At 47.0% G+C, this 283,626-nt stretch overlaps 4 protein-coding genes and 2 pseudogenes across 4 annotated transcripts; 2 read left to right on the top strand and 4 right to left on the bottom strand.

The window, feature by feature from the left end:
• Positions 1-111,640: 111,640 nt before the first annotated feature.
• Positions 111,641-254,871, top strand: LOC146187512 (uncharacterized; annotated as a pseudogene).
• Positions 170,901-192,039, bottom strand: LOC146187517 (uncharacterized; annotated as a pseudogene).
• LOC146187516 (uncharacterized) lies at positions 200,739-202,471 on the bottom strand. The gene is made up of 2 exons (XM_084607727.1): positions 202,173-202,471; positions 200,739-201,402 (listed from the first exon to the last, which is right to left on the bottom strand). The coding sequence occupies exons 1-2, from the start codon at positions 202,286-202,288 to the stop codon at positions 200,859-200,861; spliced, it is 660 nt and encodes a 219-aa protein (XP_084463853.1). The 5' UTR covers positions 202,289-202,471; the 3' UTR covers positions 200,739-200,858.
• Positions 204,878-208,488, bottom strand: LOC146187515 (uncharacterized). Its single transcript, XM_084607725.1, has 3 exons — positions 207,562-208,488; positions 206,373-206,461; positions 204,878-205,596 (listed from the first exon to the last, which is right to left on the bottom strand). Exons 1-3 carry the CDS (start codon positions 208,075-208,077, stop codon positions 205,053-205,055), a joined length of 1,149 nt encoding a protein of 382 aa, XP_084463851.1. The 5' UTR covers positions 208,078-208,488; the 3' UTR covers positions 204,878-205,052.
• Positions 209,103-212,361, bottom strand: LOC146187514 (uncharacterized). Its single transcript, XM_084607726.1, has 3 exons — positions 211,764-212,361; positions 210,575-210,663; positions 209,103-209,798 (listed from the first exon to the last, which is right to left on the bottom strand). The coding sequence occupies exons 1-3, from the start codon at positions 212,277-212,279 to the stop codon at positions 209,255-209,257; spliced, it is 1,149 nt and encodes a 382-aa protein (XP_084463852.1). The 5' UTR covers positions 212,280-212,361; the 3' UTR covers positions 209,103-209,254.
• Positions 216,812-217,972, top strand: LOC146187513 (uncharacterized). Its single transcript, XM_084605836.1, has 2 exons — positions 216,812-216,892; positions 217,669-217,972. Exons 1-2 carry the CDS (start codon positions 216,873-216,875, stop codon positions 217,970-217,972), a joined length of 324 nt encoding a protein of 107 aa, XP_084461962.1. The 5' UTR covers positions 216,812-216,872.
• Positions 254,872-283,626: the final 28,755 nt, after the last annotated feature.

The raw sequence follows: 283,626 nt of genomic DNA, 5'->3' as shown, positions 1-283,626 counted from the left end.
CCAGCGGTTTGCTACTTTAACCTCCTGAATTTTTCTCCTTATGAGTAGTTCTACCTGTTCATAATTCCAGTCTTCCATGGGGCTTTTTTTTATTGCTTCCTCTATGTCTGCTGCTATCTGCGCTATTTGATCGTCGTTTAATTTTGTGTTTACGTTTTGTCTAAGTTCCATTTCTCTTTTCATCAAGGGCCCCATCTGCAGACTAATACGTTTATGATCACTTCCCAGACTAGACTCCCCTTCTTCGTCTATTTCCATTTTTGTGACCTTGCTATAAATTTCCTGTGACATTAGACAATAGTCAATGGTCGTCTTCCTGTTGCGGAATTCCCACGTGATTTGGCCTTCACATTTTGTTTCTCTATTTACTATAACTAGATCGTGTCGCTCACAGAAATCTAGCATTAGTCTTGGAGTGAGTTCAAACGTCATCTTGCGGCAACTTACTGAAGCTCAGATCGCCGCGAACGGGCCGAACGCGCTCTACACACTCGGATACACATGCCTAACGAAACCGTCACGGCGTATATCGAAGACTGCAAATTACGAGCGCTGCGACGGAGAACAACAACGAGAGAGTAATGACAAGGACAGGCGCTACTATCAACTGAACGTTTATTCGAAGAACACAGATTAAATACTCGCAGAAGAGAACCAAAGGCACATGCGCTTCACAGAATTATTCCTAGCTATCCAGATATAGAATCTCACATTCTTGGATGCTTACAGATGGTGAGCTCACGCACGTGTCACTGTTCTTACGGATGTGATATGACTCTGACAGTTCTCTAGTCATTTGATCTTTGTGTCTAAACTTAATCTTGGTTTTGTTAAAAAGCGGTAGGCATTTCTTCCTACTAGGCACATTTGACCCACTAGGTTTATTCAAATGACAGTCCCTGTAATGAAGGGCCAAATTGGATGAGGGGGCACTATTCAAAGAAGTGTTATGCTGGCGCAGGCGCGTATTAATACATTTGCCGGTTTGCCCTATATAATTTTTCCCACATTTAAAAGGTACTTCATACACAACCCCTTCTTCACATGCGACAAAACGCGAATCATGGTCCACTTGGCACACACCTTTTCTTGTTCTACTTTTTTGTTTCTGATCTCTAGCCCTTCTGTCAACAACCGCACAAATTTTGCCCAGCTTATTAGGAACCGAAAATAACACTTTAACTCCATATCTACTGCCGATTTGCTTAAGCCTGTGGGATAACCGATGGATATACGAGTATTTAATCTGTGTTCTTCGAATAAACGTTCAGTTGATAGTAGCGCCTGTCCTTGTCATTACTCTCTCGTTGTTGTTCTCCGTCGCAGCGCTCGTAATTTGCAATCATGTACCAACTAGCTCAACTTTCCGTATTACTGCAATTTATATCGAAGACATGACGCGCCTGTTTAAGCGTGCGGATCCTACGATGTCCGAGGACAAAAAGCTGCGCTACCTCATGCGTGGCGTCAAAGAGCAGCTTTTCGCCGGCCTGGTGCGCAGCCCGCCGAAAACTGTTACAGAATCTTTTGCGGAAATATCCACTATAGAGAAAGTGCTTCACCAGCGAGCTTCGGCACGGGATCACACCATCCACGCCGCCTCTGTCTCTGCTGAGTTCCCATCGCATAGCATGGACACATCGGCGCTACGGGAGCTCATACGTTCCGTTGTGCGCGACGAACTCCGACTGATGTATGGCACACCTCAACCAGCTCCTTCCTCCATTGCCAGCGTTGTCCGCGACGAGGTGCAGCAAGCACTCCAAATACAAAGGTCTATTTTCCACTCTAGATTTTCCACCGCCCACATCCCTCGACAATCTCGATGTCAGCTCAGAGCTATCGGTGAACCTCGCCCTACTCCTCCTCTTACACCACCAGAGTGTCACCGCCCTACATACTCCCAGGTGCTGCAATACTCTCCGCCCTCGTCGCCGTCCCTGATTCCTCCGAACGTAGCTGGGCCGAAAACAGCAGCCCCCGTGATCCAGTACGTCACAGATTCTCGACCGCCTAGACGGAAAGCAGACGAGTGGCGTACCCCCGACCGACGGCCGTTATGCTTTCACTGCTGCGAACCGGGTCATGTCTATCGGCGCTTTCCCTACCGTCGACTAGGTCTCGAAGGGTTTTCCGCTGATTATCCGCGGCCTCGCTACGGCGAACGGCCTCGAGCCGTTGAAGATTTCGTCAATGATCAGCGCCGGGTCGTTCCGTCTCGTCTGCGACCATCTAGATCACCGTCACCCAGATCTCGCCCGTCGCCATCTGCTACGAATTCCTCAAGGGCAGCGCAGGGCCGCTCGCCCAGTCCCCAGAGGGAAAACTGAAACCAGCGACCTTCGGGGTAGGCTCGCTGGACATCGCGGCGCGGGAGACCCCCCATTGATGCGGACACGGAAAGACTACGCATCGACATTGGAAAAGTCCGCGGTTACCGATCATAACGCCAACTTAACGCCACCACGACGCACCTGCAACCACGACGAATTGCCGGTGGAACCAACGACGAAACGACGCACCTGCAACGACGACGAATTGCCGGTGGAACAAACGACGCAACCACGCACCCGCAACGACGACGAATTGCCGGTGGGACATATGACGCAACAACGCACCCGCAACGACGACGAACTGCCGGTGGAACGGATGCTGCAACAACGCACCTGCAACGATGACGAATTGCAGGTGAAGCAGACCGCGTACACCGACGCAGAGCACTCAAAGACTCAGAAGCCTGACATTCGCGAGCAGATTTCGTTGGACATACCCGTAGTACTGGATGGTCGCCATGTTCGAGCTCTGTTGGATACTGGCGCTGATTATTCTATTTTGAGCAGCCAGTTTGCCGCAGTTCTCAAGAAGGTTTGGACTCCGTGGGCTGGCACAAACGTTCGCACCGCGGGTGGTCATCTGATTACTCCTCTGGGCATGTGCACGGCCAGAGTTCAAATTCAAGAATCAACATTTGTGGTAAGCTGCCTTGTTCTGAAAAGCTGTTCGTGTGACCTAATTCTAGGCGTAGATTTTCTTCGTGAATATGACGCAATTATTGACCTCCGGAATTCTAAGGTCTCGTTTTCTACTGAGAAAGCAGTGGCCCTCAGCGGTGCAAAGCGACCACTCAATGTGCTTCGAGTTTATGAGGACAGTGGCACTCTGCCACCCCGAACCAGCACCTTCGTTAATGTCAAATGCAATGCCCTTAACGATGGTGACGCAATAGCCGAAACTAACGTATCGTTACTGTTGACACAAGGAGTCTGCGTGGCCCGCAGTTTGATACATCTTCACCGTGGTCAGTCCAAGGTACTTGTTACAAATTTTTCGCACGAATATCGGCACCTTTTTCGTGACACTTCCGTAGCTTTCGCCGAACGCATCTCTGATGTTTCCGAGTGCTTGTCCGCAGAAGCCGTGCCACCGCCCACATCCCTCGACAATCTCGATGTCAGCTCAGAGCTATCAGTCAGCCAGCGTGACCAGCTGTTTTCATTGTTCATCATCATCATCATCAGCCTGATTATACCCACTGCAGGGCGAAGGCCTCTCCCATATTTCTCCACTTAACCCGGTTCTGTGCAAGCTGCATCCACTTGACCCCTGCGAACTTCTCCGCCCACCTAACTTTCTGCCGCCCCCTGCCACGCTTTCCTTCCCTTGGAATCCAGTTTGTTACCCTCAGCGACCATCGGTTATCCTCTCTTCGCACTACGTGTCCTGCCCATGTCCATTTCTTCTTCTCAATTTCTACTAGAATGTCGGTAACTTGAGTTATTTCTCTGACCCACTCTGCACGCTTTCTATCTCTTAATGTTACCCCTACCATTTTTCGTTCCATAGCCCTCTGGGTTGTTCTCAACTTAAGTAGAACTCTCTTGGTTAGCCTCCATGTTTCAGCCCCATAGGTGAGTACAGGCAAGATGCAACTGTTGTATACTTTCCTCTTGAGCGATACCGGTAAGCTGCTAGTCATAATCTGCGAGTGCTTGCCAAATGCGCTCCATCCCAATCTTATTCTTCTTGTTATTTCCTTTTCATGGTCCGGATCTGCGGTTACTACCTGTCCCAAGTAGACATATTCGTCCACTACTTCCAGTATTTCGCTACCTAATGCAAACTGCTGTTCCTTCCCGAGGCTGTTGAACATTACCTTAGTCTTCTGCATATTGATTTTCAAGCCTACCTTTCTACTTTTCCTGTCTAGGTCATCAATCATTATTTGCAGTTCATCCCCCGAGTTGCTTAGCAAGGCAATGTCATCAGCGAATCGCAGACTACTGAGGTATTCTCCATCTACCCTTATCCCTAACTGCTCCCATTCCAAGTCTCTGAATACTTCATTGTTACTCGAACTCAAAGAGTGTTTTGCATCGTCGTCAAAAGTGAATCAAACTCCCATCGCCAAGCACCAGATCGTTACGTTCGATAATGTGCGCCCAATCCACCAGCACCCCTACCGCGTCTCTTCGACCGAGCGCGAAGTTATTAGGTCACAAGCACGGTGCAAGATATATAGGTGGGGACACAGCGTACCGCGCCGGTTCCAGATAAATCCCCTAGTTAGTCTAAGCCGTACGAGATGGCAGTTCGCTCAGCGGCCTGTGACTTAGTGGGAGGCAATGCTTTTCTATGGTGAATACACACTTTTTGAGAGCCATTTTCTCGTAAACTGTGGCCGATGCTGAGAGAAAAATATATTTGCCGCGTTGTTTTTGTCTAGGTCCATTAGTCAGCGCAGTTTTATCAATCTGCGGCTTCGTGAATGCTCAAATAAAAGCACAGAAGCCGAATAATGTTTCGCGCGGAATTTGAACCTGCTGCACGCATAAGCGGCGGCACTTTGACAACAAAGCATTAACCTTCGGCCGTTTCATTTGTTCTTTCACTTTGCATCTTTTGTTCGCCCATCGGTGTGCCCGCTCATCCTTAGTTTGCTCCTTACTTTATTCCGTCCCTAAATTAGAGGTCCTCTAACTGGATTATGCCAGCTCCCACTGAATCCCCCCCTCCCCCCCTCTCACTTCCTCTATACCATTACTTCTCTTAGCTTCTTTTTTCCTTTCCCTCATTCTTTTATCCTCAGTGTATTCGGTACAGTACAGAGGGGAAGAGAATGTCACAGCAATAGAAAAAGAACACCGACTATAATTTATTCAATACAAAACAAGAGAGGTAAAATTACGGTTAACAGCTTTCTTGAATCTACGTTAGAGATTGGCGAACAGTAATGTGATGTGGTGCACCAAAGCCGCATATAAATCAGTTGATGAACATAAATAGATAGACAGATCGTGCAGCCGTTCGTGCAGTCGGGATTCGTGCAAATATTGAAGACAGTTGAACTTGCTTGAGGCAAAAAAGCCGTAAATCACGGCAGCATTTGTTCCGGTTTACGTACACATAACTCGTCCGTACTTTTCCTCGCTTGCTTATTCCATTCTTCCAAACAGTTTGCAAGTTAGTGATTTAGTTATTTATGCGATAGAGAAGCGGTACGGGGCGCTGTTGCATTTCCTTCATTAAGTGGTTAAGAATACCCTGTGAATTTTTATATTTTTCTCCCATTCGCCTAACCGAACGCAGGATTCGCTTTCTCTGCTCTATTTATGCTATCCAAAGTGAGAAAACTGCTTCCCCGGTGCCTTCAATTGAATAACGATGACTTAATGGTTGAGTAATGCAGTACTCACTCCCCCATATTTAAACATAAAGTGCAACTTCAACCTTTTCTTCACTTCGTTGTTAGGAACAAATTAAGTCAATAGTGTTGACAAGCCAATGAATTATTCTGGACTTCGCTTCTGCAGTGATGCAGTGGGCACGGCTTAAGAATAAAGTGCTACGGTGATTCTTTTGGCGACGACGGGGAAACAGTTCGGGCCACGCAAACGGCTCGCACAGGAGAAACGCGCCGCGCGATATCAGCAGGTTGCTATCGCAACGGCATCGTCGATGTATGTGTTTTTTTCTTCCAGCGAAGATTCACCGCTACATCGACGCTGACGCTGCGATCAGCGGCCCGGTTCGGAGGAGCGTGGCTGGTACTTTATCTGGAAACGTGCGTCCAGTGTCTCGCCCGTGCTGTGTCCCCACCTATATATTCTTACACCGTGGTCACAAGTTAAGGAAATGCTCGAATATGAGGTTATCCAGCCTTCCAATAGCCCGTGGTCCTCCCCGGTCGTTCTAGTTAAAAAGAAAGACGGCACGTTACGTTTTTGCGTCGATTACCGCAAACTGAACGCCGTAACCAAGAAGGATGTCTACCCCTTGCCGCGGATTGACGACTCTCTCGACCGCCTTCGGCGTGCAAAGTATTTTTCGTTCATCGATCTAAAAAGTGGCTACTGGCAGATTTAGGTCGATGAGCGAGATCGTCAGAAGACGGCCTTCGTCACACCCGACGGCCTTTACGAATTTAAAGTTCTACCTTTCGGCCTGTGTTCCGCGCCGGCCACATTTCAGCGGATGATGGACACTGTCCTCGCCGGCCTTAAATGGCAGTGTTGTCTAGTCTACCTAGATGACGTGGTGGTCTTCGCAGAATCATTTGCACAACATCTTCAGTGCCTGCGGTCAGTACTCGAAGCCCTTCGATCCGCTAACTTGACACTTAAGCTACAGAAATGCCACTTTGGCTACCGAGAGCTTAAATTTCTCGGCAATGTCGTCAGCGCCGCCGGCGTGAAGCCCGACCCTGACAAGATTGCTGCTGTTGAGGAATTTCCGATTCCACGTGACAAGAAAGCTGTTCGCCGATTTCTCGGCTTGTGCAGTTACTACCGGCGTTTTATCGATAACTTCGCTGATCTCGCTGAACCGCTGACTCAGCTCACCCGAGGAGACACCCCTTTTGTTTGGACGCACGAACAAGAAGCTGCTTTTGCCGAGCTGCGTCTCCGTCTCCAATCGCCGCCTGTTCTAGCCCATTTCGATGAGCAGGGGAAGACAGAAATACACACCGACGCCAGTTACATTGGCCTTGGGGCGGTTCTCGTGCAACGTCAAAAGGGTGTTGAACGAGTCCTCGCCTATGCCAGCCGTACTTTATCCCGCGCCGAGACGAACTATTCAACTACTGAAAAGGAATGCCTCGCCATTATTTGGGCTGCTGCGAAATTTCGCCCCTACCTTTATGGTCGCCCATTTAAAGTGGTCACTGACCACCATTCTTTGTGTTGGCTGGCCAACCTGCGTGACCCATGCGGCCGCCTGGCGCGATGGAGCCTTCGTCTACAGGAGTTCGATCTCACTATTGTTTATAAGTCCGGACATAAGCATGAAGATGCTGACACGCTCTCCCGCGCGCCTGTCGAGCTCGCTTCACCAGACACGGATGACGCTGGCAGTCTCCTCGGAGCTGTTGATGCTTCAGATATGTCACATCAGCAGCGTGCCGATCCAGATTTACGAGCACTGATTGATTATTTAGAAGGTCAGCCAGCCATCATACCTAAGTGCTTTTCTCGGAGCCTCTCAACTTTCTGCCTGAGAGGTGGTGTGCTTTATAAGCAGAACTCTAGATCCGAGTCAAGAACCTACCTCCTCGTGGTACCCACAGCTCTGAGAGAGGAAATTATTTCCGCGTGCCACGATGAACCAACATCTGGCCACTTGGGCTATTCTCGCACACTTGCTAGGATACGACAGACATTCTACTGGCCCAACCTTGCCACTGTTGGTAAGCGCTATGTCAAGAGCTGTCGGCAATGTCAGCGTTGGAAGGTTCCGCAATCAAAGCCTGCGGGCCTCCTCATGCCCATAATACCACCACGAGCACCATTTGATCAAGTCGGCATGGACCTTCTCGGTCCTTTCCCTCGGTCCTCTGGTGGCAACCGTTGGATAATCATCACCACAGACTATCTGACTCGCTATGCCGAGACCAAAGCGTTACCTAGTGGTACAGCGTCTGAAGTTGCCCATTTCTTTGTACACCAGATCATACTACGGCACGGTGCTCCTACCTGTATTATTACTGATAGAGGGACTGCCTTTACTTCAAAACTGATGGCTGAAGTCTTTCATCTCAGCGGTACGGCGCATCGAAAAGCTACAGCTTACCATCCGCAGACCAATGGGCTGACGGAAAGGCTTAATAAGACCATCGCGGATATGCTAGCGATGTACGTCGACGCCCAGCACAAGACTTGGGATGCGATCGTACCATATGTGACGTTCGCATACAATACGGCAGTCCAAGAGACTACACGTTTCACACCGTTTCGCCTCGTTTACGGCAGGGAGGTTCGGACGATGCTGGACGCAATGCTCCCTTACCAAACAGATACCGAACTTTGTTCTGACGCCGAGCAGTTTGCCCAAGATGCTGAGCAAGCACGCCAACTAGCACGCGTCCACATCACCCAGCAACAGGACAGGGATTCACGCCGGTACACCCTCCGCCACAGACAAGCTTCCTACAACACCGGGGACCAGGTGTGGGTGTGGACTCCTGTAGTGCTGGTAGACTCCTGTAGTGCGTGGACTCCTGTAGTTAAGGTAGTGTGCTGTGCGCTTGTTTTGTAGTCGCGTAGGACACCTTATCCCGCCTCCGCTATCAATTCTGTCCATGTGCTGGTCTTTGTTTTCGCTTGCATTGCCCATCGCTTGCGCTCCGTCTCTGATTCCTTTTTTTTTAAGAGGGGGAGTAATGCAACCTGGGGTTTCTATGTTCTTATTGCGCCTGGAAGAAGAGGACACTGAAATCGACTCGCGCGCTGTTTTCGCAACTCTGCCTGCTCCTACTGCTTAGCCCTGTCGTTCACGTCTTGCCCTGTTGTCCGCGACAGTATTTACCAAGGTAATCGCTTATAGAATCAGGATCACCTTAGATGGCAACCAAGCAAAAGATCGAGCTGGTTTTCGGAGAGGGTACTCTACTAATGATCATGTCCATACCATCAACCAGGCGATAGAGAAATGCTTGGAATATAGCCAGCCCTTATACGTAGCATTCATTGATTACGAAAAAGCATTTGACTCAGTAAAAACCTTCGCGGTCATTCAGGCATTGCGAAATCAGGGTGTAGACGAGCCGTACGTGAAAGTGCTGGAATATATTGGGAAAGAAGGCCAGGTCGAGACGGCAAAGTCGTGACGGCAAGGCAAGGTATGCCGTGTCAGCGTTTAATCCGATGGTGAACCCAGGCGCGTGCCGGAGCCGGCACCGCGGGACGATGACGATGGTATGTACAAATCAAAGAAGATCCGTGGAGGGCTCACGCAATCTGCCCGGCGGGTCGGAAGCGGCATACCTGGCCGCTCCTAACCAACCAATGCACCGCGGCGCACAAACGGTTCATTGCGAGAGACATGAACAATTTCAGTTCCACGGTGGCGTCGATCGGCGGGGGGATCAACAAGTGTCACTTTATAGTTCACTGGGGAAGTTTGGTTGATGACCTTGTAGGGACCAAGATAGCGGCGCTGAAATTAATCACTATAAGGCCAGGGGTGCGCCGTGATCTATAAAGCAGTACTTGGTCACCAGGACAAAAATAGACCACACGACACGTAGAATCGTAGCGACTCTTGCGGTCTTCCAGGCACGCTTCTGTGGTGAGGCGGGCAAGATGGCCTGTTTTTTTTTTTCAATTTTGATTGCGCGGTCTTGTAGACCGCGCAGAATATAAATAACCATGGGGCGGTCGATTACGTATGACTGTTGGCTTTTTTGTGGCAGACAATTTTTGTCAGCATCCTGAGTTGGCCCAGAATTCAATTCAGCGTTACCGGAAAGCAATTACCTTAGCACGGAAAAACACTCGTAAGCATTCAGAGTAAGGAGTTGTGCGCATTGAAGGATAAGAAAAACATCGTCAGAGCGTTTGGAAAACCCTAGCTCCCATGAAACATGTAAAAACAGATAGTGTTTTTCAGCGGCATTGTTGCGTCACTGCCACAGCCACAGAAGTCCGCTGAAGGGCGGCAGGAGTTTATATGCAGGCCGATGTCCGTCGTCGATGTCGGTGCGGCTGGTAACACCACGTGAGACATGAAAGGGTCGCATGCAAGGAGCATCGGAGATCTTGCAAATATCTGCCGGCCAGCCTAAAGTGGAATTTGCATGCCTTTTTTGTTGTGGCGAGCGTCATCATCGGCCTGATTATACCCACTGCAGGGCCACGGCCTCTCCCATATTTCTCCAATTAGCCCGGTTCTGTGCTAGCTGCATCCACTTGACCCCTGCGAACTTCTTTACCTCATCCAGCCACCTAACTTTCTTCCACCCCCTGCTACACTTTCCTTCCCTTGGAATCCAGTTTGTTACCCTAAGCGACCACCGGTTATCCTCTCTTCGCACTACATGTCCTGCCATGCCCATTTGTTCTCCTTAATTTCCACTAGAATGTCAGTAACTTGAGGTATTTCTCTGACCCACTCTGCACGCTTCCTATCCCTTAATGTTACCCATCCATTTTTCGTTCCATAGCCCTCTGGGTTGTCCTCAACTTAAGTAGAACTCTCTTGGTTAGCCTCCAAGTTTTAGTCCCATAGGTGAGTACAGGTAAAATGCAACTGTTGTATACTTTCCTCTTGAGCGATACCGGTAAGCTGCTAGTCACAATCTGCGAGTGCTTGCCAAATGCGCTCCATCCCAATCTTATTCTTCTTGTTAATTTCCTTTTCATGGTCTGGATCTGCGGTTACTACCTGTCCTAAGTAGACATATTCGCCGACTACTTCCAGTGCTTCGCTACCTAACTTAAACTGCTGTTCCTTCCGAGGCTGTTGAACATTACCTTAGTCTTCTGCATATTGATTTTCAAGCCTACCTTTCTACTTTTCCTGTCTAGTTCATCAATCATTGTTTGCAGTTCATCCACCAATCCCTCCCCTCCCCCCCCCCCCCCCCCCCCCACAAAAAAAACATATAACGGAGAACTGAAAAAGGTGAAAACAGAGTGCGTGTTTCAGCGGAATTGTTGCGTCACTTCCATGTCCACTGAGCAATCCGGTCGTGCAAAACTCGTGCGTTACATCGGCAAAATCTCTTTCACATCATTTCGTGCGAGCTATAAGTGTATTTGCGTATTTGTTACAGCTGCCTTTTTTGTGAGCGTCTTCCCTGTTTACCCGGGCACATGGGACAAGCAGTAACAACTGGATAGTAAGGAGAAAGATAAACGCAATATGAGCCCGCTTATACCACGCTGCCTCGGCTGGTGTCGTCGGCAGAAACAACGAAGTTTTCTGTATGTTTTCTGTGTCCCTGTACTCACCCCCATGCAATGGGATGGAGTATATTTCTGTTCGGGCTCCTGCTCCCTTTTACCCTGCCAAACATGGTAGACACGCTGTAAGTGCATACTTATACGTACCTTCTGGCCTCTTCCTTTCCACAAGCATCTTTTTAGTGCTAGACCGGAAAAACAGCAAACCGCAAACGTCATGGCAATGTAAAAAACCGCGGCTCTTCTTTTTGCCTTGTGCAGTGGTGCTACTGAGCAGACCGAACAAGTGCGTGTACTCACGGGAGAAGGTGTAGCGTCCCACCGTTGTGAATCCGAAATTTCCAGCCGCGCACCATTTTCTTCCACTCTGGCGAAGCTGAGAGAAAGAGCATAACGAGTCGCTTGCAGCCAGCGATCGACCAGGAAGAGTTACGGGATGTTAACAATGTTTGGGTCGTTACGAATGCCCTCCACGAAACGTGGCAAGGCGCAGTGGCTGCTAGAAATGAGGATGCAATTTTTTTCGCCTCTTCGCCATTGCGGCGGTAAACAGGCCGGAAATACAGACTTGCCGTGGGACTGCAGTGATCTCTGAGAAGTGAACTTCATCAGTGACAGTGAACCTTTACGTCTTTCGACACGCTGGCTTAAAGCGTTTCGCACTTGAAACAAGGCTTTTCTGAGTTTTCGCGTGTGCAGGACACGACTCGTTTTCAGTTTTGAACCCCGTGAGACACGGTAACTCGAACCACCTTTGCAGGCTGAAGTGCTCGAAACTATTTTGCCCCAGAAGGAACGCAGCGGGGTTTGCGGAGCCTCTTCCAAGCGCACACCCCTGTGAGAGCCGGGCGCCAGGCCGGGGGACGCTTGTACCCATTTTTACCGGTGGTGTCCGGCGGCGGGTTTCGAACGAACCACCTCCCGCAGCCGAGACGGACGCCCTAACCACTTGGAGTTTGGGGTCATGCTGGATAGAATACCTAGCCACGACATACTAAGCAGCAAAAAATGCGTGAGCATTGCATATCGATGACACTTTCTAATGGTGGCAAATAACGCAAGAATTACTATGCACCGAGGCAAAAAAAAGGAAAAAAAAATATTCTACTCGTCTGTACTAGAAATGGCGGCTATCAAAAGGGTCATACAGAACACGGGTTAACTGTGCTTGGGAAACATGATAAGAAAGGGAAAATTGACAAATATTATAGGCTGTCGAAAAAATACAAAATAGTCTAACAAACAGGTGGTTATACATTGCAGTCAGTCATGGCTAAAACTGAATTGGAATGGTTGACAACAATCACTAGTATCGCAAGGATCATTTTCAGATGGACTGCAGTACAGCTCAGAAAGGCTTCTTTAAGGTGTTTCAGGCTCAGCTGGAAGATGTCAATGCTATTATATTGGTGCACGTTTAATAGTTGAGGATTGTTATAACATACAGTTTGCATAGCAAAATTTGTGCGGTAGACATGGATCTTTTTGTGTTCTGGATTTCCCGTGCCTTGCCTGAAGGTTTCCTTAAAGGGACACTAAAGAGAGAAAGGAAGTGGGTTTGCATCGATAGAATGCCAGTTCCTGATTACAAAAAGACCACTCTTACTGAAAACAGAGCTGTTATAAGGTAGTAAAGAAGAATAACAGAAATACAGGTATCGCCACCACAGCCAAACGGCCGAGGCTCGCAACTACAAATCACGTGACGCGCTAGGGATCCCGGAGGCTGACAAATGCGAATTACGTTGCATGTTTGAATGCGGTAGTACGTTGTTTCTCAAACATGATAACACGCTTTTATCATACGTAAACGACGGCGAAAAGACAACGTAAACGTTGCAAGGCAAATACAAAAATATACTTGGAGGTGCCACAGGCGCCCACTTCAGTTTTGGTTATGTTTCGGCTCAGGCATTTTGTGCGCACTCGGATAGTTTGAACCTGCAGCGCCTGAATTACGAGCTTGGAGCAGCAGATGCGCCTTGATGGTTCCCATTTGAGCATTCGGAGGCACGAGCGAGCGAAATCCGCTACCGCCGACACACTCCTTCGTTCACGCTTCTGCGCCAACAAATCGCCGCCGTTGCCGCTTCGACTGCGACCTGACCGCTTGACTGCAGCTACGTACGCCACGAAAAGCATACATATGCTAAGTACCGAAGGAAAAAAGCATTGTCATTCAATTGTTCACTAAATCATGGCACATCTGACCAACATATACTGCGTCAACAAGACCTTCAACGTGCTATTTGCAGGCGTCGTAAACAACAGGGGCATACTTGCCCCTCATACCAAGGAGAGCGTCGATACATTGCGCTCGTCGCCCGGCGAAAAAAAAGGGCCTCGGGTAAAAAGTAAAAACTAGAAATAACGAAGCACCAGAAATACATTACAAAAGGTTAAAAAAATCAATTTGTAAAAAAAAAAAAACGCAAGAAGCGGTAAGACTCGAACTCGCTACTGCTTGCTCCGTAACGTTCAGCGCTAACCGCTCGGCTACGCCACGCCACAAGAACCTTGGAAATATTTTTAGTTCTTATGTCATGGCCCCATTTACAATAGAGTGTTTCTGCTGTCGGTCTAAAAATTACAACTTCTTGATCACCGGCGCATGCTGCCTGCTCTCACGTCTTGCAACTAATGTTCTGGATGCCTATGCGCACTATATTGTGCACTGGATCCATTTTAACATGTGGAATTTCACAGCGCTGAAAAATGTAGTGGCGCCGGCACTTCGGTCGTGTTCTGCTACCGTGGACGTAATTTTTGCTGAACACGGAGCTGTAGCACAAACCTTGAAGGAAAAACGTGCGACGAAGCTTCAAAACTGACAAACGCAGCAGCGAGGACACTATTTTGCTGGTAACTAAATCTTATTTGTATGTAAACATGTCAGGAAGCGTTGCGATGACCAAGGGCTCGCTTTGTTTATACACAGTGCAAGAAGGAGCGCAAAGCTTGAGAAACATGTAAAGTATTGTGCATTAGAAGCGCTCTATGTTTGTTTTTGTTTTTCTTCCTTTATGGGCCCATCGCTCGGTAAATTACTCTCTTCATCGTTTTATTTATTTCAGCTGAGGCTGTCATTGCGAGTACGCTGTTGCCAAGTTGGCTCTTGAGGGATGCGACGCCGCGGGCCGCGCCGGCTCGCTAGCTATCACGGAGTCTCCGCTTACGTCATAGTGTGCGTCACTCAACTCTAACTACGTAGTTGGAGGCCACAGTTTGAATTCGACCGGCGGGAACAAGAAAACACCAACTTCTTATCGCAATATCTCAGCAATTATTCGATTTTTTGCTGCCGGATATGCGGCGACAGTGTCACCAAATGTAGTTTATTAGATTTTCATACCATCTTTGGCTGTCTTTAGTGTCCCTTTAATGAAAAGTTCGGCTAAGCTCACTAGAATACGATGAACTACGCAGCAGAATAGTCTGACCAACTAGCTCGATTTTCTACTGTATTACTGTCACTAGAATATAATTGTTGACTTTGCATTCTCTTACCAGTGGTTCACATAAATAAAAGATGTACATGTTGTTGCCAAGAAGAAGATCGGCAGTGGCGCGGGAGGAGCCTTCGCGCTAGGCAGACATTAAATCATCGTTCATCCTGTCACCATGTTGTGCCGTCTCTTTGCTTGTCACCACGTAACATTTTGGTTGAGGTGCAGCGTACGTCATCCCCATCCTCACCTTGGAGCATCGACACCATCTGTAAGCTGAGACCATCGACCGAGCGCCCTGAGACATCGCCGAGCAGCCAGCTCTTCGTGCCCAGACCCGACCAACTACCACCGCCCAGCCCGGATCTGAAGACAAGGAGAACAGACAGACCAACCAGAACCGAGACGAATGACCCGAAAGACCCGAAGGAACCAGACATGTGCACGCAACCCCCGCCCAGCCGCCCGTCGCTAGCTCGAGCCATCAGTCCCATGGACTCTGGTGGATCACTCAAGCATCATCGTGTTTATCGTCATCGTGGTGGCAAGCGCATCATTCTCTTCTATATTTCTTGAACGCCTACACCATCACGTCACCATCGACTTCAACGAACCGATCGGGATGATCGCTCGGTGGCCCCGGGAAGTGTTGCGAAGAAGATAGGCAGTGGCGCGAGAGGAGCCCTCGCGCTAGGCCAGACATTAAATCATCGTTCATCCTGTCACCATGTTGTGCCTTCTCGTTGCTTGTCACCACGTAACAATATCATCAACTCTTTATAATGAGTTTTACAAAAATGTAAAAGTGTTGCAATCATATGGTGCATATGTTACCGACTTCAATAATTTCGCATTGGAGCCTGGCAATTTTCTGCACATAGCTATTTGCAGTCTTTCTCCAGATCATAATGCAGTAGCTTAGGTAGCATAACAAAGGAAATTGTGCAGCAGCAGCGAAAGTCCGCACACAGGAAGAACAAAAGAGCAGACAGGAAACGAGACTGGACTACCAGCTGTTTGTACGCGAGTAGGGGCTTCAAATACGTATGGGCCACTCACAATCGCTACCACAACCTTTTAACGCGGTAGCGTTAAGGAGCTCGTGTCGCAGAAAAGCCGGTGTAGTCGGCGGCGTCGGCCGTGAGCGATAAATCCCGGCATGCACTTCATAAATAAAAAGCAACTTCCAAGATGGGCTGGATGGAAATCGAACCAGGGTCTCAGGAGTGTGAGACGGAGACGCTACCACTCAGCCACGAGTTCGATGCTTGAAAGCGGTACAAAAGCGCTTCTAGTGAATGCGGTGTTGCCTTAGAAACGTGCCGTAGAACGTTATACGCCATGCGCAGCGCCTATAGGGGCGCCACTGAAAGCCGCGTAGCGGCGGCCGTCGGAACCCGAGGCGGGCCTCATGCGGCAAGCGTGGCCGTGGTGCGCGCGTGCGATCTGCCGCTTGTGCGCGTCTCGCGGGCACTTCCGCGGTGACAGTGTGCGCAAAGGGATCGCACTTGATTATAGTGGACATGTGTTCGATATCACGGCCGTCTGGAACTACGTCGCCTCCATATGCATCAAATGTATGTTGCATACGAGCGCCAACAAGATTGCGTACGAAGTGGAGGTGATTTTGAGTGCCCCGCTTTCATCACAGCGCCACGCTAATTAGTTAATTCCTTGACCTATGAACCAATGTTCTTTATTTCCTTAATAGCACACTCTTGCTTCGTTTACATGCAATATATTCCTACAGTAAACTAGGCAGCGTCGTCGAAACTGCGAGCGGTTTTGTACCGGTGCGACCGCAGGAAAAGCCAGTGAGCTTGCAAACCAGCATTCTCAGCATCAGAAAATAGCGCATATTGGGTTCCTGTAGCAAGAGTTCAATCTGAATAGCAAGTGCAGCGACATGTTATGTTTTCGTAATCTTGCCAGGCAACCGGAAAATTATACTGACTCTGGTCATCAAAGTCATTGCATGACCAATTTCAAAACCCATATTGGCAAATATCTCTTCAATTACCCGCTGCAGTGGCTCAGGCTACTGAGCAGGATCGAGTTATCGCGACCGAAGTCGACCGCGCCCCCCGCATTTAGGTGGAGCCGAAACACAAAATGCAACCGTGTGCTGCGCGATGTCAATGCCGCTAAAGAGCGTCTGGCTAAGTGTTTCACAAATTTAATGCGTATTGTATCTTCGCAGCTAGAGGAGGCGACCAAGTTTAAACAAGAAGTATTCACGGAAGGTGCAACGACAAGCAAAAAACCCTGAAGGCATAGTTATCACTCAGGCCTGCCACACGGCGAATTTAATGCCTTTTCCATCGAATGACGCTCGTTCAAAATGATATATGTTTGCTGCTACATGAGAAAATATAATGAAATTTGATGACAACGACATCAGTTATTGAGTGAGTTTGAGGTACTGATCCGAATGCGATCAACAAGGAAATGTGCTATGTCGACACCAGAGACTCGGTGAAAAGATACACCGAAAATAAATTACAAAAGTGCCACCGGCATTAAATGCTACTGTGCTCCTATCATTTTGCAGCTAGTCATTTATGTGAACTATGCTAAATAGCATCGTAAAAAAAATATATATATACCGGCACCCATCGCTGCCAGCCAACCCGTAGCCACTGCACTCAGCGCAGGCGGAGCAGGTCGCTCCTGCTACCGCGGTCCGTAGGCGCCGAGTCGCCGACACGGCGGATTTCTGGCGCCACCTTCAGAAAAGCATGCTCTGTTCATCTTAAATAATACGCGCTTAATTTGAGGAAGAAATCTAAAAAAAAAAATATCTTTACTGAAGATCGCCGTTATGTAACGAGATTTTAGAAGTGTTAACAGCAATACAAGCAAATTTCTGCTTTTAGCGGCTGCTGCTGGTGTGACGCAGCTCATCCGATTTCGTTCTCTAGCTCCGCTGCTAAGGCGTCGCCGAAGTTACACCTTCAGCTTAATGTAAGACAATTTGCGAGACAATTGAACTGATAGTAAGGCAGTTTTATGAATAGGAAATTTACTATTTCTAAAGCACTTCCAGCTACGGCTTTTAACAACGACTATGACCTAGCACACTGCCAGAACGCCGTCATCGGCCGCCTTCGCGGGCAGCGTCGTTGCGGTAATCACGCGGCATTCGATGTGGCAAGCGTTATGAATTCCGTATGCTTTATTGATGAGGCTAAGTTCGAGCATTTTTCGACGGGCCTTAATACGCCAAGCGAACGATCTGGCGAAAACGTACGGGAGTCAACGGGGCTGTAGTATGCTGCGCCGTAGGGCGATACTCGAAGGTTCTATAAAAGTGCCGTCGGACAGCACACTAGATACTGACTATTTTATGTGTTGCTCTTGACACTTGCTTTACTGCGGAAAGTGTACGTTGTTGAAACTCGTACGCGTTTCGCAGTCGAGCGCAGACGTGCGTATCTTCCGTACCCTTTCGTAAACAAACGCCGCAGACACAGCCGCTAACTTCGTAATTGATAGTCCTAATCAAAAGGTTGGTTACAAGGTATGCAAGACATGACTGTCAATTTAAAGGCTGCTTTCGTTTACAGCGCCGTCATCTTCGCAACATATTCAAGGCACTCCAATATTTGCATATCAATCACAGTTACCATAATTTGGAAATGGCATTAGTTTTGGTCGTGTAGCAGCGCGTCGAAAAAATGACATTAACCTGAAAAAATGTCATTCGGTGCGATTGCTTGCTTTCTGCGTCGAACAGCTGCGATTCACGTCCCCCGTCCTTCTCGTGAAGCATCACTGGAAACTTATACAAACGTGTTCCTGGCAAGGTTTTATGTGTGTTCGAAAAACCAACTGCGCAGCAATTCTTCCCGGACATTGCTAAAGTTTGACAGCGGCGTTATATCTGTTAAACCGGGACCAAAGACGAAAACACGACGCGCGCGCATAGACGCTGACATGAACAGCGCCCGACCGAGCCCGCCTACGCTTTGCGGCTTTGGCGACAGGTGGCGCTGTCGGCGTTTTGCGCATCGTGTATACTGCTGTGTATATCGGTAATTATGAGCATGTTACTTACAGAAGTCGCAGTTACACGAGTAGCGAAGTACGTTTCCGCTACATTTCTTCTACGCTCTGCGCACATGCAGAGCCATCTTGCGGCAAACACAGATGATCCCCTCCTCGCAATGTGCGGCGCTGCCCCAACACGTGGCGCGCAACTCGCCCCTGACGGCCTTCCAGGGTGGAGATATAGTGCTCTAGAATATTGGGCAGTGTGACGACCGGCGCCGGAGAGCGGGCCGCTTTTGCGATGACAAGAACCGACTCCCGCGAGAGGGCGCGACGTGCAACAGGGGTGCCACGTTCGCCGCTCGGCGCGTAGCGGCCGCGGGATAGCGGGGGTACAGAGGAGGGGTGCGGTTCTCTTTGGAGCGATTTTCAGACGCTACGCAATTAGTGTGATAATTTATAAAGAGGCAATTTATTCCAGGTGCTTAAACTGATCCCTGCCATTCTTTTACGTCTATCTGGAGACCTCGTGCACGCTTGGGTAGTCCTTCGGAGCAGCGCGCGATGTTTGAATCGCTATCTGAAACTCTCAACATTTCTTCCTGCGGACAGTTACAAATCGTCCAGATGAGCAATTTGTACTTAATGTTTGCAACGAAGCGTGGTGTTTTGCATTCGTTCTTCCCGTAAGGGAATAAAGGCTACTGCCCAGGAGCGCTATTAACACGCGGAGAAGAACAGTGTACATGCGAATCAAAAGTTGTGCTTCGTAATGCCTCTTTAGGAACGCTTATTTTTTACAAACCCTATTTACGAACACCTGCTTACATTTTGCAGCTTGCGCTTAATAATACATAACAACGTTTATCTTAAATCGTAAGTAATCTGTAATATATCTCTTTAATCGGTGTTCTTTATGTGCCCTAATCACCGCTTATATACATTACAAATACAGTGTGCGAGCAAAACACATTTGTTCACTACCGTACTAATTTAAAACACTGTGGTATTTACCGAAAAAAAAAATAAACAAGGTATACGCGACTCAAGCATTTATTCTTTGTTCGTGATTAACATATACGTATATCACGGACATTTGTTTGCGTGCCACTAACCAAAGGGTGAACCAGCTGTTTAGATGAAAAAAAAAAATCAAGTATAGCTGCGGCATTACTTCAAAGAAAATGTGAAAAATTAAACCTGTCACATACGTAATACGTTTATAGTGGGCACTTGAGTGCGGACGCTTTACTGGAATCAAATATGGTACAGAGCAAGCAAACAAAAATAAAAAATTGCGCGTCGAATTGGCAGGTATGATGCAGTTCTGCGCACCGAGAGAAAGCGCACCGAGAGAAAGCGGAAAAATGCGAAAAAGATGACGAGCATCTAATACGCAAGCAATTAATATAATGCCGAAATCAAATGCGGACATAATACGTGTTTATTCTTTGAGTGTGTGGTATGAGTAATCGACTGGATATACTTGCAACTACTGCTCACCGGACTATATATAATCGGGCTACTTGCCGCGGGTGCTCTTTGCAGTACTAACCAGACTATAATTGTTAACAAGGTTGATATTACACGTGAAATACTTCCAAGGGAATTTAATTCTTTTCCCTTTGGGAACTCTTGTTGTGATTCGCTTACTTCGCAAAGAGCGAAGCCGCAAAAACACATTAAATTTCATTGCTTCAAGTGGGAGCTTTTCTGGTGCTCCAAGTAGATAAACTTTTTGAACCTTCACATTTTACAGAATGTTTGCAAAATCTGAAGTGCAAAGCAGTCGAAAAGGACCGTGCATCCGAGCCAAATTTTTGAGTAAATTGCGATCTAGCTTCGAACCTATAGCGCTATTTTTGTTCGTCTTGAGAAACCGTGCCGGCCTCACAACCTCTCTTTCGCAGAAGGATGATCTAGCGGAAGCGAATTAAGCATACCCTATAGCCTCTGCGTCCTCTATTTTCCGTCGTTATTTCTTTTTCAAAGCTATTCATTTTTTCTTTATTTTGTATGTACATAAAACAGGACTAGAGCGATCTTCTGGAGGCAATGACTTGCATATTACCGGTGGCTTGCGCACCCTAGAATGGAAACATTTTCTTGAACAATTAGGTCATTGTTAAACTATAACGCATTGAGATTAAATGTCGTAAGTATAGCGCACATCTCTGGGTATTTATAAAGCTACCCGTTACAACAATGTTTCAGCTTATGGAGAGAAAAGAAAATGGTGTGTTCTTAGATTAGTGTACAGTTTCACAAATTGTTGTCTCTTAAATTTCGATGCTTATATCTTTATACGCGTTCGATTGCAGCCTGTTTGTGCACTGCTTTCCTCTTCCCGGGCCCTCATTTGGTTCTCATGCTCGGTTGTTTCCTTTTTTTTTTATTGTTTTTAATATATCTCCATTTTTATTTGTCTTTAGCTGCCTGCTTTCTTCGTCGTGCGTTTGCCGTGCCGCACGAAAATTCTGAACCTTTGTTCAAATTCGCGGTCGCTCTTTTCACGGCGCTGCGTGCCTTCCACCAACCCTTCTCCCTCCCTGGTAGGCGACACGTTTCTTTTTATTTTTCTGTGCAACCTTTACCTCCCACTTCTTCCACCTTTCCTGACCCACTGTGTTCCGTTATTCAGTAGCCAGTTGGCGTGGTGTCGTTCGTTTTTCATGCCCTTACTTTACAATATCTCTACCTCCATGCGGGGTAGTCCACATTTAATTCATTCCAACTGAATGCCGACTTCCCTTGTGGCTTCAATGACGTACTGTAGTCGGCATAGTTGGCGTGGAAAACAACGGAATATACCATTTTGGACTGTTTTGATAATGGGGTTACTGTGACCAGTTTTAGTCAGCGCTCGAACGCACGTGCTGTATGTTTCACTTCTTCATACATCCTGCCTCCACCCTGCCCTCTTTTCAAAACGACTACATTTCTGGACGTGAATTAGGTGCTTTAGGAATGCTAAAGTGAGCTGTACGGCGAGTGAAGCGTGCTGTGCGAGTCGTACACCGGCCCTCTCCAAGCCGTTTTCTTCGGAGCGAACTCCTGTCATGTTACTTCCCCGAGGTGTTGCCGACGGCTAAAATGGAAAATAAATTAGGTGATTGCTAATAGTACTGAGCACCGTTAACCGGCATATTTGTAAAATCTTGTCGCGAACAGCTCGAGACAACGCACAAGCAAACAAGAACGTACAGTCCGCGCGGTATCCGCCCCGCCGCACAGCGCGCATACGCGGGCGCTCGGACGGCTGACACACCAGTTGCTGGTGGCGCCCTCTGCGCTGCGGCGCCTCCGTCATCGCAAAAGCGGCCCCTCGCTCCCATGCATTTCGCGGCGCGGTCGACACACTGCCCAATCTTCTAGAGCACTATAGTGGAGACAACCTCGCCGACGCCGCCATATTGAAGCACACGGGATCCGCTGCGCTAGCATACGTAACGGCGCCGTTTTTTATTTCGGCGCTTCAGGGGGCTTTGAGTCAAATGGTCTTTTCCATAAGTATCGCACTGTGTGGAATTTCACTCTCAATAGCCATTTTACATATCGGATTGTCGAATACTTAATTGTACGGCTTAATTTTACGGCCTCAAGTGGGCCGAGCTTGTGCGGCTGTGGGATTGGAAAACCTGTTAATATTTAACAGATCCTTTCGCCAGCATGTTCTGCTGCCCTATGCGGGTTGAAGAAATCATCTTATTGTTTTCCACATGGCCTTTTTTTTTTATCCGTAGTTTTGTTGACAGCCGCTCGCGCCCTGCGGTTGGATTTGCTTTCTTTGCGCGGGCTGTTTCTCTTTTATGAGCCCGCAGAAACTGATGTCGGTCTCTTTCTAATCATTCGAAGTGAAAATTCGAGTTGTTTGGCCGTACATTGCTTACAAGGAGCAATTACATCCGTTTACAGGCAGACGCTGGTATATACTAATGATGCGTGAACTTCAGTATACGAACGTTGCGACAGCGGTTCTTTTTTTCTCGGCTCCCTCGAAAACAGACTTCTCTAGTTGTTGATAGCATACATGATTAAGTGAGGTTTTCACTCGTTTCGTTTTCCTCCTGGGCGCCCATTCGCCGGAAGTCCGTGAACTTGCTCGCATGTCGAGTTCGCTTGCACCATGGACTTATGCAGCGGTTGCTCGACTGCTATTCCTCTGCTTTATTTTATTCATGGCGATCTCTAGTGATTATTAAACTATGCATGTGAACCTACACAAATGATTAATTTGAGGTCATCATAAACTATAGATGCTGTTTTCTGAAAATTTTAAATCCGAAATTAAGAGTAATCGACTTTAAAAAATCATTCATTGCAAAAATAAAGCAACCATAAAGGGTTTAATTGAAAAAGCTGCATTATTTTGGATGTGCCTGAACTACATTTTCTGATTGGGTACTGAACAGTCAGGCTGCTGTAAAAATAAATGCTAGGCGCCTAAAAGTTGATGTTTATTGCTGATGCAGACAAGTATGTACCGTAACTTATCAACCTCACCCCTAGCAGACAGTAAAGACAACAAAGCCGAATACGATGAGAATTTGAAAAGGCGTAGCTTGTTGATCCAGTTGATGCCTGGTATGTGAAAAAAGAACAGCCGAAACGACATGTTCATAATGAAAACAAGTACACCGGTTGACGCTGGAAACACCACTGAATTGTTTTTCCATGAAATTTTATTTTGTGTTTCCAGCGCCGCCCTTGTACTCTTATGAACGCATCGCTTCCGCTGTTTGTTGGTTTTTCACGTAGAATGCAAATCATTTTTCTACTGTTGAGTGCAGTCGAACATGGAAAAAATGCAAACTGTAATATAAATTACCGAGCCGGAAGGGCATATATATTGTGTATGCATAGTCGATTGTAACTCTTGTAGAAAAGATATGAAAGCAAAGCGTGAAAAGAGATGCAAATCATGAATTATGTAACAAACTTAGAGCAAACATTTTTTATGTGCGCAGTGTGAAAGCATTCGCAGCAATAATGAAAATGAAAAAAAAAGGAAAGACATCAACCACGAACTAGCGAGCAAGAAAGACTGGTAAATTTGATGTGTAGAGTTTGGTATAACAGTTAAAACAAAGCACTCTACACCAAGCTGACATCAGCACAGTATAGCTGCCATAATAGTCGTCACAATACCTCAAATTCGCTTAGCCGGCCTCTGCACCAACAGTTGAGGAGGAGCTGCTGTCTTCCTTTCCAGGAGGTGTACATTAGGCAGGCCGTCTCGCAGAGAGTTTACTCGGCTTCTGTTGAGCTGAATAAATAATTAAAAACAAGTGCTGTTGTTTTGAATCACTGGAAATTGAAGAAATTATACTCTCCACTAACATCTACAGTAAAAGGGCATGGTAAAAGCTCTGAAATTTAACAGACGGCGTCCATCCTATCAATTTCTCTCCAAACTCGTCCTCATCAAAGTGCTACTAAGGAAAGATAAAACACCAAGCGTGATTAGTAAGGTTAATTTAAAGTCATACAAAGAAATACTTTGAAAAATATTATCCAAAGTAATGAAGAGAACGTTTTCATAAAAATTTTGCTGAACATTACCGAACCTCGCATATTTATAAACAATGCGCAGTCTACGACAAATGTCGATCCAGAAAACCCAGGAAAAATTTCAGTAATATAATGCGTGTTGACGGCATGTTTACATATGTCACATCATGCTTAGGCATTTTGCTCCGCAACATAATAGAAAGCCCGGCAATGAATGAACAGCGCATTTATCGTGTTGCAAATATATACCCGCAAACAAAATTTCGCTACATCGCTTGCGATTACAACGGTGAAATACGTACTTATCTAAAGAAATAAGCTAGGAGCCTTGACTTGAGATCCGCGAGACATCGCTACCAAAAAGCATCTTCATTCGACTCTAGCTATGACACTACGCGAATAGAAAAACAATCTTCAAAACAAAATATAGGTCAAAACTGTCTTGAAACCTACATCGCCGGTATATGACTTAGTTATTTTCCGTCGGTCCCACTTCTATCTTCCCTTTCAGCCCCAGGGGAAATGAAAACAACCTAGTCCTTTACGGGTTCACCCAGTGCATATCAGCACACTCAAATTCTTGTAATGCTCATTTTGTTGACCTGACAAGCTCGTAAGACACGTGGTCTAACAATTTCAAATAAGTAAAACCACCAGCGAGTTATCCTGCGAGTTAGCTGCTTGCACCATGCAACTGCGACCGCACCGATCGCCCGTCGTGATTCAACATGGCGCCGCAGCGCGAAAGAGGCGGCGTGGGGCCCGTCAAAGGATGGCACCACCCTGAACGGCGGCGCTGACAGCGAGGCACCCTACCCTGACGTTTCGCCGTGAACCCTCACGGGTTGTAGACTCAAGCGTCTTTCTTTTCTTTAGATCACTATCTTCGCTCACCCGCTTCTCCCCTTCGGGCCGCGCGGGTACCGGTGCGAGGATGCCCCAATACCCTTGCGTTTAATAGGGAGTTTTAGAATAGGGGGACCCAAGCCTTGGGGCCCCCAAGGAAATAGCGCGCGGCAGCACAACGTGCTAGCCGAGCGGCGAGTTTTAGAATAGGGTTTTTCCCGACGCAGCGGAGCCGGGCTTGCGTTCGTCGATTGCAGCGCCACGACGGTAGCCAAGGAAAAGCATTTTAATATATAAAAGCAAACAACGTTATATTATTCATCAAAAAGTACTATTATTGTGCAAAAACTATCTTAAGACTACCGGTTATATAAACCGTTTTCGTCAGACAAGATGAAATCGGCCAATTGTCAATCCATGCCGAGACCGGGAAACCTCATTTGAACCTTCCGCGCTCTCCGCCGTCTGGTCCCCATGGCAACCAAAGGAGGCGAACTCGCTAAGCCTAACAGCTCGGTAAATCCGGAAGCAATCTGAAAATATAGTGCGTTTTATCGCTAAAATTTGGTTATGCGGGCATCATGAGACATAGCATAAGCTTCGTTGGCCTTTCGTTTTCCATGAACGCGTGACACCATGGAGTGGTGACGACGAATGTGTGCCGAGGCGATTTGCCGCCGCTTGGCCGAGCGCCGCCATGTTGCCGTAACCCAAGCGACCCAACGGCGGCTTGGGGCGAACGCTATTTTGGAAAAATAGGGGCCGCCCCAAGCGTTAACCCAAGACCCCAAGCGTGCCTTACGTTCTGCGCATGCGCATTTTGACGGCCCAAGCTCCTTGGGGGCTCCAAAGCTTGGGGCCCCCTATTCTAAAACTCTCTAATAAGTTTTCTCGACGAGGTGCAATAACGCTATCGCGCTCCACTCTTGAAGGCGAAGCTTAAGCGTCCTTCAAATTTTTGTAGTGCAAACACAAATTTACAACGACCACTACAACTTTATTTAACGTTCAACCAGCTTCCATTGTATACTTCTAGTACACATTATCTTTGCTAAAACAGCGTAAAAAACGTCAATAGTAGAAATAAAGTCAAATAAATGAAACAGAAAACAAAAAAACAGGAAAAAAGGTTGCGCATGGGTATCCATGTTTCTTTTTTTGCGGTTTTCGTTCCGTTCCTTCCTTACATACATACATACATACATACATACATACATACATACATACATACATACATACATACATACATACATACATACATACATACATACACACACACACACATACATACATACATACATACATACATACATACATACATACATACATACATACATACATACATACATACATACATACATACATACATACATACATACATACATACATACATACATACATATATAGCGACCTGACATAATATTGTCCTCACTTGTTAAATATAAGTCTTTGCGTGCAAACAATGGTAGCGGCAGAATAAAACGTGCATCGCTGTAGTCCGCGGCGACGTCTTTTTCCCCACAAAGCATTTATTTATAAAATAAATAGAAACCAGGGAGTGGAACAGTCTTGATTGTACGTATAGCAACAAATCGATGTCAAGTTTGACATATGAACATCCTATTTCTTGACTGCAGATATAAAAAGGTGAAAGCATCATCACGAGAAGCGGAGAATGTATATGCCTGCGCAAAAGAGGACAGACGACAAGCACCGCTGCAATTGTTATATTTATTTATAAAAAGTTGCATCCTGACAAATTTGCTTGGTCAAGATGGCAGGCACGTTTGTGAGGCCACCTTATGCACAACTTATAAATAACCGCTCCACCATTAGAAAAAGCGGACGTGCAGTTTTGTGAAACTGCGTGGTCTCTCCACTTTTACGCAAGGGTCGTACGTGTAACGATCAGGGAGTGAAAATGATGATGGAGGATCAATGTTTCGGTGTGAAAGAGGGAAGGGGGAGATAGAGAAAGTGAGTATGTTTGCAAAACGGCATTGCGTCCACTTAACAGCCGGAAGATATTTCGCAATAAAGGTGAGGAAGAGGTAATAATCGAGAGTTGGAAGGTTGTCGTTTTAATGAACAAAACTATGACAGTTCGATGGGAAAATGTTAGCAAAAAAAAAAGAGGAAGAACACATGAAAGAAACAGAAAAAAAAGAGAAAACAAAACGTACTAATGTAATTCTGGTGGAAGAATAGCCGTTGTCGACGATAAGCGAAGGGCCCTGCATTGGGAGACATTTGCTCGGCAAAGGTGGGCTTTTTTTCTCATTGGATGTCGAAACGGTGGGTTGGCGTGTCTTTAATTAAACTGCCACCTTACGGCTACGCGCTGGATCATCTCTGACTGCCATGTACAAGTCCGGAGTTCCGAGGCATGGAGACTACCGAATCAACATTGTTGAATAAGTGAGTTCGCCATGGCTGGCTTAAGCACCCATGTCCAGAAGGTGTCGTGGAGTCGTGAGGTACGAACGTGCGCCATGCTACTTCGCGGTGACTTCAGGTTTCGTCGGTCATATTTTCTTCCTTATCTAGCGTAACTTTGCTGCTTCGCACTGCACCTTTTTCTCGGATGTAGAAATTGTGGTCGTTGTTCTCCGGTTGCCCTACAAACATGCTAAATCTTTTCCCTTGATATCAAGAGGTGCCACCAATATCCCTTATCTTTTTAACGTATCGTTAATCTAACACTATCCTTATTTACAAGTGCTAGAAATGTTTTGTCATCGTCTTAGAACACATGTGAGTTTCCTACATACTGGGGCAATAATGCATGTCATATTGCATCTTTTAGCTTTACATGCATCCCGTCGAGCACCAACGCCAATGAATGCCCTTTAGACAAGGCACATGTAAACTCTCAAGGAAAGGTCAATCATATCTGGCTATGAGTGCATATTTCGGTGGTGAGCGAGCGATGTGTTTCAGTCATGCTCGAGCATATTTCTGTTGCCTCCCGCGAAACGGTAGGATGTTCCTTACACATTCGCGGTGGAACGTCTTCACGATGTGTGCCAGATATGGTCTGCCCGGTTTGGCCTGCATATCGGAAGGCCAGACCCAGAAGTCCGGTATCAACCACTTTTACGCGGTACGGATGTTTTCAGTAGTTTACTGTTAGAACTGTTCTGTTGGTCCCCTACTGTTGTCTTGCAATAGATCGATAGTGATATAAGAGCAACAAAAATTTAGGAACACGCTCAAGCCTTAAAAGTAGACGCGGAACTCCGCCTAAAGGAATGTAAATCGGGTTACACTTCCCACATCTGTTTATATTTGTGCGGACACGTCAACCATGCCGTTACAGAAGGGAGAAAAATGACACTGAAAGAAGTGGAAAACAGGTGTCGTAGTGGAGGGTCCGGAATAATTTCGACCAGCTTTAAAGGGACACTGGAGCGGTTTTCAAATATGCTAAAACTGCAGATTTTTGAAGCGGATTTTCTGTTGATCATGTCTGAGAAATGCATAAAACACCTACACAATCGCCGGCTCAAAGCTCGAAACTTAAATCTCCTGCGCCCCGCGCGACTGCTACAGAGGACTAAAGCAGAGAGAGAAACTTGCTTCTCCGTCCGTTGTGACGTCCATTCAGAGCCAACCGGGAGGCCTATACGGCGTGCGCTGGTCCTCGTCTTGCTTGCATTGTGGACGAACGAAACATTAGAATGCATATTGAAACCGCGCAAAAAGACGAGGTTCGAGGACGAAACCGACTGGACAAAGAGTGTAACTTCAACTGGTTTATTACATCCGTGCGCCACATTTTATACATTCATCGCAATCCCACTATAACCGAACAAACGATCATCACGTAACACTGGTGCGCAGGCATCGTGCTATCCAGATTTGCAAACTCTTTATCAGACAAGTTGACCGAGGTTTGGGTGACACGTGAGCCGAATTCCTTCTTAATATAGCAGGCCTCGAATGCACTTCTCTCCTTAGTTCAGACGCGAACTTTTTCAAACTTACCGTCTCGCGGAACCGAGGCGTGCAACTACAGCACTGAAAGCTAAACATTTCGACAGATTTGCCTCCCCCCCCCCCCCCCCTTCTTCTCCCCCTCGACCATTCCTTTACTTATAGCTGCACGCAGCCCCGCGTCATGCACCCCTGAAGAAGGAGCCGAGCCGGCTCCGAAACGTCGGGTTTTTTAAAATAAAAGTGTTGGTTGGAGATATTTCAAGTTTTATTTAACTACAGCACTGGCGACAATGGTCAGCCACATTCCCTCCACCGCCAATGCGCCAGCTCCTGAGTGGTGGTCCTGAAGTCTGACGTTTATACAACGTCCAGTTCATCCAATGTAGCTTTTGCCACAGCACAGGGGCATTTTGTATACGACCCTACTTTTGCACCGGACAAATCTGTTCTGTCTGCGTGCTTGATTCTTTCTTTTTCTCTTTCCTTCTTTCTTTCTCTCTTTCTTTCTTATTGATACTGCCAGCCCTGTGGGAGGGCCATTACAGGATAGGAAACACAAAGAAAATGAAAACAAGCAATAGCAACAAATCTAATTAGGTCAAGCGCGCATAAGTAACAACTAATTACAACACACTGCGTTACAAAAAAACTCAATATCTCTTAGAGCCATGTATTAAAAATAATACAGTTGAACAAAAACAACAAAATAACATAAAAATGCATGTATTTAACCCACTGCAGTCTCACAATAAATAACAGTGTCTAAAGCATTCAGAAAAAGCAGTAAAAGAACTAGACCGAACTACGAAATCGGGAAGCATGTTTCAGTCTTTTATCGTTCTGGGGAAAAAACAATACTTGAATGTATCATTACGAGTTGCTCGAGGAGGAATATGCATGCTGTGGCTTTATCTAGATATTTTATTGGTATTAACTTGAAAATATTTCATCCTATTCATCTTATTTCGTGAAGAATAAGAAACAAATTTCAACCTGTCGCACATGACCTTAACTATAAGCTAGGAAGCTTTGCACGCTGACATAATTCTGAAGAGGAGTGAAGACGCGTCTATATTTGTTGAAAATCAATCGAGCAGCTAATCTTTGAATCCTGTTAAGTTTCTTACAGTTTTTCTCCGTGTAGGGGTCCCAGACCATTTTCCCGTACTCAATGATAGGTCTAACCAGTGTTGTGATAGGCTGTTTTTAATTTCACGGGTGTATGTAGATTACGCCTTACACTTCAAAGCGCCTTATTTGCCTTGTTATTTCCTCTATATGTCCATTCCATCGCAAGTCGCTTCTGAATAATAATCTTAGATATTGTGCTCCTCAGGCGATAGTGGAGCGTTGAGCGCCGCAATGGCGGCGCGAGTAATCTCGGGTTGCATTCGCATTGTACGGCGGGAAGCATCTCATTTTCTGCGGTTTTAAGGCAATCGAATGTCTTTAGAGCTACTTCCGAACACCAATACTGGCGAAAGGACACCGCCTGTTCGAGAATGGTCATGTTTAGAACGGTGTCTGTGTCACCGCGAAGTGCGTGCCGCTCGCGACGGAGCAACCGAGCGCACAACGTTGTATTTTGTGCGAGGAAATTCTTTTTTTCTTTTGTCACGATATTTATTGCCTCAAGGCATCAGTCGGATATGTGATATTGAATTAAGAAATGAGTAAATGAATGGAAAATGCAGGCTGATGTAAACGGAGCTTTTCATTTACCTATTACGTTCATACCTCATACCCAAACATTGAAAGTGCGGAGAGAACCTGAGAAGACATTTATCGCCGTTCCTTCTTTTCTTTTTTTTTGTTCTTGCTGTTTGATTCAGTTCAGTTCAGTTCAGTCGTTCAGTCGTGTCCGACTCTTCGTGACCCTATGGACCATGTCACGCCACGCTTTCCGGTCTCTCACTGTCTTCCTAACATCACGTAACTTCATCTGCAGCGCCTCGAGGATGCCATCTAACCATCGCGTTCGCTGCCTACTCCTTCTCCGGTGACCCTCAACCCTGCTGTTTGATTACAGCAGCATAATCATTTCTGCACGGTTTCGCTTTACAGTTTACTACCATGACGAAAACTTTTGTTCGTGGTGCACCTTTCGACAGTCGGGCGGAGGTTACAGGAAGGGAGGTGCGGCTCCCGCTACGAATGTCGTTGCGATTGAAAGCGCTGTGCGGTTGTAGCGTGCGTCATCAACGAAAACTAGCATGCATTTTGTACCTCCGTACTTCAACTTGGGGAAAGCCTGCGGTAAATGCTGGCACTCAATGACAAATCTTCCATAAATGAAGCCGTGAGAGTTAGGATTTTTTACTGCTGGTGCTAATGACGGAACGGTCTATTGTCTGGGACGAAAACTCTTGATTAGCTTGAGCAGTCGGTGCAAAGAATTTTTGGCGCGAAACGATAGAACGAAGTTCCATGCTCCGCGTACATAGTATCACGGGCCTCCACACTCCGGCAATTCGGCTTTTTCAGCACCTTAAGAACTAATTTACAGATAAATATGCTTATCCAAATCTGTTATTGGACGTTTTGAGCGTAATTTGACTTTAAAGGCCCACTGTCCACCCTCCGGTCGAAAATATTTTCTTCCCTGGTAACTGTGAGACTTCGCCCCTAGAACGCAAGGCCGTAAAATGTTTTTGAAACGAGTAACTAATAACGCAGTTACAGCCACCGCAATCATCCGATTCTGTCATGCTTCTCTCCTTCCGTTCCCTCGCAAAGCTTTTTCACTCGGTCGTCTAGCCTCCGCAAGACAAATTCCCCTTCCTCCTCCGCGTTTAACGGGAGGTGGGGCGTGGCACTCCGCGAGCGCGAAAAAAAAAAAAAACGGCCGAGGGAGCGCGCGCCGCTGGATTCAGTCTGGCCGTAGCGAGGGAAAAGCGCGCAGCGAGCGGTAGACACCCATCCTTCTCCCGTCAGTCAGCGAGACGGACCAATGGACGTCGTTCGCGGTACCGACGTCATTACTGTGGCCCGTCGGGCCAGCGCAGGAAACGGGGAAGCTGGCTTCCCAAAGGAGAGCATGAGAGAGCTTTGAATTGTATTTTCGATGCTTTGCGGCGCGCGCGTCACTGTAGCATTTTGCACAGACTATCTTCGGTACCTGATCGAAACACTGGGCGCCTTTGCTTAAAAGGGCCTTCCCTGGACAGTGGCCCTTTAAGGTTCCGAATAGACAACGCGTTAGAAATCCGGTTCACAGAGCCCACGAGCTTTTTTTTTTTTTTTATTTCGTCTCCGATGAAAAGTGGCTGTAATTCAATGCGGCAGCTGCGCAACTTTGTTGGTTTTCTGGACGTTCCATCCTTTAAAAGGACAATGAAACTCAATCCTGCACAGCATATACCAGTGCACGCCAGGTTTTTCAGCGCGGAGCGCGTACTCAGGAGAGTGCCCCGACCAGCGTGCGGATCCCCGAGTCAGAACTTTAAACCGTTTCCTCCGCTCAAAGGGCAATGGGGACATTGGCCCCATATCAAAACGAATCTCAGTTACATCACTCTCTCACAGCCACTATCCCCTTCTCTCATCATTTTCCCCATGTTCTACCCAGCAAGTGGTGCTTGGGTTTCCTTCGCGATTGTGGTAGTTTTTCTCGCCGCCCCAGCGCTTGATTTTATTCTTGTTCGTATCCGTAGCAGCCACAGCATCGCAAGAGACCATTGAAGTCACTAAATGAGTAAATCGCACTCACTGCGATAACAAAACGCGAATGCAGAAGGACCACAGCAGCCGCAACATACACTGCGTCTGCTTCTGCGCCGCCTCATTGTTGGCTCCCGTCGGCCTCCAGGTGGCGCCACATGTCTCAGCAAACTTCATTGCAGGTTGCCTACATGTAAATTTCAGGATCTTCTTTTTGGTAATAGCATAGCTAAGCGGGCGAGTTGGTGATACATTTAAAAAAAAAAACAGCTATGAAACAGAGCTTCGATAATCAGGCTAAGAGACTTAGGGAAGCAGGTTATCCAGAAGGGTAGATACTTGGGCTTGTTGGTACATGATCAAAGGGAACAAAATGTAGCGCATTAAGACAAGGACAGAGAAAGTGTGTGTGTGTGTGTGTGTGTGTGTGTGTGTGTGTGTGTGTGTGTGTGTGTGTGTGTGTGTGTGTGTGTGTGTGTGTGTGTGTGTGTGTGTGTGTGTGTCTTATTTCTCCGTCCTTGTCTTGGTGCGCTACATTTCGTTCCTTTTGTTCAGGTTATCCAGCTGAGCTTATCACTTTGGGTTGCAATAAAATAATTACAAAGCCTAAATCGCCGGCATTGCTGCCGTCTTTCCAGAATGAACAGAAACGAAAAAAATTCGCAGTCCTTCCCTATGTACATCGCCTTTCTCATGATCTTAAAAATGTGGCCCATAGGTATGAAGTTGATGTTGTTTTTTCGGCCCCTAATAAGCTCAATAAAGTTTGCTCAATGGTAGAAAATATGTCCCGCAATCCTATTAAATATGTAGCTTCTTGTTAGGGCGTCCGTCTCGACTGCGGGAGGTGGTTCTTTCGAAACCCGCCGCCGGACACCCACCGGTAAAAATGGGTACAAGCGTCCCCCGGCCTGGCACCCGGCTCTCACAGGGGTGTGCGCTTGGAAGAGGCTCCGCAAATCCCGCTGCTATCCTTCTGGGGCAAAATAGTTTCGAACACTTCAGCCTGCAAAGGTGGTTCGAGTTACCGTGTTTCACGGGGTTCAAAACTGAAGACGAGTCGTGTCCTGCACACGCGAAAACTCAGAAAAGCGGCGGAAACCACATTGAACTGATCGAATGGGGCGGGACGTTATTTGGAGAAAGCGGTCATATCCAGCAGACGTTTCTTGATTATTATCGAACGCTGTTTACAAAGCAAGACGTGGAAGTAAACGGATAGTTGCCATTTTTGTGTGGGCAGCAGAATGGGAACGATGTAGCCGGACCAGTATGTTTAGGCGGGTGAAGGACGGTGGACTGGGTTTGGGGCATTTATTTCTACGACACATTGTCAGCAGATTTCTTTTTGTTCGCGATGTAAACGATCCATTTTTTCGTACTGTGTGCCAATTAAGGCTCGGAAATGCACTGCCGTACTTTGTTGTCTCGACCGAAAGAATATCGGGACGCATTTTTGGTTATTTTAGAGAAGTTGTCGCTTGTGTGCGATTCCTGTCTGTTCTATTTTCTTATGAATATTTATCTTGTGTTAGCAGGAAGAAGCTGTACAAGGATTTGTGTGACGTAGTTCTTCCCATACCAATGTACAGGGCCTTATACAGTGGAGGACCAGGACGCGACGTACTTAAGCGGGTGAAGGCGATGCAGGTGCCGTCAAATGCAAAAACTTTTTTCTTTAAGTTACACACGGAAACACTGCCAGTAAAGAAGTTCTTGGAAGGGAAGAATTTATTTTTACCTTGGGGTTCGCATTGCTTAATTTGTAAACAGCCAGGAACTATGGACCACGTTTTCCTACATTGTTGGGAAGGGGTATTTTTGGGGGATATTTTACAAAGGACTTTAAAAAAGGAATTTCCATTAGACTCGCATGGTATTAGGTACTTGCCAGAAGAGAATGAGGATGGGGTGCCATTTGACCTTATTATGCTAATGGCCCTCCACTGTATTTGGCGCTTGAGAATGGCAGGATACCATTGCGATCCTGATGCACGGCCAGCACGGATCTATTTTCGGGAAGGCATGAATAGATATATTGAAATTCAGAAACTTGCTCCTGAAGCCCCCGAGTGGCTCGGAAGATTGGAGCCATTAGTGACCCTAAGAGAATTTTAGCACGACGACGCCACAACCCACCTGGCTGATTGTTGTATTAATGAATGCTCATTGTGCCCTGTAAGTGGTTTGTGTATTGTGCCGAAGTCAGGCAATAAAGAAAAAAAGAAGTGGTGACCTTGTGGTAGAGCATTCGGGAGGTACCGGTCTCGATCCCTGGTGCCGCCGGTTACCCACCGGTTTTTCAATGGGTACAAGCTTTCCCTCGGCCTGGCGCTCGGCTCTTCTGGGGTGAAATGCTTGGGAAAAGGTGTCACGGCCCAAATAGTTGCGCCGATGTGGCAGTGATTCGTTCCGCCATCGGACAACAATAAGTCCGCCTCGCGCGGCAAAAGCCCATTATGTGGCCCTTTTTTGTCACAGCCGAGTTGTTTTTTCTTCAGCACGGCCTTTGCAGGCCATTGTTCTTCGAAACTAAGCCCTCGAAGGAGCACAGCAGGGTTAGCACAGCCTCTTCCAAACGCACACCCCTGAAAGAGCCAGGCGCCGGGCCGGGGGACGCTTGTACCCAATTTTACCGGTGGGTGTCCGGCGGCGGGTTTCGAACTGACCACCTCCCGCAGCCGAGACGGGCGCCCAAACTACTCGGCCACGATAAGAGATTTGTGCCGTGCTCCAAAGGGGTAGTTTACAAAATCCCCCTGTCCTGTGGTCAGATATACATTGGGCAAAAGGGACGATGTATTAATACACGACTCAGGGAACATCTCAGAATCTAATCGCTCCACTAATCTAGTTGATCATTGCCGAGAGTGTCAATCCTGTTTTGCGTCCTTGCATTTTACTGACATTTTGTACAAACACCCCGACCAGTTGACCAGGGAAATCAGCAGGGCGTATAATATGGCAAAGAAAGCAACACTGTGTGTCAGCAAGTCAACCCTGCTCCTGCGTGACTGTGAGGTTGCATATCTGGATATCACATATTAGCACGTGCATTCTGATTTTTGTGTATTATTGTTTTCTGTTTCCTTACATAAGCGTGTTTCCTGTTATTAAACTTTAGTAGAGAGCCAGCGCTTGTTTCTGTGTATTCTTCCTTTCGTCCCCGTTTGTTGGCGCTGTTTTTTGGAAAATGTTTCTTGTAATAGACATGCATACTGATTTCATAGGATTGATTACCATTTGCCAGTCGTGACACTATTTATGTTCTCAAAGCTGGATTGTAATTTGATTTGATCTCTCGAAGATTCTATGGTATTATAGACAACGCAGTCATCGGCGAATAATCGTAGAGCAGCAGAAACCCGATTTGACAGATCTTTAATAAAAATAAGAAATAAAAAGGGGCCTAGGACACTGCCTGAGGTACCCCAGATATCATACACAAGTTGTAAGCTAGATCTACGCATGCCTATTTCAACGTACTGCTGGCGACATTGTAGGTACGAGATGAACCACTTCGTAATGGTAGGATTCTTAAGCGTTGTTTTATTTTCAGCAAACGTTTGGGGTGGGAAACTTTATCAAACGCCTTGGCGAAATCTCAGAAAATAAGGTCCATCTGTCCGCGGGAATTTATCGCTTGCTAAGCGTTATGGACCCGTTCAACTAACTGTGCAATAGTATATAGACCTTTATGGAATCCATGTTGTACAGGTAAGAAAAAGTCATACGTTTCCAGGTAATGCGTAAGGTGTTTGGATATAATATGTTCCAAGAGCGTGGAGCATGTACGTTTGAGAGAAATTGGCCGGTAGTTGCTAATGTCTGAAATGCTGCCGGTTTTATGAACTAGTATTATACTGGCTAGTTTCTATGCGGTCCGGAAAACACCATTCGTTACTGAAGAGTGACATATTTTCGTAAGAAACTTAGGCACCCATTCAGCACACCTTACTAAGAATTCATTAGGGATACTATCTGGTCCAGAGCTCTTTCTGGTGTTAATATTAAGCAGAAGGTTTAGAACACAGTCAGGCAGGTCCCTTGCTCTGCCCTTCTGGCATTCCCCGACGAAGCTCGACCACACTTGGCATATCTTGATTATTAGGAATTTATTTACATACTGCGCGCGTATGATACGTATCACTCGGAGTGCCGCCTCTCCGCACGACACTCCGGTTCAGTCGCTTCTGTCCTCTTCTCTCTCGTCGTTGCGTCCACCGTGCTCCCTCCGACCCTTCTCTCCCTCCGAGAGTCCTCCTCGCCAGGTCCACGGCTGTCTTCGCGTCCCAAGCTCCCAACACCTCGGAGGTTCGAACGCTTCCCAGAAGCCGGCGACCGTTGCAGGCTCCCGCTCCCAGCCGCGGGCAGCGGCCAGCTCGGATGACACGGGCAGTGCGCCTTGCGGGAGCCCATAAATTTCTCCTCCTTGCAGTCCTCCCGGCGCCGCGTCGCTGCTCTGCTTTCGGGAATGTGTTTAGTCCGCCAACGCTTCGCGAGGCGCACGGCATACACAAACACACAAAAGCCAATCGTTTCTTTCTCCCGGTGCTTGGAGGAACACACAGCGTACATGAAACCCCCATCGCCACTGTGATGCATGACTTCTAGGAATGCAGCACACTTCAGCACCGGTCGCGCGGCACTCAAACAGGGTAGGTGTCTCGTGACTCCATATTCAGCGCACCATGGCACCCCAAACAAGGCGGACACACAAAACTCAAATAACAGAAAAAGGCGACCAAGGGGCATTCGTTCTCCCTTTCGCCTCCTACCCTCAACAACGGCCTTGTCGTCACCAGCCTTGGTGCTGACCGTTACATTCCCAGCTGCGTCTACGCTCTCCTCTCTGTTGTCGCCCTCCCGGCTTGGTGCGGTCACTCCTACTGACGCTACAGTTGCACCTTCTAACCGTTCCGGATGTATATCATCACCAGAGATCGCATCAACCTTGGATGCCCGCTTACCTGTCACTGCACAGATACTTGGCGCAGTATCTAACATGTCAGAATCAGTTTTCTTCAATTCATCCTTTTCTACCGCGCCGTGGCCAACCGCTCCGACCTGCTTCCGTACGTCTCTCAGCATAGAGTCGTTCATGCCAACGCTGCGAAGAACCTCAAGTTCAGTAGCACCGCGTTGCTTACTGGTCGCAGTAATAACGCCGGTCGCCGCCACGACTCCGCACAATTCATCACCGCTGCTGCCCGCTGGCGTGGTCTGATGCGCTGTCTCTGCGGTCTCTCCCAACAACTGCGCGTGCGTGCCCGGGCTGATAAGTGCAACTATCCCTGGGGCTAATCTGTCTGTCAAAACACACAAAACATCTGTGCCAGCCGCGACTACACTGACGTCTTTAGGGGTAGCCAACAGTTTCAACTGCACATATACCAATTCTCCCAGTACTTGCTCCCCAAACGCACCAATTAATTTTATGTTTGAACCGGTAAGCGACACATGGCCTCCCAGAATTGATCGTCTGATGACACTGACCTCCGCTCCTGAATCCAAGTGCCCCACGAATTTGGCCTTTGCACAACCGAGTGCGATCGTTTTGAGGGCGCGGAACGTGTGTTTTTCACTATTTACGTTTGCATTCCCGAATTTAGTTCCCGCAATACGCGCCACCAAACCTCCGTCATCGGTTGTCATTTGCACGAGGGTCGCCTGTGCTGACCGCCGTTTCGGACACTCGCGGGCAAGATGATCAGGAAGGCCACACCCGTAGCACAGCCTACGCGCCCTGGCATAAGGAGCCGATCGTCCGGCATCATCATAGCGCGTCCTAGCCGAGTCGGTTGTTTTTCTCTCTCTCCTTACCGGGCTCGCTGTACCACCCACCGATTCTCCTGTGCTCGGGTCTTTAGCGATCTGGCTTTCATCAAATTGTTCCGCGAGGTTGGCCACTTCATCCGGGCGCATTGCCTTCCCTGTAGTCTCATTTTGAACAACAAAGGCCCGGGCATCGGGACTTAACATCTCCTTCAATTTGTCTACCACTACGAGCTCTTGCAGCTCTTCCAGGGAAGTAACGTTATAACTGTTGCAATAATAGGCAAAATAATTTCGCAGTCGCGTTGCGAACTGGTCCCATGATTCATTTGAACCCTTTCTTGAGTAGTTAAAAAGTCGCCTGTATTCAGCTGACGACAGCCTGAGCCCTTTGAGAATCGCTTCTTTGAGCGCTGCGTAATCCCTGCGCTTCTCCGCCGAGAGCCGACCGAGCAGTCCCCTAGCCTTTTCGTTCAGTCTGGGCAATACTAAGCCCGCTCTCCATTCATTTGGGACGCTGTAGGCATCCAGCGTTGCTTCAATGTCATCAAACCAGCCTGACACAAGCGCCTCTTCCGCTGGCATGTCTAACAGCACTCCCTTCAGCATGTTTGTGTATTTCAGCCTCCTGTCTTCCTCTGCACTCAGAGGAGCCATCCGCGCGGCACCGGCACTGCCGTTGTTACACAGTCTCGCATGTTCCAATGTCCTTTCCGCTCTGCCCAATTCTGTTTCCGCAATTTTTAATTTTATTTGTAACAATGCCATCTGGTCAGTGACGGAAGCTACTGACCCTTCGCTGACGCTTCGCACCTCGGCAGTCGACACCAGCTCCATCTGCCTCTCCCCCTCTTCGCTTCGGGCCCCTACTTCGGCCTCGCAACTCCGCAAGTTATATCCCGTGGTTGCCATAGTGCCCTCAAAACAGGAGCCAACAAGACACCCACCTGTCCAGACTTGCGCTGCAGGGGAAGACTGCAAATTCGTCGACGCCCCCGGTGCACGCTCAGCTGTGGGCCCACATCCTCCGTCCAATTCCCGGTCGGTTCTGCTTGACGTCGGAGATCCTGTCGGCTGCGTCAGTCAGGCAGGTCCCTTGCTCTGCCCCTGTGGCATTCCCCGACGAAGCTCGACCACACTTGGCATATCTTGATTATTAGGAATTTATTTACATATTGCGCGCGTATGATACGTATCACTCGGAGTGCGGCCTCTCCGCACGACACTCCGGTTCAGTCGCTTCTGTCCTCTTCTCTCTCGTCGTTGCGTCCACCGTGCTCCCTCCGACCCTTCTCTCCCTTCGAGAGTCCTCCTCGCCAGGTCCACGGCTGTCTTCGCGTCCCAAGCTCCCAACACCTCGGAGGTTCGAACGCTTCCCAGAAGCCGGCGACCGTTGCAGGCTCCCGCTCCCAGCCGCGGGCAGCGGCCAGCTCGGATGACACGGGCAGTGCGCCTTGCGGGAGCCCATAAATTTCTTCTCCTTGCAGTCCTCCCGGCGCCGCGTCACTGCTCTGCTTTCGGGAATGTATTTAGTCCGCCAACGCTTCGCGAGGCGCACGGCATACACAAACACACAAAAGCCAATCGTTCGTTCTCCCGCGGTGCTTGGAGGAACACACAGCGTACATGACAAACACCTTCCTTAATTATCTGAATATCAAAAATCGCCGGACCGGCAGAGCAGTCGGAAATGTTAGGCACTTTACCATCATCCTTAGTAAAAACTGACAAAAAATATTGCCGTGAAACCTTCAAAACTGTGTTTTTTAACCGCCGCCGGCATGCGGCCTTATCACTGTGATTCTGGCACGCGTATAAATTCTGTTACCCGTGTTTGTTCATGCTCGTTGTCGCGATACGACGCGTTATCATTTTCTTTGTCGCGAACGATGCGCCGAAATCAGTCTCGAAGATTCCGATCACTTACGTATGTTTCTGCAGTTTTCAAGGATGTGCTAGTAGCAGTTGGCGACGTTATCTAGATCGTTCTGAGCAGCCTTTAAATTGAGCGTTGACGAGTGTGACGGGCATTCTTTGTTCGACGATCGACGAGTAGTTGCTGAGTTCTTTTGCGAGCGCAAGTCAGCCCAATAAAGAGTTAATTTCAGTACCATCAAGCCAGTGTCTTTTTTTGACGTCGATGGCCTTGTCACCAATACGTGACATCTGGTGGAGGTGCTGCCTTTGATCCTTCAAGGGAAGACCCCAGCCTTGTTCCTGTCGCCCTGGGGGACCAGCCTACAGGTCACCGAGCCAGCCCCCGATTACAAGGCCTACAACGCGAACACGGTCCGCTGTCTGACCCCGTTCGACTCCGGAAGGCATAAACTTTGGAAATGGCCAGTCAACTGCACCAGTCGTCTTCGTGCAGCCCCGGGAGCCCCCCATATTCCAACGACTGCCCAGTGAAGATGCGGAAGACTGGATGGACCTTTTCGGCCGTGTGGCAGAATTCAACGCTGGAACGACGCTGCGAAACTCAGGCAAGTCTACTTTGTTCTTCAAGGACATGCCCGAGTTTTCTTTGAAAATCACGAGATTGGGAGAGATTCAGAGCAGAGATTTTGATGGCCCTTGCAAGTTTCTGACTAGAACCACTTGGCAGCAGCGGGCGGCGACGGGCAGCAGCTAAGCGCATTTCACTTTTTACTCCAGGTTAGAATCTTAGACTTTTCGTATTCTTCCTTTTTTTTTTACCGCCTTGCTGCTGCCAGCTGTGCATTTCCTGTGTTTATTATTGTTTTCGTTGAACTGCTACATTACGTTTAGCAAAGCGTGGGATGAGTTTAGGGAAGAAATGAAAAGGGAAATGAAAGAGTTCAGGTGCAAGATCGAACGCGATTTAAGGCATGAACTGAGGAAACTCAAGGATAGCCTAGAGTTTATTAACCAAGAGTATGAGGCAGCGAAAAGTAAGAACAAGCAACTTCAGAAAGAAAACGAAGCACTAAAGAAAGCAAATGAAACACTTGCAGACGAGTGTGAGAAGGCAAAAAAGCAACTTGAAGAGCATGAAACTAGAATCACAGCTAGTCAGCAATACGCAAGGAATCGAAACCTTGAAATCAAAGGCGTTGAAAAGTTGACAGTGAAGACCTGATAAAGATTGTCAGTGATATTGGAAATGTCCTGAATGAACCAGACACAAGAAGACATTGAACTGTGTCACAGAGTGAAAACTAGCAAGGAGTCATCTGAGAACATAATTGTACAATTTAACAACAGATTTAAAAGAAATGCCTTGCTTCTTAATGCAAGGAAAACATGTGTTTCCATGAAATACCTTGACGAAAACTGCGACTGTACACCCATTTACATTAATGAGCATTTATGTCCCGTAATGAAGCAACTTTTGAGACTGACTGTGGCAAGGAAGATGGAATGCCAGTGGAAGATCGCGTGGACCAGCGACAGAAAAATATTTGCTCGAAAAGATGAACGGGCTAACGTCGTCAATGTACGATGCGAGCTTGACGTGCACTTAATTGTCTAAACTCACACTGAACTTGCACCCAGTTTTCATTTTTTGTCCAGAATGGCATTACAGCCGTGGGATATCAATAACAATTTTTCTGAAAAGATATTTGCTCTTAAGTGCTTCTATTTAAATATAAGATCTGCAGTAAATAAGGAAGATCAGTTGCATATTCTTCTAGAAAGTTTTACTTTTACTTTTGATGTCATAATGTTGACGGAGACTTGGTATTACAACGATAGTGATGTCATGACGGATAAAAGATATAATACCTATTTTTTTTAAAACAGAGATAATAAGCGCGGTGGTGGTTTATTGCTTAATGTGACGAAAAATTTAAATTGCGATTTACTTGAAGAGTTCTGTTTTATCACTGAACACATTGAATGTCTTGCTGCTATCTGCTCCAGAAACCGTTTTGCTGTTGTCTATCGCCCTCCTGATGGCAATATAGAAAACGTTTTTGCTAGCTTGGAAAGACTGCTATGGTACACAAATGAAATGGCCTGATGCTATATTTAGGAGGTGACTTCAATATTGACCTTTTAGGTCACTTAACAGCTCAACGTAAATTTCAAAGTACACTCTGCTTAAATGCTTTTAGCAATTTAATACAAACAGCAACCCATATTAAAATAAGCACGAATACTTTAATAGACCTGTTCATTACGAATTTACCTACCAAAGAGGTTTCCGCAGGCGTATGCGCTGCAACCATAAGCGACCACCTACCCATCTACATGTTCACAACATTGCCATTACCACATTCTGACACAGAAGCTGAAGACCGGTGCGAAAAGCAAAACATCAATGAACGAACGTTAAATAATTTTTGGAGCTAAATAATAGAGACAAGCTGGGATAACGTTTATGGACTGAACTCTGTAAATGACGCGTATAACGAGTTTCTCAATCTCTTCACATCTGCATATTCTCAATCTTTTCCTTCGACTCTAATTAAAAGAGCTAAAAAATCTCGCAAGCCTTGGACCACGAAAGAATGCATTAACATGATAAAAAAGAAATAAAAACTATTTAAGCATTTCCTAACCACACGTGATCCAAATGACTGGAACAAGTTTAAGAAACATAGAAACAACAATTCTTTCCTAAGAAATCAAAAGCGTAATTATTTATACAATGTTTTTGAACTCAGCTGCAACAAAAAACCTGAAGTAATGTGGAACAAAATAAATACATTATTAAATCGTTTCCCTGCCAACAGGAACCTCACTGAAATAACAGTGAACAACGAAATACTGCGTAATAAAGATTTAGCCGAAGCAGTTAACAATTTTTTTTTGTAATTCGGTATCAAGTTCTGATAATCCTGAAACACAAAGCCGTGTGAGTAGAAATTCAAACATACTTTTTTTTGAACCAACGAGCGAAAGCGAAATCTATACAGTGTTTATATCGCTCAGAAATAGCCATGTTACCGACATTGACAATATTAAAATAATTCCTGTTAAATATGTTCTTGACTTAATTTCACCACAGCCTACACACATATCAAATCAAATCAAATCAAATTTTATTTTCCTTTGCACAAAGTACAAGGATGGAGCAGCCGCAAAAAGCTACCTACCAGCAGCTTGGCGAGGTGACTGCCCCCCCTCATGACAGCAGCAGAGGCATAATATGGAACAATCCACTATCAAAATAACAAAATGAGAGTTACAAATGTACTGTAATACGAGACAATATATACAGTGTCACAAAAAAAGGAGAAATAATACGGAAGAAAATCTCACTATCAAAATAACGGAGCGTTACAAATGTACTGTCATACGAGCCAACATATTGCGTTTTACAAGAAGGGAACATGGGATTGACGGATCAAGAGGAAAATCACGCTGAGTTCACATTTCACATTGTTGGATTATTATACCCCAAGAATAAATATTTTAAACATCTTTTAGACATCGTAGTTATATCGATGGACTGATGAGCATAACTGTTGGGGAGAACTTACTGGCAGGTTAATGACTGTTGGGCATAGTTGTTTGTCGGGGTGTGTATATAGAACACATCTGGACGACGTGTGTTGTATTTCTGAACAGTTGGCTTCAGTGTGGCGATGTTGTTGCAAAAAAGGTTATTCTTTTTTACAGTTGTGGTGTACGATACGGTAAGACGGTAGTTATAATATTCACAAACCTTAATAACTGCAAATCGTTTAAAAAAGTCTTCTGTGTAGGAATGATACTTTATGTCAGCTATAATTCTTATTTCTTTTGTAACAGCAATAATTTGTTTAAGTTCGTTTTGATTGTCGTTCCCAATACCAAATGGGCATATGTAATTTGGGGTAGAATTAGAGAATTATAAAGCAGCAGCTTAATCTTCCGAGGTAACACATACCTACATTTGTTTATTGTACCAATAGCTCTGCAAACTTTCTTGTACGTGCCATCAACATGTTGATCCCAAGTTAGGTTACTGGAAAAATGAACACCCAGAACCTTCATACTCTCTACAATTTCAATCGGAGTGTTACCAAGCGCTATTTTAGGTGTGGAAACACATTTGTTTTTGGGTCGGAATAGGACTGCCTTAGTTTTTTGTGTATTTACATACAGTGAATTATGCTTCGTCCATGCTGCAAACAGCCATAGTGACTCATTACTGACTGTTTCTATGTCTTCGGTTGTTTTTCCTGTAATTAATAAACTTGTATCATCAGCATAACAGATCAAAGAAACCCGTGAGTTTGGAAGCAAGCAATACAAATCATTGACATACAAGCAGAATAAAAAAGGCCCTAGAATACTTCCCTGAGGAACTTCTGTTTTTATGCCTTTAATGTCTGGAACAAAATTGCCAATTGATACAAACTGCTTACGCTGACTTAAGTAAGATGCTAGTAACTGATGCGAAACACCACGAACACCGTATGATCTTAGCTTAAGAAGGAGGTTTTCATGTCGCAAGGAATCGAAAGCTTGTGGTTTCTACTTGGGCATAGGCCACCAACCACCGCAGGTTCGAGCGTCGCGCGAGCCGAAGCCCCGATCAGCCGTCACCACGCGCACACTGAAACAGCGCAGCGCGCATTCAACCGCCACAGGGAGGAGAGCACTTCGCTGCAAGGACACAAGCCTCCAAGTTCACAAAGGAGACGTTTATTGAAATGCCATCCTCCAGCGGTACACACACACATACACAAATATACTAACGCACATACACACACATACTCAGTCACCGTGTCCCTGACGCGCGCGAGGATCAAGGCTCCCCTGCGCGCACGAAGTGCGCGCCACAAGCACGTGCTGTGATCTCTCTCTCGCGGTGACCAAAGGGCTCCTTTGAGAGAGAGTGAGCAACCACCGCAAGGTACGCCTGTCGCGGATCGTTGGATCACGATTGACAGGCTCGAGCTGCGCTCTCAGGTACGACTCGGAGCGGACGAACTCGAGTACACACTGGTCTGTGCGGACAAAAGCCGGCAGACAAGAACAGTTGCGTACGCCCCTTACGATGTCTCGGAGGGGTCTCTCTCTGGGCCCCGCTCAGAGGGTCGCGCGGCCGTCGAAGCGGTGCCGTGTTCCCGCCAAAAGGCGCCAATGAGAACAGCCACTGGGACACCATGGCCATGGACACCTTGTCACTGTCGCTCGGCCACAGCCACCAGCTGTGGCCGAGCGACAGTGACAAGTCGTCCGGACATCTGTCCGCCGCCTCAGGCGGTAGAAAGGGAAAGAGGAGAACAATAGGGAAGCAGGAGGCGGCCGCGCAAAGGGCAGCCTCAGCAAGCTCGAATCCCACATCCTCCTCTCCTTAATTGCCCTCCTACCCATCAGTGAAAGCACGCGGCTGGTCCCCGGCATGAAGAAAAGAATGCTAGCATCACGCAACAAGTCAAATACGTTTCAGCTCCAGCCAAAAAGATCTCGAAGAGACAGACACTCCAGAAACACAACCATTAGCAAGGCGCACAAAAAAAAAAGAACGAGATGGCATGAAGAATAGATGGAATCGCTATTTGTTAGTGCTCACTGATCACTTCTCAAAATGGGTAGAACTATACGCACTGCGAAAGCTCGACTCTAAGCTAATTTGGGATAAGCTGCTAGAAACGTTCACCCGTTTTGGCTTCCCAGCGCAGCTTATAACTGACAACGCAAGTTATTTCACGAGCAGGACATTTACTGACTCTTGTAAAGCTCTCGGAGTACAGCACAAAAAAACGACACCCTACCACCCTCAAGCGAACATTACAGAGCGGGTCAACAGAAACCTGAAGACAATGCTGGTGGCTTTCACAGAACGCCACAAGGACTGGGACGCTCGAATCCAGGAGATGGCCTTCGCCACAAGAACCACGGTGAACCGATCCACAGGTTTTACGCCAGCAGCTATTCTTCTTGGTCGCGAACTCCGGTTTCCTATCGAGCACGACGTTACTTCCAGCTCTGAATTACCACCATCCAATTACTCCAGGTTCACCCAGGATCTATCGAGCCGCCTTGCCGGGACCCTGAAGGAGGCCAGAGAAAACCTGGACATCGCCCGCCTGGAGCAATGCAGTCAATACAACAAGGGAAGGCGACACGGGGAATTCACTGCGGGCGACAAGGTCCTCCGCCGCACACACCCACTCAGCGATGCTGCAAAGGGGTTTGCAGCTTCCCTCGTGCCGCGATGGGAGCGCTCTTTCTTAATAATAAAACGCGTCAGCAGTCTAGCCTACCTTCTCCGAAACATGCATGGTGGTCGGAAAATTGGCCCCGTTAACATCAATGAATCAATGATCTAAGACCTTACTACGAGCGTCTAAACCACTAGTAACGGTGTCTGGGACTTTACAACACTTTCATCGTTATCGCTGCACTCCGAATTGGAACGTCCATACGCAGACCGATCCTTGTTGTCCCCATCCTTTTCCGTTGCTCTACAGGATGCCACGTGATCAACGCAACGAAAGGAGCCTTCCCAGCTATGATGGCAGCTCCGCGGCCTACCGCAGCCGCAGTCATCGCAGGACGGTCCAGACTCCGTACAGTTGACCCGCCTATCTTGCTCCCCCACGGCGTCGGCAAGCAAGGGACGAGGTTCCCGGGCGCTGGCGGCACGTGGCAACTTGGTGCCACATCGGCAACGGCACGGTGGCGTGCTTTGCATCGGCCTCCGCCTGGGAGACGCAGGTACGGCCGGAGAGAGGCAGTCTACCGGCACCACCGCCATTCACCGGCCATACCGTGGAGGAGCATCGCCGTAGAGACCCCATCCGGCCCCTCCCCGAGGAAGCCAACGTAGGCTGGTGCTCACTATGCGATACATGCATAATCTTTCAAGAGGCGCACTCCCTCAGCGCGCTACACCAGGAGCAGCAGCGGCTGCACGACACATTGCGCCAGGCTCTGCAGCCGGGTGCTCCAAATGACGCTAGGCGCCGCCTGCTCACAGAGTTCGCCGCAGCTCTAATCCACAGCCAAAGCCTGCCCCAAGCACCTGCAGTTCAAGACGCGGTGGCAGCTGACAACCTCTTGGACTTAGACGATGTCTAATTTGTCGTGAACACCCATGCAGTGCCTTTTGAACCTCATGAACGTTACTCTGTCCATTATGAACAATATTACAGGGGCCGTATTACGGACCGCTCTATAATTGAGAGCGCTCTAAAACGCCCGCTCCTATTGGTCGCCGTCGCCATCTTGAAAAGTTGCGTCACGGGATGCTGCGATTGCGTCGTGGAGGCGAAAAAACAGATGACGTCGCGCACCTAATTATGCCCGTGGTTTTAGACTATTTTTGTAGAGCGCGATGAGACGGTCTAAAACGTTTTAGAGCGAGTTATAGAGGGAAAATGGCGGCGCCGTCCGCGGTGGAGTGGTGTGAGTGGTGGCTGCGGCGTTGAAGCGGCAACGCCGGCGCGAGCAACGACGAAGGACGGTGTGTGAGAATGCGTTCTACTTGTTCGGCGAGTTGTTCCGACGCCTATTTCGACTTGAAAATGCGAAAGCGGAATGGTGGTGCGATGAATGCGCCGATGAACTGTAATGAAGCTCGCAGTCGACCGATCTTGACGGTGCGGCTGTCATGCGTGCTTCGATTTTTTTTTTCTGCCTCCGGAGGATTTCGTCTCCGCAGGTAGTCGGCCTCTCATAACTGACGGTGAGCAAGTGCGTGCGTCAAATGGCTGAACTCAACTACTGCAAAGTTTGCGCTGAAGGGTGGTTGGGCTCCGCAGTGCGCCCAAAGCAAAAGGCGGAGGCGAAGGCGACATACAGTGCAAAACGAATGAAAACGAGCAAGGTTGGTAGTGTACGCTCAACCGCGTTGCTTTTCCCCGTGCTCGTTCTAACTGAAGCATTTGTGTGTGAGACGTTCGTGTGGACATAAAAGTTTATTTTGCCTGTGCTCCGCGATCGATCTTTCTTTTGTTTGTTTCCTAAAGAAAAATAAACAAAGCCCCGATTACATTGCTTTCGATATGATTTCTCCGCGCATTTAGGACCATCACACAGTACCTTGACATCAGACGATACCCAAAAGCCGGCACTATAGCCGTGGAATCAGCTGTTTTACTGAAAATCGCCATTTTTACGGTTTGTTTACCTTTGCCAGCGCGCCCTCGCGGCAAAAGAAGCTACCCACGAGAGCGTTTAATTGCAAAACTGTAGCTGCTTCTTGATTTTTTTTATGACATTGAACTTTAAATGCGGCTTCCTGAAAATATAAAACTTTAGTTCATTTATTCACACGCTATATCTATAAAAAAGTTAGCAAACGGCTCCTTGATGTGCGAATAAACCTGTTGCCGTGAAAATAAGCGGCCCGGGGCGGCACCCTGGCGATCATTGGTTGATTCCGATTTTCGTCACGCGTTGACGTCTCACCGAGACGTCACGGCGTCGTCATTTTGACGTCACGCTCTATAACTTTAGAGCGAGAACCGTAATTCGGCCCCAGTTCTCTTTTTAACCCCAGGGAGGGGTACCGTCTTGTGAGGGGGGGAGTGTGGGGCCCTCGGCCCCTCTGTTTTGGAGCATATCAATGCAACAACGCAGCCGGCCGCACTCGGCCGGCGCCGACGCTACTGCGCATGTCAGGCAGCCTGGACTCTGACGCGTAACGTTGCACGTGACTCGCCGCTCGTCTAGATAAGCGACGAGCAAACAGCCGCTGGGGGCTCTTTTCCCGCTGGACGGCCCGGGCAGCGGCGTTCGCCGGGAGCTCTACGTGAGTGTGTGCGTTTTCGAAGCGTCGTGTTTTTGTCCGGCAGCGCAGGCGCTTTCCGGCCTCGCCACATGCGGCTTAGCTCTTGTGTTTCCACCTGGTTGTGTGGCGTGTTATCGATGCTCGCTTCCTTGTACGGTGCTGTGCAGCAACTCGCCAGATTGTTTTCTTTCACCATGCGTTTCACCATGCCTTTCATCATAGAGTTTATTTTTGACTGCTCAAATTAAAGCGGTTTCTTTTGTTCACGTTGTTGCCGGTCGTTTGTCGCATGGGTGGCGGCTCACGAACCCCCCTGAATGAGGGCTGAGGCCCACAAGTTTCACAAAGTTCCGAAGGCGAAGTAACCACAACTATGTACAGAACAGAACTATGTACAGAAGTCCCAAAGTTCGTCGGTGCAGCTCAGGAAGCCTGCGATGACCGGTGACTCACCGCACGTCGACTTATGGGTGGCCAGTTTGCAATTGTTGGCTGCAGACGATCTCCGTCGGTGGCGGTACAGGTTAGGTGCAGGGAAGGCGAACGCGCCGTAGGGGCCCCAGGCGTGGAAAGTCCATGACTCCGTGGCGATCCAAGGCGCACATGGGAAGACCGTGCGGGGCTTCCTTTCCACGGCGTTCCGCACACGCCGGCAAACACACATGACGCGACGTCGTCGCCTCCACGCCTAGGCACGCACACGCACAGCCACTCACACACCAAACAAAGGGTGATGCCGACGATCAGCGGCGAACCTGTTCCGAGCACCTTCGCAACCGCGGCGGCCTTAGGTGAAAGGGCATCGTCCATGCTCCCCATCCCCAAACGGCCCCAACTTCCTTTCCACACACATCGGAAAAGCCGCGCGTCGGAGCTGCCTATTGAGCAACCCTCACAATTTCAAGAAGAAAGAGAAAAGAAGACGCGCTGTAAAAAAGAAGGCACTCACTGTACAATGTTTACAAGATAAGAAGCAAGAACGTATACAGAAGAAAGCGAAAAATGGGAAAAAGAGACACAAAAATAAAAAATAAAGCACACAGGCTGAAACTGAGCGAGCCAGAAAAAGGGGGAGACCAACCTTGCTTCCGGGTAGGGTTCGAAAGGCCCGCCGTCCGGCATCAATCACACAGGCGAACGTCGCATCCTCTTGTACCGGTGCGGAGCACGGCTGCATTCCACCGCATCGGTTGTGCCTTGACGCTTACCTGTGGTGACAATGGACACCAGCGCAAGCTCGTCAGACCGTTACGCATAGTACACACTGGTCTGCGCGAACAAAGGCCGGCAGACAACAACAGTAGCGTACGCACCTTGCGATCTCTCGGAGGGGTCTCCCTGAGATCCACTCTGACGGTCGCGCGAGCACGGCCGTCGAAGCGGTGCCTTGTTCCCGCCAAAAGGCGCAAATGAGAACAGCCACTGGGACGCCAGGGCGGAGCTGTGGCCCGAACGACAGTGACAAGTCTTCCAAGCCTCTCTCCGCCGCCTCAGGCGGGAGAAAGGGAACGAGGAGAACAACATGGCACGGCGGCGGCCGCTCAAAGGGCAGCCGCGGCAAGCCCGAATCCCACAAGCTTTAGAGAGGTCTATGTATATTCCAAGTGGTAAATTATTTTCCAAAACGCTGTTTAATATTATTTCCTTTTGCTTCAGTAGCGCTGTCTCGGTAAAGCGATACTTGGGAAAACCGTGCTGGAAATCGTGAAGCACTGAATGTTTAGTGAAGTATCTCGATAATCTTGAGTGTATAAGCTTTTCCAGCGCCTTTGAAAAGATAGGCAAAATCGAGATAGGCCTGTAGTTTTTCATTATGTTTTTATCCCCACCTTTAAAGACCAGAGTCACTTTAGCAGTTTGCATTGACTTAGGAAAAACACCGGTAGACAGGACTAAATTGAAAACATGTGTTAATGGGGCTTTTATAATTCCAACCACGTACTTAAAGGGCTTTATTTGTAAATTGTCAGCGTCGCACACATTGCTGTTATTTAAATTCATTTTTGTGGAAGCGACTTCGTCTTCATCTGTAGGACACAAAAACATGGTACTTTCGCTTGGTGAAATACCTGGTAGTGCAGGATCGGTTTCTTCTAAAGAAATACTTAATGTTGAAAACTGGCTTATGAAGAAGTCATTAAAAAGGTTTGCTAGACTAGATTCTGAGATATTTTTACCCTCATGGGAGATCACTTCGATTTCATTAGAGCCATGGGTACGATACACACAGCATCTAATTTCCTCCAGGTTAAATCAGAGCGCTGAGCATCATGTAAAAATAAGTTAGGCTGATTTAGATTTTCGGATTATACTGACAAGCTTATTTCGAAGAGATTTAAATTCAATAAGGATATTCTGATCTTTTGTTCCAAGAAACTGTTGAAAAAGAAGATTTTTGCGATCAATCTTTTCTAGAATATCCCTCCTTATCCAAGGCTTTCGGATTCGATTTGCCTGTTTTACGAGGAAAACTTTCAGTATAAGCAGTCTTCACTGTTGCCAGAAAAGTTTCGTAGGCCTCCTCAGCATCTGTTTTTGTGTATAAATTTTTCCATGTAATGTTCTGCAATGTTGTTTTAAAGAGCTCTAAATTGTTCTCCGAAATATCTTGAATTGTTTGCTTTTCTTTCTTCTTCTTCGACGGAGTTGTTGTTTTCACAATCACATAAACAGGCAAGTGATCACTTATACCAGCAGCTATGGTATCTGCAATTATCAGTGAAGATAAGTGGTTAGTTACAAAGAAATCCAGCAGAGCCGAAGACGTACCAGCGACTCTTGTCGCAGTTGTGTAAATAACTTCACTGCCATACATGCAAATGACACAACTTAATAATGCCTGCCTTGAAGCACATTCAAGCAAATTAACATGAAAATCACCACCAACGACAAGCTTCAGGTTTTTTTTTTCTGATGCAAAACACAAGATTGTTTCAAAAAAGGTACAAAATTGGTCAAAACTTCCATTAGGTGGTCTATATAAACCAACGAACAATTTATCCTTGCAGTAAACCACTACTGTTTTGTAGTCATCGGTTACAGTGGTAAAGTTCTTTTCAACATAACACCGAAAAGATTTTCTGAGGAGAACAGACACACCACCTCCTCGCTTCCTGTTTCCAGTCACAAGCCAATGGGAGTAACCTTGTGATGTATACATTTCTGAACCATCATTGTACCAGGTTTCAGTTAATATGATAACTGAAAAAGTGAAATTGAGGGTGTCAAAAAATATTTCTAAACTTTCAGTTTTGTTCAGGAAATGCTGCGTGATGACGTGATCCAGCCATCCAACAGCCCCTGGGCGGCACCAGTCGTTTTGGTGAAGAAGAAAGACGGCCCACTTCGCTTCTGTGTTGTTGCCGCCGCTTGAATGGCATAACTAAGAAGGATGCCTACCCGCTTTCCCGCATCGACGACACTCTGGACCGGCTCTGTAACGCTAAGTACTTATTTATTTATTTATTTATTTATTTGTACATTCAGGGCTTACAAGAAGCGTTATAGAGGGGAGGGGCTTTTGCACATCATTATATAAATGAAATACAAACCAGATGAAGAACATAATTGCATCGGCAAAATAGAGCCAAATGAGTAATATGGCAACTGAACAAAATAGATAAACAAAAACAGAAAGCTTACAGTATGCGAAAGAAAAGGAAGAAAAAAAACGTTTTCATATAGGAATAAACTCACTTTCTGAAATATTTGTTAGTGCTTTGCGAAAATGATCGGTGTCGGTGATAGCAACTAAAGACGCAGGTAGGTGGTTCCAGTCGTGACAGGTTCTTGTCAGGAATGAATATGAGTAGGTGACTGTGCGCTGCGAAGGTACATGAACTTTGAAACGATGATCCACACGTGGGGAGATATAGGACGCTGGTGTAATGAAACGTGACTTAAGTATCTGGTTATGATGGTAGATTTTGTGAAAAAGGGAAAGACGTGATAGTTTTCTACGGGAAGAAAGAAGGGGAAGGTTAAGCGCAATCTTCATATCAGTAACGCTAGCAGTACGTTATAATTGTTAAGTATAAAACGGACAGAACGATTTTGTACGCTTTCAAGGATTTTTATTAGAGTGGCATATCCTGGGTCCCATATTGAACGTGCATATTCGACGATAGGCCTGACATTTGTGATGTAGAGTTGTTTTTTTTAGAGGTACTGGGGCTAGAGAAAAGTTACGTTTGAGATAGCCAAGAACGCGGTTAGCTTTCGATGTAATGTATTCAATGTGTTGATTCCATGTGAGATTGTTAGTAATATGCACGCCAAGATATTTGTATGAATTAACCTGGTCAAATGGAGTATTATTAAGTACGTAAGTGGAGCAAGTTGACTGATTTCGAGAGATTCTCATTGTTTTACATTTTGAAGTGTTTAGTTCCATTAGCCAGATCGCGCACCAGTTTACAATGTTATTCAGACCATGCTGCAGTGTTATTGTATCGTTACTGCTTTCGATCTTGTGGTATATGACACAATCGTCAGCAAATAAACAGATGGAACTTGAGATTTGATTAGGAAGGTCATTGATGTAAATTAAGAAAAGCAACGGTGCTAAAACGGATCCTTGAGGTACCCCTGAACCGACTGGTACCTCAGAAGAGTCACTGTCATTAGTGGTAACATACTGCGTGCGGTTAGAAAGAAACTGTCGAATCCAGTTTAAAACCAAAGGATCAATGTTTAGTCTGCCGAGTTTTAATAAGAGTAGGTGGTGGTTAATTCTGTCAAATGCTTTCGAAAAATCCAGTCGGTAATAAAGCCAGTGTCCAGAAATGTATTAAGATCATTGCAGAATGTTAATAATTGAGTTTCGCAAGAAAAGGGCTTTCGGAACCCATGCTGACTGCTATGAAAAAAATTATTTGATTCCAAGAAGTTAGCGAGATGTGAGAAAATGACGTGTTCAAAGATTTTACATGGAACTGATGTCAATGAAATAGGTCTATAGTTGGAGGGGTTATGTTTGTCACCGGACTTGTGAAGAGGACCCACATTGCCTGTTTTCCAGTCCTTCGGTAAAGAGCTATTGTCGATAGACCTGAGAGCTCGTCGATAGACCTGAAGAGCGGGTACTGGCAAATTGAGGTCGACGGAAGAGACCCCGAGAAGACGGCGTTCATAACACCGGACGGCCTCTTCGAATTCAAGGTAATGCCATTTGGCTTGTGCTCCGCACCAGCCAAATTTCAATGGGTAATGGACACTGCCATTATGCAAGATGTAGAGGTAATCGGGAAAGTGCGATGCAGTGACCACAGGATGGTGAGGTCCCGAATTAGTCTAAATCTGAAGAAGGAACGCAACAGATTAGTAAGAAAGAAACCCATCAACGAATTAGCGGTGAGGGGGAGGGCAGAAGAGTGCAGGATCTCGCTACAGAATAGGTATTCAGCTCTAACTGAGGATGGCGACATTACCCTAGAGGCAAGGAACAATTATTTCAGATATCATTACTGAGTGCGTGGTAGAAGTAGGCGGTAGGATAGTTAGAGAGGATACCAGTAAGCTGTCTAAGGAGACGAAAGATGTGATTAAGAAACGCCAGAGTATGAAAGCTTCCAATCCAACAGACCAGATCGAATTGGCCGAGGTATCAAAGCTAATCAATAAGCGCAAGGTCGCCGATATAAGGAAGTATAACATGGAGAAAATTGAGCATGCTGTAAAGAATGGGGGAAGCCTTAAAGCGGCAAAGAAGAAATTGGGCATAGGCAAAAACCAGATGTATGCGATAAGGGACAAGGCGGGCAACGTCATCACTAATATGGAAAAGATAGTCTAAGTAGCCGAGGAGTTCTATACAGATCTCTACAGTAGCCAAAGTAGTCAGGACCGTAATGAGATTGGCGGTAGGGAAAACAGTCAGACGTTCCACCAGTGACGAAGGACGAGGTCAAGAAAGCACTAGAAACTATGAAAAGGGGGAAATCGGCTGGAGAGGATCAGATAACTACAGATTTGCTAAAGGACGGGGGGGATATCGTGCTAGAAAAACTGGCCACCCTGTATACGCAGTGCATGGTGTCATCGACGGTACCGGAACCATGGAAGAATGCAAACATTATCCTCATCCACAAGAAAGGGGACTCTAAGGACCTTAAAAATTACAGACCAATCAGCTTACTGTCTGTTGCTTATAAGGTATTTAATAAGGTAATCGCTAATAGAATCAGGACAACCTTAGACTGCAATCAAGCAAAGGATCAAGCAGGGTTTCGGAAACGGTACTCTACTATCGATCATATCCATACCATCAATCAGGTGATAGAAAAATGCTCGGAATATAACCAGTCCTTATACATAGCATTCATTGATTACGAAAAAGCATTTGACTCAGTTGAAACCTCGGCGGTGATGCAGGCATTGCGAAACCAGGGGGTAGACGAGCCGTACGTGAAAGTGCTGGAAGATATATATAGTGGCTGCACAGCAACCATAGTTCTGCATAAAGAAAGTAACAAAATTCCCAAAAAGAAGGGTGTTAGGCAAGGAGACACAATCTCCCCACTACTATTCACAGCTTGTTTAGAGGAAGTATTCAGAGACTCGGAATGGGAACAGTTAGGGATAAGGGTAGATGGAGAATACCTCAGTAATCTGCGATTTGCTGATGACATTGCCTTGCTAAGCAACTCGGGGGATGAACTGCAAATAATGATTGATGACCTAGACAGGAAAAGTAGAAAGGCAGGCTTGAAAATCAATTTGCAGAAGACTAAGGTAATGTTCAACAGCATCGGGAAGGAACAGCAGTTTACATTAGCTAGCGACATACTGGAAGCAGTAAGCGAATATGTCTACTTAGGACAGGTAGTAACCGCAGATCCGGACCACGAAAAGGAAATAACAAGAAGAATAAGATTGGGATGGAGCGCATTTGGCAAGCACTCGCAGATTATGTCTAGCAGCTTACCGGTATCGCTCAAGAGGAAAATATACAACAGTTGCATCTTACCTGAACTCATCTATGGGGCTGAAACGTGGAGGGTAACCAAGAGAGTTCTACTTAAGTTGAGGACAACCCAGAGGGCTATGGAACGAAAAATGGTAGGGGTAACATTAAGAGATAGAAAGCGTGCAGAGTGGGTCAGAGAAATAACTCAAGTTACCGACATTATAGTAGAAATTAAGAAGAAGAAATGAACATGGGCAGGACATGTAGTGCGAAGAGAGGATAACCGATGGTCGTTAAGGGTAACAAAGTGGATTCCAAGGGAAGGAAAGCGTAGCAGGGGGCGGCAGAAAGTTAGATGGGCGGATGAGATTAAGAAGTTCGCAGGGGTCAAGTGGATGCAGCTAGCACAGAACCGGGTTAAGTGAAGAAATATGGGAGGGGCCTTCGCCTTGCAGTGGGTATAATCAGGCTTATGATGATGAGGATGAATGGACACTGTCCTGGCGGGCTTAAAGAGGCAGATCAGGTTGGTATACTTGGACGACGTCGTTGTGTTCTCGTCACACTTTGAAGACCATCGGCGAAGGCTTTGAAAAGTGCTGGACGCAATCAAGTCCTCAGGTTTAATGTTGAAAGGAGAGAAATGTCACTTCGCCTACAACGAAATGTTGTTTCTTGGTCACATTGTCAGCATGGAAGGAGTTCGCCCCGACCCACAGAAAACAGCTGCGATCGCAGTTTCCACAGCCAGGTGACGAGAAAGCTGAGCGCCGATTCCTCGGACTGTGAGCATATTACCGACGATTCGTTAAGAACTTTCCGCGCCTCGCCGAACCTTTGACGTAGCTTACAAAAGCAGACGTGCCATTTCAATTGAAAGTACCACAAGCTGAAGCCTTCGAGGAACTTAAGCGCCGCCTACAGTCTCCTCCTGTACTAGGCCACTTCGATGAGAACGCCGAGACTCAGATAAATACCGACACGAGCAGTCTCGACCTAGGCGCCGGTCTCATTCAGAAGAATGCCGGACAGGAGAATGTTATCGCCTTCGCTAGCAGGTCTTTCTCGAACGCCGATGCGAATTTCTTGACCATCGAGAAGGAGTGCTTTGCGATCATCTGGGTCACTTAAAAGTTCCACCCGTACATATATTTTTCCTCCTCATCTTCCTCCACCTCCTCCTCCAATACATATACGGCCGACCATTCAAGGTGCTAGGCGATCACAACGCGCTCTGCTGGCTGGCAAATTTGAAGGACTCCTCCGGCCGCCTTGCCCGATGAAGCCTACGTCTTCAAGAATTCGACATCACAGTCGTTTACAAGTCGGGCCACAAACACTACGATGCAGACTGCTTGTCACGAGCATTCGTTGATGCGCCGGCGAAAGAAGTCGTCGAAGACGCCTTTTTGGGACCGATAAGCGCCAGCAGTTTCGCAGAACAGCAGCAATCAGACCCTGAGCTGAAAGCGCTAGCCGATTACTTAGGAGAAAAGACCGCTTCCCCTCCTGCTGTTTTCAGGCGACATTTATCATCGTTCGCGTTAAGCAATTGGCTCCTCGTTAAGAACTTCGCACCCAACAGGACCGCGCAGCTTCTAGTTGTGTTTAAAAACCTCCGGCAGGAAATTCTGCAGGCGTTGAACGATGAGCCGACAGCAGGCCATATCGGGTTTGTACGCACGTTGGGTCGAATCCAAGAGAAGTACTACTGGCCGCGACTGCCTGCCGAAGTTGGCCACTACGTGAAGACATGTCGTCAGTGCCAACAACGCAATACGCCTCGGATCAGACCAGCAGGACTACTAAATCCGATTCGGTCCCCAGACCTGCCCTTTCAACACATTGGGATGGGTTTCCTAGGCCCCTTTCCAGCTTCGTCTATGGGTAACAGGTGGATCATCGTGGCCTCTTACTACCTTACCCTTTACGCCGAAGCAAAATCACTGTTCAGTGGTACCGCGGCAGAAGCTGCCAAATTTTTTGCCGAGCAAATTCTCTTGCGACACGTCGCCCCAGAAGTGCTCATCACGGACAGGGGAACGGCGTTTATGGCAGAGTTGACGCAATATATCCTGGAATACAGTCATAAAAGCCATCGCCAAACAACTGCATACAATCCCCAGACCAATAGCCTTATGGAGCGCCTGAACAAAACGATCCCGGGCATGATCGCCATGTATGTCGACGCTGAACACAAGACCTGGGACGCCATCTTGCCGTACGTGATCTTCGCGTATAACACGGCAGTCCAGGAGACGACCAGAGCGACCCCGTTCAAGCTTGTGTACGACAGGCAGCCCACGACGACGCTCGACGCAATGCTGCCGCACGTAACCGACAAGGACCACTTTGACGTCGTTGCCTACCTGCAGCGTGCAGAGGAAGCCCGACGACTCGCACTGCTGCGTAATAAAGATCAACAGCGCACCGACACCCGACGATACAACTTACGACGACGCCACGCAGAGTGCAATTCAGGAGACCAAGTGTGGGTTTGGACTCCAATTCGCCGCTGGGGACGAAGTGAAAAGCTGTTGCGTCGATACTTTGGGCCATACAAGATCCTTCGCCGTGTCGTCCAACTGGACTATGAAGTCAATCCCGACGGTACGACAGCATAACAACGGTGACGCACGAACCCAGAAGTCGTACATGTTGTTCGTCTGAAGCCTTATTACGCGCGTTAAAGAATCCGTGGTGCTTAAACTTTGTGACGTTTCTATTTAAGTTGCTTTGTTTATTTTGAAAAATCGGGGCGATTTTTTTTTAAGAGGGAGTAATGCCGTGAAACCTTCAAAACTGTATTTGTTTTTTAACAGCCGCCGGCATGCGGCCTTATCACCGTAATTCTGGCATGCGTATCAATTCTGGTTGGTTTGTGGGGTTTAACGTCCCAAAGCAACTTAGGCTATGAGAGACGCCTGCGTACAGAATTGATACAGAATTGATACGCCTGGCATGCGTATCAATTCTGTATCCCGTGTTTGCTCATGCTCGCGGTCGCCATACGACGCGTTATTTTCTTTGTCGCGAACGATGCGCCGAGATCTGTCTCGAAGATTCCGATTACTTGCGTATGTTTCTACGATCTTCAAGGTTTTGCTAGTAGCTGTTTGCGACCTTATCTAGATTGTTCTGAGCGGCCTTTAAATTGAACATTGACGGGTGGGACGGGCATTCTTTGTTCGACGATCGACGAGCACGTTTGTTGCTATCGCCGCCGCCGAGTTGTTAAGTTCTTTCGCGGGCGCAAGTCAGCCCAATAAAGAGTTATTTTCTGTACCATCACGCCTGTGTCTTTTTGGTGTCTACAGCCATCTCACCACTACGTGACAATATTAAATTGATCAGCTCTTTCTGCAGTGCTAGCTTCAGCATTACAACTGCGCTGCTTGGTGCGCGGATTTACAAAACGCCAAAACTTAGCCGGTGCTTCGGAATGAAACTTTTTAGCGTGATATTGTAAAATCGGTGTTTCAATCGACTCCTTAATTAGGTGCTTCAAATCACGTTTCATACTGCGAATAGAAATTTTGTCATCTACATTGCCATTTGGGAACATGCTTTCCGTTTTTGTTTTTTTGTTTTCCGTTTTGCGTGAATAATAGCTCTGTTCATCCATGATTTTGTCTTCCTGCACTTATTCTTTTGGGGGACAAATTAATCTATACAATGAGTTACTATGTTTTAAAAACAATTCACAAGCCATCAGTGCCTCGTTTGATTGGTAAGAATGCATAAATTCATGAAATAACTTTGAAGATAGTCTACCACACCCACATCATCTGCTGACTAAAACTTCAAAACTTTTATTTTCTGGCCTCTCGCTGAGGTGGATGGAGACATACTGAAAGAAGCTATTGGCATCCTATGGTCTGATATCCCGTCTTCAACATGGAAATCTTTAAAAAAACCCTAGGAAACCATGTGATACTAAAATAACATCGAGAATGGATGACGTTGTATCGCATAGCCTAGTGTATTCGGTTACTATTTGCTCTAAATCATAACAAAATGCGAAGTTCAGTAGCAGCTCACAACTAGCCATATCCACCTCTCCGGGTGAGCATGAGCTCCAATTAATTCCCGGTAAATGAAAGTCGCCGAGGAGAATTATGAATTATGTTGTCTCCCTCTCAAAGATTTGTTTCCATAAATTCCCTTAAACTGATCATTACCTCAGGTGAAGAATTTGGAGCCCTTACTCCCTTCCGAGATAAACTGTTCGATCACCAAGCTTAATACTAATCCATACATATTCTAAAGAGTCCGATTGTGGGAGGGTTGTACACAAATATTTGTCTTCAACTAATATGGCTACACCACCTCCTCTTCCTTCTCGGTGCCTTCTAAATGTTCTGTGCCCAGTTAGCTCAATTTTGGCATCTGTGATATTGTTATGTAACCATGTCTCCGTTATAATAATAACATCAAGTTCATGTTCCATGACCATCACTTCCAAATCGTCAGCTTTGTTTACTATTAACCGAGCATTTATATTTACTATCCTAATACCATACAATTACTTTGTTGGCGTCAGTTGCCAACTTTGACGACACTAGGAATTTGGTAACTCACGTTTTTGTCTTCATCCCAACCATACAAAACATTATTCATTTTTAGTCTATAACAGAAGTTTGACCTTGCGGCCTGCCTTTCTTTCCTCTGCACATGGCTCCCAAAGCTTCTTCCTGATCTTTACAACTCGCTTGGAGTAATACTCCCCAATCTTTATCCCTGTATCATTAAGCTTTCTACCACTACGCAAAATCTTTACTTTCTCCCTAAATTTCGGTAGCCTAAAAATGATTGGGATATTTCTTCCAGATGCTTTCTTTCTAAGCCTGTGGACTCTTTCAATAGAGCTTGCTTCTACTTTCAGCATTCCACTACAAATTTCTTCAGTAACTTTCTGCATCAATACGGCCTCGCTTTCTTGGGCGTCTCTAGTCACGCCTTTAAAATTATTTCTTCGTGAAAGATTGTCCACATCGTCCACCTGTCGTCCGAGGCTCGTCATGCCATCATTCCACATATTAGCAAGCGCTTCAATGCTTGTAAGCCTGATCTGAGTTTCTTCTAGGCTATGTAGCTTCTGTTGAATTGCAAGAAGTCAAGTTTGCATTTCAAGCATTCTCGCTTCAATGGAAACCTGAATTGTCTGAACCTCGGTGAGATTTGACAAGATCTCTTTATGGTTCTTAAGTGATTTTGCAAATGTCTCTTCCGTCATTGGTTCAGGATTTTTTTCTACGTCGCCCGACAACTTAAGCAATAAAACTACAAATGATATACACTCACAAAAACAGTGGACACGGAAACACTGTAAGACAAAGGTCGTAAATGCGGAAACTGTATTTTTAGCTTCGATACCCTGCACAAAGAGCGGTATGGATGGGTGACATCGTCACGGCTGTGCCGCCGTGTCCATTGAAGTGGACTGTCGTCGAGTTCAAACTTATAGGCAGAAGCAGGCCCATGTAGGGGGTGGTTCCCGCTATCATCGTGCCCGACGGAGATGAGCAGAATGTGTTCCCTACGTGAAGCGTCGGCGGCAATGTGCGCAGCCCCTCGCGAACGATGCGTCGCAATCGCCCCCCAGGGCCCACGCGCAGCGACCCGCCAGTGCGGCAGGGAAGCCGCAAAAATCCATCGTCCTGGAGGGCTGCCTCCCCATCGAACGAAAAAGTGTACCACGCGCACAAGACCTTTGTCACGGCTGTGCCATAGAATACGAAAATATAAAGAGAGGGCACTCGGCTGAAACTGGCCTCAGGAATTACGTCACAACTACGCAGGCGCCTAGAATTCTCACCCAACGCTAGAGGGCGAAAACAGGAAAAAAATGTTTTTAAATTCAAGCGTGCAACTTTCTTGTTGTTAAATAAGTTACTTATGTTTTAAGGCCACTATTTTAACAAACATCATCATCATGATCATGATCATCATCAGCCTGACTGTACCCACTGCAGGGCGAAGACCTCTCCCATATCTCTCCAATTAACCCGGTTCTGTGCTAGCTGCATGCACTTGACCCCTGCGAACTTCTTAAACTCATCCCCCCACCTAACTTTCTGCCGCCCCCTGCTACGCTTTCCTTCCCTTGGAATCCAGTTTGTTACCGTCCTCCTCTCTTCGCGCTACATGTCCTACCCATGCCCATTTCTTCTTCTTAATTTCCACTAGAATGTCGGTAACTTGAGTTATTTCTCTGATACACTGCACGCTTCCTATCTCTTAATGTTATCCCTACCATTTTTCGTTCCATAGCCCTCTGAGTTGTCCTCAACTTAAGTAAAACCCTCTCGGTTAGCCTCCCCGTTTCAGCCCCATAGGTGAGTACAGGTCAGATGCAACTGTTGTATACTTTCCTCTTGAGCGATACCGGTAAGCTGCTAGTCATAATCTGCGAGTGCTTACCAAATGCGCTCCATCCCAATCTTATTCTTCTTGTTATTTCCTTTTCATGGTCCTGATCTGCGGCTACTACCTGTCCTAAGTAGACATATTCGCCTACTACTTCCAGTATTTCGCTACCTAATGTAAACTGCTGTTCCTTCCCGAGGCTGTTGAACATTACCTTAGTCTTCTGCATATTGATTTTCAAGCCTACCTTTCTACTTTTCCTGTCTAGGTCATCAATCATTATTTGCAGTTCATCCCCCGAGTTGCTTAGCAAGGCAATGTCATCAGCAAATCGCAGATTACTGAGGTATTCTCCATCTATCTTTATCCCCAACTGCTCCCATTCAAAGTCTCTGAATACTTCCTCTAAGCAAGCTGCGGATAGTACTGGGGAGATCGTGTCTCCTTGATTAACACCTTTCTTTATGGAAATTTGGACAACCCTGCAGTGGCCACAGGATTGGAGGAGGTCAGTTTACATCCCCATTCCAAAGAAAGGCAGTGCCAAAGATTGTTCCAACTACCGCACGATCGCGCTTATTTCGCACGCTAGCAAGGTGATGTTGAAAATCCTCCAAGGTAGGCTGCAGCAGTATGTGGATCGGGAGCTTCCGGACGTGCAAGTTGGGTTTCGCAAGGGCAGAGGAACTAGAGATCAAATTGCCAACCTTCGCTGGATCATGGAAAAAGCAAGAGAGTTCCAGAAACCCATTTACTTCTGCTTTATTGATTATGCGAAAGCGTTTGACTGCGTAGATCACAGCAGATTGTGGCAAGCTCTCCAAGAGATGGGAGTTCCAATTCACCTCATCTGTCTACTCAGGAACCTGTATGAAGGGCAAGAGGCCACAGTCAGAACTGGGCATGGTCTTACTGATTGGTTTCCGATTGAGAAAGGGGTGAGGCAAGGCTGCATACTGTCGCCCTGTCTATTTAACCTATATGCAGAGTGCATCATGAGGAAGGCCGGTCTGGACGAGTCTTCAGCTGGAGTGAAGATTGCTGGAAAACGTATCAACAACCTTAGATATGCGGATGATACCACTTTAATGGCAGAAAGTGAAGTGGAACTCAAGAGACTTCTGATGCGCGTACAAGAAGAGAGTGAGAAGTTTGGGCTTAAACTGAACATTAAAAAGACAAAGATCATGGCGTCTTGCCCTATCAAGTCCTGGAGCATCAATGGACAAGAAGTGGAAGCTGTGACAGATTTTCTGTTCTTGGGCTCCAAGATTACCTCGGAAGGAGACTGCAGCCATGAAATTAGGAGACGCCTGCTTCTGGGAGAGAGCAATGGTTAGCCTTGACCGCCTAGTAAAGAGCAGAGACATTAGTCTGCCAACCAAGATCCGTACAACTCGTGCTATGGTCTTTCCAGTTGTGATGTATGGATGCGAGAGTTGGACTGTGAAAAAGGCTGACCGCCGAAGAATTGACGCGTTTGAATTGTGGTGCTGGCGAAGACTCTTGAGAGTTCCTTGGACTGCCAGAAGATCAAATCAGTCGATATTGTCGACCATAAACCCTGACTGCTCATTGGAGGGTCAAATTCTAAAGTTAAAGCTCAGCTACTTTGGTCATTTGATGAGAAGAGAGGAGTCGCTGGAGAAAGATTTGATGTTGGGAAAGGTTGAGGGTCGCCGGAGAAGGGGTAGGCAGCGAACGCGATGGTTAAATGGCATCCTCGAGGCACTGCAGATGAAGTTATGTGATGTTAAGAAGATAGTGAGAGACCGGAAAGCGTGGCGTGACATGGTCCATAGGGTCACGATGAGTCGGACACGACTGAACGCCTGAACTGAACTTATGGTAATTTTGTTGCTTTCATTATGCAGAACTATGGTTGTTGTGTAGCCACTGTACAAATCTTAAAGCACTTTCACGTACGGCTCGTCTACCCCCTGATTTCGCAATGCCTGCATCACCGCCGAGGTTTCCACTAAGTCAAATGCTTTTTCGTAATCAATGAATGCTATGTATAAGGAATGGTTATATTGGGAGCATTTTTCTATCACCTGGTTGATGGTATGGATATGATCGATAATAGAGTACTGTTTCCGAAAACCTGCTTGATCCTTTACTTGATGACAGGCTAATGTTCTCCTGATTCGATTAGCGGTTACCTTAGTAAATATTTTATACGTAACAGACAGTAAGCTGATTGGTCTGTAATTTTTAAGGTTCTTAAAGTCCCCTGTCTTATGAATGAGAATACTTTTTGCATTCTTCCGGTACCGTCGCTGACACTAGGCACTGCGTGTACAGGGTGGCCAGTTTTTCTAGCACCATCCTGTGGTCACTGCATCGCACTTTCGCGATTACCTCTACATCTTGCACAATGGCGGGGTTTGAACACATTATGAAATCAATTTCATTTTTAGTCTCCCCGTTAGAACCTTTCCATGTCTATTTCCGGTTCTTCCGTTTGTTGAAGAAGGCATTCATGATTCTTAGGTTATCGCGCTCTGCAAACTCAACTAGTAACTCCCCCCTGCTATTCCTAGAGCCAATGCCATATTCAACTACTGCCTGGTCTCCTGCCTGCTTTTTCCCTACCTAAGCATTGAAGTCGCCCATTAGTATAGTATACGGCGTGTTTACTTTTCGCATTGCTGATTCTACATCTTCGTAGAAGCTTTCAACTGCCTGGTCATCATAACTACATTTGGGTGCATAGGCCTGTACAACTTTCAGTGTACACCGCTTATTAGGCCTAATTACAATATCTACCATCCTCTAATTAATACTATAGAATTCATCTATATTGGACGCTACAGAGTTATTAACAAGAAAACCTACTCTTAGTTCTCGCCTCTCCCGTAAACCTCGATAACTCAGTACATGCCCATCGTTCAGTACAGTATATGCCTCATTCGGCCTCCTATCCTCACTAAGCCCTATGACATCCCATTTCATACCCTCTAGTTCCTCTAACAGCACTGCTAAACTAGCTTCACTAGCTAGGGTTCTAGCCTTAAACGTTGCCAGGGTCAGTTTCCAATGGCGGCCTGTCCAGCGGAGCGAGAAATTCTTAGCATCCCCTGCTGGGTCACAGGTCTGACCGCCGCCGTGGCCAGTTGATCCGCAGCCGCTGGTGACTGAGGGCCGGGGTTTTATGGAGCTTATCATAGGAGGTTGCGGCCAATTACTGCACTAGGGTGGCCAACTCCTGTTTTGGTGAGGGAGTGCTTTGCCGGAGCTGTTCACCGGAATCAGGTCGCGCCCCAAACCTGTTTATGCAATTCCATCAACACGCGGAATTTTTTTTTTAATCCAGTGGAGAATTGCGCGGCACCGGGTTTGAGCCCCGGTCCTCTTGCATGCGAGGCGGATGTTCTACCGCTACGCCACCGCTGCACCCTACATATACATACATATGCACACATAACATATATATAAATATGTAACTTATTGAAGAAACATGCAAGACTGCAAGTCGTCTACTCTGTCCGCTCGGTATTGTTTTGATGCACCAAACGACTTTTCGCTTGCTGGACAACAGGTGAGACATGTTTTTCTGCTTGAAAACGCCGACATAAACAGACAGCAGAGGCTAGTGTTGTGTTTTTACATCGCAGTAGGTTGTTTCCAAAGGCGCAGTACGGCATCTGAAGCGATCACAAAAGTAAGAGGATGGGATGAGGGGCCCGAGCGCACTTATTTCACGGCGCAGCTTAAGGGCAAAGTGATGCGCTTTTATGAAGCTCTGAGCCTGTTTGTTACTCTGACAGTTGCGGGCAGATTGGTTTTCAAAGGCGCTGAATTGGCGTGTATTTCAGATCCCAAAAGGGCTCATATTGGTATATTTCGGGTGTACTTTATTTGCTTTTGTCGTCAACTCCTATTTAGATTCAAATCAGTCAAATCCTCTTACGTGTGTCGTTGTGCCAGCGTTTATGAACGGCGGATCACTCTTCTACTGCGTTGAAAACAATGTGGTTTGGTAGTTTAGAATAACACTATGCCGTCCGGAGGTCCTTTCTGCGGCAGCTACTCCTCTGAGTCGTGGTGCCAGGAAAACGGTAGAACGCACAAGAAGTCAGGAATTAGTTTCTTCCGCATACCATGGAACAGCAGGACAGTGAGGACTATAGTTCCTTTCTTTTCATGATATATGAAGTGCTGGCGATGAATGGCTGGTCACGCAATACTCAAACTTGTGACAAAGTGGTGCATAAATGGGGGAAACGGGCTGCCGACATTAAAGCACTGTGTATTTTTCAATCTCTGTACCAGCTGCAAAGCATTACCTGCACCTTTGAGTATGTCCATCTTGTCTTAATTTTGTTTTCTGCAAGCACTAGCGCTGTGTTGACGTTTTTGTGATTGTGTTCTCTATGTTAATATATCTATTCAGATTTGAATATGTTAAGGAACACAGTTGCCTTTCTACTGAGCCTTTCTCCGCCATGCTGATCCTGGTTCGTGCCCAGATTTTGTGCTCATTTTTTATTTTGCCCTGAAATAAAAATCTTCCTCGACACTCCATCTCTTCATTAAATATTGCATGCTGAATGTCTACTTTCTCCAAACAGTTTCTGTACGTCTCCAATGTACCGAAGCGTGGCCTTGTGGTAGAGCATCAACCTCGTGTTCGGGAGGTACCAGGTTCGGTCCCTGGTGCCGCCGGGTACCCACCGGCTTTTCAATGGGTACAAGCTTTCCCCCGGCCTGGTGCTCAGCTCTTTGGGGTGAAATGTTTAAGAAAGGGGTCATAGGCCTCAAATAGTTGCTCCGATGTGGCAGTGATCAGTTCCGCCATTGGACAATAATAAGTCCACCTTGTGCGCCAAAAGCCCAATATGTGGCCCTTTTTTTTGTCAACCCGACCTTTGCAGGTCATCAGTTTGTTCGAAATTTTACGCCCACGAAGGAGCACAGCAGGGTTAGCAGAGCCTCTTCCAAACGCACACCCTTGAAAGAGCCGGGCGCCGGGCCGGGGGCCGCTTGTGCAAAATTTCACTGGTGGGTGTCCGGCGGCGGGTTTCGAACTGACCACCTCCCGCAGCCGAGACGGACGCCCAAACAACTCAGCCACGACTGCGGTGTGTACATCTTAGATTCAAAATAATTTCGGGATGACGAAATTCCCAGAAGGGATTTATTCTATCCACTTCAGGCCACAGGCAAACGTGAATAACGCTCAAGCAATTTCAAATTCGCGCCAGTGAAACCGGAACAAGAAGCATTCGAAAGTGTGGGGGGCAGTTGTTCTCACCCTCTGCTAGGCGCGCAAGAGTCGATTGGGCCGCTGGGGTCTATGGGAGTGTCCTCTCTTAGTCTTTCTTTCTCTATGGCTGTGCCGCCGTGTCCACTCTTCCTGGTGCCTTCCCTGCACCTTATTGCATAGACCGGCCAGTTTTCGGGGCCCGTCACCTTTCAGGGCCACTTCTTTTCAAGCGATGCGAGATCTGATGGTATAATCGGATGGAAACTGGTCGCAGTGTTGCGCTTCTCCCCTGCAGCAGTGCTCCGGCACGCCCCTACCCAAGCAGCACGCCGTCAATGGACCGCCACTTCCAATATTGGGATATATTGGTCCCAATATTGGTCAATATTGGCGTCTGAATGGGGCGCACAAAGAGCCAAGATATATGCCAATCAATTTGATTAGCTCTCCTATGAAAACCAGTGTTGCATACTACCTTGTTTACTGGCATTCAATGGCACTCAATGGCTACTCAATATCTTCCACCCAAGCTCACTTACTGGTTGTTGTATCACGGCTATCCCGCCAAACTCACTGGCCATCCAATATCTTGTTTCCATGCTTATTCACTGGATATTTACAACTGGCATCCAGAAAGATTTATCGGCTACCCAATATTTCCAATCCAATCTTGCCCAGTGGTTTTGCATTATTGACATCCAGCCACAGCAATTGCCAATCCGGCGCATTATAGAGCTGAATGTTTCAATAATCAGTACTACAGCTAGTTGCTATTTCGTGCTATGACTAATAGGCAACTACAAAGCCATCCCATGCATATGCAGTGCTGATATTTTTCATGTAGCTTTTTATTGAAATAAAGCATGCTGAGAATATCCATGCACAGAAAATAATACACCTGAAAGGTTCATTGCATGGTGATTTATTAGGTGTTCATGGGTTACAGGGCATGGAAATATTTAGGCAGAACTCTTAGACTTCAGTGCTCCTCCTGTTTTTGCGTCCCTTGGCAAGATGTTCTCAGGTCCCAGGTTGGAGGAAGGCGCTGAGTTCATCGCAGCTTCTTTTGTGGTCGGTTGTAGGGGCAGCAGCTCCCAGCAGCCTTTAAAGATATGGACTTGAGCAGCGTGCATAACAATGTATTTCCTTTCGCAGATGGCACCTGGAAATAAAAGCAACATTCATAATCCCATTAAGAGAGAAAACCTTTGGAAAGTGGAAGTACAGCTAGACCGTGGAGTAAAAATGCAATATAAAGCACCACCTGTTGGCCCTCAGACAACTTTCTTGTCTGGTTTACTCATGAAATAAGCTGCATACTCGGTGAGGCCGGCCATATTAACTTGGTTACATTGGTTTCGACATCTGGCAGTGCACGGCTTCCCATGTGGATGTGTTGTTGACGCTCAAAACATAAAACAAATGATTCCGTTATCTATTCGTTAAACGGTAGTCAGTGCTTGCCCCTTTTACTTGTAGTGCCTTTGTGATCGAACACCTGTAGAAGATAGACGTCGTCATAACTGCATGCTTCAGATCAATACCTTTCCTTTGAATAGTTTTCGTTAGGGTAGATTGCCGCAAGAACTAAAAGAAACTACAAAGAAAAAAGAGACGCAAAAATGGTAGTCGCACTCCGACTGCGGCTGCTAAAATTAGTGTACACCACATCATTACTGCAAACAGAACATTTTAAAATTTGTCAAAGCTGCAGCCAAAACAACGTACTACACAGATGCTTTGGGGTTTGTATGATATATTCAAATTGAAAAAATAAACAAATCCGTAGCTTAGCATCACGTTTGTTGTGGAAACAAGTTTGTACGTGTGGTAAAGTATAAGAACCATGGTAGCAACTGTAAATAAGAATCCCCTTTTCAAAATTTTTTTCATAGAGTTCTTCGCGCGGACAGTAAAGCTCTTGCACGTAGAAGATAAAGTGTCATGTTTCAGGCAAGCCCCTTTTTTCTGCGCGATATAACAATCAATAATTGTGGATAAGTACATTTTTGAACGAAAAGTTTTTTTTTATTATTTCCACAAAAATTCAGATTTAGCAGTAAGAATAAGTTCGTCGGCAGATCTTCTTTTCGGTCGCTTTTAGTTTTTTACAAGTGATAGTAAAACAGCACCTGCTGGGTATTTTATGACATTTCTACTACTCGGAATTAGCGCAGGAGAAAGATCAAACACGTGAATAAGCTAAAAGTCGTTTAGACCATTCCAAACGCTCATTCATAGCGGCAAATTACAATACTAAATATTCGCTCGCAACTAAAAATCATGTTCCAGAAAGCTCAACTTAACCATGATTTTTGAATATAGTATGTAAAAGAAATCGATCACTTAGACACAAAACACGCATCATGTTCTACACGGCCACATTTTTCTTTTGCAATACAAATTGGCCACCTCTGCGCCGTAAATTTTGTCTTTGTGACCGGAGTTCATGCATACAAAATAGTGCGCTGAAAATACAGTTCAGAACTGACTAGCGTGGTGCGGTCCAAATAAATGGCTTTCCGTTCTTGCAAGCATATCGGTTATTGACATGATGATCAACGCTGACAACATACAGCACCAAATCATGCAAAAAAAACGTATCTTACCGTAAGGCTAGCGCAGATTCGCAGACCTCAGTTGCAACAATCCAAAATGAATGTTGCCAGGCAAAGTACATCCCAGTGATCTGATGCTTTATTACACCTGGTAAGAAAAAGTAGCGATCTTACAACGAGACAAAGCAAGAAATAATCTCAGAAAGCTCAGTTCAGTTATGAACAAACAACTTAAAATGCTGGTGATACTCACAAATATCCTCTTTCAGGCATGGTCATTAAAACGAATTGGAACTTTCACAAGGTTTGGGTTTTCGGTTCTGCTGTCCAAAGCTGCGGAAGCTCGAGCAGCTCGAGCGGGGGGGGGGGGATTGTGTGGCGGCCCGGCCGGACGCCTCTGAATCAACCGCTTGTGTCGAGTTTCGAGGCAGGGTTGGAAGGGGGCAAAAGGGTCGTTGTGTTTTCTCTCTCTCTCTTTTTTTTTGCTTGAGATCTGTCTAAAGAGGAGGCATAAAGCTCGAAAGGCGGTGAGAGAAATGAAAGAGGGCCCGTAGGACCGCGCGAGCCCAGAAGGCTGCCAGCCAGGAAAGTTGACTCCTCCCCTCCCCTCCCCACGTCCCATCTCCCCTTCCCCCGGACGCCAAGAGTGCCGCCGCGACATTAGGCCGGCATAACCCGCGTCCGGTATCCCCCCCCCCCCCCCCCAAGAATTTCCCACAGATCCTAGAAGAAGAAGTTGGCGGGAAGGAAGGGAAGAGTGCGGGGGAGTAGACGGGCTAGGCATGCATTGCGAGCAACGCATGCCTAGCCGGGAGGAAAGAAAGGGCCGTGAAGGTCGCTGTCCTTCCGCGATGACAGCTTCACGGGGAGAAAAGGCTACCAGACCTGAAGTTGAAAGCAGTTTGGAAAATTGCTTTAGTCAAGGCCCTCGGGCGGAGAGGCGACAAAAGGACGAGAGAATGGAAACCATATGTTCTTTGCGCCAAGCATGTGAGGAGGAATGCGCAGAGTTTTGCCCTCGGCTTCGCTAAAACAAGGAGAAGTGCGTTCGGAGCTCTTTCGTCGCCTCGGTTGCTGGCTCGGTAACGTTTTCAGTGGCGTGATAATTTCGCTACATTTTTTTTGTTAATGCGAAATGCGTTTTACCTATGTGTTCCAGTAATAATCACATACGTAAAACAATCTTCAGTTTTCACGAAATCCCTCTCTGTTCGAACAAAGGGACATAATTCTTTTACTAAAGATGGCTCACAGGTTCATGACGGAGTGCTCTTGAAACGTCATCACGCGCAATTGAGCGATGCAGCAGCCCGTATACTTGCTGTATTCCTATTAAAGAAAAGAAAAGCGAAAACGACCATAACTACGGTACTTCAAGGTTAAAATTTCCATGTTATTAAGTTTTTTTTTTTTTCAAATCAGGTCAACATTTAGAGCAAGAAAAAGCCCGTATAGAACTAAGCTTGGGCATATAAAGCAGCAAGAAATACAAAATACTCGACGAGCTAAGATCTGAAGAACTAAATTGGCAGGAAAGAAAGAATAGAAAGAAAGCAAGGGTCAACATTGAAGCTATATCTACAAACTTGGGACAAGGTGTAGTCCTCAGAAAGAAGCGGGGTAAAATCACCTTTCAGCCCGCTGAAGCTGCGCTTGTGAAAGCGGCAGAATATTTCAGAGGAAACCTAATTCTCAATCATGTGTTAGATTCTTCGAGAGTGATGTTCTCTAAAAATGCCCCAAAACTGCTTAAATAACGCACTCGCATTACTTTTAATATATCTGATTTGCCAATAGCTATCTGGTTGACACGATGTGATAGAATTGCTTAGTTCTCTGGAGGGAAACGCCTTCGGTGCGGTGATTATATGGTTGGATAATAAGGCATAGAATGCCTGAAGAATAGTTTCTGATCAGTGCTTAGGAGAACGCTGTCAAAAGCTGTAGTCAAATGCATCATTGTGAGCCATGCATTGCAGCTTTCGAACAAAAATAACTATTATGCAATTTCAATTTTGTTACCATATATGATGGCGACACATGAGCGCGCTTTCATTGCACTGTAGGTAATTGTTTTAAATTTTTATTTTTTTGCATTTGCCTTGCCACATGTAGTGCTGTTGATTTTTTTTTATTATCTTCCACATGCACACAACGTTTCGGCAGTGTGCGATTTACGCCGCATTAGAATACGAACCATTCCAGTACAGTTCAGATTTCTTTTCTTGTCAAGTGAATTAGCTAGACATAGCGTAGAATATATGTTGCTTGTATTTTTTCTTTGAGCTGAAATATTTTATGCGCTGCTACATGGCCAAAGTCGTTCAGTCTTTATCTGTCTATTGCTGAAGCCCACAGCAGAGCGCTAAAGAGTACAGGAATAAGATGCAAATTTGTGTTTAGTAGATATTAGAACTCGAAGGCCTTGGAAGCAGCCCAACATATCTGTCTATCAGAACAGCTAGTACTGAGGCGTGGTATAGTCGGTGCTGATGCTGAATGCTGGAAACAGCTAGCTTAATGGCGAATCATGCAGTGAGTGTTTCATTGGCTAGCACGATCGATCTCTCCCACCTAGCCTAGCTAGCGCTTTAACCAACTGCGCTAAACCCTGGATCGTGAAACTAGCACCATACGTAATTCTCCTTGTCTACCGTGATGATAGCGACGAGAATGACGCTGCTATTAGTGATAATGACAATGATTACAGTATCAATGGTAATGACGCTGCGTTTAGTTGACCGGAAAGCGACCGGAAAGTCCGATGTTGCAAGGAGATATATCACATAGCAACATGGAATGTAAGATCTATGACGCAAGGTAAACTGGATGTCGTCAAGCGAGAAATGAACCGATTGAACATTGATATCTTGGGTATCAGCGAGCTCAAGTGGACCGGAATGGGAGAATTTAACTCCGGCGACCATTATGTCTTTTATTGTGGGCACGAATCCAAGAGAAGGAATGGGGTCACTCTCATAGTAAACAGAAGAATGGGTAAAGCAGTGCTAGGGTACAACCCCAAAAACGACCGAATGATTTCACTTCGGATCCAAGGTCACCATCTCAACATAACAGTTATCCAAGTCTATGCACCGACCCCTACTGCTGAAGAAGCTGACGTTGAGAGATTTTATGCGGACCTACAATATCTTTTAGACCGCACCCCATCATCAGACGTCGTTTTTCTCGTAGGAGACTGGAATGCTAAGGTCGGGAGTGAAGAAATATCCGGAATTGTAGGCAAGTTCGGTCTTGGCGAGTCAAATGAAGCTGGACAGAGGCTAGCAGAGGTTTGTCAAGAAAACAACCTGACCATAGCGAATACTCGTTTTCATCAGCACAAGAGGCGCCTGTACACATGGACTTCACCGGACGGTCTGTACAGGATACAGATCGATTATATTCTTTGCCGGCAGAGATGGAGAAGCGCTATACAAGCAGTAAAAACAAGGCCTGGGGCCGATTGTGGCACCGATCATCAGCTTCTTGTTGCCAAAATTAAGCTTCGATTGAGGGAAACTCAGAAAACTAGAAGGCCTTTCAGGTATGATCTGGATCAAATTCCATTAGAATATGCTGTGGAAGTGAGCAATCGATTTCAAGAATTAGATCTAGAAGACAGAGAGCCCGAAGAGATGTGGACTGATGTTCGTGATATAATACAAGAAGTTGCTACTAAGGTAGTTCCAAAGCAAAAGAAATGCAAGAAAGCAAACTGGTTATCTGAAGAGGCTTTGCAAATAGCTGAGGAAAGGAGGATGGCAAAAGTTATGGGGGAAAGAGAAAGATACAAGGTTCTCAATGCGGATTTTCAGAAAATAGCAAGGAGAGATAAGAATGCCTTCCTGAACATACAGTGCCAAACAGTTGAGGACAACAGCCAATTAAGGAACACAAGAGCTCTGTACAAGACAATCAAAGATATCAAAGGAAGCTTCTGTGCTAAGCTGGGCGTGATAACGGACAAACGAGGCAAGGACCTCACTGAAGCCTCAGATATAAAGAAGAGGTGGCAGGAATACACAGACGAACTTTACAAGAAGGACTCGAATGTGCAAACCCAACATAAGACGGTTGTGATTACTGATCTCGAGCCGGGCATCCTGAAGAGTGAAGTTGAATGGGCCTTAGCCAGTCTTGCTAAGAAGAAAGCCAGCGGAAGTGATGGCATTCCAGCTGAGTTGCTTCAAAACCTCAACCATGACGCTGTTAGCATTCTGCATACATTATGTCAGAAGATTTGGACAACTCTGCAATGGCCACAGGATTGGAGGAGGTCAGTTTACATCCCCATTCCAAAGAAAGGCAGTGCCAAAGATTGTTCCAACTACCGCACGATCGCACTTATTTCGCATGCTAGCAAGGTGATGAAAATCCTCCAAGGTAGGCTGCAGCAGTATGTGGATCGGGAACTTCCGGACGTGCAAGCTGGGTTTCGCAAGGGCAGAGGAACTAGAGACCAAATTGCCAACCTCCGCTGGATCATGGAAAAAGCAAGAGAATTCCAGAAACCCATCTACTTCTGCTTTATTGATTATGCGAAAGCGTTTGACTGCGTAGATCACAGCAGGTTGTGGCAAGCTCTCCAAGAGATGGGTGTTCCAATTCACCTCATCTGTCTCCTTAGGAACCTGTATGAAGGACAAGAGGCCACAGTCAGAACTGGGCATGGTCTTACCGATTGGTTTCCGATTGAGAAAGGAGTGAGGCAAGGCTGCATACTGTCGCCCTGCCTATTTAACCTATATGCACAGTGCATCATGAGGAAGGCCGGTCTGGACGAGTCTTCATATGGAGTGAAGATTGCTGGAAAACGTATCAACAACCTTAGATATGCGGATGATACCACTTTAATGGCAGAAAGTGAAGTGGAACTCAAGAGACTTCTGATGCGCGTACAAGAAGAGAGTGAGAAGTTAGGGCTTAAACTGAACATCAAAAAGACAACGATCATGGCGTCTTGCCCTATCAAGTCCTGGAGCATCAATGGACAAGAAGTGGAAGCTGTGACAGATTTTCTCTTCTTGGGCTCCAAGATTACCTCGGAAGGAGACTGCAGCCATGAAATTAGGAGACGCCTGCTTCTGGGAAAGAGAGCAATGGTTAGCCTTGACCACCTAGTAAAGAGCAGAGACATTAGTCTGCCAACCAAGATCCGTATAACTCGTGCTATGGTCTTTCCAGTTGTGATGTATGGATGCGAGAGTTGGACTGTGAAAAAGGCTGACCGCCGAAGAATTGACGCGTTTGAATTGTGGTGCTGGCGAAGACTCTTGAGAGTTCCTTGGACTGCCAGAAGATCAAATCAGTCGATATTGTCGACCATAAACCCTGACTGCTCATTGGAGGGTCAAATTCTAAAGTTAAAACTCAGCTACTTTGGTCATCTGATGAGAATAGAGGAGTCGCTGGAGAAAGATTTGATGTTGGGAAAGGTTGACGGTCGCCGGAGAAGGGGTAGACACTTAACGCGATGGTTAGATGGCATCCTCGAGGCACTGCAGATGAAGTTATGTGATGTTAGGAAGATAGTGAGAGACCGGAAAGCGTGGCGTGAAATGGTCAATAGGGTCACGAAGAGTCGGACACGACTGAACGACTGAACTGAACTGAACTCAGTTGATAACTATAATGATACGTGATGCACCGTATACAGCAGCATTAATCTCGCTTTCGCAAATTTCTGCAGTGTAGATTCCACGGGCTGTCAGAATTTGGAACACTATCTGTGTTAGCTACGTCGACGCGTGATCGACATCCGGCCCTCTAGTCTGCAGGAATTGTCTCGAAGATATTATATGCAGAATTTTACATAACAATTAATCGTGCCTAAAATCGTAAATAAGAGTACTCTACCAAAATTTTCAAATATAATCGCAGGTCATCCGCAGCAATTAGTGAATCACGGAAATTATATTCAGAAAAATATATTCTACATTTTCCGTGATGGGCGCTTCTGTGCATTTTGTGTGGTCAGCTCAGTCAAACAATTTTAAGACAATCTGTACATTAATCCCAAAAAACATTATATATATATGGTGGCCCAAATTACGTATGGCGTATGAATATCTTCTACTGTTGAACGTAAACTGATGTCCGGGCCAGCGAAAAATTTAGTTGGGACGAAATTAGTCCAAAAACAGTTATATTGGGATATATGCACATTGAAAATTGTCTGTGTCGGTCAGAGCTGCTTCTACTGTTTTTCTAGCGCCACCGCAGCCTGAAATGTGCAATGGTGACCAGCTATCAAAGCTCGTTAGACAATATTGGAATGCCACCAAATCTGATGGGACAATATTGACCAATCTATGTCAAGATATATTCCATGTTGACAATCCATTCATATTGGCAGAACATTATGGCCCAACCTATGTCATTTGGATGCAATGCTGGCTAGCCATCACAGTCCATCGAACAATAATAAACAATATAATGCATTATGTTGGCAGGCCGTCATGACAGGCGGGTCACTATTGACCAGTATATGCCAATATATATTTATAGCTGAGAAGACAACCATAATGGCCAGACAATATTAACCAATTTTTGCCATTATATGTGCTATGCTGGCCAGCCATCAAAGCTCATTACACAATATTGACCACTAAAAACCAAGATATATGCAATGTTGGGATGCCACCAAACCTGGTGGGGCAATATTGACCAATGCATGCCAAGAGATATTCAATGTTTACAAGACAATCATAATGGCCGGACAATATTAACCAAGCTATGCCATGATATGTCCAATGCTGGTTAGCCATCACAGTCTATCAAACAATATTGACCACTAAAAGCCGATCTGTATACATTGTTGGCATGCCAGCATGACTGTCAGAACAATATTGACCAATGCATGCCGATATATATTCAATGTTGACAAGACAGCCATATTGGCAGAACATTATTGCCCAACCTATGCCCTGATATGTGCAATGCTGGCCAGCCATCAAGGCTCATTAGACAATATCGACCGTAGAAACCAAGGTATTACAATATTAGGAAGCCGCCAAAGTTGGTTGGACATTATTGACCACTGTATGCCTAGATAAATTCAATATTGAGAAGACATTGTTATTTACCGGACAATATTTACCAGGTTATACCATGGTGTGGAAGATATTGGCAAATCATAGTAGCTGGTTGGCCAATTATGACCAGGTTGTCTCACTGTGTATACAATAATGGCAAGCTGTTCAATATGCATGGGCATTATTGACCGCGTTTAGCCGGTTGAATGCCAATAACGGATATGGGTGCAGTTCACTGGGCCAATAATGATTATGTTATAGCTTGGCTGCACATTATTGGTAGCTCATTGGTACCATTGGGCCACTTGTGGGCCAGTAATCCCCAATCAATCCCCAATATTGGGCCGATGGCTGGTGCTGCCTGGGTAGCTTCACTAGGCTTTTTTCTTCGTCCCTTGTATTTTTGCGTGGTTTCAAGGTGATTCTAATACTAGTCACCAACTAGCTCGAGCCTCAATAATATATTGCCAAATACGTCAACTTAGTGTTTTTCACCCGATAACACATCTCTGCATATGTTCGGACGCACGGACAGCTGTGGGCGCGACGATATCGTCTTCCATCATTTCTTGCAATGTCAAAAGCGCGCAGTGCAATGCGATGATGCCGAGAAGAGACAAATTCAAGCCCATCAAAGGAAACATTCTACTCGAAGCATTTTCTTGACTGTGATTACGTGGAGTTTGTTCCTAATGCGAGATCTATAGGTCTTTTTGAAAAACGCATGGCGGTATCATGACGCGGTTTCTTCTTTTTCTCGCACAAAAGAGTCGTGCCAGTCACCATTCCCTAAAAACGCGTTTATTAAAGGGACGTAAAGGAGGTAAGGTTTCTACTTTTGATTGTAGTTCTATTACTATGATTATTCAGGTCTCATTCGTATGTGAAAGCTTAGCGCTGATTGCGACTTGTTCACGGAGAGCAATCTCGCAACGGGACCGTCAGACAGTATCGGCGCATGGTTGTAATCGCCTCGTTTCTCTCGTTTGTCTTTTTTTGTGTAAATGTAGTACATGCAACGGATTCTGTGCTAAGCATTGGACAACTCATCGACAGCACGCACTGAGCATTTTTTGCTACCGAGCTGATCATTAAGAAGAGCCCACTGTTGTGTTGCAGCTAGGTAGTTATGGCCTTGCGAGATCCTTTCCAGCACGGCACGTGCCTGGTATATTTGTGGAACCTCTACAGGAACGTTATTAGTAGTTAAGGCGTGTACCGCTCGGCTGAGTGTGGTCGCATCCAGGTTTGAAGCGCACTGAGTGAAGTTTCTTTCAATGAGTCCAAGCAAGTTACCATCGAATTTTTATTTATGGCCTCCTGTCTTGTCTGTAGACAAAACTTAAATTAGAAATGAATACCAGAAGGCTCCTGTAAGAAAACACATTTCTGAACATCGTTTTCTCCTGAAGGTATGGGTGTGGCGGAGCTGCAGCTTGGCTTCAATATATACTTAGCCATCAATTCACCCAACTTATTTTGTGAGCGCGCGATAAATGTTTAAGCAGCATACTGCGCGTGTTTGACTTGGTCTCCACCACAATAGCTCCGTCAATGCCTCGCATGCAACGCAGAGCTTGGCAACCGCGCTTCCCTTACTGTTCATTTTTCTGGTGGCTGCAGTGTACTACTTCACCCTTTCTATAAAATTATTTGTTTCCACAAGGTATGACGCCTGGCACTCAAAGCACGCCACGGGCCTTTTTCACAATAATGAATTTAGGCTGGGCGGGAGGCCTGAGACGGAGGTAGTCGGCTATTGCATTGTAGGTTGCCCTTCCGTCCCAGGAAAATGCGGGCAGAGGTTTCGGGGAGAGCCATATAATTTCTGCTAATAACGACACACTCTATCTTACTCATAGAGTAAGGCAAAGCAAGCTTTTATGCAAAACGTACGCTCCCCTCAACGGAAGTGCTGCACAGGTTGTGGGCGCATCTGGTACGGGTTCAGTTCAGTTCAGTTCAGTCGGTCAGTCGTTTCCGACTCTTCGTGACCCTATGGACCATATCACGCCTCGCTTTCCGGTCTCTCACTATCTTCCTAATATCACATAACTTCATCTGCAGCGCCTCGAGGATGACATCTAACAATCGCGTTCGCTGCCTACCCCTTTTCCGGTGACCCTCAACCTCTCCCAACATCAAATCTTTCTCCAGCGACTCCTCTCTTCTCATCAGATGACGAAAGTAAATGAGTTTTAACTTTAGAATTTGACTCTCCAATGAGCAGTCAGGGTTTATGGTCGACAATATCAACTGATTTGATCTTCTGGAAGTCCAAGGAACTCTCAAGAGTCTCCGCCAGCACCACAATTCAAACGCGTCAATCCTTCGGCGGTCAGCCGTCTTCACAGTCCAACTTACGCATCCATACATCACAACTGGAAAGACCATAGCACGAGTGATAAGGATCTTGGTTGGCAGTGTAATGTCTCTGCTCTTTACTAGGCGGTCAAGGCTAGCCATGACTCTCTTTCTCAGAAGCAAGCGTGTCCTAATTTCATGGCTGCTGTCTCCTTCCGGGGTAATCCCAAGGCCCAAGAACAGAACATCTGTCACAGCTTCCACTTCTTGTCCCTTGAAGCTACAAGACTTGATCGGGCAAGACGCCATGATCATTGTCTTTTTAATGTTCAGTTTAAACCCAAACTTCTCACTCTCTTCTTGTACGTGCATCAGAAGTCTCTTGAGTTCAACTTCACTTTCTGCTATTAAAGTGGTATCATGCGCTTATCTAAGGTTGTTGATACGTTTCCCAGCAATCTTACTCCAGCTGAAGACTCGTCCAGACCGGGCTTCCTCATGATGCACTAAGCATATAGGTTAAATAGGCAGGGCCACAGTATGAAGCCTTGTCTCACTCCTTTCTCAATCGGAAACCAATCATTAAGACCATGCCAAGTTCTGAAAGTGGCCTCTTGCCCTTCATACAGGTTCCTGAGGAGACAGATGAGGTGAATTGGAACTCAAAGCTCTTGAACAGCTTGCCACAATCTGCTGTGGTCTACGCAGTCAAATGCTTCCGCGTAATCAATAAAGCAGAAGTAGATGGGTTTCTGGAACTCGTTTGCTTTTTCCGTGATTCAGCGAAGGTTGGAAATCTGGTCTCTAGTTCCTCTGCCCTTGCGAAACCCAGCTTGCACGTCCGGAAGCTCCCGATCCACATACTTCTGCAGCCTACCTTGGAGGGTTTTCAAAATCACCTTGTTAGCATGCGAAATAAGCGCGATCGTGCGGTAGTTGGGACAATATTTGGCACTGCCTTTCTTTGGAATGGGGATGTAAACTGACCTCCTTCAATCCTGTGGCCACTGCAGGGCTCTGCAAATGTTCTGACATAATGTATACGGAACGTTAACAGCGTCGTCATGGTGGAGGTTTTCAAGCAACTCAGCTGGAATGCCATCAATTCCGCTAGCTTTGTTCTTAGCAAGGCTGGCTAAGGCCCATTCAACTTCACTCTTCAGGATGCCCGGCTCGAGATCGGTAATCACAACCGTCGTATGTTGGGTTTGCACATCCTGGTCCATCTTGTACAGTTTTCTGTATTCCTGCCACCTCTTCTTTATCTCTGAGGCTTCAGTGAGGTCCCTGCCTCATTTGTCCTTTATCACGCCCAGTTTAGCATGAAGCTTCCTTTGATATCTTTGATTGTCTTATACAAAGCTCTTGTGTTCCTCAATAGGCTGCTGTCAACTGCTTGGCACTGTATGTTCAGGAAGGCATTCTTATCTCTTCTTGCTATTTTCTGAAAATCAAGCATTGAGAACCTTGTATCTTTCTCTTTCCCCCATAACTTTTGCCGTCCTACTTTCCTCAGCTATTTGCAAAGCCTCTTCAGATAACCATTTTGCTTTCTTGCATTTCTTTTGCTTTGGAACTACCGTAGTAGCAACTTCTTGTATTATATCACGAACATTAGTCCACATCTCTTCAGGCCCTCTGTCTTCTAGACCTAATTCTTAAAATCGATTCCTCACTTTCACAGCATATTCTGATGGAATTTGATCCAGATCGTACCTGAATGGCCTTCTAGTTTTCTGCGTTTTCCTCAATCGAAGCTTAAATTTGGCAACAAGAAGTTGATTATCGGGGCCACAATCGGCCCCAGGCCTTGTTTTTACTGCTTGTATAGCGGCTTTCCATCTCTGCCGGCAAAGAATATAATCGATCTGATTCCTGTACAGACCGTCCGGTGAAGTCCATGTGTACAGGCGCCTCTTGTGCTGCTGAAAATGAGCATTCGCTATGGTCAGGTTGTTTTCTTGACAAAACTCTACTAGCATCTGCCCAACTTGATTTGGCTCACCAATAGCGAACGTGCCTGTAATTCCGGATATTTCCTCACTCCCCAACTTAGCATTCCAGTATCCTATGAGAAAAAGGACATCTGATGATGGAGTGCGGTCTAAAAGGCATTGCAGGTCGGCATAAAATCTCTCAACGGCAGCTTCTTGAGCAGTAGTGGTTGGTGCATAGACTTGGATAACTGTTATCTTGACAGGGTGACCTTGGATCCGAAGTGAAATCATTCGGTCGTTTTTGCGGTTGTACCCTAGCACTGCTTTGCCCATTCTTCTGTTTTACTACGGGAGCGACCCATTCCTTCTCTTGGATTCGTGCCCACAATAAAATACATAATGTTCACCGGAATTAAATCCTCCCATACCCTGTCCACTTGAGCTCGCTGATACCCAAAATATCAATGTTCAATCTGTCCACTTCTCGCTTGACGCCATCCAGTTTACCTTGCGTCATCTTACATTCCATGTTGCTATGGGATATATCTCCTTGCAACATCGGACTTTCCGGTGGTTTCCCGACACATCTACAACTGAGCGCCTTTTTGGCTTTAGCCCAGCCGCTTCATTCGTTCTGGTGCTACTCGATGGTCATTCGAGTGGAACTGGCGTGCCCTAATGACTTTCACAAAGCAGACTTACGGTCAGCACGCAGCGGTACGACGGAGCCGCATCGGCAGCTTCCTCGGTCCTCAAAATGTCGTCAGGCGACGTTTGTTAAATCACAGGTGGCGGTTCGACCCGCGGTGAGCGCCGTCGCGTTGGCTGCGTATTTATGCTACAAAAAAGGCCATTACTCCTTTTTTCTGCCTGATTTCAATTTGAGATTCGAGTTCGCAGCATCAAAAACTAAGTTGTCAGCCGAAATCCCGACTTTTGACTAAAAGGTATCTCAGTGTTCCTTTTAATGGCCCTGACGTCGAGTTCAGTAAGGAGATGGGCCTCTACGCCTTCGGGTCAAACAGTTCTCCACTTTGCAAGATGAGTAATCTGGACTCTCATGGAAATCTCTGCTCGTAGCACATTAGCAAGAAGCTCATTGAGTATTGCCCTATTGAAAAATCCTGTATCAGTTTCAGACCAGATTCAGTATACAGGTAGAACCGCCACGAAACCAAACGGAGCTGATTCCGCAATTTCCTGCATGGTCAGTGGCCCTCTTTTCTGTAAAAAATAAAGAAAATGAAAGCGCGCCTCCGGCCTGAAAAAAACAAAAAACATTCAGCGCATGCCGCGATTCGAACCACGTTCCTCATGAACCGTAGTCTGTCACTCTAACCATTACTTCTTTTGTTTCCCTATTGCATATAAGTGATACCAGCAATTTACACAGGTCGCATTCCGCAACCTGTCAACACACAGTAAGACCAGCATCGAACTCTCACTTCGACCACACATCAAACTTCCGGGAGCCATATACATGCATCTAGTAAAGGTAACCAGGTTGATCCTGCGCAGCATATACCCCCCGCACCATAGCACATTGTTCTCTGAACAGAGACTTCGATGAACGTGGTGGCTCTGCGTGGCGATCTGTCACGCGGCTCTTTCGCAAGCTAAAAAGTCCCATGAGCACAAAAAGGTCACATGGCGGCTCAGAACCTTCCATTGTAGGCAAACATCTTCTAGTATAGGGCGTAATATCAAAGTCCTTTTTGAGAGTCCGTTGAAGAATGTCCCCCCCCACGGCAATACACAAAGCAATGATCTATAGTTTCTGGCTGCTAACACAGGCGACGGTTTACTGACCTTGGCACGAAAGTCTCTTTTGCACGAAGCCACGCTTTGACAGGTAAGGTTGATGTAGGAACTTTAAACAAGAAAGTCTTTGCGGCTCATTGTATATACGTTTGTTTCACCCGCTTTAATACAGTATTATCTAGAAAGGGGAGGTAAGGCTGTCAATACATCGGTACAGGAAATGTCACAATAAAGAATTTTTGTGATCTGTCTTCTGAATAGACTGTATAGGTATTCCAAGGAAAATCGTTCAGTGAGGAAATGGAATGTTTCGGCAACTTCCTTAAGAAACCCTACAAAGGACCCTCACTCCTATGACCAGTGGGCGCAAACTCATTAGGCGAATGGGCACATAATCGTCTATTAAAACAGCTAGGAGGAAGGTGTGGCTTGCTGTTTTACCTTGAAACCTTTACCTTGAAAAAACCTTGAGACAAGCTGATGCCAGTGCTGAAGGCCAGCTGCACCAGCCTCTAGACGGAGAAACAAATTATCTCGATGCACAGGCTCCCATTGAGAGCGCCACTCAAAAGTACCAAACATTCTATGCATGGACTGTACTTTGTTTCTTTCACAATGCAACACCTGCAATACACAGATAAGCTTCGAAATCAGGAAGACATTGCAAACTTGTGCTCATACACATAGAGACAGCTCCCCACCCATGTATGCCTAGGTTTGTCGCCTAAATGATGAACTCTGAGAATCCCAGTGAGGCCCACTATTGCGATATTGATGCAAAGTAACACCAAAATGCTGTAAGTCTTCAGAATCCCTCCTGATGCCGGCAAAAAATTTAGGCTTCGTACCCCAGTGACCTAACCAGAATCCCTTTGATTTATCCAGGTTAAGAGACGCCCCCGAACTATCACAAAAACGCTCAGTTATGCACAAAGCCTCAGTCACACTCTTTTTATCAGTACAGAAAAAGGCAATGTCACCAGCATAAGCCAAAATCTTACTTTCACATTGCGATAGTGAGAAGCCACGAACTGCCTTGTTTTTGATGATACTACGACATAGGGGCTCAAGATATAACGCGAATAACAAAGGCGATAGAGGACAGCCCTTTCGAACAGATGGTTTTAGCGGAATAGCTTTGGCAAAGTTTTGATTTACAATCAGTCTTGTAGTGGACGCTTTATAACAGTTGAATGCCTTTAAACAAGACATCACCAACGTTTGCACTCTCCAATACAGCAAACAAAAGTTTATGACGCACCTTATTAAAAACTTTTGCCAGATCAATATGAATTAAGACCACTTGATTGATCTGATCTGATACTGTTTCTATCACAGAACGTGCAATATGGACATTGTTTTGAATACTACGGCCTTTGATTCCGCACACTTGGTGTGGCCCTAATCTAATGCCACAAGCTGCAGACGAGAAGAACCTTCGCAAATATTTTATGATCCACGTTGCATAAGGATATCGGACGGTACCCTTCAACAGTTTTCAACTGACATGCGTCTGTGGTTTTCGGGATTAGTATGGAGTGACGAGTATAGAACGTGGGAGGTAAAAAGCCTTTGTCATAAGCTGCACTGAAAACTTCTAATAAGGCAGGTGCTACGGTAGGCATAAACGTTTTATAGAATTCACTACGTAGACCAAAAAATGGCCGACTTGACCTTTTAATGTAAGGGATCCCTCAATGGTTGTCCGCTGCTCATCCTCAGTACGAGGAAAATCTTCTTTTAAATGACTGAAATCAGACACACTATTCGAGTTATTGCTACCACTAAAGAGCCACGCATATTAGTTAAAGCCACCCAGAATATCAGGCGTGTCAGTGTACGTATCATTTCCGCAACGAATTTCTAAAACCTGCTTAAAAAGAGCTGCTTGCCTTTCATCCCTAAAAGCAAAGCGAAATGTTTGTTCATTCGCAAACCTCCGTGTTCGCGACTTAATCAAGGCACCCTTATATATTTCAGCCCTAATCTGTTGTAACTGTGCTTTATTATTGTTGACGTCATCAAGATACGACCACGGAGAAATTGTTTGCAACTAATATCTTTCAATTAAGGTGCGCTTCAATTCACAAACGTGAAGGCGCTTCAAGAATGTGATCCTTGATGATGCTTCAATTTCAAGACTCTTAACCTCCTGCTTTTAAAAATCCCACTTTTGAACGACTGATAGATCGGCACGAGCCCACGTGTTTTTGAAGCACGCAACTACAGACCGCTGAAAAATTTCATCCGAAAGATGGGTATTTAGCTTCCATAGCTCCCACTGCGGTTGTAGTAAACGTCTAGAATGCTTTCTTATCTGAACAGATACCATGCAGTGGTCGGTAAAAAATATTTGTCTCACCCAGTATCCATGCACAGTAGGTAATGTGCCAGCCGAAACATAGATACTGTCAAGTCGGACATTCGAAGACGATTGCAAGTGCGTGAAATGTATACCAACGCTTTTTAGTCGGTCAGTGGCAACAAGGCTATGCTCACAAACTAAGTGAAAACAGCAGCAGTGGGGTCATAACGTCCGCGATAGACTAATCGATCCTCATTGTTACATACACAATTGAAATCTACCAGCAATAAAATTTCCCGATATGTGCGCAGGAGATTTGTTAATGGCAAGAAAAACACTTTCCTTTCTTACTACCTAACAGGCGTATAGACACAAACAATTCGCCACTGCTGACCTGAAATGGCGAGGTCGCAACATATCAGCCGCCCCTCATCATCAATGCAATTTGGCAAGTCAGTCATGTCTAGTATATTCCTCAGAAAGAGCATTCACCCTCTGGACTTTCCTTTCGAATGGCTGACGATAATATTATAACGAAACGCATCTCAAGAGCAGTTTCTGTATCCGCATCCGTAGCCAATTTAGTTCCCTGAATTGCAGCTACACTCACACGACTGCTCTTAAACGTTAACTTGTACTGGCGCCGTCGATTCCACAAGCCTCTAACATTGAGGGCAGCGATCTCAAAAGGTGCTAACGTAGATCTCAAAAGCTGTGATCCCCGCCATTTTTTTCTGCATGCATTATTCAACGCCATCCTCCGAAGCGGGGAGAGTCGCCGGCAAATTGGCGACATTTTGAGCTGTAACTGCCCGTTTTTTGAAGCCAATCTCTTGCCTCCTCCTCTCATACCTTGCTTGGATCTTCGCTGCCACCAAGCTCCTCCTCCGCGGGACGCTTCAAAGGCGCGCTGCTGTCCATAGAGACCTCTGATGTTTGTGAGGCGTCCGTCCATAATGTCGGAAGCATTGCGTCACTCGAAGCTCGAATATCAGTTGGCAGCTCCTAGCAGACGCCAGTAGTTGACTCCAGATGCGGCGCACTACACACCACCGACGGAGCAGCGTGGACGCGCATCTGCTGGCTTCTCGGCAATCCTCAGTGGCAGATCTCGAGATGCATCTGCTGCTGAATGCGGCTTTTTAACCAGCTCAAAATCAGAGGCACCATGCTAAAACTCGCCAGAGTCCGGAGTCTTGGGTTCGGGAGGTTCACTAGATGGCGGCTTGATGTCCTGTGGATTATTAATGGCCACTGCTTTATACGGAAACGTGGTGTTGAGCTCTCCAGAAGCGTCCACAACATCCGAAATGTCTATGATGTGCTCTGACGCTCCACTATCCTCTTTAGACCAGGAGCTCTGACGCAACCTATCGGCATCAGTCAAGACGCAGCATCCACTGTCTGACCAAAACGACGACACTTGTGCATCGAGGTGTTTGGCACTGCCGCCGGACATGTCCAACTCTGCTGCACCGAAGACACAGTGAAGGCCTGCCCGGAATGATTACCAACGCCTAAATACCAATCACACTCAGAGAATGAGGAATGCTGGAAGATGAAACACCATATTTCAGCGTGATAGACACTTCCTTGTTTGTTGTCCCCATGTGTTCCATTCCTGGACGGCGCCACTTTTCTCGCTCCACGATCTGAATAATGCCATATGGCTCCAATGCTTCCACAATTCGGCGATGTTCCACGTGGGGTGGGAGCCAAAGCAGCTTCTATTTAATATTTCTTGTTTCCGGATCAAATATCATGCATTTCAGCCCTTTTACGCGTAGCTCCGCCAAGTCCCCAAGTTTCTGTTTTGAAACGCTATTCTCACAAGTAACCATCCAAACATGGCTCATTCTCACAAGTCGCCGTTGCTCATTTGATATTGTCCAATGCAGACAATATTCCAAGTCCACGACACGGGCAAGGGCATCCCTGAAGTAGGGTGCTCGATACGGAAGGCCACTTAAGTCACCATGCAAAAATGCAATCTGCATTACTGGAAGGCAGACGAGGAAGCACAATTGTGTAGGTGTTCACGATGTCCTCAGAAGACGCAAAACCTCGGCCAAGTGCCGATGCGCTGTTTCCAGCAGAGAGCATTGTGAAACGTGGCTGTTCCGTATTTTTTCCCCGCCAGACTTTAAAAGATATTAAAATACATTCCAGAAAGGAAAAAGACGTAAATACTGCCTACTCCTTCGAGTATGGCTTTGAAATACTAAACCTCCGTAAGCGCAACCAAGGTCTCTGACCTTGGTAACCAGTCCGGGGCACCTGTTTGAGATTTCAATACCTCAATAAGCATTTAAATACTTTCACGAAAGTCCATGCGCGCGCCGGCGGCGCATCTATATCCCAGTGATACCCAGCTGTTCTGGAGCGCCATATAAAAATAGGGGCCCACGAGCTTAACAAAATCAAAAAGACAACCATATTCATCATTTGTAGGCAAAATTCTAATCTCATAAAGCTCATTGTGGCATTGTTCCACGAGCGCAACTGATTAACTCAGTTATATTTCTAATTATGATGCGAACTTTACCGTTTCACATTTTGTATATTCTTCTCGGGTGTTGAAGTTGTGGTCACAATTCAGCGATCGCCCTTTAAACATGCTGATTCATTTTTCCGGCTATCGCGAGGTGCACAAATGTACCGCATTTGAATAATGCATTATTTTCTTGCAGGAAAATTTCAGAATATCCTTATTTACTATAGCAGAGTGCTTTTTTTCTCATTTTCGAACGCATGCAATTTTTTGCAACATTCAAAGATATCCAGTGCAATAATGCTTGTTATATTGCGTCTTTAACTTCACATGTTGCCAGCGGAGCAGAGACGCTAATTAAGGCACATCAGACTAAGTGTTTTATATATGCAAATACTCAGGGAAACATTACTCATGATTCACATCGCCCGGTATGATTCGATGGTCATTGATGTGTTTTAGTTATACTCGAGCATATTTTTGTCGTCGCTAACAAAATGCCACGTTCTTCTTTGCACTTTTGCATTGACAGCTCTTCCATCGCAGATAGGAATATACACCGCAAGATAGGACGAGCTGCAGTGACTGTTGTAATCTCAAATAGGATGCAATGTACGTATGAACTTATTAGCCTACGCTTCGACAGCTTCATATATTCGACGTATTGTGAAACAACGCGTACTCCACTTGTACAAAAAAGTTGTAACATATATTTTGCACGTTTCCATGCTTATTTAGCCATCTGGCATCCTCCGTCATGGTCATTTTAGTTTAGCTTCAGCGCATGGTCCGGCTTGACTTGAGAAGCGGAAATACTTTGTCCGGTATCAGATCCATAAATTACCGGTTCATACCGTTTCAGTTAAACCGGACATGGGCTGTCCGGTGTATGATTTCCATACCAGAGCAACGTGTCCGTTTTAAGATGCATACCGCAAATGGCCAGTCCTCAATAAGCCGCATTCCGGACTGGTCTGTCCTGATTGAGATCCGTGCCGGACAGTGTCTGTCGGTACGACCTGATAGAGGACATGGCCTGTCCGGTATAGGCTCCAAACCGAACTGGTCTGTCCGGATCGAGCATTCACTGGTCAGCTATAAACCTGCTTAACCTTTATACATTACGGGTCACACCGGTACAAGATTTACACAGAATAATACACGGACCGATAAAACCGGTGTGACCAGATACGGGATTTTTAACTAGGGGGTCAAGAGATTGTTGTGCATTTCTATGGAGAAGGTCAAGTAAAATATCAGTGGGAGCTCATCCGGACCTGGTGCATTCATACCTTGAAGTGCAAGGAGGAGAGTTTCTAAAGTTACTCGACCACAAAGAGTTTCTCAGCGCTCTTCAGCGAAGCAACGTTTGAGTAAAACTCACGGACAGCTACGCTAAAGTTCTCTGTGTCTGCTCCTTCTGCTGTGAATAAGTTGGTGAAGTGGTCGCTTAAAATAGCCGCGATGTCCTCAGCGCGATCAGACTACATGGCGCTAGCAGCTCCACAAATGGAATTGTAGCGCTTTCTCCCGGATAAGCCCTATGAACGCTGCGAAATACAGGGGGGTCAGTAATCGGACTACCGTTAACGTGAGACAGTAGTGCTGTGCGGGAACGGAGGTGAAGCAAAGTTCGCGACACGTCTTCAACTTGTTCAGGCAGTTCTGCATGATGAATGGAAGAGGTTCACCGCGCTGTACAATGCGAGCGCTTAGGGGGATGTCGTTTATTTCGGTTTTTACAAGCATCTTTCTGTCTTTCACGATGTGCCCTAATTATGATGGCCAGCTAGCTTTTAGAGCATCCCAGCTACGTGGTGCTGCTTGATGATTACATAAATCTCGAAATGCTTCGCGCAACACCGCGCAGTACATTGGTGTACATTTCTCATTGTTCCCTGGATTGGGCAGGCTCGTGAAACAACTTCACTGACACCGGATAGCGCTCGATGAGACGTGGAACGTTTGGTGGAAACATCAACATGTCAAAACTAGTTATGCAAGCAGTCAGGATCTCAGGAAAATAAAATCTGTCTAGTTTGTTCGTGTTCGAGCCACTTTGCCACGTGGCAACATACCGCTCACCATGCATTTCGGTCCGAGCATCCCTGAGCTGGACGTTGCGTATAAGCTGCTTTATTGCACGTGGTCCGCTGTATGACCTACCCTGTTTTTTACCGCTGATATTTCTGTATAGATCCTCCACACTGTTAAGATTTCAAAGAATGAAGTGGGACAATTGTCAAACAAAAGAATCAAGGGAATAAAACAAAATCAGAGGAAAAAGGATGCTCAGAGGAAGCATATATTACGAGCGCTCTTACACGTCGACCATGTAAGCTGAAATAATGTTTAGCGTACGCCCATCGAAGTGAAATTGAGCCGCTATGAAAACCTGGTGACAGGAACACAGCTCCGACTATCTGAACCTGCAGATATTTGAATACCAGTGCATCCGATATGTTTTCTTTCTTAACAGAGTCCGACAAGCTTCACGTTGGCTTTGACGGGCCTGTCTTTTCTTATTATTAAGGTAAACTGGGAGGATGCATGACAGGCCTCACGAGCTGTATAAGTGGAAGTAAGTTCGTTGGTGGGGAAGGTTCGGGAAGGACTTTATGTCAGGCGCAACACCCTGACGTTGGACGAAAGAGTTGTGGCAGGGACGGTAGAAGCGGTATTGTGTGGAGTCTAGTATTCCAGGTATAGGCTCGGTCGGGGGTCCGTTTAGAGACTTGATCGCCCGTCTTCTGATGACAGGCCTACAATTCTTTGGGCGAGTGCGAATGTTAGTCTCACTGCCTCGGCGCCATCTTATTTCACCTACTGCGTATATACTCGAGACGTGACCTTAGGCATGGACTGACTTCATTGATCACCGAGTGGTGGTTGATCCCAGTATAAATGTATCGCGTATTAGAGTTACGGCGTTATACGTTCAATAGCACACCGCTGCATGACGTCGCTCTTGGTGTCACCAATGGAACAATGTGAAGTGAGAATCAATGCCAGTGAAGCGTCATCGTTCCAGTAGGAGGCAGGAATACTGTGTGCTTTGAAGCATGCATAAGCTTCTAGGCCAAACTATGTTCATCGTAAGAGGCATCGCCCCTTTGCGAAATAACTCGTTCGTAGTCAGAGCAGATTTCGGCTAAAAATATTGACTTACAACGTACGAAGGATGATTGCTTTCTTGGATAAGCCAATCTATAACAATGAAAACTTCGCCTTCTCCGACTAAGCAGCAGAATTCTTCCTAGTGAAGATCACCCATCCATCTTCGGCCTTTACCCACAATGGCTCTGAAACCAACGATATGAAATCTGCAGTTTTCTTCAAAATTATATTCAGCGCTTCTTGCCGCCGGTAAAGTTTGCAGAACGCTGATCGCCAAACATTGCACTTTAACTCTTAAACGCTTTCCACAGTTCACTACCGCTGTGTCACAACTTGAACACAAGGCAATCCTGGACCAAATGGAAAGAAATGTTCGCAATAACAGCAGCCAGCTGACGTCAGACAGCCCTGGTACTATCGCTAATTTGATGCTCATAGGCCGCGTCTTCGACGACTTTTCCGCAACAGATGATATCGAATTTGAAGACTGTACCCGCTTCAACGAGCGTATCAGCTCCTATAAGAAACATTCATGATGGAAAATAGCGCGAAAGTACACGAAGGACGGAAGGAAGAAAGACACGGACAAGTGCTAACTCGCAACTGCAGGGTTTATTGCTAAAGAACGCAATAAATACAGGTCACATGAAAAAAAATAACAGAAAAAACAAAAAGAGAGAGAAGAGAGAGAGAGAGAGAAGCAGCCTCCTAAATGGAAAGCTAGGTCATAACATAGGCAGTGACACACAGTAACACGTGCCACTCATTGCTGGGGTGGAAAAAAAAAAATATATATATATATATACACAACTAAGCATAGATAAGAAAAGTCAATGTAAAGTAGAGTCTAAGAAATCACATTCGCAATCTACCAAGTTAACCGACGGTACGCTGACACACAAATTTTTATATTTTTTAATATGGTAAGCCTCCATAATTTCACGAACCAGCTTGTCACGATGTCTAAAAAGAACGGTGGCCATAGAAAAAAGCGGTGCGCACTTTTTTTTTCCTTTATGGTTCTCTTTAATGCTACAAGCGCAGCAATGCTCCGGAAGATTCCCAGACTGTTCTTTTAAGGAGTTGTGGTGTTCCCCTAGCCTAACGTTGAGACACCGCCCCGTTTGTCCTATGTAAACGCCTCCGGCGTTAACAGGCATTTACATAGGAGGCGTTTACATAGGACAAACGGGGCGGTGTCTCAACGTTAGGCTAGGGGAACACCACAACTCCTTAAAAGAACAGTCTGGGAATCTTCCGGAGCATTGCCGCGCTTGTAGCATTAAAGAGAACCATAAAGGGAAAAAAAAGTGCCCACCGCATTTTTCTATGGCCACCGTTCTTTTTAGACATCGTGACAAGCTGGTTCGTGAAATTATGGAGGCTTACCATATTAAAAAATGTCAAAATTTGTGTGTCAGCGAACCGTCGGTTAACTTGGTGGATTGCGAATTTGATTTCTTAAACTCTACTTTACATTCACTTTTCTTATCTATACTTAGTTGTGTATATATATTTTTTTCCCCCCCAGCAATGAGTGGCACGTGTTACTGTGTGTCACTGCCTATGTTATGACCTAGTTAGGAGGCTGCTTCTCTCTCTCTCGCTTCTCTCTCCTTTTGTTTTTTCTGTTATTTTTTTTCATGTGACCTGTATTTATTGCGTGCTTCAGCAATAAACTCTGCAGTTGCGAGTTAGCGCTTGTCCGTGTCTTACTTCCTTCCGTCCTTCGTGTACTTTCGCGCTATTTTCCATCATGAATGTTAACCAACTCGCCGAACTTTCGGCATTATCTCCTATAAGAAATGGGGTCCTACTTTATCACGTACTCTTGTTCAGTGGCTTCGGCAGAGAATAGCATTAAACTCAGGTGAACCAACTGACGAGCTTTGAATCGGCAAAAAGAAGTTAAGAACGCTGTTGGGCTGCATGATCACCTGCTCTTTGCAGAAATAATCTTCGGTCTGGCGCTCCGTCACCGATAATTGTTTTGGAGGTTTTGGAAAACGACTACTGACTATGTGTCACCACGTCGATGCAGCCGTGATTGAGGCTGACATTGGGGGCCACGTGCTCGAGAGCAGCCGACAACGCGTTTTCTTTCTTTGTCATCCTTAAACATTTGCCTATAATCCGAGCATGGTGAAAAGCCGCCGGATGCCACGGCTGTTTTTCTATCGTCTGAACCCAGCAACTACCTCCTACAGCGAATGACTGCGACCTGCATTCGGAGCGGAGGCAGGCACCCCTTCTGTCCATGACAGAACGGCCAGGATTATACGACATCGCTGGAATCTGTGCCGCCCATACCGCCTACCGTTAGCCTGCTTCTCGTCGCGTCGCTCATTCAGGCCTTCGTGAATCAAGAAATTGACAGCTTGGCTCTCCCTCCTGCGTTGATTTCCATAAGCAACAAAGTCGTCCGCCAGCCTGTTTTCCACCCGTTATGTTTGGCCTCCTCCGTCGTACTGCAATCCAGTGGAATGGGGCACGGGCGACTACAAAACTATCTGCTTTCACGGTTCCCGTGTTGGACGCCTCTCCACAAGTTATTTTTGCCTTTTTCTGCCGATTTCTCTCACGTCACTTTGGTCCTGACCCTGCCAGAGGAAGGTGCAGTTTTGTGTGAACACGCATTAGGTAACAAGCGATGACACCGCCATCAACGCAGATGAAAACGCCGTCACCATGAAAGCAAACATTATTCCGAGGCGAGCAGAAGAAAACTTTGCAGAGCAAACTGAACAACAAAATATGCAACCCCAAATATTCTGCATTTGGCCAGGGAACAATGAAGCCTGACTGGAGATTGCAGTCAGCAGTGAGGGCGCGAAGTAACATGCGCGCCTAGTTGTGCTGCGAAAATGGGATTGCGTGGATTCTTCCTCTGCGATTGCGCATAAGTGAAGTATTTCCTTCTTCCTTCAACTTTTCTATTTCCCGTCATCTCGTTTTTTGTGTATTTTGAAGTAGGGATGCCTAGATACTAGAATTGTCATTCTTGCAGGCCTGAGCTTTGCTGCCGCACATAATGTCTCTAGATGGCGATCAGTTTTACCACAGTGCGGTCTACTCCACCAAGTAAAATGCGCCGGTATCAAATGGCTTCATGTGCAAATAGCTAGATTGTTTGCTGAGTCAGATCACCCCACGATATTGCTCATCGCCCATGATGGTTACAGAATTTGCCCATCGTGGAAAACGGTAACAAAGGTGTAAAGCTGTAAATATCTTGGTAGCTTATGTTTCCTGTCATACCATTACCTCCAAATGGAGCAAATAAAAATTCGAAATTTGCATATCAAAAAGTCGTCAATGGCTTATCCAGTAACGTTCTGCTCTTTCCGGTGTAATCGATGGTCGGACAAGCGATAAGTGTCCGTGCGACGTTCGTGCTAGAGTGCAATGTCTTCCGATTTGGCATCTGTCAGTTATTTTGCCGGCTAGTGTGCGATAGTGATTCCAATCGACCCTTGTGCCTCCTACGTTTTGCCGTTCATTCTAAGTGCAGGTGTCCTCCCATAGATGGGACAGATAATACGCCTTTCTTTCAAACTAAACACGTTTAACTCGTTGCTAAAGTCTGTGCAAGGCTTTCAGTTACAGAACATCGCAGAGCGGTCGCTAAAGGCGCAATTTCTGCTCCTACTGCGAAGCTTAAAGATCCTGCTATTTTTTGTGAGTGCATTTTCCCTAGTGTAATGCCTTCTCTTCGGCACGAAGAGCCGTGCGCTGGCTATGCCTGTTAGTAACTGCATATTTAACATAACAAAAGATCTGCAAAAAATTGCGAGCATTGAGAAGTAGGGCGCAAATAGAATGACCACTTAAGCTAAATCTCCATATTTGATTTGTTTGTGCGACCTGCTTTTATTCGTAACCTCTCTTCAATGCTCACATGTCAAAAAGACTGCACAGAGTACTATCATTATCACAAGCTCAAATAGCATTCCCAAGGTTTCAATTCGCACCAACAGAGCATCGCAGGATAACGAAGGAGGTATTAGCACTGGGGCCCGAAGTCCAGAATAAGCTATTTCACTTTCGTGTGCTAGTGTGTGAGCTCACCTATGTTTATCCGTGACGGCAGCTAGACCACTAGAAAAATTCCAGGGATGCCCTTAAGTCTCCTCAAGCGCAATAAAGCGAAAGTACTGAGAGTTCTTTCACGCTGCCTGGTGGGTTCACCCGTCATACGCTAGCGGACCTCCGCAGCACTCACCGAGACTGCCTATCAGTATGGCGCATTTGCATAGGTCAAATCAAGGAGTTGTACAGACGGAAATTCAGGAAGAAGACGAGGTTCACTGCACAGCCCAGTGTTCATAGCACAGTGTTTTGCACTTGAGCCTGATGATGTCGCCGATGTTCATGCGCACCGGATGAATTTTTTAATCAAAGATTCTAACTCAAGGACTCCGTCCACGGATGTTACTTTGGTCACATAACCTTCAGTTTTGCACTGAGTGGACGCCATCAGGGATCTTCGTGTTCTGAACAATAATGCCGGAAGTTTAATAAACAAAGTTCCATACTTCCTCTCTTAATTTCTTACGCATTCGTCACATATCAGCGCAGCCACTGAAACGTGGCTGCATGACGATATATTGTCACGTCCTAGCCTAAGGACAGGACGATGAGAGCGACCGCAGGTCGGCAGGGCGGCAGCAGGAATCAGCGTGACGGCAGGGATACCCCGAACAACGAAAGGATCGCCCGCATCAGCGTCTTCTTTCTTCACAGAACGTCGCACTTCCTCTTCTCCGGCTACTGCCGGAGAAGAGGAAGTGCGACGTTCCGGAACTGCCCCTCCGAAAAAAAGCAACGTCCCGATGCTAAACACAAAATGCCGCGCAGTAGCACACACGGTCTCGGAACGTTTGCTAGTAGAAGGATGGGTTCTCTGTGATCACTGGTAATACGCCTTAAGCCGCACTACGTGCGTCAGGACGCCCGGCACGGCGTGACGACGGCTGTGTTCCACAGGGCAGCACTGGTAATTAAGTTCACCGACAAAACGAACAACTGTGTACGGCCCAAAATACCGCTTCAAGAGTTTTTCTGAAAGCCCTCGATGGTGAACCGGTGTAGACTCCCACACCTTGTCTCCGGGACGAAAATTGACGTCACGTCTCCGGAGGTTGTAGTGACGAGCATCGGTACGCTGTTGCTGTCGTATGTGGAGTCTGGCCAGTTACCGAGCTTTCTCCGCGCGTTCGCATACTAGCCGGGTATCATCAGCTATGTCGTCTGGCGGTGCGTGAAGCAGCATAGCGCCAAGCATGATGGTGACTTGCCTTCCTTGCACCAGCTGGAAGGGGGACATACGGGTGGTCTCCTGGACTGCGAACGTGACATAGGTCAGTACTAGTCGTAGTCCGATGGTCGACGTCCACGCACGTAGCGATCATATCGGCTATAGTTCTGTTGAGCCACTTCGTCAGTACATTAGTTTGCGCATGATAAGCTGTGGTTCAGTGGTGGCTGGTGCAGCTTAGGCGCAAGATCTCAGTGAGCTGCGCCACAAACGCGGCGCCACGGTCAGTAATCAGCGCTGCTGGGGCACCGTGCCTGAGGACAATGCTCTCGAACAAAAAATATGGCTTCCTCGGCAGCCGTTCCCGACGGAAGTGCATGGGGCTCCGCGTAGCGTCGCTATGATAATGTACTTGTTGCCTGATTGCGACGTCGGAAATGGGCCCAAAAATCCATTCCACTCGTATGAAACGGATTACTCGGTGGCTCGATTGGATGCAGAAGACCCGACGGTCGCGTAGGAGGTGTTTTTCTCCTTTGGCACTCGCGAAAGTTTCTTGTATATTGACGCACGTACTTTGCGAGTTTCGGCCAGTAATATTTTTGTCGAATACGCGAAAGCGTTCTGGTGTATCCAATATGACCAGTGGTAGGATCATCGTGGCCCGATACAGTGAACTCACTGCGCAGCTCTTCCGGTACGATAAGAAGCCACGATCTCTGGCTGCTATCGAGATTCTTCTTGTACAAGACATCATTCCGAATCTAAAAATGCAGGGAGAATACGCAGGAAATGCCGAGGTACCACACCTTCGTCTCTTGTGAGATGCGCCATCACTTGACGAAGCTGTGGATCATGTCGTTGCCGATATGCCATATCGTCAGGATTCAAGGCCACAAGGAAGCAGTCTTCTTCATCATCTGCGCCTCCTGACGATGATCCCACGGGTGCCCGAGACAAGCATTCAGAATCATTATGTTTTCTTCAGGATTTATTCGTACTCCTGTAGCCGAAGGCTCCACCTTGAAAGCCGACCATCGGGATCCTCAAGATTGGCCAGCCAGCAGAGCGAATGGTGGTCGGCGGCCAAACGAAACGGGCGGCCGTACAAATAAGGCCGAAACTTGGTTATGGCCCAGATGACGGCGAGGCATTTTTTTTCTGTTGTCGAGTAATTGCCTTCTGCCTTGGAAAGAGTTCGGCTTACGTATGCAATAACCCGCTCAGCGCTATCCTGGAATTGTACAAGCAGTGCCCCTAGTCCTTTGTTGCTGGCGTCCGTGGGGAGTTCAGTTTCAGCATTTTGATCCAAGTGGCCTAATATAGGTGGTGACAAAAGGGCTTGGTTTAGTTGCCTGAATGCTAACTCTGGCTCTTCATTCCACACAAAGTCTACGCTGTCTTTCGTAAGGTGGATTAGCGGCGCTGTGATCTGAGCGAAGTTGCGAACGAAACGTCTGAAGTAAGCGCAGAGACCAAGAAAGCTTCCGACAGTTTCCTTGTCCGACGGTGGTGGGAAGGACGCCACGGCCGCTGTTTTCTCGGGATCTGATTTCACGCCTCTGTGGCTGAGTATATGCCCAAGAAACTTCAGCCCACCATATGCGAACCGACATATCGAAGGCTTGAGTGTGAGTCCGGCGTTCTGTATAGCACGAAGAACCGCTTCGAGGTGCACAAGATGGTCAGCGAAGGTGCTTGAAAAGGTAACAACGTCATACAGATAAACTAGACACGTCTGCCACTTCAGTCCTGCGAGCACAGTGCCCATGACGCGTTAAAATGTCGCGGGCGCTGTACATAAGCCAAACGACATTACGTTGAACACAAAATGGCCATCCGGTGTTATAACCGCGGTCTTCTCTCTGTCACGCTGATCCACTTCGGTCCGCCAGTATCCACTTTTCAAATCAATAAACGAGAAATGGCGGGCGTGACGGAGCCGATCGAGCGTGTCGTCGATTCGGGGCAGTGGATATACATCATTCTTTGTCACCTTGTTGAGTCGCCTGTAGTCCACACAGAACCGAAGCGTCCCGTCTTTTTTCTTTACCAGCACAACAGGTGCGGCCCACGGACTGTTTGAAGGCTGGATGACATCATTATGTAGCATTTCCCGCACTTGTTCCTGTATTGCTACTCTTTCCTTCTGGAAAACTCGTACCGTGGTTGGCGAATCCGGTGGGCCGCGCTATCGACAATAATTCTGTGTTTCGCGATGGGCGTCTGGCGAACCCTGGATGTCGTTGAAAAACACCCGCGGTTAACGATACAAAAGTTCGAGTAACTTGCTTGTGTAGGACGACTCAAGGTTTTTCTCGATGTCCAGTCGTAAGGGTTTTTCCTCGTGCTGTTCGGGGGAAATATCCCTCTCAGGCAACACAAGAGTCTCACGAGCGTCGCTTATCTCTTCTAAATTCGCTATAACTGCCCCTTTTGTTACGTGCGCTGTGGCTCGCTCCTAAAGTTCGTCATGAAGATGTTGGCACGTCCTTCTTGAACTTCGGCTATTTCTCTCGCAACACTAACTCCATTCGAAACCAACGTTTGTACATTTCCTTCAAGAAGGCTTTCGCCACATGCGGAGGTCTCGGCTCGAACAGGTAGAAATACTGTCGAGAGCGATGGCAAGTTCACATGCTCGGCATTAACTTTAGGCGCAACTGGGGTGGCTCTACGAAATCTCGGTGATGGAGAACGTGCTCGGAGGTTCAACTTATTCTGCCCTACATCGATGACTGCACCCACGGAGAAACTTCATTATGAGAATAACATCCTTGGAGCAATTCTCTAAGATCAAAAATTTGGCGGGGCACGGCTCACCATGAATTTCGACGAGGGCGGTGCATTTTCCAACATGCATTATAAGGTGACCTCCTGCGGTTGGTATCGGAGGCCCATGCCACACTAGGTGGTCACCTTGCAAAGTCGGCGACATAACTATTCGCTGAATACCGAGTCATCGGCGCCAGTGTCAGCGAGTGCAGTGACAGCGTGACTGTCGATTATAACGCTTACATTATTAGAGGCTGCAAAACTGTCTCCGTTTCCTCGTGTGCCGGTGTCCGTGGTGTCAAATATTAACGTACGCGGAGGCTCTTTCTTTCGGCTAAATTCGGCACTAGTTCCTCCAAACGTCGCCGTACTCAGTTTTCCCGGCGAGGAAGAGGAGACAAGCTCTCACGGCGAGACCCGTGAGGAGGCGTGGGAGGGGGGCGCGGCGAATGCGAGCGGGATACACGGTCATCAGTTTGCATCGGCGATGAAGAGCATGGAAGATATTCACGGTCATCAGTTCGCATTGGGGATGAAGTGCGTCTAAGATACTCCTGGATATCTCGAGGTTGTTCACCGTAACGAGGTCGCCGGTCGCTCCGGCTGAATCCTCGCAGGCCGAGATCTCGGTATGGGCAGCGACGGTACATACGGTCAGGTTCACCACAGTTGAAACTCTTCAGATACCGGCTTTTCGTCATCTCCGCGGCTCCGAGTGTGTGTCATGCTGCGCCAGGAATTCACGGCGTCGAGGTCCAGAATTCGTAACCCATTGGTACTGGTGAGGTACGGGTGGAGGCCGACAGAGAACGGCAGCATAACTTTCAGCCGACTGTTCTGCAGAAGCAACCATTGGCTCAGTAGAGATGGCTTCCAGTGTGAAAGCCTGTCGCACTTCCTCACGAACAGCCGTAGCGATGGATACTGGGGAAGGCTGCTCAGGAGCTGGGAAAAACCTCCTGAGCTCCTCGCGCACAACTTCGCGAATTATTTCGCGGATGTCAGTCAGGCCAGCGCCCCTAGGTCCAGACGAGGCAATTCTGTAGACGTTGGGATAGGTACCCAGTCGCTGATAGTGGTTTGTTCGGGAGGCCAAAACGCGCTCAATGTTAGTCACTTAGGCCACAAAACCGGCTACTGTAATCGGCGGATCGCGTATAAGTCCGCCAAAGATCTCGCTTTCAACGCCGCGCATCAAGGCGCGCACTTTCTTTTCCTCCCTAGCATGCGGGTCCGCGCGAGCACTTAGTTGCAGCAAATCCTCTGCAAAGCTTCTCGAACTTTCGGCAGGGCCCTGAATTCGAGCTTGGAGGAGATCTTCAGCGTGCTGTCGCCGGGGCTGGTCCGCAAACGTACGCACCAATTCGTCCTTGCAGAGCTCCGAAGAGGTCAACGAGGCGTCGTGGGTCTCGTACCAGTATCGTGCCGTTGCCTCCAGAGAGTAGATCTTCTGAAGGCAGTGATCGGGGGTCCAACCTTCGCGGCGCGAAACCCGCTCCTAATGTTGAACCCTATATTCAACATCGTCCAGACCATCGCCACGAAATGGGGTGACAGTCCTTGGGGTCACCGGAACGTAGATGATCCGCGACGCAGCCGTAATGTCGTGTGCTGCAGCTGGAAGACCATGGTGACGTTACTCATGGCGGTCTTCCCCTCGAGCAAGCGTTCGAATTGCGGAGCTTGGCCTTGTTGACGTCGACTGGCGTGGCTGTAGCAGACTCAAAGAAAATTCTAAAGCCTGGACCGGGCTCGAATAATGTGTAGAGCTGCGCTGATTGAGATTCTCACCCACCACCTCCACAAAATGTCACGTCCTAGCCTAAGGACGGGACGATGAGAGCGACTGCAGGTTAGCAGGACGGCAGCAGGAACCAGCGTGACGGCGGGGATACCCAAAACACTGAAAGGATCGCCCGTGTCTTCTTTTCTCACGGAAAGCTCGCACTTCCTCTTCTTTGGCTACTCGGAAATAACCCCTTCGGGGTTCGTTGTAATTAGGGCTGACAGACAGCAGTGTAAAGGAGGCCGTGTCGCTCTGTTCATTAAGTCTAGGTTGGAATTGCTGAAATTTCTGCTCTTGCCGAAATAGAGTCGACTTGGTACAAGCTATACTTAGCTAAAAAACCTACTTTGATCGGAGTAGTGCCACGACCACCAGGAACTTACATAGGCAACCTGCACGCTTCAAGTAACTTCTTGCATGATCCTAGACTATGGATAAAGTGAGCTAGAATTGGGTAGTGGGCTCACGCCTCAGCCGGCGCCATACATTGCGATGACGCCGTCTATGTCAGCAGATTCTAGTTCTGCGCGCCTCCGCAGGGGGCCGCCACCGCCGCCTTCAATGTAGCAGCGCGCGCTGAGCGCCGTTTGCCTTTGCCTGCCTTCCCCTTCGTTGCTTGTATTCGCGCCATTGCGGAGGTTTTGTTTTCCAGTTGTCAGTGAGACCCAACGAATTGTGACTTCTGATACGAAAATGCCACTCCGATGACAAAACCATTGTGCTAGGCTGCCGGACACGCTTACGGGAAAGGCGCCAAGCACGAATCGAAAGATATGTGGCTCTTGGAAAATAATGGGAGCAAATATAAATCCTCCCTAATGGATATATATACACGATGACCTGATCACATCAATTACTCGTGTACCAGCCTAGTTTTCAGTTGTATTTTATTCTATGGCCTCGTGGAAACAATAAGCCAGGATAATTCGTGCAAGCAAGGGCCAGCTAGCCGGATCGTCGACGTGCTGCATCAAGGAAGCACAAAGCCAAATAGGAATGTGAACAAAAAGGAGGACCAGTAATTAGGAAATAACTTTATTCAACGCATTACTAGGCGTCAACTTGCGCCGTATACAGTGGTTCTCGAAAATATATGTTCACTGAGTTTTTTTTTTCGTACCAAGCTGTATTCAGGCAGCAAATAAACTGATGCACTTCGAGTTGTAAAAGACACGCTCCAGCAAGAAATCGGATGCTTAAAATATATATACACCTCGCCTCTCTCAGTTAAGATTAACACGGGTGTACTTTTTGTCGCAGAAGCAGTTGATCCGCCGTTCATCAACCCGAGATGCCTACTAAATGCTTGTTTTCACACTCCTAGATCTCCTGTCAGGTCCTTCTCTATCGATCTGAACACTGTCGATACGAATACAGCTAATTCGCAATTGTGAAGTTATTTAAAAATTTTCAGGTATTAAACTACTGATAATGGACGGAGGATGCGCAACTGCAAGCTTTTAAAATGTCTTCAATAATGATTTGTGGCAAATTTTATGCACCTTTCTTCCATAAACAGCGTCGACAATAAATTCACGATCCAGAAGGCAGGGGCGACAAAAGATGCTGACAGCTGCGGCCTATTAGGAATACGAATACAGCTTTACACGTTACCCGCGCAAACCTATGTGTCTCTGTACTCTTTATCATCGCGGCTGTGAATCACAAACCTCAGAAATTAGGGCTGGCAGACAGCAGTGTAAAGGAGGCCGTGTCAGTCTGTTCATTAGGTCTAGGTTGGAATTGGCTGAAATTTCTGCTCTTGCCGAAATAGAGTCGACTTGGTACAAGCTATACTTAGCTAAAAAACCTACTTTGATCGGAGTAGTGACACGACCACCAGGAACTTACATAGACAAGCTGCACGCTTCAAGTAACTTCTTGCATGATCCTAGACCATGGATAAAGTGAGCTAGAATTGGGTAGTGGGCTCACTCCTCAGCCGGCGCCATACATTGCGATGACGCCGCCTATGTCAGCAGATTCTAGTTCTGCGCGCCTCCGCAGGGGGCCGCCACCGCCGCCTTCAATGTAGCAGCGCGCGCTGAGCGCCGTTTGCCTTTGCCTGCCTTCCCCTTCGTTGCTGTATTCGCGCCATTGCGGAGGTTTTGTTTTCCAGTGGTCAGTGTGACCCAACGAATTGTGACTTCTGATACGAAAATCCCACTCCGATGACAAAACCATTGAGCTAGGCTGCCGGACACGCTTACGGGAAAGGCGCCAAGCACGAATCGAAAGATATGTGGCTCTTGGAAAATAATGGGAGCAAATATAAATCCTCCCTAATGGATATATATAAACGACGACCTTTGGGAGGCACAGTATTTCCGACGGTGTTTGTAGTACTGCCGCGATCTCCACACGACGTAATCTTGGGAATCGACTTCCTGCGCATGTGCGGCGCTACAGTTGATTACCGGACGGGGGCGCTAAGTGTTAGTGGTTCTCTTCCTCGTGAACGTTTGGAAGAATCTTTAAATTATGAAGACGTTTTGTGTGTGTGTGATGAAGTCGTCGTACCACCCCGTTCTGCAATGTGCGTCCAAGTGTCCAGCTCCCTTGCCATTAACGACTTATTTGAGGATTTTGTGGCGCCTCTTCTTCACAGTGCGTAAAGAAAAATGTGTTAGTGCCGCATTGTTTGGTTTGTGTGAAAGAGAGCCGTACCGGACTGTGGACTATAAATTGTTCACCGGAATCGGTTATTTTTCCAACGGGCTTGAAACTATATCTTCATTTAGCACAGCTATACTGAATTACGTACCTCTCGTTACTCCTTACCCCGACAACCCCACTTCTAACTCGCCCGCTGACCAGAAGCTTGTTCCGATGATCAGCGCGTCTTTGAACGCCTCGCAACGCCAGATATTGACGAGCTTATTGTCTCAGCCCGTCTCTGTCTTTGATTTCGCGCAGTCCGACGGCTTGCAACGTTTTCTTCTGTCTTGCGCACGCCATAGGATTGACACAGGATGTGCCCATCCGATCCGTCAAAAGCCGTATCGTATGTCGCCATCAGAGCGTAAGAGCATCACCGAGCAAGTCCAAGACATGTTGAACAGTGGCTTAATACAGGAATCCTCCAGTCCTTGGGCTGCTCCCGTGATATTGGTAAAGAAAAAAGACGGAACATGGAGGTTCTGCATCGACTATCGTCGCCTCAACTCGACCACTAAAAAGGATGTGTATCCTCTCCCGCGCATCGACGATGCCATAGATTGCCTTTTCTCCGCGTCTTATTTCTCTTCAGTTGATTCGCGATCGGGGTAATGGCAGATTCTGATGGACCCTGCTGACAAGGTCAAAAGCTGCATTTGTGGCGCCGGACGGCCTATTTGAATTTAACGTGATGCCCTTCGGCCTATGTAATGCGCCGGCCACATTTGAATGATTTATGGACACAATACTTCGTGGCCTCAAGTGGGAAATCTGCGTGTACTATTTAGATTATGTTATTTTTGGCCGGACTTTTACTGAACATAATACGCGACTCGCTATTGTTTTAGATTGCCTGCAGAAGGCTGGCCTTGTCCTGAATTCTAGAAATTGCCGTTTTGGCGAACGTCAAGCGCTAGTACTCGGGCGTCTCGTCGACCGCGATGAAGTTCGGCCAGATACACAGAAGACTGCAGCAATTGCAGCATTCCAACGACCCCAGTCTAAAAGGAGCTCCGCAGTTTTCTGGGGCTTTGTTCTTACTTTTCGACGATTCATCCGAAGGTTTGTAGACGTCGCCTACCCTCTGACATCCCTTTTACAAAAGGACGTCCCTTTCGACTAGACCTCAGATTGTGACGCGTCTTTCTGTCAGCTAAACTTTCTGCTTACGTCAAGTCCCATACTACGGCAGTTCACCCCTCCATTACGACTGAAGACCACACTGATGCAAGTGGGATTGCTGTTGACACTGCTTGTGCGACGTTCGGCAACCGGCGAGCATGTAATTGCGTATGCAAGCCGTTCCCTCAGCGAACCTAAGCGTAATTACACTGTTACGGAGCAGGAGTGTCTCGCTGTAGTTTTCGCTGTTCAGCGCTTTGTGTGCTACCTATATGGACACCATTTCATGGTTGTGACGAACCATCATGCCCTGTGTTGGCTTGTCAACATTCGTGACCCATCTGGTTGTCTGGCAAGCTGGGCCCTTCGTCTGCAGAAGTACGACACTGTTTGGTACAAGAGTGGCCGCAAACACGCCGATGCAGACTGTCTTTTACGTCTTCCCCTTCCTACGACCGAATGTGACTCTGCTGATTTCGATCACTACATCGCCTCCATCGTGCCCGAGTTTCTCGACGCCTCGGCTCTGCGGCTACGAAAGACACCGACATAAGCATCGAGCCACTGCTTGCGGCGGCGTGGGATTCTACTGCTTCAAGCCTATTTTGTCTCCGTGATGGCCTTCTGTACAAAAAGCCTTACCCAAGCACCGGCTCGAATTTTCTGCTTGTGGTTCCCGAGAGCTACTGGTCGTGCATCCTACGTGCCGTGCACTATGGCCCCACTTCCGGTCACCTGGGCTCTGCAGGAAAGCTCCAACGTGCCCGCGACCTGTTTTATTGCCCAAAGATGCGCCATACGACTGAGCGATATGTGGCGAGCTGCACTGAGTGCCAACGACACAAAAGTCCTACGTCCACGCAACAGGGCCTGCTGCATCCTATGACACCACCACGTGGTGCATTTGAGAAAGTCGGAATCGACCTTATGGGTCCCTTCCCGAAGTCGTCCGACGGCAATCGTTGGATCGTAGTTTGGGCCGGCTATCTCACCCGCTACTGCTAAACGGCAGCACTTCTTTCAGCCACCGCTCACCACGTCTCCTTGTTCTTGCTCCATTCTGTGATCCTCCGCCATGGCCCTCCGCGAGTGATCATCAGTGATCGAGGTCGCCAGTTTGTGGCAGATGTTGTGGAAAAGCTTCTTCGTTTGTGAGCGTTGCATTTTCGGCATTCCGCACCATATCACCCTCAAACCAACGGCTTGACAGAGCGCACAAACCGCACACTCGTAAACATGCTGTCTGTGCACATCGCATCTGACCACAAGAATTGGGATACTATACTACTGTTTATAACGTTGGCATTCAACATTGCAGTACATGATACGACAGGGTATACAGCCCGTTTTTCCTTCTACATGCCTGTCCCCCTCGGAATTGTCTAGACACCATTCTTCTTTACTCCGTCCAAGAAAAACCGTGCATCGCGGAAAGTCTTTGTCGAGTCGAAGAAGCTCGCCGTCTCACCCGTTTGCGAATTCTCGCTTCGCAAGAGCGTTCAAAAGCTCGGTATAACAGCCGGCATAACTATGTGCCTTACGCCCCCGAAGACTTAGTATGGCTTCGGCGACCTCTCCGAAGCCGTGGTTTAGCCCAGAAAATGTTGGCGCATTACGCCGGCCCTTACGTTGTGCTTGAGCGTGTCAGCGAAGTGAACTACCGAACAGCACTTATGACAGCCAGTGGTCGTCGCTCAGTCACAACCGAAGTTGCCCATGTCGCCCGGATGAAGCTGTGTCACTCTCGTGGATACGAATAACTAGGGGCTTCGTCTGCCCAGGGGGAAAATGTAACAGTCCAGAAGAAGATGAAGCTTACAGCACAAGTGAAGGAGAAAGACGTTGGATAAGACTCTCGTGCCGGACGCGCTGCCATTGACCAGCTGAGCTCCCTGCCCTATCGCCTTGTTGTGCAGCGCTCCGACGTCTTGCCCCCATCGTAACAATATTTTCTTTTCATATTTCTTGTTGTTTCTCGTTGTTCAATGAGTTCTGACAGTTTGTTGAGCTACGCGTATTCCTGAACAATTGGGATGAGATTAAGTTTTGGTAATGAAGGGATTGTACGCATTGCGTTCCTACTTGTTTCCAATTCTGCCCGCTGTCGCCTCTTGAGTCTTTGGAACTGAGCTTGGTATAGTTTATCCTGGGCAGAGTCCCCGATTGTACATACATCTTGGCATCTCCGTACGGGCTCCTCCCCCCCCCCCCCTTGATAAAAAGTTCTTTTATCAAATGCAAGGAAGCCGCACCGACTTTTTCATCCTATGAAGCTATTGTGTTCTTTTGCCAGATTTATGAATATCTAGGACAAGATCTCTCAACTCGTCCACCTCTTGTAATTCCTGATTTCCAATCTTCAGCGTAATTCTTTTCGTTTCCAATTATTTTGTCCCATTTTTATTTGCAACATGAATGTAGCTGGACTTTTGGGATGACAGCTCCAGACCTGCAACGCAGGCGTACTCATCTAGTGTATTTAGGGCCCCTTGCAAATAACAATTTTGTTTCTCAAGGCGTTTATCAGTAGACCATATTGTGATATCGTCTGCGTAAATAATGAACCGCACCTCTGGTATTTCAGCTAATTTCTACGCAAAAGGTATGAGTGCGATATTACATAACAAAGGTGCTAAGACTGTCTCTTGCGGCACGCCTCTGTTTGGTGTGTAATTGCCGATGTGTTGTCCATTTATCCCGACAGGAAACGTTCCGTCGTTAAGCAGGTTATGCACCGCCTTTATGACCTTTAGTGGAATGCCCATACTTTCCATCTTTCTAAATCTTGGCATGTAACGCTTTAGCCTTAGCCACGTCGGCAGGCACCACAGTGCGTACAAGGTGGCTATGAGGTGACACATGTACGACCTCTTCGGTTAGTATGGCCAACCCTGATTTTGGGGCAAGTCTTTTACAGAATGAAATTTGCTACGTCTGGTATTTTTGCTGACTTTCCATCCACCATGACAGAGGGTGGCTATCATTTTTTAATAAATCTTGCAAATTGTGAGAGTTAGCGATATTGGCCGCAAAGACTGTAGGCTTGTAGAAGGTTGGAAAATAGCACGAAAGTACACGAAGGACGGAAGGAAGTAAGGAACGGAAAAGCGCTATCCTTACTTCTTACTGTCTTACTTCCTTCCGTCCTTCGTGTACTTTCGCGCTATTTTCCATCATGAATGTTAACCAATTCGCCCAACTTTCGGCATTACTTAACGCAATTTAGAAGCAGTTTTGGAGTCATGACGTCACCCCATAGAAACCACGACACACTTGCAGCTTGCAGTTCGTGACCGGGGAGAGGTAAACATGGAGAGGGACCCAAACCCCGCGATAGAAAAACGTCGGCGAAGGTGGCACAAAAGCGTCCCCTCTCTGAAAGCGACAGTACGGGAACGAGACATGATGGGACAGAATGCTGCACTAGCGCCCCATCGTGACATGCGCATAAACTAATCACCCCACTTTTTAAGGGGCAGGAACACATACCCAAACACACAAACGCTGGTAGAGAGGGTAAGTAGGGTTATAGTAGGGTGCAAGATTTCTAAGAGGGGGTAAGTGAAAAGGGACCTGCTTATAGTAGGTACAGCTACGCCCAAGGCCTTCTAAAGGGGGTAAATTTTGTCTTAGAGTGCTGAAGCGAAATCTGCAAAAAAAAAAAAAAAGAACCATGCCGCTGGTATCCGAGTGATGGGCATTCCGAGGTATCTTCGTACATTCGAGCGAGTCAAATCTGCGTGCGACCCATGTACGCTTTCTGCATTTGTCATAGTAGCATTGGTTCGAGCCATTTCGCGTTTTTAACAAAGGGACAGCGTCTCTTCTCTCCCGTACATCTGCTTTCGCATCGAGGAATCCGCGGCGGCGCTCGCGCCGCTTCGTCGTTCCATGTATTTCGAGCTGGGCGTCGCGTCGGCGCGGCACTTTCCGACGTGCAAAAATCGTGGAAAAAAAAAACGCCGCATGTATTCCGGCCTTTCGGCCTCATTCTCACAGCCGGTGCTCTTCTCCGTCGCGGCGGCACCGGCGGGGGACACTGCACGACGGATGGAGCGGCGCGATGTTCAAACAGAAAGGGGCGCTGGACGCCGTTGGGCGGGGCTTCGCCGCTCCCACGTGACTCTACGTCAGAGCGGTTTTCTTTTCTCCTGCAAAAAAAAAAAAAAAAAAAAAAAAACGAAATTGCGGAGGGCGGCTGCCTTCCCTGCAGCGGTGGAAGTCGTGTGCTCCGTGTCTGTACAAAAAAAAAAAAAAAAAAGAAACGTGCTGTATCACGTGTTCTAACAGCCGTTTGTAGCTAGAACGCGTTTTCATCTCAGCTTCGGTAACGGTACAAACACTACGTTTACTGCGCCAAAGCAAATGAGTATAATTATAGCATCCATGTATTAAACCGCAGAAACTTATGCTCACTCCAATAAAATTATTCTTCACAATCAGCGAAATTATTGTTCGCAATCCGCACAATCACAGAAAGCATAATGAACTATTCTAGCAATAAAAGAATTGTTCGCGACAACATGGCAAGATGGTTTTGATACGAGCATTAAAAATCAAGTTAGAATGGCACCAACTAAAATAATATTTCAAGCAAATCTGTCGGAAGTCGTGGTTAGCTGTGCCGTTCTGCATATTTCAAATTTAAATAAAATCGGCCCTTTTGTTAGCCTCTTGTGCTTTGGGGCTGGAAGGCATTGCCATCTTAGCTTCAGTAGCTGTACGCAACTACACAGTTTACTGCAAAGCGCCGCGCCTACAGCACGGAAGCAAATGGGTACGAATATAAACAGCGAGCATTAAAACGTAGTGTAAATGCACACTCTAGTTATATTACTCTTAATAAGCAGTTTCGTCACAACTTTCATAAAAGGGGTTCTCTGTCTGGCAGGTAGACTGCGGCCTTTTCTTGAATTTTCCCCCCATTGATATGCTTTTTCTTTATTTCTTTCCTTTGACCTCCTCCCATTCATGATGTTTTCTTGCCGCGCCATTCACCCACTGTTTGCCTTTTTTTCTCTTTTCTTTGTTCCGTTTTCTCCTCTACTCCTTTCCTCACCTCACCCATTACCTCTTTCTTTTCCTTCACCTGTGCGGCAGTCATTTTGACTTCTTCGCCTGCCTAGCCAATAGATTTTCCGCCCGTCCGAATCTTTACTGTCCCGAACCTCGTGGGCTACGCCGTACTTGTTTTTGTTTCTGGTTGTGTCTATGTAATGGATCTTAGCTCAAATTGTGAGGCACATGCTTTATATGATTTAAGTTTGCCAAGCACCTGTTCTGCGTCTTAGGTTTACGAGAAAAACTACCCGCTTAACTGTTTGCACCGAGGTATCGTTTGCATAGCTCCGGAATGAAAGGGAGTGAAATTCCAAATTTACTACTTGAGAATAGTGCTGTTACTTCAGCACCCGATATATATATATATAAAAAATAATCCCTGTCTCTTATATTCCGCATTTAGTGTCGCGACTTCTCGCAGCAGTTCGGTGTTGGAACGCCTTCTTATCTCAGCCTCAGTACAAACACCGCGCGTACTACGTAACAACAAATGGGTACGAATATATATCAAGGCAGTATCCAAGCTCAGCATAAATGCGCACTTCTATAATATTTATAACATTATTCATGGCAGTCAGCGAAATCGAAGAAATCTATAGGGACATAAATAATAACTCTGTCATCAATAAAGAAATGGGTCGCCAGAACTTGCAAGATTTCTTTTGATAAACCCATTAAAACATTCAACTGAAACATCGTAAAGTTTTGCAGCAGGTCATGTTTAGCTGCGACACCCGGTGCATTGAGAAATGAAAAAAAAAATATATGAAACGGCATCTGTTGTCTCTTGTTAGCGCCAGCGCGCTTCGCAGGGCAAAAGACGGAGGGCGCTTTTTTTTTTTTTTTCTCTGTGCTCGCGCACTGCATGCGAGCCCGCGATGGCCATGCGGCCGCTCCGCCGGGTGATGCTGCATTCACACCAAATCGGTCTAGGGGCGGGGCCTCCGCTTTTCACGTGACCACTGACGTCATAGCTTCGGCAAGAAAAAGACATTAAAAAAGCGCGCTCGGCGGGCTCTTTTCGGATGTTCATCCGCGCGCGCTCTTCTCGATCTTCTCTATCCGCCTCTACCCCGTCATATGGCCCCTTGTGTGAATAATGGTCGCAGGGAAGCTCAGGCAGCTCACCACAGTCCTCTCTTATCAACACAGACAGTAGCATATACAGACGCCACCATATTAGACACAGGTTCTGCGGCATATGTAATCTTCACCCCTTTGGAGGCGGACCCTTCCCTTCATACATGCGGCCCATACAGCAATCCTCCCCCCATCGCTACTCTAGACATTGTACCTATCATTCATGCCATCATGTAGTTCTCTGAACTTCCTCGCACTTCTTCGTACACCACTTACACTGACTCAATGGCGGCTATTCGGTTGCTGCAGCGTCGGCTAATTCCTTCGGACCTAGAAACAGCATTACACCACGCTTTACGTTCGTTGGCTTCATTGTCAGTCACTATACGGTGGGTCTCTGGCCATGCAGGAATCACAGCTGGTTCACCATCTAGCCCGCGATATTCACATCCGGGCGCCTGTGCTCCCTTGGTCAAGTCCTCTGACGTGGGACGACGCGCGTTGGCCTATAAACTCACATTTAAGGAATACTACCGCCAACTAAAAACGTCATTTAGGCTCGTACCACGCCCCCATCGGCATCTCAACGTTGCTCAAGCACATATACTTCGTAGGATTCAGACGAACACTCTTATTACACCTTCCCGACAATTCCATTTCCGTCTTCGTTCAGACCCTTCCTGTTCCAACTGTCCTGCGCTGTATGCCAATCTAGAACACTGCCTCTACTCCTGTCCAGTCGCCCAGTCCAGTCACTACATCCCTTCACCTCCCTCCTGGAGTGCCTGGCTGTCATCGGCACAGATGGAAGACCAGCTTGCCTTGGTAAACCAGGCGAACGATATGTTGAGTGCTTAATTTGCGCTGTGAAATAAAGGGATTTTCTCTCGCTCTATCCGTTCCACTGTTTCCTCCCGACCATGAGTGATGCTCCTGAACGTCAGGAGCTCATTCTGTGACGCTATCTTAGCGACATACATGAGGAAGGGGGCTACTGGCATGGATACCTAAAATGCGAAGATGATTTAAAAAAGTTAGAGAGATCTCTAGCAGCTGGCAACGTAAAGTACGCTGTGCGGACTTCACGAGAGATTGATGCGTCATCCAAAGTTCCTTTCACAGTAACGGGCTTCTAGCCAGTAATATATGTATGTGTACACATGCAAGCATCACTCTATTTTTCTTTAGCTATTTAGATGCAGGATCGACAGGAGAAGGGTAGAATTAAGGCGAACTGTGTAATGCTGTAATGTGAACTTTATACAGTACATATAAGAGCAATAATTTCGCTTTTCGTTTGTAGCAAGGATTGAGCAAAATTTATTTGCGTATGTGCGCGCGCGCGCGAGACAGAGAGAGAGAGAGTGTGTGTATGTGCGTGCGCGCGTCAGGAGTCATTTATACGAACCTGATAAATGCGTGCCTCTTTTCTGCACAATATATGTTCTCCATGATTCATCATGGCCGAAAAATTCTTATGGACGTGCCTTTCCGGGTAGAGAAAGAAGTTGTCAAAGTCTACGCCCTCGGCGAAGAATACTGGAAGAGTGACAAAGCGGTACGTGCAAGATTTTGAAATTGGTGATGGTTATACCTAGGTAATTTTCTTTTTGTTTATAATTCAACTAGCATTAGAAATTTAGCCTTTCACCTGTGCGCCTGTAACTGCCTGTAAATACGCACAAATCTGCGTGCATATGCATATATATCTTCGGTAAAGCGCGCGGGGAGAAAAGATAAAAAATGGTTGGCAGCCGCTCAATGATGTTAATTGCATTTATTATTACAATATGTATGTAGTAAAAGCGGTATTATGCATATAAATTAGTCGGCGGCAGAAATTCAGGACACGAGAAAATAATTTTTTTCTGTAAAGTTCCGCGTATATATCTCGCAGCATATATGCGGGTCTACTTGTATCTGTTTGACACCGGTTATATGCATTGGTCTTCGATTCCATGACGCGTCCTGAAAAGTTTCGCCCCTGATAGTACAACGAGCAGAGCTTGATGCTAGGGCATCGACCGCGCCAACATTCCATGACAATAAATTGTTAAGACCTCCCCTCCCCCACCCTCTTTTTTTTTCTTAAGTGAGTTCTCGCCGTCGGCCGCGGGGTGCCGGATGTACAGCGCTTCAGTTTGCTGACAGGCGACCATCAGCTTGATGGCGTAGGTGATTTCCTGTGCTCAGTGCAGGGCCTTGGTTGGCTTTCGTGGTAACTGGAAACGCGATCGAGGGGCCGCCGTGGGCTAGCAATCAGTGTCCTGCCTTCAGCACGAGGTCAACGATCGCTCACTGCTTTTCCTTCCTTCACAAGCAGCCGGAATTCGTCGGCTGCTTGTTTATGGCCTCCGGCGTCGTTAGAGTTCGACATCAGGTGCAACGCAGCGAAAGCTACGCAAACACTCCGCAAGAAAAAAAAAACAGGAGGCGTATCACTACGCGCTCGTTCTATGGCCGAGTGGTTCCTGCGGAAACGGGCTCTATTCCGAGCATACACGTCTGCAATAACTTGCTTCGCATGCCTAGGCATCTTCGCACTGCGGATATTGTAGAAAAAATGCGCACCGAAGAACCATTTTCTCAAAAAAAAGATGCACAGTGTGGAGGGCACAGCCAGCACCATCTAGTGGCACAGCTGGCCGGTTGCGGGGTGCAAAAACGCGGCACGAACGAAAACGACATAAAGAACATACAAATTCAACGAATCCGACCATTTCTCCCTAAAAAAAGGTGCTTTTCATGAAGTTGATGGCAAACGTAAGATGCATTAAGCTTGCAGACAAAGCCACTATTATTTCTTCTCGCCAAGAGCAGGCACTATTTTTCATCGCGGTTGCGGAGAGCGCTAACAAGAGCTGTAGCTTTGGCAGTGTAGCACTTGATGTATGAAACGGAGTATAGGGATATATGAAACTGTCCGGCCATCATCGCGATATCGATCTTTCACACACACACACACACACACACACACACACACACACACACACACACACACACACACACACACACACACACACACACACACACACACACACACACACACACACACACACACACACACACACACACACACACACACACACACACACACACACACACACACACACACACACACACACACACACACACACACACACACACACACACACACACACACACACACACACACACACACACACACACACACACACACACACACACACACACACACACACACACACACACACACACACACACACACACACACACACACACACACACACACACACACACACACACACACACACACACACACACACACACACACACACACACACACACACACACACACACACACACACACACACACACACACACACACACACACACACACACACACACACACACACACACACACACACACACACACACACACACACACACACACACACACACACACACACACACACACACACACACACACACACACACACACACACACACACACACACACACACACACACACACACACACACACACACACACACACACACACACACACACACACACACACACACACACACACACACACACACACACACACACACACACACACACACACACACACACACACGTATGTATATATATATATATATATATATATATATTGTTACATAAAAGTCTTCCAGGATCCAGAACTATGTATAAGATGAGGTAGGGGCGCACAAACGAAAACAAAGGTTTATTTCCGACGTTTCGGCCGGGGCCCGGCCTTCGTCAAGGAATGCGTAAAGTTATATATATCAGTTACATATATATATATATATATATATATATATATATATATATATATGTGGAGGGGGTTGAAGCTCGAATGGGTCCGGTAGGTCATAAACTTGAAGTAGGTGACACACGGTGAAAAAACAACACTTTAATCCGACGTTTCGGCCGGGGTCCGGCCTTTGTCAAGGAATGTAGAAAGAAGCTGTCGGTTCCCATTTCTTATATACATACACAATCGAAACACGTGACCAGCCACTGTCAACAAATAAACACCAAAATATCAAAAACAAGATTTCACACGCGTGATGTAATGGCGGTGCAAGGTATATAGACCGAATGACACGTGTTGCGCTTAGATCATGCATCTTAATATGTTGCACGAAGAAAAGAAGATATATCACTAAAGAGATTGTCACTATCAGGGCACAAAACAAACTATCGCGAGGTTATAATGGGTGGAGTACATGTCACATTTAATCCTGCAATATTCAGGAGGGGGAGGGGGGGATTGATCAACTGAAATATCATTCTCATTGGTAGGCGACAGTAGCAGATAACACGTCAGTAGAATTTAACAGTGAAATATAAGTGTGATTTAGCGCGGTACACACACACAAAAAAAGTAAACAGTCACTCAAATCGCGGCATGGTGACAAAACTCGATTTTCTGCTCAATGCTATGGGGACGAAAAGAAGCAGTTAAAGTTAACTGTTCGTAACAGTGTTGATAACAAAAGGAATCGTGGGCAAGGTTATTGGATAACTTGTAATGATCAGTGCATGTTACGGCGGGAAGCAATATGATCGTGAGAAACTGGCAAACATGAAAACGATCAGTGCAAGTAAAGCATGACATACTGTGAGGGGCTTTGGGCTGTGACCGTAAAAGCGCAAGCGAAGAGGCAAACAGTGCAAAATGGAGCCAATGTCGATTAAACATAATATCTTTTAAGAAGTTGCCAATGGTGCTACCATTTAGTTAAAATGCTACGACGAGAGACAAGTTAGCTTGCCAATGTTTTCATTCAGACCACAAGAAACCGTGTTAAACTTATGTATTAAAAATGATTCCCGAACTTCGCGTTCATGGTGGGTTCTGAAGCCTGATTCCAGTAAAGTTACATTTTTTCAAAGGGGTGCTTGGTAACGTTTACATGCTTAGAGATAGGAAGGTTAGGCAGTGTATTACAATGAGCTTTATTATTATTAAATCGGTATCTGAAGGGTGTTTCGGCTTGGCCAATGTACTGAATTTTGCAGATAGAACATTCAAGCATGTAAATCACGTTGTCCGTATCACATGAGAAGTTGCCTCGAATCTTTACATTAAAGTTCGATGCAGTGCTGAAAGCTTTCAGTGATGTAGTCATTTGTGCACAAACTTTGCACCGTGACTTGTTGCAAGGATGGCAGCCGATTGGTGCAGTGGGGCTAGTTTTAGACGAAGTTAAAATATCACTGAGGTTCTTGTTACGGCGATGGACAACACGGGGGGCTTGCTGATAAATTTCTTTTAGACGATCACTTTGCATGAGAGTACTATGATGTTTCTTTAATATGCCTGCAACGCTGGGGACCCAAGCTCTGGCGACCCATTTCTTTATTGATGACAGAGTTATTATATATGTTCCTATAGATTTCTTCGATTTCGCTGACTGCCATGAATAATATTATAAATATTATAGAAGTGCGCATTTATACTGAGCTTGGATACTGCCTTGATATATATCCGTACCCATTTGTTGTTTCGTAGTACGCGCGGCGTTTGTACTGAGGCTGAGATAAGAAAGCGTTCCAACACCGAACTGCTGCGAGAAGTCGTGACACTAAATGCGGAATATAAGAGACACTGATTATTTTTATATATATATATATATATATATATATATATATATATATATATATATATATATATATATATATATATATATATATATATATATATATATATCGGGTGTTGAAGTAACAGCACTATTCTCAAGTAGTAGATTTGGAATTTCACTCCCTTTCATTCCGGAGCTATGCAAACGATGCCTCGGTGCAAACAGTTAAGCGGGTAGTTTTTCTCGTAAACCTAAGACGCAGAACAGGTGCTTGGCAAACTGAAATCATATAAAGCATGTGGCTCACAATTTGAGCTAAGATCCATTATATAGACACAACCAGAAACAAAAACAAGTACGGCGTAGCACACGAGGTTCGGGACAGTAAAGATTCGGACGGGCGAAAATCTATTGGCTAGGCAGGCGAAGAAGTCAAAATGACTGCCGCACAGGTGAAGGAAAAGAAAGAGGTAATGGGTGAGGCGAGGAAAGGAGCAGAGGAGAAAACGGAACAAAGAAAAGAGAAAAAAAGGCAAACAGTGGGTGATGGCGCGGCAAGAAAAAATTATGAATGGAGGAGGTCAAAGGAAAGAAATAAAGAAAAAGCATATCAATGGGGGAAAAATTCAAGAAAAGGCCGCAGTCTACCTGCCAGACAGAGAACCCCTTTTATGAAAGTTGTGACGAAACTGCTTGTTAAGAGTAATATAACTAGAGTGTGCATTTACACTACGTTTTAATACTCGCTGTTTATATTCGTACCCATTTGCTTCCGTGCTGTAGGCGCGGCGCTTTGCAGTAAACTGTGTAGTTGCGTACAGCTACTGAAGCTAAGATGGCAATGCCTTCCAGCCCCAAAGCACAAGAGGCTAACAAAAGGGCCGATTTTATTTAAATTTGAAATATGCAGAACGGCACAGCTAACCACGACTTCCGACAGATTTGCGTGAAATATTATTTCAGTTGGTGCCATTCTAACTTGATTTTTAATGCTCGTATCAAAACCATCTTGCCATGTTGTCGCGAACAATTCTTTTATTGCTAGAATAGTTCATTATGCTTTCTGTGATTGTGCTGATTGCGAAGAATAATTTCGCTGATTGTGAAGAATAATTTTATTGGAGTGAGCATAATTTTCTACGGTTTAATACATGATTGCTATAATTATACTCATTTGTTTTGGCGCAGTACGCGTAGTGTTTGTACCGTTACCGAAGCTGAGATGAAAACGCGTTCTAGCTACAAACGGCTGTTAGAACACGTGATACAGCACGCTTCTTCTTCTTTATTTTTTTTTTTTTTCCGTACAGACACGGAGCACACGACTTCCACCGCTGCAGGGAAGGCAGCCGCCCTCCGCAAGTTCGTTTTTCTTTCTTTTTTTTTTTGCAGGAGAAAAGAAAAACCGCTCTGACGTAGAGTCACGTGGGAGCGGCGAGGCCCCGCCCAACGGCGTCCGGCGCCCCTTTCTGTTTGAACATCGCGCCGCTCCATCCGTCGTGCAGTGTCTCCCGCCGGTGCCGCCGCGACGGAGAAGAGCACCGGCTTTGAGAATGAGGCCGAAAGGCCGGAATACATGCGGCGTTTTTATTTCCACGATTTTTGCACGTCGGAAAGTGCCGCGCCGACGCGACGCCCGGCTCGAAATACATGGAACGACGAAGCGGCGCGAGCGCCTCCGCGGATACCTCGATGCGAAAGCAGATGTACGCGAGAGAAGAGACGCTGTCCCTTTGTTAAAAACGCGAAATGGCTCGATCCAATGCTACTATGACAAATGCAGAAAGCGTACATGGGTCGCACGCAGATTTGACTCGCTCGAATGTACGAAGATACCTCGGAATGCCCATCACTCGGATACCAGCGGCATGGTTCTTTTTTTTTTTTTTTGCAGATTTACCTTCAGCACTCTAAGACAAAATTTACCCCTTACCTTGGGCGTAGCTGCACCTACTATAAGCAGGTCCCTTTTCACTTACCCCCTCTTAGAAAACTTGCACCCTACTATAACCCTACTTACCCTCTCTACCAGCGTTTGTGTGTTTGGGTATGTGTTCCTGCCCCTTAAAAAGTGGGGTGATTAGTTTATGCGCATGTCACGATGGGGTGCTAGTGCAGCATTCTGTCCCATCATGTCTCGTTCCCGTACTGTCGCTTTCAGAGAGGGGACGCTTTTGTGCCACCTTCGCCGACGTTTTTCTATTGCGGGGTTTGGGTCCCTCTCCATGTTTACCTCTCCCCGGTCACGAACTGCAAGCTGCAAGTGTGTCGTGGTTTCTATGGGGTGACGTCATGACTCCTAAACTGCTTCTATATTGCGTTAAGTAATGCCGAAAGTTGGGCGAGTTGGTTAACATTCATGATAGAAAATAGCGCGAAAGTACACGAAGGACGGAAGTAAGACAGTAAGAAGTAAGGATAGCGCTTTTCCGTGCCTTACTTCCTTCCGTCCTTCGTGTACTTTCGCGCTATTTTCCAACCTTCTACAAGCCTACAGTCTTTGCGGCCAATATCGCTAACTCTCACAATTTGCAAGATTTATTAAAAAATGATAGCCACCCTCTGTCATGGTGGACGGAAAGTCAGCAAAAATACCAGACTTAGCAAATTTCATTCTGTAAAAGACTTGCCCCAAAATCAGGGTTGGTCGTACTAACCGAAGAGGTCGTACATGTGTCACCTCATAGCCACCTTGTACGCACTGTGGTGCCTGCCGACGTGGCTAAGGCTAACGCGTTACATGCCAAGATTTAGAAAGATGGAAAGTATGGGCATTCCACTAAAGGTCATAAAGGCGGTGCATAACCTACTTAACGACGGAACGTTTCCTGTCTGGATAAATGGACAACACCTCGGCAATTACACACCAAACAGAGGCGTGCCGGAAGAGATAGTCTTAGCACCTTTGTTATGTAATATCGCACTCATACCTTTTGCGTAGAAATTAGCTGAAATACCAGACGTGCGGTTCATTATTTACGCAGACGATATCACAATAGGGTCGACTGATAAACGCCTTGAGAAACAAAATCGTTATTTGCAACGGGCCCTAAATACACTAGATGAGTAATCCCGCGTTGCAGGTCTGGAGCTGTCATCCCAACAAAACAAAAAACAAAAAGAATTACGCTGAAGATTGGAAATCAGGCATTACAAGAGATGGACGAGTTGAGAGATCTTGTCCTAGATATTCATAAATCTGGCAAAAGAACACAATAGCTTCATAGGATGAAAAAGTAGGTGCGGCTTCCTTGCATTTGATAAAAGAACTTTTTATCAAGGGGGGGGGGGGGGGGAGGAGCCCGTACGGAGATGCCAAGATGTACAATCGGGGACTCTGCCCAGGATAAACTATACCAAGCTCAGTTCCAAAGACTCAAGAGGCGACAGCGGGCAGAATTGGAAACAAGTAGGAACGCAATGCGTACAATCCCTTCATTACCAAAACTTAATCTCATCCCAATTGTTCAGGAATACGCGTAGCTCAAGACACTGTCAGAACTCATTGAACAACGAGAGACAACAAGAAATATGAAACGAAAATATTGTTAGATGGGGGCAAGACGTCGGAGCGCTGCACAACAAGGCGATAGGGCAGGGAGCTCAGCTGGTCAATGGCAGCGCGTCCGGCACGAGAGTCTTATCCAACGTCTTTCTCCTTCACTTGTTCTGTAAGCTTCATCTTCTTCTGGACTGTTACATTTTCCCCCTGGGCAGACGAAGCATCTCGGGTAGCGAAGCCCTTAGTTATTCGTTTCCACGAGAGTGACACAGCTTCATCCGGGCGACATGGGCAACTTCGGTTGTGACTGAGCGACGACCACTGGCTGTCATAAGTGCTATTCGGTAGTTCACTTCGCTGACACGCTCAAGCCCAACGTAAGGGCCGGCGTAATGCGCCAACATTTTCTGGGCTAAACCACGCTTTCGGAGAGGTCGGCGAAGCCATACTAAGTCTTTGGGGGCGTAAGGCACATAGTTATGCCGGCTGTTATACCGAGCTTTTGAACGCTCTTGCGAAGCGAGAATTCGCAAACGGGTGAGACGGCGAGCTTCTTCGGCTCGACAAAGACTTTCCACGATGCACGGTTTTTCATGGACGGAGTAAAGAAGAATGGTGTCTAGACAATTCCGAGGAGGTCAGGCATGTAGAAGGAAAAACGGGCTGTAGCCTGTCGTCTCATGTGTTGCAATGTTGAATGCCAACGTTATAAACAGTTGTATAGTATCCCAATTCTTGTGGGCTGATGCGATGTGCACAGATAGCACGTTTACGAGTGTGCGGTTTGTGCGCTCTGTCAAGCCGTTGGTTTGAGGGTGATATGGTGTGGAATGCCGAAAATGCAACGCTCAAAAACGAAGAAGCTTTTCCACAACATCTGCCATAAACTGGCGACCTCGATCACTGATGATCACTCGCGGAGGGCCATGGCGGAGGATCACAGAATGGAGCAAGAACAAGGAGACGTGGTGAGCGGTGGCTGAAAGAAGAGCTGCCGTTTAGCAGTAGGGAGTGAGATAGCCGGCCCAAACTACGATCCAACGATTTCCGTCGGACGTCTTCGGGAAGGGACCCATAAGGCCGATTCCGACTTTCTCAAATGCACCACGTGGTGGTGTCATAGGATGCAGCAGGCCCTGTTGCGTGGACGTAGGACTTTTGTGTCGTTGGCACTCAGTGCAGCTCGCCACATATCGCTCAGTCACATGGCGCATCTTTGGGCAATAAAACCGGTCGCGGGCACGTTGGAGCGTTCGTGCAGAACCCAGGTGACCGGAAGTGGGGCCATCGTGCAAGGCACGTAGGATGCACGAGCAGTAGCTCTCGGGAACCACAAGCAGAAAATTCGAGCCGGTGCTTGAGTAAGGCTTTTTGTACAGAAGGCCATCACGGAGACACAATACGCTTGAAGCAGTAGAATCCCACGCCGCCGCAAGCAGTGGCTCGAGGCTTATGTCGGTGTCTTGCGTAGCCGCAGAGCCGAGGCGTCAAGAAACTCAGGCATGATGGAGGCGATGTGGTGATCGAAATCAGCAGAGTCACATTCGGTCGTAGGAAGGGGAAGACGTAAAAGACAGTCTGCATCGGCGTGTTTGCGGCCACTCTTGTACCAAACAGTGTCGTACTTCTGCAGACGAAGGGCCCAGCTTGCCAGACAACCAGATGGGTCACAAAGGTTGACGAGCCAACACAGGGCATGATGGTCCGTCACAACCATGAAATGGTGTCCATATAGGTAGCACACAAAGCGCTGAACAGCGAAAACTACAGCGAGACACTCCTGCTCCGTAACAGTGTAATTACGCTGAGGGAACGGCTTGCATACGCAATTACATGCTCGCCGGTTGCCGAACGTCGCACAAGCACAGTGTCAACACCAATCCCACTTGCATCAGTGTGGACTTCAGTCGGAGTGGAGGGGCTGAACTGCCGTAGTATGGGACTTGACGTAAGCAGAAAGTTTAGCTGACGGAAAGACGCGTCACAATCTGAGGTCTAGTCGAAAGGGACGTCCTTTTGTAAAATGGATGACAGAGGGTAGGCGACGTCTACAAACCTTCGGATGAATCGTCGAAAGTAAGAACAAAGCCCCAGTAAACTGCGGAGCTCCTTTTGAGTCTGGGGTCGTTGGAATGCTGCAATTGCTGCAGTATTCTGTGTATCTGCCGAACTTCATCGCGGTCGACGAGACGCCCGAGTACTAACACTTGACGTTCGCCAATACGGCACTTTCTAGAATTCAGGACAAGGCCAGCCTTCTGCAGGCAATCTAAAACAATAGCGAGTCGCGTATTATGTTCAGTAAATGTCCGGCCAAAAATAGCATCATCTAAATAGTACACGCAGATTTCCCACTTGAGGCCACGAAGTATTGTGTCCATAAATCATTCAAATGTGGCCGGCGCATTACATAGGCCGAAGGGCATCACGTTAAATTCAAATAGGCCGTCCGGCGCCACAAATGCAGTTTTTTCTTTGTCAGCAGGGTCCATCAGAGTCTGCCAATACCCCGATCGCGAATCAACTGAAGAGAAATAAGACACGGAGAAAAGGCAATCTATGGCATCGTCGATGCGCGGGAGAGGATACACATCCTTTTTAGTGGTCGAGTTGAGGCGACGATAGTCGATGCAGAACCTCCATGTTCCGTCTTTTTTCTTTACCAATATCACGGGAGCAGCCCAAGGACTGGAGGATTCCTGTATTACGCCCCTGTTCAACATGTCTTGGACTTGCTCGGTGATGCTCTTACGCTCTGATGGCGACATACGATACGGCTTTTGACGGATCGGATGGGCAGATCCTGTGTCAATCCTATGGCGTGCGCAAGACAGAAGAAAACATTGCAAGCCGTCGGACTGCGCGAAATCAAAGACGGAGACGTGCTGAGACAATAAGCTCGTCAATATCTGGCGTTGCGAGGCGTTCAAAGATGCGCTGATCATCGGAACAAGCTTCTGGTCAGTGGGCGAGTTAGAAGTGGGGTTGTCGGGGGAAGGAGTAACGAGAGGTACGTAATTCAGTATAGCTGTGCTAAATGAAGATATATTTTCAAGCCCGTTGGAAAAACAACCGATTCCGGTGAACAATTTATAGTCCACAGTCCGGTACGGCCCTCTTTCACACAAACCAAACAATGCGGCACTAACACATTTTTCTTTACGCACTGTGAAGAAAAGGCGCCACAGAAGCCTCAAATAAGTCGTTAATGGCACGGGAACTGGACACTTGGACGCACATTGCAGAATGGGGTGGTACGACGACTTCATCACACACACACAAAACGTCTTCATAATTTAAAGATTTAACGAGGAAGAGAACCACTAACGCATAGCGCCCCCGTCCGGTAATCAACTGTAGCGCCGCACATGCGCAGGAAGTCGATTCCCAAGATTACGTCGTGTGGAGATCGCGGCAGTACTACAAACACCGTCGGAAATACTGTGCCTCCCAAAGAAACTTTTACGCTGCACACCCCAACCGGATACAATAACTCTCTTTTTGTTCCAAATAAACATGACTGTTCTTCAAAAGTTTCTTAAATTCTAAACGCATGACCGAAACAGTAGTACCAGTGTCTACCAACGCAATTGTAGAAGAACCGTCAACTACATAAACCTGGTTCTTTAAAATGTGCACAGACGGAGGAATACTAGGCAGAAGCGCACATTGTTTAGCGACCTCACCTCCATTAGCCGCGCTAGCTAGTTTGCCTGCAAAGGCGGCGGAGATCGGCGCCGTGGTGACGGGGAACGGTCAGACGCCGGAGTATCACTGCAGAACCCTTCGTTTTGCAAACGGCCCTTCCGGGGAGGACGTTCTGGACGATAGGTGTCGATGTAGGCAGGACGGCGCGTCGGTTCGATGCTGTCGGGGGATTCCTGAACGATGCGCGCTGATTGCAGTAGCGGGAAATGTGACCCGCGAGTCCACTAGCACACCGGAAGAGGTCGATCAAAAAGTGGCGTGTCAGCTGGTTCCTTCGTGGTAGGCCGCGACGAATATCTAGTTGGTGGTTCCGGGACGATGTAGCTGTCCGGCGATCGGCACGATGTACGACTGGAGTGAGGGCGAGGATCTCAGCGCTGATGGTAAGAGAATTGTTGATAACTCTCTTCGGGTCTTGGTCGCGGGGTGTACAGGTCTTCGCGGCAGGCGAAGTCTGTGAAATTCGCGGACATTGGCGGGCACGCACCCCCATAGGTTGAAAGAGCATATGCATCACCTCCGAAGCCATTGGGCCGGGCAAGCTTCTCACGTTGTGACATCTCATCTCGAGCGATTTCACGGATGGTGCACAGGAGACTTTGAGATGGCGATTCTTCAATACTAGCCACTGTAGTGACATTTGCGAGCCGTCCAAATTTCGGTGTAATGCGGCGAATCTTTAGGGTCTCGAATGTTCGGCAGTGTCGGATAACGTCAGAGACTGAACTCAAGTTGTCCTTCGCAAAGAGGAAGTGGTAGAAGTCTTCCGCAATGCCCTTGAGCAGATGGCCTACTTTATCGTTCTCAGTAATCTAGCTGTTGACGGTCTTGCACAACTTGAGTATGGCCTCGATGTAGGGGTGCAAGTTTCTCCTGCTGCCTGGGCACTCTGAGGAAGTGTCTGCTCGGCCTGTTTTTTTTTGCAGCTAGGTCACCGAAGAATGCCTTGATTGCTTCCTCAAAACTTTCCCAAGGTGTCAGGGAGTTATAGTGGTTCTCGCTGGATGTCCACTTCGCAGCAGCAACCAACGACCTGGTGGGACACCACCGGTTCCGTCAGCGCAAGCAACTACCCGATGAGAATTTTCAAGCCTACGTAAACGGTCTACGAGAACTTTCCGCAACGTGCAATTTCGGAACTGCAACTGACCGCATGATCCGTGACCAATTACTTGAGGGAACAACGTCGCAAAAGATACGAGAGCGCTTACTTTACAAGGGATCGTCTCTCACTCTTCAACGCGCAGTTGACATTGGAAAGCAGATCGAGTAGACAGAAAGGCAATTAGAAGAATTCAACGTCAGCGCTCCTGTGAACCGCGTGCGAGAAACAATAACGGAATCATTCGACCACTCGCATGGCACGTGCTACCGCTGTGGTTTGGCTTCCCATCTAGCAAATTTCTCTGCATGCCTAGCAAAAGCCAGACACTGCCACAACTGTGGAAAGATTGGACATTTTGCAAGCGTCTGCAGGTCAAAGAAAAATAAAACTGCTAAAGGAAGAGCACCATGCCCGAAAGCAGAGACAGCCAACGCCATTACAATCTTAAACGTCAACGATAAAGATCGGCAACCGAAAGAAATTCGTGCTACAGTTACGATAGGGCAACGTTGTTTTTCTCTCATTGTTGACACTGGGGCTACATTCTCTCTGCTGAGCTAAGAACATTACCGCATATTCTTCGCGGATATCTATGCGTTGTGCTCGCCTGCTGTCACCCTCCACAACTACTCCGTAGAAAAGATAAACATCGTCGGAGGCTTTCTGGCCGACGTGGTTCATGGCGAAACCACCGCCGCAGTCTGGCGTCGATCGTCGGTTCAACTTTAACTTGCCGCAGCGTCGCGCACGCAGACTCTCTCCCCTCGCTCCCCGCCGAGCTGCAGGATCAGTTGTCGCACCTCTTCTCGACGGGCCTCGGGCTCGAAAAGAACTTCGTGCACCACATCCAGCGTCGCTCGTCCGTGCCGCCGGTTTCTGCAAAACTGCGGCATCTGCCCTTGACTCTGCGAGAGCCAGTTTCAGAGGAGCTACGCCGTCTGCAGTCGCAGGGGATAATAGAACCCGTGTCTGCATCGGAATGGGTCTCCCCCATAGTCGTCGTGCGAAAGAAAGATGGCTCGCTTCAGTTGTGCGTGGACCTCCACGAGGCTAACAAAGCTGTCATCGCCGAAGCGTTTCCTCTCCTGCACACGGAAGAACTCCTGCATCAACTAGCAGGTGGGACGTGTTTTTCGAGGCTTGACTGGCGTCTGCGTACCACCAAGTTGAACTTACACCGGAGAGTCGCGACCTAACAACTTTTATCACGCATGATGGGTTGTTATTCAAAAGAGTATGTTTTGGTCTGGCCTCTGCTCCTGCGGCTTTTCAGAGAATGATGCAACTGTTGTTGAAGAACTGCAAGGGTGTGCTCTGCTACATTGATGACATAATCATCTGGGGAAGGACACGCCAGGAGCATAACAAAAATTTGAAGCAGGTACTTGAACGTATAAGCGCTTCAGGATTGAAGCGAAATGATAAATTTCTTTTCGCTGTTCCTAAGCTGCAATTTTTGGGACATGTCGTTAGTGGGAAAAGTTTGTGCCCATTGCCTTCCAAAGTAGATGCTGTTGTGAAAGCGCCTGCCCCTCATGATCTATCAACATTGCGTTCTTTCTTGGGACTTGTAGGGTACTACTCCCGTTTTATTCCCCGATTTGCTGATTTGGTCGAACCATTGAGAAAGCTTTTGAGGTCAAATCAAAAGTTTGACTGGAATGAGGAAGCTCAACGCAGTTTCGATCTCGTCAAAAGCTCCTTATCAGCTACTCCCGTCGTACAGATGTTCAGCCCAGAGTTATATGTAATCGTCACCACAGATGCTTCGGAAAAGGGCTTGGATGCTGTGCTTCAGCAACGCGATGGTGAAGAAATGCGCACCGTTGCATTTGCATCGAGAGCCTTGACCGCGGCGGAACGAAGATATTCCGTTAGTGAACGAGAGGCTTTGGCATGTCTGTTTGCATGCGAGCATTGGCATGTCTACCTTTGGAGAAGAAGATTTGTGTTGCGCACAGACCATCAGGATTTGGTAACTTTGCTTTCGTCAGCTGGCGCAGGACGTCGGCGTCTTCGATTATTCAAATGGTCTGCTCGCTTACTGTACTACAACTTTTCGATCAAATATCAGAAATGGTCTCAAAACGTCATTGCAGATGCACTCTCACGCCTGCATATTGAAAGCGCTTCAAATCAAACCGTAGACGAAGAAATAGTCTCGGTCGCGTCATCATCTGTGACAAAAGAGCAGCTGCAGCTTGCTACCGCTGCAGACGAACTATTGCAAATGGTTGGGGGGTATGTCCCAAAAGCCCAAAAGGGTGGCCGCCGAAAAAGTCCGTGGCACCTGATGTGTTTCCTTACTTTGACGTGTGAGAGGAACTGTCTCAGGTGGATGGCATGTTACTCCGAGGGAAAAAAATTGTAATCCCCGATGTGCTGAAGGCTACGCTTGACAGCTTCGCACACGAAAACAACCCTGGCATAGTAAGAACTAATCAAAGGCTGCGTGACCTCTACTGGTGGCCTCGAATGGACAAATAAGTTGAGGAAGCTATAAGTCACCGTCACATTTGTCAGACACTCGACAAGTCTGCTAAACCATCTTTCACGCCTTTGCAACCTGTGGCATTCCTAGACAAGTCATGGTAAAAGCTCGCGATGGACATTGTAGGTCCTCTTGAATAGGCACCTTCCAACTGTCGATACATAATAACCCTGATTGATTACCACTCGAAGTGGCCTGAAGTTGCATTTGCACCGACAGTAACGTCGCATACTGTTGTTGAGGTCCTGCAGGGAGTATTCAGCCGCGAGGGTTTCCCGGACGAAATTGTAGCTGAAAACGGACCGCAGTTCAAGTCACAAATGTTGGAGGAATTCTTGCACGAGAGGAGCATTATACATCGTTGCTCTTCAATGTACTACACTCAGGGAAAAGGTGCAATAGAAAGATTCAACAGGGTGCTCAAAGATTTGATACAAATGGCGAGATTGGAAAAACGCCCGTTGAAAACTTCCTTGGTTGACTACCTCGGTACATATAGATCAAATCCGCACGCGACGACTGGCTTGTCACCTTCCAAGCTCCTACATGGTTGTCAACCCAGAACACGGCTCAGTATTGCTAGAATGCTCTCTGGGAGCGACGTACACTCTAATGCTGTATTGAAGCCCGTTCGCGAGAGGGTGCAAACCAAGCAGTCGTACACCCAACAGCATACGGATAGGAGACGTGGTGCTAGGGCCCCAACATTTCGAAACGGTGGCCTCGCCCAGTCGAAAAAAACAACAGAAAATTTCTGATGGTCTGTAGTCTTGTCGTATTTTTGACCTGTTGTCTGACGTTCGTTGTTTGTAGTTCTGTATTGTGACGTTCATTGTCTGTAGTTCTGTATTGTGATGTTCACTGTATGTAGTTCTATATTGTGACGTTCATTGTTTGTAGTTCTATATTGTGACGTTCATTGTCTGTAGTTCTGTATTTTGACGTTTTGTAGTCTGTTCTATACTGTGACGGCATGCATTCTGATGTCCCGCAATCTGACATTCCGTACTCTGATGTTCTGTAGTCCGAGGGCGCATGTTCATTTCACATACTGTTGTGACTTTCTTCTCTCCTATTGTGAGAATATTCACACGTGCAAAATGCAACCACAGCCAAGTGGGAAAAATTAGTCTCATGGGATCATAGTCATTAATTGGGCTATTTTGCAGGCATAGACCTAGCAGCTCTGCACAAAAAAAGTGTGCAAGCATGCCGAAGACATGCGAAACAACACCTGTGAGAAGCCGCCTTTATTTGGAATCCATAAAGCTGTATTTCCAAAAGGCGCTTGAACGGGAACACCTGAATGACAAAAAGATGCAGATTTCAATTAAACACCTATTTAAAATGCATTTTTAAATAAAAAAAGTGGTTTCGATTAAGAAAAATTGATGCTGGTTATTTTGAAGGTAACTGAAAAATTAAATAATTATTTTGTGGTATTCCATAGACATTGGCAATGGAGAATGTTGCAGTGACAGGCACAAGAATATTTTAAACCTCATTGTGCTCATTATGTGGACCGGAAACGGACAGCACAAGGCCATTTTTGTATTACCATTTTATCAAATCATAGCCCGTCTCTCCTACATAAAGCCCGCAACTCTAACGTAAGTGGTAGAATGCCAAAGTAGTAAGCCTTCATATCGAGCAATAAATAAATGTTTAAAGAGTTTAACAAGGCTCATTTAAAATGACTGAAAGATTATACGTGTTTAGCCTAACCATTACTGCACACAGATATCCTCAGGACAGCCGGTATGTAATTCCCTTAAAACTGCGGCCCATGCAAATCTTTCTCTGCTAGAAAAATCTCCTGAAATTGCAATAGCTTTTATTGCCTACTATAAGCCTATAAGCTTTTGTGTCACTGAGCAACCTGTGACACCCGCTGATTAGCTACACCTTGAAAGCAAGCATAACTCCGCTGCAAAAAAAAAAAAAAATCCTGTGCATACATTACTCTGTCACCCACCGGAAGGAATACACTATAAATCTTACCCTAGAGAAAAAGGCGCAGACATTTCTGTGCCAGGTACTGCGGCATCATCTTGTAGCGCTTGACCACATCTTCTTCGCTGCAGCGCACCTCCTTCAGCAATAGCCAGGTGTCTGCACAAATAAAATCATTAATTATTTTCTATTCAATCATTCATTTGATTTTGCAAAAACGACAAAATCACAATTTGGATGAAAACTTTACATATTTTCCAGAAAATTATTGCTCAGCTGGAAGCATTGATTTACTACTGAAATACTGTTTAGCGTAAAATAGAACATTGCTAGGGTTAGCATGCTGAAATACAACTACTGCTCTGACCATGGTCAAGCAACTGCTGTATACATTTCCAAACGAGCAACACATGTTGTTTAGTGTTCTTAAATTTTGCAGCAGATATGGCTTATTTTTTCGTGCTAGCCAAGTTCAGCTATGAAAGTGACTGAAAACTGCTAGCATAATTGTTGGTGCCTAACAACCAACACGCACATTGAGCCAGTCATCCATTGATAATGATAAAACCGTTTTGTGTGATCTCATCAGCCTTCCCCTGCACTGTATTTCAAACAGCAGCCATGCTCCTTAAGCAGCATGGTTTGCAGCTTGTTGATAGCCACAGTTAAACCATCACCAGCTTCAGTTTCTGAAATACCAAAAACAATACAATTACAATTATATTGTATACAGCCACCAGAAAACCAAATGAAATCTCTTCTGCAGTTCATGGAAAGATGTTTTCGTTTACCTGACAGCTGATGCCACTCCAAAAGGGTAAGGTGGAGGGAACAGTCTTGAGATGGCTCTGCTACGAAGGCTTCCTGTCACGCTCCTTGTACTTCAGTCCCCCCGAGGTAAACGGACATCAGCTTGCAGAAGTCGGAATCCGATCGGAGACTGAACTGGTTCATACAATTTCCATGGCCAAGGTGGACCTGTAAAAACACGAAGGTAAATGTAATTGATGTGGCTGATTCTTTAAATAAATAAGACTATGCATCATTCAAAAGAAGCACACATTTTGTTATAGTTGTTGAAGAGACAAAAGCACTTGACTGGATAAAGTTTGAAGCAACCAAGTGCAAGTTATTTAGAATATACTTCAATCGTGAATCAACGGAAACGCGAAACGGCGACGACGCTCTGTGTTACTGGTATAGTACACCGCAAAATATTTGCATATGCAAGTCATAATCGCAAGAATTGAAGTGTTTTGCGATAGCATGCCATAAAATGGATTTACACTTGCGCTATAAGAGTATACTAACTTGAGCTTTTATTTATTTATTTATTTTTTTTGTTGCGATTATACATTCGTAGAATCCTTGCCCATTCACCATTATTCGTACAAAGCGAGAAATTTACGCGGAAATGCACAATCACGATGCAACACTGCAAAAAAAAAAAAAAAAATGAGAGAGAGAGAGCGCGTGCGAATAGAACGGCAGTAACGTATGCTTTGCGTTCATGCTGTTAGCTGATTGTGCATGCGATTGCGAGGAAGGAGCAAAATTTTCTATTTCGGCAGGTCGGAGTGACGAGCCAATCGACACATGCATTTCTGTTCGCGCGAAGGCTTCGCGCGATGTGTGTCGTCGTCGCGTTCGCGTGAGTTTTCGCGTACATGTAGCTCAGCCAAAGAAGCGCGTTTCGCGATAAGCATGAACAAAAATACAGAATCGATCCGTGCTCTACAAGGCGTTATCATTGAAGATCTGAAAGGTTGGCGACAATATTTTGCGACACATAGCACAGCTCGAGTTCTCCAGGCAAGACTAATAACGCCCGTACTTGGCTGCTGCTCGCGAACTGTAGTCTGGCGCCTTTGTGCTTTTCATGCTAGGAGGCTAGAGGCAGTGCTCAAGTTCAAGGTGGTTGCTTAGGGTAAGAGTGAGGGTTTAGAAACTTCATCCGTCATCGTAGCTACTAAAAGTAGAAAAGAAAGACAAACATCACATTACGTACCTTCTTCCGCGCATCACGCTCGTCATGGCGTTTCCGGTTCAGCCTGCTAAGCTCTCTGCTCCATCCCTCCATTTCTTCGTCTGCGGTTAAGTGCAGCGTTACGATTCATTTCACGCTTCAGAATACAATTCAAAACACATCGCAGCAAAGAGACGCTTACCTGTAATATCAAAATATATTTGCAATGTGGTGGGCCCGCGCGGATTTTCTTCGCCTTCCCAAAATCTTCAACATCGTTCTGTCGAACTTTCCAATGTCCCGCGGTGAGGACTTTCGCACAGTGTCTTCTCAGATGATATAGCACTTGTGCTCGTTCTCGTGTTAAATGAGTACGAACAGAAACGTCGCAGATCAGCATAAAGTCACCGAAGGAGAAAGACGACTGCACGGGCAGCACTGCCGTGATCCGCGAGACGAACAACGCGGCATCTTGCTAACTTGAGTGGACGAGAAGGAAGCGGAGAAAGAAACAAAAAAGGGAGGGAGGGGGGGGGCTGTGGACTGCCGGCGGAAACGACACCGACACTGTAAGCATGCGGATAGTGGGAGAAGGAAGAGGGGAGGAGAAAGAAGAGAATGCAGATGGTCGCTCGCGTCCCGCTGCCGCCAACGCGGCATCCATCTTGGCCAACTGGTTTTTCGTGGAGAGGGAGAGAGAGCTATGAAGGGTGGAGGGGAAATGGCCGCCTTGCATTCCCAGCAACAGAAGAAGACAGGGAAGCCTCCCCAGGGCTTGTGACAATGGGAGCCGGGCACGGGCGCAACAGGCTCTCTTATGGTCGGATTCGAGAGCGGCGGCGGCGGCTCTACTGGCGGCCCATACACACTTGGCTAGCGCTGGTGAACTGTGACACATTCGAGAATATTTCCTTCCGGAGTGAATGGAGTTAAAATTGTTGTACATTAATTATCGTAAGGAGCACGAAAGAATTGTGAAAAAGGCCAAGCTTCGCTTCTGAATACGCAATTCACTTTTATCGGGGTCTTTAAATATCACATCGTGAATGAGCTCTATTTGGAAGGTCTTAATTGTGCTTCTTTTTACTATTGCAATCATGATGCATCACCAAGTAAACAAATCAACATATTTTAGGCAGTTGGAAATAGTTAGGCAAGCAGAATGAGAAAGTAAAAATTGATGTTTGTCGGTAACATACACCTGTGTTGCCTTAAATCATTGAGCCGTGCATGCTCAGCCATCCGTTTATAAAGCACAAATTCCTGCGGTAATTTCGCTTGACTCGCTCGATAGCTTTATTTACTCACGTGATTTTTCTAACTACTGTCAATTTTACTGCGCGTGCATTTCAGGGAATTCTGCCTTTTTCCAGACGAGGGTTCATTTTTGTTCGCGTAACATCCACATACACACAGCCGCTGAAGAGCAGGGGCATAATGCAATTGTAAAGACCAAATTCGATGCGACGTCCTTATGTGCGCGAAGCAGCACAGGTAACTACATGCTGCACTGTCACGTTTTTTCTCGTGTTTAGCAGCGGCCTCCGTCACACGATTATGAGGCCAGTTTCACTTTTTGGGCAGCACGTATCTACTATCAGGAGCTTGTAAATTCTGCCGCTGGTATTGCGGTGAAGGGGCGTCACTAAACCTTCGGAATGACAGGTGCACAGCTCAGATATAAAAGAAATTCAGCCACGCCTTTGCAGCACTTGTACGCAAACGTTATGCTAGCGCACATTCGTCTTCAACGTTTTTCTCACCGTTCGTGATGTACACTTTCATCTCATAACTGGCGAAAGCTTCTACTCACCATTCTAATGGAACCTTACTTCCAACATACTGACGCTTCAATCGATATTTTTATGCGGGAAGTTTCCTCAATTTAACATTTTGGTAAAAGAGGCCGGGTCGTTTTCTTTGACAAAGATTTTGAGGTAAAACTTCGTAGTGTGCTTTTTTAACAATATCAAACACTTCGAATTCAGCGTACAACATCGTGATGTAGAGGCAAACGAATTTGACAAGATAGCAAGATGAACTGTAGAAAACACCCGCTTATGATTCAAGGTGGTTGGAACCTACATTCACGGGAGCTCAGAACGATTCCCAAAAGGAGTCCCAGCAGAATTCAACATGCGGGAAAAATAAAGGAAAAACCCTGCTCACCGAAACTCATCGCAGTGCACAAGAAGGTCATTCAACAACATGGACGAAATTATGTCTACACAACGCCGGGATGAAAACAGCCTCAACGGTTACAAATATCGATCTTTGCATCATTTACCTATGGTCTACAGTGAGGGAATTAGCCTAGGGGAGTGTGCATAGAAGAGAAGGCGTATGCATCGGCTTCTGTACCGATCAAGTCAGCAATGATTTAGTGCTGACCTTTAACGACAGGAGGTCATTGACCACCACAGCCTGCCAGGACTCTTAGTGATTTCCGGCGTAATGATTTTTACTTGCTAATCTTAAGGAAGCGAATCGTTTCATCTGTAAATTCAAGAAAATCGAATTTTTACCGCCTACTTCATCCTGCCTCCGCAGTACCTGCAAGATGCTGGTATGCAATATTATAAGCTTTATATACCTCATTGAAATCAAAAAGGAAGAGGCTTTTTATTTTCCTTCCTTTCTTTCTTTCTTTCTTTCTTTCTTTCTTTCTTTCTTTCTTTCTTTCTTTCTTTCTTTCTTTCTTTCTTTCTTTCTTTCTTTCTTTCTTTCTTTCTTTCTTTCTTTCTTTCTTTCTTTCTTTCTTTCTTTGCTAACTCTTAAATTGTCAAAAAGGGTCTCAGTATTGCTGTGCTTAGGAGGTCCCCCTTCAGGTCATGCTGGAATGTGGAAAACAAATGCTATCGCGTTATTATTTCTAGTGACTGAGACTGAAAAGAAATTCGTTAAGACTATGAGTTAGCGTCCGTCTTATTTAATTTCGGCGCTAGTTCCCGCCTAGTAGCAGCCATCCTTTTATCGCGCGCATCGGTTATCTCGACATTAGATCTCGATAGCGACGTTCGTGTGAGGCCATCCGCCAGCCGTGAGCATGTGCGCGTCCAGAGGAATCGGACTCCCTCCCTCTGCACCCGGCGCCGTTTAGGTTTTTTACTTATTTTTTTTTTAGCGTGTGGTGTTTTTGAACGTTCGCGCGTAGCGTCTGCAGTGGCGATAGTGTGACCTTAATAACTAGTTGAAAGTGTGCACTGCGCCAGCGAAGTGTTGTGAAACTGCGATCCTTTCGAGTGAAGTGCGTCGATGAAAGAGTTTGTATTCTGTATTTTGTAATTTACTTTTTTGTTAAAAAGTTCATAATTCTTTTACAGTCTGTTTTTTCCGCCGTCATGTATATTCTTTAAAACCCTCTTTTTTGCAACAATCGATTCTGCAGTACTTCGGAAGCCGCACCATTCCTACTTTTGTGGGCTATGCCAATGACTCAATCAAACAACAAACCGGAGTGATAATTCTCTTCCTGGGGCAGGACTGTCACAAAGGTCTTTACAGGAAGGTAAATTTATATCAAATTCCGCTAGACCACTGCCCCCGACACATCAGAGCCCTTTGACTGACTGTGGCCTGAATGTGATCAACAGCATAACTGTAAGCTATGGCAATCTTGTAATGGGGGAGCTGTATTAGGAGGCACGTGAACGATCTATTTCGCCTAAGGGTACCCGAGAAAAGCAATAAGTTAAGTTATTGCCTGAGGCTGAATTTTCAACACACGTTTCCTTGACGTTGTTGGGCGATCGTTTGTTCAACAACATTTATTTTCGCATGGGCTACGCGTATCTAAAGATTCATTCTCAGGGCGACCATGATGAAGGCACAGCAGAACTTCTACATAGTGTAGCGACCATTTCATCAACCTTGCTCACAGCGATTTTATATATCTGAAAATTTGATTTCTTCCATGCCTTAGTTATAACTCTCCTTTTCTCTTCTTCCATCTTTATTTCGCTTTTTTTATCTTCAGCCTAGTTCGCTCGAGATCCGGCCGGTTTTTCTACTGCCCACTTTACCAGTAACGCTTCTTGTCGTTTAACCCCACTCACCTTTGTGGGGCCGGGTGCCCAGGTAAAGAAAATACACAGCAGAAAACAGCTTTGTCTGCCGCCCCGCAACTATCCTTTTCCTTTCCTTTCTGGGGCCATCAGTCCCCTTCCATGTCCCTACCTCGTTTGTCACGTTCCCCAGCCTTCACTCGGCCGGCAGCGTCTTTTGCTTAGTGCCGCCGTCGACGCTCGTTTTGAGCAGGCCCGGAGTGTCGGGTCGGCGGGTATCTTGTGCCATTGATCACCGTGTCTGTACAGGTTTTTGGCTATTTGGCTCATTTTAAAGTTTTTCTCCTTTTTTGCTCTTTTCAGCCACCTTTTATCCTTCAAATTTTGCTCTATGCGGAATAAGCGATCAGGTTTTAGTTGGCGCATTTTGGGTCTTCTCCTGATTGCTTCGTTTGAACAAGCGGACTTTTTTTCTTTTTTTACTTTGATGCACCGCTTAAAAGGTCCTTATTTTCTTCAGAGTGCCCCGCCGACGACCGTGTCGCCTTGCTGTCTTGCAGTCCTGTCTCGTACCTCCCTGCCAGCAGTAAACGTGGCTTGGAATGCAGGTGGCTATTTTTTTTTTCCTATTTTAGCTGCCTCTTCTAAGCAAATATTGTAAACGCGCGAGGGGTACAGCGATGGGTGCGCACACAGCCACCGCGTCACGTGTACTGCATGCAGTTGTGGTCCTTGAGATTTGATGGTTTATGGATCCATTGAGCTGTGCAGCCGAACGGTTTCTGACACAAGAGGCTAAACGCTCGCTTCTATGAGTTCGCCTAGCATTGTTCGCAAATGTCGCAAATGGCCTTTGGACGTGAGCGCGTATGAGAGTTAGGGATGACTCGCAGATAGAGATAAAGCGATTAAGACACCCTCCCTGCTCTATTGAGTGTTTCATTTTCACGCCGTGTGGGCAAGGGTGAAATGCATCGCGTACGTGCACTTAACGCTAATTTAATACGAATCCATAGTGTAATTTGTGCTTCGTGCTGTTTAGGGATGTAATTTCGTTACGAGATATGTGGTGCTAGGCGCTGCCTCTGGGTAGTCTATCTTGCTTGCATGCTTTCTTGTCTCTTGCATGCTGGTTGTTTCTCGTAGCAAGTAGTTTAATTTTTTCTTTCAGAATGCCGAGGTCTGCTGCCTCAATCGGCAGCGTCTCGTTGCGTGACGGATGATGATGTTAGTCAAATTTAGTGCCGTTTCTGCTGCCCTATCGATCATGGTTCGCTTTCGCCGAGTGCTAAAATCTTCGACGATCATTCATTACACCTTAATCCTAATTGACTTCTTCATATCAATACATCGTTTTATTATTTGGCCATAAAGAAAGTGTCTGACAGCGCAGTCGCGAAGTCCAATCAAATCTGGGGCTCTGAACCGATAAGATGCAATATCGACCATTTTAAGTCAAAACAGACAGAGAAGGGTCCAGACAGTAAATTCGACCGAAAATGTCATAATTGTAACATCAGCGTGGTTCGACGAGCACGGTAAAGTGAAGGAGCAAGCGGTTCAACGTTTCCACAGCCCCTCATGTAACCATCACACGCACTGCCTGTCGCGAGGCCGTAGTTAACTATTAAATAGTACAAAAACAAATCGACTTTTGCCAGCCACGGTATCTGCCATCAAATGCAGCGGCGCCCGAGCTGCGGTAAGGAATAGAAAGGACAACGAGAAGACAGGGATCGGAAATAAAAGAAGGGACATACGAAAGAAAGGACAGGGCAGGTTATAATGGTATAAAATCAGTCAGTCACGTGGAAAGTGTACAATAGCATGATGCCCGCCGCCCATTGTCTCAACTTATCAAAGCTTGCCAATACAGATAGGTATCAAATGGCGGCACAGCACCGCCACAAACGCCACACAGGCTGCCGCATACAGGGAACACTCAGCCGGAGCGAAGACCCACCCTCTCTCCTAGCAGCGAAGAGACCTATCCAGCCATCTGGTCGGAAGGGAAAGTGGGGGGGTGCGTGCGCGTGAGAGGGGCGGAAACCGGTTGCTGGCCAGTTCCCGAATCCGATCCTCCAGAGAAGCGGTTTGCCTGCAAGCACTCCCAAACGTAGTTTGCAAAACTTGTCTCTTCGTCCCGTTGTCCACCGCGGAGGAATGGGTGCCTTGTAGCGAGCTAATGCGTGTAGGTGGGCAGGCTACAGTGGAAAATCAATTCCCTTCATACGCCGTACCATTATCGTACTGAAATTAGCGTGTCCTTCTACCGCACTAAAATATACAGAAAGCCCCATTTTTCCCTGAGACTGCCCGTGCATCTGCCATGTCTGTAGCGTCGGTCCCGCCGAGCTGGGCGCGAGCCAGCAAGGACTGCGCGCGAGTGCTGGAGACGTGCGGGGAAGTTACTTGTGCAAGCATATGCCGTCCTCGTTTTTGGCCAAGAACGTGTGATATCAGGTTGCTCCACGAGAGTCAAATCTTTTGTTGTGCATAAAGGATGGAATTTATCATTGACGTGAGAACAAGGATAGATCATTTGAAGAGATCGCTACAAATTTGGAAGCAGATTTCACAGGTGAGAAAGATTTATTCATCCGGTTGTCTTAAGGATTGAGATAAAACAGAAGTAGCCTTGCGATTGTTCCTGTGAAACTTATTCGCACTCATCGAGAAGCTAATCCCTGCATGGAACGAAACATGAGTGTTGCGGTCGTGACTGCGCCGGCAATCGCCCGTGATGCTACTTGATGTGCGCGCGAATGGCGCAATTAGCGGTATGCATGCACGGCAGCAGATAGACACTCAAGGCGCGCTCTGTTTTGGCACAATGAGTTGATTTTAAGGTTGTTCGAAGGCGGCTGAGGGCAGAGAGGCAGTCGCGCAGAAAAAAAAAATACGGCTGGTAAAAAATTCGCCTCTATATGGAACTGTCTGTAACACTGTTCAGTGTCTTATTACGAATTTTGTATTTTGAACTGAAATAAACATGTTGATACGCAACAAAGAAAAACCTAATGTTTTATTTGGGACAAAAAAAATATGGGCGGTTCTACATGCGCGAAAAAAAAAATCTTGCCACTGCAGAACACATTATAGAATTTTTCTTGTAACCTCACTACCTGACCCCGCTATTACCTACATACCTTGGGTTGTCGCGACAATTACGTCAGAAGGTTGTGTTACGTTAGAACATTTTGTTGTTGCGACAGAACGCTGTGATGGTACGTCAAAACATTGTGTTGTCTGCGGCGACATCACAAAGTTTTGTTGTCGCAACAGACAGAACGTTGTGTCGTTACGTCAAAACTTCCCGTTGTCTGTTGCGACAACACAAAGTTTTCACGTAACAACGCAACGTTCTGTCGCAACAACAAGACGCTCTGACGTAACAACACAACGTTCTGTTGTTACAACACAATGTTTTGTCGTAACGACACAAAGTTCTGACGTAACAACAAAAGTTCTGTTGTCGCGACAGAAATATCTGTAGTAACATCAAACATTTCTGTAGCGCGATAGAAATTTCTGTAGTACTACAGAAATTTCTGTCGTCTTTTTCGACTGGGCGTTCGTGTAAGCATTCCCAAAGCTAGAGGCAAGGCATCGTTTTCATACATGGGTCCATTTAAAGTAGTCAGAAAAAGAGACCGGAATTCATTTCTCCCAAGTGACGGCCTAATCTGGAATGCATCTAAATTATCTCGCGTACCAGAAAACAGCTCTGACTCTACACCGTCCTGGGCACTGCTTCCAGACAACGATCCAACTACTTCTGAAGATTGCGCGGAACCAGCACCAGCTGAAACGACATCTGAACCGCAGTCTCCACTGGTTGAAGCAAGTTCAACTCCTCCGCAAAGCAAGGACACAGGACAAACGCTGCGTCGAAGTGCAAGAGACCGCCGCCCACCTGATAGACTTCAATACTGAATTTACTGTTTCTGCCCTTGTGCATACTGGGCTTTTACGTGTGTTTCGTGTTTTTTTAAGCGGGAGTGATGTATCCCGCACAAGTTTCGGTTTCGCTTCCATACACCAGTGCTATCATCATCAGCACATTTTCTCTCTCTCTTCTCTCAGGCTCACACGCACACACTGTGACGTAAATAAACAGTCTACCCTGAGCTGCGGTCTGCGCCTGTTCGTTCCCTCCGTGCGGATACCGGACACCACATCGGCAAAGGAACGAGGCTCGCAAAACGGTAGCGTCGCAATCGTAGTGGTCGGCGGCACAATCGCCAGACGGGGGTAGAGGGTCCCGTTTTGATGTTCGGGGCTGCTCGGGAATCTGCTGCATTCTTGTTGAAAAGGGTGGGAGACCAGCGAGGCAACGGCTCCGACGAAGCTCCAGCGGTTGAGGATGCCTCTTGAGGGTAGTCGCACCCCGCACCTTCACCAATTTGTTACGACGAGGGTAAGACGTCGGAGCGCTGAACAGCCGGACGATAGGGCAGGGAGCTCAGCTGGTCAATGGCAGTGCGTCCGGCACGGGAGTCTTTTCCAACGTCTTTCTCCTTCACTTGTGCTGTAAGCTTCAATGTCTTCAGGACTGTTACAATATATTTGTGTACGTTAGCGCGAATGGACTGTCCATTCTGGTTAATAGAATTAATCAAACTCAAAATATTTAAACTTAGGACTAGTTAAACGAGCGATAGATAAACTTCAGAGGCATGCGAATGGGGGTTGTTGATTAATACTTGAGAGAGGGCATCGATGCCTTCATTGATAGGAATATTAGTGTAGACTGCTGTGACGTCAAGTGTGACGAGTATACAACCATCTGCAAGATTTGTGGTGTTATTACGCGCTCAATAATTCGGAGAAAGTGAGGTGTGTCCTGCACAAACGAAAGAAGCTTAGTCGGGAGGTCTGCTAGGTGGTGATTTAGAAATATTGAGAGGTTTTTGTGGACGTATTATTGTTAGAAAAATCTGTCTTCCTGGTATGTCTGCGGTAAACAATGCTTCTGTAGAAAGCTTCTGGATCTTGGGCAGTAGGTAAAATTGACTAGCTTGTTTATTTGATGGCTTAAGAAATGTATAGTCAATCTCACTAATTAGTTTCCTGGCGAATAGATCTCCTTTTTCATTCCGGACGACTTCACTGAATTGTTCTGACGGATCGGTATATAACTTCTCATAGTAGCCAGAGTTGTTAAGCTGTCTATATGCCTTTTTTTTTGTAATTTTCAACTGGAGAATCACTATGCTACCACCTTTGTCTGCAGGCTTGATAACTAAATCAGTTCTAGAAGATAGGTTGTCAAGAGTTGCTTTTTCAGTTATAGAGAGGTTTTTGTGCTTTCGAGCTAGCTTTGTTTATTCAGTTATTTCATTTGAGACGAATTTGATATATAGGTCTAGTTCGGGGCTGCGCTCTGCATCAGGAAACAATATGCTGGTGGCTCTGAATAGGTTGGGGCTTTCGGTACAATATTTGGATTTTCGGCGAAGAGTTCCTTAATACGCACTCTTCTCGCCAGTTCAGTTATATCTCGGTGAAGTTCATAATCATTAAAGCTGTTATCCATTGGGTAGAAAGTTAGGCCTCGCCTTAGAATCTGTTTATCACTATCGCTTAGAGGTTTAGAAATGTCAGTGACGGTGCTATCATCTATGTCCTGTGTCGCAGGGGATACCTGTCGTTGTTGTGAAACTGTAGGAGCTATTCTTGGCTGCCAAGGTGTGTCATTATCTACCGAAAACTTAACCCTAATGACTTTACGCTGTTTTTTAACATGAGGGTTTTGTTCTTTTCTTTTCACGGAATTTTTTTAGTGATTGATGCTCCTCCGCGGTTAGTGTTAGTTTGACCATTTGGTAGTTAAATTCATCTAATTTTTCCTGGCAGCGTTGTTTTTAAATGGCTATCACAGCTAATGATGTTTCAACTTTTTTTTCAGCGAATGAATATTTCACGTCGAAGCGTGCTGAGAGCGCACTTCACATTAATCCAAAGTCCTTTCGATAGCATCGCGTTCGTTAAATAATGTTTGTAAGTATCTAAATGCAATATGTAGTTACTCTGCTTTGCGGTTAATTTTCCAGCAACAAGAAAAGGGTGATGTTTATGCTGGGGGGTTTCGGATCTAGAAGTCAATCACTTACTTTTGTTCCGAGTGGGCTTCCTCATAGGCGTTACGTGTTTGGGGGTGGCTGACTTAGGGCTGGTGTTCGTGATGAAGTCAACTTCGGTGTCCGCCTGGCAGCCGGTGTCTTTCCTAGAATGTGTGGGTGTCTGTGCAAAGGTACTGCGGTATGTCTTCGGGTTTGGGCGCCTGTGTTGTTCCACTGGTTTTCGTTGCACGGCCTCCGTTTGTGTGCACATGTCGCGGGTACTGACATCGGGAGGCCGTGGGCGTTCCGGTTCGTTGTCAGTTTTATGTGTGTTCAGTTGATCCGTGCTGGCCTGAGAGGTGCGTGTGGTAGTTTCACACGGCTGCGTCCACTAAAATGTTTCTCATTCTACACTTCATCATGTTTGCCATTAGTGGGCCGCCTCGAAAGTTGGGGTGTAGTCCATCTCTGGCCTGGTGTGCATAACATCGACATGTTCATGCCTAAGGTACATGTCAAGAAGGAAGTTGTTAACTTTAAATTCGTTCTCTGCGTGCGCTGCTTGGGTACGTCACTGGTCCATGTACATTTTGGGCTTGTTTGTGAGCCTAGGTAGGATAGTCGTCAGTATGAGTTTCGCGTCTGGTCTGTTGGCATGAACATCATGTATGACTGTTGCATTGCCTGAATCGTCTGCTCTGCAGTGCTGTGTTTCAAGTCATTAGTACCACAATGAATGATGAAATGGGTGATGTACCGTGGCTATGAGTTGCCTAATGTCGTCAGACTCGGCGCCGTTTCGAAACCTAATCTAAGGTTCTCCAGAATGGAAGTGAGTGTAGATGTACTTGTACTGACTGTCACCGATGTGCCAGGGAAAGAAGAGGAGGCTCACCTTGTTCCGTCGTCCTCTTCCGTTGTTGAGGATCCAAGTAAAACGAAATGAAGATGGATTACATTGTATGAAAGAGCACTGAACAAGGGTAGAGGGGGGAAGAGGGGTAAAGCCTCAGTTCGCAGGCCGAGCCAACGTTTCGGCAAGTGGACTTGTCTTCGTCTGGGACATGGAGGAAGGAAAAAACTGAGGAGAGGCCCTATGTATCCCAGATGCATTGCGAAAAACGTGCCGGAAGTCACGTTCTTTTTATTTTAGCCTAGATATGGGGCAAATAGCAAAGCGTCAGTGTTGTCATGGGACAGCATGGCTCGCGGGCTCGCGGCTTTGGCGTCGGATGGCGCGGAGAAGCGCTCAGACGGGGAAGGGCACACAGAGGAGTGCGAGGGGAAAAGCTGCCTCATGTGTAGGGGGCGCCACAGCATTTTCCGGTCTCGGGCCGGCGTCGCAAAAAGTGACGTCACGGCCTCTCCTCAGTTTTTTTCTTCCTCCATGGTAAAGTGAGCTAGAATGAGGTAGTGGGCTCATGGGGGCTCCTTCCCTGACGCAGTGTATGTTACATGCAGTAGGTGGCGCGACCGGAGACTTAATGTAGCGCTCTGCTGGTTGAGGGGTTGCGTTCGTGCGACTGCGGCCTTCTCGCCTGCACACCGGGAACTATCCCGTCGCGAGGCCGTCCATTGGCGCAAAATACAAACAGGAACCTTTCCCAACCCATGGCTATATAGCACAATTTTCCCAAATCTTATTGCACCTAGCTGCAAACACTGCTCACAACCGGCCACATTCATTCACATAGAGTGGACATGTATACGACACAACGCAGACAATACAGCTACAGTGGATGCGTGGGAGCCCCTCCTGCGTACCACCGAGCTCGCCCAACTCATTTTGCGCGCATTGGAGGCCGCAGAGTCCCAAGGGATCCCTGCTGGCCTTCTCTAAGCAGTGCACCAGTCTTTGGGAGTAGATAAAGAGTTTATCATCATCATCAGCTCGCTTTAGAAAAACGCACCGTCTTCGTCCACACTTTTTGGATTTGCATGTGGCAGCTATGCAGAGGTTGGATATATTAGCAAGTTGTGCAACTACTGGTGCTATACCATGAGCTAAGAGGTTTCTAACTGCAAACGCGTGTCCGATTTCTCTCCGGCGTCCTTGGCGAAAAGTGAATTAAGGCGCTTGTATGAAAATGACTGCGGCGCTCGATACCCCATTTTCTGAGGTTTGTGATTCACGGCCGCGATGATAAAGAGTACAGAGACACATAGGTTTGCGCGGGTAACGTGTAAAGCTGTATTCGTATTCCTAATAGGCCGCAGCTGTCAGCATCTTTTGTCGCCCCTGCCTTCTGGATCGTGAATTTATTGTCGACGCTGTTTATGGAAGAAAGGTGCATAAAATTTGCCACAAATCATTATTGAAGACATCTTAAAAGCTTGCAGTTGCGCATCCTCCGTCCATTATCAGCAGTTTAATTCCTGAAAATTTTTAAATAACTTCACAATTGCGAATTAGCTGTGTTCGTATCGACAGTGTTCAGGTCGATAGAGAAGGACCTGACAGGAGGTCTAGGAGTGTGAAAACAAGCATTTAGTAGGCATCTCGGGTTGATGAACGGCGGCTCAACTGCTTCTGCGACAAAAAGTACACCCGTGTTAATCTTAACTGAGAGAGGCGAGGTGTATATATATTTTAAGCATCCGATTTCTCGCTGGAGCGTGTCTTTTACAACTCGAAGTGCATCAGTTTATTTGCTGCCCGAATACGAAAAAAAAAAGCTCAGTGAACATATATTTTCGAGAACCACTGTATACGGCGCAAGTTTAAAAAGACGACACAAGAAAAAAAAGGACAGCACGTGCTCACATGGTATCCTTTTATTTCTTGTGTTGTCTTCTTTGCGCCGCATACAGTGTTTTTCGAAAATATGTTGCCATGAACCATGCCATGAACTGCATTACGAACACAAAAAAGAAAAGGACACAACATGTGTCGTGTCCGTTTTTTTTCTTGTGTTGTCATCTTTGCACCGTGTACAGTGGTTTTCAAGTCATGAATGATCGCCCCACAAGCCGTCATATTTTCGAGCTTGCTCAAGAAGCAGTAAAGCTGAACTGGCAATAGCTGAGTCCCCATTGTCGCGAAAGTTCGTGCCGAGTAAACTGTTTGCTCCCGGCGACGCCGCGTTAGCAGGCTTGTACAAGCTTCGCAATTCAATTTCATTAGACTCTATTTAGCAACATACCCGGTAATGTGAAATATTAGCCTACAATCATTTCAGCTATAATGTATGCTGGCTGTGGTCAACAGATATACCAGCGCATTCTTGACGCCTAGTAATCCGTTGAATAAAGTTATTTCCTAATTACTGGTCCTCCTTTTTGTTCACATTCGTTTTTGGCTTTGTGCTTCCTTGATGCAGCACGTCGACGATCCGGCTAGCTGGCCCTTGTTTGCACGAATTATCTTGGCTTATTATTTTCACGAGGCCATAAAATAAAATGCAACTGAAAACTAGGCTGGTACACGTGTAATTGATGTGATCAGGTCATCGTGTATATATATCCATTAGGGAGGATTTATATTTGCTCCCATTATTTTCCAAGAGTCACATATCTTTCGATTCGTGCTTGGCGCCTTTCCCGTAAGCGTGTCCGGCAGCCTAGCACAATGGTTTTGTCATCGGAGTGGCATTTTCGTATCAGAAGTCACAATTCGTTGGGTCACACTGACCACTGGAAAACAAAACCTCCGCAATGGCGCGAATACAGCAACGAAGGGGAAGGCAGGCAAAGGCAAACGGCGCTCAGCGCGCGCTGCTACATTGAAGTCGGCGGTGGCGGCCCCCTGCGGAGGCGCGCAGAACAAGAATCTGCTGACATAGGCGGCGTCATCGCAATGTATGGCGCCGGCTGAGGAGTGAGCCCACTACCCAATTCTAGCTCACTTTATCCATGGTCTAGGATCATGCAAGAAGTTACTTGAAGCGTGCAGGTTGTCTATGTAAGTTCCTGCTGGTCGTGCACTACTCCGACTAAAGTAGGTTTTTTAGCTAAGTATAGCTTGTACCAAGTCGACTCTATTTCGGCAAGAGCAGCAATTTCAGCCAACTCCAACCTAGACCTAATGAACAGAGCGACACGGCCTCCTTTACACTGCTGTCTGTCAGCCCTATTTACAACGAACCCCGAAGGGGTTATTTCCGAGTCTAATATTGTAGCCGAAGAAGAGGAAGTGCGAGAATTCCGTGAAAAAAGAAGACACGGGCGATCCTTTCAGTGTTTTGGGTATCCCCGCCGTCACGCTGGTTCCTGCTGCCGTCCTGCTAACCTGCAGTCGCTCTCATCGTCCCGTCCTTAGGCTAGGACGTGACATTTGGTGGAGGTGGTGGGTGAGAATCTCATGCAGCGCAGCTCTACACATAATTCTAGCCCGGTCCAGGCTTCAGAATTTTCTTTGAGTCTGCTACAGCCACGCCAGTCGACGTCAACAAGGTCAAACTCCGCAATTCGGACGCTTGCTCGAGGGGAAGACCGCCAGGAGTAACGTCACCATGGTCTTCCAGCTGCAGCAAACGACATTGCGGCTGCGTCGCGGATTATCTACGTTCCGGTGACCCCAAGAACTGTCACCCCATTTCGTGGCGATGGTCTGGACGATGTTGAATATAGGGTTCAACATTAGGAGCAGGTTTCGCGCCGCGAAGGTCGGACCCCCGATCACTGCCTTCAGAAGATCTACTCTCTGGAGGCAACGGCACGATACTGGTACGAGACCCACGACGCCTCGTTGATATCTTCGGAGCTCTGCAAGGACGAATTGGTGCGTACGTTTGCGGACCAGCCCCGGCGACAGCACGCTGAAGATCTCCTCCAAGCTCGAATTCAGGCCATTGCCGAAAGTGCGAGAAGCTTTGTAGAGGATTTGCTGCAACTAAGTGCTCGCGCGGACCCGCAAGCTACGGAGGAAAAGAAAGTGCGCGCGTTGATGCGCGGCGTTCGAAACGAGATCTTTGGCGCACTTATACGCGATCCGCCGATTACAGTAGCCGGTTTTGTGGCCTAAGCGACTAACATTGAGCGCGCTTTGGCCTCCCGAACAAACATCTATCAGCGACTGGGAACCTACCCCAACGTCTACAGCCTTGCTTCGTCTGGACCTAGGGGCGTTGGCCTGACTGACATCCGCGAAATAATTCACGAAGTCGTGCGCGAGGAGCTCAGGAGGTTTTTCCCAGCTCCTGAGCAGCCTTCCCCAGTATCCATCGCTACGGCTGTTCGTGAAGAAGTGCGACAGGCTATCACACTGGAAGCCATCTTTACTGAGCTAATGGTTGCTTCTGCAGAACAGCCGGCTGGAAGTTATGCTGCCGTTCTCTGTCGGCCTCCACCCGTACCTCACCAGTAACAATGGGTTACGAATTCTGGACCTCGATGCCGTGAATTCCTGGCGCAGCATGACACATACTCTGAGACGCGGAGATGACGAAAAGCCGGTATCTGAAGAGTTTCAACTGTGGTGAACCTGACCGCATGTACCGTCGCTGCCCATACCGAGATCTCGGCCTGCGAAGATTCAGCCGGAGCGACCGGCGACCTCGTTACGGTGAACAACCTCAAGATATCCAGGAGTATCTTAGACGCACTTCATCCCCAATGCGAACTGATGACCGTGAATATCTTCCATGCTCTTCATCGCCGATGCAAACTGATGACCGTGTATCCCGCTCGCATTCGCCGCGCCCCCCTCCCACGCCTCCTCACGGGTCTCGCCGTGAGAGCTTGTCTCCTCTTCCTCGCCGGGAAAACTGAGTACGGCGACGTTTGGAGGAACTAGTGCCTAATTTGGCCGAAAGAAAGAGCCTCCGCGTACGTTAACATTTGACACCACGGACAACGGCACACGAGGAAACGGAGACAGTTTTGCGGCTTCTAATAATGTAAGGGTTATAATCGACAGTCACGCTGTCACTGCACTCGCTGACACTGTCGCCGATTACTCGGTATTCAGCGAAACGTTATGTCGCCGACTTTGCAAGGTGACCACCTAGTGTGGCATGGGCCTCCGATACCAACCGCAGGAGGTCACCTTATAATGCCTGTTGGAAAATGCACCGCCCTCTTCGAAATTCATGGTGAGCCGTGCCCCGCCAAATTTTTGATCTTAGAGAATTGCTCCAAGGATGTTATTCTCATAATGAAGTTTCTCCGTGGGTGCAGTCATCGATGTAGGGCAGAATCAGTTGAACCTCCGAGCACGTTCTCCATCACCGAGATTTCGTAGAGCCACCCCAGTTGCGCCTAAAGTTAATGCCGAGCATGTGAACTTACCATCGCTCTCGACAGTATTTCTACCTGTTCGAGCCGAGACCTCCGCATGTGGCGAAAGCCTCCTTGAAGGAAATGTACAAACGTTGCTTTCGAATGGAGTTGGTGTTGCGAGAGAAATAGCCGAAGTTCAAGAAGGACATGCCAACATCTTCATGACGAACTTTAGGAGCGAGCCACAGCGCACGTAACAAAAGGGGCAGTTATAGCGAATTTAGAAGAGATAAGCGACGCTCGTGAGACTCTTGTGTTGCCTGAGACGGATATTTCCCCAGAACAGCACGAGGAAAAACCCTTACAACTGGACATCGAGAAAAATCTTGAGTCGTTCTAGACAAGCAAGTTACTCGAACTTTTGTATCGTTAACCGCGGGTGTTTTTCAACGACATCCAGGGTTCGCCAGACGCCCATCGCGAAACATAGAATTATTGTCGATAGCGTGGCCCACCTGATTCGCCAACCACGGTACGAGTTTTCCATAAGGAAAGAGTAGCAATACAGGAACAAGTGCGGGAAATGCTACATAACGATGTCATCCAGCCTTCAAACAGTCCGTGGGCCGCACCTGTTGTGCTGGTAAAGAAAAAAGACGGGACGCTTCGGTTCTGTGTGGACTACAGGCGACTCAACAAGGGGACAAAGAATGAGGTATATCCACTGCCCCGAATCGACGACACACTCGATCGGCTCCGTCACGCCCGCCATTTCTCGTCCATTGATTTGAAAAGTGGATTGGCAGACCGAAGTGGATGAGCATGACAGAGAGAAGACCGCAGTTATAACACCGGATGGTCTTTATGAGTTCAACTTAATGCCGTTTGGCTTATGTACAGCGCCCGCGACATTTAAACGCGTCATGGACACTGTGCTCGCAGGACTGAAGTGGCAGACGTGTCTAGTTTATCTAGATGACGTTGTTACCTTTTCAAGCACCTTCGCTGACCATCTTGTGCACCTCGAAGCGGTTCTTCGTGCTATACAGAACGCCGGACTCACACTCAAGCCTTCGATATGTCGGTTCGCATATGGTGGGCTGAAGTTTCTTGGGCATATACTCAGCCACAGAGGCGTGAAATCAGATCCCGAGAAAACAGCGGCCGTGGCGTCCTTCCCACCACCGTCGGACAAGGAAACTGTCGGAAGCTTTCTTGGTCTCTGCGCTTACTTCAGACGTTTCGTTCGCAACTTCGCTCAGATCACAGCGCCGCTAATCCACCTTACGAAAGACAGCGTAGACTTTGTGTGGAATGAAGAGCCAGAGTTAGCATTCAGGCAACTAAACCAAGCCCTTTTGTCACCACCTATATTAGGCCACTTGGATCAAAATGCTGAAACTGAACTCCCCACGGACGCCAGCAACAAAGGACTAGGGGCACTGCTTGTACAATTCCAGGATAGCGCTGAGCGGGTTATTGCGTACGTAAGCCGAACTCTTTCCAAGGCAGAAGGCAATTACTCGACAACAGAAAAAAAATGCCTCGCCGTCATCTGGGCCATAACCAAGTTTCGGCCTTATTTGTACGGCCGCCCGTTTCGTTTGGCCGCCGACCACCATCCGCTCTGCTGGCTGGCCAATCTTGAGAATCCCGATGGTCGGCTTTCAAGGTGGAGCCTTCGGCTACAGGAGTACGAATAAATCCTGAAGAAAACATAATGATTCTGAATGCTTGTCTCGGGCACCCGTGGGATCATCGTCAGGAGGCGCAGATGATGAAGAAGATTGCTTCCTTGTGGCCTTGAATCCTGACGATATGGCAGATCGGCAACGACATGATCCACAGCTTCGTCAAGTGATGGCGCATCTGACAGGAGACGAAGGTGTGGTACCTCGGCATTTCCTGCGTATTCTTCCTGCATTTAAGATTCGGAATGGGGTCTTGTACAAGTAGAATCTCGATAGCAGCCAGAGATCGTGGCTTCTTGTCGTGCCGGAAGAGCTGCGCAGTGAGTTCACTGTATCGGGCCACGATGATCCTACCACTGGTCATATTGGATACACCAGAACGCTTTCGCGTATTCGACAAAAATATTACTGGCCGAAACTCGCAAAGTACGTGCGTCAATATACAAGAACCTTTCGCGAGTGCCAAAGGAGAAAAACACCTCCTACGCGACCGTCGGGTCTTCTGCATCCAATCGAGCCACCGAGTAATCCGTTTCACAAGTGGAATGGATTTTTGGGCCCATTTCCGACGTCGCAATCAGGCAACAGGTACATTATCATAGCGACGCTACGCGGAGCCCCTTGCACTTCCGTCGGGAACGGCTGCCGAGGAAGCCATATTTTTTGTTCGAGAGCATTGTCCTCAGGCACGGTGCCCCAGCAGCGCTGATTACTGACCGTGGCGCCGCGTTTGTGGCGCAACTCACTCAGATCTTGCGCCTAAGCTGCACCAGCCACCACTGAAACACAGCTTATCATGCGCAAACTAATGTACTGACGAAGTGGCTCAACAGAACTATAGCCGATATGATCGCTATGTGCGTGGACGTCGACCATCGGACTACGACTAGGTACTGACCTATGTCACGTTCGCAGTCCAGGAGACCACCCGTATGTCCCCCTTCCAGCTGGTGCAAGGAAGGCAAGTCACCATCATGCTTGGCGCTATGCTGCTTCACGCCCCGCCAGACGACATAGCTGATGATACCCGGCTAGTATGCGAACGCGCGGAGAAGGCTCGGTAACTGGCCAGACTCCACATACGACAGCAACAGCGTACAGATGCTCGTCACTACAACCTCCGGAGACGTGACGTCAATTTTCGTCCCGGAGACAAGGTGTGGGTGTCTACACCGGTTCACCGTCGAGGGCGTTCAAAAAAACTCTTGAAGCGGCATTTCGGGCTGTACACAGTTGTTCGTTGTGTCGGTGAACTTAATTACCAGGTGCTGCACTGTGGAACACAACCGTCGTCACGCCGTGCCTGGCGTCCTGACGCACGTAGTGCGGCTTAAGGCGTATTACCAGTGATCACAGAGAACCCATCCTTCTACTAGCAAACGTTCCGAGACCATGTGTGCTACTGCGCGGCATTTAATTCATTTTGTGTTTAGCATCGGGACGTTGCTTTTTTTCGGAGGGGCCGTTCCGGAACGTCGCACTTCCTCTTCTCCGGCTACTGCCGGAGAAGAGGAAGTGCGAGCGTTCCGTGAAGAAAGAAGACGCTGATGCAGGCGATCCTTTCGTTGTTCGGGGTATCCCTGCCGTCACGCTGATTCCTGCTGCCGCCCTGCCGACCTGCGGTCGCTCTCATCGTCCTGTCCTTAGGCTAGGAGTGACAAATATATCGTCATGCAGCCACGTTTTAGTGGCTGCGCTGATATGTGACGAATGCGTAAGAAATAAAGAGAGGAATTATGGAACTTTGTTTAATAAACGTCTGGCATTATTGTTCAGAACACGAAGATCACTGATGGCGTCAACTCAGTGCAAAACTGAAGGTTATGTGACCAAAGTAACATCCGTGGACGGAGTCCTTGAGTTAGAATCTTTGATTAAAAAATTCATCCGGTGCGCATGAACATCGGCGACATCATCAGGCTCAAGTGCAAAACACTGTGCTATGAACACTGGGCTGTGCAGTGAACCTCGTCTTCTTCCTGAATTTCCGTCTGTACAACTCCTTGATTTGACCTATGCAAATGCGCCATACTGATAGGCAGTCTCGGTGAGTGCTGCGGAGGTCCGCTAGCGTATGACGGGTGAACCCACCAGGCAGCGTGAAAGAACTCTCAGTACTTTCGCTTTATTGCGCTTGAGGAGACTTAAGGGCATCCCTGGAATTTTTCTAGTGGTCTAGCTGCCGTCACGGACACACATAGGTGCGCTCACACACTAGCACACGAAAGTGAAATAGCTTATTCTGGACTTCGGGCCCCAGTGCTAATACCTCCTTCGTTATCCTGCGATGCTCTGTTGGTGCGAATTGAAACCTTGGGAATGGTATTTGAGCTTGTGATAATGATAGTACTCTGTGCAGTCTTTTTGACATATGAGCATTGAAGAGAGGTTACGATTAAAAGCAGGTCGCACAAACAAATCAAATATGGATATTTATTTATTTATTTATTTATACAAGTACCTGCAGCGCCCAGGGGCATTATAGCAGGGGGGGCAATAACGGAAAAAAATACCTAAAATGAGCATGTTACAATACCGAAAGTATACAGTAAAGCACATTTGTTTAACAATAAAAAGAACACTGAAAATGTGAGTGCGGGAAACAGGTTTAAAAGGGTGGAAAGCTACTACGACAAATTGGACGCCAGGAAAGACTGAAAATGTTTACCTGTTTTACATTGTGCTATGCTCTTAGGAAGACTATTCCAAAGTGAAGAAGTGTGAGGAAAAAAGGAATTACGGAACACATCAGTTCGACATCGCGTTACAAGAACTTTCAGCTTATGGTCGCGGCGTTCAGAGATAAAGTGTGGAGGTAGAATGTACAAGCTCTTGTTTATTCCCGTAAGATCAGAGTATATTTGGTAAAAAAGTTCTAATTTTGCGGTTAGTCTCCGGTGAGCCAATGTTTTCCATCTAAGGTTTTCTTTAATTAATGTGATGCTACTACGGAAGTTATAGTTGCCGGAAACAAACCTGGCAGCGCGGTTTTGGATGCGTTCAAGTTTTTCCACAAGGTAAGAGCTTTGAGGGTCCCATGCCGCACAAGCATACTCGAGTATAGGACGGACGTTAGTTACGTATAGCTGTTCTTTTACTTTTGTGGGGGCTTTATAAAAATTTCGTCTAATGAGATTTAGCGTTCTAGATGACTTTAAGGTTAAATATTCTATGTGTCGGTTCCATGTCAAATTTTCTGAAAAATAGACCCCTAGATACTTGTAATGTTGGACCTTTTCAAGTGGTAGCCCGTCCAAATTATAGACTGATCTCACGGGAAGACGTTTACGGGAAAATGACACATACTGGCATTTAGCAGTGTTCAAAGACATGCCCCATTTAGTGCACCAACAATGAATTTTGTTCAGATCACTCTGTATACTACTTACATCAAGATCATTTCGTATATTCCTGTAAATGGCACAATCGTCAGCATATAATCTCACTTTACATTCAAGCCCTTCAACAATGTCATTTATAAAGACTAGAAATAGCAAAGGCCCCAAGACAGACCCTTGGGGCACACCAGAGGTTACGGTGACATTCGTTGAATTAGTACCATTGATTACAACATTTTGAGTTCGCCCAGATAAGTAACCTCTAATCCAGTCTACTACTTCAGTCTACTACTAGCTTAAGTGGTCATTCTATTTGCGCCCTACTTCTCAATACTCGCAATTTTTTGCAGATCTTTTGTTATGTTAAATATGCAGTTACTAACAGGCATAGCCAGCGCACGGCTCCTCGTGCCGTGGAGACGGCATCACACTGGGGAAAATGCACTCACAAAAAATAGCAGGATCTCTGAGCTTCGCAGTAGGAGCAGAAATTGCGCCTTTAGCGACCGCTCTGCGATGTTCTGTAACTGAAAGCCTTGCACAGACTTTAGCAAAGGGTTAAACGTCTTTAGTTTGAAAGAAAGGCGTATTATCTGTCCCATCTATGGGAGGACACCTGCACTTAGAATGAACGGCAAAACGTAGGAGGCACAAGGGTCGATTGGAATCACTATCGCACACTAGCCGGCAAAATAACTGACAGATGCCAAATCGGAAGACATTGCACTCTAGCACGAACGTCGACGGACACTTATCGCTTGTCCGACCAGCGATTACACCGGAAAGAGCAGAACGTTACTGGATACGCCATTGACGACTTTTTGATATGCAAATTTCGAATTTTTATTTGCTCCGTTTGGAAGTAATGGTATGACAGGAAACATAAGCTACCAAGATATATACAGCTTTACACCTTTGTTACCGTTTCCCACGATGGGCGAATTCTGTAACCATCATGGGCGATGAGCAATATCGTGGGGTGATCTGACTCAGCAAACAATCTAGCTATTTGCACATGAAGCCATTTGATACCGGCGCATTTTACTTGGTGGAGTAGACCGCACTGTGGTAAAACTGATCGCCATCTAGAGACATTATGTGCGGCAGCAAAGCTCAAGCCTGCAAGAATGACAATTCTAGTATCTAGGCATCCCTACTTCAAAATACACAGAAAACGAGATGACGGGAAATAGAAAAGTTGAAGGAAGAAGGAAAAACTTCACTTATGAGCAATCGCAGAGGAAGAATCCACGCAATCCCATTTTCACAGCACAACTAGGCGCGCATGCTACTTCGCGCCCTCACTGCTGACTGGAATCTCCAGTCAGGCTTCATTGTTCCCTGGCCAAATGCAGAATATTTGGGGTTGCACATTTTGTTGTTCAGTTTGCTCTGCAAAGTTTTCTTCTGCTCGCCTCGGAATAATGTTTGCTTTCATGGTGATGGCGTTTTCATCTGCGTTGATGGCGGTGTCATCGCTTGTTACCTAATGCGTGTTCACACAAAACTGCACCTTCCTCTGGCAGGGTCAGGACCAAAGTGACGTGAGAGAAATCGGCAGGAAAAGGCAAAAATAACTTGTGGAGAGGCGTCCAACACGGGAACCGTGAAAGCAGATATTTTTGTAGTCGCCCGTGCCCCATTCCACTGGATTGCAGTACGACGGAGGAGGCCAAACATAACGGGTGGAAAACAGGCTGGCAGACGGCTTTGTTGCTTATGGAAATCAACGCAGGAGGGAGAGCCAAGCTGTCAATTTCTTGATTCACGAAGGCCTGAATGAGCGACGCGACGAGAAGCAGGGTAACGGTAGGCGGTATGGGCGGCACAGATTCCAGCAATGTCGTATAATCCTGGCCGCTCTGTCATGGACAGAAGGGGTGCCTGCCTCCGCTCCGAATGCAGGTCGCAGTCATTCGCTGTAGGAGGTAGCTGCTGGGTTCAGACGATAGAAAAACAGCCGTGGCATCCGGCGGCTTTTCACCATGCTCGGATTAAAGGCAAATGTTTAAGGATGACAAAGAAAGAAAACGCGTTGTCGGCTGCTCTTGAGCACGTGGCCCCCAATGTCAGCCTCAATCACGGCTGCATCGACGTGGTGACACATAGTCAATACTCGTTTTCCAAAACATCCAAAATAATTATCGGTGACGGAGCGCCAGACCGAAGATTATTTCTGCAAAGAGCAGGTGATCATCCAGCCCAACAGCGTTCTTAACTTCTTTTTGCCGATTCAAAGCTCGTCAGTTGGTTCACCTGAGTTTAATGCTATTCTCTGCCGAAGCCACTGAACAAGAGTACATGATAAAGTAGGACCCCATTTCTTATAGGAGATAATGCCGAAAGTTTGGCGAGTTGGTTAACATTCATGATGGAAAATAGCGCGAAAGTACACGAAGGACGGAAGGAAGTAAGACACGGACAAGCGCTAACTCGCAACTGCAGGGTTTATTGCTGAAGCACGCAATAAATACAGGTCACATGAAAAAAAAACAGAAAAAAACAAAAGGAGAGAGAAGAGAGAGAGAAAAGCAGCCTCCTAAATGGGAAGCTAGGTCATAACATAGGCAGTGACACACAGTAACACGTGCCACTCATTGCTGGGGTGGAAAAAAAATACATACACAACAAAGTATAGATAAGAAAAGTCAATGTTAAGTAGAGTCTAAGAAATCAAATTCGCAATCTACCAAGTTAACCGACGGTTCGCTGACACACAAATTTTGACATTTTTTAATATCGTAAGCCTCCATTAATGGTAATGTGACTGGCCAAATTGCTAACCTTCGCTGGATCATGGAAAAAGCAAGAGAGTTCCAGAAACCCATCTACTTCTGCTTTATTGATTATGCGAAAGCGTTTGACTGCGTAGATCACAGCAGATTGTGGCAAGCTCTCCAAGAGATGGGAGTTCCAATTCACCTCATCTATCTCCTCAGGAACCTGTATGAAGCGCAAGAGGCCACAGTCAGAACTGGGCATGGTCTTACTGATTTGTTTCCGATCGAGAAAGGAGTGAGGCAAAGCTGCATACTGTCGCCCTGCCTATTTAACCTATATGCAGAGTGTATCATGAGGAAGGCCGGTCTGGACGAGTCTTCAGCTGGAGTGAAGATTGCTGGAAAACGTATCAATAACCTTAGATATGCGGATGATACCACTTTAATGGCAGAAAGTGAAGTGGAACTCAAGAGACTTCTGATGCGCGTACAAGAAGAGAGTGAGAAGTTTGGGCTTAAACTGAACATTAAAAAGACAAAGATCATGGCGTCTTGCCCTATCAAGTCCTGGAGCATCAATGGACAAGAAGTGGAAGCTGTGACAGATTTTCTGTTCTTTTGCTCCAAGATTACCTCGGAAGGAGACTGCAGCCATGAAATTAGGAGACGCCTGCTTCTGGGAAAGAGAGCAATGGTTAGCCTTGACCGCCTAGTAAAGAGCAGAGATATTAGTCTGCCAACCAAGATCCGTATAACTCGTGCTATGGTCTTTCCAGTTGTGATGTATGGATGCGAGAGTTGGACTGTGAAAAAGGCTGACCGCCGAAGAATTGACGCGTTTGAATTGTGGTGCTGGCGAAGACTCTTGAGAGTTCCTTGGACTGCCAGAAGATCAAATCAGTCGATATTGTCGACCATAAACCCTGACTGCTCATTGGAGGGTCAAATTCTAAAGTTAAATCTCAGCTACTTTGGTCATCTGATGAGAAGACAGGAGTCGCTGGAGAAAGATTTGATGTTGGGAAAGCTTGAGGGTCGCCGAAAAAGGGGTAGGCAGCGAACGCGATGGTTAGATGGCATCCTCGAGGCACTGCAGATGAAGTTATGTGATGTTAGGAAGATAGTGAGAGACTGGAAAGCGTGGCGTGACATGGTCCATAGGGTCCCGAAGAGTCGGACACGACTGAACGACTGAACTGAACTGAACTGAACTGAAGCCTCCATAATTTCACAAACCAGCTTGTCACGATGTCTAAAAAGAACGGTGGCCATAGAAAAAAGCGGTGTGCACTTTTTTTCCCTTTATGGTTCTCTTTAATGCTACAAGCGCGGCAATGCTCCGGAAGATTCCCAGATTGTTCTTTTAAGGAGTTGTGGTGTTCCCCTAGCCTAACGTTGAGACACCGCCCCGTTTGTCTTATGTAAACGCCTCCTATGTAAACGCCTGTGAACGCCGGAGGCGTTTACATAGGACAAACGAGAATGTGATCATCAAGGATCACATTCTTGAAGCGCCTTCACATTTGTGAATTGAAGCGCACCTTAAATGAAAGATATTAGTTGCAAACAAGTGCAGCGGTGGCGTAGCGGTAGAACATCCGCCTCGCATGCAAGAGGACCGCGGTTCAAATCCCGGTGCCACGCAATTCTCCACCGGATGAAGAAAAAAAATGGGCGTGTCGATGGAATTGCATAAACAGGTCTGGGGTGCGACCTGATGCTGATGAACACCTCCGGCAACGCACTCCCTCACCAGAACAGGAGTTGGCCACCCTGGTGCAGTTATTGGCCTCAACCTCCTATGATAAGCTCCATGAAACCCCGGCTCTCAGTCACCAGCGGCTGCGGAACAACTGACCACGATGGCGGTCAGACCTGTGACGCAGCAGGGGGTGCTAAGAAAGCCTGCCTCCGCTGGACAGGCCGCCTTTGGAAACTGACCCTGGCAACGTTTAATGCTAGAACCCTAGCTAGTGAGGCTAGCTTAGCAGCGCTGTTAGAGGAACTAGAGGGCATGAAATGGGATGGCATAGGGCTTAGTGAGGTTAGGAGGCCGAATGAGGCATATACTGTACTAAAGGATGGGCATGTACTGTGTTATCGAGGCTTACCATAGAGGCGACAACTAGGAGTAGGTTTCCTTGTCAATAAGTATATAGCGGGTAATATAGATGAATTCTATAGTATTAATGAGAGGTTTGCAGGCATCGTAATTAGGCTTAATAAGCGGTATAAACTGAAGGTTGCACAGGCCTATGCACCTACAGGTAGTTATGATGACCAGGCAGTTGAAAGCTTCTATGAAGATGTAGAATCGGCAATGCGAAACGTAAAGACGCAGTATACTGTACTAATGGGCGATTTCAATGCCAAGGTAGGGAAAAAACAGGCAGGAGACAAGGCAGTAGGTGACTATAGCAATTGGTTCTAGGAATAGCAGGGGGGAGTTACTAGTTGAGTTTGCAGAGCGCAATAACTTACGAATCATGAATACCTTCTTCAGCAAACGGAAGAACCGGAAATGGACATGGAAAAGTCCTAACGGAGAGACTAAAAATGAAATCGACTTCATAATGTGTTCAACCCCCGCCATTATGCAAGATGTAGAGGTAATCGGGAAAGTGCGATGCAGTGACCACAGGATGGTGAGGACCCGAATTAGCCTAAATCTGAAGAAGGAACGCAACAGATTAGTAAGAAAGAAACCCATCAACGAATTAGCGGTGAGGGGGAGGGCAGAAGAGTTCAGGATCTCGCTACAGAATAGGTTTTCAGCTCTAACTCAGGATGGCGACATTACCCTAGAGGGAAGGAACAATAATTTCAGAGATATCATTACTGAGTGCGCGGTAGAAGTAGGCGGTAGGATAGTTAGAGAGGATACCGGCAAGCTGTCTAAGGAGACGAAAGATTTGATTAAGAAACGCCAGAGTATGAAAGCTTCCAATCCAACAGACCAGATCCAATTGGCCGAGATATCAAAGCTAATCAATAAGCGCAAGGTGGCCGATGTAAGGAAGTATAACATAGAGAAAATTGAGCATGCTGTAAAGAACGGGGGAAGCCTTAAAGCGGTAAAGAAGAAATTGGGCATAGGCAAAAACCAGATGTATTCGATTAGGGACAAGGCGGGCAACGTCATCACTAATATGGAAAAGATAGTCAAAGTAGCCGAGGAGTTCTATACAGATCTCTACAGTAGCCAAAGCAGTCAGGACCGTAATGAGATTGGCGGTAGGGAAAAACAGTCAGACGTTCCACGAGTGACGAAGGGCGAGGTCAAGAAAGCACTAGAAACTGTGAAAAGGGGGAAATCAGCTGGAGAGGATCAGATAACTACAGATTTGCTGAAGGACGGGGGGGGATATCGTGCTAGAAAAACTGGCCACCCTGTATACGCAGTGCCTGGTGTCATCGACGGTACCGGAACCATGGAAGAATGCAAACATTATCCTCATTCACAAGAAAGGGGACTCTAAGGACCTTAAAAATTACAGACCAATCAGCTTACTGTCTGTTATGTATAAGGTATTTACTAAGGTAATCGCTAATAGAATCAGGACAACCTTAGACTGCAATCAAGCAAAGGATCAAGCAGGGTTTCGGAAACGGTACTCTACTATCCTCATATCCATACCATTAATCAGGTGATAGAAAAATGCTCGTAATATAACCAGCCCTTATACATAGCATTCATTGATTACGAAAAAGCATTTCACTCAGTTGAAACCTCGGCGGTGATGCAGGTATTGCGAAATCAGGGGGTAGACGAGCCGTACGTGAAAGTGCTGGAAGATATATATAGTGGCTGCACAGCAACCATAGTTCTGCATAAAGAAAGTAACAAAATTCCCATAAAGAAAGGTGTTAGGCAAGGAGACACAATCTCCCCAGTACAATTCACAGCTTGTTTAGAGAAAGTATTCAGAGACTTGGAATGGGAGCAGTTAGGGATAAGTGTAGATGGAAAATACCTCAGTAATCTGCGATTTGCTGATGACATTTCCTTGCTAAGCAACTCGGGGGATGAACTGCAAATAATGATTGATGACCTAGAAGGAAAAGTAGAAATGTAGGCTTGAAAATCAATATGCAGAAGACTAAGGTAATGTTCAACAGCCTCGGGAAGGAACAGCAGTTTACATTAGGCAGCGAAATACTGGAAGTAGTGGGCGAATATGTCTACTTAGGACAGGTAGTAACCGCAGATCCGTACCACGAAAAGGAAATAACAAGAAGAATACGATTGGGATAGAGCACATTTGGCAAGCACTCGCAGATTATGACTAGCAGCTTACCGGTATCGCTCAAGAGGAAAGTATACAACAGTTGCATCTTGCCTGTACTCACCTATGGGGCTGAAACGTGGAGGCTAACCAAGAGAGTTCTACTTAAGTTAAGGACAACCCAGAGGGCTATTGAACGAAAAATGGTAGGGGTAGCATTAAGAGATAGAAAGCGTGCAGAGTGGGTCAGAGAAATGACTCAAGTTACCGACATTCTAGTAGAAATTAAGAAGAAGAAATGGACATGGGCAGGACATGTAGTGCGGTGAGAGGATAACCGATGGTCGCTGAGGGTAACAAACTGGATTCCAAGGGAAGGAAAGCGTAGCAGGGGGCGGCAGAAAGTTAGGTGGGCGGATGAGATTAACAAGTTCGCAGGGGTCAAGTGGATGCAGCTAGCACAGAACCGGGTTAAGTGGAGAAATATGGGAGAGGCCTTCGCCATGCAGTGGGTATAATCAGGCTGATGATGATGATGATGAGTTGCAAACAATTCCTCCGTGGTCGTATCTTGATGACGTCAACAATATTAAAGCACAGTTACAACAGATTAGGGCTGAAATATATAAGGGTGCCTTGATTAGGTCACGAACAAGGAGGTTTGCGAATGAACAAACATTTCGCCTTGCTTTTAGGGATGAAAGGCAAGCTGCTCTTTTTAAACAGGTTTTAGAAATTCGTTGCAGAAATGATACGTACACTGACACGCCTGATATTCTGGGTGGCTTTAACTAATATGCGTGGCTCTTTAGTGGTAGCAACAACTCGAATAGTGTGTCTGATTTCAGTCATTTAAAAGAAGATTTTACTCGTATTGAGGATGAGCAGCGGACAACCATTGAGGGATCCCTTACATTAAAAGGTCAAGTCGGCCATTTTTTGGTCTAAGTAGTGAATTCTATAAAACGTTTATGCCTATCGTAGCACCTGCCTTAGAAGTTTTCAGTGCAGCTTATGACAAAGGCTTTTTACCTCCGACGTTCTACACTCGTCACTGCATACTAATCCCGAAAACCACAGACGCATGTCAGTTGAAAACTGTTGCAGGGTACCATCCGATATCCTTATGCAACGTGGATTATAAAATATTTGCGAAGGTTCTTTCTTCTCGTCTGCAGCTTGTGGCATTAGATTAGGGCCACACCAAGTGTGCGGAATCAAAGTCCTTAGTATTCAAAACAATGTCCATATTGCACATTCTGTGATAGAAACAGTATCAGATCAGATCAATCAAGTGGTCTTAATTCAGATTGATCTGGCAAAATCTTTTGATAAGGTGCGTCATAATCTTTTGTTTGCTGTATTGGAGCGTGCAAACGTTGGTGATGTCTTGTTTAAAGGCATTCAACTATGTTATAAACCGCCCACTACAAGACTGATTGTAAATCAAAACTTTGCCAAACCTATTCCGCTAAAACCATCTGTTCGACAGGGCTGTCCTCTATCGCCTTTGTTATTCGCGTTATATCTTGAGCCCCTATGTCGTAGTATCATCAAAAACAAGGCAGTTCGTGGCTTCTCACTATCGCAATGTGAAAGTAAGATTTTGGCTTATGCTGGTGACATTGCCTTTTTCTGTACTGATAAAAAGAGTGTGACTGAGGCTTTGCGCATAACTGAGCGTTTTTGTGATAGTTCGGGGGCGTCTCTTAACCTTGATAAATCAAAGCGATTCTGGTTAGGTCACTGGGTTACGAAGCCTAAATTTTTTGCCGGCATCTGGAGGGATTCCGAAGACTTGCAGCATTTTGGGGTTACTTTGCATCAATATCGCAATAGTGGGCCTCTCTGGGATTCTCAGAGTTCATCATTTAGGCGACAAACCCAGGCATACATGGATGGGGAGCTGTCTCTATGTGTATGAGCACAAGTTTGCAATGTCTTCCTGATTTCGAAGCTTATCTGTGTATTGCAGGTGTTTCATTGTGAAAAAAACAAAGTACAGTCCATGCATAGAATTTTTGGTACTTTTGAGTAGCGCTCTAAATGGGAGCCTGTGCATCGAGATAATTTGTTTCTCCGTCTGGAGGCTGGTGCAGCTGGCCTTCAGCACTGGCATCAGCTTGTCTCAAGGCTTTTTCAAGGTAAAGGTTTCAAGGTAAAACAGCAAGCCACACATTCCTCCTAGCTGTATTTAATAGACGATTAAGTGCCCATTTGCCTAATGAGTTTGCACCCACTGGTCATAGGAGTGAGGGTCCTTTGTAGGGTTTCTTAAGGAAGTTGCCGAAACATTCCATTTCCTCACTGTACGATTTTCCTTGGAGTACCTATACAGTCTATTCAGAAGACAGATCACAAAAATTCTTTATTGTGACATTTCCTGTACCGATGTATTGACAGCCTTACCTCCCCTTTCTAGATAATACTGTATTAAAGTGGGTGTAACAAACGTATATACGAGCCGCAAAGACTTCCTTTTTTAAAGTTCACACATCAACCTTACCTGTCAAAGCGTGGCTTCGTGCAAAAGAGACTTTTGTGCCAGGGTCAGTAAACCGTCGCCTGTGTTAGCAGCCAGAAACTATAGATCATTGCTTTGTGTATTGCCGTGGGGGGGACATTCTTCAACGGACTCTCAAAAAGGACTTTGATATTACGCCCTATACTAGAAGATGTTTGCCTACAATGGAAGGTTCTGAGCCGCCATGTGACCTTTTTGTGCTCACGGGACTTTTTAGCTTGCGGAAGAGCCGCGTGACAGATCGCCACGCAGAGCCACCACGTTCATCGAAGTCTCTGTTCAGAGAACAATGTGCTATGGTGCGGGGAGTATATGCTGCGCAGGATCAACCTGGTTACCTTTACTAGATGCATGTATATGGCTCCCGGAAGTTTGATGTGTGGTCGAAGTGAGAGTTCGATGCTGGTCTTAGTGTGTATTGACAGGTTGCGGAATGCGACCTGGGTAAATTGCTGGTAGCACTTATATGCAATAGGGAAACAAAAGAAGTAATGGTTAGAGTGACAGACTACGGTTCATGAGGAACGTGGTTCGAATCGCGGCATGCGCTGAATGTTTTTTTTTTTTTTTTTTTCAGGCCGGAGGCGCGCTTTCATTTTCTTTTTTTTTTTACAGAAAAGAGGACCACTGATCATGCAGGAAATTGCGGAATCAGCTCCGTTTGGTTTCGTGGCGGTTCTACCTGTATACTGAATCTGGTCTGAAACTGATACAGGATTTTTCAATAGGGCAATACTCAATGAGCTTCTTGCTAAGGTGCTACGAGCAGAGATTTCCACGAGAGTCCATATTACTCATCTTACAAAATGGAGAATTGTTTGACCCGAAGGCGTAGAGGCCCATCTCCTTACTGAACTCGACGTCAGGGCCAATTAAAGGGACACTGAGATACCTTTTAGTTAAAAATCGGGATTTCGGCTGACAACTCAGTTTTTGATGCTGCGAACTCGAATCTCAAATTGAAATCAGGCAGAAAAAAGGAGTAATGGCCTTTTTTGTAGAAGAAATACGCAGCCAACGCGACGGCGCTCACCGCGGGTCGCACCGCCACCTGTGATTGAACAAACGTCGCCTGATGACATTTTGAGGACCGAGGAAGCTGCCGATGCGGCTCCGTCGTACCGCTGCGTGCTGACCGTAAGTCTGCTTTGTGAAAGTCATTAGGGCACGCCAGTTCCACTTGACTGACCATCGAGTAGCACCAGGACGAATGAAGCGGCTGGGCTAAAGCCAAAAAGGCGCTCAGTTGTAGATGTGTCGGGAAACCACCGGAAGGTTCTATGTTGCAAGGCGATATATCACATAGCAACATGGAATGTAAGATGACGCAAGGTAAACTGGATGGCGTCAAGCGAGAAATGGACAGATTGAACATTGATATCTTGGGTATCAGCGAGCTCAAGTGGACAGGGTATGGGAGAATTTAATTCCGGGGAACATTATGTCTTTTATTGTGGGCACGAATCCAACAGAAGGAATGGGTCGCTCCCATAGTAAAACAGAAGAATGGGCAAAGCAGTGCTAGGGTACAACCCCAAAAACGACCGAATGATTTCACTTCGGATCCAAGGTCACCCTTTCAAGATAACAGTTATCCAAGTCTATGCACCAACCACTACTGCTCAAGAAGCTGCCGTTGAGAGGTTTTATGCCGACCTGCAATGCCTTTTCGACCGCACTCCTTCATCAGACGTCCTTTTTCTCATAGGAGACTGGAATGCTAAGTTGGGGAGTGAGGAAATATCCGGAATTACAGGCACGTTCGCTTTTGGTGAGCCAAATCAAGTTGGGCAGAGGCTAGTAGAGTTTTGTCAAGAAAACAACCTGACCATAGCGAATGCTCATTTTCAGCAGCACGAGAGGCGCCTGTACACATGGACTTCACCGGACGGTCTTTACAGGAATCAGATCGATTATATTCTTTGCCGGCAGAGATGGAGAGCCGCTATACAAGCAGTAAAAACAAGGCCTGGGGCCGATTGTGGCCCCGATCATCAACTTCTTGTTGCCAAATTTAAGCTTCGATTGAGGAAAACGCAGAAAACTAGAAGGCCTTTCAGGTACGATCTGGATCAAATTCCATCAGAATATGCTGTGAAACTGAGGATTCGATTTTAAGAATTAGATCTAGAAGACAGAGGGCCTGAAGAGATGTGGACTGATGTCCGTGATATAATACAAGAAGTTGCTACCACGGTAGTTCCAAAGCAAAAGATATGCAAGAAAGCAAAATGGTTATCTGAAGAGGCTTTGCAAATAGCTGAGGAAAGTAGGACGGCAAAAGTTATGGGGGAAAGAGAAAGATACAAGTATCTCAATGCTTGATTTTCAGAAAATAGCAAGAAGAGATAAGAATGCCTTCCTGAACATACAGTGCCAAGCAGTTGACAGCAGCCTATTGAGGAACACAAGAGCTTTGTATAAGACAATCAAAGATACCAAAGGAAGCTTCGTGCTAAACTGGGCGTGATAAAGGACAAATGAAGCAGGGACCTCACTGAAGCCTCAGAGATAAAGAAGAGGTGGCAGGAGTACAGAAAACTGTACAAGATGGACCCGGATGTGCAAACCCAACATACGACGGTTGTGTTTACTGATCTCGAGCCGGGCATCCTGAAGAGTGAAGCTGAATGGGTCTTGCCAGCCTTGCTAAGAACAAAGCTAGCGGAATTGATGGCATTTCAGCTGAGTTGCTTGAAAACCTCGACCATGACGACGCTGTTAACGTTCCGTACACATTATGTCAGAACATTTGCAGAACCCTGCAGTGGCCACAGGATTGAAGGAGGTCAGATTACATCCCCATTCCAAAGAAAGGCAGTGCCAAAGATTGTCCCAACTACCGCACGATCGCGCTTATTTCGCATGCTAACAAGGTAATTTTGAAAACCCTCCAAGGTAGGCTGCAGAAGTATGTGGATCGGGAGCTTCCGGACGTGCAAGCTGGGTTTCGCAAGGACAGAGGAACTAGAGACCAGATTTCCAACCTTCGCTGGATCACGGAAAAAGCAAACGAGTTCCAGAAACCCATCTACTTCTGCTTTATTGATTACGCGGAAGCATTTGACTGCGTAGATCACAGCAGATTGTGGCAAGCTCTCCAAGAAATGGGAGTTCCAATTCACCTCCTCTGTCTCCTCAGGAACCTGTATGAAGGGCAAGATGCCACTTTCAGAACTGGGCATGGTCTTAATGATTGGTTTCCGATTGAGAAAGGAGTAAGACAAGGCTTCATATTGTGGCCCTGCCTATTTAACCTATATGCTTAGTGCATCATGAGGAAGCCCGGTCTGGACGAGTCTTCAGCTGGAGTAAGATTGCTGGGAAACGTATCAACAACCTTAGATAAGCGGATGATACCACTTTAATAGCAGAAAGTGAAGTTGAACTCAAGAGACTTCTGATGCACGTACAAGAAGAGAGTGAGAAGTTTGGGTTTAAACTGAACATTAAAAAGACAATGATCATGGCGTCTTGCCCGATCAAGTCCTGTAGCTTCAAGGGACAAGAAGTGGAAGCTGTGACAGATGTTCTGTTCTTGGGCCTTGGGATTACCCCGGAAAGAGACTGCAGCCATGAAATTAGGAGACGCTTGCTTCTGGGAAAGAGAGTCATGGCTAGCCTTGACCGCCTAGTAAAGAGCAGAGACATTACACTGCCAACCAAGATCCTTATCACTCGTGCTATGGTCTTTCCAGTTGTGATGTATGGATGCGTGAGTTGGACTGTGAAGACGGCTGACCGCCGAAGGATTGACGCGTTTGAATTGTGGTGCTGGCGGAGACTCTTGAGAGTTCCTTGGACTTCCAGAAGATCAAATCAGTTGATATTGTCGACCATAAACCCTGACTGCTCATTGGAGAGTCAAATTCTAAAGTTAAAGCTCAGTTACTTTCGTCATCTGATGAGAAGAGAGGAGTCGCTGGCGAAAGATTTGATGTTGGGAAAGGTTGAGGGTCACCGGAAAAGGGGTAGGCAGCGAACGCGATTGTTAGATGTTATCCTCGAGGCGCTGCAGATGAAGTTATGTGATATTAGGAAGATAGTGAGAATGTTACTTCTGTTTGTCAAAAGAAGCACTTGTCGATGTTGAGGGTAACACCTGCATCTTCCAGCTTCCTCAGCACCAACAGTAGGTTGGTGTCGTGTTCCTCAGCTGTCTTCCCTGAGACAATGATGTCATCTTGTAGACAACTCACACCATCTAGTCCTTCGAGCACACGGAGCATTTTTCGTTGGTAGAACTCTGGCGCTGTAGAGATTCCGAAGGGAAGCCTCAGGAACTGGAACCTGCCAACTGGTGTGATGAAGGTTGGGTATTCGCGAGAGTCCTTGGTGAGTGGCTCCTGCCAGTACCCTGCTCGTGCATCTAGGCGGCTGAAAACTGTTGCAACTGCTAATTTTGCAATACACTCGTCCACCGTAGGCATGAGCACACGTTCGCGTATTTGTTGGTTGAGTTGACCATAGTCCACGCAGATGCGCAGCTCATTGTTCTTTTTTCGTACGACACCCATTGGAAAACACCACTCGGTTGCTCGCTCGATCTTCTGGATGACTCCCAAGTCTTCCATCCTTTCTAGTTCTTTCTTCACATGTGGAAGCAGTGGAAGAGGCACGCGCCTAGGATAACTTACTGCGTATGGCTCAGCATCCTTTTTGACTTTGATGCGGTACTCAGTCTTAATGACTCCAAGCCCAGACGTTAGCTTTGGGTATGACGCCAAGAAGTTGGAGACATCGTTGATTGTCCGAGGGTTTCGTTTAGCTCAAGAGGGTGCTGTAGAATCCCAAGTGATTCTATGGCTGGTCGGCTGAGCAGCGGTTCTTTTAATCCTTTGATGATGAAGACGGTTTCTTGGACTTCAGTGTTGCGCCAGGTGACTGCTGCATCGATGTAGCCAACAGTGGCTATCGCTGTCTAGCCTGAGCCTATCAACAGCTGTTGCGTTGACTAGATGGGTCCCATGACGGTGCTGTCGTACTGGTCATGTGCGATTGCAGTCACATCCGCGCCGGTGTCGACCTTGAAGGTAAAAGGCAAGTTGTTCACGGTAGCAGTAATCCTCCACGGCGTGTTCATTCCCAATTTGATTTCGCCTAGATATAGCTCTCCGAGATTTTTGGTCTTTCTGGGATACTCGAGGTCTCGTCCTTTGGCTTAGAGATGCAGACGCGGGCGTAGTGGCCTTTTTTCCCACACTGGTTGCACGTCTTGTTTATGGCGGGACACTTGTCTTCGTGTGGTCACGCACACCACCACACCACTTGCAGTGTTGGTCTCCCGTCTTGTGTGTACGCTGAGCGCGCGACTGAAAGGCACCTTCGCTTCGTTCCGGCGAGTTTTGACGTTTCTATGGCCGCGAACTTCTCCCATGTCGAGAGCTGGCTGTTCGATGGAGCGAATTTTCTTGTGGTGAAGTTTCACGCTCTCTGAATTGCGGGCAGCTGTGATTGCTTTTTCGAGAGTGAGTTCTGCGTCAAGCTGCGGGCTCTCGCTGAGTTTTACGTCTCGAAAGCCGACCACGAGCCTGTCCCGAATCAGTTCGTCTTTGAGAGTTCCCTAATCGCAGCTTTCGGCCATCTTGAACAGTTCAGTCGCAAATGCGTCGACGCTTTTATGCTGCTCTTGTTTCCGAGAGTTAAATCGCGCTCTCTCATAGATGACATTCTTTCGAGGTAGGAAATGCTTATCAAAAGCACTCACCACGGCGGAGTATGATGCCACCTGTTCGTCTGTTAGTTTCAAGGCAGCGATCACGTCCTCCGCTTCTTCGCCCATGGCGTAGAGTAATGTGTTGATTTGCGTCGTCTCGTCCTGTCCTGTCAGATCGGAGATGAGTCGGTAGCGTTCCCACCTGCGGTGCTATCGTGTCCAATCTTCAGGCTTGCGGAAATCAGGCTTTGTCGGCAGGTCCACGGCAAGCGGGTCGAACGTCATTCTCGGAGTGCCGCTCGCGCGCTCTTCGTTCGCGCCGCGAGTGTCTGGCATGACGCTGCGGCCGGTGACGTTGGGCTCGCTGTCCCTCTTGGTGTCACGCTGCGTTGATTATCCCGCCGCTGCCACCATGCGGTAGACGTGGCCGTTATAACAAGCAAAACTGTTTACTTATACATCAGGTAATGGCGCCCGTTTTCGCTCTCCTTGGCGCGGTCGCCCGTGCCGGGGTCCCTCGGTGGTCCGCCTGGTTAGCTTGCCGCTTGGGGCGCTGTCGTCAGTGGAGCCCACAACAGTTTTGGTTAAAACTGCTCTGAAAACATGCCGTCGAAGTGCGCGACAATGGACTATGCAGAATAAAACGGAACATGTGTCAGGGCTTCACCGCTGCAACAACAACAACAACAACAAAAAAAAAAACACTGCGGCGCGGATAGGGCGAGGCCTCATTCTCACAGCCGCTTTTTCTCTCCTCCGTCGCGCCGGCGCTCGCCGGAGAAGGGGGGTTATGGTGCCAGTACTCGCCGAAATCGGGTGGTCGGAGCCGTGGCGTCTTGCTCGAAGGCGCCGCACTCACTCACTCCGGCGAACAACGGACTCCGCCCCACGAAAGACGGTCCCGTGAGGGGTGATGCTACATTCAAACCAAATCGTTCTAGGGGCGGGGCCTCCGCTTTTCACGTGACCACTGACGTCATAGCGTCGGCAAAAAAGAAAAAAAAAATCCGGCGCGGCGGCTGCGTGCAAAGCGTCACCGAGGTATACGTCAGCTGCTTCTACTTTTGAGGTATAACGGCGGCTTGTGTACCCTGCACTTGTTGTGGCAAGCCAGCAGCGGGTACTTAAAATTTCTTACGCTAACATAATCAGTCTGTCCAGCTATTTATTTACCTTTTTTCTGCGTTCGCCGAAAGAGCGCGCGAATCTCGTTCAGTTTCACAGCTGGGGCAATAGAAATGTCAGTGATTATTATACAAACTTACTATGTGCACTTTACGTGAGTGTTGTTGCACGATACCTTTAAGTGGCGTTTCGTCGGCACTTACCTAGATCATGCACAGAACGGTCGTCATTGAAATGACCAGCTGGCACATATATATTCATTTTACTCTCGAGATCTTAATTTATTCATTTTGTACCCCTTGTCCGTTCTTATGCTGTTGATCCTGTCCATCATATATTTTCTTCTAGTCACAACTCGGATACGTTTCATGCAGTCTTCAATATCATATGGCGAGCATGTTTTGCTTCCACTTAACAATATTAATTAAACCGTTAAGAAAAAAAATAAATAAAATTAAACTGAGCTGATAAGCTAATTATAACAAAAATGTTTACCATGTCTCTCACAGCAGCATTCATCAAAGATGCCTGCTCTAATCCGATCATACTGAACGCAATTTAAACAATTAATCTTTTTTAAACCGGACAAAACTTTTGACCAACTAGTGAAGCTCGTGGGGCTATTCTAGACCTAACTGGCACAAGCTGGAACCAACTGAGGATTTTTCCATAAACTATACCCTAACTGGTGGAGATTTCAGCCTGATATGTATAGTTAAGAAAAATCTCAGAACTGAAAGCATAACACCATAGCCTTCATAAGTTTTGTAGAGCATACAGTACCGGTAGCTTTCACACCATGCATCAACTTTTCTATGCAAGTAAAAGCAATCGATGCACTCTTCTTCAAGACAGCATGATATATGCAGAGATGACTTCGAAGTCATTTAAAATTCAAATTTATTTACTGTGTAGATTATATTTACATTGGAATATGCAATTTCATTACAAACAGGACAAAACATGAAGTCATGCACAGAAATTAAACGACAAACAGAGATGCACTATGCATGCAATAAAAAATACATGAGAAACTTGCTGTAATTTCCAGATATATAGCCTGCACTCTCTGTAAAAACCAGCCTAAAGAAAGGATAATCCGCACATGGTATACAGTACTTGTGACTAAGGTGTATGCACGGTAAACACTCTTTATTTTGAAAGTATTATATGCGTGTTTTTCAATTTGCACACCATTGCCATCACCTTGACCGCACCCACAGCAGGGCAAAAGCTTATGCTATATATGTACTTTCAATAAATTAACCATGTCTTGTGCCAGCTGCACCCACTTTAGTCCTCACAAACTTCTTGATCTCATCTGCCCACCTTTCTGCCTCCCTCTGTGACTTTTACCTTCTCTTGAAATCCAGTCAGTTACCCTATAGCGACAATCGGCTAGCTTGCCTGAATATTAAATGCCCCATCATGACCATTTCTTCTTGGTTTCAACTAGAATATTGATAACTCATGTTTATTCCTGACCACTCTCTCTGCTCACTTCCTGTCTCTTAGTGCTAAACGTATCATTTTCTATACCAAGCTGTCTGCACAGTCTAAAAGTTACGCTGAACCTTTTTATTAGCCTCCTTATTGCTGCCCGATTGGTGAGTACCGAAAAGATACCGCTGCCATTCATGATCTGAGAGCTAGTACCTGCCAAATGTTCTTCAAGTCAATTTTATTTTGTAAGTTATTTGACTGATATCGAAGAGACAGGCGGTTGCTATAACTGTACTCAGAAGTCTTAATTCCTAACTACTTCCAGGTCCTTGCTACCTATCATAAACTCCTGTTTAATACCCTAGCCTGTTAAGTGTTACTTTCGTTTTCTCCATATAAAATTTTAGTCCTATTGTTCTATCTTGCCTGTCTAAATTCGTCCCCTGAGTTACTTTGCAAGGCACCATTATCAATGAATCACAGGTTACTGAGGCATCGTCCTATGTCCTTCAGTAAAAAAAAAATTGCTCCATTATTTGGTGAAATGAGAGACAGGGCACAACTGTGCCTTTCTGAGACAATAATTGTAATGGTGTTATTTGTCGTGTAGCCGCCTTTGTTTAGAGAGAGGCTTCAGAGATGAACATCCTTTTACCGGTGAACTTCGGACGTGCAAGCCAGAACTCTCTGGCACAGAACTGGCTAGCTTCCTGAAAGCATAGTGAAAAAAATCATTCATTTCGGAGAGAATTTTCTGATCATGACAATGATAGAGGTTCGAACTGCACTTTTCCCAACCTTCCACAATTTTTCTATGCATTTTTGAAGGCCCTGTACGAACTGCTGGCTCAGACACTGTAGGCCCAGAGGTTTCTGTTAAGTTTTCCTCTGCCTCAGCATCACTGCAGGATGATGAAAGTGAACAAAACGTTGCGGGCTAGTTGGTTCATCGCAAGGGGGAAACAGCGCAAGCTAAACACGGACAAAAAGTTGTAAGTCAGCGCTGTGCGTGTCTCGTCCTCCCTTTTTTGTCTGTGTTTAGCTTGCGCTGTGTCCCCCTTATAATGAAAGTGTTGGTGTAGAATGGTCCAAAGTAATATGTGGCCCATTCAGGTAGGCATGAGGCAATAACAAAAAAGAATACCATAAGCAAATTTATGTATTTATGTTTACGGAAGTCAAGGGAAGTGCAAGTGGGCTTGCTAAAGTCAACAGTGTGAGAAACGTCCCCACTTCTCTCGGAACGGACACAAAATGTTCCTTCAGTAGGCAACGCAACTATATCAGCTTGTGTGTATTCTTCTGCATTTACAATCCTCCTCAACATATGCTTGATAAAGTTGTGAGGTCGTCCATGAAGGTATGCGGGGACATTCTCGCTATATTGTCTGTAAAGTACAGACTGCCTCATTTCTGCTTCCACAAAATTTTTTTCACAGTCTGGAAGTTATGGATGTGTCAGCACAGTAACAAGGGAAGTGAGAGATCGCTTCCCACTTGCACTTTTCACGTAGTGTGCCTTGAGTACTCTGTTTTGCGCCTCAATGCCATGGTTTGTTGTGAGGACAACGTCATATTCAAGGCGGTAGAAAAGAACCCAAAGCTCCTTCACATCAAGACAAACTGTTTCAAAATAATATTGAAACTTTTCGTTCTTCCAATACTCCGAACACAAAAATTCTTCCAATGCTGTTTTAAATTCACCTCCATTCAAAGCATTGCCTACACGTTTCATAAGGTTCAGAGCTTCGCCAGGATGTGAAATACCATTTTCTGTTCTGCGGAGCCACCTATGCCATGCCTGACACCTGTGAAAATCACAGATTGATATTTTACTTTCAGGAAATGTTTGCCGTATGGCGTTCATCTCGGTTTGACAGTAGTCCACCATCCAATATTGTGGTGAAAGATGACCAGCCCATTTTCTGAAAACATTCAAAGCTTCAGCAATGCAAGCAGCAGTTTCAAAGTGCACAATAAATGCACCAGCAGTTGTGTAGCCTGATGGTTTTCACAACGAGAAGAAAACGTGGGAGGGCATAATCACTTGTTTGGTGTAGAATGTAAGCAGATAACTGCACTTCCATATTTTGAAAGCATATTTTTCATAAATTTCGATTGATAATAAAAAAGCAGTGTCTGCTCACACTCACTAGCAACAGTCTCTTCCATATTATCAGAAATGCAACTACTTTCACTCTTGTTTACAGCATATGGCCGGTAAAGTACTGAACTTTCAGGTTGCTCATTTTGAATTCTTGTGACCAGACTCAGTGCATTTTTTTGGTCAACAGTGCTGAAGCGGTCTTTCCGAATAGTGTTTTGGATGTGGTTGCTAATGTCCTTAGCAGTAGGGAAAAATGCTCTGCTACTGCTGTCAGGTTTCTCTTTGTCTGGAAAAACCACATCATGCACATGGTAATGAAGGCACTTTTTCATGTCAGAAACAGATGTGATGCCTTCCCTCACCAGCACACCTATTCGCTCAACTAAACTCTTATCTACTGTCTGGCTGAAACCCTCAATTTTATTGAAGCCACGATTACAATGAGAAGAGCAGTCAGCAATAGCAACATATACTCTCTCCTCAGTGGCCACAGCTCATGCTTCTTGAAGTGCTTCTTAGAGGTTGTTAATTTTTTCCGATTTTAGTCCGTTTGCCTTAATGCGACCACACGGTTGGGGTAAGCCCACCTAGAAAAATATTATCAGGAATCAATTTACGAATTAAGCCATAAGTAAAAATTGTAGGAGACAACATAGGATAATGCGACCATTGCACATCTCCCAGGTTTTGCTATGCAAGGGAAGAAGTGAATCAAGCAAGTAGTTAACGTCTTCAGGATACGACTTTGCTACAGAAAATTTACTGAGCAGCTTAAAAGAGCCGCGAAGCGCTTCGTAATGTGATGTCGGTTATGCTTCAGGTAAATTCTTTATGTCACAGGGATGCTAGCTCAAAAAGAATTACAAGAATCGTTGCACAGGAACGAGAGTTATTCAATGAAGAAATTTAAAAATAGAAGCAAACAAAAAACTGCCCTCAACTCGCATTTTGCGGGGCTTCCCATTCCCATTTCACTCTCCCATTGGCGTCATTGGGTGCGAGCAATAAAAAGAGGCAAACCGATGATGTCGCGGAAGTTATCAGTGCATGGTTGCCTGTTTACTTTAACGCGTTCCTGACAAAGATGGCAGCGTCGTTTCTATGATTACACGAGGGCGTAAGTTGACAGCGTCGCTCCCATGGTGATAAACAGGTGGATGGTCAGCGACGCTTCACCATCCGATATCAGCACTGCTAGCACCTTAGGAGTGCATAAGAAGTCACCGTAAATAGACTTGCCAGACTAATCGGAAACTCGAACGCGAGACATCGCGACGGAGCGACGATCTGCGCGTTATTCCGTGCGGGGATACGCCCAAAGGGGACGAACAGCAGCCGACCAGCAGCGACCACCGCGCGGTGATGACGGCGATCGCCCAGCAACGCTACCAGATCACCACCAAGCTGACGATGCGCACTGGTAAATATGAAGCGCAGCACTTTTTTTTGCATCCTTTCTTGTGACTGAAACGAATTCTTGTAGAATGCAGTGGCTCGATTAGATCGTTTCCGCCAAGTCGTACTCGGTACGCAGGCACGCCTCGCGAACTTCGAAAAACAACATACGTGTTATTGACGAAATGTGCCTTGTGCATATCGCGATTAAAAACGTGGTGATAGAGCCACTGTGGTAACATTGCGTTCAATTTTAACCCTGGAAATCACGCGAGCGGAGAGAACACACACACACACACATACATATATATATAGGTATATATATTGTACTCTGCCTGGATACCGAGGTGTTGCAAATCGCATACTGCGATCACATCGAGAGGGGCCAGCTAGGAGCCTAAAATGGTGGCTCGCGCGTTGTGCATGTATTGCATTTCGTTTTCTTCTTTGGAATGAGGCCTTCTAAAAGCGTACTGCATGCCCTTCAAAAATGAGAAGGGTGCAGTGCACCAGAAACTGGCAAACAAGGTTTCCACATTAAGGACATTTGAACCTTTCCAACATGTGTGCATGCTGTAAAAGCACAGTATTTCACTGGATTCACTAGTGCAGCTTACTCATTTATTATCACCGTATATGTGTACAAAGCACTATCAGTAATGTAATGACTGATCTATTGCAGAACTTATTAGAATGTACAACCTTTTCTTTTATATTCTTTTGTTCCCTGAGGAGAGAAAACAACATTTAAAAAACACTACATACGGTATTTTGTCTCAAGGTATGGAGGTGATTTGTGGTGGTACTATTTTTGCAGTATGCTAGACATTTGAGTCAAACCAATGTGGACTTGAGCTTTGCAAATCCCGAGATTGCTCTTTCACAGATGTCTCTTCTTTTCATTCTAGAAAATATTATGTGGCCTACCACCAGTTTGCAAAATGGATTTGGGGGAGAGACTGAACTGGAGAACAAAGAGTGATCCCTTCAAGTGCGGTGACCATGATTAGGAAGATGTTTCAATCGGAACGCTACACAGGGTTAAATGTCCTAACTGTGAGGGGTAAAAAAAACTAAACTAGTTTTTTCCAGCTTCATTTCTTTATACAGTGCACAGCTTGCAGCACGGATTACAGCATGTGGTACTGTTAAGCCGAAAAGCAAATAGTATGCCAGGCAAAGACAGAAGAGGGCAACACAGATATACAACTTTTCAAACACTTTTTTTTTCAGGGCTCTTTATTTTTGGTCTTACACTTTCCGGAACCATGAGGCCAAACTACAACACCATACTGGAACACCGGGAAGAACCAAGAAAAGCAAATGCTTCAACTGTGGCCATGTTAATGGCCATTTTTTTAAAATTCTCTTTAGCAAAACTGTGCACAGGGTGACGGAACAAAGTCATGAAGACACTAACACAGAACTCGCTAGCAACTAAATAAATATATTGCTTGCAGGCAAGAAATACTGCATGCTGCTTCACAAGAGACATCCACCAACTGGCCAGGCTACTTTCAGTGATGAATTTTGGAAAGGCTCTTGATCCAATGGCACTTAGAATACACATTTAGATGTCTGTTCCAAGGCTCAGCCATAACAATGCCTATATTCTGATAGTGAGGCAAAAAAGAGGTCTGGCATTGCATCACTTTGACCTGCAGCTATGTTGACGCATGGAGTATTGCAGCAAGGTATGCAGGTATGAAGCAGACCATGTTGAGCTTCCAATGTCGAGAGCATACCAAAATAGAAAAAGAGGTTCATATTCTTGATGTGCAAGATTCGACACCTACTCCTTGCTGCCAAGTATATTAACCCGGATAGCACTTTTGGAGTCACATAGATGGTACGCAGCACTAAATGAAAGCAATGGTCACTCCAAATGCAGCAAAGTGCCAGTGACCACTTCACTTGGATGTTGGATGAATGCAGGGGCAGGTCTACAGCAGAGGCTGGAGGATAATGGGAAGCGCGGCTTCTATCACTGTCAACAATGTCTACACGTTTTCACAAATAGAAATCTGTGTTCTTGTCACAGCACAAGAGGCGCCTGTACACATGGACTTCACCGGACGGTCTTTACAGAAATCAGATCGATTATATTCTTTGCCGGCAGAGATGGAGAAGCGCTATACAAGCAGTAAAAACAAGGCCCGGGGCCTATTGTGGCACCGATCATATGCTTCTAGTGCCAAAATTAAACTTCGATTGAGGAAAACGCAGAAAACTAGAAGGTATTTCAGGTATGATCTGGATCAAATTCCATTAGAATATGCTGTGGAAGTGAGGAATCGATTTCAAGAATTAGATCTAGAAGACAGAGAGCCCGAAGAGATGTGGACTGATGTTCGTGATATAATACAAGAAGTTGCTACTAAGGTAGTTCCAAAGAAAAAGAAATGCAAGAAAGCAAACTGGTTATCTGAAGAGGCTTTGCAAATAGCTGAGGAAAGGAGGATGGCAAAAGTTATGGGGGAAAGAGAAAGATACAAGGTTCTCAATGCGGATTTTCAGAAAATAGCAAGGAGAGATAAGAATGCCTTCCTGAACATACAGTGCAAAGCAGTTGAGGACAACAGCCAATTAAGGAACACAAGAGCTCTGTATAAGACAATCAAAGATATCAAAGGAAGCTTCTGTGCTAAGCTGGGCGTGATGAAGGACAAACGAGGCAAGGACCTCACTGAAGCCTCAGAGATAAAGAAGAGGTGGCAGGAATACACAGAACTTTACAAGAAGGACCCGAATGTGCAAACCCAACATAAGACGGTTGTGAATACTGATCTCGAGCCGGGCATTCTGAAGCGTGAAGTTGAATGGGCCTTAGCCAGCCTTGCTAAGAACAAAGCTAGCGGAATTAATGGCATTCCAGCTGAGTTGCTTCAAAACCTCAACCATGACGCTGTTAACATTCTGCATACATTATGTCAGAAGATTTGGACAACCCTGCAGTGGCCACAGGATAGGAGGAGGTCAGTGTACATCACCATTCCAAAGAAAGGCAGTGCCAAAGATTGTTCCAACTACCGCACGATCGCGCTTATTTCGCATGCTAGCAAGGTGATGTTGATAATCCTTCAAGGTAGGCTGCAGCAGTATGTGGATCGGGCGTTTCCAGACGTGCAAGCTGGGTTTCGAAAAGGCAGAGGAACTAGAGACCAAATTGCCAACCTTCGCTGGATCATGGAAAAAGCGAACGAGTTCCAGAAACCCATCTACTTCTGCATTATTGATTATGCGAAAGCGTTTGACTGCGTAGATCACCGCAGATTGTGGCAAGCTCTCCAAGAGATGGGAGTTCCAATTCACCTCATCTGTCTCCTCAGGAACCTGTATGAAGGACAAGAGGCCACAGTCAGAACTGGGCATGGTCTTGATTGGTTTCCGATTGAGAAAGGAGTGAGGCACGGCTGCATACTGTCGCCCTGCCTATTTAACCTATATGCAGAGTGCATCATGAGGAAGGCCGGTCTGGACGAGTCTTCAGCTGGAGTGAAGATTGCTGGAAAACGTATCAACAACCTTAGATATGCGGATGATACCACTTTAATGGCAGAAAGTGAAGTGGAATTCAAGAGACTTCTGATGCGCGTACAAGAAGAGAGTGAGAAGTTTGGGCTTAAACTGAACAATAAAAAGACAAAGGTCATGGCGTCTTGCCTTATCAAGCCCTGGATCATCAATGGACAAGAAGTGGAAGCTGTGACAGATTTTCTCTTCTTGGGCTCCAAGATTACCTCGGAAGGAGACTGCAGCCATGAAATTAGCAGACGCCTGCTTCTGGGAAAGAGAGCAATGGTTAGCCTTGACCGCCTCGTAAAGAGCAGAGACATTCGTCTGCCAACCAAGATCCGTATAACTCGTGCTATGGTCTTTCCAGTTGTGATGCATGGATGCGAGAGTTGGACTGTGAAAAAGGCTGACCGCCGAAGCATTGACGCGTGGTGCTGGCGAAGACTCTTGAGAGTTCCTTGGACTGCCAGAAGATCAAATCAGTCGATATTGTCGACCATAAACCCTGACTGCTCATTGGAGGGTCAAATTCTAAAGTTAAAGCTCAGCTACTTTGGTCATCTGATGAGAAGAGAGGAGGCGCTGGAGAAAGATTTGATGTTGGGAAAGGTTGAGGGTCGCCGGAGAAGGGGTGGCAGTGAACGCGATGGTTAGATGGCATCCTCGAGGCACTGCAGATGAAGTTATGTGATGTTAGGAAGATAGTGAGAGACCGGAAAGCGTGGCGTGACATGGTCCATAGGGTCACGAAGAGTCGGACACGACTGAACGACTGAACTGAACTGTTCTTGTCACCCTGAGAGACGGATAGAAATTTAAATCAACACATGTAATCGGAGGAGATGGGCACCAGTTACAAAGCTACAGTTGAAATTTTCTGTAGCAGCACACACAAAGAAACAACAGAAAGAGCTTGTGAGCAGAGTTGTATCCTCACAGCCGCTACTTTAATGACGTCCAACCAAAGATTAGTGATGCTATCAAAATACACATGCGGAATTTCCTGGAGTATGTATAGCTGCGAGACTTACATCAGAAAAACAGTTTACGCGGCAGTTTTTATCGGTCTAGACAGAGATCTTCATTTTAGCAAGCCAGTTTCAGAGAGGGCCACAATCTGGACCACAGGTTTTGTTCAAGAATATTTTCAATTCAGGTTCGTCCCAGCAGAGCTGCACTGCATTACAACTGGCACATTTCGCTTGTTTTGAGTTCTGCAAAGTTCAACAGGGTAATATACAGCACAACAAGCATTGCTTTCTAAGTGCTAATCATTAACTACAAGAAAAGCACAGCCGTAGAGAGTCGGTTAAGGTTCCAGGTAATATCGCTGGACATATGAACACAGGGCTTCGAACGAAATATAAAAGAAGGAAGGACAGATCTTCATTTCTGAGCTCCGTAATTTGCACACATAATCCCTCACAACGTCGAAAAATGATGCTGACTGGGACACACTGGACCACAGCAGATTGTTTGCATGCTACTTATCATGTCTTGCAGTGGCCTGGTCCCTCAAGAACACGAACATTTTTGCTACAGCAGTTTGAACTTGTTTGCACTTAGGGGACAGTGGAGGCTGGATCAATTGCAGTTGGTCAAAAACATGGACACACTTTGCAGATGCAGAAAAACATCAATCTTCAACACACAGGTCATGCACACGGTCGACACTGCATGGTTAGATTTTGGGACTGGCAACAAGGAACTTTCAATTGTGTAGTGGCAGCCAGTAGGAGCAGCTATCGAAACTAGCTGGATGATCACCACAGCTGGCATGATGTCCATTTTGTAAGCTTTGAAGTCATGGATGAAACCACACAACCTGCAGGAATGATTCTTGGAACAAAATTTTGTCTAAGACGTTTTGCATCTAAGGCAACGGGAAAGCATTTCAGCAAGCTCGATGGCTGCATGCTCTTTGAACCCGCAGTCAAATTTTCTGTGGCATATGCTGTTATGGCAAATGTCAGGACAACACAGCAGAACAGTGCACGAACATTTTGTAGCAGTCAGTTAGCAAGGTCATTCTTCATGTATAATGTCATAACACCTTGATAACACATCTCCTCTTATGTGGCTTGCAGAAACCAGGCTTTCACTCTGATGTTGACAATATGAGATGAGAAGAATGCGACTTGCTCTTTTGTACGAACGTTCATGTGCAAGCACTTGCATTGAGAATCAGCTGCGAGTCAGTGCTGATCCCAGTACTACTACTATGGGCTCATAAGGAACATGATGAAGCTTTGCCTTTTGAAAATGACGCCTTTCTTCGTTGGAATAAGTGTCACTGAAATCCACGCCATTCATTGCATCAGACTCTTATTGTCCACATTGCTATACCAGCCACTATCTTGTCACTTCTCGTGATCGTTGAGTGATGCGGCAGCGCTGAATTGTTTCTCATTCTCATGGTCTGGCAGCTCCATTAACCCACGGCCGATTCCTCAGCACTTGCCTCCTTTGGTTGTCACTGGCCCCTTAGAAACTTTCATACTGGAGCAGCCATATCATTCCCATAGGGACAGCACTGCCTTGAAGATGTGGCCGTATTACAAGTCTGCAAACACTACAATAAAATTGCACAATTACTACCCCCCCCCCACCCCACCCTCTTGCGTTTACCCACAGCCACAGCCAGTGTGGCAAAGCAACTACAACTGGCAGCCAAAGTAGCAGATGCACTCACAATGTGATTGAACTCGTTCTGTGAGATTTCCAATCATATAACAGTTTTACGCAGCCCCTGAAAGTGGTATAATCGATGTTCTACTGCATAAAATAAAATACCAGAGCTAACAACAAATCAAAAGAACAAGCGTTGTTTTTTGTCAGCCCTCGCGACAGACCTCCTATGCCACTAGTCAACGTTGAAGATTCTGAAAGTTGTTTCGTAGAACAATGGCTTTGTGTGTGTTGACCTTCTAGACCACTTACCTGAATACAACTATCCTATCGCAACTGCCTTAGCAAAGCTATGACAGTGTCTTTTAAATCCAGCAGGAAATCAACTGGCTCAGCGAGAGAATAACGCCATCCAGACACCAACGACCTCCAAGATAAAGATCAAGCTTCCAAAGCTTGATCTTTGGACGACGACAAGATTGGCAGCTCTTCTAGCAGGAATTCTAAACGTCACCGACATGAACAAGGTACTGCTATCTGTTGACAAGCGCCACTACCTTAAGGCATTGGTCCCAGACAGCCACTGCACTTGCCAGACTTCCACCAACTCCATTATGCTACAGCAGCACCACAGAGCTTCTCAAGAAGTACTTCGGCAATGCAGAGCTTCTAATCCAAGAGCATATGAAGAAATTGACTCGCGTAAAGCTAGTTTGGTCTTCAGACGACATACTCAGACTTTGCCGTCTGTATGATACTCTAGCCACACACATCAAGGGCTTAGAGACAAAAGGCAGAATCCCTATACCCTACTTTTGGTGCCTATCACATGACAAACGATCCTCCTTGACTACAGCTGTAAACGCGTCGAGAGAACTAGTTCAACAACACCCAGCATGAAATGGAGCTTCAAGGGAAGCATTGCATGGCAACAAAAGAATGTGCCTGTGATTGTTTGCAGCTCGACAGTCATAGTGTTCTTAAAAGTGCATGGAAGACTTCAACACAGCCAACTTAATTATTATGGCAAATGGCCCATCATTCTGCCTAAGCACAGTGACTTATCCAAATTTATTGCTAAACCCCGCCACTGACAAGTGCTGCTTGAAGCCATGTAGGAAACTTTCACTACACTCGGAGGGAAACTCTGGGTGAACAGCACAAGGCAATTAGCAAATAGTCAAGGAGTACATTATCTGTCAGAGCTACGATGTACAACCAGCCAACAAGATGTGCAAGCACTTCCAAGAGACAGAATCACAAAGACCCATCTGTTTTAAGTCACTGGGTTCCCTGGAGTGGTCCTTTACATATCAAAGGGAATGATTTGTCAGTGTTTATATCATTCTGTGTAATCATCCTATATTTTATCCAGTGGTAAATTCAGTTATTCTTTGGTCATCCATTGCTTGTTCTTTGAAATGTTAACATATTCACGACAGTCCTGAGCACAGCTATCAACAGGCCGGAACTTCAAAAGGCTAGGCTTGAAAACCAGTGAGAAGAACTCGACACTGATGAACACAGGCCTGTCACCATGAGCACAAACCAACAGCAAAGATGGCGCACACAAGTTTCACCACCAGCCATGATACGCCAAGAAATGAGAAACCTAGGCCCGTATTCCGAGTTTGCGTTGTTATCATAAGTGTCGCTATCTCCCGGTCACGAGTCACCTGATTGGCGAAAACGCTAGAAAATGATGTAGCCACCTCTTCCGGTTCCACAGTGGCAACACCCAGTTCCGGCGTTTCGACCAATCGGATGACTCGAGGTCACGTGAGCTAGCGACACTTCGATATCAACGAAAACTCGGAATATGGGCCCTAATGCAAGTCATAAGCTTTCACTGTGACATCGGAAACATACCATCATTGAGCCCGGACAACACAGATCACCTCAAGGACCTAGCCAGCATTACAAAGCATCTTTGTGTACCAGCCCATCATATGTAGGCCTTCCATATGGGTCAAAAGGATGACCAACAGCATACCCAGGAACTGCAGGAGTTGCACCTCATTTCTTCACCTTGAAGTCACTCTGAAAAAAAAAGAGTATACCACCATTTCAAGGGCAGGTTTATTAAAACATTAACTGCATATACCGTTGAGATGAGTGGTAGCTCTAGCCTCTCGCAACTTGGCCAGATCGTTGGCAGCAACATACTAATATCAAGGTCTGGCGCACTATCCATTAAAAAATATACATTGGGAACATGCTTTCGAAAAATGCGCTGCTTTAATTATATTATAGCTCTACGTCGCTTCAAGCCGAATAGAGTGGTTACCTTTGCTTTTGCGTCCCTATTTTGCTACCTGAGACGAAAATCAAAAATTGCACATTCCAAATAATATTTAGCGTGGGGTGCCGAGTTTCATTTTTTTATCAACTGTGCTTGCCATGTGCGGGTTCAAGTCAATGGCGAAAAAAAAGAGCAGGGGGGGGGGGGGTAAAAACGCGTTTCATCTGCTTTTTTTGTGTCAACAGACCTTGTGGCAAGGGAAAGGGGAACGCGCGTGCTAGGGATGTACGCCGTCCCCCTCCCGCCCCCCCCCCCCCCTTTTTTTCGATAATGCGGTCGGAGCTCCGGCAAGCCATGCTCTGAAAAAAAAAATCGACACGCTTGCGCAAACTCTCAGCCAAGCCACGCCATCGACAGTTGACCAATATTATATAATTCGAGAGGCTGTACGCAGCGCTCGACCTTAAAATGTCGTTGCTATTCCTCCTCATAGCACCGCTCGAGCCCTCAAGTGTGCTTACGCGATCAAGCGGCCCGATCTGTTGACAGTCGAGAGAACAGTGAGCGGCTGCCAAGGTCGTTACTCGTAACGATGACTCTCTGAGAAAGTATACAACAGCAGTTAAAACATTGAATCCTTGATCGTGTATGAACTTCGACAGACTCGCTGACCAAAAACGTGGTCATTGGCACAACTTTCACTGCTCAGTCCGTCACGATACTTACGTCTTCGACTGTTTTCGCAGAGCGCCTGGCATCGTTGGCACCGCGTTGCTGCGTAGCCGCCGTTGCTTGTAGCCTACGGATGCATAAGCTACCGATGAACAGTCGAAGGCGTCTGGAGTGAAGTGCGCCGAGCACACACGCCGATTCGGTTCTTTCTCAATGCCCAGAGCTTATAACCACATTCTTTTTCGTTCATTATGGGAAGGAAATCTGTGGTATGACACTCCTCCAACGCCTTCGCTGCTCGAGCAGCCTGGGACTGCGCAGAATTTCTTCATGACAGCACGAAATATAACCAGGCACCAGGCTTCACCAGCGAAGGATACGAAGAACCACCTACAACACACCACGAGGAATAGGCAAACCAAGGTATATGGGCAAACGGCAAACAACACAGGGCAAACAGGAGCTGCATGTGCAGCTTTATCTACTAGAGGGGCGCAAAATTCTTGGATTGGATGGATGGATGGAATATCGGAGCGTCCCCTTTGAAACGGGGTGGTAGCAGTAGCTATCATGCTCATTTTTCTCCATATATCTTAATTATTGATTTAGAATTTTTAACTAAACCATCATTCTATTTATTAAATTTTGCTCCTACATTACTAACATTATGTCACATCTCTGCTTTTAAGCCACCAATCTTCCAGCCGTTTTTTGCTAGTTTCCACCGCCGGTTTATTCACCCGGCCACTGTTATCTCTAAACCCCAGAGCTTCAGGAACAGTGATTGCGCCTGCATCAACTTCCGGATGGATACCATTGCATTCGAGTATAATATGGTCAATTGTTTCTCTGGAGTTTCCACATACAGCACATGCGTCATCTCCATTGTTAAACTTCTTTTTGTAGCTGCGTGTTCTAAGGCACCCTGATCTAGCTTCAAAAAGTAGGGCACTGCCTCTTGAGTTATCAAATAAATCTTCCTTCCTGATCTGCATTTTCCGCTTTCGGTTTAATTACACACTCTGTTTCTTTTCAATGGAATTTATCCAATTTTTACCTTCTGTGTTTTTCACCTGTTGCTTAATGCTCTTTATTTCTCCGTCCTTGTTACTAGCATACTTACTAGTTAGTTTCCTAGTTCTTTTCCTCCATTGTGAGTCAACGCTTTTTAGGTACAGGTATTTAAATACCTTAGCTGCCCATCTGTTACTGTCCAATTTCCTCAGGCGTTACTCATATAATATTTTACTCTGAGCTTCCCGTACTTCGAAAGATGCCCAGCCCATATCTCCCTGTACTGCCTCATTTGTAGTTTTGCCGTGGGCACCTAGTGCTAATCGTCCAACGGATCTCTGATTTGTTTCTAATGTCGACTGTACCTCTGATTTTAGGCACAAAACCGCATTTCCGAAAGTAAGTCCGGGCACCATAATTCCTTTCCAAATACCCCTCAATACCTCATACCTATTGTATCCCCACAATGCCTTATGCTTCATTATCCCGGCATTCCTTCGCCCTTTGGCCTTAAGTGATTGCTCATGCTTTCCAATGTATGCCAATCCTTCGTTTACCCATACCCCCAGATATTTATATTCTGCTACTCTAGGTATTTCAAGGCCTTGAATTTTAAGACCCTGATCAGTTGAGCCGTTGAAAATCATCAGACCCGACTTAACTGCGCTGAAACTGAAGCCTAGAGCGTCCCCTTCGTCTCCGCAATACTTTACTAGTGTTTGCAATTCTTCCAGACTCTCAGCTAGCAGCACAATATCGTCTGCATACATCAAACCGGGGAGGCGCTGCTCTACCGCCTTTCCACCTAATCTGTATGACAGGTTAAAACCTAGGTTACTGTCTTGTATCCTCCGTTCCAGGTTTATCATATAAAGCATGAACAGCACCGGTGATAGAGGACAGCCTTGTCTTAATCCTTTGCATACTTTGACATCCTCCGTACTTCTTATCCCTTCCCACGTAATTTCTACTTTGTTATCCCGGTATATTTCCTGTAGGAACTCTATTATCTCATAACCGCTACCTCCTTCTTTTAATATGTTCCACAGGAGTTCCCGGCTTACGTTGTCGTACGCCCCGTTTATGTCTAGGAAGGCCAAATACAAAGGTCTATTTTCCACTCTAGATATTTCGATGCATTGGGTAAGCACGAACAGGCAATCATCTAAGCGCCTACCATTTCTAAAGCCGTTCTGAAGTTCTCCGAGTATCTTCTTACTTTCAACCCATGCTTGCACCTTTAATTTCGCCGCCTGCATGGCTAACCTGTACATTACAGATGTTATGGTAATCGGCCTGTAGGATTTTATGTGCATCCTGTCCTCTTTCCCTTTATAAATCAAATTCATTTTACTTTGCCGCCAGCTGTCCGGAATTTGCTTATTCGCTATGACTGTTTCCAATGCTTTTAACAACGTTTCCTTACTTTTTGGACCGAGTTCATTAATCAGCTTGATCGGAATTCCATCTATTCCTGTAGATGTGTTTTTAGGAATATTTTTTTCTGCCTTTTTCCAGTTTAGATTGGTCAGTTCTAAGGTGCTTTGTATTCTGCTACCTTGTGTTGCTTCCTGATTTGCGGAGATTACCCTATCGTCGTTCTTAAATGACTCGGCTATAACTGATGTAATGTATTTCACTGCGTTGTCTCCCTTTAAACAATTTCCCTCGTTATCTTGAATCCGATCTTGCTTTCTTTGATTCTTCTTCCCTAGCCAGCTTATATGGTTCCAGAATTTTCTTGCTCCGCCTCTAGAGGCATCGTGTATGTCAACCATCCATCGATCGGTGGACTACCTTATTTTACTTTGGACGAGGGCCTGCACTTGAAGTTTCTTTTGTCGATATGATTCCCATTTTTGGTCGATTTCCTCCTGAGAAGCTAGTGCTTTCTTTGCCATTCGGTGTACCCTTGAAGCAGCCCGTCGTTGTTCAATAGCTTCCCTGATTTCCTTATTCCACCAGCTCCGCGGCTTCCTCTTTCCATTCCAGCGGTCTGCTACTTTAACCTCCTGAATTTTACTCCTTATGAGTAGTTCTACCTGTTCATAATCGCAGTCTTCCGTGGGGCTTTTCTCTATTGCTTCCTCTATGTCTGCTGCTATCTGCGCTATTTGATCGTCGTTTAATTTTGCGTTTACGTTTTGTCTAAGTTCCATTTCTCTTTTCATCAAGGGCCCCATCTGCAGACTAATACGTTTATGATCACTTCCCAGACTACACTCCCCTTCTTCATCTATTTCCATTTTTGTGACCTTGCTATAAATTTCCTGCGACATTAGACAATAGTCAATGGTCGTCTGCCTGTTGCGGAATTCCCACGTGATTTGGCCTTCACATTTTGTTTCTCTATTTACTATAATTAGATCGTGTCGCTCGCAGAAATCTAGCATTAGCTTCCCGTTACAATCCGTGTATCCATCCAGATCGTTGATGTGGCCGTTCATGTCCCCCAGCAGAATAATATTGGCCCCGTTTCCAAACTGGCTTATATCGTCACTGAGACATTCAACAAGATCCCTGTTTTCTTGCCTGCATTGATGTCCTGTTCCTAAATAAACTACCCCTAGCCATGTCCTTATGCCGGCAATGGTTCCTGAAACCCAGATATGTTCTTTACAAGATGATTTAATTATTTGCCAATTTGTTCCCTGGTGTATCAACATACCTACCCCTCCACCCTTTCTTTCGTTCTCGTTCTGTTGCACCCTTCCCAGAAGTAGCCTTCTATAAACGGCGGATCTTCTAGTTCCCTGAGATGAGTCTCGCAAAGAGCGTACACACCTATTTTGTCATCCTTCAACTGCTGTTCTATCTCTAGCCATTTCGCTCTTTTTCTACCTCCTTGCATGTTTATGTAGGTGATCCTAGTGTTAAATTTCGTTTTTGTACTTTTCTTTCTCGACCTACACTTTGCCATTTTTGGAGGCTCAGCCTCCATTATTACACTTTCTTCTGCTTCACTTCTAACTACCTCTGAGCACGGAGTCCTCGCGGACCCCCTAAAAAGCTACAGCCCTGCCTGCCAAGCGCCAGCCGATCTCTGCTCCGACCCTTCTGTTAAATTAAATGCCATCTCGCTGAAAAGCCCTACCAAAACCTGCTTTATGTACCTCCCTGTTTACCTCAACCACTTCGAAACGCTTCTCCAGGCTTAACTTTCTTATGTCCTGATTAACTGTCACCACGTCCTTTTCCATCTTTCCGTTCAATCCTAGCACCTCTGGTACTGTACATACAACTATCTGCGTCTGCTGTGCTATCTCCCTGATCTCGTCAACTCCCTTAGCTAAACTTTCCACCACTCCTGCAGCGTCACCATTTAGGACATCGTTTAGACCCACGGCTACTATTACCATACTGTGCTCTGCGGAATCCTTCAACAGCCTATTTTTACTCTCTTTTAGTACAGCCCTCGTTGTTCTCCCTGGGAAGGCTCCAACCAACACTGTCTTATCACCCCTTACACGTTCCAAGATATCTCGCTTGCACCTGTTCATGTTAGAATCTCCGGCGATAAGCACCTGGGCCTGCTCTCTCCCTCTCCCAACTGTTGGCTACTGCTTTCAGTTATCTGTGTCCTTATCTCTGGGATTTTCATTCTTCCTTACTTCTTCATATTTTTCCGGCGTCTTAAGCTGCTTCTAAATAACTCTTACGGTTCGGATCCGCCTGACCTACTTTGCTTATGCCTTCCATGCCAGTGCTGGCCCCAGCCACGTGGCCCGTACTGGAATGTTCGTCCTCGTTGGTTCCAAGGATAAAGTTGGCCTCTTCTTTTTCAATTTGAGGAAGCTGTCCAAGCAGTTTCTGATTTTCCGTCCTTAGCAAACGTACTTCATTTTCTAAATCCTCAACACGAGACACTAAACTGCCCCTTTCTTGATCAAATCTATCTAGACGTGCATTCAGTACGCAACATCGACACAAAAAGTCGCTGCCTTCCGCTTCACCTACAGAATCAAAACGCGTTTCTTTGAGATTAACCTGCGCCTCACACTGAGTACACTTTACCTTCTTTTCATTGCACATCTTAAGCGCTCATCGACTGAACTATAACTGTTACGAATTCTTAGAATATACAAATTGCCAAAAGAAGACACAAGAAACGACTAGCAAACACGCGTTAAAAACCAAATCTGCGAATGCCAATAGCCTAGAAAGAAAAATATTTATCTAAACAAGATAGCTAAACAATGAACGCCAAGAAAACCTAGCTGCCGGCACGAAAATCCAGGCCGCTATAGGACCAAGAGCTAAAATCTATTCTTTAGGCTGCACCTAACCTAACTAGCTGAAAACGAAATAAAGTTAATAAAAGAAAGAACTCATCTATTTGACGCTTCGGAAGCTCCCGCTGTCGCCAGTCCGTCCGTTTCCGGTAGCCACGTGCAATCGGAGGAGCGATGGAACACGCGTCCGCACCACACGGCTGTCAACTGTCAATTAAATACTGGATTCAGGAAAATAAACAGAGCCTCTAGCATTTTTTTTTGTGAAATTTTATTTAAATGTAAAATGTTACATCATGAAAGTGGTTTAATGTAAAATAAATATGTCGGTTTTGTAAGTATATTAGAAAACGCGAGAACGGGACAGAGCGTGTCATTAATCATGAGTTCATTTAGCCGTGAATTTATTGTTCGTCCAATTATCAAATCGGACCCAATGTCGTCATATTCGCTGCCAAAAAATGGCCGCTGTGTGCCGGCAACATCAGTAGTCCGAACTCGCTTTCACTAACAAATTAAAATATTAAATACTGGATAATACACAAAACAACCACCGTTAATAGTGTCCCTATAACTTAATCTACGTATCCAAGAGGCAAAACAATGTGCTTTAAAATCGTTTCGGGGCTCCTTTAAGTGAAGAGGCATGCTCTGTGGTATACTTGAACTCACATACATTAAAAATAGAAGGTTAAAGGTCGAATGACTAGTGCTGGCTGCAGACAATTACCTGGCTTTAAATGGACAGACATCCGGACACGTGGGAATGTGCAGGGAGTAGAGCATATGCCACATGACCATTTGCAACTGTTACTTGATGCAAAAGAACTGCACATCTTGTAACAGCTGCTAGCTAAATGTAAAATTTGCTTTCATTTCATTCTATGTTTCGAGATTTAATTAGAGCACAAAAATAGTGGTTAATTTGTACTGTTTGATTGCTGCCAAAAAAAAAAAAAGAACTGTTACAATGATACAACATTTTGGGCGAGTTGGTTAGATACATTATAGATACCGGACGATTGCATAAGCACACCATCAGTGGCATTGTCCCAGAAAGAGGTCAAATATCTAGAATGTGAAATCTGATACGCGTCGGCTAATCTCCGTTCTTGTACCCTTGCACATTCCTGTTGTTATTCTTGCATGTTTTCCTGTTTTTGTTTTGTTTTTTTCGTTTCTGATCGCCAGGCGGTATAAAAACCCTACTGGTCTCGAATAAACTTTAGTCGACAGTCAGCGCTGTTGTGTCCTGCTCTTGTTCTCTGCCGTCTTTGCACTGTAATAATGAATGCTACATTGAGAAGAGTAGCAAGCAATCGCGACATAGATTCTCTTCACAGTGGCCAACGCTCTTGCCTCTTGAAATGATTGGTAGAAGTGGGCAGTGGCTTCTGCGCAGTAAATATGCTAATGGATAATGGACACAGAACATGGCCCACATACTATAGTGTGTGAATGCAAATGGACAGCATAGGAATACAGATAAGTTCTAGAAATCTTGCTCTTTAGTCTGTCTAGTACGTATTGCTGTAAATATACCTTGAAGTCAGGAAAAACTTGAATCCACTTCAGACTCAAGGTTGCTGGGCATCCTTTCTTTTTTGTTCCTTGGATGTTGAGCCGTTTCTTTTCAAAGGTTTCCTTTGCCCAGTCTTCTGGAGCCGGGTTCTGAAATGTATACACAATTTGTAGAAATCAGCATGGCATCCTCTTGTAAAACTGTACGAATACATGGAGAGCGGTGACAAATCCTGTCGGTGCACTTATAATAAAAAAGAAAGCAAAGTATTACATGGCCTGGCTTGGACACACTATTACGAACTATCATTTGGTAACTGATTATCAACAGTTAAAATCATTAATTTATGAAAGAAATGTGCAGTAAGAATGTTGTGACTGACAAAATTAGGGCAATTGGATGGTTACTGTATGCACACCTTGTGGTGAATTGAAAAGAAGTGCTCTAGCTGATGATAGTTTAGGGAATTTTGTTCATGCACATGAAAATCACAAAATCAGCATCTGGATTAAATTATTGAGATAATGCAAAGCAAATATACCACTAAGTCAGCATATCTACAGTGAGAATTGAAACTGTTACAGTGGCCTACTTTCAATAGACCTTTTCACTGCACACACACCAAAAAGCTAGGGTACACACGCAGTAATACATACATATATATTGTTACGGTGTAATAAGAAGGGGTGTTTATTTACAGTGCTGATGTAGCGGGACAAGATGAAGCCTACTTGCGCCCAGAAACAAAAGCTTCTTCCTCCTGTTCTACCACACCATCACAATCCTTCATCGTCGTCAGTAGCGTGACATTTCCCCCCTACTCGGACGAAGCTCTCTGGGCGTGTTCGTGAGTCGTGCGAGGCTGACACGGCTTCAAGCGGGCAACATGACATAGTTCGGTTTTGGCAGACCGGCGACCCGATGCTGCCCAGCGGGCTATTGCATAAGTTAAATCACTGATGCGTTTGACAACCACATATGGGCCGTCATAGTGGGCCAAGAGTTTTTGATGTAGGCCACGGCGCCGAATTGGACGCCATAGCCAGACTAAATCACCTACAGAGTACGTGACCCACCGGTGACTGGCATCGTATCGCTGTTTAGAACGCTCTTGTGAAGCACCAAACCGTAATCGGGCGATTCTCCGAGCTTTTTCGGCGAGACAGAGGGTCTCAGCCAGGCAGGGGTCTTCACGGCTTGTGAAGGGCAGGATAGTATCCAGGGAGTAGCGTGGCGGTCTGGCATAGAGCAGGAAAAATGGACAGTATCCAGTCGTCTCATGCGTGACGGTATTAAACGCATACGTGATGATGGGTAGTATGGTGTCCCAATTCTTATGCCCTGCGTCCACATACATGGCTAGCATGTTGATAAGCGTTCTGTTGACGCGCTCAGTCAAGCCATTTGTCTGGGAATGGTATGGCGTCGAGTGTCGGAAAGTTACGGCGCATAAGCGCATGAGCTCTTCAACAAAATCAGCAGTGAATTGTCGGCCCCGATCAGTGATTACAATTCGTGGCGGCCCGTGTCTTAAGATGACTGAGTGCAGCAAGAAAAGCGACACCTGATGCGCCGTAGCAGATGGAAGAACGGCGGTTTCACAGTAACGCGTGAGATAGTCCACCCAGATTACAATCCAGCGATTTCCATCCACGGACTTCGGAAACGAACCTACGAGGTCAATACCTACTTGATCAAACGGAGCTGTCGGGGTCTTCACAGGGTGCAGCAAGCCAGATGAAGTTGCAGTTGGACGTTTGTGGCGTTGACATTGCTTGCAACTGGCAACGTATTGTTCAATCGTCGAGCGCATTCTGGGCCAGTAAAATCTTTTTGAGCACGGTGGAGTGTTCGAACCGATCCCAAATGCCCAGAAGTTGGATCATCATGCATAACACGCGATACGTCCGTGCACAGCGTATGGGGAACTACGAGTAGGTATCGCTGGCCGACTGGCGAATAACTCTTTTTTCATAGGAGGCCATCACGCACACAAATACGGCTTGTAGGTACGCTGGCTTGGGCGGCGGCAAAGAGAGGCTGCAGACTGCTATCATTTTGCTGTTCCGTTTTGAAAACATTCGTGTCGAGGAACGCTGGCTCAAGGGTGAATATATAATTGTCGAAATCGTCGCTTTCAGGTCCAGTCCTGGCCATTGGCATCCTAGAAAGACAATCTGCGTCTGCATGATGCCTCCCGCTTTTGTAAATCACGGCAAAGTCATATTCCTGTAACCAGAGGGCCCAGCGTGCGAGGCGACCACGTGGATCTCGAAGGTTCCGCAGCCAACAGAGTGAATGATGGTCCGTTACGATAGTAAACGAACGTCCGTACAAATATGAACGGAAACGCTGCACAGCGAAAACTACAGCCAGGCATTCCTGTTCGGTGACTGTAGCTTCGCTCCGGCTTGCTCAGGGTACGACTTGCGTACGTGATAACATGCTCTCGTTCATCTGTGCCGTTGGACAAGGACTGCCCCGAGACCGATTCCACTAGCTACCGTGTGTACTTCTGTCATTGGAGCAGGATCGAAGTGACGTAGGATGGGTTTCGATATCAAAAGAAACTTCAGTTCACGGAATGACGCGTCGCAGTCTGGTCAAGGCGGATGTAAAACGGTGGCGAAGGCTGGGCTATAGTGCCTAGAATATACTGACTAGTGTGCTGAGCGCGGGAGGTGCGCTGGCACCAGAGTTGATGCCTGCCGGCGGCGGCCGCATAGCGGCGCTGTGGTGCGAGAGGGTGCGAGCCGGTTTCTTGCGCACATTACGCCGCGCTGCTGAGAGTTGGAAAGGGAGCTGCGCGTTGCTTTGGCTCACGTTTAATACTTTGTTTTAGAGCTCTTTCAGGAGCTTAGGATTGATATAACGTTTTAACATGGTAATGTTAATATCGAATTGCTTTGTGCAGATTGCTCGAACTTGAAAGCTCAATCGGTACGTGAGCCACACGCTAACCCGGTAAACGCACATGAGAGCTTTCGCGTTTGGAGGAATTCAAACTCAAAGAGTGCAAGTCACACAGATTCGGTTTAATAGAACGAAGGCAGCATGTTTAATCAAAGGTGACAATGCGAGTGGAAGGCAATGCTGGCATGTTCTTCCCACTTGTCCAGATATCCTAAAAAGTCTTCCAAGAAACGCATGTCTGGGCTACCCGGCTTAAGTGCACGCTTCGTTATCCTGGAGGTCATTAGTATCAGGCGATTGATTAGCTTGACGAAGTCTTCTGTTGGTTGCACCCGAGTGTATATAGTTTGTATATGTTTCTTTCCTTCCTTTTTGGTGCCGTCTTGGGCACAAGGTGTGGAGGGTATAATGTTAACGTTTTGAAAATAACGATGTTAAAATAACCATCTTCTACATGCTTCTGTTTCGCACCCCAGTTATGTAACCCCCCTCACGTAATACTCCAATCGGAGCCCGTGAGGTATTTGAATAAAAAAAAAAAACAAAAAAAACAGCAGAACACAAACGAGGAACCTTTACATACAGCGGCTAATTAAGGTACATCGCGGCCTGCGATTGCACAAGGTTCTGCCGAAGTCACCATCTTTTGAATGAAGAAGCTTTTTTCTCAGATACACAATATGCACGAGACGCGGCCGGTTAATCGCGATAAAGCTCGTTGGTAATGCCGCGCTTACGGTGAAACATGCGCCTAATATATAACTGCATCCATATGACATATGTGTAGCGGAAAAGGACAATCGAGGGACATAGAAAAGGTACAGGCGCGGTCAAAACTACGCGGCCCACGGCTCCGATCGGCGGAGCGGCTGCGAGCCGTACCGCGGCGCTTGCGCCAGTGCTGCGAGGGTATGTACTGTGACGACAGATTTCTCCTTCGCTCTCGAGCGGAGACGTCACGCGGTTGATAAAGGTTTAGTGCGACGTTCATTTTTTTCGCAGCTTATGGTCAGGGCGAAAGAGGGCTCCCGTTTGCATGAAGCGTTGTCGCGCTCATGCCGCCTCGTATGTCGTTTCCCACATGTGCGGAGCGACAGCAGCGCGCGCACGCTGAGCTGTTCACGAAGCGGATGGCGCCCGTCTTTCTAGCATCGTAGTTGGGATGACGCTTCTTGCATGTAAACCACCACGGTGGGCCCGTCTGTATGGTGCTCGACTGCTGACCCAAGAAACGCTGCTTCAATCCCAGCAGCGGCATTCGCTGCATCTAGGTTGAGGCGAAATGCCAGAGGGCCGTGCAATGTGCGTTATCACCGCAGGTTTACAAATCTCACTCGGTTGAAATTTTAGAACCCCTCTGCTATGGCGTCTCTCATAGCCTGAAATACTTTCGGATAAAACCTACAAACCAATTTTCATGCCTACGCGCTGCGCTGCCCGCTTCCATGTAATCCGGCGCGCCCGCGGGCTCATGGCTTTGGTGCCAGCGTGCATGCATCAGGTTTTCAAATATCCGTGGCAGCCCACTCGGTGAACTTGGCAGCGTGCCAACTCGCTTTGTCATTACCTGTGTGTCCATATGTGTCTACAACCCTGACAAGACATTCAAAGGAGGCATCGCGAGCGCAGTTTGCTCGTTTTCTTGTTGTGGATCATGCAGTCTTTCGTGCAGTCGGGATTTGTGCAAATATTGATGCTATTGGGATTGCTTGATGCAAAAAGAACTTAAAACTCGCCAGCATTTGTTGTGGTATTCGTAAACGTAAGTAGTCCGTACTTTTGTTCGCGTGCTTATCCCATTCGTCCATTCAGTCACTTGCAAGTTAGTGATTTATGTCAGAAATAAGTGATATGGGGAGCTGCCGAATTTCCTTCGTTAAATAAGTGGTTAGGAACACCCTATGAGTTTTACATTGTACTCCCGTTCGCCTAATCGAACTTGGGGTTTGCTTGCCCTGCCGTATTTAAACTGTCTATAGTGGAAAAACTCATTTTCGAGCACCTTCGACTGAATAACCGCGAAATGTTGAGTGATGTGCTTCTCACTTCTTCGCATCAGCTTAAAGTGCAGTTTCAACATTTTCTTCTCTACGTTGTTGGGATATAAATTGCGTCAATTTTATTGGCAAACCAACAAATTATTTTGGACTTTGCCTTATGCAGGCTTTGCCAAGCATTATGCAGGCTTGAGATTTGATTGCTCTTGTTGTGAAACAACCTCGCATATGTTAAGCCGAAAGTTCGATGGCTAAATATTGTGCGAAAACAACTATTTTAAATTTTTCAAATGCTCTTGCTCTGTCAGCAATAAATCATCAGTGCTCTGAAAACACATGCCTCAAGAAATTTTTAATGCCCTACAGATTTCTCACCATTTATTACGTAGAGTAAATGTAAACGAAGAACTACGATTTTATTTCGGACTGAAATGCTATTGTCATCGGCAGTTTATAAATGTGTAAAGTTATCCTCAGCAATATATGTAAATACAAACGAGCAGGACAAGCGCGCAGTTTGTTGCCATATACAAAGAAATTATCGCGATAAAAGAGAAACACAAAATACATTGAATAGCTCTTTATAAAACGAAAAAGATGCAAGCGTCTCTAAACTCAGCGGCACTTTGTAACAAGCAATTAAAATGCCATATTTACCTTTAACAACAGGCGTGCTATTACCACCTTATGCGGCCGATACACTACCGTAAAACCGTAATACTCGCCCCTGCTACACCATACATCTCAATCCTTTTTTTTTTTTTTTTGTTATATTCTTCGAACTTTATCTTGATGACGATGATGACTGACACCCGTAACAAGTGACACTAATGAGCCTTCTCGTCAATACATCAGTAATAAATTTCGTCATTTCGTGGTTTTACTGCTGCGGATTACACGGAAGTGGGCAACGCGCAAGCATGGAAATTGGTTTGTAGGTTTTATCCGAAAGCATTTCAGGCTATGAGAGACGCCATAGTGGGGGGTTTCTAAATTTCAACCGCCTGAGGTTTTTAAACCCATGTTGATAACGCACATTGCACGGTCCTCTGGCATTTCGCCTCAACCTAGATGCAGCGAATGCCGCTCCTAGGATTGAAGTAGCTTTTTTGGGGGGTCAGCAGTCGAGCACCACACTGACTGGCCCACCGTGGCGGTTTACATGCAAGAAGCGTCATCCCAGCTACGATACTAGAAAGATGGACGCCCTGCGCTTCGTGAATGGCTCAGCGTGCGCGCTCTGCAGCCGTACCGCACGCGCGGGAAACGACATACGAGGCGACACCAGCGCGACAACGCTTCATGCAAACGGGAGCCCTCTTTCGCCGTGACCATAAGCTGCGAAACAGCTGAACGTCGCACTTGAACTTTATCAACTGCGTGACGTGTCCGCTCGAGAGCGAGGGAGAAATCTGTCGTCACAGTCCGTATCCTCGCAGAACTGGCGCGAGCGCCGCGGTGCGGCTCGCAGCTGCTCCGCCGATCGGAGCCGTGGCCCGCGTATTTTTGACCGCGCCTGTACACAACACAGGTGCTGTCTGTAGAGCCTGTGTACACTCTTTGTGCTACACATTGCCATGGAGCACCGTTACCGACTCGCCCAGGTTTGCATCCTTGTGAATATAACTGCATGCTCTAAAAATGTTTCTCGCCAACAAAAGAAGTTTCCGTTTACCTTTCGTCATTTCTATCGATGCTTCGTTCCCATTGTACAGAATGCGTACTTACGTAGCATCAGATAGCGTAGTAATACGTACGCTCCTTGTTCTAGCGGTAGCCCCGTTTGCCAAAAAAGCAAGTCTTCTCTGTGCACCACCGCTTTCTCTTTGGCATTTTTCTCTGCAGTCTAGTGAGAGGCACTGGAGAAACAACAATCGGGAACCGCGCTTCACCACTGGCGACACAGTAAAAAAAGAAGGGATACAGGCGAGCACAGAACGCGCGCACAAAATGAGAAAAAAAAACCGATGCAATCGTCGCCGAGCAGATAGAAGTGCGGAACGACTCGCGTGAGCAAACACCTACACCGTAAATAAACTACTGCACCTTCGTGAAAGCAAAAGACGCGCAGAAGCAGGTTTAACACGCACGCACAACACCAACAGATTGCCGTATTCTGAAGAGAGAAAACTGCGTCGTCTACTCAGGTGGCACCGTCCCGACAAGGAGCGCCCTCTGCCGCTAACGATTGGCTTTCATTCCAAATAGCGCCATCCTCGCCCATAGGGAAGCGCGGGCGCTCGTCACACTAACCACTATATTCTAGGCACTATAGACAAGCGTCATGTTTGTAAACAAAGGTGGCGCTGCGATCGGCAGCGACAAGGGGTGTAGGCAAAAGCGCGGCGTGCCTACACTGCGCAAAGCGACGCTGCCTTCGAAACCAGTTCGCGCGTGCGAATATATTAAAACGTAAGCTTCGCTTATACGTAGAAATAGCTTGATTTATGCCTGGAGAGTATTTCCGCACATTATCAGTCGATTACAGCTAGAATTACTTGGCGAAGAGCGCTGCATTGGCTTCCTTCTCTGTGGCCTCAACAGCGCGGCTGCGGTACGTAGGCGACGGCCGTGAGTGATTAAGTTAAATAAAAACGAGAAAACGCAATGTATAAGAAAGACTAATAGTCAACACTGTTCAACTCCCAGGCCTATTCCTAGCGCATGCAAGGAGGACGACGATGTGAATGACTCGAAGTGTGTTTTCAAATGCCGACTCTTTTGACTGCGCGCCTTTCTAGCTGCTTCAAGCACTTTCACTTAAGGAACAATATTATCGGCAACTATATATAGTAAACTAGAAATCACATTTCTAGCTCACTTTACCGGCAACTTAAGTCATAGGTTTTCGTATCTAAAAAGGAGAACTCAATCTTAGATCTTTTCAACATGTTGGCAAAGTACACTGCCAACTTGCTTTCGCCTGCCCGATAAAAAAGACGTTAACGTCTATCTCATCTTGCAGATGTAGCAAGGTCATTCACAGGTTAATATGTACATGAATGCTAGTACGAAAGCTCTCATTTTGTTCTCTTTGCTGTATAGGAGAGACGCATGAGTGCAGATGAAACGTTCTCCACGATCGCAGCGAAATTTGCGTGATCTGCTGAGCTTCAATATACATGGAAATTTTTTATTCAAATGCGCATCATCTTATTCTGCTTATTTTGCACCCCTCATAGTCGATTCCTCTTTGGGACATTGAACTCCATGTACCATATATACTTGAATATCATGCTCGATCAGAGCTAGATTGTACGTGGATATTTAATTCGTTCGTCAGGATCTTATCATAACAATGTTTACTATAGAACCGGTGATGAAGAGATTGGTTGAAACTCGTGAAAGTACAAACAGAGAAAAGCTATACTTTGCAGGTCCGGGCCTGTTATAGCCAGCAATATCGTACTGGAGTGACCGCGCTCAAAGTAATTGCAATTACCTTCACAGCAGCGTTTGTGTCCTTTCTGTGTGAACATATGCACGGGCAGCACTGCAAGTGAATAGAACTAACAGTGCAGCTTCCCTGCGGGAGCATCTGCACACGGAATTAATATATCGCGTCTGAACTTCTTACAACTTAATAGCATATCAAAATGGGCACGAGCTGCAGGCCTTTGTTCTTGCGCTATTCGTCGTGCCGCCGAAAAGCAATCATGATAAGTAAGGGTTGCAAACGAACTGATCTAGTTTCGGCGAGGACTGCAACGCATATATATGCTAGCCGCGAAGGCAATCCGTCACTGAAGAGTCTACTTGTCGCGCTCAATGCCGCTGCCCTTCGCTCTCATCTTTATTCTACCACGTGAAACGTGTTAAAACAAGTGCCATTTTGCTTTTTGTGCCTCGTGGCGCAATCAACCGCACCACAGCTCGTAGAAATATTGGGAATTATGCCCGAAAACACAGCAGTCGCCGTGCATCCAATGCAGACGGCCCGCGCTTTTGCCTACACCACGAAAGTCACTGCTGTCGCCAGCGCCACCGCATCTCCGCTGACGTCACGGGCTGACGCTTGTCTATAGCTGGGCCCAAAAACGGCCTAGCGGGACAGCAGCACAGCCCCTTTGGGGGGGCCAAGACACTTAGATAATGAAATTCAAAAGCACAAATAAAAACGCTATAAAACAACGTAAAGGAATAAATATTTTAATGCCACGTTTTATAAAATAGGTTAACTATTTCAGTAAAACATTACGCCGCATTTTTATTTTTTGCAACGTTCTTGTTACGCCCCCTGTTGATGAGTGTGCGGTGCATTTGCAGCTTGACTTTGCAGGCCTTGTTTCGGCACCCGGCCACAGTGGCCGCGGGAGTTCACGAAGCGGTTTCTTATCGCCAGCTGACTGCAATAGCGCGCCTGGTAAAGCTTATAAATTTAGCTCGCCGGCGAAATGCCCCTTTTGCGAAGATTTCGTCATCCTTGCTCGTCGCTTCAGACCTTGTCGCTTCTCTGTCACCGTTTTGTAAAATTTGCACCCCGCCGCACCGCTGCGGCAGTTTTCTCGGTTTTGTCGTTTCCTTCGACGTGCGGCCAGTCCGAAGTCTTTTTCCGTCTTTGTATCGGTAGCTGAGTCATCGTCCCGGAAGCCACGGGACATGCGCACACAGTCGGCTTCTGGGGGAGAGGAGGTCGCCCTTCTTTCCAGTGGTGGCTATAAAACCAGCGCGCAATAAAGCACGAAGGCTCCTTTTCCCTGCAACCGTGTTGTCATGTTCTATCGACTGTGACAGCCGATACATGGTGTCAGAAGTGGGATCTGATGGAACCCCGAGTTTGCGTCAAGTCTGGAGAACACTGTTGCGACCGCTAGCTCGGATTCTATATCTTCTCGCCTTGGCATTTCGTAGTGTTCTCGCTTAATGCATTCGTTTATCTTTCTAGGGTCCATGCACACTCGGATATTGCCGTCTTTTTTGCGAACGATAACGAGAGGACTCACCCAGTCTGTGGCTTCTGTGACTTTTGTGATGATCCCAGCCTTTTCCATGCGTTCAAGTTCTAGCCGAAGCGGTTCTCGCCGAGCCAGAGGTACCCGTCTCGCCGTTTGGACAACAGGTGTGGCGCCTTCGCTCAGGGCCATGCGGTATTGGCGTCGAACACAGCCTGTGCCGCTGAACAGGTGTTGGTAATCGTGAATGACTATCAGAACTGTTCACTGTTACGTTGTGAACTTCCCGCGGCAGAAGACCCAGTTCTTCGCTTGCTTCAAGACCAAGGATTGCTTGATTTCCTTTGCGCACTACGAAAAAGTTGCAAACGCTCTTTCGGTTATTCAGCTCCACTTGAGTTCTAAGGACACCCATATGTTTGATAATGCCGCCGCCATACGATCTCAGGATCACACTACTCGGCATTAATGATGGCTTGGGATTCATCTTCCTGTAAAGACCGAAGGGCAACAGGTTAGCTTGGGATCCCGTGTCCACTTTCAACTTCACCAGCAAACTGTTCATGCATACTTCAACGGTCCATTCACGTCGACTGCTGACGCTGCTAACCGACACGTCGAGTACGTTAAAGTCTTCTTCGGATTCTTGCAGTGCACCACCTGATTATTTGCCTTGCAGCAGACCGCGAAATGGTTCCTTGCTTGACACTTTCTGCATGTACGTCCAAACGCTGGGCAGCTTCGCGGCGCATGAGTTCGGCCGCATTTTCTGCACTCGAATTGCTTTGATTGCGCTTTACCCAAAAACGGGCTTTCCTTTCGCACCAAGTCCACCGTTTGCTGCTGGCGCTCATTCCATATCTTTTGGTGTTCAGCTGCGCTCTCAGCGGCCTTGCAGATTCCTTCTGCTTTTTTGAGGGTGAGCTGGCTGTCTGCGAGCAACTTCTCTTGTACTTTGCTATCACTGGTGCCAAAAACTATTTGGTCTCTAATCATTGACTCCGTCAATGAGCCGAAATTGCATGAAAGGGCTTGCGTCTTCAAATCACGCAAAAAATGTTCAAAGGGCTCACCGGAATCTTGCATCCGTTTCCTGAAGATATACCGCACGTGGACTTCATTCCGTTGGGCAGCACAGTATTCTTCAAACTTTTTCACCACCTTCGCATAGTCGAGCTTGTTCTCGCCATCCGCAAAGGTAAACGTGTTGTAGATTGCGATGCCTTCCTCACCTGCGATGCTCAAGAGCAGCGCGGCCTTCGCAGACTTTGGTCGAGGTTTTTCGGTTGGCTCCGATGCACTCAAGAAGAGCTCAAACTTCTGTTTAAAGAGCTCCCAGTGCTTGCTGATGTCCCCTGTCACACGCAGCGGCTCCGGTGGCTTTAGGAATTCCATCTTGTTGGTCGGTGGGATCCCACTTCTGACACCATGTATCGGCTGTCACAGTCGATAGAACATGCAACACGGTTGCAGGGAAAAGGAGCCTTCGTGCTTTATTGCGCGCTGGTTTTATAGCCACCACTGGAAAGAAGGGCGACCTCCTCTCCTCCAGAAGCCGACTGTGTGCGCATGTCCCGTGGCTTCCGGGACGATGACTCAGCTACCGATACATCCTCCTTCGTTTGGAAAAAAAAAGAAAGAAGAGGAAAAGAGAAAAGAGAAGAAAACTCTGTTACAAACAAATCTGAATGGTGTATGGCCCTCGCACAGACGCCTTGTTGACTTCACTTGCATTGGAAATTTAAGGCACCTGTACAAATTCCTTGTTGTACGTGAGCCGCCGAGGTGGTGCTATTTGTCTTGTTGATCTCCTTAGTGCTGGTGCTGGCGAGGCAGTGCGCGGGGGATCCTGCGTTGGAGGCGCTGTGCCGAGCTGTGGCATGATAGTACGCGACTGCGGTGGACCAGTGCGGGCCGAGGTTGCCGAATTGTCCGAGCTGTTTTCGTCGTCGACGAAGCCCGGCAGCTCCCTCTCAAAGGGTTCACTGGTCGGTAGCAGGTGCCGCCGGTTGCGTCGCAGAACTCTTCCACCTTCGGTGAGTACGTCGTACGACCTGGGAAACCTGGACTGACGCAAGATCCGAGCTTTCGGTGACCACGTGTTCTGCCTCACCCGAACGACGTCACCTTTCTGCAGTGGAGCCAACGGCCGCTTGAGGCTTTCGGTCTGGCGATGCTTGTACACCTGGTAGTTGGCACTACAGCGCAAGTCCGGCAATGTGGTGCGAAGCTCGCGGCCTTGGAGGATCTCTGCAGGGGTTCGACCGCACTCTAGAGGTGTGGTCCTGTAAGCAAGAAGTCCCAACCAGAAATCTTGTTTAAGTTCGGTGGTTTTCTTTAGGATGCGCTTTACAATTTGCACACCCTTCTCCGCGAGACCATTTGATTGAGGGAATCGTGGACTCGAGGTGGTGTGTTTGAAATCATATCGCTTTGCAAAGGCAGCGAATTCGTTACATGCGAACTGCGGACCATTGTCTGTGCATGCCTCCATTGGTATGCCGTATCGTGCAAAAATGGAGCTAGTTGATTCTATGACGCTCCTCGCTGACAAGTCGTTAAGCAGTTCTACTTCGGGGAAGTTTGACAACGCGTCGTATAAACACAAGTAGGATTTCCTACCATACTGGAAGATGTCGATGCCCACTCGGTACCAGGGCTTTTCAGGCACAGGACTCATTTTCAATGGCTCTCTTGGTTGGCTGTAGGCGTACTGCATACATACGCTGCAATTCTTGATAAACGCCTCAATGTCCGAGTTCATTCCAGGCCAGAAAACTAGACGCCGTGCACTGAGTTTGTTCTTATTAATGCCCATATGACCATGATGTATTTTTTCTAACATTTCCCGTTGTAAGGCAGTTGGTATTATAACCTTGCAGACTTTTAGCAGGACGCCTCTAACTTCGGACAGTTCGCCCTCGCTTGACTTCAGAGGCCCTTCGATAGGAATACCATTACTTAGGCATTTTAGAACGGAGCTCAGATAAGGATCGTTCCTCGTCTCTACGGCCAGTCGCTTCCACGTGTCGTCGCTGACAAGTGAGCAAACCACGGCATGAACTTCCACGTCATCGCTCTGGATGCTCTTATCGTCCTCGGCGGGGGCCCTGGATAGCATGTCGGCGAGCAGAAGTTTTTTTCCTGGAACGAAGAATATTGTGATGTCATAACGCATCAGCCTAAGAAAAAACCGCTGCAGCCTTGGCGGCATATCGCCAACTGCTTTTTTGTGGATGGCAACTAATGGGCGGTGGTCTGTTTCCACAATAACCTGCCGGCCGTAGACGAAGTGGTGAAACTTTTCGCACCCGTATACGATAGCCAGTGCTTCCTTCTCTATTTGAGAGTACCGCTGCTGCACGTCAGTGAGCACTTTGGAAGCATAAGCCACGGGTTTCCAGGAATCGCTATGACACTGCATTAAAGCTGCAGCAATCCCATTCTGTGATGCATCACAGGACACTTTTGTTGGTTTTTTGGGGTCAAACATTGACAGGAGCGGTTGTTGGCTGATGCTATGGCATAGCAGTTTCCATTCACTCGCATGGTTATCTGTCCATTCAAAAACTGCATCTTGTTTGATTAGGCTCCTGAGAAGAGTCGTTCTTTCCGCCAGCGTGGGTAAACATTTTGCAAAGTAGTTTGCGACCCCCAGCATTCGCAGAACTTCCGATTTGTCAGAAGGGGCGGGCATTTCCAACATACTTTTCACTAGTGAAGGGCTCGGTTTTATACCTTCTGCACTGATAACGTCGCCCAAGAACTCAATTTCTTGAACGCCAACTGTGCACTTCTCACGATTAAATGTGAGACCGGCCTGCTCAGCTGCTTGCAGAGCTGACCGAAGGCGTATGTCGTGCTCCTGCCGGGAAGTGCCCCAGACTAGTATGTCGTCGACGTACACTTTCACGCCGGAAAGAGATTCAAAAATTTCATTTAGTGTTTTCTGAAACACTTCAGATGCCGACGAAATACCGAAAGTCATCCGTAAAAAACGATATCGACCGAACGGTGTTGCAAAAGTACAAATCCTGGAGGTTTCTTCGTGCAATGGGATCTGATGGAACCCCGAGTTTGCGTCAAGTCTGGAGAACACTGTTGCGCCCGCTAGCTCGGATTCTATATCTTCTCGCCTTGGCATTTCGTAGTGTTCTCGCTTAATGCATTCGTTTATCTTTCTAGGGTCCATGCACACTCGGATATTGCAGTCTTTTTTGCGAACGATAACGAGAGGACTCACCCAGTCTGTGGCTTCTGTGACTTTTGTGATGATCCCAGCCTTTTCCATGCGTTCAAGTTCTAGCCGAAGCGGTTCTCGCCGAGCCAGAGGTACCCGTCTCGCCGTTTGGACAACAGGTGTGGCGCCTTCGCTCAGGGCCATGCGGTATTGGCGTCGAACACAGCCTGTGCCGCTGAACAGGTGTTGGTAATCGTGAATGACTTTATCAGAACTGTTCACTGTTACGTTGTGAACTTCCCGCGGCAGAAGACCCAGTTCTTCGCTTGCTTCAAGACCAAGGATTGCTTGATTTCCTTTGCGCACTACGAAAAAGTTGCAAACGCTCTTTCGGTTATTCAGCTCCACTTGAGTTCTGAGGACACCCATATGTTCGATAATGCCGCCGCCATACGATCTCAGGATCACACTACTCGGCATTAATGATGGCTTGGGATTCATCTTTCTGTAAAGACCGAAGGGCAACAGGCTAGCTTGAGATCCCGTGTCCACTTTCAACTTCACCAGCAAACTGTTCATGCATACTTCAACGGTCCATTCACGTCGACTGCTGACGCTGCTAACCGACACGTCGAGTACGTTAAAGTCTTCTTCGGATTCTTGCAGTGCACCACCTGATTATTTGCCTTGCAGCAGACCGCGAAATGGTTCCTTGCTTGACACTTTCTGCATGTACGTCCAAACGCTGGGCAGCTTCGCGGCGCATGAGTTCGGCCGCATTTTCTGCACTCGAATTGCTTTGATTGCGCTTTACCCAAAATCGGGCTTTCCTTTCGCACCAAGTCCACCGTTTGCTGCTGGCGCTCATTCCATATCTTTTGGTGTTCAGCTGCGCTCTCAGCGTCCTTCCAGATTCCTTCTGCTTTTTTGAGGGTGAGCTGGCTGTCTGCGAGCAACTTCTCTTGTACTTTGCTATCACTGGTGCCAAAAACTATTTGGTCTCTAATCATTGACTCCGTCAATGAGCCGAAATTGCATGAAAGGGCTTGCGTCTTCAAATCACGCAAAAAATGTTCAAAGGGCTCACCGGAATCTTGCATCCGTTTCCTGAAGATATACCGCTCGTGGACTTCATTCCGTTGGGCAGCATAGTATTCTTCAAACTTTTTCACCACCGTCGCATAGTCGAGCTTGTTCTTGCCATCCGCAAAGGTAAACGTGTTGTAGATTGCGATGCCTTCCTCACCTGCGATGCTCAAGAGCAGCGCGGCCTTCGCAGACTCTGGTCGAGGTTTTTCGGTTGGCTCCGATACAGTCAAGAAGAGCTCAAACTTCTGTTTAAAGAGCTCCCAGTGCCTGCTGATGTCCCCTGTCACACGCAGCGGCTCCGGTGGCTTTAGGAATTCCATCTTGTTGGTCGGTGGGATCCCACTTCTGACACCATGTATCGGCTGTCACAGTCGATAGAACATGACAACACGGTTGCAGGGATAAGGAGTCTTCGTGCTTTATTGCGCGCTGGTTTTATAGCCACCACTGGAAAGAAGGGCGACCTCCTCTCCTCCAGAAGCCGACTGTGTGCGCATGTCCCGTGGCTTCCGGGACGATGACTCAGCTACCGATACATCCTCCTTCGTTTGGAAAAAAAAGAAAGAAGAGGAAAAGAGAAAAGAGAAGAAAACTCTGTTACAAACAAATCTGAATGGTGTATGGCCCTCGCACAGACGCCTTGTTGACTTCACTTGCATTGGAAATTTAAGGCACCTGTACAAAGTCCTTGTTGTACGTGAGCCGCCGAGGTGGTGCTATTTGTCTTGTTGATCTCCTTAGTGCTGGTGCTGGCGAGGCAGTGCGCGGGGGATCCTGCGTTGCAGGCGCTGTGCCGAGCTGTGGCATGATAGTACGCGACTGCGGTGGACCAGTGCGGGCCGAGGTTGCCGAATCGTCCGAGCTGTTTTCGTCGTCGACGAAGTCCGGCAGCTCCCTCTCAAAGGGTTCACTGGTCGGTAGCAGGTGCCGCCGGTTGCGTCGCAGAACTCTTCCACCTTCGGTGAGTACGTCGTACGACCTGGGAAACCTGGACTGACGCAAGATCCGAGCTTTCGGTGACCACGTGTTCTGCCTCACCCGAACGACGTCACCTTTCTGCAGTGGAGCCAACGGCCGCTTGAGGCTTTCGGTCTGGCGATGCTTGTACACCTGGTAGTTGGCACTACAGCGCAAGTCCGGCAATGTGGTGCGAAGCTCGCGGCCTTGGAAGATCTCTGCAGGGGTTCGACCGCACTCTAGAGGTGTGGTCCTGTAAGCAAGAAGTCCCAACCAAAAATCTTGATTAAGTTCGGTGGTTTTCTTTAGGATGCGCTTTACAATTTGCACACCCTTCTCCGCGAGACCATTTGATTGAGGGAATCGTGGACTCGAGGGGGTGTGTTTGAAATCATATCGCTTTGCAAAGGCAGCGAAGTCGTTACATGCGAACTGCGGACCATTGTCTGTGCATACCTCCATTGGTATGCCGTATCGTGCAAAAATGGAGCTAGTTTACTCTATGACGCTCCTCGCTGACAAGTCGTTAAGCAGTTCTACTTCGGGGAAGTTTGACAACGCATCGTATAAACACAAGTAGGATTTCCTACCATACTGGAAGATGTCGATGCCCACTCGGTACCAGGGCTTTTCAGGCACAGGACGCAATTTCAATGGCTCTCTTGGTTGGCTGTAGGCGTACTGCATACATACGCTACACTTCTTGACAAACGCCTCAATGTCCGAGTTCATTCCAGGCCAGAAAACTAGACGCCGTGCCCTGAGTTTGTTCTTATTAATGCCCATATGACCATGATGCATTTTTTCTAACATTTCCCGTTGTAAGGTAGTTGGTATTATAACCTTGCAGACTTTTAGCAGGACGCCTCTAACTTCGGACAGTTCGCCCTCGCTTGACTTCAGAGGCCCTTCGATAGGAATACCATTACTTAGGCATTTTAGAACGGAGCTCAGATAAGGATCGTTCCTCGTCTCTACGGCCAGTCGCTTCCACGTGTCGTCGCTGACAAGTGAGCAAACCACACTTACGGCATGAACTTCCACGTCATCGCTCTGGATGCTCTTATCGTCCTCGGCGGGGGCCCTTGATAGCATGTCGGCGAGCAGAAGTTTTTTTCCTGGAACGAAGAATATTGTGATGTCATAACGCATCAGCCTAAGAAAAAACCGCTGCAGCCTTGGCGGCATATCGCCAACTGCTTTTTTGTGGATGGCAACTAATGGGCGGTGGTCTGTTTCCACAATAACCTGCCGGCCGTAGACGAAGTGGTGAAACTTTTCGCACCCGTATACGATAGCCAGTGCTTCCTTCTCTATTTGAGAGTACCGCTGCTGCACGTCAGTGAGCACTTTGGAAGCATAAGCCACGGGTTTCCAGGAATCGCTATGACACTGCATTAAAGCTGCAGCAATCCCATTCTGTGATGCATCACAGGACACTTTTGTTGGTTTTTTTGGGGTCAAACATTGACTGGAGCGGTTGTTGGCTCATGCTATGTCATAGCAGTTTCCATTCACTCGCATGGTTATCTGTCCATTCAAAAACTGCATCTTGTTTGATTAGGCTCCTGAGAAGAGTCGTTCTTTCCGCCAGCGTGGGTAAAAATTTTGCAAAGTAGTTTGCGACCCCCAGCATTCGCAGAACTCCCGATTTGTCAGAAGGGGCGGGCATTTCCAACATACTTTTCACTAGTGAAGGGCTCGGTTTTATACCTTCTGCACTGATAACGTCGCCCAAGAACTCAATTTCTTGAACGCCAACTGTGCACTTCTCACGAATAAATGTGAGACCGGCCTGCTCAGCTGCTTGCAGAGCTGACCGAAGGCGTATGTCGTGCTCCTGCCGGGAAGTGCCCCAGACTAGTATGTCGTCGACGTACACTTTCACGCCGGGAAGAGATTCAAAAATTTCATTTAGTGTTTTCTGAAACACTTCAGATGCCGACGAAATACCGAAAGGCATCCGTAAAAAACGATATCGACCGAACGGTGTTGCAAAAGTACAAATCCTGGAGGTTTCTTCGTGCAATGGGATCTGATGGAACCCCGAGTTTGCGTCAAGTCTGGAGAACACTGTTGCGCCCGCTAGCTCGGATTCTATATCTTCTCGCCTTGGCATTTCGTAGTGTTCTCGCCTAATGCATTCGTTTATCTTTCTAGGGTCCATGCACACTCGGATATTGCAGTCTTTTTTGCGAACGATAACGAGAGGACTCACCCAGTCTGTGGCTTCTGTGACTTTTGTGATGATCCCAGCCTTTTCCATGCGTTCAAGTTCTAGCCGAAGCGGTTCTCGCCGAGCCAGAGGTACCCGTCTCGCCGTTTGGACAACAGGTGTGGCGCCTTCGCTCAGGGCCATGCGGTATTGGCGTCGAACACAGCCTGTGCCGCTGAACAGGTGTTGGTAATCGCGAATGACTTTATCAGAACTGTTCACTGTTACGTTGTGAACTTCCCGCGGCAGAAGACCCAGTTCTTCGCTTGCTTCAAGACCAAGGATTGCTTGATTTCCTTTGCGCACTACGAAAAAGTTGCAAACGCTCTTTCGGTTATTCAGCTCCACTTGAGTTCTGAGGACACCCATATGTTCGATAATGCCGCCGCCATACGATCTCAGGATCACACTACTCGGCATTAACGATGGCTTGGGATTCATCTTTCTGTAAAGACCGAAGGGCAACAGGCTAGCTTGAGATCCCGTGTCCACTTTCAACTTCACCAGCAAACTGTTCATGCATACTTCAACGGTCCATTCACGTCGACTGCTGACGCTGCTAACCGACACGTCGAGTACGTTAAAGTCTTCTTCGGATTCTTGCAGTGCGTCCACCTGATTATTTGCCTTGCAGCAGACCGCGAAATGGTTCCTTGCTTGACACTTTCTGCATGTACGTCCAAACGCTGGGCAGCTTCGCGGCGCATGAGTTCGGCCGCATTTTCTGCACTCGAATCGCTTTGATTGCGCTTTACCCAAAAACGGGCTTTCCTTTCGCACCAAGTCCACCGTTTGCTGCTGGCGCTCATTCCATATCTTTTGGTGTTCAGCTGCGCTCTCAGCGTCCTTGCAGATTCCTTCTGCTTTTTTGAGGGTGAGCTGGCTGTCTGCGAGCAACTTCTCTTGTACTTTGCTATCATTGGTGCCAAAAACTATTTGGTCTCTAATCATTGACTCCGTCAATGAGCCGAAATTGCATGAAAGGGCTTGCGTCTTCAAATCACGCAAAAAATGTTCAAAGGGCTCACCGGAATCTTGCATCCGTTTCCTGAAGATATACCGCTCGTGGACTTCATTCCGTTGGGCAGCATAGTATTCTTCAAACTTTTTCACCACCGTCGCATAGTCGAGCTTGTTCTCGCCATCCGCAAAGGTAAACGTGTTGTAGATTGCGATGCCTTCCTCACCTGCGATGCTCAAGAGCAGCGCGGCCTTCGCAGACTCTGGTCGAGGTTTTTCGGTTGGCTCCGATACAGTCAAGAAGAGCTCAAACTTCTGTTTAAAGAGCTCCCAGTGCTTGCTGATGTCCCCTGTCACACGCAGCGGCTCCGGTGGCTTTAGGAATTCCATCTTGTTGGTCGGTGGGATCCCACTTCTGACACCATGTATCGGCTGTCACAGTCGATAGAACATGACAACACGGTTGCAGGGAAAAGGAGTCTTCGTGCTTTATTGCGCGCTGGTTTTATAGCCACCACTGGAAAGAAGGGCGACCTCCTCTCCTCCAGAAGCCGACTGTGTGCGCATGTCCCGTGGCTTCCGGGACGATGACTCAGCTACCGATACATCCTCCTTCGTTTGGAAAAAAAAGAAAGAAGAGGAAAAGAGAAAAGAGAAGAAAACCCTGTTACAAACAAATCTGAATGGTGTATGGCCCTCGCACAGACGCCTTGTTGACTTCACTTGCATTGGAAATTTAAGGCACCTGTACAAAGTCCTTGTTGTACGTGAGCCGCCGAGGTGGTGCTATTTGTCTTGTTGATCTCCTTAGTGCTGGTGCTGGCGAGGCAGTGCGCGGGGGATCCTGCGTTGGAGGCGCTGTGCCGAGCTGTGGCATGATAGTACGCGACTGCGGTGGACCAGTGCGGGCCGAGGTTGCCGAATCGTCCGAGCTGTTTTCGTCGTCGACGAAGTCCGGCAGCTCCCTCTCAAAGGGTTCACTGGTCGGTAGCAGGTGCCGCCGGTTGCGTCGCAGAACTCTTCCACCTTCGGTGAGTACGTCGTACGACCTAAGAAACCTGGACTGACGCAAGATCCGAGCTTTCGGTGACCACGTGTTCTGCCTCACCCGAACGACGTCACCTTTCTGCAGTGGAGCCAACGGCCGCTTGAGGCTTTCGGTCTGGCGATGCTTGTACACCTGGTAGTTGGCACTACAGCGCAAGTCCGGCAATGTGGTGCGAAGCTCGCGGCCTTGGAAGATCTCTGCAGGGGTTCGACCGCACTCTAGAGGTGTGGTCCTGTAAGCAAGAAGTCCCAACCAAAAATCTTGTTTAAGTTCGGTGGTTTTCTTTGGGATGCGCTTTACAATTTGCACACCCTTCTCCGCGAGAGCATTTGATTGAGGGAATCGTGGACTCGAGGGGGTGTGTTTGAAATCATATCGCCTTGCAAAGGCAGCGAAGTCGTTACATGCGAACTGCGGACCATTGTCTGTGCATACCTCCATTGGTATGCCGTATCGTGCAAAAATGGAGCTAGTTGACTCTATGACGCTCCTCGCTGACAAGTCGTTAAGCAGTTCTACTTCGGGGAAGTTTGACAACGCATCGTATAAACACAAGTAGGATTTCCTACCATACTGGAAGATGTCGATGCCCACTCGGTACCAGGGCTTTTCAGGCACAGGACGCATTTTCAATGGCTCTCTTGGTTGGCTGTAGGCGTACTGCATACATACGCTACACTTCTTGACAAACGCCTCAATGTCCGAGTTCATTCCAGGCCAGAAAACTAGACGCCGTGCCCTGAGTTTGTTCTTATTAATGCCCATATGACCATGATGTATTTTTTCTAACATTTCCCGTTGTAAGGTAGTTGGTATTATAACCTTGCAGACTATTAGCAGGACGCCTCTAACTTCGGACAGTTCGCCCTCGCTTGACTTCAGAGGCCCTTCGATAGGAATACCATTACTTAGGCATTTTAGACCGGAGCTCAGATAAGGATCGTTCCTCGTCTCTACGGCCAGTCGCTTCCACGTGTCGTCGCTGACAAGTGAGCAAACCACACTTACGGCATGAACTTCCACGTCATCGCTCTGGATGCTCTTATCGTCCTCGGCGGGGGCCCTTGATAGCATGTCGGCGAGCAGAAGTTTTTTTCCTGGAACGAAGAATATTGTGATGTCATAACGCATCAGCCTAAGAAAAAACCGCTGCAGCCTTGGCGGCATATCGCCAACTGCTTTTTTGTGGATGGCAACTAATGGGCGGTGGTCTGTTTCCACAATAACCTGCCGGCCGTAGACGAAGTGGTGAAACTTTTCGCACCCGTATACGATAGCCAGTGCTTCCTTCTCTATTTGAGAGTACCGCTGCTGCACGTCAGTGAGCACTTTGGAAGCATAAGCCACGGGTTTCCAGGAATCGCTATGACACTGCATTAAAGCTGCAGCAATCCCATTCTGTGATGCATCACAGGACACTTTTGTTGGTTTTTTGGGGTCAAACATTGACTGGAGCGGTTGTTGGCTCATGCTATGTCATAGCAGTTTCCATTCACTCGCATGGTTATCTGTCCATTCAAAAACTGCATCTTGTTTGATTAGGCTCCTGAGAAGAGTCGTTCTTTCCGCCAGCGTGGGTAAAAATTTTGCAAAGTAGTTTGCGACCCCCAGCATTCGCAGAACTCCCGATTTGTCAGAAGGGGCGGGCATTTCCAACATACTTTTCACTAGTGAAGGGCTCGGTTTTATACCTTCTGCACTGATAACGTCGCCCAAGAACTCAATTTCTTGAACGCCAACTGTGCACTTCTCACGATTAAATGTGAGACCGGCCTGCTCAGCTGCTTGCAGAGCTGACCGAAGGCGTATGTCGTGCTCCTGCCGGGAAGTGCCCCAGACTAGTATGTCGTCGACGTACACTTTCACGCCGGGAAGAGATTCAAAAATTTCATTTAGTGTTTTCTGAAACACTTCAGATGCCGACGAAATACCGAAAGGCATCCGTAAAAAAACGATATCGACCGAACGGTGTTGCAAAAGTACAAATCCTGGAGGTTTCTTCGTGCAATGGGATCTGATGGAACCCCGAGTTTGCGTCAAGTCTGGAGAACACTGTTGCGCCCGCTAGCTCGGATTCTATATCTTCTCGCCTTGGCATTTCGTAGTGTTCTCGCTTAATGCATTCGTTTATCTTTCTAGGGTCCATGCACACTCGGATATTGCAGTCTTTTTTGCGAACGATAACGAGAGGACTCACCCAGTCTGTGGCTTCTGTGACTTTTGTGATGATCCCAGCCTTTTCCATGCGTTCAAGTTCTAGCCGAAGCGGTTCTCGCCGAGCCAGAGGTACCCGTCTCGCCGTTTGGACAACAGGTGTGGCGCCTTCGCTCAGGGCCATGCGGTATTGGCGTCGAACACAGCCTGTGCCGCTGAACAGGTGTTGGTAATCGTGAATGACTTTATCAGAACTGTTCACTGTTACGTTGTGAACTTCCCGCGGCAGAAGACCCAGTTCTTCGCTTGCTTCAAGACCAAGGATTGCTTGATTTCCTTTGCGCACTACGAAAAAGTTGCAAACGCTCTTTCGGTTATTCAGCTCCACTTGAGTTCTGAGGACACCCATATGTTCGATAATGCCGCCGCCATACGATCTCAGGATCACACTACTCGGCATTAATGATGGCTTGGGATTCATCTTTCTGTAAAGACCGAAGGGCAACAGGCTAGCTTGAGATCCCGTGTCCACTTTCAACTTCACCAGCAAACTGTTCATGCATACTTCAACGGTCCATTCACGTCGACTGCTGACGCTGCTAACCGACACGTCGAGTACGTTAAAGTCTTCTTCGGATTCTTGCAGTGCACCACCTGATTATTTGCCTTGCAGCAGACCGCGAAATGGTTCCTTGCTTGACACTTTCTGCATGTACGTCCAAACGCTGGGCAGCTTCGCGGCGCTTGAGTTCGGCCGCATTTTCTGCACTCGAATTGCTTTGATTGCGCTTTACCCAAAAACGGGCTTTCCTTTCGCACCAAGTCCACCGTTTGCTGCTGGCGCTCATTCCATATCTTTTGGTGTTCAGCTGCGCTCTCAGCGGCCTTGCAGATTCCTTCTGCTTTTTTGAGGGTGAGCTGGCTGTCTGCGAGCAACTTCTCTTGTACTTTGCTATCACTGGTGCCAAAAACTATTTGGTCTCTAATCATTGACTCCGTCAATGAGCCGAAATTGCATGAAAGGGCTTGCGTCTTCAAATCACGCAAAAAATGTTCAAAGGGCTCACCGGAATCTTGCATCCGTTTCCTGAAGATATACCGCTCGTGGACTTCATTCCGTTGGGCAGCATAGTATTCTTCAAACTTTTTCACCACCGTCGCATAGTCGAGCTTGTTCTCGCCATCCGCAAAGGTAAACGTGTTGTAGATTGCGATGCCTTCCTCACCTGCGATGCTCAAGAGCAGCGCGGCCTTCGCAGACTCTGGTCGAGGTTTTTCGGTTGGCTCCGATACAGTCAAGAAGAGCTCAAACTTCTGTTTAAAGAGCTCCCAGTGCTTGCTGATGTCCCCTGTCACACGCAGCGGCTCCGGTGGCTTTAGGAATTCCATCTTGTTGGTCGGTGGGATCCCACTTCCGACACCATGTATCGGCTGTCACAGTCGATAGAACATGACAACATGGTTGCAGGGAAAAGGAGCCTTCGTGCTTTATTGCGCGCTGGTTTTATAGCCACCACTGGAAAGAAGGGCGACCACCTCTCCTCCAGAAGCCGACTGTGTGCGCATGTCCCGTGGCTTCCGGGACGATGACTCAGCTACCGATACATCCGCCTTCGTTTGGAAAAAAAAAGAAAGAAGAGGAAAAGAGAAGAAAACTCTGTTGCAAACAAATCTGAATGGTGTATGGCCCTCGCACAGACGCCTTGTTGACTTCACTTGCATTGGAAATTTAAGGCACCTGTACAAAGTCCTTGTACGTGAGCCGCCGAGGTGGTGCTATTTGTCTTGTTGATCTCCTTAGTGCTGGTGCTGGCGAGGCAGTGCGCGGGGGATCCTGCTTTGGAGGCGCTGTGCCGAGCTGTGGCATGATAGTACGCGACTGCGGTGGACCAGTGCGGGCCGAGGTTGCCGAATTGTCCGAGCTGTTTTCGTCGTCGACGAAGTCCGGCAGCTTCCTCTCAAAGGGTTCACTGGTCGGTAGCAGGTGCCGCCGGTTGCGTCGCAGAACTCTTCCAACTTCGGTGAGTACGTCGTACGACCTGGGAAACCTGGACTGACGCAAGATCCGAGCTTTCGGTGACCACGTGTTCTGCCGCACCCGAACGACGTCACCTTTCTGCAGTGGAGCCAACGGCCGCTTGAGGCTTTCGGTCTGGCGATGCTTGTACACCTGGTAGTTGGCACTACAGCGCAAGTCCGGCAATGTGGTGCGAAGCTCGCGGCCTTGGAGGATCTCTGCAGGGGTTCGACCGCACTCTAGAGGTGTGGTCCTGTAAGCAAGAAGTCCCAACCAAAAATCTTGTTTAAGTTCGGTGGTTTTCTTTAGGATGCGCTTTACAATTTGCACACCCTTCTCCGCGAGACCATTTGATTGAGGGAATCGTGGACTCGAGGGGGTGTGTTTGAAATCATATCGCTTTGCAAAGGCAGCGAAGTCGTTACATGCGAACTGCGGACCATTGTCTGTGCATACCTCCATTGGTATGCCGTATCGTGCAAAAATGGAGCTAGTTGACTCTATGACGCTCCTCGCTGACAAGTCGTTAAGCAGTTCTACTTCGGGGAAGTTTGACAACGCATCGTATAAACACAAGTAGGATTTCCTACCATACTGGAAGATGTCGATGCCCACTCGGTACCAGGGCTTTTCAGGCACAGGACGCATTTTCAATGGCTCTCTTGGTTGGCTGTAGGCGTACTCAATACATACGCTACACTTCTTGACAAACGCCTCAATGTCCGAGTTCATTCCAGGCCAGAAAACTAGACGCCGTGCCCTGAGTTTGTTCTTATTAATGCCCATATGACCATGATGTATTTTTTCTAACATTTCCCGTTGTAAGGTAGTTGGTATTATAACCTTGCAGCCTTTTAGCAGGACGCCTCTAACTTCGGACAGTTCGCCCTCGCTTGACTTCAGAGGCCCTTCGATAGGAATACCATTACTTAGGCATTTTAGAACGGAGCTCAGATAAGGATCGTTCCTCGTCTCTACGGCCAGTCGCTTCCACGTGTCGTCGCTGACAAGTGAGCAAACCACACTTACGGCATGAACTTCCATGTCATCGCTCTGGATGCTCTTATCGTCCTCGGCGGGGGCCCTTGATAGCATGTCGGCGAGCAGAAGTTTTTTTTCTGGAACGAAGAATATTGTGATGTCATAACGCATCAGCCTAAGAAAAAACCGCTGCAGCCTTGGCGGCATATCGCCAACTGCTTTTTTGTGGATGGCAACTGATGGGCGGTGGTCTGTTTCCACAATAACCTGCCGGCCGTAGACGAAGTGGTGAAACTTTTCGCACCCGAATACGATAGCCAGTGCTTCCTTCTCTATTTGAGAGTACCGCTGCTGCACGTCAGTGAGCACTTTGTAAGCATAAGCCACGGGTTTCCAGGAATCGCTATGACACTGCATTAAAGCTGCAGCAATCCCATTCTGTGATGCATCACAGGACACTTTTGTTGTTTTTTGGGGTCAAACATTGACAGGAGCGGTTGTTGGCTCATGCTATGGCATAGCAGTTTCCATTCACTCGCATGGTTATCTGTCCATTCAAAAACTTCATCTTGTTTGATTAGGCTCCTGAGAAGAGTCGTTCTTTCCGCCAGCGTGGGTAAAAATTTTGCAAAGTAGTTTGCGACCCCCAGCATTCGCAGAACTCCCGATTTGTTAGAGGGGGCGGGCATTTCCAACATACTTTTCACTAGTGAAGGGCTCGGTTTTATACCTTCTGCACTGATAACGTCGCCCAAGAACTCAATTTCTTGAACGCCAACTGTGCACTTCTCACGATTAAATGTGAGACCGGCCTGCTCAGCTGCTTGCAGAGCTGACCGAAGGCGTATGTCGTGCTCCTGCCGGGAAGTGCCCCAGACTAGTATGTCGTCGACGTACACTTTCACGCCGGGAAGAGATTCAAAAATTTCATTTAGTGTTTTCTGAAACACTTCAGATGCCGACGAAATACCGAAAGGCATCCGTAAAAAACGATATCGACCGAACGGTGTTGCAAAAGTACAAATCCTGGAGGTTTCTTCGTGCAATGGGATCTGATGGAACCCCGAGTTTGCGTCAAGTCTGGAGAACACTATTGCGCCCGCTAGCTCGGATTCTATATCTTCTCGCCTTGGCATTTCGTAGTGTTCTCGCTTAATGCATTCGTTTATCTTTCTAGGGTCCATGCACACTCGGATATTGCCGTCTTTTTTGCGAACGATAACGAGAGGACTCACCCAGTCTGTGGCTTCTGTGACTTTTGTGATGATCCCATCCTTTTCCATGCGTTCAAGTTCTAGCCGAAGCGGTTCTCGCAGAGCCAGAGGCACCCGTCTCGCCGTTTGGACAACAGGTGTGGCGCCTTCGCTCAGGGCCATGCGGTATTGGCGTCGAACACAGCCTGTGCCGCTGAACAGGTGTTGGTAATCGTGAATGACTTTATCAGAACTGTTCACTGTTACGTTGTGAACTTCCCGCGGCAGAAGACCCAGTTCTATAAAACAGAGCCCTTCACTAGTGAAAAGTATGTTGGAAATGCCCGCCCCCTCTGACAAATCGGGAGTTCTGCGGATGCTGGGGGTCGCAAACTACTTTGCAAAATTTTTACCCACGCTGGCGGAAAGAACGACTCTTCTCAGGAGCCTAATCAAACAAGATGCAGTTTTTGAATGGACAGATAACCATGCGAGTGAATGGAAACTGCTATGCCATAGCATGAGCCAACAACCGCTCCTGTCAATGTTTGACCCCAAAAAACCAACAAAAGTGTCCTGTGATGCATCACAGAATGGGATTGCTGCAGCTTTAATGCAGTGTCATAGCGATTCCTGGAAACCCGTGGCTTATGCTTCCAAAGTGCTCACTGACGCGCAGCAGCGGTACTCTCAAATAGAGAAGGAAGCACTGGCTATCGTATACGGGTGCGAAAAGTTTCACCACTTCGTCTACGGCCGGCAGGTTATTGTGGAAACAGACCACCGCCCATTAGTTGCCATCCACAAAAAAGCAGTTGGCGATATGCCGCCAAGGCTGCAGCGGTTTTTTCTTAGGCTGATGCGTTATGACATCACAATATTCTTTGTTCCAGGAAAAAACTTCTGCTCGCCGACATGCTATCAAGGGCCCCCGCCGAGGACGATAAGAGCATCCAGAGCGATGACGTGGAAGTTCATGCCGTAAGTGTGGTTTGCTCACTTGTCAGCGACGACACGTGGAAGCGACTGGCCGTAGAGACGAGGAACGATCCTTATCTGAGCTCCGTTCTAAAATGCCCAAGTAATGGTATTCCTATCGAAGGGCCTCTGAAGTCAAGCGAGGGCGAACTGTCCGAAGTTAGAGGCGTCCTGCTAAAAGGCTGCAAGGTTATAATACTAACTACCTTACAACGGGAAATGTTAGAAAAAATACATCATGGTCATATGGGCATTAATAAGAACAAACTCAGGGCACGGCGTCTAGTTTTCTGGCCTGGAATGAACTCGGACATTGAGGCGTTTGTCAAGAAGTGTAGCGTATGTATGCAGTACGCCTACAGCCAACCAAGAGAGCCATTGAAAATGCGTCCTGTGCCTGAAAAGCCCTGGTACCGAGTGGGCATCGACATCTTCCAGTATAGTAGGAAATCCTACTTGTGTTTATACGATGCGTTGTCAAACTTCCCCGAAGTAGAACTGCTTAACGACTTGTCAGCGAGGAGCGTCATAGAGTCAACTAGCTCCATTTTTGCACGATACGGCATACCAATGGAGGTATGCACAGACAATGGTCCGCAGTTCGCATGTAACGACTTCGCTGCCTTTGCAAAGCGATATGATTTCAAACACACCACCTCGAGTCCACGATTCTCTCAATCAAATAGTCTCGCGGAGAAGGGTGTGCAAATTGTAAAGCGCATCCTAAAGAAAACCACCGAACTTAAACAAGATTTTTGGTTGGGACTTCTTGCTTACAGGACCACACCTCTAGAGTGCGGTCGAACCCCTGCAGAGATCCTCCAAGGCCGCGAGCTTCGCACCACATTGCCGGACTTGCGCTGTAGTGCCAACTACCAGGTGTACAAGCATCGCCAGACCGAAAGCCTCAAGCGGCCGTTGGCTCCACTGCAGAAAGGTGACGTCGTTCGGGTGAGGCAGAACACGTGGTCACCGAAAGCTCGGATCTTGCGTCAGTCCAGGTTTCCGAGGTCGTACGACGTACTCACCGAAGGTGGAAGAGTTCTGCGACGCAACCGGCGGCACCTGCTACCGACCAGTTAACCCTTTGAGAGGGAGCTACAGGACTTCGTCGACGACGAAAACAGCTCGGACAATTCGGCAACCTCGGCCCGCACTGGTCCACCGCAGTCGCGTACTATCATGCCACAGCTCGGCACAGCGCCTCCAACGCAGGATCCCCCGCGCACTGCCTCGCCAGCACCAGCACTAAGGAGATCAACAAGACAAATAGCACCACCTCGGCGGCTCACGTACAACAAGGACTTTGTACAGGTGCCTTAAATTTCCAATGCAAGTGAAGTCAACAAGGCGTCTTTGCGAGGGCCATACACCATTCAGATTTGTTTGTAACAGAGTTTTCTTCTCTTTTCTCTTTTCCTCTTCTTTCTTTTTTTTCCAAACGAAGGATGATGTATCGGTAGCTGAGTCATCGTCCCGGAAGCCACGGGACATGCGCACACAGTCGGCTTCTGGAGGAGAGGAGGTCGCCCTTCTTTCCAGTGGTGGCTATAAAACCAGCGCGCAATAAAGCACGAAGGCTCCTTTTCCCTGCAACCGTGTTGTCATGTTCTATCGACTGTGACAGCCGATACATGGTGTCAGAAGTGGGATCCCACCGACCAACAAGATGGAATTCCTAAAGCCACCGGAGCCGCTGCGTGTGACAGGGGACATCAGCAAGCACTGGGAGCTCTTTAAACAGAAGTTTGAGCTCTTCTTGACTGCATCGGAGCCAACAGAAAAACCTCGACCAGAGTCTGCGAAGGCCGCGCTGCTCTTGAGCATCGCAGGTGAGGAAGGCATCGCAATCTACAACACGTTTACCTTTGCGGATGGCGAGAACAAGCTCGACTATGCGACGGTGGTGAAAAAGTTTGAAGAATACTGTGCTGCCCAACGGAATGAAGTCCACGAGCGGTATATCTTCAGGAAACGGATGCAAGACTCCGGTGAGCCCTTTGAACATTTTTTGCGTGATTTGAAGACGCAAGCCCTTTCATGCAATTTCGGCTCATTGACGGAGTCAATGATTAGAGACTAAACAGTTTTTGGCACCAGTGATAGCAAAGTACAAGAGAAGTTGCTCGCAGACAGCCAGCTCACCCTCAAAAAAGCAGAAGGAATCTGCAAGGCCGCTGAGAGCGCAGCTGAAAACCAAAAGATATGGAATGAGCGCCAGCAGCAAACGGTGGACTTGGTGCGAAAGGAAAGCCCGATTTTGGGTAAAGCGCAATCAAAGCAATTCGAGTGCAGAAAATGCGGCCGAACTCATGCGCCGCGAAGCTGCCCAGCGTTTCGACGTACATGCAGAAAGTGTCAAGCAAGGAACCATTTCGCGGTCTGCTGCAAGGCAAATAATCAGGTGGACGCACTGCAAGAATCCGAAGAAGACTTTAACGTACTCGACGTGTCGGTTAGCAGCGTCAGCAGTCGACGTGAATGGACCGTTGAAGTATGCATGAACAGTTTGCTGGTGAAGTTGAAAGTGGACACGGGATCCCAAGCTAACCTGTTGCCCTTCGGTCTTTACAGGAAGATGAATCCCAAGCCATCATTAATACCGAGTATTGTGATCCTGAGATCGTATGGCGGCGGCATTATCAAACATATGGGTGTCCTCAGAACTCAAGTGGAGCTGAATAACCGAAAGAGCGTTTGCAACTTTTTCGTAGTGCGCAAAGGAAATCAAGCAATCCTTGGTCTTGAAGCAAGCGAAGAACTGGGTCTTCTGCCGCGGGAAGTTCACAACGTAACAGTGAACAGTTCTGATAAAGTCCGAGTGTGCAATATCCGAGTGTGCATGGACCCTAGAAAGATAAACGAATGCATTAGGCGAGAACACTACGAAATGCCAAGGCGAGAAGATATAGAATCCGAGCTAGCGGGCGCAACAGTGTTCTCCAGACTTGACGCAAACTCGGGGTTCCATCAGATCCCATTGCACGAAGAAACCTCCAGGATTTGTACTTTTGCAACACCGTTCGGTCGATATCATTTTTTACGGATGCCTTTCGGTATTTCGTCTGCATCTGAAGTGATTCAGAAAACACTAAATGAAATTTTTGAATCTCTTCCCGGCGTGAAAGTGTACGTCGACGACATACTAGTCTGGGGCACTTCCCGGCAGGAGCACGACATACGCCTTCAGTCAGCTCTGCAAGCAGCTGAGCAGGCTGGTCTCACATTTATTCGTGAGAAGTGCACAGTTGGCGTTCAAGAAATTGAGTTCTTGGGCGACGTTATCAGTGCAGAAGGTATAAAACCGAGCCCTTCACTAGTGAAAAGTATGTTGGAAATGCCCGCCCCCTGTGACAAATCGGGAGTTCTGCGAATGCTGGGGGTCGCAAACTACTTTGCAAAATTTTTACCCACGCTGGCGGAAAGAACGACTCTTCTCAGGAGCCTAATCAAACAAGATGCAGTTTTTGAAAGGACAGATAACCATGCGAGTGAATGGAAACTGCTATGCCATAGCATGAGCCAACAACCGCTCCTGTCAATGTTTGACCCCAAAAAACCAACAAAAGTGTCCTGTGATGCATCACAGAATGGGATTGCTGCAGCTTTAATGCAGTGTCATAGCGATTCCTGGAAACCCGTGGCTTATGCTTCCAAAGTGCTCACTGACGCGCAGCAGCGGTACTCTCAAATAGAGAAGGAAGCACTGGCTATCGTATACGGGTGCGAAAAGTTTCACCACTTCGTCTACGGCCGGCAGGTTATTGTGGAAACAGACCACCGCCCATTAGTTGCCATCCACAAAAAAGCAGTTGGCGATATGCCGCCAAGGCTGCAGCGGTTTTTTCTTAGGCTGTTGCGTTATGACATCACAATATTCTTCGTTCCAGGAAAAAAACTTCTGCTCGCCGACATGCTATCAAGGGCCCCCGCCGAGGACGATAAGAGCATCCAGAGCGATGACGTGGAAGTTCATGCCGTGGTTTGCTCACTTGTCAGCGACGACACGTGGAAGCGACTGGCCGTAGAGACGAGGAACGATCCTTATCTGAGCTCCGTTCTAAAATGCCTAAGTAATGGTATTCCTATCGAAGGGCCTCTGAAGTCAAGCGAGGGCGAACTGTCTGAAGTTAGAGGCGTCCTGCTAAAAGGCTGCAAGGTTATAATACCAACTACCTTACAACGGGAAATGTTAGAAAAAATACATCATGGTCATATGGGCATTAATAAGAACAAACTCAGGGCACGGCGTCTAGTTTTCTGGCCTGGAATGAACTCGGACATTGAGGCGTTTGTCAAGAAGTGTAGCGTATGTATGCAGTACGCCTACAGCCAACCAAGAGAGCCATTGAAAATGCGTCCTGTGCCTGAAAAGCCCTGGTACCGAGTGGGCATCGACATCTTCCAGTATGGTAGGAAATCCTACTTGTGTTTATACGATGCGTTGTCAAAGTTCCCCGATGTAGAACTGCTTAACGACTTGTCAGCGAGGAGCGTCATATAGTCAACTAGCTCCATTTTTGCACGATACGGCATACCAATGGAGGTATGCACAGACAATGGTCCGCAGTTCGCATGTAACGACTTCGCTGCCTTTGCAAAGCGATATGATTTCAAACACACCACCTCGAGTCCACGATTCCCTCAATCAAATGGTCTCGCGGAGAAGGGTGTGCAAATTGTAAAGCGCATCCTAAAGAAAACCACCGAACTTAAACAAGATTTCTGGTTGGTACTTCTTGCTTACAGGACCACACCTCTAGAGTGCGGTCGAACCCCTGCAGAGATCCTCCAAGGCCGCGAGCTTCGCACCACATTGCCGGACTTGCGCTGTAGTGCCAACTACCAGGTGTACAAGCATCGCCAGACCGAAAGCCTCAAGCAGCCATTGGCTCTACTGCAGAAAGGTGACGTCGTTCGGGTGAGGCAGAACACGTGGTCACCGAAAGCTCGGATCTTGCGTCAGTCCTGGTTTCCCAGGTCGTACGACGTACTCACCGAAGGTGGAAGAGTTCTGCGACGCAACCGGCGGCACCTGCTACCGACCAGTGAACCCTTTGAGAGGGAGCTGCCGGACTTCGTCGACGACGAAAACAGCTCGGACAATTCGCAACCTCGGCCCGCACTGGTCCACCGCAGTCGCGTACTATCATGCCACAGCTCGGCACAGCGCCTCCAACGCAGGATCCCCCGCGCACTGCCTCGCCAGCACCAGCACTAAGGAGATCAACAAGACAAATAGCACTACCTCGGCGGCTCACGTACAAGGACTTTGTACAGGTGCCTTAAATTTCCAATGCAAGTGAAGTCAACAAGGCGTCTGTGCGAGGGCCATACACCATTCAGATTTGTTTGTAACAGAGTTTTCTTCTCTTTTCTCTTTTCCTCTTCTTTTTTTTTTCCAAACGAAGGAGGATGTATCGGTAGCTGAGTCATCGTCCCGGAAGCCACGGGACATGCGCACACAGTCGGCTTCTGGGGGAGAGGAGGTCGCCCTTCTTTCCAGTGGTGGCTATAAAACCAGCGCGCAATAAAGCACGAAGGCTCCTTTTCCCTGCAACCGTGTTGTCATGTTCTATCGACTGTGACAGCCGATACAGTCTTTGCACGCTTCGCGCTGTTCTTTTGAAGCGCTTAGCGCTTTGTTTCAAGATGAGCTTGCGGTGTGTGAAGAAACGATGCGCCGTGGCACATTGCGACAGCATGGGCAGTACCGTCGGTGTCGAGCTACACCGCTTGCCGCTGGACTATCACAGGTGAGCTCTTGTCAGTGTCGTCTGCTACAAGGCGTCTGCTACAAGGCGTCTGCTCTAGGTATGCTCCGAATGCTTTCGTTGGGCTGTTCGCTTCTGTTTCTCTATCCAGTTCGTGCGCACTTGGCTTCATTTTTTCGGGGATATTTATGTACTACACTACAGGGCACACACTTTAAGTGCTGAGCTGTGCGAAAGAGGCCCACCATTTGTCTGATTTATGGTGAGTTTCATGCAGCCGACTATCACCAGCGTTAACCTGATACCGGGCTCTTAGGAGCAACCACGCGCATGCCACTGACCGGAAGGCCAATTTAAAACCAATTCTGACAAGTCTGAGCACTACACTGTTTAGTTTTCCAACACCGCGAAGCCAATTTGACCCTCGCAACTGGTAGTATTGAAATTCAGCCACGTGGATATGCACGGCCTTGAGGGTGCTTTAACTGAATTCACTCAGCAGGAGTTACTGCCTGTCTTGTTATTGCTATTCTGCATATGCATGACCGTTAGGGTAACTTTAAACGCGCTTCATTCTCGTCAATCTTAATCATAGGAGAGTATAGCTACCCGCATGGCATGAAGACGAGCGTACGTAACCGCACTCTTGGGCGCTGAGAGCTTGGGGCGAGAATTTACTACCATAGTTCAGATATAATGGAAGTATATTGTACTGCAGTTAGTATTGACAGGAATAATCACGCATTGGCGTTTGGAGTATGCAGTATTCCTTACGGCGCAATTGTGAATAACGTGCACGTTGCATGACGTCCAGGTGCCGAGCGTGGGTGCAGTTCTGCCACAACGTCAGCCTGGAGAAGAAGACACCATGGCAGCTGCGAGACTTGCGGGTTTGTTCCAAGCACTTCGAACCGTCTGCGTATCTGTCGTCAAAAAGGCTGCGATCAGTGTTGATGCGCCTACTTATGTCATGTCATGCTTGCCTCACTTGAAGCTGTCTTAGCACTGTCTTCTATGCTTTTCAATTTCCTACCTGGCGTTCGTGGAACTGCAAGGCTTTTTTCTATCCGCACTGTGACCATTGAGATGAATAGCCAGTTTAAAGAAACTACTGCTTGAGCTGCCTGTGACGCGTATTTTTTGTTGGTGTGCTTTATCACTATTTGTTTGGTTGCTGTAATAAACCATGAATATGAAAACCATGCTTGCCGTACACTGTATTGCAAACTGCGCACTTGAGCCTGTGCTTTGTGCATCATACCTTGTACTCAAAAGTACTAGCACCAGTGTTTCCACCAAGGTTTCCACTACGAATCAAGCATGATTGCATGCTTAGCCAGCCAAGGTAAGCCAGGGTCTGAAAGTGTTGCTGCCTTTCTGTGCTGCCTTCCTTGCCAGTTACTTTGCATTGGGTTCCGAATTGCACATTAACAAGGCCATAACTAGCAGGAACTCGAGCACATTTGACTGGCAAAGGTTGGTGCGCACTGAAAGGCAACTTTCATGAGATACCGGCCTGAAAATACGGGTTCTATAAAAAGACCACTTTAAAATTCGCGCTAAAAACATACGTATGCGTGACGTCATTCAACGTCTCATACGTAGTTGCCCCCCAACATGGCGGTGCCCATGAGCCGCCATTTTTTGTACTAATGGGTGTCTATGGAGCCTTCGCTACCATGGTATATCTACCTTGGTCTGGTGTCAAGTCAAAAGTAGAGTTTTTGTGCACGTCAATGGGTGAGCAACGTCAGCAAAGCGATGTATAAAGCGTCTAAAATACGAACACAACCCTAGAAAACTGCGCTACTCATTCACTGTCTGCGGGGGTTTAAACGACGAAACGGCAGCGGTTTTCTGGGGATCCGGCATTACACCATCACCATTGACAAGGTGTCCTAGCATTAGCGCTTGGCGCTCTCCAAAGCGGCACTTTTTCGAGTTTAGAATAAGGGTGGCGTTGTGCAGACAATTCAAGACACGTACTAGACGGTCATTTTATTCTTGGAAGGACTTCCCAAGTATGACGAAATCGTCCAGATAGCAAAGACAACTGTCCCATTTTAAGCCGCGCAAAACTGTGTCCATAAAGCGTTCAAATGTGGCTGGCGCATTAGACAGCCCGAATGGCATAACATTAAACTCATAAAGGCCATCTGGCGTTACGAAGGCTGTTTTTTTCTTATCCGCAGGGTCCATTGGAATTTGCCAGTAGCCAGATCTGAGATCAAGAAAAATAGGACGCACCAGAGAGGCAGTCGAGGGCATCGTCTATGCGAGGAAGAGGATCGACGTCCTTTTTTGTAACAGAATTTAGACGCCGATAATCGACGCAGAATCGCCACGAACCGTCTTTCCTGCGTACAAAAATAACAGGGACAGCTCAGGGGATCGACGACTCCTGTATCACCTTCTTCCGTAGCATGTCCTCCACTTGCTCATGAATGACTTTGCGCTCAGATGGGGACACGCGATATAGCTTTTGACGAATGGTACGAGCCGAACCAGTGTCCATGGTATGATGGGTCCGATGTGCATGGCGAGAGGTTGGTCCATCTGTTTGAGAAAAGTCAAACAGGCGAAAATGGTAGAAGAATATCCACAAGAGTACGGCGTTGATGTAAGCTGAGATCGGCGCTGATCATGCGGAAGATCGAAGTTTCATCAGCAGGCAGAGGTACAGTGGCACTCGTAGGATCTGTGACCAAAACAACGACATGGGGCGCATCGGGTCCACAGGAGGCAATCCCGTTGGTAAAACTGCGGGCTCGGACGATGGATTCATTGCCCATAACGAGGCACTACCGTGATGCACGGATATCATACAGTGAGGGATAACATTTTTCTTCAGGCATGCTGAGTGAACTGGGTGAACCACAACCTGGAATGAAACCTTCTCAAGAAGTGGAACGGACACGGGGACGAACATGACAGACAAGGGTGGAACTACTGTGTCTTCGGTAATACTAAAAACTGTTTCTTCATTACGGCCACTTTCAAAAAGAGTCGGCAGATGCGAGCCATCAAAATGAACCTCTTGACTTCGGCAGTCCACGGTAGCGCCACAAAATTTCAAGAAGTCCATTCCTAAAATGATGTCATGCGTAGAGTTAGGTAAGACTACGAATTCGGCTTGAAAAATTGCACCACCCACAGACACTTGCGCACTACACACACACAGTGGCCGCAACGGTTCTCCACTCACACCACAAAACGTTGAAGCACGGTCATATTCAAACATCACTTTGCGTCCCAACAAGCGCCTAAACTGATTACTCATCACAGACACAGTCGCACCCGTATCTACTAAAGCTAATGTACACACACCATCAATGAACACACGAATTTTGTTTTTGAGCATTATAGTTGGAGGGATGTTGGCACACAGCACATTTCCAGCGGCCTCCCCCCCATTGGTTGCGCTGGTTAGTTTTCCTTGTGGGGCGACATGGAGCGCCGCCGCGGTGATGGAGAACGGCGCGCACGGAAGGCGGGTGGAGGAGTAACAATTCGATCAGATGCTGGGGAGTGGTCGCGGATATTCTCGTTCTGGATGTTGCGGTAGTACCCACGGGGAGTATTGGATTGCTGGAAAACGAAGCTGTATTGTCGATTGCTGGGTACTGCTGGAGGCGCCGAGCGGTTATAGCGTGGCGGGAACCTACTGCTGAAGTACCTGGCGATGTGGCCTTCGACGCTGCAATGGTAGCATATCGGTGGGGAAAGTAGAAAATGCTGTTGTGGGTAAGAGCCAGGCACAGCAGGGTGCGTCGTAGGTCTGGCTAAATGCTCATACTGCACAGGAATCCTGGTAGATCGAATAGAAGATCTAGGTGCACTTGAGGTGACGTCATACCTTGGGGCTTCAGGCATTGACGCAGTCGGGTTGGCAAAATGCTTTGGCGGGTAGTCAATAGAAGCCGCAATTTCAGGAGCTTGGGAGAAAGGCTGCACTTACTCGCTTGTGGTGGTGAAGCCGGCCATCTAGAGACCCTCTGGACAGAAACCTCAGCAGATTCATGCAGGGGAAGCGTGTTGATCCGTAGAAGTTCTTCGCGCACGATTTGCCGGATAGTTGACGGAAGATCTAGTTAGGCTTGGTCATAAGACTGGCCACGGTAGGCACGTTGGCCAGCCGCCCAAATTTCGGCGCAGTATGACGTGTTTTAAAGCTTGAACGCGCGGATGTGTCTAATGACATCGGAGACAGTGTCAAGGTTGTCTTTGGCGATTAAGAAGTTGTACACGTCCGCCGAGATACCATAAAGCTCATTGTAATAATCATAAAGCTCATTGTAATACACTGCCTAACCTCCCTATCTCTAAGCATGTAAACGTTACCAAGCACCCCTTTGAAAAAATGCATGTAACCTTACTGCAATCAGGCTTCAGAACCCACCATGAACGCGAAGTTCGCGAATCATTTTTTATACTACATAAGTTTAACACGGTTTCTTGTGGTCTGAATGAAAACATTCGCAAGCTAACTTGTCTCTCGTCGTAGCATTTTAACTAAATGGTAGCACCATTGGCAACTTCTTAAAAGATATTATGTTTAATCGACATTGGCTCCATTTTGCACTGTTTGCCTCTTCGCTTGCGCTTTTACGGTCACAGCCCAAAGCCCCTCACAGTATGTCATGCTTTACTTGCACTGATCGTTTTCATGTTTGCCAGTTTCTCACGATCATATTGCTTCCCGCCATAACATGCACTGATCATTACAAGTTATCCAATAACCTTGCCCACGATTCCTTTTCTTATCAACACTTTTACGAACAGTTAACTTTAACTGCTTCATTTTGTCCCCATAGCATTGAGCAGAAAATCGAGTTTTGTCACCATGCCGCGATTTGAGTGACTGTTTACTTTTTGTGTGTGTGTGTGTACCACGCAAAATCACACTTATATTTCACTGTTAAATTCTACTGACGTGTTATCTGCTACTGTCGCCTACCAATGAGAATGATATTTCAGTAGATGAATCCCCCCCTCCCCCTCCTGAATATTGCAGGATTAAATGTGACATGTACTCCACCCATTATAGCCTGGCGATATTTTGTTTTGTGACCTGATAGTGACAACAATCTCTTTAGTGATATATCTTCTTTTCTTTGTGCAACATATTAAGATGCATGACCTAAGCGCAACACGTGTCATTCGGTCTATATACCTTGCACCGCCATTACATCACGCGTGTGAAATCTTTTTTTTTATATTTTGTTGTTTACTTGTTGACAGTGGCTGGTCACGTGTTTCGATTGTGTATGTATATAAGAAATGGGAACCGACAGCTTCTTTCTACATTCCTTGACAAAGGCCGGACCCCGGCCGAAACGTCGGATTAAAGTGTTGTTTTTTCACCGTGTGTCACCTACTTCATGTTTATATATATATATTCAGTAAATATCTTTGCTGCATGGTTCGAGTGGCCTTGCGGTATGAAATAATCATGCAGCCAAATTGCACGCCCATTAAATAAGGGTGTATATATCTAATACATGATGGCATATCTCAAAGCTCGCGCTGCGTGGTAATTTTATTGAACTGTGTCGTTTTCTCAGAGCACTAGAATTAAACAACTTAATTCTCGATCCCTTAAATATGTATACCTTATTTTTCAGTTATCACCATTAATGTTGTCACATTCATTAAGATCAGTTACTTGCATATATACAAAACAGCTAGAAATATCAGTTTTATTCTATGTGAAAAAGAATATATATATATTTGCGTGATGATGCACATTCGCGAACCCGTAACACTGCGGCCCGCGCAGTGTGTCATCGCGGCCTTAATACTGTGTTTCATGCTTGTAAACGTGGCGCGGTTCTGGTGCCCGCAGAAACAAGTGGGACCGATACTGCGCCTTTCCCTTCCTCTGAACCAATTATTATTATTGTTCCCCCTCTTCCTTTCATTCCCAACTGTTTACTCCATTTTTATTGTCATTTACATCCTCAACGGCCCGTGCCGCCTTCATTTAGCGTTATTTCCACGGCCGCTTTGTCGATTTGCCGATTTCCACCCGCACTGATTTTCAAAAGTTGGCTTCTCCTCGCTACTCGCAAGCTCTGTGGTTAGGCCATCCTGATGGGCGCTATTGCGTCGTTTCCGGCCGGTATACATATTTGCCTCCGAATTACATATTTGCCTCCGAGTGCTTGGTCATGGCCAGGCGCTCTTTCCTGTAACAAAATTGAGGTATGTTCACTGCAAACAAAAATAAGTCGTTTTCTGGAAGAAAACATGAGACTGCAGATTCACGTTACTATATCTGAGCTTACTATATATATATATATATATATATATATATATATATATATATATATATATATATATATATATATATATGTAGACCAAAATGAAATCTTGGCCACGGTCAATAGCAGTGAAAAAGAATTCACACGTTGGTCTTCATTCTTTTTCACTATATATATTTATATATATATATATATGAAGGAAAGAAGCCAACAGTCGGCGAGGCCAAGGAAAGCGTAGGGATGTTACTTTATGTCCTTTTTTTTAATGTTTACTTGGATAATCAAAGAAATTAGTAATGTAATCTTGTTTAGGGGAAGGTAATTAAACACAAAGTAGCAGAAAAAACAACGTGCCGATGGTGGGAACCGAACCCACGACCTCCGAATATCGCGTCCGGTGCTCTTCCAACTGAGCTACATCGGCCGCTGTCCCCCCTGCTACTTGCTTGGGTATTTATGTTGTCTGTATACGAACCTTCCAAGCTCCTGAAATTGCGGCTTCTATTGACTACCCGCCAATGCATTTTGCCAACCCGACTGCGTCAATGCCTGAAGCCCCAAGGTATGACGCCACCTCAAGTGCACCTAGATCTTCTATTCGATCTACCAGGATTCCTGTGCAGTATGAGCATTCAGCCAGACCTACGACGCACCCTGCTGTGCCTGGCTCTTACCCACAACAGCATTTTCTACTTTCCCCACCGATATGCTACCATTGCAGCGTCGAAGGTCACGTCGCAAGGTACTTCCGCAGTAGGTTCCCGCCACGCTATAACCGCTCGGCGCCTCCAGCAGTACCCAACAATCGACAATACAGCTTCGTTTTCCAGCAATCCAATACTCCCCGTGGGTACTACCGCAACATCCAGAACGAGAATCTCCGCGACCACTCCCCAGCATCTGATCGAATTGTTACTCCTCCACCCGCCTTCCGTGCGCGTCGTTCTCCATCACCGCGGCGGCGCTCCATGTCGCCCCACCAGGAAAACTAACCAGCGCAACCAATGGGGGTGAGGCCGCTGGAAATGTGCTGTGTGCCAACATCCCTCTAACTGCAATGCTCAAAAACAAAATTCGTGTGTTTATTGATGGTGTGTGTATATTAGCTTTGGTAGATACGGGTGCGACTGTGTCTGTGATGAGTAATCAGTTTATGCGCTTGTTGGGACGCAAAGTGATGTTTGAATATGACCGTGCTTCAACGTTTTGTGGTGTGAGTGGAGAGGCGTTGCGGCCACTGTGTGTGTGTAGTGCGCAAGTGTCTGTGGGTGGTGCAATTTTTCAAGCCGAATTCGTAGTCTTACCCAACTCTACCCATGACAGCATTTTAGGAATGGACTTCTTGAAGTTTCGTGGCGCTACCGTGGACTGCCGAAGTCAAGAGGTTCATTTTGATGGCTCGCATCTGCCGACTCTTTTTGAAAGTGGCCGTAATGAAGAAACAGTTTTTAGTATAACCGAAGACACAGTAGTTCCACCCTTGTCTGTCATGTTCGTCCCCGTGTCCGTTCCACTTCTTGAGAAGGTTTCATTCCAGGCTGTGGTGCACCCAGTTCACTCAGCATGCCTGAAGAAAAATGTTATCCCTCACTGTATCATATCCGTGCATCAATGAATCCATCGTCCGAGCCCGCAGTTTTACCAACGGGATTGCCTCCTGTGGACCCGATGCGCCCCACGTCGTTGCTTTGGGCACAGATCCTACGAGTGCCACTGTACCTCTGCCTGCTGATGAAACTTCGATCTTCCGCCCAAGTGCAGGCTCTGCGGGGGACAGCATCCAACGGGTGAGAGGGAATGCAAGAACAAGTACAAGATGCCGTATGTGCTCAAAAAACGGCAATGGGAACGCAAGATGGAAGCCAGGCAGCAACAACTGGATCCGAAAAGCTTTCCGCCGCTGCGAGAGCCGTCTGCCGAGAGACCCCGCGGAGATTCGAGGCAGCGCGACAGCAGCCGCAAGAGGGACAACAGCAAGGGAGGCAGGAGCGCCAGCCCCCACAGACCGTCGCAATCGGGGGAAAGAGTCGCCTGGGCCGAAACAGTCAAGGCAAACAATGCAGAGAAGAGACAACCACCGGCGCAAAACGCCACGAAGAAGTTCCAAGAAGAGAACGGGGTGGTAATAAAAGCCCTAAGAGACGAGAACGAGAAGCTAAAGCAGAGAATCGCCGAACAGGACGCAACCATCAAGGAAATCAACGCGAAGCTAACGACATTAATTGCGATGCAGCAAAAGCAGCAGCTGCTGCCGAAGCCCGCACAAGAGAGGAAACAAGAAGACATAACCGAGGACGAACCAGAGATCGAGGTGGACCCGAGAGCCACGAAAGCGGCGGGACCGGCTCCCAAGAGGAGAGCATAGAGGGCGCCAAGGAACGAAAGACAATGGAGAGAATCGAAAAACAGGACGACAGACTCGACCGTCTCGAGGCGATCAGCAAGCTAACCAACGAAAGCCTTACTGCGCTCGCGCAAACGGTTCAGCAGATGACAACAAACATACAGAGCATGATCCAGAACATGATGGCGCAAACGCAAGCAGAGCTGCAGACGCAGATACAGGCACAAATACAAGGTATGGAAGCACAGATCATCGCCAAACTGCAGCAATCATGGCCGGGACAGCACGTACAGCAACATCCACACCACCAGTGAGAGACCTCTTGGTCTGGCACTGGAACTGCAACGGCTTTACCGGCAAGAGAGCGGTGCTGCAGCAACACTTGCAGCAACTAACGAGGAAACCAGACGTCATAATGATTCAAGAAACACACAGCGAAGAGACGCCGAGACTGCCGGGCTACCGATCGCACGACAGCCCGCCGAGCAAAAGGGACACGTCCAAGGGCAAGGGCAGAGGGGTCTGCACCTTCGTTAGGAAAGGGATCACCTTCGTGGAACACGAAATGATCGGCAGAAGCGCCATCGAACACTGCATGGTGGAAGTAATCACGGGCAAGAAGAGGAAGGAGAGCACTTTCCTGGTGAACGTCTACAGCAATCCATCCCACGGACAACAGAAATTCAAGGCACTGCTCCACAAGGCAACTTCAGTCGCGGGGAGCAATACGCTCGTAGTGTGCGGAGACTTTAACGCTCCGAGCCAAGACTGGGGCTACCACAGAACGACGGTCAAGTTGAGAGAGCTGATGCAAGACGCTACCGACGTCGGACTGAACCTAATCACGGATCCGGCCTTTCCCACCAGGATCGGCACATCTGTTACGAGAGACACAACTCCGGACCTTACCTTCGTCAAAACTGACGGAGGATCAAGAGAAGCGAAATGGAGAAACACGGGCCAAGAGCTGGGCAGCGATCACTACATTGTGGAGGTCGTCGTACCGCTCGAAGGCCAAGGCAACACCGGCATAAGGAAGCATCGCATTACGGACTGGGACGCCTTTCGAAAGGCGCTATCCGCGGTGCAAGTGGACATTACGGACATCGAGCAATGGGGGCCAACATCGTTGAGACGACGGAAGGAGCCACCAAAGAGCTAGAGACGGACGAACGGATAGACAAGATGGACAGTCGGCTGGCCCACCTGATAGAAGCCAAGCAGTCCATAAAGGCGAGGTGGCAGAAGCGACGAATCAACCGAAGTCTAAGGAAGAAGATCGCCGAGCTCAACAGGCAGATCGAGGTCCACTGCAGGGTGCTATGCACCCAACAGTGGAACGAGGCCTGCAACGAAGCCGGCGGACAGATGCACAAGGGCAAGACGTGGAACATGCTGCGGCACCTCCTCGATGAAACCAATACCAAGGGCCACCAACACAACAACCTGGCCAGGATCCTACACAAGGCAATCTGCGAACACGGGGAAGACGAGGTCAAGCGGCGCTTGGACGCCAAGTACCTGCCGACCACCCCCACGGAAAGACACCCGGATTACCAAGGCAAAGAGAACGAGACGCTAGATCGCGACATCCAGACCTGGGAAGTCAGAGTTGCCCTGCAGGATCTCAATGGAAGGTCTGCCGCGGGTCCCGATCGAGTGACCAACAGAGCGCTCAAGAACCTCAACGAAGCGGCCATCGAAACGCTCACGAACTTCTACAACAAGTGCTGGCAAGAAGGAAGGCTACCCAAGCAATGGAAAGCAGCCAAGACGATCCTCATCCCCAAGCCTGGCAGGCCGCCCAACATAGAGAACCTCAGGCCGATCTCGCTCACTTCGTGCGTGGGAAAGGTCCTCGAGCACGTTCTCATGAACAGGTGGCAGCGTTACCTGGAAGAATCGGAGTTTTACGAAAATTCCATCATCGGGTTTCGGAACAAACTCGGGACGCAAGACGCCATGATCTTACTGAAGAACGAGATCATCGACGATACGACGGGCACCAAGGACAACAGAGCCGTACTCGGGCTGGACTTGCAGAGCGCCTTTGATAAAGTGAGGCACTCGGCTATCCTGGCCCAAGTATCCAGGCTAAACATGGGCAGGAGGACATACCAGTACATCAAAGACTTCCTGACGGAACGGACCACCGAAATCTGTGCGGGAGACCTGCAGCTCGAAGAGAAGAAGCTGGGCAGCGTCGGAACTCCGCAGGGGTCCGTAATCTCCCCGCTACTCTTCAACCTCGTGATGATCGGGGTGGCCACCCGGCTAGAAAGAGTAGCGGGAGTCCGGCACACCATCTACGCCGACGACGTTACGCTATGGGTACCGGGAGGAAGCGACGGACACATCGAGACAACGCTGCAAGAAGCGGTCAACGCCATCGAGGAGCAGCTGGACGGGTCTGGACTCGTTTGCTCTCCGGCCAAGTCAGAACTGCTGGTGATTCCCCCGAAAGGATCGGGCAGGAAAAGAAAGAATATGGAAGTCAAGTACGAGCGTCCCAAGATCACGGTCAAGACGGCGGGAGGACAAGTAATACCGGAGGTCGAGAAGATTCGAGTACTCGGACTGCTCATCCAGCGAAACCGAGCCAACGGTGAAACGGTCAACAAGCTCGCGGGCAAAGCGGCTGCGGCAATGAGACTCATCAAGAGGGTGTCCAACAGAAAAGCGGGGATGAAGGAGGAGAGCCTGACTAGGCTCGTTCAATCCTTCGCAGTTAGCCACATAACGTACGTGGCCGCCTTCCACAACTGGAGGCCGAGTGAACGTAACAAGATAGACGCCACCATACGCAAGGCGTATAAGGCGGCACTCGGTCTCCTCGGGGGCACGAGCACCGAAAAATTCATGGCGCTGGGAGTCCACAACACGCTGGACGAAATAGCCGAAGCTCAGAGAACGGCGCAACTCGAGCGTCTCTCTGAAACGAGAACCAGAAGACAGATACTGCGGGACCTTGGCCTCGAACCGAGGGAAGGCAAGCAGCAGAAAGACGTACCTATACCAGATAGCATCAACAGAAAGCTCAGGGTCTTCCAGATCCCGAAGAACGTGAACCCTGAGCACAACAGGGAGCGGAGGTTGGCGAGGGCCAGGGCTCTCGTAGACCTCCACGCCAGAGAAGAAGGCGCCGCCTACGTGGACGCGGCGGAGTGTCGAGGGAACACCAACGCATACGCGGCGGTGGTTGTCGGGGCATCGACGGGTGCAACAAAGACCGCGGTGAGCGTCCGGACTCGAGAAGCGCACCGGGCGGAGGAGGTGGCCATCGCCTTGGCCGTTTCCGACCCCGGATGCACTACAGTGTTGTGTGACTCTAGAACGGCAGTGAAGAACTACGCAAAGGGTAGGGTATGTAGTGAGGCCGCGCGCATACTGCGCAAGGCCGAAGACATCGGACGCAAAAGTCCTGTGGTGATCAAGTGGTTTCCGGCCCACATGGGCAGTGACGTGTCGGAACGCGGAAACGTGAACCACAACGAGACGGCCAAATCGGCCGCGCGAGGACTAACCAACCGCGCGGCTGCAAGCACGGCCGACTCGGAGTCTTGGTCGCGGCGCAGTGCCAAGGACAAGATGACCACCTTCAAAGAAATAGTGAAGTGGTACAGACTGAACAGACAGACTATGCCGCCACCTCACCCGGGGCTTACCCGGAAGGAGGCAGTGTTATACAGACAGTTACAGACGGGGTCCCTGCTCACCCCGGTGCTAGCTAAGCACATGTGTCCGAGTGTGCACGCGAGCGACATGTGTAGACTGTGCGCGAAGGAGAGAGCCACCGCGGCTCACATCCTTTGGGACTGTAGCGTAAATCCGCGCGAAGCCAGCGAGAAGACGACGATCCCGCCGCAGCTAGAGGCTGCAACGAGGAGCTGTGATCAAGAGACACAACTCAAGGCCGTCCAGCAGGTCTCGGCAGCTCTAGAGAGGCAGCGACCGAGCGAAACCGAGGAGAGGGGGGGGCAGCACCCCCAAGAAGGGGGCGGCGGCCCTCTCGAACCCGCGGAAGTAGCGAGGGACGTAACAAGACCTCAAGGAGCACAACGCACGAGACTGACGTAGTGGCCGCGTCACGGTAAAAGCTTGTCCTCCCTGTTTGGAGGGAGCCTAACCGATTCTGCAGGCATTTTAAATAAAAGTTGTTCTCTCTCTCTCTCTCTTCCGCATGATCAGCGCCGATCTCAGCTTACATCAACGCCGTACTCTTGTGGATATTCTTCTACCATTTTCGCCTATGTTTGACTTTTCTCAAACAGATGGACCAACCTCTTGCCCTGCACATCGGACCCATCATACCATGGACACTGGTTCGGCTCGTACCATTCGTCAAAAGCTATATCGCGTGTCCCCCTCTGAGCGCAAAGTCATTCATGGGCAAGTGGAGGACATGCTACGGAAGAAGGTGATACAGGAGTCATCTAGCCCCTGAGCTGTCCCTGTTATTCTTGTACGCAGGAAAGACGGTTCGTGGCGATTCTGCGTCGATTATCGGAGTCTAAATTCTGTTACAAAAAAGGTCGTCTATCCTCTTCCTCGCATAGACGATGCCCTCGACTGCCTCTCTGGTGCGTCCTTTTTTTCTTGTCCTGATCTCAGATCTGGCTACTGGCAAATTCCAATGGACCCTGCGGATAAGAAAAAAACAGCCTTCGTAACGCCAGATGGCCTTTATGAGTTTAATGTTATGCCATTCGGGCTGTCTAATGCGCCAGCCACATTTGAACGCTTTATGGACACAGTTTTGCGCGGCTTAAAATGGGACAGTTGTCTTTGCTATCTGGACGATTTCGTCATACTTGGGAAGTCCTTCCAAGAATACAATGACCGTCTAGTACGTGTCTTGAATTGTCTGCACAACGCCACCCTTATTCTAAACTCGAAAAAGTGCCGCTTTGGAGAGCGCCAAGCGCTAATGCTAGGACACCTTGTCAATGGTGATGGTGTAATGCCGGATCCCCAGAAAACCGCTGCCGTTTCGTCGTTTAAACCCCCGCAGACAGTGAATGAGTAGCGCAGTTTTCTAGGGTTGTGTTCGTATTTTAGACGCTTTATACATCGCTTTGCTGACGTTGCTCACCCATTGACGTGCACAAAAACTCTACTTTTGACTGGACACCAGACCAAGGTAGATATACCATGGTAGCGAAGGCTCCATAGACACCCATTAGTACAAAAAATGGCGGCTCATGGGCACCGCCATGTTGGGGGGCAACTACGTATGAGACGTTGAATGACGTCACGCATACGTATGTTTTTAGCGCGAATTTTAAAGTGGTCTTTTTATAGAACCCGTATTTTCAGGCCGGTATCTCATGAAGGTTGCCTTTCAGTGCGCACCAACCTTTGCCAGTCAAATGTGCTCGAGTTCCTGCTAGTTATGGCCTTGTTAATGTGCAATTCGGAACCCAATGCAAAGTGACTGGCAAGGAAGGCAGCACAGAAAGGCAGCAACACTTTCAGATGCTGGCTTACCTTGGCTGGCTAAGCATGCAATCATGCTTGATTCATAGTGGAAACCTTGGTGGAAACACTGGTGCTAGTACTTTTGAGTACAAGGTATGATGCACGAAGCACAGGCTCAAGTGCACAGTTTGCAATACAGTGTACGGCAAGCATGGTTTTCATATTCATGGTTTATTACAGCAACCAAACAAATAGTGATAAAGCACACCAACAAAAAATACGCGTCACAGGCAGCTCAAGCAGTAGTTTCTTTAAACTGGCTATTCATCTCAATGGTCACAGTGCGGATAGAAAAAAGCCCTGCAGTTCCACGAACGCCAGGTAGGAAATTGAAAAGCATCGAAGACAGTGCTAAGACAGCTTCAATTGAGGCAAACATGACATGACATAAGTAGGCGCATCAACACGGGTCGCAGCCTTTTTGACGACAGATACGCAGACGGTTCGAAGTGCTTGGAACAAACCCGCAAGTCTCGCAGCTGCCATGGTGTCTTCTTCTCCAGGCTGACGTTGTGGCAGAACTGCACCCACGCTCGGCACCTGGACGTCATGCAACGTGCACGTTATTCACAATTGCGCCGTAAGGAATACTGCATGCTCCAAACGCCAATGCGTCATTATTCCTGTCAATGCTAACTGCAGTACAATATACTTCCATTATATCTGAACTATGGTAGTAAATTCTCGCCCCAAGCTCTCAGCGCCCAAGAGTGCGGTTACGTAAGCTCGTCCTCATGCCATGCGGGTAGCTATACTCTCCTATGATTAAGATTGACGAGAATGAAGTGCGTTTAAAGTTACCCTAACGGTCATGCATACGCAGAATAGCAATAACAAGACAGGCAGTAACTCCTGCTGAGTGAATTCAGTTAAAGCACCCTCAAGGCCGTGCATATCCACGTGGCTGAATTTCAATACTACCAGTTGCGAGGGTCAAATTGGCTTCGCGGTGTTGGAAAACTAAACAGTGTAGTGCTCAGACTTGTCAGAATTGGTTTTAAATTGGCCTTCCGGTCAGTGGCATGCGCGTGATTGCTCCTAAGAGCCCGGTATCAGGTTAACGCTGGTGATAGTCGGCTGCATGAAACTCACCATAAATCAGACAAATGGTGGGCCTCTTTCGCACAGCTCAGCACTTAAAGTGTGTGCCCTGTAGTGTAGTACATAAATATCCCCGAAAAAATGAAGCCAAGTGCGCACGAACTGGATACAGAAACAGAAGCGAACAGCCCAACGAAAGCATTCGGAGCATACCTAGAGCAGACGCCTTGTAGCAGACGACACTGACAAGAGCTCACCTGTGATAGTCCAGCGGCAAGCGGTGTAGCTCGACACCGACGGTACTGCCCATGCTGTCGCAATGTGCCACGGCTCATCGTTTCTTCACACGCCGCAAGCTCATCTTGAAATAAAGCGCTAAGCGCTTCAAAAGAACAGAGCGAAGCGTGCAAAGACGGAAAAAGACTTCGCACTGGCCGCACGTCGAAGGAAACGACAAAAACCGAGAAAACTGCCGCAGCGGTGCGGCGGGGTGAAAATTTTACAAAACAGTGACATAGAAGCGACAAGGTCTGAAGCGACGCGCAAGGATGACGAAATCTTCGCAAAAGGGGAATTTCGCCGGCGAGCTAAATTTATAAGCTTTACCAGGAGCGCTATTGCAGACAGCTAGCGATAAGAAACCGATTCGTGAGCTCCCGCGGCCACTGTGGCCGGGTGCCGAAACAAGGCCTGCAAAGTAAAGCTGCAAACGCACCGCACACTCATCAACAGGGGGCGTAAGAAGAACGTTGCAAAAAATAAAAATTCGGCGTAATGTTTTACTGAAATAGTTTACCTATTTTATAAAACGTGGCATTAAAATATTTATTCCTTTACGTTGTTTTATAGAGTTTTTATTTGTGCTTTTGAATTTCATTATCTAAGTGTCTCGGCCCCCCCAAAGTGGCTGTGCTGCTGTCCGTCTAGGCCGTTTTTGGGTCCAGCCTTCGCCACCGTTTTACCATAGAGAAAGAGATTTACATCCGCCTTGACCAGACTGCGACGCGTCATTCCGTCAACTGAAGTTTCTTTTAATATCGAAACCCATCCTACGTCACTTCGATCCTGCTGCAGTGACAGAAGTACACACGGTAGCTAGTGGAATCGGTCTCGGGGAAGTCCTTGTCCAACGGCACGATGAACGAGAGCATGTTATCGCGTACGCAAGTCGTACCCTGAGCAAGCCGGAGCGAAACTACAGTCACCGAACAGGAATGCCTGGCTGTGGTTTTCGCTGTGCAGCGTTTCCGTTCATATTTGTACGGACGTTCGTTTACTATCGTAACGGACCATCATTCACTCTGTTGGCTACGGAACCTTCGAGATCCACGTGGTCGCCTCGCACGCTGGGCCCTCCGGTTACAGGAATATGTCTTTGCCGTGATGTACAAAAGCGGGAGGCGTCATGCAGACGCAGATTGTCTTTCTAGGATGCCAATGGCCAGGACTGGACCTGAAAGCGACGATTTCGACAATTATATATTCACACTCGAGCCAACGTTCCCCGACACGAATGTTTTCAAAACGGAACAGCAAAATGATAGCAGTCTGCAGCCTCTCTTTGCCGCCGCCCAAGCCAGCGTACCTACAAGCCGTATTTGTGTGCGTGATGGCCTCCTATGGAAAAAGAGTTATTCGCCAGTCGGCCAGCGATACCTACTCGTAGTTCCCAATACGCTGTGCACGGACGTATCGCGTGTTATGCATGATGATCCAACTTCTGGGCATTTGGGATCGGTTCGAACACTCCACCGTGCTCAAGAAAGATTTTACTGGCCCAGAATGCGCTCGACGATTGAACAATACGTTGCCAGTTGCAAGCAATGTCAACGCCACAAACGTCCAATTGCAACTCCATCTGGCTTGCTGCACCCTGTGAAGACCCCGACAGCTCCGTTTGATCAAGTAGGCATTGACCTCGTAGGTCCGTTTCCGAAGTCCGTGGATGAAAATCGCTGGATTGTAATCTGCGTGGACTATCTCACGCGTTACTGTGAAACCGCCGTTCTTCCATCTGCTACGGCGCATCAGGTGTCGCTTTTCTTGCTGCACTCAGTCATCTTAAGACACGGGCCGCCACGAATTGTGATCACTGATCGGGGCCGACAATTCACTGCTGATTTTGTTGAAGAGCTCATGCGCTTATGCGCCGTAACTTTCCGACACTCGACGCCATACCATTCCCAGACAAATGGCTTGACTGAGCGCGTCAACAGAACGCTTATCAACATGCTAGCCATGTATGTGGACGCAGGGCATAAGAACTGGGACACCATACTACCCTTCATCACGTATGCGTTTAATACCGTCACGCATGAGACGACTGGATACTGTCCATTTTTCCTGCTCTATGCCAGACCGCCACGCTACTCCCTGGATACTATCCTGCCCTTCACAAGCCGTGAAGACCCCTGCCTGGCTAAGACCCTCTGTCTCGCCGAAAAAGCTCGGAGAATCGCCCGATTACGGTTTGGTGCTTCACAAGAACGCTCTAAACTGCGATACGACGCCAGTCACCGGTGGGCCACGTACCCTGTAGGTGATTTAGTCTGGCTATGGCGTCCAATTCGGCGCCGTGGCCTACATCAAAAACTCTTGGCCCACTATGACGGCCCATATGTGGTTGTCAAACGCATCAGTGATTTAACTTATGCAATAGCCCGCTTGGCAGCATCGGGTCGCCGGTCTGCCAAAACCGAACTATGTCATGTTGCCCGCTTGAAGCCGTGTCAGCCTCGCACGACTCACGAACACGCCCAGAGAGCTTCGTCCGAGTAGGGGGGAAATGTCACGCTACTGACGACGATGAAGGATTGTGATGGTGTGGTAGAACAGGAGGAAGAAGCGTTTGTTTCTGGGCGCTGTAGGCTTCATCTTGTCCCGCTACATCAGCACTGTAAATAAACACCCCTTCTTATTACACCGTAACACTATATATATATATATATATATATATATATATATATATATATATATATATATATATGTATTACTGCGTGTGTACCCTAGCTTTTTGGTGTGTGTGCAGTGAAAAGGTCTATTGAAAGTAGGCCACTGTAACAGTTTCAATTCTCACTGTAGATATGCTGACTTAGTGGTATATTTGCTTTGCATTATCTCAATAATTTAATCCAGATGCTGATTTTGTGATTTTCATGTGCATGAACAAAATTCCCTAAACTATCATCAGCTAGAGCACTTCTTTTCAATTCACCACAAGGTGTGCATACAGTAACCATCCAATTGCCCTAATTTTGTCAGTCACAACATTCTTACTGCACATTTCTTTCATAAATTAATGATTTTAACTGTTGATAATCAGTTACCAAATGATAGTTCGTAATAGTGTGTCCAAGCCAGGCCATGTAATACTTTGCTTTCTTTTTTATTATAAGTGCACCGACAGGATTTGTCACCGCTCTCCATGTATTCGTACAGTTTTACAAGAGGATGCAATGCTGATTTCTACAAATTGTGTATACATTTCAGAACCCGGCTCCAGAAGACTGGACAAAGGAAACCTTTGAAAAGAAACGGCTCAACATCCAAGGAACAAAAAAGAAAGGATGCCCAGCAACCTTGAGTCTGAAGTGGATTCAAGTTTTTCCTGACTCCAAGGTATATTTACAGCAATACGTACTAGACAGACTAAAGAGCAAGATTTCTAGAACTTATCTGTATTCCTATGCTGTCCATTTGCATTCACACACTATAGTATGTGGGCCATGTTCTGTGTCCATTATCCATTAGCATATTTACTGCGCAGAAGCCATTGCCCACTTCCACCAAGCATTTCAAGAGGCAAGAGCGTTGGCCACTGTGAAGAGAATCTATGTCGCGATTGCTTGCTACTCTTCTCATTGTAGCATTCATTATTACAGTGCAAAGACGGCAGAGAACAAGAGCAGGACACAACAGCGCTGACTGTCGACTAAAGTTTATTCGAGACCAGTAGGGTTTTTATACCGCCTGGCGATCAGAAACGAAAAAAAAACAAAACAAAACAAAAAAAAGAAAACATGCAAGAATAACAACAGGAATGTGCAAGGGTACAAGAACGGAGATTAGCCGACGCGTATCAGATTTCACATTCTAGATATTTGACCTCTTTCTGGGACAATGCCACTGATGGTGTGCTTATGCAATCGTCCTGTATCTATAATGTATCTAACCAACTCGCCCAAAATGTTCTATCATTGTAACAGTTCTTTTTTTTTTTTGGCAGCAATCAAATAGTACAAATTAACCACTATTTTTGTGCTCTAATTAAATCTCGAAACATAGAATGAAATGAAAGCAAATTTTACATTTAGCTAGCAGCTGTTACAAGATGTGCAGTTCTTTTGCATCAAGTAACAGTTGCAAATGGTCATGTGGCATATGCTCTACTCCCTGCACATTCCCATGTGTCCGGATGTCTGTCCATTTAAAGCCAGTTAATTGTCTGCAGCCAGCACTAGTCATTCGACCTTTAACCTTCTATTTTTAATGTATGTGAGTTCAAGTATACCACAGAGCATGCCTCTTCACTTAAAGGAGCCCTGAAACGATTTTAAAGCACATTGTTTTGCCTCTTGGATACGTAGATTACGTTATAGAAACACTATTAACGGTGGTTGTTTTGTGTATTATCCAGTATTTAATATTTTAACTTGTTCGTGAAAGCGAGTTCGGACTACTGATGGTGCCGGCACACAGGGGCCATTTTTTGGCAGCGAATATGACGACGTTGGGTCCGATTTGATAATTGGACGAACAATAAATTCACGGCTAAATGAACTCATCATTAATGACACGCTCTGTCACGTTCTCGCGTTTTCTAATATACTTACAAAACCGACATATTTATTTTACATTAAACCACTTTCATGATGTAACATTTAACATTTAAATAAAATGTTACAAAAAAAACGCTAGAGGCTCTGTCTATTTTCCTGAATCCAAGAATTTTGCGCCCCTCTAGTAGATATAGCTGCACATGTAGCTCCTGTTTGCCTTGTGTTGTTTGCCGTTTGCCCATATACCTTGGTTTGCCTATTCCACGTGGTGTGTTGTAGGTGATTCTTCGTATCCTTCGCTGGTGAAGCCTGGTGCCTGGTTATATTTCGTGCTGTCATGAAGAAATTCTGCGCAGTCCCAGGCTGCTCGAGCAGCGAAGGCGTTGGAGGAGTGTCATACCACAGATTTCCTTCCCATAATGAACGAAAAAGAATGTGGTTATAAGCTCTGGGCATTGAGAAAGAACCGAATCGGCGTGTGTGCTCGGCGCACTTCACTCCAGACGCCTTCGAGTGTTCATCGGTAGCTTATGCATCCGTAGGCTACAAGCAACGGCGGCTACGCAGCAACGCGGTGCCAACGATGCCAGGCGCTCTGCGAAAACAGTCGAAGACGTAAGTATCGTGACGGACTGAGCAGTGAAAGTTGTGCCAATGACCACGTTTTTGGTCAGCGAGTCTGTCGAAGTTCATACACGATCAAGGATTCAATGTTTTAACTGCTGTTGTATACTTTCTCAGAGAGTCATCGTTACGAGTAACGACCTTGGCAGCCGCTCACTGTTCTCTCGACTGTCAACAGATTGGGCTGCTTGAGCACGTAAGCTCACTTGACGGCTCGAGCGGTGCTATGAGGAGGAATAGCAACGACATTTTAAGGTCGAGCGCTGCGTACAACCTCTAGAATTATATAATATTGGTCAACTGTCGATGGCGTGGCTTGGCTGAGAGTTTGCGCAAGCGAGTCGATTTTTTTTCAGACCATGGCTTGCCGGAGCTCCGACCGCATTATCGAAAAAAAGAAGGGGGGGGGGGGGAGGGGGACGGTGTACATCCCTAGCACGCGTGTTCCCCTGTCCCTTGCCACAAGGGCTGTTGACACAACAAAGCAGATGAAACGCGTTTTTAACCCCCCCCCCCCCCTGCTCTTTTTTTTTTCGCCATTGACTTGAACCCTCACATGGCAAGAACAGTTGATAAGAAAATGAAACTCGGCACCCCACGCTAAATATTTTTTGGAATGTGCAATTTTTTATTTTCGTCTCAGGTAGCAAAATAGGGACGCAAAAGCAAAGGTAACCATCCTATTCGGCTTGAAGCGACGTAGAGCTATAATATAATTAAAGCAGCGCATCTTTCGAAAGCATGTTCCCAATGTATTTTGTTTAATGGATAGTGTGCCAGACCTTGATATTAGTATGTTGCTGCCAACGATCTGGCCAAGTTGCGAGAGGCTAGAGCTACCACTCATCTCAACGGTATATGCAGTTAATGTTTTAATAAATCTGTCCTTGAAATGGTGGTATACTCTTTTTTTTTTTCAGAGTGACTTCAAGGTGAAGAAATGAGGTGCAACTCCTGCAGTTCCTGGGCATGCTGTTGGTCATCATTTTGACCCATATGGAAGGCCTACATATGATGGGCTGGTACACCAAGGTGCTTTGTGATGCTGGCTAGGTCCTTGAGGTGATCTGTGTTGTCCGGGCTCAATGATGGTATGTTTCCGATGTCACAGTGAAAGCTTATGACTTGCGTTAGGGTCCATATTCCGAGTTTTCGTTGATATCGAAGTGTCGCTAGCTCACGTGACCTCGAGTCATCCGATTGGTCGAAACGCTGGAACTGGGTGTTGCCACTGTGGAACCGGAAGAGGTGGCAACATCACGTTCTAGCGTTTTTGCCAATCAGGTGACTCGTGACCGGGAGATAGCGACTCTTATGATAACAACGCAAGCTCGGAATACCGGCCTAGGTTTCTCATTTCTTGGCGTATCATGGCTGGTGGTGAAACTTGTGTGCGCCATCTTTGCTGTTGGTTTGTGTTCATGGTGACAGGCCTGTGTTCATCAGTGTCGAGTTCTTCTCACTGGTTTTCAAGCCTAGCCTTTTGAAGTTCCGGCCTGTTGATAGCTGTGCTCAGGAATGTCGTGAATATGTTAAAATTTCAAAGAACAAGCAATGGAGGAACAAAGAATAACTGAATTTACCACTGGGTAAAATATAGGGTGATGACACAGAAGGATATAAACACTGACAAATCATTCCCTTTGATATGTAAAGGACCACTCCAGTGAACCCCAGTGACTTAAAACAGATGGGTCTTTGTGATTATGTCTCTTGGAAGTGGCTTGCACATCTTGTTGGCTGGTTGTACATCGTAGCTCTGACAGATAATGTACTCCTTGAATATTTGCTAATTGCCTTGTGCTGTTCACCCAGAGTTTCCCTCCGAGTGTAGTGAAAGTTTCCTACATGCCTTCAAGCAGCACTTGTCAGTGGCGGGGTTTAGCAATAAATTTGGATAAGTCACTGTGCTTAGGCAGAATGATGGGCCATTTGCCATAATAATTAAGTTGGCTGTGTTGAAGTCTTCCGTGCACTTTAAAGAGCACTATGACTGTCGAGCTGCAAGCAGTCACAGGCACATTCTTTTGTTGCCATGCAATGCTTCCCTTGAAGCTCCATTTCATGCTTGGTGTTGTTGAACTAGTTCTCTCGACGCGTTTACAGCTGTAGTCAAGGAGGATCGTTTCTCATGTGATAGGCACCAAAAGTAGGGTATAGGCATTCTGCCTTTTGTCTCTAAGCCCTTGATGTGTGTGGCTAGAGTATCATACAGACGGCAAAGTCTGAGTATGTCGTCTGAAGACCAAACTAGCTTTACGCGAGTCAATTTCTTCATATGCTCTTGGGTTAGAAGCTCTGCATTGCCGAAGTACTTCTTGAGAAGCTCTGTGGTGCTGCTGTAGCATAATGGAGTTGGTGGAAGTCTGGCAAGTGCAGTGGCTGTCTGGGAACAATGCCTTAAGGTAGTGGCGCTTGTCAACAGATTGCAGTACCTTGTTCATGTCGGTGACGTTTAGAATTCCTGCTAGAAGAGCTGCCAATCTTGTCGTCGTCCGCTGCTGGAGCTTTGGAAGCTTGATCTTTATCTTGGAGGTCGTTGGTGTCTGGATGGCGTTATTCTCTCGCTGAGCCAGTTGATTTCCTGCTGGATTTAAAAGACACTGTCATAGCTTTGCTAAGGCAGTTGCGATACGATAGTTGTATTCAGGGAAGTGGTCTAGAAAGTCAACACACAAAGCCATTGTTCTACGAAACAACTTTCAGAATCTTCAACGTTGACTCGTGGCATAGGAGGTCTGTCGCGAGGGCTGACAAAAAACAACGCTTATTCTCTTGATGTGTTGTTAGCTCTGGGATTTTATTTTATGCAGTAGAACATCGATTATACCACTTTCAGGGGCTACGTAAAACTGTTATATGATTGGAAATCTCACAGAACGAGTTCAATCACATTGTGAGTGCATCTGCTACTTTGGCTGCCAGTTGTAGTTGCTTTGCCACACTGGCTGTGGTTGTGGGTAAACGCAAGAGGGGGGGGGGGTAATAATTGTGCAATTTTATTGTAGTGTTTGCAGACTTGTAATACGGCCACATCTTCAAGGCAGTGCTGTCCCTATGGGAAGGATATGGCTGCTCCAGTATGAACATTTCTAAGAGGCCACTGACAACCAAAGGAGGCAAGTGCTGAGGAATCATCCGTGGGTTAATGGAGCTGCCAGACCATGAGAATGAGCAACAATTCAGCGCTGCCACATCACTCAACGATCACGAGAACTGACAAGATAGTGGCTGGTATAGCAATGTTGACAATAAGAGTCTGATGCAATGAATGGCGTGGATTTCGGTGACACTTATTCCAACGAAGAAAGGCGTCATTTTCAAAAGGCAAAGCTTCATCATGTTCCTTATGAGCCCATAGTAGTAGTACTGGGATCAGCACTGACTCGCAGCTGATTCTCAATGCAAGTGCTTGCACATGAACGTTCATACAAAAGAGCAAGTCGCATTCTTCTCATCTCATATTGCCAACATCACAGTGAAAGCCTGGTTTCTGCAAGCCACATAAGAGGAGATGTGTTATCAAGGTGTTATGACATGATACATGAAGAATGACCTTGCTCACTGACTGCTACAAAGTGTTTGTGCACTGTTCTGATGTGTTGTCCTGACATTTGCCATAACAGCATATGCCACAGAAAATTTGACTGCGGGTTCAAAGAGCATGCAGCCATCTAGCTTGCTGAAATGCTTTCCCGTTGCCTTAGATGCAAAATGTCTTAGACAAAGTTTTGTTCCAAGAATAATTCCTGCACGTTGTGTGGTTTCATCCATGACTTCAAAACTTGCAAAATGGACATTATGCCAGCTGTGGTGATCATCCAGCTAGTTTCGATATCTGCTCCTACTGGCTGCCACTACACAATTGAAAGTTCCTTGTTGCCAGTCCCAAAATCTAACCGTGCAGTGTCGACCGTGTGCATGACCTGTGTGTTGAAGATTGATGTTTTTCTGCATCTGCAAAGTGTGTCCATGTTTTTGACCAACTGCAATTGATCCAGTCTCCACTGTCCCCTAAGTGCAAACAAGTTCAAACTGCTGTAGCAGAAATGTTCGTGTTCTTGAGGGACCAGGCCACTGCAAGACATGATAAGTAGCATGCAAACAATCTGCTGTGGTCCAGTGTGTCCCAGTCAGCATCGTTTTTCGACGTTGTGAGGGATTATGTGTGCAAATTACGGAGCTCAGAAATGAAGATCTGTCCTTCCTTCCTTTATATTTTGTTCGAAGCCCTGTGTTCATATGTCCAGCGATATTACCTGGAACCTTAACCGACTATCTACAGCTGTGCTTTTCTTGTAGTTAATGATTAGCACTTAGAAAGCAATGCTTGTTGTGCTGTATATTACCCTGTATAACTTTGAAGAACTCAAAACCAGCGAAATGTGCCAGTTGTAATGCAGTGCAGCTCTGCTGGGACGAACCTGTTTTGAAAATATTCTTGAACAAAACCTGTGGTCCAGATTGTGGCCCTCTCTGAAACTGGCTTGCTACAATGAAGATCTCTGTCTAGATATATGACCGATAAAAACTGCCACGTAAACTGTTTTTCTGATGTAAGTCTCGTTGCTATACATACTCCAGGAAATTCCGCATGTGTATTTTGATAGCATCACTAATCTTTGGTTGGACGTCATTAAAGTAGCGGCTGTGAGGATACCACTCTGCTCACAAGCTCTTTCTGTTGTTTCTTTGTATGTGCTTCTACAGAAAATTTCAACTGTAGCTTTGTAACTGGTGCCCATCTTCTCCGATCACATGTGTTGATTTAAATTTCTATCCGTCTCTCAGGGTGACAAGAACAGTTCAGTTCAGTCGTTCAGTCGTGTCCGACTCTTCGTGACCTTATTTACCATGTCACGCCACGCTTTCCGGTCTCTCACTATCTTCCTAACATCACATAACTTCATCTGCAGTGCCTCGAGGATGCCATCTAACCATCGCGTTCACTGCCTACCCCTTCTCCGGCGACCCTTAACCTTTCCCAACATCAAATCAATCTTTCTCCAGCGCCTCCTCTCTTCTCATCAAATGACCAAAGTAGCTGAGCTTTAACTTTAGAATTTGACCCTCCAATGAGCAGTCAGGGTTTATGGTCGACAATATCGACTGATTTGATCTTCTGGCAGTCCAAGGAACTCTCAAGAGTCTTCGCCAGCACCACAATTCAAACGCGTCAATTCTTCGGCGGTCAGCCTTTTTCACAGTCCAACTCTCGCATCCATACATCACAACTGGAAAGACCATAGCACGAGTTATGCGGATCTTGGTTGGCAGACTAATGTCTCTGCTCTTTACGAGGCGGTCAAGGCTAACCATTGCTCTCTTTCCCAGAAGCAGGCGTCTCCTAATTTCATGGCTGCAGTCTCCTTCCGAGGTAATCTTGGAGCCCAAGAAGAGAAAATCTGTCACAGCTTCCACTTCTTGTCCATTGATGCTCCAGGGCTTGATAAGGCAAGACGCCATGACCTTTGTCTTTTTATTGTTCAGTTTAAGCCCAAACTTCTCACTCTCTTCTTGTACGCGCATCAGAAGTCTCTTGAATTCCACTTCACTTTCTGCCATTAAAGTGGTATCATCCGCATATCTAAGGTTGTTGATACGTTTTCCAGCAATCTTCACTCCTGCTGAAGACTCGTCCAGACCGGCCTTCCTCATGATGCACTCTGCATATAGGTTAAATAGGCAGGGCGACAGTATGCAGCCGTGCCTCACTCCTTTCTCAATCGGAAACCAGTCAGTAAGACCATGCCCAGTTCTGACTGTGGCCTCTTGTCCTTCATACAGGTTCCTGAGGAGACAGATGAGGTGAATTGGAACTCCCATCTCTTGGAGAGCTTGCCACAATCTGCTGTGATCTACGCAGTCAAACGCTTTCGCATAATCAATAAAGCAGAAGTAGATGGGTTTCTGGAACTCTCGCTTTTTCCATGATCCAGCGAAGGTTGACAATTTGGTCTCTAGTTCCTCTGCCTTTTCGAAACCCAGCTTGCACGTCTGGAAACGCCCGATCCACATACTGCTGCAGCCTACCTTGGAGGATTATCAACATCACCTTGCTAGCATGCGAAATAAGCGCGATCGTGCGGTAGTTGGAACAATCTTTGGCACTGCCTTTCTTTGGAATGGGGACGTAAACTGACCTCTTCCTATCCTGTGGCCACTGCTGGGTTGTCCAAATCTTCTTACATAATGTATGCAGAATATTAACAGCGTCATGGTTGAGGTTTTGAAGCAACTCAGCTGGAATGCCATCAATTACGCTAGCTTTGTTCTTAGCAAGGCTGGCTAAGGCCCATTCAACTTCACTCTTCAGGATGCCCGGCTCGAGATCAGTAATCACAACCGTCTTATGTTGGGTACAGTTCTTCTGTGTATTCCTGCCACCTCTTCTTTATCTCTGAGGCTTCAGTGAGGTCCTTGCCTCGTTTGTCCTTCATCACGCCCAGCTTAGCCCAGAAGCTTCCTTTGATATCTTTGATTGTCTTATACAAAGCTCTTGTGTTCCTTAATTGGCTGTTGTCCTCAACTGCTTTGCACTGTATGTTCAGGAAGGCATTCTTATCTCTCCTTGCTATTTTCTGAAAATCCGCATTGAGAACCTTGTATCTTTCTCTTTCCTCGATAACTTTTGCCATCCTTCTTTCCTCAGCTATTTGCAAAGCCTCTTCAGATAACCAGTTTGCTTTCTTGCATTTCTTTTTCTTTGGAACTACCTTAGTAGCAACTTCTTGTATTATATCACGAACATCAGTCCACATCTCTTCGGGCTCTCTGTCTTCTAGATCTAATTCTTGAAATCGATTCCTCACTTCCACAGCATATTCTAATGGAATTTGATCCAGATCATACCTGAAATACCTTCTAGTTTTCTGCGTTTTCCTCAATCGAAGTTTAATTTTGGCACTAGAAGCATATGATCGGTGCCACAATAGGCCCCGGGCCTTGTTTTTACTGCTTGTATAGCGCTTCTCCATCTCTGCCGGCAAAGAATATAATCGATCTGATTTCTGTAAAGACCGTCCGGTGAAGTCCATGTGTACAGGCGCCTCTTGTGCTGTGAGAAGAACACAGATTTCTATTTGTGAAAACGTCTACACATTGTTGACAGTGATAGAAGCCGCGCTTCCCATTATCCTTCAGCCTCTGCTGTACACCTGCCCCTGCATTCGTCCAACATCCAAGTGAAGTGGTCACTGGCACCTTGCTGCATTTGGAGTGCCCATTGCTTTCATTTAGTGCTGCCTACCATCTATGTGGCCCCAAAAGTGCTAACCGGGTTAATATACTTGGCAGCAAGGAGTAGGTGTCGAATCTTGCACATGAACCTCTTTTTCTTTTTTGGTATGCTCTCGACATTGGAAACTCAACATGGTCTGCTTCATACCTTCATACCTTGCTGCAATACTCCATGCGTCAACATAGCTGCAGGTCAAAGTTATGCAATGCCAGACCTCTTTTTTGCCTCACTATCAGAATATAGGCATTGTTATGGCTGAGCCTTGGAACAGACACCTAAATGTGTATCCTAAGTGCCATTGACACAAGAGCCTTTCCAAAATGCATCACTGAAAGTAGCCTGGCCAGTTGGTGCATGTCTCTTGTGAAGCAGCATGCAGTATTTCTTGCCTGCAAGCAATATATTTATTTAGTTGCTAGCCAGTTCTGTGGTAGTGTCTTCATGACTTTGTTCCGTCACCCTGTGCACTGTTTTGATAAAGAGAATTTTAAAAAAATTTGCCATTAACATGGCCACAGGGGAAGCATTTGCTTTTCTTGGTTCTTCCCGGTGTTCCAATATGGTGTTGTAGTTTGGCCTCATGGTTCCGGAAAGTGTAAGACCAAAAATAAAGAGCCCTGAAAAAAAAGTGTTTCAAAAGTTGTATATCTGTGTTGCCCTTTTCTGTCTTTGCCTGGCATACTATTTGCTTTTCGGCTTAACAGTACCACATGCTGTTATCCGTGCTGCAAGCTGTGCACTGTTAAAGTAAACAAATGAAGCTGGAAAAAACTAGTTTAGTTTTTTTTACCCCTCACAGTTAGGACATTTAACCCTGTGTAGCGTTCCGATGGAAACATCTTCCTAATAATGGTCACCGCACTTGAAGGGATCACTCTTTGTTCTCCAGTTCAGTCTCTCCCCCATATCCATTTTGCAAACTGGTGGTAGGCCACATAATATTTTCTAGAATGAAAAGAAGAGACATCTGTGAAAGAGCGATCTCGGGATTTACAAAGCTCCAGTCCACATTGGTTTGACTCAAATGTCTAGCATACTGCAAAAATAGTACCACCACAAATCACCTCCATACCTTGAGACAAAATACCGTATGTAGTGTTTTTTAAATGTTGTTTTCTCTCCTCAGGGAATAAAAGAATATAAAAGAAAAGGTTGTACATTATAATAAGTTCTGCAATAGATTAGTCATTACATTACTGATAGTGCTTTGTACACATATGCAATGATAATAAATGAGTAAGCTGCACTAGTGAATCCAGTGAAATACTGTGCTTTTACAGCATGCACACATGTTGGAAAGGTTCAAATGTCCTTAATGTGGAAACCTAGTCTGCCAGTTTCTGGTGCACTGCACCCTTCCCATTTTTGAAGGGCATGCAGTACGCTTTTAGAAGGCCTCATTCCACAGAAGAAAACGAAATGCAATACGTGCACAAAGCGCGGGCCACCATTTTAGGCTCCTAGCTGGCCCCTCTCGATGAGGTCGCAGTATGCGATTTGCAACACCTCGGTATCCAGGCAGAGTACAATATACATACATACATACATACATACATATATATATATATATATACATATATATATATATATATATATATATATATATATATATATATATATATATATATATATATATATATATATATATATATATATATATAATTCCTCTTGGCATATGCAGTCCCAGTTCCTGGCTGCACATGGCTCAACATCTCGGCAGCACGGAAGCTCCGTACACCTGGACGCAGCAACAGTTTCAAGTCATCAGTGTGGTGTTCTCTCCGCTCGCGTGACTTCCGGGGATAAAATTGAACGCAATGGTACCACACTGGCTCTATCACCACGTTTTTAATCGCGATATGGACAAGGCACATTTCGTCAATAACACGTATGTTGTTTTTCGAAGTTCGCGAGGCGTGCCTGCGTACCGAGAACGACTTGGCGGAAACGATCTAATCGAGCCACTGCATTCTACAAGAATTCGTTTCAGTCACAAGAAAGGATGCAAAAAAAGTGCTGCGGTTCATATTTACCAGTGCGCATCGTCAGCTTGGTAGTGATCTGGTAGCGTTGCTGGGCGATCGCCGTCATCACCGCGCGGTGGTCGCTGCTGGTCGGCTGCTGTTCGTCCCCTTTCGGCGTATCCCCGCACGGAATAACGCGCAGATCGTCGCTCCGTCGCGATATCTCGCGTTCGAGTTTCGATTAGTCTGGCAAGTCCATCTACGGTGACTTTTTATGCACTCCTAAGGTGCTAGCAGTGCTGATATCGGATGGTGAAGCGTCGCTGACCATCCACCTGTTTACCACCATGGGAGCGACGCTGTCAACTTACGCCCTCGTGTAATCATAGAAACGACGCTGCCATCTTTGTCAGGAACGCGTTAAAGTAAACAGGCAACCATGCACTGATAACTTCCGCGACATCATCGGTTTGCCTCTTTTTATTGCTCGCATCCAATGACGTCAATGGGAGAGTGAAATGGGAATGGGAAGCCCCGCAAAATGCGAGTTGAGGGCAGTTTTTTGTTTGTTTCTATTTTTAAATTTCTTCATTGAATAACTCTCGTTCCTGTGCAACGATTCTTGTAATTCTTTTTGAGCTAGCATCCCTGTGACATAAAGAATTTACCTGAAGCATAACCGACATCACATTACGAAGCGCTTCGCGGCTCCTTTAAGCTGCTCAGTAAATTTTCTGTAGCAAAGTCGTATCCTGAAGACGTTAACTACTTGCTTGATTCACTTCTTCCCTTGCATAGCAAAACCTGGGAGATGTGCAATGGTCGCATTATCCTATGTTGTCTCCTACAATTTTTACTTATGGCTTAATTCGTAAATTGATTCCTGATAATATTTTTCTAGGTGGGCTTACCCCAACCGTGTGGTCGCATTAAGGCAAACGGACTAAAATCGGAAAAGATTAACAACCTCTAAGAAGCACTTCAAGAAGCAAGAGCTGTGGCCACTGAGGAGAGAGTATATGTTGCTATTGCTGACTGCTCTTCTCATTGTAATCATGGCTTCAGTAAAATGGAGGTTTTCAGCCAGACAGTAGATAAGAGTTTAGTTGAGCGAATAGGTGTGCTGGTGAGGGAAGGCATCACATCTGTTTCTGACATGAAAAAGTGGCTTCATTACCATGTGCATGATGTGCTTTTTCCAGACAAAGAGAAACCTGACAGCAGTAGCAGAGCATTTTTCCCTACTGCTAAGGACATTAGCAACCACATCCAAAACACTATTCGGAAAGACCGCTTCAGCACTGTTGACCAAAAAAATGCACTGAGTCTGGTCACAAGAATTCAAAATGAGCAACCTGAAAGTTCAGTACTTTACCGGCCATATGCTGTAAACAAGAGTGAAAGTAGTTGCATTTCTGATAATATGGAAGAGACTGTTGCTAGTGAGTGTGAGCAGACACTGCTTTTTTATTATCAATCGAAATTTATGAAAAATATGCTTTCAAAATATGGAAGTGCAGTTATTTGCTTACATTCTACACCAAACAAGTGATTATGCCCTCCCACTTTTTCTTCTCGTTGTGAAAACCATCAGGCTACACAACTGCTGGTGCATTTATTGTGCACTTTGAAACTGCTGCTTGCATTGCTGAAGCTTTGAATGTTTTCAGAAAATGGGCTGGTCATCTTTCACCACAATATTGGATGGTGGACTACTGTCAAACCGAGATGAACGCCATACGGCAAACATTTCCTGAAAGTAAAATATCAATCTGTGATTTTCACAGGTGTCAGGCATGGCATAGGTGGCTCCGCAGAACAGAAAATGGTATTTCACATCCTGGCGAAGCTCTGAACCTTATGAAACGTGTAGGCAATGCTTTGAATGGAGGTGAATTTAAAACAGCATTGGAAGAACTTTTGTGTTCGGAGGATTGGAAGAACGAAAAGTTTCAATATTATTTTGAAACAGTTTGTCTTGATGTGAAGGAGCTTTGGGTTCTTTTCTACCGCCTTGAATATGACGTTCTCCTCACAACAAATAATGACATTGAGGCGCAAAACAGAGTACTCAAGGCGCACTACGTAAAAAGTGCAAGTGGGAAGCGATCTCTCACTTCCCTTGTTACTGTGCTGATACATCCATACCTTCCAGACTGTGAAAAAAATTTTGTGGAAGCAGAAATGAGGCAGTCTGAACTTTACAGACAATATAGCGAGAATGTCCCCGCATACCTTCATGGACGACCTCACAACTTTATCAAGCATATGTTGAGGAGGATTGTAAATAAAGCAGAATACACACAAGCTGATATAGTTGCGTTGCCTACTGAAGGAACATTTTGTGTCCGTTCCGAGAGAAGTGGGGACATTTCTCACACTGTTGTCTTTAGCAAGCCCACTTGCACTTGCCTTGACTTTCGTAAACATAAATACATAAATTTGCTGATGGTATTCTTTTTCGTTATTGCCTCATGCCTATCTGAATGGGCCACATATTACTTTGGACCATTCTACACCAACACTTTCATCATAAGGGGGAAACAGCGCAAGCTAAACACGGACAAAAAGGGAGGACGAGACACACACAGCGCTGACTTACAACTTTCTGTCCGTGTTTAGCTTGCGCTGTTTCCCCCTTGCGATGAACCAACTAGCCCGCAACGTTTTGTTCACTTTCATCATTCTGCAGTGACGCTGAGGCAGAGGAAAACTTAACGGAAACCTCTGGGGCTACAGTGTCTGAGCCAGCAGTTCGTACAGGGCCTTTAGAAATGCATAGAAAAATTGTGGAAGGTTGGGAAAAGTGCAGTTCGAACCTCTATCATTGTCATGATCAGAAAGTTCTCTCCGAAATGAATGATTTTTTTTACTATGCTTTCAGGAGGCTAGCCAGTTCTGTGCCAGAGAGTTCTGTCTTGCATGTCCGAAGTTCACCGGTAAAAGGATGTTCATCTCTGAAGCCTCTCCCTAAACGAAGGCGGCTACACGACAAATAACACCATTACAATTATTGGCTCAGAAAGGCACAGTTGTGCCCTGTCTCTCATTTCATCAAATAATGGAGCAATATTTTTTACTGAAGGACATAGGACGATGCCTCAGTAACCTGTGATTCATTGATAATGGTGCCATGCAAAGTAACTCAGGGGACGAATTTAGACAGGCAAGATAGAACAATAGGACTAAAATTTTATATGGAGAAAACGAAAGTAACACTTAACAGGCTAGGGTAATAAACAGGAGTTTATGATAGGTAGCAAGGACCTGGAAGTAGTTAGGAATTAAGACCTCTTAGTACAGTTATAGCAACCGCCTGTCTCTTCGATATCAGTCAAATGACTAGCAAAATAAAATTGGCAGGTACTAGCTCTCAGATCATGAATGGCAGCTGTATCTTTTCGGTACTCACCAATTGGGCAGCAATAAGGAGGCTAATACAAAAGGGTTCAGCGTAACTTTTAGACTGTGCAGACAGCTTGGTATAGAAAATGATAGGTTTAGCACTAAGAGACAGGAAGTGAGCAGAGAGAGTGGTCAGGATTAAACATGAGTTATCAATATTCTAGTTGAAACCAAGATGAAATGGACATGATGGGGCATTTAATATTCAGGCAAGCTAGCCGATTGTCGCTATAGGGTAACTGACTGGATTTCAAGAGAAGGTAAAAGTCACAGAGGGAGGCAGAAAGGTGGGCAGATGAGATCAAGAAGTTTGTGAGAACTAAAGTGGGTGCAGCTGGCACAAGACATGGTTAATTTATTGAAAGTACATATATAGCATAGGCTTTTGCCCTGCTGTGGGTGCGGTCAAGGTGATGGCAATGGTGTGCAAATTGAAAAACACGCATATAATACTTGCAAAAAGAAGAGTGTTTACCGTGCATACACCTTAGTCACAAGTACTGTATACCATGTGCGGATTATCCTTTCTTTAGGCTGGTTTTTACAGAGAATGCAGGCTATATATCTGGAAATTACAGCAAGTTTCTCATGTATTTTTTATTGCATGCATAGTGCATCTCTGTTTGTCGTTTAATTTCTGTGCATGGCTTCATGTTTTGTCCTGTTTGTGATGAAATTGCATATTCCAATGTAAATATAATCTACATAGTAAATAAATGTGAATTTTAAATGACTTCGAAGTCTTCTCTACATATATCATGCTGTCTTGAAGAAGAGTGCATCGATTGCTTTTACTTGCATAGAAAAGTTGATGCATGTTGTGAAAGCTACCGGTACTGTATGCTCTGCTAAACTTATGAAGGCTATGGTGTTATGCTTTCAGTTCTGAGATTTTTCTTAAATATACATATCAGGCAGAAATCTCCACCAGTTAGGGTATAGTTTATGGAAAAATCCTCAGTTGGTTCCAGCTTGGGCCAGTTAGGTCTAGAATAGCCCCACGAGCTTCACTAGCTGGTCAAAAGGTTTGTCCGGTTTAAAAAAGAGTAATTGTTTAAACTGCGTTCAGTATGATCGGATTAGAGCAGGCATCTTTGATGAATGCTGCTGTGAGAGACATGGTAAACATTTTTGTTATAATTAGCTTATCAGCTCAGTTTATATTTATTTATTTTTTTTCTTAACGGTTTAATTAATATTGTTAAGTGGAAGCAAAACATGCTCGCCATATGATATTGAAGACTGCATGAAACGTATCCGAGTTGTGACTAGAAGAAAATATATGATGGACAGGATCAACAGCATAAGAACGGACAAGGGGTACAAAATGAATAAATTAAGATCTCGAGAGTAAAATGAATATATATGTGCCAGCTGGTCATTTCAATGACGACCGTTCTGTGCATGATCTAGGTAAGTGCCGACGAAACGCCACTTAAAGGTATCGTGCAACAACACTCACGTAAAGTGCACATAGTAAGTTTGTATAATAATCACTGACATTTCTGTTGCCCCAGCTGTGAAACTGAACGAGATTCGCGCGCTCTTTCGGCGAAGGCAGAAAAAAGGTAAATAAATGGCTGGACAGACTGATTATGTTAGCGTAAGGAATTTTAAGTACCCGCTGCTGGCTTGCCACAACAAGTGCAGGGTACACAAGCCGCCGTTACACCTCAAAAGTAGAAGCAGCTGACGTATACCTCGGCGACGTTTTACACGCAGCCGCCGCGCCGGAGTTTTTTTTTTCTTTTTTGCCGACGCTATGACGTCAGTGGTCACGTGAAAAGCGGAGGCCCTGCCCCTAGACCGATTTGGTTTGAATGTAGCATCACCCCTCACGGGACCGTCTTTCGTGGGGCGGAGTCCGTCGTTCGCCGGACCGGCGGCGCTTTGGAGCAGACGCCACGGCTCCGACCACCCGATTTCGGCGAGTACTGGCACCATTAACCCCCCTTCTCCGGCGAGCGCCGGCGCGACGGAGGAGAGAAAAAGCGGCTGTGAGAATGAAGCCTCGCCCTATCCGCGCCGCAGTGTTTTTTTTTTTTTGTTGTTGTTGTTGTTGCAGTGGTGCAGCCCTGACACATGTTCCGTTTTATTCTGCATAGTCCATTGTCGCGCACTTCGACGGCATGTTTTCAGAACAGTTTTAACCAATGCTGTTGTGGGCGCCACTGACGACAGCGCCCCATGCGGCAAGCTAACCAGGCGACCGCCGGGGGACCCCCGCACGGGCGACCGCGCCACGGAGAGCCAAAACGGGCGCCATTACCTGATGTATAAGTAAACAGTTTTGCTTGTTATAACGGCCACGTCTACCGCATGATGGCAGCGGCGGGATAATCAACGCAGCGTGACACCCAGATGGACAGCGAGCCCAACGTCACTGGCCGCAGCTTCATGCCAGACACTCGCGGCGCGAACGAAGAGCGCGCGAGCGGCACTCAGAGAATGACGTTCAACCCGCTTGCCGTGGACCTGCCGACAAAGCTCGATTTCCGCAAGCCTGAAGATTGGACACGATAGCACCGCAGGTGGGAACGCTACCGACTCATCTCCGATCTGACAGGACAGGACGAGACGACGCAAATCAACACATTACTCTAAGCCATGGGCGAAGAAGCGGAGGACGTGATCGCTGCCTTGAAACTAACAGACGAACAGGTGGCATCATACTCCGCCGTGGTGAGTGCTTTTGATAAGCATTTCCTACCTCGAAAGAATGTCATCTATGAGAGAGCGCGATTTAACTCTCGGAAACAAGAGCAGCATAAAAGCGTCGACGCATTTGCGACTGAACTGTTCAAGATGGCCGAAAGATGCGATTAGGGAACTCTCAAAGACTAACTGATTCGGGACAGGCTCGTGGTCGGCTTTCGAGACGTAAAACTCAGCGAGAGCCCTCAGCTTGACGCAGAACTCACTCTCGAAAAAGCAATCACAGCTGCCTGCAATTCAGAGAGCGTGAAACTTCAACACAAGGAAATTTGCTCCATCGAACAGCCAGCTCTCGACATGGGAGAAGTTCGCGGCCAGACAAACGTCAAAACTCGCCGGAACGAAGCGAAGGTGCTTTTCAAGTCGCGCCCTCAACGTACACACAAGACGGGAGACCAACACTGCAAGTAGTGTGGTGGTGTGCGTGACCACACGAAGACACAATGTCCCGCGATAGACAAGACGTGCAACCAGTGTGGGAAAAAAAGCCACTACGCCCGCGTCTGCATGTCTAAGCCAAAGGACGAGACCTCGAGTATCCGACAACGACCAAAAGATCTCGGAGAGCTATATCTAGGCGAAATCAAATTGGGAATGAACACGCCGTGGAGGATTACTGCTACCGTGAACAACTTGCTTTTTACCTTCAAGGTCGACACCGGCGCGGATGTGACTGCAGTCGCACACGACCAGTACGACAGCACCGTCATGGGACCAATCAAGTCAACGCAACAGCTGTTGATAGGCTCAGGCTTGACAGCGATAGCCACTGTTGGCTACATCGATGCAACAGTCACCTGGCGCCACACTGAAGTCCAAGAAACAGTCTTCATCATCAAAGGTTTAAAAGAACCGCTGCTCAGTCGACCAGCCATAGAATCACTTGGGATTCTACAGCGCCCTCTTGAGCTAGACGAAACCCTCGCACAATCAACGATGTCTCCAACTTCTTGGCGTCATACCCAAAGCTAACGTCTGGGCTTGGAGTCATTAAGACTGAGTACCGCATCAAAGTCAAAAAGGATGCTGAGCCATACGCAGTAAGTTAGCCTAGGCGCGTGCCTCTTCCACTGCTTCCACTTGCGAAGAAAGAACTAGAAAGGATGGAAGACTTGGGAGTCATCCAGAAGATCGAGCGAGCAACCGAGTGGTGTTTTCCAATGGTTGTCGTACGAAAAAAGAACAATGAGCTGCGCATCTGCGTGGACTATGGTCAACTCAACCAACAAATAATACGCGAACGCGTGCTCATGCCTACGGTAGACGAGTGTATTGCAAAATTAGCAGTTGCAACAGTTTTCAGCCGCCTAGATGCACGAGCAGGGTACTCGCAGGTGCCACTCACCAAGGACTCTCGCTAATACACAACCTTCATCACACCAGTTGGCAGGTTCCAGTTGCTGAGGCTTCCCTTCGGAATCTCCACAGCGCCAGAGTTCTACCAACGAAAAATGCTCCGTGTGCTCGAAGGACTAGATGATGTGAGTTGTCTACAAGATGACATCATTGTCTCAGGGAAGACAGCTGAGGAACACGACATCAACCTACTGTTGGTGCTGAGGAAGCTGGAAGATGCAGGTGTTACCCTCAACATCGACAAGTGCTTCTTTCGACAAACAGAAGTAACATTCTTAGGACACGTCGTAAACTCAACAGGAGTCAGCGCCGACCCCGAAAAGGTCAGGGCCATAGTCCAGCTCAACCCACCTTGTGATGTGTCAGAAGTCAGGTCTTTGTTGGGCTCTGCAAACCACCTAGCGAAGTTTCTTCCAGAGCTAGCAGACTTTACGAAGCCTCTCAGAGACTTGCTCCACCAAGACGCCGACTGGCACTGAGGCCCAGCTCAGCAGCAGAGGTTTGACAAACTCAAGCAAGCTTTAAGCAGGACGCCGATTCTCACTCACTACGATGCTCAGTCGCCTCACACAGTATCTGTGGATGCTTCCTCATACGGTCTTGGGGCTGTGCTTCTACAACAGTCGCACGAAAAGCTCCTACCTGTGGCATATGCATCACGCTCCCTTACGGATACAGAACAAGGATATGCCCAAATCGAAAAGGAGGCACTGGCAATCACATGGGCTTGCGAACATTTCCGCAAATACCTGCTGGGATCAACCATTCATGTGGAAACGGACGACAAGCCGTTAATACCGCTGCTGACGACTAAACGACTTGACGAGCTGAGTCCTCGCCTTCAACGTTTCAGGATGCGCCTTTTGGGGTACGACTACACCATGTCCTCCACTCCCGGCAAAAAGCTGTACACAGCTGACCTTACGTCCCGGAAGCCATCTGGGAAGCCAGCAGACAAAGAAAGAACTCTCGAGAGTGCAGTGCGCGAGTTTGAAGAATTAGCACTTGAACAGCTCCCTGCTTCAAACCAAATGCCGGACAGAATCAGGGCAAGCTTCCAGTCAGACGAAACACTTTCTAGGGTGGAAACCTGCACTACATCATGGCCAACTGTGCATGGGCTGTCACCTGACCTGAAAAGGTACGTCGAGGTGGCTAGTGAGATTTCGCTCGTTGATGGTCTGCTATTCAAAGGCGACAGAATAATCATCCCACCAGACATCAGAGTAGAGGTTGTGGAAAAACTCCATGCAGGCCACTTGGGCACAACGAGGTGCCGAGCGAGGGCAAGAGAATGCATATGATGGTCAGGCATAGGCAAGCACATTGAAGACTACGTGGAAAAGTGTCCAACTTGCAGAGAGCACAGAAAGCCAGAAACAGAACCCCTGCTTCAAACCCCATTGCCAGCACACCCTTGGGACACAGTCGGCATGGATCTCTTCACGCTGGAGGGGAAAAAGTATGTTGTAGTACTAGACTACTGCTCCCGATTGTTCGAGCTAGAACAGGTGCCGAGGACAGCTACAAAAAACATAGCCCGAGTCTTGGAGCCAATGTTTGCATGGTATGGTGCTCCACGGACAATACGCACAGACAACGGGCCGCTGTTCACTTCCACAGAGTTCAAAGAACTAGTGCATCACTGGGGAGCCTCACACACAACCTCAAGCCCTTACTACCCGCAGAGCAACGGTATGGCTGAGAGGGCTGTGCAGACAGCAAAGTAGCTTTTGAGGAAGTCTTCCAACATACACGAAGCGCTGCTTGCCTGCAGGGCCACACCCAGCGTGGAAGGGTTTTTACCAGGAGAACTCTTAATGGGTCGTCGTCGTCTGAACACCACAGTACCAACCACTTCGAAGCTGCTAGCACCGAAGTTTGACGACAGCGAATTCAGACAAAATAATGAAGCCTACAGAGCTCGTGCAAAACTATCATACGACACCCGGCACAAGGTACGGAGCCGAGAGCGCTTACCACCAGGCAAAGCGGTGCACATCCTCGCTGGAGCTGCATCACACGTCGTGGTAACACGGCCAACATCAGAACCAAGGTCCTACGTTGTGCAAAACGACCGAGGACAAGCAAGACGTACAGCAAGACACCTGAAACAGTTGTAGGACACGAACACAACAAGAAGTGGACGTGTTTGTAAGCGACCAGAACACCTGGATCTGTGAAATCAAACTTTTCAAGAAAGGGGGGTGTTGTGGGCGCCACTGACGACAGCGCCCCAAGCGGCAAGCTAACCAGGCGGACCGCCGGGGGACCCCGGCATGGGCGACCGCGCCAAGGAGAGCGAAAACGGGCGCCACTACCTGGTGTATAAATAAACAGTTTTGCTTGTTATACCAGCTACGTCTACCACAAATGCTGTTTCTTTTTTATTTAATACTTTTCTGTTGATCCGGAATAAACCGGTGTTTTTAAGATAGACTTGGTTTTTCACTCGTCGGGCGAGACCATCGCTCGCGGACCCGTATTCTAGAAGGCGAAGCCTTTAAGTTCCAGAATTGATAACGTTACTGGAAACGATGCTATTTAACATGTATCACATTCTTTTTCATCTCGTCCTTTAAACTTGATCCCTAAATTTTAAGAACAATTAGGAATGGTGTTTTTTTGTTTAATTCCTGAATAAGACTGCTATGTTCGAATGGTCGCAATTTGGGACCGTGTTTATTGTGCTGCCATTCCGTATACGAAAAAAAAATTGTAAACATTTTACCATATAAGTGGTTGTCCATTCTGCAATTCTTAAGGTGGGCATTACAGCCGCAGTGAAAAAAAATTTAAAATCGCTTCCTTTTAGATTTGTGGCACCCCTGAATTTATTTTCTAACTCATGAATTTCTTACAGCATCAGAAATATGCCTGGCATTTTGCACTCTTTCTATTTTGCTACGAGCACATAAAATATATATAACAGGGCCTGCATATACCATTCCTAGCTGATTTTAAATTTGGAAAAAGTATGCAGAGAAAAGCTGCTTATGCCACGATGTCCGTCAAACTTTTTTCTTCCGGAATACTAGCAATAGCACAAAACACATTTCCCTGCCGGTGTATTCAGAAATGTGTATACAATGTGCAAGTCAACCAATGAACTCTGCTCAAGTAAAGGCCTTTAAAGTCAAATTAGTGGACGCATAGCGGACATTAACATTAAGCGGACATAGCATAGCGGACATGACATTAAGAAAGGTGAAATTGCTTTTTCATTTCTGGTTTGAAATTGCTTACTATTGCATCATTTCAACGCTTCCATGAAAATACACGACATAAAGTGCCAATAAATGCAACTGCTCACTGAAAGCTTATTTCTGCCTGTGCGTTCTGAACAACACTGCAAGGCCGCGATAAATGGCAGCTTTTTTTTTTTTTGGTTTAGGGGAACTGACCCTGTAAGAACTCGCGAAGATGTTCACCCCCGCGCATCTTCGCTGCTAACCCGTCGGACCATTTTACCATTTTATTCGCCCTCTCGAACTGAGAAAAAAAGAAAAAAAAGGAGAGGGAGCCCGGACCAGCAAAAGCTTTGCCAATCTTAAAACCAATTAGAAATAAATAAAAGAGAGCAGAAGCTCAAGATAAAAAAAAGACACTGTTTTAAAAAGCGAAAGAAGGTATTTAAAAAAAAAACGAGGTCCATGTCGCAAGGTGGTCCACGCTGGCTTCAGAAGAATAAAAGGAAAGACCCGGAAGGTAGCATCCAGACCTGCAAATGAAACAAAAACAGGAACCAGAACCAGAAAAGAAGAGAACAGCAGTAAAACAACAATCACACAAAATGACAAATGACAATACGGGGAGAGAGGCAGACGTACAAAACCCAAAGAATAAAAAAAGGGAGTCTGAGGTAGAATAGTAAACAGGACAGTCCCCAACAAAGAAATAAAAATTGAGTGAACAATAGAAAATTGCAGTCTTCTACGGAATTGTAATCGTTGGTCCACAAATTCACAAAGAGAGAAAAAATACTAATTTTAGGAGCAGAAGAATCAAACAAAAAAATTGAGAAAGTGCCGACACCACAGACAAGAGGGAGGGGATGAGAAAGAATTGTAAAACCTAGACAAAAAATTTAGAAAAAAAAACTATTAAATCTAGTCTGACGCGAAAGACATCCGTCACTAAATAAGATTATATTAACTGCAAAATGCACGGGTAAGAGAAAGGATGGAGGAAAATGCATAAAAAAAAACTTACTGCACCACTATACCGGACTCGTGTGACAACCGCTGCAGAAAAGTAAAATATCACTTATCACAGAGGATAAGAAAAAAATAATTACTCCACTCCTTTCATAGCAGTATGCATGCTGTCCATGCGGACCTGGCTCTGTAGGCAATAGCGCCTGCAGTCACGGGCACATCCAGGAAAACTGAAAGGCATGCCTTAAGCACTTGCTCAACACAGGAGCACGGAGCCCTCCCCTGTGCAGAGCGTGGTAGGGGTCTTCAGGACCCTCCGACGAGACCCTCGCCCCACCACCGTGAGCCTCAAGCACAGGATGAGCAGGTGCTCGTAAAAACTAAGACGGAGAGTTGGCGGCATCGAAGGGCACGCCACGACGAAACAGTAATGGACACGTAGAAAAGTGCTCCAGTAGGCATAAGTGACCTGCGCACTACAGCCATAGGCGCCTCCATGCAAGCAAGTGGGCGTGTCCGAATCAGACAGGCTGAAAGGAAGAGCAATCTTCCTCCTCTGTACAGAGCGTGGTTGGGGGTCGCCAGGATACTCCGACGAGTCGCTCATCCCCAGACTCAAGTACAGGATCTCACGGAAATCCACTGGTGCTTGTAGAGCAAAGGATGGACTGTTGGCAGCAGCAGCGTGCACGCCACAACAGGGAAAAAGGTCAAAAATTCACCCAAGTAATAAGGCAGCCAGAAAAGAAAAGGAAATCAACCCTAAATGATTACGCACGTAATTGGAACGCATGTTTCGAAAAGAATATATATATATATATATATATATATATATATATATATATATATATATATATATATATATATATATATATATATATATATATATATATCGTGTTTTAGGCAAAACAACTGAGGCAGCATAGCTCAGACAGGAACGGCTTTATTCCGTCATAACGGAAACGAAAGAAATGCGATGCGGTGGCTGGCGCAGCGCTTAATAAGCCACCTTATCACAGTGGCAAGGGTGAGCGGAGAGAGCGTGGCTGAGGCGAGGTAGTTCCGCACCTTTGATAACACTTCGCGATACCACATCCCTCCGCACTTATTTACAGTTCAATACAAATTCCTGTTCACGGCACATAGCGGTCGGGTGGTCTCCTCTCCCGAAGTGGGTACCGCCGTTCTGCAGGTTCTGTATCCGAATGGCGGCCTTTCACTCCAGCCTGTTGACGGGGAGACCGGCAGGACTCCGCTTGCTCATCACATTCCGGGTATGGCGCCAGAGGAGCAGATGTGTCTTCTTCTGGAGCCACTCGGACGATGTGGTTCTTGTGGCGAACCCACTGAAACACACCTCTAAAAGTTACGACACTTAAGCGGTACGAGACTGGACCAGTTTACACTATCACCAACCTTAAAACGTCGCTCTTTGTGATAGCATGACTTACGCCTTAAGGTTTGGTCAAACCGCTTAGCCGATACTTTTGATTGGATTGAAGGTTTTACAAGATCAAACCTTGTGCGAAGACGTCTGCCAAGCAGGAGGAGTGTAGGAACTTCCCCAGTGGTTGTATGTGGAGTGTTGCGATACGCCAAAAGAAAATCAGCAATAGCTTAGCGTAGGGGTACGGACGGATTCTTCGGGAACGCAGACTTGAGTGACTGCACGAAGCGCTCAGCCTGTCCATTGCTGCTTGGACATGTTCGCACGGCGCTGTGCGAACATGACGGGTGCCAAATGCTGCGCATGTATTTTGAGAACGTGTCCGATGTTAATTGTGGACCGTTATCCGATACAAGCGTCTCTGGAAAACCGAAACGACAGAAAAGTTCATGAAGACGGTCAATGGTTTTCTCTGCGGATGTATCTCATTTCAAATACTTCTGGCCACTTAGAATGAGCGTCTATGACTATCAAGAGCATCGCACTTCTGAATGAGCCTGCGAAGTCGACGTGAACCCGTTCCCAGGGCCGGCTAGGCCACGCCCATGGATGAAGCGGAGAAGGGCACGGCATGTTGCGCTGCGACTGGCACGACTGACATGCTATCACTTTCTTTTCAATGTCTCTGTCAATCGTTGGCCACCACACGTAACTTCTCGCCAACTCCTTCGTCTTGTCGATTCCAGGGTGTCCCAGGTGCAGATCCTCAGGCATGAACGACTGGAAGCGCTCAGGAATGACGACACAAGTTCCCAGCACCAGGCATCCTTGCTGCAAAGACAACTCCGAACGTCTGTAGAAAAACGGCTTCAGTAAGCCATTCGGAGCGCGATTCGGCCAGCCACTCAAAACGTACTGCATGACTGCTTTGAGTACAGGGTCACGACTGGTCTCGCGTGCTATGTCACGGCAGTTTAGTGGAAGCGAGTCAAAACGCAGAACGTAGAATTTATCTTCCGGTGCTTCATCATCATTGTCATGCAACGGCAGCCGCGAAAGGCAATCCGAGCCTGCATTTTCTGCTGACGACTTGTACTTGAGCGTGTAGTCGTAGGCAGATAACAAAACGGCCCAACGCTGCAATCTCGCTGCAGCTATCGTAGAAATGCCTGTTTTGGGCCCGAGAATGGTGTGCAATGGCTTATGATCGCTTACGAGGATGAATGAACGGCCGTAGAGGTAGTAGTGGCACTTCTTCACACCGAAAATTAGGGCGAGTGCCTCTTAATTTGGCTGTAGCTAGCCTCTGCCTTAGTCAATGTTCTTGATGCGTATGCTATTGGCTTGCACACACCATTTGGTAGGACGTGAGAGAGCACGGCTCCGATGCCGTATGCTGATGCGTCTCAAGACAGCTGTAGTGGCAATCCGGGCTCGTAGCTGGTAAGCACGGGTGGCATGGACAGCAACTTCTTAACTTCAACGAAGGCGTCCTCGCATTCCCTGCTCCACACCCAGGGCACATCACTGCGTAAAAGCCTGTTGAGCGGCGCGATTACACTGGATAAGTTCGGAATGAACTTTCCATAGTAAACTAGGCCAAGCAGGGACCGCAGCTGATGCTTGTCATTTGGCCTCGGTGCCTTTTAAATAGCTGCCACTTTGTCATCGGCTGGACGCACGTCATCAGCGCTTACAATGTGACCGAGGTACTGAAGCTGGTCCTAAAGAACTGACTTTTAGGCGTCTTCACCTTAACGCCTCTTTCTGACAAGCGTTTCAGAACAGCTTCGAGGTTATGTGCTTTTAATCAGTCTTTCCCGTTACGAGGATGTCATCAATGTAACATGAAAGCCCTTCGAGTCCTTTGAACATGTTATCCATTATCCTTTGAAAGATTGCAGGAGCTGATGCTATGCAAAAAGGTAGGTGGTTGACGACGTACAACCCTTTGTGTGTATTTAGCGTCAAGTATTCTTTCGACCGTTCGTCCATTTCTACCTGCTGGTATGCTCTGTTGAGGTCAAGTTTCGAGAACTTCTTTCCTGCCGCAAGGATTCCAAAAAGCTCGTCTGATCTTGGAAGTGGATAATGCTCAGTGTCTGGAATTGGATTGAGGGTGACCTTGTAGTCACCGCACAGTCTTATCGAGCCATCAGCTTTAATGACCGGCACAACCGGCGTAGCAAACTTGCTGCTAGCCACTGGTCAGATAACGCCAAGCTTTTCTAGCTTCACAAGTTCCTGTTCTACTGCCGGACGTAATGCGATTGGCACAGTCCTTGCCTTCAAAAATCTAGGCTCTTGATTGTCTTTGAAATAAAGAGTAGCTTTCTCACCATTTATCTTGCCCAAGTCTTCGCTGAACAGTTGCGTGTACTTACGTAGCAAGGCCTGAAGTCTCTCCGACGACTCTTCGGTCGCACAAGGCAAACTCCTAACGGCGTTCAGCTCCCAGATACGGCTCCAGTCAAGCCGAATCTTTTGTAGCCACTCCCGTCCCAGAAGTGAGTGTCCGTCTTGTGGCACCATGTAGAGCGGTAGGCGCTGCTTTTGGCCGTTCGTATCCACGTTGACTTCAAGCACTCCAATGGGCTTGATTACTTCACCCGTGTACGTGCGTAGTCGAAGACTGGTTCGTTGCGGGTGCAGATCTGGAAAAAGCCTCCTGCAGTGGTTGCGTGAAATTATCGAGACAGCAGCTCCGGTGTCCAGCTCCATCTGTAACGGTACACTGTTAACTTTGACTGTCACCATAAAAGGCACTGCACGTGTGTCTAAAGTAATGTCATTCAGAGCAAGTTTTGTTTGCCTGTTGAATGAGCTTACTGTGAGCGTTTTCACACGTCGCGGACGACTTGTGCAAACTCGTTGAATGTGTACCTTCTTTTGGCACTTATAACAAGTTGCTTGCGAATGGGGACAAGATGCTGCTCCGTGCTTGGGCGAACCGCATCCATAACATGGTACGGCCTTTGCTTAGGGAGTTGGCCTTGAGCTAGGCATTTTATGTATATCGGCATTCCTTTTCTGCACTACGTGCGCTTCTGTCGCATTTCGCGCTGCTGCTTCAAAAGACAAGGCACGCTCGACAGCTTTTTGGAAAGTTAGGGCATTATCTTCGGCAAATAAATGCCGTTGGATGTCGACGCGCTGCAACCCGGAGACAAATCGGTCACACAGTGACTGATCCAAGAACTCGCCGAAATCGCATGTCTGAGCAAGGTGTCTTATCTCGGCCACGAACTCCGATATGGTTTCAGTTTCTTTCTGTGACCGGCGGTGAAGTTTTGCTCTTTCGCCGATGACCGACGGCTTTGGAGACAAGTGATTGCGAAGTAGCGTTATGAGCGTTGCATAGGGCTTAGACGAGGGCTTATCCGGAATAGTCAGTGACTTGAGAAGTGCGTAAGTTTGTGGTCCGATAAAACTCAGGAGCACGTCTACTTTTAAGTCTTCCGGAACCTTGTTAGCAAGCAAATATGCTTCTAACCGCTCTTCATACGAAAGCCAATCAGTCGTAGAATCATTAAAATGCTCAACTTGTCCGAAAGTAGTCATGGCGAAGGCGTTCTCGTTGCTGTAGATGCTACAGTTCTTGCTCGTGTGCCGAAAGTCTTCAGTGGGCGTAACACCGGCGCAGATTTGCCATCCTCGTCGCCATTATGTCGTGTTTTAGGCAAAACAACTGAGGCAGCATAGCTCAGACAGGATCGTCTTTATTCCGTCATAACGGAAACGAAAGAAATGCGCTGTGGTGGCTGGCGCAGCGCGCTTTAATAAGCCACCTTATCACAGTGGCAAGGCTGAGCGGAGAGAGCGTGGCTGAGACGAGGTAGTTCCGCAGCTTTGATAACACTTCGCAATACCACAATATGAAATGGATTAGGACAGAAATAAAGAGAAAAAGAAAACAACGTAGGTAACCGTTCAGAGGATATACGTAGAAAAATAAACCCTGCGGCATATAATTTAAAGAATGCGAAATAGCATGCAAATAGTTCAATTAACAGAAGATTGTCAGCGACAATAGTCAGGTATAGTGCTGCTTATATGTTGAACCATTTGAATTAAAATTGCACAAGCGACAGGATTCCGAAGCAACGTCGGGTATTGAGACGTTGTAATATCTGAGGAGCAAAAATACTTTAGGCGAGAAACAAAAGGAGCAGTAAGGGAGCGGTCATGGAAGTAGTGACGGACGCCATTACACATCTTGCCACAGGAACAAAGTGAAGAGGAGGATAGACGTGCTTTTGTAAAATAAAAAGGAAATCTGCCATGTCCTGTAATTAGAGTTGTAATCGCATTACAGGGCGGACAAATGCGTGGTATATTGAGGGTATCAGGTATCCAAATAAATAATTCTGTGCCGCCATTATTTTCGCGCCAATATGTGCTCCACAAAACAAGGGCAGAACGATGTAAGTGTGAACGGACATAACGTATTGAAAGAGTAGAAGGATGCAAACGGCCGTACTGGCCTGCGCTACCAGCTGCTTGGTCGGCCAACTCATTGCCATAAATGCCGGAGTGGCCCCGTATATGGAACAACATGAATGGAGCAAGAGACGATAAGCGCGACAGGTTCTTTTTAATGGTAAGAATTGTGGGGTTAAACGAATTTACTGAAGAGATGGCAGAGAGCAGAGACATATAATCTGTATAGAAATGAATAGGCGTAGTGGGAGGGTTGATAAGTTCATATTCAACTGCAAAATTGCAGGCTACAAGTTCCGCTTCATACGCACTGGAAGGTGGCTGCAAAGAAAGGCGATGAACAAATAATATTGTTACGCCGCGTAGCGGCGCACTGAGCAGCTGCAGAAGCAGCAGAGGAAGAAGCGGAGGAAGCGAGGCGCGGACAGACTGATCCGGATTTTTCTGAGCCATGTGCGTCCGTCCTTCACACAAAGTTCACCTGTATTAAAAACCATTGTATCTGTTACATTTGCTGCTAGGCGCTGGGTAAAAATGTTCTGGATCCACCAGTACCTCGTCGCAGCCGTCGTGTAGCAGGTTTGCCACCTTTATATCCTCAACAGTACATTTCAATGGCTACCACCCGCACGACGCAGACTCATTAACTGCGACCTGAAGAGACGGCAACCTTTCCCCACCAGCCAGAGCCGCGTACGTTCGACGGTGAGCCCGAATATGACGTTGAGGAATGGCTCCGACATTACGAAAGATGCAGCAAGTACAACCGATGGAACTCAATCGCACGTCTGTACAATGTTGAGTTCTTCCTCCCTGGCACGGCTCTGACTTGGTTTGATAACCACGAAGAAATCCTAACGACCTGGGACCGATTTGTGGATTAAATTACGAAGTCCTTTGGGGATACCCTTGCGAAGAAGGAACGCGCTGAGCATCAGCTTTCCCAGAGAGCCCAGCTTCCCGGTGAGACATGCACACGTTATATCGAAGAAATATTGAAACTTTGTCGCATTTAAAAACCGGCAGATGTCAGAAGAAGACAAGGTAGGGCACCTTCTCAAGGGGATTGCTGAGGATGTGTACAACTTTCTTATTTCGCGGGACACGCTTGCCACAGTTGCAGATGTCATCAAGCAGTGCCGGGCATTTCAGGCGTTAAAGGCACGTCGGATAGCGCCCTAATTTGGCCGTCTTTCAAATGTGACAACTGTTGCCGGTATCGACATTCTGGAGGCTGAAGACATCGCTTCTATGGTCAGGAGGATTATACGCCAGGAGCTGAATATTCAGCGGCAACGTACAAATTTCGATGTACCCAACCACCCGACATCGAGGTCCGTATCATCATGGGAACAACGCACGCCATGGGTTGCACAAAATAGTGCCGAACCATCTTACAACAACGGCGTGGAGCGGACCCTGCAACCAACATCGCACCCTTATTTCCAGTAGCGTCCAGCCCATCCGGATGATGTGCCTTGTGGAGCTCCTCGTCGCGCTTCAGGCGCCCCATCTCGGCCTCCAAGGGATCCTGAAGAGAAGTACCAGAGCCGCCAGCCACCTGTATGTTACGGCTGTGGGGGCAGCGGTCATATCTTCCGCTTTTGCCCCCGTCGTCAAATTTCCCGACCCCCTGTCCAACGAGCACCGCGCTTCACGAATGGTGCCCAATGGGAGCAGCAGCCACCTGCTACCTTCTATCGGCCCTCTTCCCCTCAACGCCACACACGGAATGACTCCCCTGTGTCCGATCGCAACATCACTCCCCCCCCCCCCCCCCCCCCCGCAGCGACAACCCCGTTCGCGATCCCCACGTCGCCGCTTTGGTTCTCCACCGCTGGGAAACTAGATGGTGCGACCGATGGAGGTAAGAACGCCGGACGGTCGATTTCACGCATACCTCTACCTATCGTCATGCTAAAGAACAAAGTGTCAGTGTGTGTAGACAATGTTAAAACGAATGCTTTGGTTGACACTGGTGCAGCTGTGTCAGTTATGCGCCTTTCATTTAAGAACCGCCTCCGACAGAAAGTTATGTTTGCGTGGGACAAAAAGACTACGTTTTTTGGAGTTGGGGGTGAAACATTAGTTACGGTTGGTCTGTGCTCAGTTTCGGTTGTAATTGGTGACGAGTGCTATAGGACAGAATTCATTGTATTGAGACGTGCCACGCATGACGTTATCTTGGGTGTTGACTTTTTGTGCGAGTGTGGTGCGACTTTCGACTTTAGTGCCGGTGAAATTTGTTTGCAGCCGAACATTATCCCCGCATTAGTGATAGCATGTCTCAGAGTCATCAAGGAGTTCTCGCCTTGAAGGAAGATGTGCTGCTGCCTGCGATGACGGCGACGTTTCTCCCCGTGAAGTCATCTGTATCCTTCATGGGTAAACGTTCAATAGTCGTCGAGCCAGATGTCTCGAATGGAGCGAAAAAAAAATATTTTGGAGCCACGCTCCGGGTCGTGGAGGCGGAGGATGGTCGCGCATACCTCTGGGCTGTGAACGTGTCACAAGAGCCTGTTCGTCTTCCTCCTGGTTTGACAGTCACTAGATTTGGGAATTATGTGACTCATACCGTTGGAATTATTTCCGATTGCAGAGGAGCCGCCAAAGACAAGTCTGAATATTGTGCTGAGTTTGAGGGCACGGTCAACAAATCGTTCCCATCTAGTGAACGTCGTATTCTGCAAGACATTTTGACAACTCATGCCCAAGTGTTCGACTTTGCCTCAAATGGATCGGGTAGCCATTTCCCAGCTTCTCGGCTACAGCACAAAATTAACACAGGAACCGCACCCCCTATTCGCCAAAAACCTTACAGTCTCCCCGGCAGAGCGCAAGATAATTCAAGAACAGGTGGACGAAATGCTGCACAAAGGAATCATCCAAGAATCTTCCAGTCCGTGGGCTGCACCTGTGATCCTGGTGCGAAAAAAAGACAATTCTTGGCGATTTTGTGTAGACTACCGTTGTTTGAATGCGGTAACAAAGAAAGACGTATACCCGTTACCTCGGATTGATGACGCTGTCGACTGTCTACATTCGGCGTCAGATTTCTCCTCTGTTGATTTGCGATCTGGCTATTGGCAAATTCCTCTACATCCATCCGACCACGAGAAAACTGCTTTTGTAACACCAGATGGTTTCTACGAATTTAATGTAATGCCCTTTGGATTATGCAACGCTCCCGCGACGTTCGAGAGCGAATAATTGACACTATCCTTCGTGGCCTCAAATTGGAAATATGCATGTGTTACCTTGATAACGTTATCATTTTCAAAAAGACCTTCCAAGAGCACAATGAGAGGCTCCATAAAGTTCTTGAATGCATTGGCAAAGCGGGCCTCATTTTGAATTCGAAGAAGTGCCATTTTGGAGAGCGACAAACTTTAGTTCTTCGGTTCCTAGTCAACGAGGATGGCACCAGGCTGGATCCGCAGACGATTGCTGCAGTACGCGACTTCGAAACTCCCCGTACCCTGAAAAGTCTTCGGAGCTTTCTTGGCCTCTCTTTTATTTTCGTCGCTTCATTGCTGGTTTTGCGCAACTTGCCCACCTCCGTACTTCTCTACTGCACAAGGATTCGCAATTTGTGTGGACACCAGAGTGCGAATCCTGTTTATTATTCTCAAGTCTTCTCTAACTTCAGCACCACTGCTGCGCCACTTCGACCCTTCTGCTGTGACGGAGGTCCACACTGACGCCAGTGGCGTCGGTCTTGGGGGGGGGGGGGGGTGATTGTGCAGCTGCATAGTGGGGCTGAGCACGTTGTTGCATATGCCAGCCGTACGTTGACACAATGTGAACGAAACTACCCAGTTACCAAATTGGAGTGCCTGCAGTTGTAATCGCTGTGCACAAGTTCCGACCGTGCATATATGGACGGTACTTCACCATAGTTACTGACCACCATTCGCTATGCTGGCTCATCGGACTTCGCGATCCATCTGGTCGTCTGGTGCGCTGGGCATTACGCCTACAAGAATACAACTTTGGTATCGCGTACAAGAGTGGACGACATCACTGTGATGCAGACTGCTTGTCACGGCACCCATTGCCGACTTCCGTTAATGATGATGACGGCTTCGACGGGTGTTTAGCCTCAATCGCGTCGACGTTTCCTATTATGGCGACCTTTAGGCGAGAACAACGCAACGACCGGTCACTACAGTCTCTTATACAAGAGGCAGAATGAAGAGCCGAGTCAACGAAGTTTACTATCAAAGACGGTGTTTCGTTCAAGAACTACTCAGTTGACGGTACTGCCCTCCTTTTGGTCGTCCCAAAAGTCTCCATGCACAGGTTTTGTATGCCATGCATGATGATATTACCTCTGGACATCTAGGCTTCTTCGTACCCTGCAAAGAATTCGCCAGCGTTTTTATTGGCCACAAATGTATAAGACCACCAAGCAAAACGTTGCGACATGTGAAAAATGCCAATGACTTAAGGCACGCACCAACACGCTGGCCGGACCTTTACAACCCGTCAAGCCACCTACCTCACCTTTTGAAAAGATTGGAATTGACCTGCTCGGTCCTTTTCCAAAGACTGTGGAGGGCTGCCGCTGGGTTATCGTCTGCGTTGACTATCTTACTAGATACGCGGAGACCGCTGCTCTCACTACCGCAAAGGCTGCTGATGTTTCGTTGTTTCTTTTGAATTCCGTTATTCTTCGCAATGGCGCACCCCGTGTTATTATAAGTGATCGTGGTCGGCAATTCACTGCTGATGTCGTCGAAGAAATGCTCCGACTTTGTGTTCCCATTACCGACACTCGACACCGTATCGTCCGCAGACCAACGGCCTCACTGAGCGCGCCAACCGTACCTTGACAACCATGCTGTCCATGTACGTCTCGTGTGACCATCGCAACTGGGATTCAGTGCTACCGTATGTGGCGTACGCTTACAACACTGCAAATCATGAAGTTACCGGCTATTCTCCTTTCTATTTACTCTATGCAAGAACTCCCCACGTTTTCTTAGACACCATCTTCCCATTTTCCCCAACGACGATGCGTCTGTTTCCCAGATACTATGCCGTGCCGAAGAAGCCCGTCGTATAGCCCGCTTACGCACACTGGCTTCTCAAAGTCTCTCCAAAGAACATTACGATCGGTATCACCGTTCGGTTGCTTACTCCCCTGGAGACGACGTCTGGCTTTGGACGCCTATTCGCAAGCGAGGATTTTATGAGAAGTTTCTCTGCAACTACGATGGACCCTTCGCCATGTTGGACCAACTGAATGACGTGAATTACGTTATCGCCAAAGTCACGGCGGATAGATAACCGCCGATCGCGCAAGACACAAATTGTTCACGCCGCTCGCATGAAGCGCTGCCATCTTCGATCTAGCTAATTTTCTCGAGGACGAGAATCGTTTGCCCGGGGGGCATTGTTACGCCGCGTAGCGGCGCACTGAGCAGCTGCAGAAGCAGCAGATGAAGAAGCGGAGGAAGCGAGGCGTGGGCAGACTGATCCGCCGTGTGCTTCCGTCCTTCATACGAAGTTCACCTGTATTAAAAACCATTTCATCTGTTACAATATGTTTTGGGTTGAGTTAAGCACTACAAAAGCTGCGCCCGCAAAGTGAAGTGTGAACGACCCATCAATATAGATATTCATTGCGCGATGGGAAGAACAAAACATGGCTTCATGGTAGATGAGTTTAATAAAATGAAATTTAAACTTCATTGAGGGATGATCAGTCATTGATTGAACAATGGCTGTGTTTCAGAAGGGTTGTATGTCACGTTGCCATATACTATAGGTTGCCGGAGTGTAAACAGCTTGAACTCGGCACATAATTGGTCTAGATGAATAAGCAACGGAACAACATTTGCAAGAACCCAAAGTGCAGCTGTTGTTTGCGTGGTTGCGTAGGCGCCAGTAATAGCGAGGAGTGGTATTCGTTGTAGTGATAGGACGCGATCTCTTATTCGAGAAAGAGGACAGTGATACCACCATGTAGGGGCAGCATATGTAATCGAGGGGAGGATGACTTGGTGATAAATTTGACGCAAATGAGAAGGTGAAACACGAAAGTGTAAATTAAACCAACTAAGGAGCATAGTAGTAGAGGCCAAAGTTTTAGTTTGCAAGTGATTTACATGGTAAATAAAGGTAAGGTACGAATCAAAAACAACCCCTAATAATTTGATAGTTGGCTCGCACTTAAGGCTGTGAGATCCGAGACGGATGGTGGGTGTACGCTTATGTAGTGCTGGTACTCCATTATGAAATAAAACATAAGAACATTTTTGTGCGTTTAACTGAACACGATTTCCTGAGCACCATTGCTGGACTAAAGTTAGAACGCTGCCCTTTTATACTACTCGCGACTTGTCTTACGTCGTCGGCATATGCCTGAATGTGAATTGTGGAAGGGAGAGATATATTTGGAGGTCATAAAGGACAATGTTCCAAAGTAATGGGGAAAGAGACGACCCTTGCGGACTACCAAGAGAAGAAGGAGCCGAAATAGAACAATAAGGAGATTGATATGTTAAATGCCGGTCAACTAAGAAGGAAGCTAAAAAGAAATATATATTTTTGGACATCGATGCTGCCTTAGAAAACGCAAAATTAAAGGGTGCCAAACACTATCAAATGCACCTCCAGAGAATTTAAAACCACAGTGTGCTTCTGTTTGTAATCCTGTAATAATTCACGTAATTTATAAATGGCTTAGACAGAATTCCGGCCATGAGTGAAACCATACTGATTCCTGTTACGCAAGTTATTTTCTGATAAAAAGTAGTACAGTCGACCATAAAGCAAGCGCTCGAGTACTTTACCAAACGAAGAATTAATACAAATCGGGCGGTATGAGCTCGGAAGGTCCGGTGGTCTGTTGGGTTTGGGAATAAAAATAACTGCCTATTTTCCATGGTTTAGGGAAGTGATCCAAAAACAGAGAATTGAAAATAGAGGAAAAGAAGAAGGGATGAGCATTAAACAAGGAAACGACAAACCGAGGAGAGATAAGATCAGGGCCAGCAGAAGACGGTAAATCCATTGAAGTTATGACGGCCTCAATTTTTACAAGAGTGAACGATGGATCCTGGATTGAGTTAATTTAAGGCTGCTTAATAATATCCCTAACGTGAATATGTAAAGGTAGATCTAAAGAAGAATCGTCCACAGGGACATTCGTATTCATCAGAAGCTTTATAGTGTCTTGAAACATCTCTGTATAGGTACCGTCTGGGTACCTCAGCATAGGAATTATTAAGGGAGTCCTGAGCTTTCCAAAAGCATACTTGCATGGCTTGCCAAAAAGAAATTTCCTTGTAGCATTTGAGCAAAGTTCCTTTACATAATTGTCATGTGTGCGCTTGATGTTAGCTCTATAGGCAGCAAGAGCTTTTTGATAATTTGAGCGGTGGTAAATTCTCTGTGTAGGATCGCAAATACGTTGAAAACGACGTCGAAGAGCCCGAACACGTGAGCGCTCTATGCGCAAATCAACCGACCACCAAACAGATCCCCCAGGAAATGTAGATTTAACAGAATTAAGTTTTCGTTGTAGGGTTTGATAAAGGTTTGATTAAATTTTGAAATGACGCTATCAAGTGCAGGCGCTAAATAGATCTGATGATTGTAAACATGCTGAAACGAATTCAGAGACGCTAACTGGGAAATTAAGCGATATGAACTGGCTCTAGTAAGCCTCTTAAACTGTGATGAAGGTTGAGCAATGAAAGAAAAAGAAATAAATATGTTCTCTGAAAGGGATGAATCCGGCATAACTTCCCAAAAATATGCCTCGTTAAGTAAGTTTGGGGAAGTCAATGTGATGTCAACCCAACTTGAAGCGTACGGAGTTTCATATGTTGGCAAGGAATTGGGAGTATTAATAACAACCAAGTTATTGGATGCGGCAAATGCTTGAACGTGAGTTCCTCTTAGGTCCGTAACATTTCCACCCCAAAGGATGTTTTTTGCGTTAAAGTCGCCACAAATAATATTATCGGTAGGTGAAGACTGTACACAAGTTGCCAGCAAAGCAAGAAAGCTTTCGATATCTGTGCGAGGTGGTATATATACTGCTATGAAAAGAAACTGATAAGTCGATGTCGAACACAAAATGGCAACAAGCTCAGGAGAAATGAAAGTAGGAAAGACATAAAAATTAGGGTTATGGAGCAATACAACGCAGCAGGGATTTTCAGTACAATAAATTTTATGAAATGAAGGGGGAATTCCTGCAAATTCTTTTTTATGGGTAATGTACGGATCGCAGACCGCAGTTACCATGATGTCATTATCTTGAATGCATTTAACCATCGGGGCAGTCGCGCAGCGTGTGTGATCCAAATTTACTTGTAAGAACTTAACATTAAGGTTGGGACGAGGGGTTGCCGTGGTCCTAAAAGCCATAGTTGGTTCTTGCCCGTATTCGAGCCACTAGATCCTGCAAGATAGTGCAGGAGACGTCACCAGCCGGGTGGGCACGAGGGCAGCCTGCCGTTGCGCATGGGGCGCATTTTACGTTTGGGTCCTTAATCGGTCTGGGACACTGCACAAGGGGTGCGAACTGGCTCATCGAGTACAACACGCCTTATCCGGGGAAGTGTTTTGTGTACAAGCTCGAAGGGCATGACCGTACTGTGCCCAAAAGGTACATAAAGGCACATTTAGATCCTCCTGGACTTCAACTGAAGTCCAACCGATCGTGACCCTACGTGCGGCGCGAAGTAGGGAGAAGGCGGCAGGGTCGACCTCAATGATGTGCACCCCCTGCCCAGCTCGCTGAGTAAAAGTCTGACCTTGCATGTTTCGGGATCGAGGCGTAATCGGGGGTTCGTACGGTTGACGACCGCCACCAAATCATCCGGGAGGACGTCCGGGTCAACACCTGATAGCCGAACGTGCGAGTTCCTCCTCGAGGGAACCCGGACCTTAATTGAGTAATTGAGGCGTTGGTGGCCTCAATGCGGGTGATGGCTGCCCTCAAACGCTCAAGATCTCCTGGGTCCTTGGAAGTTACTACTAAGGCACGATGCGTGGGCCAGAGGTTGAGAGCGCCAATGCCCTCGAATTCTGGGTCTATTGATGCCTTGAGCAGAGTTGCAACTTCCTGTCCCACATTATTTGTAGCGGCCGCAGACGTTAAGACCATCTGGTGAGGTTCAACAGTATCATGCTCGTGAGCTCTTAAAAAGTCCTGAATACCATCTGTGGATCTGCGAATTGCTTCGCGAGGTGCCACGGAATATGGAGCGGCCCGCAAAGTTGCTGCAAAGGTCCGAGAAACATTACGCCCAGTCCTCAGCGGATTAACTTCTCAAGCAGATGTCCTACAAGGAAGCTCCGCGTTGTGGGCCTTAAGAGCTTCTATTTGCCGGTCGCGAGAAGAGATTTGGTCATGCAAAGGACGGATACGCTCCCTGTCCCGAACAGCACAAACAAAAAAGTGCATTGCCTGTGCATTCAGAGATGAAGCCAGGAAGACGAGGACAGCGCGATCTCCAGGGCTAATCTTGTTTTTGCTGGCGTTGATTGTAGATATCAGCTGCTCATGTGCCCTCAAAATGGCAGCGTCGGAACCCAGCGGAAGTTCATCAAGATCTGTGGACGGCTGAATGGCCGCAGGCTGCGGGGAGAGGCCCGGTAAGGCAGTCAAATGAATCAAATTCGCCTCCGAAGGCGAATGCGAATCGTAATCAGCATTCACTTCTGAGGCAGAATCCTCCAAGAAAGGAGTAACGTCCGAAAGGTTAGCCTTATTGTCAGAAGTGTACGCTGTGCCTGGAGGGTGCGCGGTAGAATCAGCATGGGAGGTCAGCGTTGCCAGCAACAGCAACCGTGTCAGCCATGGTTGTTCGAGCAACTGTCAAGCCTACCAAGGCTGCCAGCTGAGCCCTGAAGGTTGCAAAGTATCGCTGCAGCATGGAAGAACGCCAGTAGAAGTCCCCCGAAGGGTCCCTGGAAGAAAACAGGGCCCTCCGGGCAAACGCACTTGCAAACGGGACCCTGGGGACTCGATGAAACTCGGACCAGCCGCCGACGACGCCTGTCTCCTTCGCTGACCGATTCAAGCTCCCGTCACCGTGGGAGATTAAGGGCCGGTGCTGTCGCTTCGCGACACCTTTCTTCGAATGCAACTCGGAAGGGCGCCCACTTCCCACTCAGGGACTTCAAGGAAGATTTACCAAACAATGCCCCTCTGTCTGGACGCTAGGCGCCAGCTTACCCCTCGGCAGCCTCGGCTTCTGTTGTAGGGACAATGGACGCACCCGCGCGCGTCTTGACTATCCCTTTCAGGCCCCAAACTAACAAAATAGCGTCCTCGTCTCAACACCCCCTCCCCCCCCCCCCCCCCCCGCGGTGCTTCTTCGAAGGAATGCGGCAGTTAATGGAGCCGTTTGACAGATGGCTTCTCTCCCGTTTCGGGGAGCCGCGACGGCGACGAGCATTTCTATTCTTCCAAGTAAGCCGTGGGATAAAAAAAAGGAGGACGAGCGCCGATGCGGAGAGGTTGTTAACTCTCGAGTGGAGAGAGTGTGCAGCATGCACGCTGCCTTTTTATTTTAAAGAATTAAGGACCTGGGTCCAAGTTTATGGCCATCTCACCGGGGTTAGGTCCTATTATTAAACGGGTTTGATTGGCAGCGTAATTTTGAGGCGAATCATTTGAAGCGACCGCCCTCATGTCTTTGTTTGTCGTTTCCATGAAAACGCGGCTGTCAGAACAGGTTGAGTAGTTCTGTCGAGTCGAGCACAAGCTGGCGACTCCGTGCTCGGCACGTAGCTTTCCTCTGTGCGAGCTAAGCAGTTCTCTGCGTGAGATGTTTTGTGCTTGTGATGTACCCTTTTGCTAGGGCGGTGGCAGCTCTGTGTGAGGCCACCATTGTAAATTCAGATGTCATTTGTGTATATAAACTGTAAATATATCATCCCTCTTCGTTCAACTTCAAGACTGCCTCACTTGTCATCTTACTTCATCAATCTGCCGAACACGAACTTAGCATCACTGGCGCAGCACGACAGGGTTCGGCGACCAGCGACCGCAAGCATCACCCAGGCCCTGGGAACCCACTAGGCAACAAAATTCCGCACGTCCAGCCAGAAGCATCTAGGTGATCCAGGCCCCGAACCAGAGGCTGCGTTCTGAGGAAGGACTCCGACGAGGCTGCGGCACCAATGAACGGAGGCCCCAACTGGCGACACCAGCCCGGGTAAGCGGGATTTTTTTGCGCTTTGTTGAAGTGGCTATGGCTCAAGTGTAAAGTGGGGTATGGTTCTAACATGGATCATGACGGCGAGCGTAGGTGAGATAGTGACAGATAATGGTTAGATAGGGAGATAGAGATAGTGGTTAGAGCGCCCGTCTCGGCTGCGGGAGGTGGTTTGTTCGAAACCCACCGCCGGACACCCACCGGTAAAAATGGGTACAAGCGTCCCCCGGCCTGGCGCTCGGCTTTTCCAGGGGTGTGCGTTTGGGAGAAGCTCCGTAAACCCCGCTGCGCGCCCCTCCTCAGCAGTGGGCCCAAATCCAGTTTCGAACCTCGCAGCCTGCAAAGGTGGTTCTGTTTGTCTTGCAAAGGTACTTCCTTCGAGCCTCACCTGCGAGCAGTCGCAGCAAGCGACAACTAAGATTGTAGCAGGAGCGCTAGGTGGTGTAGCGGAGATGTCAGTATCAGATGCAATTCGCCGCATGCAACTAGATTTTGAGCTGAAAAAATTGAAAATTATTTCACAGAAACGCCTACAGTTACAAAAACTTGGGCTAGATCCTGCGGTTGCAATGGCGATAGCAGGAAGCGGGCAGACGTCTGTAAGGTCAAACATTGACGATAAGCGTCGAATGGGGCCCGATCCAGTCTCCCAATGTGCTAAAGTCCTTAAGGGACTGAAGCTGCCGTGTGGCGCGGACGTGCCGTTATGGTTCGAGGAACTGGAGAGAATCTTCACGACGTACAAGGTGCCAAACGAAAGCCGCGTTCACTTAATCATGCCAGCACTAGCTGAGCGTGTCAGGTACCTTCTCCATAACCTCGGGGACGATGAGTGTGGCCGCCACGACTCGTTAAAAGCAGTCGTTTTAAAGCAGCTAAGTTTAACCCCTCAGAATACATCGAACGCTTTGAGCGCGCGACGAAACGCCGCGATGAAACTTGGGCGCAGTTCACCTCGCGCACTAAGACGTACTTTCCGTGCTACCTTCGGTCACGGGACGTAGAAACCAAAGACGACCTGGTATCATTGATCATCGCAGATCGCATAAAGGGTAGCTTGTCTTCATGAGGAGGAGAGGTGGCTAAAACCAGATGAGATATCTTACGTTCTCCAGACGTTCGAACAGGCTAAGGGCAAGGAGCGCGCAGCGAAACAAATTGTCGTGTCCGCGGAAAAACCGAAGGGACCCCCGCAAGCGGCGAACAATGATGACAAACGGCCGATTCAGTGTTATAAGTGCCGCGCACCTGGCCACCGGGCTAAGGAATGTCCTCGCGCTTCGCAAAACGCGCAGAAGGAGAAACGCGCTCGAGCTGAAAAAGTAGCTGTAGCCGACCTAGAGCCGTTCGAAACACCGACGTCAGTAACCTCGCAGACAACCCTTGTAGCAGAGATGAAAACCCCCCAGTCACTCTACGAGGCATGCAAATCGAAGCTACAGCAGGTGGGGATTGTATGAGCAGGGATACCGGCGACTGCTATAATTGATGCCGTTAGCGAGATAACCGTGGTCAGGGAAAACCTCATGCCAAGTATATTTCGGGAGCCATCCTGCTCGATAAAGCTAGATTCGGCTTTTGGCGAGACGGTTAACGCGCTCGTCTTGTATTCCTTTGCTGTCGTGTTCGTCTGTCGCGCTGTTTTTTCCATCCAATAGGTTAACGCAAAACTGATCACTCTTGCGGTAAGCATCAGGCGGCCCACCGCACACATAGCAGGGCCCGAGGCAGTAGATATTGTATGCGCACTTTCGGATAAGCTGACGGAGGGAGTAGATTGTTTGCCCTCCTGGGAGGGTTGGGAACTGCTTTCGGAGATAGACAGTCGTTACGAGGCACTTGTTACGAGTGAGGCCCGCCCTCTGTCTGAAGCCGTTAACGCGTCCGTCACCATGACGGAGCAGAACACTAAGCTGAGCTCTACATCACACGAGGAGCAAGCAGCGGGGCCTGAGGCAGACAAACTAATGAGGGGTGAGCAGGGTGTAGCGACGGAACAGCTCTGTGAAGTAGACCGGAAAAAAAGGGAGAAGATGTAATCTCGACCCAGGATGACGCGGACGAAGCCCTAGAACAGCGCCAGGTATTCAGATCCGGCCATGTATCAGACGAAACTGTAAAAAAAGCGTGGTCTGATGCAAAGGCAGGGAAGGCAGGCATGTTTGTTTCAGACGGCTTGTTGTATCACTGGCACTCGATCTCCGGTAGCAAAGTCAAGCAGCTTGTGCTCCCCCTTAGCAGACGCGAAGAGGTACTCTCCCTTGCGCACGAGTCCCTTTGGGGAGGCCATTTGGGGTCAAGGAAGACAGACTAGAAATAAGTACAGCTTTTTCTGGCCAGGCTTAGAGAGAGCTGTAACGCGACACTGCAGGACATGTCATGGCTGTCAAATACGCTCCGACAGGCGAATTAAAGACAGGGTTCCCATCACACCTCTCACCAGACCCAACCATCTGTTTCAGGTCGTAAATGTCGATATAATCGGGCCGCCCGATATTCCGCCAGGCAGGGGTCACAGGTACGCTTTCTGCCTCTTTTACTTGTGCACGCGGTGGCCGGAGGTAGTCTGTTTGCGATCCCTGACCACTAGGGCAACATGCGATGCCTTGCTTACGATTTTCATCCGCACAGGGATATCTGAGGTA

The sequence above is a fragment of the Amblyomma maculatum genome, chromosome 6 (assembly GCF_055883805.1).
Source record: "Amblyomma maculatum isolate TAMU_Amacu chromosome 6, ASM5588380v1, whole genome shotgun sequence".
In the NCBI taxonomy this organism is placed as follows: Eukaryota; Metazoa; Arthropoda; class Arachnida; order Ixodida; family Ixodidae; genus Amblyomma; species Amblyomma maculatum.
Note: the sequence above shows the minus strand (reverse complement) of the source record. Positions and strands in the feature narration are given on the sequence as shown.

What these genes read in the sequence shown, in the direction of transcription:
- LOC146187516 (XM_084607727.1), bottom strand. Translation starts at nt 202,288, where the DNA reads ATGACATCACAATATTCTTCGTTCCAGGAAAAAAACTTCTGCTCGCCG. An exon ending in ATGACGTGGAAGTTCATGCC is followed by an intron (nt 201,403 to 202,172) that starts GTGGTTTGCTCA and finishes TCTTGCTTACAG; the next exon opens with GACCACACCTCTAGAGTGCG.
- LOC146187515 (XM_084607725.1), bottom strand. Translation starts at nt 208,077, where the DNA reads ATGAACAGTTTGCTGGTGAAGTTGAAAGTGGACACGGGATCTCAAGCT. An exon ending in TCACAGAAGCCACAGACTGG is followed by an intron (nt 206,462 to 207,561) that starts GTGAGTCCTCTC and finishes TCTTCGTTCCAG; the next exon opens with GAAAAAAACTTCTGCTCGCC. An exon ending in ATGACGTGGAAGTTCATGCC is followed by an intron (nt 205,597 to 206,372) that starts GTAAGTGTGGTT and finishes TCTTGCTTACAG; the next exon opens with GACCACACCTCTAGAGTGCG.
- LOC146187514 (XM_084607726.1), bottom strand. Translation starts at nt 212,279, where the DNA reads ATGAACAGTTTGCTGGTGAAGTTGAAAGTGGACACGGGATCTCAAGCT. An exon ending in TCACAGAAGCCACAGACTGG is followed by an intron (nt 210,664 to 211,763) that starts GTGAGTCCTCTC and finishes TCTTCGTTCCAG; the next exon opens with GAAAAAAACTTCTGCTCGCC. An exon ending in ATGACGTGGAAGTTCATGCC is followed by an intron (nt 209,799 to 210,574) that starts GTAAGTGTGGTT and finishes TCTTGCTTACAG; the next exon opens with GACCACACCTCTAGAGTGCG.
- LOC146187513 (XM_084605836.1), top strand. Translation starts at nt 216,873, where the DNA reads ATGACGTGGAAGTTCATGCC. An exon ending in ATGACGTGGAAGTTCATGCC is followed by an intron (nt 216,893 to 217,668) that starts GTAAGTGTGGTT and finishes TCTTGCTTACAG; the next exon opens with GACCACACCTCTAGAGTGCG.